General features: G+C 39.7%; 8 protein-coding genes across 19 annotated transcripts in view; 4 read left to right on the top strand and 4 right to left on the bottom strand.

Annotated features, from left to right (window-relative positions):
* LOC146317689 (tetratricopeptide repeat protein 39C-like) overlaps positions 1 to 2,257 on the bottom strand; it is an 11,785-nt gene extending 9,528 nt beyond the window's left edge. Inside the window, exon 1 of the mRNA XM_084732865.1 lies at positions 1,828 to 2,257. Coding sequence (XP_084588991.1) covers positions 1,828 to 1,973 — 146 coding nt within the window. The 5' untranslated portion in view covers positions 1,974 to 2,257. The remainder of the gene's footprint in view (positions 1 to 1,827) is intronic.
* A 3,144-nt stretch (positions 2,258 to 5,401) lies between these two features.
* LOC146317688 (laminin subunit alpha-3-like) lies at positions 5,402 to 82,407 on the bottom strand. Of its 2 annotated transcripts, none has more exons than XM_084731411.1 (77): positions 82,120 to 82,407; positions 81,426 to 81,578; positions 65,652 to 65,769; positions 62,792 to 62,910; positions 62,544 to 62,714; positions 61,166 to 61,266; positions 59,660 to 59,775; positions 58,807 to 58,925; positions 57,722 to 57,812; positions 55,096 to 55,227; positions 52,990 to 53,040; positions 52,785 to 52,832; positions 51,494 to 51,628; positions 50,290 to 50,424; positions 49,766 to 49,900; positions 49,009 to 49,061; positions 48,188 to 48,287; positions 46,862 to 46,914; positions 46,630 to 46,735; positions 45,401 to 45,500; positions 45,116 to 45,272; positions 44,141 to 44,279; positions 43,784 to 43,929; positions 42,859 to 42,962; positions 41,579 to 41,735; positions 41,082 to 41,245; positions 40,721 to 40,829; positions 40,534 to 40,631; positions 39,296 to 39,494; positions 39,027 to 39,153; positions 38,613 to 38,761; positions 37,506 to 37,621; positions 36,948 to 37,159; positions 36,656 to 36,860; positions 35,293 to 35,437; positions 35,047 to 35,187; positions 34,605 to 34,766; positions 33,182 to 33,283; positions 32,997 to 33,080; positions 31,603 to 31,833; positions 26,603 to 26,716; positions 25,797 to 25,915; positions 25,613 to 25,693; positions 25,156 to 25,256; positions 24,779 to 24,832; positions 24,528 to 24,679; positions 23,544 to 23,654; positions 23,323 to 23,434; positions 22,917 to 23,084; positions 21,777 to 21,973; positions 21,413 to 21,529; positions 21,005 to 21,159; positions 20,735 to 20,876; positions 20,499 to 20,598; positions 20,303 to 20,419; positions 20,039 to 20,209; positions 19,787 to 19,938; positions 19,475 to 19,666; positions 19,239 to 19,387; positions 18,422 to 18,584; positions 18,194 to 18,321; positions 17,615 to 17,759; positions 17,405 to 17,500; positions 17,151 to 17,308; positions 16,928 to 17,045; positions 16,693 to 16,833; positions 16,452 to 16,582; positions 16,064 to 16,198; positions 15,453 to 15,573; positions 12,162 to 12,295; positions 11,787 to 11,967; positions 10,414 to 10,572; positions 10,167 to 10,332; positions 8,909 to 9,063; positions 8,506 to 8,599; positions 8,287 to 8,406; positions 5,402 to 7,089 (listed from the first exon to the last, which is right to left on the bottom strand). In XM_084731411.1, exons 1-77 carry the CDS (start codon positions 82,390 to 82,392, stop codon positions 6,941 to 6,943), a joined length of 10,254 nt encoding a protein of 3,417 aa, XP_084587537.1. In that variant the 5' UTR covers positions 82,393 to 82,407; the 3' UTR covers positions 5,402 to 6,940. The 2 variants fall into 2 exon arrangements, with proteins under 2 accessions (XP_084587537.1, XP_084587536.1); XM_084731410.1 differs by having other exon boundaries at positions 43,784 to 43,926.
* Positions 82,408 to 85,555: 3,148 nt separating this feature from the next.
* On the top strand, positions 85,556 to 89,809 carry LOC146317687 (uncharacterized). Its single transcript, XM_084731327.1, has 10 exons — positions 85,556 to 85,643; positions 86,060 to 86,209; positions 86,477 to 86,703; positions 86,807 to 86,943; positions 87,122 to 87,215; positions 87,918 to 88,029; positions 88,354 to 88,580; positions 88,722 to 88,896; positions 89,009 to 89,139; positions 89,492 to 89,809. The coding sequence occupies exons 1-10, from the start codon at positions 85,556 to 85,558 to the stop codon at positions 89,807 to 89,809; spliced, it is 1,659 nt and encodes a 552-aa protein (XP_084587453.1).
* Positions 89,810 to 94,033: 4,224 nt separating this feature from the next.
* On the top strand, positions 94,034 to 104,073 carry vps4b (vacuolar protein sorting 4 homolog B). Of its 2 annotated transcripts, XM_084732139.1 has the most exons (13): positions 94,034 to 94,096; positions 95,366 to 95,477; positions 95,741 to 95,841; positions 99,798 to 99,909; positions 100,246 to 100,390; positions 100,565 to 100,623; positions 100,782 to 100,901; positions 101,058 to 101,214; positions 101,340 to 101,488; positions 102,393 to 102,474; positions 102,559 to 102,778; positions 103,208 to 103,348; positions 103,447 to 104,073. In XM_084732139.1, the coding sequence occupies exons 1-13, from the start codon at positions 94,076 to 94,078 to the stop codon at positions 103,546 to 103,548; spliced, it is 1,521 nt and encodes a 506-aa protein (XP_084588265.1). In that variant the 5' UTR covers positions 94,034 to 94,075; the 3' UTR covers positions 103,549 to 104,073. The 2 variants fall into 2 exon arrangements, with proteins under 2 accessions (XP_084588265.1, XP_084588266.1); XM_084732140.1 differs by lacking the exons at positions 94,034 to 94,096; positions 95,366 to 95,477; positions 95,741 to 95,841 and adding an exon at positions 97,904 to 98,121.
* Positions 104,074 to 106,070: 1,997 nt separating this feature from the next.
* kdsr (3-ketodihydrosphingosine reductase) lies at positions 106,071 to 114,236 on the top strand. The gene is made up of 10 exons (XM_084732616.1): positions 106,071 to 106,633; positions 107,904 to 107,993; positions 108,293 to 108,349; positions 108,477 to 108,542; positions 108,636 to 108,731; positions 109,237 to 109,428; positions 109,517 to 109,600; positions 109,686 to 109,769; positions 110,578 to 110,679; positions 110,765 to 114,236. Exons 1-10 carry the CDS (start codon positions 106,445 to 106,447, stop codon positions 110,882 to 110,884), a joined length of 1,080 nt encoding a protein of 359 aa, XP_084588742.1. The 5' UTR covers positions 106,071 to 106,444; the 3' UTR covers positions 110,885 to 114,236.
* Positions 114,237 to 115,315: 1,079 nt separating this feature from the next.
* On the top strand, positions 115,316 to 149,370 carry LOC146317684 (apoptosis regulator Bcl-2-like). The gene is made up of 2 exons (XM_084731684.1): positions 115,316 to 116,438; positions 147,781 to 149,370. The coding sequence occupies exons 1-2, from the start codon at positions 115,887 to 115,889 to the stop codon at positions 147,916 to 147,918; spliced, it is 690 nt and encodes a 229-aa protein (XP_084587810.1). The 5' UTR covers positions 115,316 to 115,886; the 3' UTR covers positions 147,919 to 149,370.
* Positions 149,371 to 157,726: 8,356 nt separating this feature from the next.
* Positions 157,727 to 192,537, bottom strand: LOC146317683 (5'-AMP-activated protein kinase subunit gamma-1-like). Of its 4 annotated transcripts, none has more exons than XR_014771700.1 (16): positions 192,284 to 192,537; positions 188,223 to 188,288; positions 185,258 to 185,510; positions 173,026 to 173,252; positions 170,308 to 170,359; positions 168,251 to 168,357; positions 167,376 to 167,457; positions 166,199 to 166,257; positions 166,051 to 166,096; positions 165,652 to 165,706; positions 165,420 to 165,546; positions 164,999 to 165,164; positions 164,871 to 164,908; positions 163,317 to 163,463; positions 163,030 to 163,212; positions 157,727 to 159,231 (listed from the first exon to the last, which is right to left on the bottom strand). XR_014771700.1 is itself a non-coding variant. In XM_084733200.1 (16 exons), exons 1-16 carry the CDS (start codon positions 192,365 to 192,367, stop codon positions 159,200 to 159,202), a joined length of 1,635 nt encoding a protein of 544 aa, XP_084589326.1. In that variant the 5' UTR covers positions 192,368 to 192,537; the 3' UTR covers positions 157,727 to 159,199. The 4 variants fall into 4 exon arrangements, 3 of the variants coding, with proteins under 3 accessions (XP_084589326.1, XP_084589327.1, XP_084589328.1); XM_084733200.1 differs by having other exon boundaries at positions 163,119 to 163,212; XM_084733201.1 differs by lacking the exon at positions 188,223 to 188,288 and having other exon boundaries at positions 163,119 to 163,212.
* Positions 192,538 to 194,557: 2,020 nt separating this feature from the next.
* kmt2cb (lysine (K)-specific methyltransferase 2Cb) lies at positions 194,558 to 282,083 on the bottom strand. Of its 7 annotated transcripts, XM_084732335.1 has the most exons (61): positions 281,316 to 282,081; positions 272,293 to 272,481; positions 264,937 to 265,025; positions 262,375 to 262,522; positions 260,391 to 260,600; positions 258,062 to 258,171; positions 257,843 to 257,952; positions 257,068 to 257,230; positions 255,862 to 256,033; positions 254,075 to 254,189; positions 251,435 to 251,610; positions 250,851 to 251,224; positions 245,891 to 245,971; positions 243,612 to 244,339; positions 240,839 to 240,961; positions 239,004 to 239,120; positions 236,708 to 236,812; positions 235,546 to 235,650; positions 235,280 to 235,461; positions 234,052 to 234,216; positions 233,840 to 233,946; positions 233,625 to 233,696; positions 233,277 to 233,489; positions 230,652 to 230,771; positions 230,236 to 230,361; positions 230,003 to 230,133; positions 227,730 to 227,922; positions 225,445 to 225,537; positions 225,112 to 225,159; positions 222,767 to 222,907; positions 222,627 to 222,659; positions 221,682 to 221,831; positions 221,439 to 221,580; positions 221,090 to 221,325; positions 220,838 to 220,911; positions 219,084 to 219,281; positions 216,908 to 218,854; positions 214,746 to 215,059; positions 213,023 to 214,632; positions 212,802 to 212,913; positions 211,704 to 211,770; positions 211,540 to 211,600; positions 211,175 to 211,407; positions 208,127 to 209,794; positions 207,699 to 207,890; positions 206,085 to 206,249; positions 205,859 to 205,988; positions 205,010 to 205,157; positions 204,653 to 204,837; positions 204,395 to 204,531; positions 203,021 to 203,303; positions 202,173 to 202,312; positions 201,455 to 201,568; positions 200,227 to 201,343; positions 199,992 to 200,128; positions 198,971 to 199,113; positions 198,673 to 198,847; positions 198,462 to 198,578; positions 198,287 to 198,360; positions 196,549 to 196,657; positions 194,558 to 196,437 (listed from the first exon to the last, which is right to left on the bottom strand). In XM_084732335.1, exons 2-61 carry the CDS (start codon positions 272,478 to 272,480, stop codon positions 196,345 to 196,347), a joined length of 15,009 nt encoding a protein of 5,002 aa, XP_084588461.1. In that variant the 5' UTR covers position 272,481; positions 281,316 to 282,081; the 3' UTR covers positions 194,558 to 196,344. The 7 variants fall into 7 exon arrangements, with proteins under 7 accessions (XP_084588461.1, XP_084588454.1, XP_084588456.1 ...); XM_084732328.1 differs by lacking the exons at positions 194,558 to 196,437; positions 196,549 to 196,657; positions 198,287 to 198,360; positions 198,462 to 198,578; positions 198,673 to 198,847 and having other exon boundaries at positions 198,918 to 199,113; positions 206,085 to 206,246; positions 281,316 to 282,083; XM_084732330.1 differs by lacking the exons at positions 194,558 to 196,437; positions 196,549 to 196,657; positions 198,287 to 198,360; positions 198,462 to 198,578; positions 198,673 to 198,847 and having other exon boundaries at positions 198,919 to 199,113; positions 219,183 to 219,281; positions 281,316 to 282,083.
* Between the last annotated feature and the right edge of the window lie 6,275 nt (positions 282,084 to 288,358).

The following is a 288,358-nucleotide window of genomic DNA, read 5'->3' as shown; positions in this document are numbered from 1 at the left end:
ATGTGTGCTAAATGGTCAAAGTGTGTGGTTTAAACGGAGCAGGGGTTCCCAAACATTTTAGCTTTTGACCCCTTTAAACAAAGTAATTTCTATTTATGACCCATCGCAGTTTGCTTATAATCAGGTTAATTAAACTTGTTTTATTTCCCCTGTTTTATTTGAATAACCAAGATGACAAATTTAACACTAACCTGTTCAAAGTAGTCGGCCTGACAGGACTTCTAACCTGTTTAACATTAATCCTACTGACTGGGGTACCTGCAGACAGTATTGCCAGAGGGCGATTTTCCGTGGGTTAAAATGAGCTTTGGCGACTGGACAGAATTTTGGGCCCGTTTCCCATGAGTTGGGCTGGTTTTTAAATAAATTAAGAACTACAATATATTAAAAACCTATTCACATTTGTAAATGTGTAAACACATTTAGTCACTCAGTCCAACTTTGATATGACATAAATGTTATTTATTCTGCAGCTGTCAAATCTGTATAGTCATTATAAGAGAAACCTCTTGCAACATTACAATTATTTGTGTGGCTTTTTGAGAGCAATCTTTTGGGATTGCATATACTCCTCTCTTTCCATCTTCATGCATGATGTGTGTATATGAGGGGCATACTGTCAAAGCTTGTTGCAGTTGACCAAGTTAGATAAAAACTATTATTTTGTGTTATCACTGCACTTCACTGTCATTTTTTCTTTACTTCTACAGCTGATGACAAAAACTGAAAAGGTTTTATAGTTGCGTTGTAGCCTCCTATTTGTATTCTAGCTCACTTGTGAATACTTAAATTGTTGTTTTATTATAATGTCATATTATAAAAATGATTATGAACCACAATAATATCGCTATTGTTCATATCGTGCATGTACCTGAGCATATGATGAGCATTTCTTGGGCTGGAAAACACCAAACCAGTCTGGTAACACAGCCTGCAGACTCTAGATGTACACTTTTTTATCTTATCTCATATATACTTTATTTTATCATTCTAATTTTTCACAACTTTGTCTATCAATTTGTTGCTAATGACTTAATATCATTGTTCTCTGTTTCTGTTTTAATTAGTCTAGTGCTTTTTCAACAATACCAATGTATTAGGGTCCTGGGGGACAAAAGCATCCAGTTCTGCCTATGCAGTTTTAATAGATGGAACTATATATTGATTTAGTTCATGTTTGCCATGGGTCCGCATTTAAATGATCACACAGCATGATATGGCACAAAGACTTCCTCATGTGCTCTGTCTATTTTTGTTTTACACAAGCCAAATAACTGCAATTTCCTAACATGAGATGACATTAATCACAGTACATAACTAATAATGATTTGGGAAAAAATAAGTTATGGCTGTTGCTTCTTAGATGTTTAGATGGTAGTCTTTCTATGTTAAATCTGCTGGTAGGATGAAGGTTAAGCATTTAATGATCTTCAACACTTTCAGCAACCTGCCACTACACATAATCAGCTACATTACTACACTAACAAAGTCACTAAACTGTTTGTGCATCACCAGTCACACTCTGGGTGTGGATATTTGTTCAAGGTATTCAAACAAGATTCACCCAGCTTGTGACCAGATCATATGCTGACACTGTACAAGTGTGACAGATGTTGAGGTTTTGTTTTGCAAGCACAGCACTATCAAAGCACAGACAGTACTGAGGGGAAATAATGTGTCTTCACTGACCACAGTAGTTTGGAAACAGCAGCCGGTCATAAAATTCAACAACCCCCTGAAGAGAATATCCAAACCCTCATCACTCAAAACAGACACATAGAAACAGAGAGGATCCCTCGCTGTGTCTGAGACAGACACTCACATTACCTGTATGTCCTGAAGAGCTCGTCACTCTCCTTGAATCCATTGTTGAGGAGCATATTGATCCCCTTCAGTGCCAGCTCTGCGTCGTTGATGCGCTCCGTCTTCTCATCCTCCACGCTGCCCGGGGCTGCTTCTGTCGGGTCCGCCATTGAGACACCCGATACCGGAGGCGAAGAGCCGAAAAAAGGAGGGAGGAGGTGTGTGCGGCGGTAGTTTACTTACAGGCAAAATAGTCTCAGCCAGTGGCGCAGTATTTCTGGAGCAAACGCGGTCATGCTCATATTCTTACATGAGGACACTAATAAGCGAACAGGCTCAAGTGACTAACAGCTAACGACATGAGTGTCGGTGTGTTTGCTTGCTGTTGGTCGGTCCCGGCGGTTGGTTGTCTGTTCTGTTCCGTATTCTGCCGCCTGACCGGTGGCTCGTGCGTTCCTGCGCAGACAGGAAATGTGCTGCCTTTCGGTGCTGTCGGAATTATTGTTTTTCCGATGCCGTTGCACAGAAGCAACATGGTAATAACCGCAGAGCCGTGGTTTTTAAAAGGAGGGAAGTAGGACCGAACAATTTTTAAAAATATCTAACTGCGATTATTTTGACTGATATTGCAATTGTGATATAATTTGCGATATTAGAGGTTCTTCCATATGTCATGTTTCTCATTGATTCAAACTGTTCTCAGCACTCAATTATTGATTTTAGAGCAACAAAGTACAGGCTTGAACAAGCTTGTACTCACAAAAGTACAAGTACGCAAAAAACTACTTAATTACAGCAACTTGTACTTGTAATTAGTTACTTCAACCATTGTTTTTTACTATTTATTTATCATTTTTAATCTTCAACTGTACAATGTCTAACAGTAGAGTCACTTTTGTGCCATAATTCAACTGTGCAATATTAATTTAATAGTGCAATACACTGGTTATATTATATTCTTTTATTTTAGTTTCTCATTTTTAATAATCTGCTATACTGTTGTATAATGCACATATTTGTATCTATCCTTATTTTAACATACTTATTACTTCATTTCTATTTTCTTCTCATGTAGGCTATACTTCTGTTCTTGAATGGGAGCAACTGTAACAACCAGTTTCCACCTGGGCATCAATAAAATATTACTGATTCTGATTTTCATAATAATTTAAACGGACAGTTCACCACAAAATCAAATACAATACATATTTGTACATATCCAAGAGCACATGGGTTTGTATTGTGAAGTATTGTCCAAATGTAGGCTATAAAAATAGTCCTAGTAATAAAATAGTCCTATGTTACAAAGCTAAAATACATAACTGGGTCACAGAATCTGTGCAGTTCACAGAATTCGGTACAGAGCCTGTTGGCACCAGTCACGACTTTGCAACTTTCACTCACGACTTCGCAGAGTCTGTGAAGGCAGCATCAGAGTGGGCGTGGTTGTCTCTGCTGGAGATCCCAGCCAGCCAAAGACCTGTGAAGAGTGACTGCAGTCAAGGAGGCAGAAGGAGGGTCCAGAAGATCCAGCTTTCTCACTAAATTAGAATCATTCTTAAACAGTAAATTGGTTTTTTAAAAAAAAAAGTGAAATAGTTTAATTCTATTTTTTTTTTCAATTATTGTTTTATTTTCTATAAAATTTAAATATAGAAGTTCTAAGAATATTACAGCAACACCTGAAAAAACATGATGTGATTGTAGAATGTAAATATAAGGGTAATGTTAACCAGGTTTGGGAGGTTTATTTTAAAAATGTCATTTAATCAGTTTGTTGTTTGGTCCATGAAATGTCAGAAAATGGTGAAAAATGTTGATCAGTGTTTCCCAGACTAGAAGGTGGCGTCCTAAAATGTCTTGTTTTGTCCACAACTCAAAAATCCTCTGTTTACTATCAGAGAGGATTAGAAAATATTAATTAAAAATAAATATACCAGAAAGTGTTCACATTTACAAAGCTGGAAACAGAGAATTTTGACTTTTTTCCAATTAAAAATTACTCAAAACAATTAATCGATTATCAGAATAGATGTAGATTAATTTAATAGTCAATGAATTATAGATTAATCACTGCAGCAATTGTTTTATGCTCATTATTAGGTTTATTAGTTTGTATAGCTGTGTCTCTCTTTGTTGTGTGCAATTTATTGAGCTTATATTTTTTAGCTATAACAGTAACAGAATACAGTTACATAATCCTGTTACATGTAATCTGTTACTTCCCCAAGCCTGGTGTTAACAAAGAGGAAAATCCTGTTTTGAAGTGTAACTGAACACGACTTTATCTCAGAATATTGTAGCTCAGGCTGAATCACCCTGCTCCCAAAACTGTGGACATATGGTGACAAATCAACATTATGTACTGTGTTCCAACACAGTAAATATGAGTCACAATTTCTTCACACCAATATTAAACATGAGGCCTGTTCCAAAAAAAAAAACATTATATTTGTTTTACAGTATTACAATCAGAAGTATCAGATGAATCAGAAGTATACACATTTCTTTCTTTTGCTGAGTGTAATCAAAAATTAATCCCGGATGTCTGAAAAAAATGCATGTTTTGATACATGTAATGATGTGAGTTGTCTGTCACCATGATGGAAAGACCTACTGACGGCACTGAGAAGTATTTATAAAGAACATTAACTGAACAGATTTAAAAAAAAAAAAAAAACGGTTTACAAATCAGTGGTCACAAGACAGGAATGCCATGTAAAAATATGTCCAATTATCATGCATATATTTTTTTTTTCCTCATATCACACATTTCCACAAATGTACAAAGCAGGTAAGTAAACACTGGCTGGGGAATTTAAATACATTAAATACACTTTGTGTCTTTTATTATATTACTTTCAACTTTATAGAAATGTGGGCTAAATGGTCCCAAACATGACTGACCAGAAGTGAGACTTATGAAGTGAGACAACGCTCCACAATATTCAGAACACTTTGTGATAACTCCATCTATGATGGCGGTGTCTGTAAGGCATTATAAGCACATTCATAAGACCTTAATCAAAATGTGAAGTTGTGTGTTTTGGACAATAAAGACTTCACAAAAGTCTCACATGTATCTTGCAGTGGGCAAATACTCCTCTTAACTGTTTTACAGACTAGTATGATTCAACTGCTATTAATGGGAGTTCCCCAAGGATTTGTTTTACTTTTTCTAATATATATTTATGACATTTGTGTTCAAACAAATCATTGAATGTATAATATGTTTGCCAACGATACAGTCCTGAATTTCTCTGCTCCTTTGGCTGAGACAGCAGCCACCAACTTGCAGTCTGACTTGAACTGTGAAACTGTTTTTGAATGCAAACAAAACTAAGGCTTTGCTATTAACAAAAGAAACATTAAGGCTCCTTCCCTCTCTATTTACACTCTTAATGGCATTTGTTGAAACTTATACATGTCTGGGCTTTAGGCTGGAGAAACATCTTAATTTTAAATTTCACACCACATTTTACATTAAATAAAAATTAACTTTTTAAACAACTTTTTAAAAATGAACAACGCTGTCACTTTACTTAAAGATCACAAAGTCATGCTGTAGCATATTACTGATGTTTGTAAGACTTTATTTGGTTTCAGAAACTGAAATTTTTTAAAGATACACTAGAGCAGTCCTTTATATGTTGTGGTAGTTATAATGTGCTGTGTGACACAGGACTCAGATTCTTCTTTCAAACAAGAAGAATGTCACTTTGGCATGGAGGTATACAGCATGATGGCACTCATTTATTATCTACAAATGTTTTAAAATTATCGTATAAATTATGCTGTGTCACTTTAAAAATCACTGTTTAGTAGCAAGTTATAACACTGTTTTCATACACTGATGGGGACAAGATCCAGTTACTGCTTGTACTAATTAATCTTACTTTACTTACTCAGACTTGTAATTGGCAAAATGGAGCCTTATTGTAAAGTAAAAGAACACATAACCATTCATTAAAGACTTATGTCATATTAACACATGACTATAATGAGAAAGGCTGCTGACAGCATGCATTGCCAAAAACCTTATGAATGTGGTGATTTGATGTTAGTTTGATATGCCACATGAAACATTCTGGTGATGAAGATACGCTGATGGCAGCCATAAACAATGAGATCTGAGACTTAATGGTACAGATAAATGTGGGCTCACTATTTGGCAAGCAACAGGTCACTGTTTGCATTTCTAATGTATTTCTAAAGTATTGTAACAGCTTATTAATGATTTATAAGTCTTAACAACCTAATTAAATAACCTAATTCTAAACCATTTATAAATCATTCATAAAGTTTTTTTTATAGTGGGCGTACTCAACTTGTGATACATGTGCACCACTTATGAAGGTGCTTATAATGCATTATAGGCAGGACCGTCGTAGAAAGTGCACCCATGCTGTTCTCTGGTGTAACTGACGTTTACAGCCACACAGAACGACCTCATGCATGAAAAAGGAATGCAAAAATGGAAAATGGATTCAGAACAACAGTAATACGAAAAGGGAATAACCATGTGATTTCACGTTTCCCGTGTGAGGACTCCACAATGTCTATTAAACCAGTTAAAATCCAGAATTCTACATGCTGGCACGTGGATATGAATATAAAATAGCCAAACAGCCCCTGAAATGTCTCTGAACTGAGCACCGTGGGTGTAAACGTAATTATTCTGGTATAAACAAAACAAACAACCAAAAAAAAAAAAATCAACTAATAATGTTGATCTCCATTAAAGCACCATCACAAAAGGCATCATTTGTCTTCTTAAAGTGCAGCCCTGACCAATCACAAGCATATTCAGTAGCATTTGATTGTCGACAGAAGATGAATGGACCAACACATCAGTAAAACATCTGTTAGAATATGCATTTGTGAATTGGTGCCGTGATACAAAATAAATACAGAAATGTTTAACCGAGCAGCAAATATTATGAACCTGTAAGCTGCTGCTCGTATTTACACGCAGACTCTCACACACACACTCGCGCACACTGAAACACACCCCTCATAATATACACATTCTTACACTCAAACACATTCTCTGTCTTGGTAACAGATTGCACATGGTTGGCGGTGGACGTGGTCCCAAGGATAGTTCAATGATGATGATGCAGCGAGACGTGTTCGCTCAGCCTGGACACTCTTTGAGGTTGACTGGACCGAACACGCTGGACAGCCTGTCCAAAGAGACCGGCTCACTGTTGATCCTCATGTCCTGGATGCATCCCACGAAGGACGATGTGACAGGGAGCATCTGTTGTTGTTGTATTGACATCTCTGCAGGAGACAGGTACATGTGTTTTCAGCCTTATTGTTTATGGACACTGTTGTTATATATTACAGTATACATATTTTTTTTACATATATTTTGTTCATTTCTTATTTTCTATTCTTTCTCTCTTTATAGGTATTGTTATATGTTGTAGTATTATGCATATATTTCGACATACTTCTCAAGTTTACTTTTCTTATAATTCTCTCTGTGCTTATATATATTTCTATTCATGAATGTGACGCAACCCAATATTCCCCAAAGCATCAATAAGTGTTTTCTAATTCTGAACTTGTATGTGATTACATTGTTCCAGTTCATTTTTTAAGAAATGTATTTGATATTGTTAGCTAATTGCATGTTAACTAACATTTAAATCCTCATTCTGTAAAATTTCCCCACAGCTTAAGAACAAGAAATATAAAAGTTATAGAATAAATAATGTAATAAAATAAAATATGTACATTAATTCTTTACATATAGAATAATTTCATTATGCATTTTACAGTATTTTATATTTTAAAAGTAGGGATATAACGATATATTGAATATTGAGATAAAATATGTCTCAATACCGTACCAGACTGGTACAATATTACATATTTTTCTGTATTGTTTTTATTTTATTTTATAAAAGGACTGCTCTGGAATGCTGCATTTTGTTTGGAAATTGTACACACATAAATCAAGAATTTAAGACAATTCATGGCATTTTTTTGCACATAATTAGGTCATGGCTGGCTACTTTTACTTTATTCTATTAAAGATGGAAAGCAGAAGCAGTTTATGTGAAAAGGAAAAACGAATATCATGAACAAAATTGCTGAACACAGACTTATTATTTGACAGTAAAAAAAAAAAATTCTTTGTGTCTTAAAATAGCTATAAATATTGTAGTTTTGTATTATGGTATTATCATACTTTTTGGTATCCTTACATCCTTATTTAAAAGTAATTTACATTTGTATGTAGTTATATTTTAAGAGCATCATAGTTTTGGGCTTAACTACACAACAGCTGTTTCTTGTTTATTTGACTGTACTGGCATATCTGTAATATATGTGATGTCACATTTTCCTCATATTTTTATACTGTATAATACGTTATCCTGCTGTAGTATTTTCATATTTTTTATATGCATGAATACACTCAACTAAAACTAAACTAAGTAGATTAACTCTCAGATTAAGATTAATACTCACCAGGAATGCCACCCACATACAAGGAATCTTTGGTCAAAGTTGTGGTGGAAGACGGTGGTCCAATCTTGTAATTGTCTATTGTGTCCACATGCAGCTGTACAACATTTTTCCTCTTGATTACTAGAAGACAAACAGACAGTGATTTAACGCAAATGAACATTAATATTGGGGATCTAAAATGAGTTAAAAGCAGTTTTAGTTTGACTGCGTGCAATTTACCTGAAATTTTATGAAACATTCCATCACATAAAGAAGCTTTTGGCTTCACTGACACCATGAATTCCCCTTTTCCATTGTTCACTTGTGCCACTACCTGTAAACAGGAGCCAAACACAGTGCTTTTATTGACGCGCACAGGGAACACGCTTTAATTAAAGACAAGAAAACAGCTGTATTCCTTAAATCCTGTGCCAAGTTCTTGTTAACTTCTACAGAGGAGCAACAAAAAGCATCATGACTGCAAACATCACAAACTGACTTCATGGGATGTGCAGTTATTTTTATTTCTATGATTTATTATCTATTCAACAAATCTACTTTGTATAATTTTTATACATAAAAAAAAACCCAAAACAAAACAACTAACGTGAAGTCTTTAAAGTGACGTATATTCAGGCCTCACCTCTCCTCCGAGCATGTAGACAGTGAAGTAGTGGCCCATCGAAGGTCCATACAGGCTCCTGCTGAAATCACCAACATGTAGCAGGAGTCCAGTCGGACTCCGTGGACGAATGTTAAACAGCAACTCAAAGCCGGAGCCCACGACAAAGGAGTCATCTGACACACAGAAAACAGATATCATCATGTTTAGACTTCAGACTGTAAGTATGAAAACAACAAGGCGGCAGATGTGAAATGAACTCATCAAGGACACTCTTTCTTCTTTCTCGTAGTTTCTTAGAAGGAACTGACATGTAACTAATTTCCTGGGAAATGTCCTTGAGAGGACTTTCTATTTTGGTTCTAATTATGGAGAAAATGGAGACGGTGTGCTTTAATTAATTAGTTCCAATTAATATCCAGTGTGTAAATTAGAGTGTTTTACTCAGAGCACTGCAGGAAGTTGACAAAAATATAAAAGGGGTTTTCATATAAGGTGGGAGTTTACTAGCATTCTCAAAATTGAACAAATATAGTATGTTAATATGTACCATGAATATTTTGAAAATACAAATATATTCATATTTGCTAAGTTTATATTTTATCAGTTCTTTCAAGGAAATATCTGTGGATTTTCACAACAGCTTATAACATCACCAGTTCTGCTTTTCTTTGTTTTTCTTAATGTAACTCTATTCACTTTTTTCACTCAAACACACAAATAGAATCAGATTTAATCATACAAAAATATGCAGTATTTAGGATACTTCTGAGGAAATTAACCAATCACTAGATCTGTAAAATATTCTCTGAATTACTGACATTACAACAATATTTCTGTGAGAAACTATTAGTTTTATTGCTAAATCACAATAAAAATTAAAAATTCACATTTCAAAATGTGAATTTAAAAAAAGACAATAAGACTATTTTATCATGTATTCTAGTGTATTTATTATATTGTGTATTCTATAGATATACTATATTACTATTCAATTTTGTGTTGAGTTAATTTAATTTATTTTATTATTTTTTGTGTTTATATTTTCTATTGATGAATATTTCTCTCTTCTTGTTATGTATACTATTGTGTACTTACTGTTACTGTGTGATCTATAAAGTATTTTCCAATCAGGGATCAGTACAAGTCTATCTATTTATCTTGGACACACTTAACTACTCATCCACATCTCATCTAATGAGAAGCTGATAGAGATCATTATAGTCATTAGAAATTCCTCTGCTGTATGATCAGATTGTTATCGGGGAGATGTACTCACTGATAATCACATGTGCTCCGTTCCCTGAGAAATAAGCCCCTCTCTGTGTCGGTCCCTCGAAGCAGGGGCCGGCTCCATGGCTTGTGGTTGGATTTGTCATCGGCGCTCCGTTCATTTTGAAATTGCGGATACAGCCTGACACACTTTGCTTTGGAAGAGCCTTGGACTGAAGTTTTTTAAAAAAAGAAGACATTAAAATTTGTGAATGAATTGTCTATGTGAATGCTTGTGTGATTTTTTTTTTTACCTTCAGCTCCTTGTGAAGAGACTCTGGAGCACTGCCCAGGTACACAGGTGACACAAACTGCTGCATGGACGTCAGCTCAGCACTCGTCAGCTGACCATCCTGAGCTCTGATCCCATCCACAACCAGCCGGAACTTCTTCTTCTCCAGACTGAATATGACCTACAAGCAGCACAGCCACCACACACATGAAGAATAATAACGAACGCTGGAAATGTGAAAAAGAGGCTGGCATTCTCATACAGTGATGTTATTACTCGTCTAAATAAACTGATCAGTCACAGCTGATTAAATCTTCAGCTTTATGTATTCTGGGTCTGTTTCTGGACGATATTATTGTGAATGAATGGAAGAAGTTATGGGTCCATCTGGCTACAACTAGAGGATGTAGACTAATATTAAAACACTGGAAATTGTCCAGCACATGCTGTTTTAAAGAATGGATTAAGCTTAAAACAGAAAAAGCTGCCCTTGAATGAGTCACATACGGAGTAATGGGGAGAACAGATATTTTCAAACCATCTGATGCTCCTTTCTGGCCTTAATGGAAGGAAGTTTTGACTACATTTGTACTGGCAGATGGTAAATTGAACTGGTGGGTTCAGATGTAACTAACTATAGGCACACTGTCTGTTTGTTTTTCTGTAATGGTGTGTTATTTTGTGTTGCCCACAGCTGTGTCTGGTGCTGAAACTGCCTTGAGTGGTGTGTGTGCACCCTGGTTTAATCTAATGGAAGAAATATTTCTGTTTGTGGACTATCTGTTATTACGATGATGTCTGGTTCAATTTTCTTGAAAAAAAAAAAAGTTGTGTGTTCCTGTTGTTTTAAAGCTGACCGTGTTTTGCACAGAAGGTTTTTCTATTATGGTATAAACTACTGAATATACAGATGGTCCTCTTGCTGTTTTGTGGGATTATTGAGAGTTGGTGTATTTACTACCCCCATTTTTACTTAAATATTTAATTACTTTGATTCAGCTGAGCCCTTTAAAGTCCTACATTACAAGTAAAACTAGCATAATATGTCTCTGTGGGTGGGCTTATACTTCTGAAAATGTGTTTTTTTTTCCTTCTGATGTATATGTAGATTGACTGAAACCCCTATTTAGTTGTACTATGAGGTACATACTACAACACAGCTGTCGACTGTCATGCTCTACTTAACTACTATGTCCCTTTATGATTGATGTGTCTTGAGAAAGGTCTTTGTGACTGAAATGTCAGGACTTTTTAAATAAATCAATGCAGAATGCAAAAATATCAAGAAATAATAATAATAATAATAAGAAGAAGAAATTGAGCTTTGTTCTATAATGTGGATTGAATTATTCCGTTATAGCAGTTTCATGTAAAGTATGATATGAGTCCACTGACCGAGTGCCACTTTCCATCATTGTACTTCTCCCTGTTGAAGATTTCCTTCTGTTTGCCTACAGACAGTCTGATCCTGCCTTTGGATATGTATAAAGCGAGATGAGAGCGCCCTCCTCTGGTAGTAGCGAAGAACAGCAGGCCTTCAGGAGCTCGAGTTTTGACATCCAGAGAGAAGTGGGGCCTGGAGAGGATAAAGAAAGACTTCTTCATCTTTGGTGTTTGTGTGTGTTGGCTCTAACATGACTGCAGCATTGTTCTGGAGATGATGGACTCAGCCAAGTAGTCTTTTAATTAAGAAATCTTCCACTGAAGGTGTCGTGTGCGTGCATGCATGTGTTGTGAAATGATCCCGTGAAGTTAAGACAGGTTACTCACCTGGGCTGCAGGACCTGTAGAGGAAGGCTGTAGCTCAGGCTGCTCACAGGACCACCGAGGCGATACGCGTGTTGGACCAGGGCTGGTAGTGCACATGGTGACAGACTTTCATTTATTTTCTGCATCTCGGCCTCCTAAAACGGCACAACATTAACACAAGAGACTCAGACTCAAGGTCAAAGATCACTGATTGTTCTTTGGGAAGTCTCCAACAGGGTTCCACTCTGTCAAAAATACAGATGAAAGGGTTTCAAATGACAACAATGGTTAACATCTATAAAATACCATACATAATGAATCAAACTGGGGCTGCACACACAGACAGCGACAATAAAGACCTTATAAGCTGAGCTAAGAACTGACCGTTACACTGAATAAATTAATGATTATTTTTATTCTCCTTCTTCTTCTAATTATTTTGTAGATTAACTGACTAGGGATGCAACAGTATATTGAATACAGAGATATGATAAAAAAAAAAAATACCATGACAATATCTACCACGGTATTAAATGGTTACTAATTTTATTAATTTTTGTTTTGTTTTATTTTATAAAAAAAAGACTGCTGAATTATTTTTGTTTTGGTATTGTATATACATTATTCAAATACTGATTGCAAAAGACAATTTTTTGCACATGCTTAGGTCGTGGCTGGCTACTTTTTATTTTATTAAAGAAGCACTTTAAGTTAAAAGGAAAAATTAATTTTATATGTACAAAAAAATTGCTGGACACATCAGTCTTTATTTTTCTTTTGTTTTTAATATTGTGATAAATATTGCATCTTGGACTTTTTGTCGTAATATTATTGTGCCTTGAGTTTTTGGTATTGTTACACCCCTATAATCAACTAATCCACTTGGTTAATAAAATAAAATGTCAGAAAATACTGAATAATGGCCACCACAATTTCCCAAAGCCTCAGTAATCTTATTCACATTGATTCTTTGTCCATCCAACACCACAAACAATCAAATACATTCAAGTCACTATCATAGGAAACACAGAATGTGCAAGTTCTGTGTTTCCTATGATAGTTAACTACAAACATGTAATAGCTGAGGAAAAGTACAATCTGGTTAATTATGATTTCATCACTCCTATGTGATCTTAACTGGGAGGTCAGTTTGGATCGTGTGATTGCGACTACAAAATAATGCATAAATTGAGGTTTATACTATAACATCGGGCTTCTAACCCAACAAACTACGCAGATGTGTTTGGTTTCAACTTTAGTTAGGATTTAAAGCTGTGTTTGTTATACTGTTCCATACAGCTTGCAGGGAAGTAGTTGCTCTACTGATCTGAGTGATTTTAGTTCGGTGTAAACTTAAAAATAACAGGGGCTTACTTATATAGACGTGTGGCAGAAGTGCAGAGATTATAAATCAGTGAACAGACTCAAAGACCTTTCTGAAATGGCTCATGTAGTCCTGATACTATAGAAAACACCAATTAAGTATTGAGGGCCGGCTCACACCAAAGAAATCGTATTACACACATAAGATATTACAGAATACAATATGAGAACCTCATGAATCACGACTGAGGGTCACAGCACCATTGCATGTGTAGTGTACTGTAATGTCAGCTGATTATTGTTCTTGTATGAACTCATGCAGCAGCTCAGAATTCATTATTCAGGCGATCTGTTGTGTCTCATGGGGTGTCTGAGAATAGATTGCGGCGGTGATACAGCCTCGTTGAGTCAAATACATCGAGCTTAGTAAGTTATGATGGGCATGCAAGATCAGTGATTTGAAGAAATGGTGTAATCATGCTTTTGAGAACATGGAATTAAATGTCTTTGAACATAGTAAGCTCAACTCTTAGCTGTGAAATCCTAACATTTCATCCCAGGTATTGCTTCCAAACATCTCACAGGCTACAATACTGATAATGTAGCTCAGGGTTTCTCAAACTTAAAGCCATCCAATTTAGAGTTTCAAAAAAAAGGTGGAGAAAACTCACAATTTCAAGGCAACTGCCTTCACTACATTTTCCAGTTTTCAATCAAACTCAGACCTTTAAGTTCTGAAATAAACTAAACAAAGTTTGGCCAATACAAATTGTTTAGGGTTCCTAAAACTCAAGTTTATCTAAAGAAGAAAGGTAAATTATCTCAACAAAACATTATTACTTAGTAAAACTTTTTCAGAACTAAGAGTCTGAGTCTGAGTTGGGCTCAAAAGTCAGAAATCTATTGAGGTACGTTCTCTTGAACTTGAACAAGTTTTCTCGTTTCTCATTTTTACAGTGAAGGGATGGTAAATTTGATGAATCTGAGAAGTCTAGATTTGTTTGTTCAGTCAAGTTTATTCATGTAGCCTAGTATTACATACAAAACCCCAAAGGGCTTTACTGAGCCACAACAGCATGGCTTTCCATTTAAATTAAAAGTATAAGTTTGAAACATATAATTTCTATCCATCTATGTCCTTATAAGGAGAATATAAAACTATACAAAAGGCCAAAACATGTTGAGAAATGCAGCTCCTGTTGTGTTTACTGGATATTAACCATGATGATTAGTTATTTTATTAAAGAGTGAAGTTAACATGTATATCATTATATAATCAGGCATGTGAGTGTTTCCATTAGTTGACAATAGTGAGTTAGAGGACATGTGCTTGTGAAGGACTGTTAGAAAGTGGTTCAGTTACATGAAAGAAGGAAAAGAGACATGAGTTGATTTCAAGCTTGTTATTCACAAGTTTTTGTTTGTAATTACTGGATAAATAGAATAGACAGATACAATACATTTAATCATTCTTATGATTATTGGGAATGTTCATGCAACGTTTTTTTTTATTTAAACACACTGCAGATGAATGAGGTTGTGCATAAGAAACAGAACATTGAGGTGCAAGCTGCCAGTTTTTCATGTCAATATTAGATTCTTGTCAGCATCGGCAGGTCTTAGGGCTCCTTCTTCTTCATCTCTGGAAATAAGGCAGCAAAATATTATGTAAATGATGTCAACATAAGACCAAAAACACTGTGTGAGTTTAATCTACAACAACAGTATTATACAGTAGTTTCCCTGTATACATTTACGAAAGTTACAAAAGAGAAAGATAAAAGTGGGTATGACTTACTGCTGGTAAGTGGACTCAATCGTCAACTCACCATGTTCATTATGTATATATTATACCTTTGACAAATAATGTCACTTAATTCAAAGAAAACAGAAGTTTGAATTAAACAAGTTTTTTCACTTGTTTACTTGTCTTTTGAATGTTAAAATTCATTACTGAAATAAGTGTGGGCATGAAAGACAAACACTCACCTTCTTAGAGATGCGGTCCAGCATCAGCTGAGCAGGACTGTCAGCAGTACACACATCCAGCAAGACATTTCCAGAAGCCTGGAACTTGCTGAAGTCCTCAGCCTTGAACAGACTTGGTTGCCTGCAAACAGACAAACAGATATAAACACCATGCCTCATAGTACCACGATATTTATCAGGGCTGGGTTTTGGGGTAACACTTCATAATAACCGCCATGTTAAAATAAGTTGTAACACAACACAACAAATTTGATGGTGTTGACAGTTCACAGCATGCTGAGATGTCACCGAATCACTCAAAAATATGACCTTTCCACAACTGCACATGCCTATAACATCTATTTAAAATAAATGCATAAAATGCGGATGAATTATTTCAGGAATGCTTCAAGTCACATGAATTAGTACTGAATGAGGTAGAAAAGACAAGGAACCAAATTAAGTACTCTATGGGTATCGGTGTGACTTTAAGGGCACTTGTATTGATACTGGTATCATAAGTTTTTAAACCACACCCAGCCCTAATATTTGGTGCACAAACAATCACTACTTGACTTCAGGTCGTCTTGAGGTATGCCAAACTTATTTAGTGCAAACTGAGGAGATCTTACCGTCTTGTGTAGAGGTTGGAAACGCAGCCTTTGAATGTGTCCTGTCCCAGGAACAAGGAGCCAGCTGTGTCACGTATGGAAGTGCTGCCACTCTGCTCCTGGCCTGCATCTTCATCATCAATAAGCAGCTCGATGCTGTTTGGAGAATCATCATGGTTATTTTTAATACACTTAAATACACTTTAGAGCTTACTTTACAGCTTTACAGAGACGTTTGCTTTTAACTGCTGGGCAACATACGTATGTCACTGTGCATTTTCTATTTATGTATAACTGAGCAACTATTACCTGCTAAAACCAAAAACAGGCTGTCATATGTTAAATGTGAGTATGGATGTGCATATTGTTGCTTATAGATTTGAATGTAAAAGCATGAACTCTTTCATACCTTGCACCTCTTTTGGTCACAGTCAAATAATGCCACTGGTTGTCATTATATTGTCTGTTTGACCTCCAGATCTTGTTGTTGAAATTGAGAATCACGTGGCCATTTTCCAATCTCAGATTCATTCCATTAGTCTGGAAAACAGAAGAAAAAAAGTTTTTCAGCCTGCCGTCTCCCATGAATCTAATCACAAAAGCCACGATTGAAACATCGGATTTCAAAATGAACAAATGTATGGACTGACCTGCTGTTTGTCCTGCAGAATGATACCCTGATTCTCTGTGCTCTTGAATCCGATGGAGACAGTGACGTCATTAGCCAGATCGAAGTCGGCAAGCTTGGCTGACAGGGAGCTTCCCAAGCTGAACTCTGCTTTACGGGTAATCTAGACAAGAACATTGGCAAAATGTTAATTAGTCGGTTTGGGCAGTGATATAAATGTTGGTAACTGGTTTGGGATACAGGGAGTAATGTCCTACCAAGGAATCCTTGGGACAACCTTTGCTGATGCCCACTCGCTCAGCTACAGGTTTAAAGTCTTTATTCAGCTTCAGATTCTTCACGCATCCTTTGAATGGCTGCATGGTGATGTTGAATCTGTGAGGAGGAACAGAAACTCATGTTATTCACCATAAAGTGGGAAAAGTTTGAAACCTAACTCACAACACACAATGATTAGGAGGAAAATTGATCAGAACATACTTCTCTCTCAAGTCCTGTGGCGCACCACCGATGTAGTATTCTTTAAATTCGTCGTTCTTGTATGCAGCTTGAGCTGAGACCACTTCTTTATTGGCCATCCGGACTGTCATTTTTCCTGCGCTTGTACTGATGATGAGGACTTCAACGAAGTCGTTCGTCTGAAGGATAGAGAAGCAAGATGCCGTTCACTAAATGATGCTTTATGCACAAGTGTTATCTGGCTAAGCAGTGCTCAGGAAGCAAAATAAGCTTACTGGGAAGATTTTCTGGTTCTTTGTAGCCGGTGCGTCGAGCAAATTACTACGCAGGAAAACGACGCCCTGCTCCATCGTCACAGTGAAGTATTTGTCCTACATTGAAGAGGAGATAGAGTAATCAAATTCCAAGTAGTATGTACATATCTACTTAAAATGCATCCAATGCAGATTTTTTTAAAGTAACAATGAAAGTGATAAATAGTTTACCTCACTTCCTATGTATAAGAGCAGACCATTTTCTGAACGAGTATGCACGCTCATACCGATGAGGAGGACAGGAGATTTTTTATCTATAATCACTTTGCCATATCCAGTGCCTTCATAGTAATCAGAATCCACTGGAGGTACGTATCTGTGAAGACAGGAGAAAAAGTCAGAAAATAATATTTAAAAAAATCTATAGGCTTTATTCATCTTTGACAATTTCACACTAAACATGTTTGGTCTGTTACAAGAGTGCAGATTAAAATAACTTAAAACAATTAGCAAATTGTTGCCAATTACTTTTCTGTCAATTACTCGATTAATCCACTAATCATTTCAGCTGTACTTATGTTTGTATATTTTTTGTGTGAAAAAATCTTTCAGTGTAAATTAATTAGTAACTGAACCTGTCAAATAATTGTAGTGGAGTAAAAAATACAATTATTCCCTTTGAATTGTAGTTGAGTAGGAAGTCGAAAGTGGAATGAAAAGAACAGGTACCTCAAATTTGTTCTAAATGTACTGAGTTACACTCCACCACTAAGTATAGTCCCTCTCAACACTACTGACTGTAGGACCTACCTCTTGCATGGAGTATTTTTATTGATGTTCACTGCATTTTGGAAGTTATAGAGGCTGATGACTTTGTCATTAAAAGAGGAGAACTCGATGCAGCCTTTGTACTTGGGGAACCTGAGTGAGTCTGGCAGCTGAGTAGAAGCAAAATAGAGAACGGTGTTAATGAAAAGCCACGCTGGTTAAAATAAAACAAAATAAAAGTATTGCTGTCCCTATTTCCTTGCTGCTTACAGTGAAGTTGTCAGGGTAGCCTCCAACATAGAACACAGTATCGCTGGGAGTGAGGTCCAGGAGGTTCTTCTTTTCCAATCCTTGTTTGCTTTTTGTAATTGGCGTACCGGGTGTGCTTGAGGTGATATCTTTGGTGAGGGTCATCTGTGCATCTTGGTAAATTCTAAATCAAAAAAGGGAAAAAAATGTCCACATGTTCATCAGATTCACAACATTCACATTCTTCATAAATCTATTTCAGAGCTACGTAGTAGGGCCTCATGTCCACATAGTGATATCCCAATATCACAAATCACAATATGTCTCAAGGAGTTTTGCAATCTGCACGGTGTGCAAAACCACCTGTTTTGTAGACCTTCAAAGAGTATGGAAAAACTCGCCTCAAAAAAAACCTTTACACAGGGAAAAAAAGAGAAACCTCAGCAAGGGCCACAGAGGAGGCATTCCCCTCCCAGAATGGACAATTGTGCAATAGATGTCGCAAGAAAATTCAACTGCCGTTGTTGCACAGTCAAGCATCGCCCCTTTGGTTTTGATTATCTGTTTGTATCTATTTGTTTGAGATTTTTTCTCCATGTCCAGCGTTGAGCAGCTGTAACATGCTGGTTAACTACATTCATTTCCTATTAATTTTTCACAATAAAAGTCCCCCAATATTTTGCTATCTAAAAGTTTTTATTATGAAGCATTAAAGTCTGGAAATGTTTAGTTTAGAAAAAAAAAACACTATATGGACATGGGCTGGGAATAAAAGAGTGAAAATTATACTGAACACTGAAAATAGGTGAATTATAGAAGAATTAAGCTGTCGGTTTACCTGTGTAGGTCCACTCTGTCAAACTTGGCTGGCTCAGATGCAGACCTGGTGATGGTACCCGTTTCTATCTCATACTCCCGTCCGTTGAGCTTGTACACGCCGTACAGCACGTTGTTCCTCAGAGCCATACCTATGTAGTTCTTAGAGGACTGCAAGAGATAGTTTGTTAATACAATGCCTACAATTACAAGCTAAATCTTTATTTGAAAACATTCACAATCAGTCAGATCACTTACATCTCTGTTGCCGAGGTACAACACAAACATGTCTCCTTCGCTGGCCTGTCTGCGTCTGCGTCTTCCATCTCCCCTGCCTTCAGGTCTCTGCAGCGACAGAGACAGAGTTGTGTAGGCCTTCAGATCCTCCAAATCCTTTGGTGGACGCAGCTCCACGTGACCCTCGCCTGTGAACTTCATTGGGATCACAATCTGAGGAAAGACGAAAGTAAAGTAAAGGGAAATTAGACCAATCGAGGAAAAATAAGGGACAAGTTGGTTTGATTTGGGCTTTGGTTACAGTATGAATGCATTTGAAGCGCGTGACCTCACCCTGTTAGCTGCGTCCCGAGCCTGTTCAATGAGCTCTTTGATCTTCTTGATGTTCTCAGTTATGTTGCTAATGGGAGTGAACTTCGAGGTCAGGGTCTCCACTTCGGAGATCTTATCATTCAGAGATGGGATGGTGTTCAACAAGTCCTTCACTGCAAGTAAAAGGTAAAAAGGAGAGAAAAAAATGGTTATTGTGTACCATAAAGTAAAAAAAAACCATAGCGCCTAGAGACATCTTTTTCAAAATCTCACCTGACTTGTCCACCTCGTTCAACACATTGCCCAGGTTGGAGTCTCCAGGAGTGACACTGATCTTGTCAATTTCATTTCTGATTGTGTTCAGTTTGTCCATAGTGTCGCTGGCCGTGTCATTGGCTGCAGCTGCCTTCCTCTTGGCTTCGTCAATCATACCAGCAATGTCATCTGAAAATGAAGAGGGATAATGAACTCTGGTATTAGACTGACACAGGCAGTTAAACAGTCATGCTAATCCTGTAATGCCCTGACTTGTTCTACCTCTTTTGATGCCATTTAATTGGTTCTGTGCATCCTGCAGGTCTTTTTCAAGAGCTTTCTTCTTCGTGTCAGCGTCCTTCAGGCGCTTCTTCAGGTCACTGACATCGTCTGCAGCGTCTGTTACAAAACAACGGTATTAGTGACTGAGCTTTTGGGTTATTAGAAAAACAGCAGTTTAATAGTAGGGATGAATTACCTTTAAGGTCATTTTCTGCGTCCCTTGCATTCTGCAGTAGATCCTCACCGGTCTCTTTCAGGTCTTTTGCTCTTTCTGTCAGCTTCTGATTTTTTACATTCTAAAGGAAGAAAAAAAACATATTGGTTAAAGTGAAACAAAATTCCAAAAAGTTATTACAATATTCAGTCAGATACTAAATATTTACTTGAACTAATAGCTATTTAAAGTAGTAAGGTATCAAGTCTGTGGCTTACATTCAAGGCGTTGTCTGCTGCTTCTTTGGCCTCATTAGCTGCAGCTTCAGCGGCAATAATTGCATCTGTGATGTTCTTGTAGGCATCAATAGCGTCTTTGGCATTGCGCACCTCAGGACGTCCACTTGCATTCTTCACAACGCTGTAATACACGTTAACAAGAGGAGAAAATAAACCCAAAATGCATGGAGAAAGGATGCACAAAATGACAAAAACAATGTTTAGCTGAAATGAGATCATATGTCTTTATTGCGTGCAAACAAGACCTACTCTTCAAGTTCCTTTGCCAGCTTGTTGAGGTTCTTAGCATGTTCCTCTGCCTGCTCCACAAGGCCCTCCTTGGCGGCTGCCTTGGTAATCTCATTCACCTTCTTGGTCAAGTCAGTCTTGGCACCATCCAGCTGTGCTGCCAGCTGTTCGTATTCCTACAGAGGAGATGGACAGGTGAATGGGTGCAAGTTGTTCATACAGTAAGAGCACTAAATGCCATTTATATCACCTCAGGGCACTAGGAGCTAAAACACTGATCATTATCTGAGTAGACGGCATGTTAGGACCTGACGGCTCTTCATGTGGGATCATCTGTCTTCCCATATCAGGGATCCCGAGAGATAATATGTGACTGTACAGAAAATATTTGAGGCAAAGAACATGCAGGCTACAGTTTGTTGAGCATACCTTTTTGCTGTCAGAGAGCTTTTTCACCAAATTCTCTGTCTTCTGCAGCTCGTCTTTTGCCATGGCTATTTGGTCCTCAACGTTCTTCCGCTCATCTTTTAAGGCTTTGATACGGTTCTGTAGGCAGTACAAGTCAACTTAGAGTACAAGTTTACGTAATACCTTACTATAACATTGATGTATAACAGCACTTTTATGTTATAAACCACTATATAATACATCCTTCATTATAATTTATGTGCCATAATGAATGATCTCATGTGTACAAATCATCTTCATTAATATTTCTCTCCTCAGTAACCGTTAACCAACAAGCCCACATATTTCTGATCACCGATTAACTCTTTGACTTGTGAGCTCTTACCTGCAGAGGTCCAAGTGCCTGAGCATTGAGTCCGTTCTGGGTGTTTGCTTTTTTCACCAAGTCCGTCGCCTCCTTCAGAGCCTTGTCCAGATCCTTCAGCTTGGCCTCGTAACCCTTAAGAAGGTCCCCGAGCTTCTCTGCTGCAGCCTCGTTCTGTTCGCACTGCTTACTTACATTAGCCTTGATGTAGTCTAGCACTAAGAAATGGATTAGAATAAGAGAAAGGAAATGTTATTGACCAGTCTGCAGTGATGTTTAACTTCTTCTAAAATGAACGTCATGGATTATATAACCTCAGCAGTGTTTGGATAAAGCATTTGTGAAGGGGTTTGCTTTCCACAAAGGAGGGACTTATATAAGTTTATACTGAATAAGTATTGACAGTAATACTTTCTGACAACTATCAGTAATAAATGACCTGAGGAATACAAATCAACCAAATAACAACAATCTACAGAACAAAAATCTGTAAACACATTAATTAAAAAATATCATATACATATTCTTAAAAGAAAATCAAATTTTCTAACTAAATATAAGCTATTAAGCTATAACAAAGCTATGACATACACATATTTCTTCTGCTTATGTACATTTTTTGTTTCAATTTCAGCATTTTTTTTTGTTGTTTTTTACACTTGCAATGTAAATGTCAGAAACTGAATTGACATTTTTGCAACAATGCAATGATAATAATGTTTTTTAATAAATTAGTAATGCTATAATTTGCTATTTTATCATTTGTGTAATATGAAGTAATAGTATAGTTTAAAATAATAGTTTATATATCAAATATAATTGTTTATAAATCAAATTTTGTATCAGCTGACAAAAGTTAAGACATAGTCGCTAAAGTGTAGAAAATGTTAAAATGAGTGCAATGATAAAACAGTTTACTAATGTAGTCAGAATGTAACTGCCATTGTCTTTTATAAGTTATGATTCAAAATATAATTTTATTTTATATCAAACAAATGAATGATAAACAGTAAATGTAAGCATTAATAATACTTAGTAAACATTGTTAGAATTTCATTGTTTAACAGTAAAATAACTACTAAATAGTTTAATTACCTATGAATTCATCATTTTTTAATGATAGCTATTATAACATGTTACCGTATAGACTAAGTCTCTTACGTTTCTTGGCCTCGTCCCTTTCTTTCTCGGCGGCCGTCTTCTGAGGGGTGAAGTTCCTTTTCTCCATCTCGTTCACCATCCGCTGAGCATCTTCTAGCATTTTAGCCAAATTTTCATTGGGCAGCATGTCACCACTAGTACCTGACTCCTTTAGTTGGTCCAGCAGAGCTGCAATCACACAAAAACACACACTCAGTAAAAACAAATATTCAGGCTCTGATAATTAAATTTTATTGTAGACTATTATACTGTCTTTAAAGATGTACAATATAAACTGATGAACCAAATATAAATGCAGAAAACAGAGGAAAATAGGAGATTAAAATAAGGTTGAAAACATTATTTAAGATGATAAAAAAAAAGAACAGAGAAAGAGTTGAAGTCCTGAATTTAAATTTCCTTTTACCTTGGATTTTCTTGAGAGCGGTTCTAATCTCTGAGTCCAGATCTTTTGCCCTCTTGTGGGTTTTTTCAACATCTGCCACGGCCTTGTCGGCATCATCGGCCCTTTTATCCGCCTAGATAAAACATACATACAGATAATACTCATTTTCACGCTTTTTTGTTTCACACTTTGTTGCATACTGATATCTGTGTGTGATATCTGATACGTCTCCAACACTCTACCTTGTCTCTGAGGGAGCTGATGTCATCTGAGAGATTGATTGTGTCATCTTCCAGCTGGTTGACTTTAGACTTCTGGGCGTTGATGGCGCTGTCGTACTTCTTGACAAGAGACTGCAAAAAGCACAGCAGCAGAAATGTAAATGAAGCTGCACAAAGTCAAGTTCAGATGCTGCAGTTGAGGCTGTTTTGAAACGCTGCTGTGGGAAGTATTTACTTGTGTCTCATGAAGGATGCACAAATGAAGTAGATGTAACAACTGAGATTACGAGGGAACAAGAAACGACAGGTTGAAGCAACAAACACTGGCATCCAGTGGTGTGATCTCTAACTCAAGTTGACACACTGGCTGTGGGATAAAATTCATTGAGATTGCTTATCAGCAGGAATCTCGAATGTTTGAACAAGCGCACCCATCCTGTGCCACACTGTGTGTGAGTGTGTCTGTAGGAAATGGGCATGTGCAATGTACAAAATGCATAAAACAATGGATCTCTTCATGCTTGTGACCGTGCATTTGGCATAATTTCTTGACTTTTGTGTCCACACTGAATCTAGGACTTAAGTGCTCTTCTTCCCTATCTGAAGCCAGTCTGTGATGGAAGAAGTTGTAATAGACCTGCATTCAAAAACTATAAGTCCAAAAATATGAGCATAAAAATTTAGTTTAAGTACCAAATGGCCCATTTCAGAATAATATACGGTATAATAAGAATAAATGGATTACATTTAGGGATGCACTTACACAGTCATTCACAGGTGGGTCACAGGAGATTTTGTTTGGATTTGGATTTATTTGGATTTGGATTTATTGATAAGGCCTATTGTGAACTGAGTCACAGTGATTAGATAACTGGAGTGGAAACATACAATACTTGCCTCCAAAATGTAGTCAAAATGTGACTTAATTACAGTGCTTGAGTAAACATACTTAGTTTCCTTCCACCACTAGTTACAGTCCAGGGTTACAGTACACCGACATGTTACCTTGGTGTCCTCCACAGCCTTTTCCAGCTTCTTCAGCCTGTCCTGAGAGGAGGCGCTGGCAGTGGCGTTGTCCAGCTGAGTCTTGATCTTCCCCAGCTCATCGTCCAGCTTCTCCAGATCATGCAGTAAAGTCTGGGCGCAATTATCGCACTCTGAAATACAAAAAAGGATTGGATCAGCAAAGGATGAGACTTATTTTATTATAAACTACATGTCAGAACATCAGACATCAGTTATTTTTCTTAACTCACCTTGGCAGTTCTCATCGGTGTTTGTGTCTCCTGGCTCCAGTGTGTTCTTGCAAACTGGAAACAGTAAAAAAAAGGATATGTTTTGGATCAAGGCATACTTGGAAAATTTTCATCAATTTATAAGGGAACAACAGTAGAGATGAAGGTGGCATGCAAACTTAATTAATAATTAATACAGACAATTTGAGTGCTGTATTTCTTTTTAGTAAAATTTAAAAGAAAGAAATCTAAGTGGAATATGGTTTGTTCAACTTTGCCCAGTGTACAAAAAGAAAAGAAAATTAATTTCATGATGATGTATAGGAATTTTAAAAAAGTTTGAGAGAATCGAATGAATTAAATCATGGATTAATGCGATATGGAGTCCAGGCTCTCACCTCCAGTTTTGGGATCACAGTTGTTTCCGTTGCCGTTGCAATTACAGGGCTGACAACTTCCTCCTCGTACCAGTGGATTGCCATAGTAACCAGGAGCACAGCTGTGGGACAGAAAAATAAGGCAAAATAGAAAAAAGTCAACAATATACAAAAAAAACAGTGTCTACACAGTATTTAAACATCATTACTTAGCCTTTTAACGTTGAGATGAAATTACAAAATATATTTAACTCCTTTAGATTGTATTCCTGGTCATCTATTTTTTTGTATTCTTATATCAAAATCCAATAATTTTCTTCTTCCTATAAAACAAAATATGACGTACATGCAGAGGCTTGAACCATCCACACAATCAATGCCCTACCCGCCTATTCTGTCAAATACGTCAGAATAGGAAAGATGGAAAATCTCAAAACGCCGTTTCATCTGGACTTTAAACAGATCCATCCACACTCACCTCTCACACTTCTCTCCAGTGTAGCCTGGTCTGCATATACACTGGAAGTCTCCGAACACCTCTCTGCATCCTATCGCAAAACTGTGCATTCACAGAGAAATCATGATTAGATTCTTAAAATACACATTTACACTTTATTTTGGTATTATAGTGTTTGAAGGTGTTTTTTTTTTTCTTCACCCACCTGTTTGCAGACGTGGTGGATGGGCATGGGCAAACTCTGCACGTCCTCTGAGCTGCGTTTCCATAGTAACCTTCTTTGCAGCGTTCACATCGATCCCCGGCTGTGTTGTCCCGACAGTTCTGAAAATGAAAAAAATGCCGTTATTGCAACACTTGTAAACCATATGTGAAGAAGCTCTATGAAAAACAAAACCAGTACTTTGTGTGCACATGTTGTCCAAACTCGACCTCGCATCTCATCTTTTATTTAACACTGAAGCAGGAATGCAAACATCTGAGGGCAAAGAGAGGATACGTTCTTTGCCAATCAATCAGAGACGGTGTGTTCAGAACCAGCCTGTTTGTGTCCATTTGACTTTGAGATGCTTGGGTGTGGATCCATGCATGCATTGCCCACACAGGCCCAGTACTGAGTTTCTTGCATAACAATAACACGACAGAGACACGGCTCAGACGTTGAAAAAACAGGCTCGCCATCCGATCGAGGAGAATAACGAGCGAGAGGGGCCCCATGACGGGAAATCAGGGAGTCATATCAAATAATGCTTCTGATGTGGTGATATGACAAACAGAAAGTTATTCGCTCGCAGATGTAGCCTGAGGGTGAGAGGTCTAGACTCTGACTAAACTGTGGCTCATACACACGCACACACACACACACACACACACGCACACACACACACACACACACACACGCACTTCAACAGCTGGGCTCTGAGGTAATCACAGTTTTAGGTGTGTGTGGGTGTTTGTGCTGTATACCTGTGCTCATGATGTCTTTAGTAAGGGTTAGAGATTGTTTCTTACCAGGCACTTCCCTGTCGTCTGGTCACACTCGTCAGCCAGACCATTGCACTCGCAGGGCACACAGCGGCCCAGGAAGAGTCCACTGTTATCTCTGTAGAATCCAGGAGCACATTTCTGAAAAAAAAAAAAAAAGATTACCTTAAATTATTGCTGGAAAGAATAAGTCATATATCCAGATACATCACTGATTAAATACATATGAATTCAAAAGCAATGTTATTTTCATTGAAAAACTGTGGTTAATATTGTCAAGTATTTGCTGGTTCCTCCTTATTAAATGTGAGGATTTGCTGCTTTTCTTTGTTATTTCTGATAGTGAATGAAGAGTCTTTGGACAAAATAAGCAATTTGAAGATGTCACTTTGGGCTCTGAGAAATTATGATGAGCATTTTTCACATTTCTTTGACATTTTACAGACATAATAGACATTTATACACATTAAATATCCAGACAAGCATGTCTGTTTTAAGGTTGCTCATCACAATGGTGTAAAAACCCTGTAAAGTGGTAAAAAGCAGTCCTGAGGTAGGTGTGGTTTATAGTGGATGTTACCATAAATTGGGCAAATGTAGTTTCTAATCAAATATTGATTGGTAATTCTGTTTTGTATTGGAAATAGGAGCTATTCACAGTAAAGATATAAAAAAATATCCTTGAGCTGAAGGAAATAATCTTAAATTACAATGATGCAGTGTTCATGCCATTTTGTGTTAATCCTACTGCAGTTCACAGTGCTAGAATATTATAAAAATATATTAATATTATAATACATTATAGTAGTATAGTATAGTAGTATAAACATAAATAAATCTCCCATAAATCTCGTCTTTTCTGTCCTCTTAGACTATATATTATCATATTGCCTTACCTTGAAGGATAGCATGTACAAATGTATTACATAATGCCAGTTACCACTGCACTTTAGTAGACTTTAGGCTAAACTTAATAACTGTGAACAGAGTCAGTTTTATTTTGTCTAAACACAGCAGTGTTTCCAGAGATTTTGCCACCATTCATAGAGGATGATTAAAAGCTTTTCTCTCAGACAGACATCTCTGCTTGTGTGAGAATTCACAGAACACACAGCAGGGCCCTTGACCTGAACTGACCATCCATCATTAACAATTCACGCAGAAGAGCCGAAATACGCCCCTTTGCTTTCGGAGATAACAGTCTTCAAGTCACCGACAATCCACACCTGAGATGCTGAGAAGGTAAAACCTCAACATCCCTTCAACAAGAAGATCTTGACAGATGATTACCTTAATCTGAGCACTGGCTCCGTCATTAACAGAAGGAAAGAGAACTCTCTGTCCTCCGTCATGTACCGAGGGGTAGCGTACCACTTGGGTACCCTCATCATTCACCGATGGATACACTATCCTTTGAGTTCCTTGGTCATTAGGTGAAGGGAACTGGATCCTCTGACTCCATCTGTCATGATGCCGGGCGTAGCGGGATCTACCTCCTCTCTCGAAGGGCCGGGGGCCGGCGCAACTAAGTCCGATCAAAGTCCAACATAGCAGGGTCTGTAACAAAACCCCTCTCCGCTGTAGTCTATCCATGTATGTATGTGACATTCCTAACGTTTAGTCTGTGTGAAGTAATGCTCCACTCTGCCTGCATCGGCCTCTTAAACACACACGCTCGCGCTCACGCAGAGGACACGCCCCGTCATTCACCTGAGTCAGTCCTGCACATCAGCATGAGTGTCTGCAGGCGCACAAGCACACACATGCAAGTCTTTACCTGCTCTGTCACTCACCTTTTCACTCACACACACACACACACATTATTACAGTATTGTATTTTTTTTTTTTTGTTGTTCAGAGTAGTTGCCAGCTATTCATTTATTAATTGATCACTTATAATTTTTAAATAGATCAGTCATTTTCTAAGAAAAAAAGGCCTAATTGTCTGATTTCAGCATTTCAAATAAGAATATTTTCTAGTTTCTTTGTAACAGTAAACTGAATTTCTTGGAGACAAAAGGACACATTTAAGGATGTCATCTTGGGCTTTAGGAAACACTGATCAACATTTTTCACCATTTTTGACATTTTATGAACCAAACAACTAATCGATTAATCAAGAAAATGACTGACAGGTTTATCAGTAAAACATTTTTGTTTTTAATTTTTGTTTTCAACCAAGTGTCGGCTAATTTCCAGAGAGAGTTTATTCATTTCAGTTTAAAATGTTTTGTTTTAGTTTAGTTTTTATTAGTTTTATTAGTTTGCTGGATAAAATTAACTTAAACTCAAAATAAGAAAAAAAAGAGAAAAAATGAAAATGAGGGGAAAAAAAACTGCTTTGTATCTTATTAACTACTAATTATAAAATGTTTAATCAATTGATAGTATTTTTCAAAATGCTAAAATTCTATAAAACTAATATGAACCAATGCCTCATGTTTGTTGTGTTTTACAAATTTGATCAAATTGGCAAAGATTAAAACTAAAGAGTTTTCTTCTATATTTTCTATTTTACTTATGTTTGTAAGCGCACAATATTGTTTTGGGTAAAATGCTTTTTTCACACCTAGATTAGTTTTAGGTAACAATAATAACCGTAGAAAGAATTGATATATAATATAGAAATATGTATTTAATAATGATATATTTCATTGTATATAAAGTCGCAGGACTTTTAATTGTTTTACCATGTTGTTTAATGTTTTAATGTTATTTTGTGTGTTGTGCAATGTATGGCGATGATTATGGGTTTTAAATGTTTTATCTGGACAAATAGTTTATTGCTGTTTATAAGTGATGTTTTTATGTCCAGGACTCTAAGAAGCCCAGTTGGGCTGAAATAAAAAATAAAAATAAAAAATCTAATCAAAATCAAATAAGACTGACACACAGACAACACATAAAATCGCTTGAGACACATTCAGACAGTCAAATGCGTGTGCACACACACAAAATCCACTTTCAAAATTTCTGAATAGGGAAAAGTAAAATCACAATACTGCAAATGCTGCTGTGTTTACTTAAATCTACAAATAGGGAGTGGTGATAAAGCACGAGTCAAGGAAAACATTCATCATTGTATTAATATTCTGTAATTTTCTGTATGTCCTGTATGTGTGCGTGCGTGTATGTGTGGTGTCTAATGGTGTTTATGTAAGCGTATGTGACTGCGAGGAAAGTCAGACATCCTCAGACAACAAACTCACACCTGAATCACGCTCCTCAAACACACAACAGACACAATTAGGTGTGTCGGCTGCACTCACACGCACACACTCAGGTGAACGAACTCAGGTTTATGAGTAACAGTGTGTTGCCAACTGCCACACCTCATGTGTCAATTAGGGTGCGGCGCCTTGTCATACCGCCTCTGGGTACGTATAAACAGACTTCCTCTACAGCACTCCCAGCCTGACGACGGCTCAGGTAGGTACCCATGACTATGGCAACAAAACTCACTCAAGAACAACATTTAAAACCACTCCTGACATTACTGTTTCTCTCCACTAATAACATTAAAACTCCCTTTTAATTAGTGGTTGTTCTACTCTCATATTTAATCAGCTTTTGTGGGTAAAACTGCTGCAATCATGTGTAGACAAATCAGATTTGAGAAGAACAAACATGCTCAGTCCAGTCAGCACCATTCCCAAGATAACAAGAATTCACGTAAAGCTTTTCCTTAGCAACAGCATCACGGCTGCTTGCACTACGTTTCTGCGCGCTGTAGCCATGCCAGTGATTACAGTGGTATAATCACTAATATTATGTCTGCGTGATTGTGCATCATATCCTAGCCTGAGGCTACACTTTGGCGGCGTAGCTCTCTGGACGGTATTTTCCAGTACATTCCATCCAAAGCTCCTCAGATGATGAATTTTTCCTCGATAGGAAAAGGGTGTGGTACTCTGTTCAGGCGTGTCAGGACATCCTACAAGTATGAGGAGGAGTTCCAGCTCCTCAGAGATGACAGGATGCCTTGCCCCACCCTGCTTTTTATCTCCTTTTAAAAAATGATTGTAATCTCCCCACCCTGCCACCATTTTTTCATAGTTTATCTACACACCTATGTCGATATCAGGTGTACAAAGATTAACGTTGCGTAACGTCGTTTGGTCCATAAACTTTTTTTTTTTTGGCATCCTCTGCAGCTCCCCTGATGACAGCACAAACCCACTAAATGAACACATTAAACTGCATTTTTCACCACACTGGTTGATTCTGTCTGTATGTGGCTGAACCAACCAACATGGTTAACATTATGGTCAGAACACAAATGCTTTAGTGTCAAAATTTGATTTTTTCCAAAGCGTTTAAAAAAACCTCACACATTTTCCCACGTGACCTGATGCAGGTTTCTGCACGATGATGATGCTGCTACATATGAACCCTCTAGACTGAGAGACGGGACGGCATTAGCATTCAAACCTACATCACTACTTTTTTTCTTACAGCTGAGTGTGAGTTTCCATTTTTAAAAAATCAGGGTTGCAGGGTGGATAATAATGGCAGAATATGCAGGATTGTTTGTAAATGCAGCATTCAAAGCTGGCTACTCCTCCCCGGCCCGATGAACAAGAGAGAGGGGATGAGACATTGAGATGTGATTAAAGAGAGGGAACACTGTTAGCGAGCGCAAAGCAATAAACAATATTTTCTGACTGTTTCACTGCAGTTACGTTCTACAGCATAAACACCCCTCCACACCACGCCACATATTGTGTGAATTCAGCCAATGTGATCCTCCGTCTGCTCTGCCTGTGTGTGTGTCTGTGTGTTCATCTCGTTTTGCGGCTCTCACAGACAGCGAGCAGAGGAGAGAGACGGGGACAGCAATGTGACAGCGTTGATCCCTACATTTTTAAAGTAAAATTCAGTAAAAAATAAAATATAACCTCAAAATCTGTGCACTGTATTTGCTGGGTGCTACACACCACTGCCAAACACACCGAAACCCAGATGCATCCCAAAGAAAGCAAAGCATCTGTTGTGTTTGTAACCTCTGAAATATTGAATGGCCTCACCTCACAGGAGTCTCCGGTGTACTCAGGGGGGCAGGAACAATCTTCCACAGTGTTTCCAGGACCACCGGTCCCTGCGTCAGTCGCCCCTTCCAGGCCCACCTCCCCTAAGCTGAGTCGCTGGGTCTGAGTGAAGTACAAGGCTCGGATCCTCAGGCCGACCAGACCGGCCAGGACCATCATCAGCTCCTCTCTGGAGACGGGCCTGTTGGTGATGGCATGGTGCCAGTTACCCTGCAGATAACAGATCGGTTATTTTGTGACCAATGCTGAAAAATCTGTCATAGAGACTTGTGGTGCTTTGTCATGTTGTATTATTTCATCACAGCTGCACAACTGCTCTGAAACTGGTGATTTTCAGAATCAACTTCATGTCTCTTTTGCTTTGGGAGTGACATTTGGAAGCCTGTAGTTTGCTAAGTTAACCTGAGTTTCTCTGCAGCCCACCAGCCTAAAGTGCAACAATCCTATTGCAGCTAATCACACCACATAGGTGCTTTAAAAAAGACATAACCATCCCCATATTGGTTCAGATCATACTGTCTATTGTTCAGATGTCTCAAAGTAGCTCAGAGATGTGTAGCTTAATTTTACTTATCACACACAAGCTTCTTGAGGGTCATAGAAAATTTGGCCATATCCAGACCCCTTACTGTTAGTTGAACAGACCTGGCATACAATTTTGGCAGACACTGAAATTGTGGAGTATCTCAAGTTGGGTCTGGTGATGGATGTATTGAACAAATGATCAAAACTTTCCATCCAGACTAGTATGCTTGTGAAGAGGTTTTTTAGCCTTACAAAAGAAGTCTTGTCAGAGGACCTGACTAGCCCACACAAGTTCAGAAAATCCTCTTACTGTTTTATAAAATAGCAAACTAGTCAGAACATTGGTTGGGGGAGTCTACGTGATTTGAAAAGCCTGTGAACTTTTATACTTTGTATAAAGGCTTGTGTTTTGAAAAGCTAACCAGTTTACTGGTTGCATGTTCAAACATAATACTGTAGGTTACACAAGCCTGTGTTTCTGCCCTCTTTGCTTTCAGGTTGTCAGTGCAATATATTTTGTGATATGTGTGCATGTTGGCACAAGGAATCACAAAGGGGTTTTCATATTTATACTTGAACATGTTCGTTTTCTCAGAAATTAACATAATTTACTTTTGTGATGTAACAATGTCATCCAATATTGCACATACCCAAAATAACTAAATCTAGTGGCAGATGGCTGTGAACTTAAAAAAAACACATTTACACTTTCCAGAAGACGAACCCTTTCAGAATGACCTCATGAATAGTAAGGCTGTAAAAATAGAAAAATCTTCAGTGTGTAGTTTACCCCCTTCTTGAAACAGTCTAAAGACAGAGGCAAATAGAGAAGCTGCTGTGTGCTTTACCTCCAGTAGTTGGACTCTGCCCTGATACAGCCTGTCTGGAAGCGGGACTTGTGGAGCCATGTGGACCAGGGTCATGTTGTGACCCTAGGGGGGGAAATATTGAGTTAGAAAAATAAACCGTGCTTTTGCCACTGATAACAAGAGAGGTCGATGTGTGAAGAAACTAGCACAGCAGTACTACACACAGTCAGCACGACATCAGGTCTTCTGTCCATGAGAGTCATCCCCTCACTGGGAATCCCAAAGGATTTGGACTGGTAGGTGATGAAACCACCATAAGATGACACCTAACACAAAGAGAGAAATGTCTGTCAGCTTAAAGGAAAATTCTGTATCGATGCAACCTGGGTCATATTTCACAACTAGGAAGTAACAGTTGAGGGATTTTACCTATTAGTGCAATTATTAAGATTTTGGGGACACTGCAACGTTTCTAAAACTGAGTGGATAAATCTGAAAGACTTGAAGAAGATGACACATAAAAAAGACTGAATTATCTGGTCCAAAATATTTGTGATAAACAAGAAATGTCCATCACAATCCTCTGGGACATTGAAAAACTGGGCAACAAAATGAAGTAGGTCAAAACTGAAAGAAGTAACTAAAATATTAACTTCAATATTTTTAACTTTAATATTAGGCCTGTCCCAATAATTACATTATCAATTTTTTATACAGTATATGGACATAACCTCAGTAATATTTTCTGACATGAATATTGCCCGCTGGGTTTACATGTGTGCTTGATTACATAACAATGTCCCCAGTATTTTAGTCGACATGATGCCAGAATAAACAGCAGCATTTCCCTACCATTATAAGACTTGGGTGCAGCACCTACGCATTTTGGCTGAACAGCACAGCAATATTGTGCAGTAATTATAAAACAGTGCAATAAACTGATGTACACTGTCATCAAGAAGATAAGATTATCCTTAATTTGCCCCACAAATGATTAATCCTGTTATAATGTTTAACGCAACAGCTATATCCAGTACTGCATTAATCTGTTTTAACACACTTATTTATGGTCAACATCTTTCAGAATTATTGTTTATGTACACTCTATTATATACTGTCATATACATTTTTTTTACATATTACTTTTTTGCTATATATTGTAGTATGCACATATTTTTTACATATTCATTGTTTTTATTATCTTGCAGTTTCTCTATGTTTATATACATATTTCTATTCTTGAAGCAGCTGTAATGACAACCAATTTCCCTCCAAGAGTCAATAAAGTAATATAATTTAGATTTTTTTAAAATTTTGTTTTATTTATTAAGGATATTTTAATATTTTTGTCACATTCAAATTCCAGTATTCTTAATATGCTCAAGAATGAAAAGTTCTTTGCTTTTTGGTGTACTTGCATTGCTGTTATATTTCTATTATTATCATTACATCAGTGGCATAAAATGGTCTTAAAATGACAATAATATCGTTTATCACACATTGTCCATCAAAAGTACTTATTGTGACAGGCCTATTTAATATCAGTTTATACTTCCTGTCATCTGTTACCATGTTTAACCATCAGAAAACATTTATTTACAACAATGTTGTCTGGTTGTTATGATGTTCTCTCCCTCCTTGACTCACCCGGTCTCCCAGGTAGGCCGATGGTGCCACCCAGTGTAGAGTCTGAACTGTAGGGGGAAGCTCCTGGATGTCTGCCACCACTGTGTTACTGGCTGTGTTCAGCACAGAGGTCACCTCCTCCTTGTCAGGGCTTTCCAAACGCCAGCCCTGCATCTCAACAAACTAATAACGGGGAAGTATTTGGATGTTAAGGTGACAAAAAAAAAACTAAAAATTTAAAACTGTAGTGTATCTTTAAAACAAACTTTCTGTGCTCGAAAGCAGAGGTGACTGTGCATTAAAGAATGTACCCAGATGCTGTTGTTTTCCTTAACAACATGTTCAGCATTCATTGAACATATGACGTTGTCCACCACATAACTGCTATGAGCCAGAAAGCTTTGCAGGCATAACATTTCCAGAGGCATTTACAGACATGCAGGGGCACGAAAAGCGAACACACCTTCCCCCTGCGCTTGCTGGAGCTCTGACACCGGTCAGTTGCTCCAAAGCAGAAGCAGCTTGTACAGCCGAGAGGGTTGGAGGGATCGAAATAGAAGGAACCTTCCCGACAGGTATCACACCTGACACCAGCAACATTTCTCTACAGGGCGGCAATAACAGAGACAGTCAGCACCAGAAGAGACCAAACAAACAAAAATGAGTCAGAGGGAGTTTTTAAAGGAGCCGTTTGATGAAATTAGCTCACCTTGCACAGACACCTCCCTGTGTCTGGGTGGCACACGCCAGGTGTGACGCCACCTTGGTTACAGTTGCAAGGTAGACAGTCAGGGAAGCGGTAATAACCTGGAGCACAGCGATCGCACTGCCGACCTCCGACCCTCGGTTTGCAACTACAAAAAAACACACAGGCGCATTATCTTAAGTGAAATCCTGGATGTCATATGTCGTTCATACAGTTATAAAGTCAAATCTTAGAAAAAGTAAGGAACAAATTACAGTTACACATACAACTGAACGATCTTTTGCATTGCTGCACGGTGTATTACTTTGCTCGTTGTTTATGCATCCTTTTGTTTCTTTATTCCTTATCTTATTGTTTTGAGGTTTCTGCCTGTTAAAAGGAAGTTTTTCCTCACCACTGACGCCAAGTGCTTGATCACGTCGGGCATTGTTTGGTCTCTGTCAATAATAACATCACCAGTGCAGTCTAGACCTGCTCTACATCTGTTATGATTTGGTAGCATATATTGTAAACGAAAATGACTTGGCATGACTTTATTAACACATACATCAACTGTTGACAGAAAAGACAATCTATGGGTTTTATCAACATGAATGTACTTATCCCCTCATTAATCGCTTTAAGTGGTTTGGCATCGTATTTCGCTTCCACTGTTAAGAAGCTGCACGCTTCACATTCCAGCCTTTTCATCGCTCACAAATCAGTGCATGAAAGAGAAAAGGTACTGGTAAAGAGATGACCATTATTTGTGCAGCTGTTTAAAAAGTATCGTGGATTACAGAAGATTAAGAACAACTGAGAAAATATGTACAATGATATAAACAGGCGACAACCGCGCTGTACAGAGGACAAGAGTCAATCTATAGTTAACATGAAACAGAAACATTGCAGGTTATTATTGAGTTTTACAGTAGTGGTGAAATGTAACTAAGTACATTTACTCAACTACTATACTTAAGCACAAGTTTGCGGTACTTGCACTTTCATTAAGTATTTTCTTTTCATCACTTTTTTTTTCATACTTTTTACTAGAATTGTTACTACAATTATTTGACAGCCTTCTTTACATTATGAATTAAGATTTTGCACACAAAATATGACAAGCATAAGTACGGTGGAAATGAGAAAGACAGAAAATTAATTAAACTATAATGCAACTATTTTGGTTGTTTCAATTTTTTTCATACAAAAACATTTTATGATTCCAGCTTCACAAATACGAAGATTTGCTGCTTTTAACTGAACTTTTAATTCCATTTAATTCTTCTAACAATTTTCATTTCTTTTTAGATAATTTTGAGCTTTAGGCTTTTGCATGGAGAAAACCTACAGTCTTAAGTGCACAGCCTTACAGGTTTCCACTCACCTGCACTGTCCGGTGATGCGGTCACAGTCCGGCCCTGCGTTGGCTTTGCTGCCATTTGGAGAGCATTCGCAGTCCTCACAGCCCAGCAGAGGGTGATAGCTAAAAGTCTGAACCTGACACACATCACAGGCCGGTTTCACTGTCTGAGGAGGGCAGATACAACTTCCTGTCACCTCGTCACACAGCCGGCGGCCACACTCGCATGCTGCAGAAGGGACAGAGAGGGAAAGAGAGGTCAGAGAGAGGGAAACTCTGAAAATATAACCAGGAAAAGAAGTAATCATTTACTCACGTCTGCAGTAGGGAAAGCCGTAGTATCCCGTGGCACACTTTGTGCACTGTCGACCGATGACATGCGGCCTGCAGGGACACTGTCCTCCAACCGGATCACAGGTGGTCCCTGTGGAGCCGGACCTGTCACAGTTGCAGGGCAGAGCTCCATCATTGTAGGCTGCTGCAAGAGAGCGGGCGGAGTCTCTGCAGAACTGGGAAGAAGTTCTGGGGCTGAGGAGGCAGAAAAATACAGATGTGGTTGTGTACTCCACTGTCACAGCTAGAGGGCACCATTTCCAAAAAGTTTCAACAATAACAGATTATAAAAGAGAACAGTTTGTAACAAAGAAACAATCACATATTTAACACATCTTTGAACACAGATATACAGAAACAGTTGAATACAGCTACAAAGTGCTGATGAAAATAAAAATATAACTTCACATCTTTGTTGGTTCTACTTTATGTATTATTTGTATTATGTGTTAAATATGTAAGAACTTTATTTTGTGTATGACTGAGGATAACAGAAAGAAGTTTTTGAGAAGTTTGTTTCACAGATTTGGTTGATACTTACTCAATATAGAAACCTTCTCCTCTACACTGCTGTATGAAATCTGCAGACTTATCCAGTGGCTTCTCTTTCAGGAGATCTGGGGTGTAACTGCTATCAGGAACCAGCAGGATATAATCCTACACAAAATACACAAATCATAACAAATGATAAAAAACACACAATCTTACCGCAGATTTCCAGTTTTATTTGTTTTCTCCTGAAAACATGTTTATCAGTATGATGGCGACAAACAGATAAACAGAGGATTTTAAGCATTTTAGTTACATTTTCCTGCTAGATTTTATCTTAAGAAGAAAAAGTAAAGCAGATGAACAACAGGCAAGCAAAGCCCGACCTGTTCCTGCCTTACAGAGGTTGTGAGTTTAGCTTTTATAAAGCTGCGGGGGGGGCTGCCAGGTAAAGCACAGTCCCTTCATTGTTGTTGTTGGGGATATGGCATAACACTGAAGAGAGAGGACCTCAGCATGCCAAGTACTGAACCTGAACAACTCTGGTACAAAAACACAGACTCCTCAAACCTGAAGACTTTACACAGAAGTACGTCTTCTTTAATATTTTCCCCAAGATTTTTCCTTTTTTTTGTATAAGTGACTAAAGACACCTACAGACTATGTGATTTCAGCAGTCTTAGAAGTTTTGTGCGACATGGATCTAATAAACTTGAATATAACATCAAGTTTGATGTATTTGGACTGTACAATTACCACAGTCGTAAGCTACGATGCAAGTCAATATCCAAGAAAACATCATTATTTAGACCATACCAGAGCTGGTGATTGTTGGAATACTGGAAAGACAAGCCAAGATGGTCTTGGTGAGTTTGAATTAAGCGTGTTTTACACTGATAAAATTAATGTTTTGGTAAATGGTCAGTAGCAAAAACAAGTGGATGTACTGTGATGGTTTGCAATCGTCCATGCAGATTGCCTTGCAGCCCATTTTACAGATGATTGCTGCAGCAGGTTCACTTAATACTTGACCAACTGTTGTCCTCATTAGTCACTTAGCATGAGAAAGCATGGGAAAATAGAGTCCAGGTTGAAAAATGCCACAGCTACCCTTTTAATTCTCATTTCATTTAGAGGGTAAATCCCATAAACCACTGACCAGAATAAGTGTCTTCCTAGGTGGCACGATCACAGAGATGGTGGGCTGCTGCCAAGAATTCTGGTCAAAGTCAAGGGCAATGCGCCCATCAGCGATCACAACGTTCCTGCAGCCTGAGATGGCAGGGCAGAAGGATGCATTTATGGAACCTGCGAGAGAAGTTAAAAGAGTTAAAGTTGTCCAGAGAAAGAGGGTAAACTCTGGCATGCTGCACAATAATCCATCCCTCCTTTAAAGCCATGTAGGGAAGTGTGTCCAAGGCTTTGATCATCTTGTCATGAACCCATGCAGGGACTTAATCTGCTCTTGAGGAGGAATCACCCCCTTACTGTGAAGGCTTTCCCAGTCACTGCCTGAGTAACTACGCTTATATAACAGGAGCCAATAAACAGGAGTAAGCTCCAAAACACTCACCCTTCCACTCACGCCCTGCGTCCACTCGGATCTCCACGGGGAAGGAGGTGTGTTCGGGCTGATGATAATGGATCACAACCACATACCTGCCCGGGAGGGGCACGTCAGGGGTGAAACTGATCTCCGTCTGGGAAAAAACGAAGAGGAAGCATAAGCGTCATGGGGAAATTTAAAATTAATGTCAGGGCAGAGGTTGCTTATTGAGCGGCTTCAACTCTCAGCAGCAGTGTCAAGTTCAGAAAAGCTCAAATTCCTCAACAAGTTTTTACCTGAGGGTATTTAAGCAATACCCCATCAGTCTGAGGTTCACGGACAGGGAACACCCCGGTCTGTCTTCTCCGTCTCCAGTCCTCATTCTCTTCTCGTTGGGGAGAAACAGCTGGTGCTGGAGATAGCTGTCCATCACGGGCAGCATACAGAATCCGGGCTGAGGTCGGCTTGTCAAATTGCCTCAGAACGCAGTGCCGACTGCAAACATTAAACAGCAACAACATGTTGTTACCTAAAACCTGTTGATAGCGTTCGAGGTGTGTGCCAAGGCGATATTGTAGCAGAACAATGTGAGGTGTTAGAAAAGGGGTCAGTGGCCAGTCAGGGACTGCAAACAATGAGAAGGGATTAATCTCCAATAATCCTTTTGTAAACCTTGAAATCCTCTAGTTATCACACTCTCTCTCATCAATGTGCAGAAATCCTGATATCACACACTAAATATACACACAATTCTGAGGAAAGCTTTAGTTTTACAGGCTAACCATCTGCCTTCAAGTTACATGTCCTGAGACAGCATCACTTTGATTATGGCTGCTCTACATGTTTCACTGGCTTGACAACAGAACAAAAGAACAAGATACAGGTTACGCAAAAAATAACATCTTTCAGGGTAATGAATTCAAGAAAATGGGCCTGTTGCCAGTATGACTCAGGAAAGAATCATCACTAAGAGCTGTAAATTCCACTACAGGAGAGACTGAGTTGGAAAATATTGTCATACAGGGTATCTGCAAAAATTCAATATTGTGCATCCCTAATATTAAGTCATCATTGCTGTCAGTTTTTCTCAAGCACAATTATTTGTACTTTGCTTAATTAAAAGATTTACCTTTGCTTTCAAGTCAATTCTGACTATTTCTTTGCTAGCATATTTTCCCTTTAAGGATTTATCTTTACACTGTTCAGGGTGGACTGCATAAAAAATGACCAGACTGCACACTGACAGCTGTAAACATGTGTTACTGCAACATGTAGCCTGGTCATTGGGTGCAGAGTGAAAGTAAATTTAGTGTGACAGAGGTAGAAAGAGAGAGTTAAACCCAAAGTTCAACCTCAGGTAAATGACCCTGCCCAGCTGGAGGAATGCATGCCATCATTAACACCTGGAAAACAGATGTGTGTCCCTGTACTTAAAATAACAACACAACACAGAGGTGTAGTTGTGTAACATCATCTCCTAAATTGCTGCTTACATTAACAGGTGTTGAAAAATTCTCTCCATAAGATTATGTACCTGTCCTCAGTGAAGCGCCCATGAGTGGAGACACATAGCACCTTGGGTTCTACATACTCAAGGGAGAACTCTTCTGCAGGGACTGCATACACTTTATACTGCAGAGAGAAACAAATGCATTTCAAAAAACACGTTGCAGTCTAGTCATTGACCTATTTTAGATCTTTTGTGGAAACATTTCCCTCACCAGCAGGAATGATGTAGTGGAAGTTTGCAGAAGGACCTCTGTCTTGTGAGAAAGCTGCAGCAGTGCAACGCGATTACTGCTGTCTACTGCCACACTCCGGCACAAAAAGCTGCAAGGGTTAAAAGATGCAACAGCTGAGAAACACATATTCTACAACTTTGTAATTGTAATGACATAAATCTGAAAAATACTACTATAGTATTTGTTTTTTTCTTGCTATTACTATGAAGGTAGCTATATGTGTGCAGCGTCTGAGTCTAAGATAAAGTCCCCTAAAGGTACAATGAAGTAAATTGTTTTGTATGGTACTGTATGTATGATATCTTATTTTGAATGCTGAAGCAACAAATACAGGACTCACCTGTAGGCACAGCTGTAGATGTTGGCCCTGGCTGGGATGTTGCCATCTGACTGGCCACTGATGAGTATATTGACATTCTGGACAGTGTCCACCTCGCTGGCATACTCCAGGACAAGGGCGTATGAGCCAGGACGAGGAACGCGCAGACTGAGCTGGAGCTGTGCCTAGGGGACACAGTCATTTTATTTCATTTTAATCAACTGTGATAAAAGCACAAACAAATCAAGTGTAAAAAACAATCAGTCAAAGATTATAAAAGCATATTTAGCTTTAGTTAATTGTGCAGTAGTTCCACAGTTCTGATGCCAAAAATTCAATCACCTGCTGTTTCTGGACTTTGAAACATCTGATAAGAAGCTGCCCAAGAACCTCAGTCTGTTTTATAGCTTTGTGTTCAACCTATTTAGGCATTAAAGGTGATTAACTACACTACAGTAACCAAACCAAACTCTATATTGTATGTAGCCACGTACATAAACCCAGGCCTTCTACTGTACCTGTCTGCCATTGAGAGCAGCCATCTCTGGGTGATCTGGGGTGGGCTGCCGCACACGTGCCTGCCTCCTCCTGCGCCCGCTGCGGTTGGAGAGTTTTCCTTGTGAGCCCAGACTAGAGCTGAAGCCCTCCATCGCCACATGCTTAAACAACAGACAGCTGAGACAGAGACACACAGATAGAGGAAGCACAATGAGATACAATAACACAATCAATAAAAAAAATCATCCTGTTTTAGCTGATGGGGAAGTTAAGTCAGTAATGATGTGTTCACACCAAACACACATTTTTTTGAATGGTGCAGTTACATTCAAAGTAATTGCAAGGAGGCACTGTACAATGCGAATTATGCATCATACATCATCATCATATTGCATCATTCATATATTCACATATGTTGAAAATATTTAACTTGAGCAAAAAAACTGCATGTATTGCAGAGCTTCTGTAGGTATAAACACCTGGAGTCACACCAGTTTCTGCTCTGAGACTTTTGGCATTAAAAAGTGGATTCATCTTCACTCTCGCTTCTGAACCTGTCTGCTGTAGCGAGCAGTGAAGGTGCCAACCTCCGCTGTCAGGTATACTGTAATTAGTCTCTCTTCCTCCATGCTGACTGCTGAGTGGAGCAGCATACTTTACTTCATGAATGTAGAAGGAGGAGAGAGGGAAAAGAAAAGAGACTGGTGGGAAATAACAGTCAGAGCTGGAGTCTCTTGTGACTACTGAGTTCAGTCAAATGCTGAAATGAACACAAACACACAGACACACAAACCCTCAGTGCCTGCCATTGTCCGCTTGCTTACAGCTATTATATTTTGGCCCTTTGGGGGAAATACACAAAAGATCTCACGGTCGAACTCGTGGGAGTAATGCAAAGTGAAAACTTGCTTTGCTTTCTGTCCAAACTCACCATAGAATATTCATAAAACATAGCTTGTAGCATATTTTGAATTTCTGATGGCTATGCCGTGTGCATACTCCTGCTAATGCAATGCATACTACAGCCTTTATTTCTTCTCCTCTACTTATTTTTTGGTATGTATCAAATCATCTGTAAATTATGACACAAAAATAAACCCTTGTATTCATTATGATTGACCTCTGTAAAATCATGTTAGTTCTAGTTGAACCAAGCCAATAACTGCATGGAACTATATATGGAGAACTTGTGCTGAGTGTAGAAAAGGGTGAACGGCAATGAAAACAAAATCTAACTATGTCAGGCATGAGCGGTGAATATGAAGTGCAGACATCAAAAATACTGAACAGAAAGATTTACTTTGTATCCTTGTTTGCGGTTGGTATGTATGTGCAGGGCTGGGTGATCTTCTCCTGCAGCAGAGGTGCCTCATAGTAATCCTGAGGCAGCAGCACTAAATAGTCCTGGAGAGTGAGAGTGACAGTTTGCACTTCAGTATTCAGTCTTCATTTTCTATTTCACATACCAAAACAATCAAACATCACAAACGAATGAAAGCATGTTTTTTGAAACTGAATTAGGGCATTTACAAAACAAAGCGCCAAATGTAAGATTGCCAATGTTACATTAGTCCTGGCTAAATTTAATTGAAACTCTACTCTGGTATGATGTTAGACACAGCAAGACGAGGCCTGCAGTCACAAGAGGCGTCATTTCCAAAAAATTCAGGATTTTGCCAGGACTTTGATACACATCTATTATTCTGTTACTGTACTGGAATTTCTTTTGACTTGTTCTATATTTATTATTCTCAATTTCTACTGTACTTTACTATTTCCTATCTTACTCATACCCTTTATTTTTTATTTGTATAGTATTTTTTATTTTTCTTAAATTTTCACCAAATTCCTTGCAATAATGTCATTGTTCTATTTTTGAGAAAATGATGAATGGTACCATGTAATGTCAGCTTACTTTTTAATTTGATCAAAAACTGAACTGTAAAATAACTATTATAATGCGAAAAAAAAGCTTTTTTGTCTGTTTTCTAGTGACTTTATTTTTTGTCATACAAAATAGAAAAATGAAACAAACAATTTTAAAATTTTGCTCATCCCTTTTTGACCATGAAAAAGAAAAATGCCTTGTATTTCAGTATTATTTTTTGTATATTCTGAAAACAAAAAGTGAATGACAAGAATTGATTCAAATTCCTAATTTTTTTTTTTTTACTTTTATTTTTACCATCATCATTTCTAGATCTTTGCCTTCCTCTTAAACTCACCAGCAAAACTCCCTCTGCCTTTATGTGAATGATCCATTTCCCAGGGGTCAATGCAAAGGGCTCAGCGAAGCCCTCTCCTGGGACAGTGAGGAAGGACGGGGAGGGACTCTCAGGGAATATTACTTCCTTGTGCTTATCCGACCCTGCTGAGCAACAAAGCAGAAACGTCTGTAATGTTACACACTCATAGCTGAGAGCACAGAAAACAAACGAAGAGCGGGTCATCGTCAGTATACAGTAAGACACACCAGCTTTAATCAAATAAAGGAAATGGGTTATTTATTTAATGTATTCAATGATAGGTTAGATTTGATGATATGATATGAAATGTACATGAAATGTCAGAGGCAGCCTTACCTGCAGTGCCTCTGTTATTGGTAGCCTTGATGCTACCTGTCACACTGCTGCCGCTCGGGTTAGTGAACCGCAGAACCACACGGAATAAGTGCTGCCTCCCATCTTTTGGGTCAACATGCACTGTTACTCTGACCTCACTCTGCAGGGACAAGAGTGACACACAGCTGACTGCAACGGCACGGGTTTGAGTAGACGATGAGGGTATAATGTTCGGTTAAAAATCATGCCGGGCGGGCAGAAGACTTGAGCAAACGGAGCGGATTAATCAACAGACAGCATGCAAAGGTGAGGAGAGGAAAACAGAGTCAAAGGAAGAAAGCAGGCCCTTCACTTACAGTCACAGCAAGACTTAACGCCAGCTTCGTCCACCACCAAGATCCTTGCTCTTACTCGTGCTCGCCCCTTTTGTCGGGGGGTGGAGTAGCGCATTACAATATGGAAAGGGCCAGGAAAGCCAAGGCTAAGTGTTAGGATCACCTCCGGCTGAAGAAAGATAGTATTAGTTCTAAGAGAGCTCCACATTAGCTTGTAGTTGTGTGCTTGAAGCAGGATTATCAGTGCAGAGATAAAAGCGAAACAATCATGGTGGCATCAGAATAGACTGAAAAAGGAAGTGGTTGAAGAAGCAGTGGCCCCAAAAATAGACTCTTCCCAGCCATACTGTGATTTATTAGAATAACTGCATAAATGTATCCAATGCACGAAGCTACTGATGTAGACATGAGATAAGAAATACCTTTATTGATCCCAAAAGTAGCAGTGTGGGGAAATGTAGCAAATAATCAAATAAAAGTAAAATAAAACTAGAATTCAAAATAAATGAGATAAACACAGAAATAAAAAATACTACATACAACTATATCTAGGAGTGTGCAATGTCCATTTACATAAGTAATGTGCAAATCCTTAAAGACCGTGTCTATGCATGTGCAATATGTTGGTGAAATGCTGACTGTTAATTTCATAAGTACTAACCTGTGCAGGAGACATTACAGCATAACCTCTCCAGCTGAAATCTGGGAACTCTTGAGCGTTGTAACCAAAGCGCACTGGTCTGGAATTTGGAGTGGTGCCATCCTCAATCTCAAACTTCAGTTGGTGGAGAGTTGGAAAGTAGTAGCTGGGTGCTGGCCTAAAAAGGTTCACGAACATTACAATAAAAACTCTGTAGCTTAGTCGTTGATTTAGAGAACTTAGCGAAAACTATTTCATATAAAATTGTGTCTGAATCCCAATGCATGGCGACAGTCCATATCTTACTCAGTGCATTTACGGCCGATGACATTCTTCCGACACTGACACTGTCCAGACATCTCATCGCACGCCATGCCAACAGCACCACCTACATCACACCCACAACCTATCAGAGAGAGTAAAAGTAAGTTTGATTAAAGACTGAAGCAGGGTTTCACTGTCCTCTCTAGTTTAGTTTAGTTTAGTTTAGCTTAGATTGGATCAGGGGTTTTCAAAGTCTGAGACTTTTGAGGCCTCCCCTCAGACAAAGCTTGGTAAAAAAAAAATGCCCCCGAGTCTACTTGCTTATTTTGCTCATTTCCTGGATATCTATGTGATCATTACTGTTATTTGACTCCATAGACATTCAACAATTCAGTCAGCTGATATTGCTCATAATGCAGAATTTTTTTTATGTTTTAATACTATAGGCAGCATTTTATGTATATTTGATCCTTTTTTTAATTAAAGTTAAGCATATAATTATATATATTTTATCATGTAATTGCTTGCGTCTGTGCATGTGTGTGCGTGACCAGCAGCCCTGAAGCTTGTCTGCAGCTAATCTTGCATAGACCTGAACCCGTCAGTCTAATTTTTTGTGCACATTCCTGACTGTACGCTGAAAGGCCTCTTAAGATTTTCAGTTTTTCAAAAACTTGAAAAGCCGTCATTCATGCCTTCACTCTGATGACAGATGTGGACACAGGCGTTATATTTTTGAGTCATGTCTTTCTTGTGAAAGTGATATCTCAGAAATGCCTGGAGGGAATTTCTTAATATTCTGTACAAATATCCACTTGGACTCAAGGATGAGCTGCTTAGATTTTGGTGATGGAAGGTTATATTTTCAAATAGATATAATTATAATCCATTTTGGTTATTGAGAAAAAAATATGTAATTAAATTACAGTTACTTATCAAAATATTGGTGATTACAAAGGTTTTTTTCTATTTGGTTTGCCCAACGAAGACCTGCTTTATCTATAGTTATTTACAATTATCAGAAATACCAGTAAAATGTTACTGTTCCAGTGCCATGATGCCACTTTAGATAACAATGTTAATTAAACTGTAAAATATCCTGCCTTCATTACAAAAAGTCACAAGAGTTTTGATAAGCACATTTGAGGGATCATTGTTATATCAACTAATATATCAATATTGGAATATTTTTAGTCTCTATTGTTATCAACATTGGCCCCAAAAATCCAGTATCACTCTAGTTAGAAGTTTGGTGAAGAAGTATATCTTACCTTGACAACCAAAATACTGTTTTTTCTGCAGCAGGAAGTATCCCTCCTTACAGGTGTCACATGCATGTCCACATGCATACGGCTTACAGTGACACTGTCCACTTTTCTACACAAACACATGATCAGAATATGAGAACATGAGACAAACAAAACGTATATGACACAACTGTGGCTGAGCCCTGCAGTCAAAACTGTGCAAAAACCGATGTGCATCTGTCACTGAAATACTCACCTGCTCACACTCTCCAACACCGCTCAGGGTCCCTTTCACATCACACTGACACTCTGGAATGAGAGAAACAGAGAGAGAGGAAAAAGGTTGTGTAAATATTAAGGGGGATGTACGGTGAATAGACTCTGATTGCAGGATTTTGTCACTTTCACGGGTGAAACACAGCAGCACAAAACCCCACAATCTTCAGAGATCTCTACATCAAAGGTCCAGGAGAGATTTACTGCCACGGCTGGCTTTTAACCCAGCAAAGAAAAAAAAAAAAAAACTTCCCCTTAATGTCCGGCCCCAGTCAACCAGAGGCATTCTTAGGATATTAAAAGCTCTTTTTCTCCCTTCCTCTTGTGTCTTCAGGCGGTGTGGTCACTACAACATTCTTGCTACAGAGCAGAACTGTAACATTAGACAGGTATCTGGACAAAGCCTGAAGCTGTTCTCTCACTGGCTGAATAATTGGAGCCCACTTATTATTCTCATATTAGGTATTTTCACTGGATTAGGTGGACAGAGTTATTTTTGTGGGGTAGAAGTCCTAAGGTATTGTTTTTAATGTGCCGCTGTGTACTCATTACTGCAGAGTCACAGCATGAAATCTCAAAGGCTCACTTCAGCTCCACGGTGAAGGCAGTTAACAGGAATTTGCCTGTATTTGTGTGTTATTCCTCAGCTCCCCGCTGAGGGACAGGAAGGTAGATCCGGCCTTGTTGACAGGGGTATGTTGACATATCCTCTGGGTAAGAAGGGCCAAGACTCATATCAGTGCCTTGTCAGATTGCTACTGGTGGTTTAATGCAGTGGAGCAAAAAGAGGATCAGTGATCAGAAGTAATACTTCTGGAGAGGAAAAATGAGGCTTTCCAAAAACGCTGCACCTGTGTTATAGAATTTGTTGAGTTGCATAATTACATTATCGCAAATGTTTCCAACAATGGTCAAACCCCGAGAGACCCGTGATTTATTCAAGCTAACGGTGCGTTTCCTGATAGCCCTTGCCCTTAGGATACGTCAGAGTGACTGAGGAAAGAAGTCGGCAAACTTGACTGAATGTAACATGAATAAAAGTTTAATATTACCTCACCATTAACATGACTTCTGCCTGGGTCATGTCATGGTAATTGTTTAGCAGTGAGGAAAACACTTCCCATGATCCTACACTACTTCACAGCAGCATCAAGCTATGTCTTTTGCTGTTGTAATAATGAGCGAGACCCCTTGAGGCAGAATCTACAGATTGACTACAACATTCAGTGGTGAAAATTTGCTTTTTCAACCAAATTTATAGTAAAATAACATCTTCTACTGCAGCTCTAGATTTTTGGTCTCTTACCTATACATCCACGAGGGTTGTTTGTAGCCAGATTCCAGTAAAGCGGTTTACACCTGTCACACAGGGTTCCCTCTACGTTTGGCAGGCAGCGGCAGGAGCCCTGAACAACAGATAAGAAATCTACAGTAAGGGTTGTTGAGACTGGTAGCTACTCCTGAAAGCCAGGTTAAATTTGTTTACAATCAGACAGATGGAAATCAGCCACAAGCTGTTGCATATTGTGACACAGTGCCGGTTTTCTGAATAAGTGGAAATTTGCAGTCTTTCTTTCTTTCAAACACTGGACATGTTCCAAAACAGAAGTGAAAATGACCTTCCAAAAACTCATTGTTGTTTTTCTTCCTCTTCAAAATGGAAGGAAGTCTCTTTTCCTTTATTTTAATTGCATGACATTTCAGGGGAAAAACACTTCCTTTGAAAATCCACTGGAAGATGTTTGAGCAGCACAGCTGTGTTATCAGTTATACGACTTTGAGGTAATGTAAAGCCACACCCAAAGGGCCAAGGCTGGATTTAGACTGCGACCACTTCTGTTATCAAGGCTAATAAAAACATAATGAAGGCCAAAGTTTATGTAACTTAAAGTTTAGTGTATTTAAAGTGCACATCATCCACAGACATTCTGTAAGTCTACAAGTCAGTAAAAAACAACAATGGATTATTATTATTATATTGGTTAGTAATTTTAAAAACAGAGACCACAGAATTATAACAGGGTTGGGGTAACTATTTGTAAAGGAGGAAACACAGTCAGTGATTTGGGTTCTCATAATGAAATTAGGAGAGATCATATGGTGAACAGAAAATTGAGAGCGACATACCGTTTGAGGATCAGCGACCTCAGTTCCTGCCTGGTTACACAAACTGATGGAGGCTAGAAGCACAAAGTGAATACAAAACTAAGTAAAAAAAGGTAGTCAAAGCTTTTATTTTAAGCAGGATTGAAGAGAAAACTATCAACACTTTAAACAAATTATTGAATCCTACTAAAAACAAAACACTGATACATTAAAGGGACAGTTCAGATCATTTTAAAAGGGGTTGTATGAGGTACTTATTGTTAGTCAGTATATTGCCTACAGTAGATGGTGGTCAACATGCCCCCAGTTTAGAAAAGCAGAGAGGAGTGTAGGAAGCCAAGCACTGTACTGCTGTGGACAGGGTCACCAGCAAAACAGATTTTAGCTACTTAAAAAAGGCCTGTCTGAAAAGAATCAGTATCATTTTAAGTGTACGGTATATTAAGAATATTTTCACTGCTGCTACTATCATTGCAACCTGTATGCAGCATGCATGGTACACCATAAAACATCAAGTTTTGGACAATGCCAACAAAATATTAGCCCCCACTTCAACATGGCAATCCAGAAAAGGTGACCAACAGTAGAAGAGCCCTATATTGAACACATCTCCACTCCACTCCATTATGAGAAATTTGGCCATTATTAGAGCTTTATATCATTTCTCATGTGGCCCCCAGTGAAAAATAATCACCCACCCCTGGTCTAAATGCTGCTCCTTTTCAGTCCCAAAATTATTTAGATCATTTATGAGTCTGTTGGTTCCTGATGTGGTTACCTGAGCACTGGGGGAATCTGAGTCCAGAGGCACAGCGGTCACACTGCTGTCCCACCACCCCTGGGAGACACAGACACTGACCCGACAGTGGGTTGCAGATGTTACTATATGAGCCTTCCTGTGAACACTGGCAGGCTGGGGACAGGAAACAGAAACGTCATTTGGATTGAGTGAATCTAATATGAAAAAGGTTTAAATGGCTCCTGTTTTATTTCCAGAATCTGATTTCCTTGACTGATTCCCAGTTGTCTATTCTTGGGAATATGACTCCTTATAAGGGAAAAGGCCGTATATATCTCACGTTCCAGTTCTCTGTGAAATGTTGTAAATAAATCAACGTGGATAACAACAAAAAGTTTTACAGGATACTGTGGGAGAATGAGGATGTTTGCTCCACAGAGTCATGAGAAGAGGCCACAGTGAGCCCAGTGAAACCAGCAGCGGCATTTTTTCCATCACATGCACCCAATTGGTTTATCTATCGTAATCACACTGGTGGACATGGAGGGATCAGATCCACTCACCAGCACAGTCTGGGTATCCATAGTAGCCGGGTGCACATTCGTCACACTCCTGCCCCCCATAGTTGGGAAAGCAAACACACTGGCCAGTTGGACTGCACACACTGTCAGCAACACCAGCACCATCACAGAGACACGCTGGAGGAAGAGAAAGAGGGCCATAAGCTGCTGTTTTGGCAGATTATCATGGTTAAATGCATTTATCATGGTTTTTCAATATCATGGTTTTTCTATAAATTTACATCTAACACCATCATAATTCAGCAGCCACAGCAAGAACATGCTTTTTTAGCACAACACTCATTATTTGTTATTATAGTCAAAATAATCATCCAATTTATCTGAATAGCACTGCAGGTTTCCTTAAAAATATTTGTCACAATTATCAAAATCTACTTGAAATACATAAAAAATGATTTATACAAAGTGTGTAAATGGACCTGTAACATTAAAAACTAATACATAACTTCAAAAGAACAGGAGGACAGACTAAACATTAAATCAAGTTTTTTTTTTATCACATCATTCTAAAAGATTATTTTAGATAATTGTTTACAATTAAGCAGATAAGATTAAATAGATGGTCAGAAAGAGGGAGAGAGTGTATTTGCTCCCAAAAGTAGTGCAAGCAGGCAAAGGGATACTTTTGTGTAACAATACTGTGTAACTGTCTGCAATTAGTCCAAAGTACAGAGGTGGAAGAAGTACTCATATCTTTTACTGTAGAAAAAATAGTTGTAACACAGTGAAAAAATATTCTGTTACAAGTAAAAATGCCAACTTTAAAATCTTACTTAAGTAAAAGTAGATGTAGAAGATTTAGCATTAAAATTCTTTAAGTACCAAAAGTAAAAGTACTCATTATGCAGAATGACCCATTTTAGAATTATATGTATTATATTACTGGATTATAATTAATGATGCAATACTGTGTTCATCATTTTCATGATTTCATGTAAAGGTGGAGCTAATTTCAGCTAACTCATATACTGTTGGGTAGATTAATCTATAATAATACATCGTGTTTTATTAGTTGATTAATATTTTATGTTAATAATCTGAATCTGCAAGTAACTGGTAACTGAAGTTATCAAATCAGTGTGGTGGAATAAAAAGTTCAGTATCATTCAGTCAAGTTAAATTGATAAAGTGTTTTTACAGTCTGTCGGGGTGTTAAATTGTGGTTGACATGGTGACTCTTTCTCACCCTGGCAGTTTGGGAAGGAGTGGTATCCTGGTCGACAGCGGTCGCATCGCTGTCCCTCCACACCCTGACGACACAGGCAGCGCCCTGACGCATCACACACCGTGTGCAGTGTCCCTCTGTAGTCGCATATACACTCTGTGCACAAACACAGTGGAAATGTTTATTCTAACAATAAAACTGAACAAATTAAATCTTGAAGCAATAGAAATTCAAATGAGTAACCCTGTTGAACCCTGAGATCTGCTTTTAAATGAGCTCTGAGCTCTTTCTTTGCTCCAGCTGAACAAGGAATGACAAATACTTCCGTCCCAACTATTCTCATATTGTGGCACACAGTGGCACAGCTACACTGGTGTCCAGGTCTTGCCAAGCCTCGCCTGGTATTGGTATGTGAATAGACTAGTTGGCACTTAGAACAGCCACTAGAGAGGCTGCCACCAGTTTCTTTGCCGCTGAAGGAGCTCCAAAACATGAAAATCAGCTTTTCAAAGGCTGCTGATTAAATTCCTTCACAGTCAGCTTGAGGGATGAAAGACATGTTCTCGAGATAAGTTAAAGGAAAGTTATTGTTTGCCTACATTCTTTAATAAATGATGAAAAATTAAAGGGCTAAAGGTCTTTGTTTTAACAGAAATGCCATAATGCTAATAATGGGTTTCCCAGCTTAGAAGAAACCAGAAAAGGGAATTTTGAACAGGACCCATAATAGCTAATAATAGACTGGTTAGTTCTCACTGAACAGTCCCAACTGACGACTGCTCTCAGGAGAGGACACTTGAGCTTAAATCCCCACTGACGCACATGATAATCAAAGAGCATCCGTGCTCTACAATTGCACAAGATCCTCTATCACTCAGCAGCAGATTTACTTATTGTGATGATTTATTAAGCATTTTAACCATCACATTCTGTTTCCATAAGGCCTACAAACATGATCTGACCTTCAGCTGTGCCTACATACATTAAAGCCTTTTCTTGACTGACCTCTGACTGCCACATGTTCTTAACATTTAACTCTGCACAAAACCAAGTCAGACTCAGTGGTGCCTAACACAGTCCTCTAAAGCCCCTTTTAACAACCCGGGCTGCCTGTAAGTAAATGGGACTCAGGTGACCAAAAAAAAAGTCCAAGACTGCCCTGTAAAAGAGCATTTTAAGAGGATACAGTATCAGCAGTTTTTTTTTAGATACAGCAAATGCAAATGCGAGGCGGCAATAAAAGCAGTTAGCATAGCGCAGTCGTGTAAATGACTCTATTGTAGGAGAACAAATCAGGTCTAATCATACTCACGCTGACAGCTTGGTGAGCCGAAATAACCCGGAGGACACTGGGTGGGCCCTATACAGAGAGAGAAAGAGAGAGAGAAAAAGATGGAGGTAAAACAAAAAAACAGGGAAAAAAGAAAGAGTAATAACATTTTAAATGAGTGTTTAAAAACCTCTGTGGAGCTCAATTGTGGTATGAGGCCCTGCAAAATCTTGTTAACTAAACTTACCCACAATAGGCCCTGCAGGGGATTTGGTGGTCGTCTGGTACACGGGATATTCTGATTGCAAAGGAAAGGCACGAAATTAAGACCTCCACTGATGGGAAAATGTGATCAAGTAAAACCTCAGGTTTCACCATTATTTATTGCAGTGGGGAACTGCTTTTGCTGTAGAATAAATATTCACAAACACTCCAAAAGCAACAGACAGCAACACAGTTTGAGGCAAACATTATTAAACAAACAGTTCTACATTTTTGGAAATACGGTCATTCACTTTGTTGTTGAGAGTTAAGCTGAGTTCACACTTGTTGACAGTTTTTGATGATCACTAACAAAAAAAAAAACAAACCTATATCAGAGGCAAATCAATGCTCGCTCCATTGAGCAGTTATCACTGTGTGTGAACAAAAACACAGTCCAACAGCTTGCTGATGCCTCGCAGATGCCAGAAAGATATAAATCAGGTTTAATATCTGGTCATGTCAGGGACAAGTCAGCGAGCTATGCAGTAGCTACAGCCAATGAGAACAGTAGACACGGACTGAAGACAAATCGAGAAACAAAGATAATGAAGCAGAGACTGAGGAGCACCACAGCAGCAGCCAGAAAGCTTAAATATATAAAAAAAAGAGCAAAAACAGTAATATCAATCTAAAGCTGGGGGAGGCAGTTTATTTTTGGCAGAACTGGGCAGTTCCACAATAAAATTAAGCATAATGTAAGTCACGTGGTCTGAGAGAAAATGTGGACTAGAGACTTTGGCCAATCACAGGTCGGTAGGATGGATGATAGTTGAGTCTCATTCCCAAAATCTCAGTATTTAATGACTTGGGAATGACACATTCTAGACTCGCTTACTGCACCTCTAACTTTTTTTGAAAGTATTTCACAAAATGTTAAACAATTCCTTTAACAGCACAACCCTTACATGTAAATAATTAAACCCTTCTACCAACAATTAACTAATTCAATTTTGATCTGCTGCATCACAAACACAAGATGTGGAAATTTCATTTATGATGACACAAAACAGCAGAGAAGAATCTCTTGAAACCCAGACGGCCTCCTAATGACTGTGACGACATGTTTAGACTAGTTTGTCATTGCTAACAGCTTGGAGATGAGACACCCGTGTCTTAATAATAACTTTGGATAATAAATAAAGCTGATAAAATGTAGAGTCAGATTTTTCAAGTCCCCAATTAATTTTACGTTTATATGACATGAGAAACAAAACACCTGGGGCAGATTACAGATTTGTTGACTTTCTGGGTATAATTACTGTAAAATAAAAGTTTAAGACGACAACACCATCAGATCAGTCAAACTGTTAAATTAAAACATAAATCCCCCCCCTCTGAAAAAACAAATGACTGTCATTTAGACGTTTTTCAGGAACACACAAGCTGAATGTTGCAGCTCATGCAGAAACCTTAAAAAGACGTATGTCACCCAGTCTTAAGAAAGAAAAAACACTGGTAGAAAAAAAAAAATACTAGAAAAGATGAAAGAATATGTGGCTTATCTCTAAACCCTCACAGACTCCTCAGTCTGTAGCCAGATTAGACTGAGATAAGACGGGAAAATTCTCCTTCAGTGTCTGCATCTATGTGGAATGTGGGTTAGTCAATACTGTAGCATGTGGATACATCATTGTGCATGTTGCCCTGCAGCAATAAAGGCATACCTCATTGAGTATATAATCAAAAAAGTTTTATTCTTCCCTGAAGGGGAAAACTGAAACACAAAAGGCTAATAAAAAAAAGACATGAAAACATGAAACCGACTCCTGCCATCAAAAGAGTGGTTCAGATCCAACCATCTGTGTATATCGCTTGGTACACTGAGCTCCTAAGCACAGACACGTTATTTCATCAAATAATAATCTGATAATTAAAGTTATCCATGACTGAAACAGATAATGGAAGGGTTAACTGCAGCTTCCACTGTCTTTACTTGCACTCATCACACTTGTTATTCATGTGACTTATCGGATTTGTAGACCATCATTACATCTTCAGCATATTCACCCCTATGTTTCCCAACTGCCCATGTATTCATGCACCCACGCATTTGGTACATCCAGTATGTGATAAGAAAAAATAAACTTACGAATGCACTGAGGGTAGTAATAGTATCCGTCAGCGCAGCGATCGCAGTTTTCTCCGGCAAACTGTGGCTTACAGATGCACCTTCCGGACCCCATTTCACATCCAGCTGTCGTCCTTTCATCGCACCTGCAGGCTGGTGGGGTCACATGTTTGTTTTATGATGAACATATATAAACAAATGCATCAAATTAGACTAATATGAGCATGCATACTCATAAACACAACATAGAATGATAGATTGTTAGACAGAATAATTTACTGTTCATATCAGAAAGTGCAGATATCTGTCAAGGAATAGATGGTGAAGCACCGACTGCAATGCCACCACAACTGCCAGATGCAACAAGCGGAGATTTGCAAAGTTTTAAATCAAGGTCGTTTTTGTTTTGTATGTTATTAAGTTTTCTTAACTAGATATACATAAAGCTTTTAATAAAGTGTGTCAGTATAGCTTACAGTCTCAGTTTTCTTTTAGACGCATGGAATATTGTAATGGTTTTGTAACCACAAGCGTGATGATAAATTTAAACACTGGTATTTATTTGCACCATTACAAGCAATTAGGCAGCTTTCCAACAATATAATAGATACAGGAATCTACATTTTTTGAGGAATTCACAAAAGCTGAAATTCCAAACAATTTAAACTTGATGTTTGTTGGCTCCTGCATGTCCCAGTGGAAGTTGTAGCTATTCTGATGTTCTGGCACATATTGCCCAACATATACTGGATGCAAAAAACTGCATGGTTGGTGCCCAAAATTACACAGGAAAGTGGGCATGTCTGTAAAGGGGAAACTTATGGGTACCCATGGAGCTAGGGTTGCAAAATTAGTGTTTTCCTTAACCGATGTTACCGTTGAAAATTTTGAAAATTTCTCAGTTTTATGTAAACAGTTCTAAAGGCTCATTAGTTATGCGATACATGAATTTATGAAGCACGAACAATTTAAACAAATAAAACAGTTAGGCTCAAAACAATGTCAAATGGGGCCCAATTACTGTCATTTCTAGACTAACAAGGCAGAACAAACCCGACTGTGAGAAAACATGTGAGCTTCACAGAAATGGTACACAAAACCTATATTATCAGTGAAATCTAATTGATGACATTCTTAACCGCGGCCAACAGATTAATAATATCCCTTCATAGAACATTTGGATATCTTGAGGTCATAGTTGGACCTCTTTGGAAAAGGCAATGCCAGTTTTTTCCTTGCCAAAATTTAGAAATTTGGAGAGTAGCCTCCTTCCCAAAAAGTTGGCATGGCATGGTTGGTACTACCAGATGCCTTAGGTCGTCTAGTTTCATATGATACCAGCATCTTCACTCTAGGTTTAAACTGAGCCTGCTACAGCCTCTTAAAAACAGACAAACATAACATGCGATCAAACACATGATCCCCTTCAGGCTATGTTCTGCCAGAGTTGATAATGATTACTGAACCCTTACTGACTCTGTTTTTGCCAAAAGAACACCTTTGTCTGCTAAGCTGACTTAATTGAGTTGGTGGATTTTATGGTTTACTTTTCAAAGCGCTCAGGGCAACCAATTTAATTCCACTGCTTTCTAATGTCCAAACACAAGTGGCAGCTATTTATATGGCGAGGAACAGCCTTGGACCATTAAAGTAATGTAAACAAGAGTGGAGCCCAGTTTAGCAATAATACAAGCACTGGTGCCAGTGGTGCTTGTGCAGTGGTGCCATTTGTGTCTGACTCAAACAAGACTCTGATGCCTCTGTGAGAATATCAACCCGTTTTGGCTTCACTTGTTCATCATGCATACTGTAAGTCAAATAACTACATCCCATTCTTAACAAGTGAGGTACTGAAAGTACAACACGTGGTAAAGTTCAACCCAAATAAATAAGGTTTTCTTCATGTTTTCATTGTCTTAATTAAAGCAGGTGCAGAAACTAGGTACTTGTAAGATGCATTGTAAGAGGCATTATGTAGTGTGTAGACTCTATGCATGTTGTCTCAATATTTCGTATTTACACAGCCTTTAATTTTAGTGCAGACTACCACAGCGACAAATAGTCAACATCTAAATGTTTGCAGAAATGTCTCACACACGTCTCTACATTTGCAGCCTCAGTGGACATTTCTACACTCGTGTTTTAATGGACTGCAATCTCCACTTCCACATGTTAAGAAATGCAAAACGAAAACAGACTGTAGTAAAAAAAATCACAACAATTTCAATTAATTATCAGCGCTTAAATGATGCCTTCAACCTCTTCAGATGACTTTATTCTAAGTATTTTCTAGTGCATCTTATCCTGAAATACACATTACTATTATTTTTGACATTGCAATGTAACCATAGCTCGTTGTAGTATTCTGCCGTTCTGACTCATTACCATTCAGTGTGTGTCATTTGTCATCCAAATATGAACTTGGGATTCATTGTTTTGTTTTTTTACTGTAGTACTAAACTGGATATAGTGAGTTGTGTAATTTCATTGGTATTGGTATCAACTACTAAATCATTACATCCCTAACCCCCAACACCACATTCTGGTCAAGCAAAGTTCTTTAAATAAAAGAACAAATAAACAAGTGGCAACAACAATAAAAAAAAAAAGTGAAACAACAAAATATGTAGAAGAAAACACAACTCACGTATGCATCCAGTGGGAGACTCAGGAGGTACTCCAAAAGGTCTGTAGAAACCCTCAAGGCATTGCTCACAGTTCACTCCAGCAGTGTTGTGCTACAGAACAACATGAAAATAACATGTGAGCCATAAGTCCTAATCGAACATATTGAACACAATTGAACAGGGAGAACAGAATAGAGGATGTCCTTGGATGAGCGAGAGAGTTGTCTTTGTTTTGTAAAGTAGAATCTTTCCTTTTCAAATGCACATTGAAGCATCTGACTGGACACAATGACAACATTTACATGCACATTTTCCACCATTCTACAGAATATGACAATATTCTGAAATTGATATGCTCATGTAAACAGCATATTCCATTTGGATAGTCAGTTAAAAATATATGAATGGTATTAACCAGGTTTTAGGCGCATTCTTTGGAAATGTAAATGGTGCATTCAGGATATGGATCTGAATGGGGGTTTCTACCGCAGTTTGCAAGGCTACAGTAGAGATGCACAAATATCGCAACACTGACATTTTCAAGAAGATGGCTGAATGAAGGAAAGCAGGAGACTGTGTTTGCACAGTCAAACAAGTCTACCAATGGTGGAAGATTTTGAAAAATTACAGTTTTAACACAAAGAGGAAAAATGGCCAGTATGCACAGCTGCATGTAAACGGGAATATTATGTAAACAATAGCCACAAAAACAGCTTAGTAGGAATACTGTCTTTTTCTTAATAAGGGTAAAAAACTGAATATTTTGTGCATGTGAACATAGTCAATGCTTTCCTATGCTCTCTGCAATAGAATCATATTCCAGGGGAATATTATATTACATACCACTCAAAATAACTTTATTTTGGTGAAAGAAATGTCACAAAATGAAATTCCAGAAAAGTGTGTAAATAGAAAAAGATTTGTTGTGGTCTCACACACCGGTTTGCACAAGTTGCAGAGTAAGTGGTGCGGTTTCAAATGCTCCACAGAGCACTCCAGAAAGATATACACAGACAACATGGAATTTTTCTTCATTTTTTTCCCCCCTCACAACCACACACATTCACACACGGGAATCAGTTTAGACTTGACATGCATTTCATACCTGGCAGTTGATGCACACTCCTCCTCCGTTGTACCTGCCGAAGGTGTCTAAACTTGCTCCCCTTTTTTCCACCTCTGGGTCGTAATAACAGTCAAAGGCATGGGAGAAACACTGGCAGGCTGAGGAGGAAACCCCCGAGACACACACAGAATTATTCTATATGCCTCAGCAAATTACATCTGATGCTACCGTCTGTAGTTAAGCACCTTAAGCTTCTCATTCTCCAAAAAGGAGTTATAGGTCTGGTTGTTAAGTATTAAGAGAAACTATAAAATCCAAACTAAACAAGATGGCACATCCTCTTCCTGAATACTACCCTTGTCTCTCATTAATGTTTATGAATGGCTAGAGCGCATTTCCACTGCACTGTGCACCGCACTGATTGGATTACAAGTCTTCTTCATCCTCCTCTTTCTGCTTTTGTGGCGGCTACAAGGTCATGTTTCATGTAGGGAAAATTTGTCAACAGTCCAAAGCAATTAGATTCCAGCTGACATAGGCTCTGCTGACTGACTGGATGGCTCACCGATAAGCTGGCATGGTGGGGACTATCTCTAGGCTGAAGCGGGCCTGGCTAGCCAGACGACTAGCTGGCTAAGATGACAAAAAGCAGTTATCCTGGAGCTAGTTGTGCACTGTGCTCTTCATCACACATTCCATATGAGGAATGTCCTCTCAACTCTTCACTGAGGCTCTCTGCAATACCATATGAGGGCATCCACAACAGGGCTTAAATATCAGAGGACACTTCAGTCCACTCAGGGGGCCGTAATTCAAGGAGCCAGCAACGTGGGGAGCAGCAGAGTGTGGTTTTGTTTACACGCTGAATGAACCATTGTACATGCACACTTACGATGACACTCATTTGGGCTGTCAACAGTCGCAGCACGCCATGGCTTCTGGTTAAAGCCTGGGCAGCAGCGGTCGCATGACTCGCCGCAGGTGTTGTGTTGGCACTCGCACTGGAGTCTGCAGACAGGAAATGAGACACCTGGATTTAGTGATGCTCACATTCATTTGCAGCACAAAATCCCAACAACTTTCTTTCAACCTGCAATAATCACAGCTGGGTTGGGCAGATTATTTTTAATGGCATTGGGCAAAAGGTCCGTAATAACCTTTTAACATATTGTTATTCAAGTGGTCTGAGAGAAAACTAGACTTTTGCTCCTAGAAAATCCGGTGACAGAACACTTTAGCCACATCACAGGTCAGTAAGACGACTTATTATTGAGTTTCATTCACATAACTTCAGTGTTTGATGACCTATCTGTCTTTCCCTTTCTATCTTTCTATCTTTCCAGAATTGCTTATTGAACTTCAAATTTTGTTCAACTTCTTGGGGATGGCAGAAAAAGCTGTAAACACAGTATTGAAATATTATTACCGTAATAAGTTGACACAGAGCAACATTAGCATTACTTTCAAGTTTCAGACAACCTGATGGATGCAAGTCCAATGTTCATGCTACTTTTTGCCCTGCTGTGGTCTCCACCAAACTCCTGTAGAAAATATCTTGCTAACTAGCTAGTGATAACTTTGTCTGCTATTTGGTGTTGCCAAATACCATATCAGAGCACCCAGAAATGCTGGGGCCTCTAAAACCATAACAACAAGCTAAAAGACACTAAAATGGTGCTGGGCAAGTAACTTATCAGAACTTTTGCCTAAATACAGATTACTGCAGCACAGTAAAGCTGGTGTTGGGCTGTTTATTTCTGGCATCACTGGGCAGAAGTCTCATAATAACCTTTCAACATAATGTAATTCTGAGAGAAAACTTCTCTGGCTCTGTTTTCAAGCTTTAGAAAACATTCATTTAAAATGCCCAAGCCCCTAACAAACAATAAAACACAATGAAGCGCTCATGAATGTTGTCATTCTGTTGTTTAGATGTTTTGTTCTGTTGTTCAGATGTTCCGAATACACAGGGCAACAGTGTTTCAAAGCACCACTTTATCACTCATCTTGCCCTTTTACAAAACTATTTACGGCGTCACAGCCTGTAATCAGAGTAAGTAAAATAATCTGCTGCCCTTTACAATGGTGGTGTCAATGTACTATGAGGTAATGCTTCCTCCTTTCACCAGATTTAGCAGAATCCCCGTGTCTTTGCCTTTTCAGGTACATTAAGTCATCTCAGTACAGTTATACACAAGAGGCCATTGTACAAAAAGACTGCAGACTATGTTAATGAACAAACAAATGAAACAGAGTGGTTGAAGATATACTTCAAAGTTAACTTTTAAAGTGCTTATAAGGAACCGCTACGGGTTGTAATTAATGATTGATGAAAAATGCTCCAACCACATGCAGAAATATTTTGTCAAATATTGTTCAAGTTAAAGACCATACTAACCTGTTTGGGTTGTCTGGGTCACGGCCCCTGCCACACACCTGTGCATGCCCATGACAAACGCAGCGTCCACCGACACTGATGTCTTTGATACTATAGTAATACTGTAAACAAATACAGAGAGCGTTATCACCACCACTGTGTCACAGTAATAGCGGTTTTATCAGCAAGTCCGCAACATCACCCACACCAGAACAAACGTCTGACTCACACGTTGACAAGTTCAGACTTAAACCATGACCCGTGAGCCTGGCCAGGTTTTTGAGGTGAATCAGTGCATTATATGAAAAAAGTAAGATAAGATAATTAACAGCTGATTTTTTCTTGGCACGTAAAATACAGAAGAATTAAGAACTGTTTCATGAGCCCAGAGGATAAATTTCTGGAATTAAGTCTACAAGAGTTTTACTTTGAACAGTTTTAATAGTTTCACTGAAGATAAGTTAAAGGACAGCCGCTACTTAAACATAAAAACACAGACTTAAGCCTCAGTACTCTGATGCTACAGGTTCTTATTAAAGGGACAATGTGTAAAATATGGCCACCTGTCAGTCAGTCAAAACAAAAACAAAAAAGGGGCAGCATATCACCGGAGTAACTCCAAACTGTTCCAGGTCTTTTGCTGTAAATCTCTTTGGCCTCAGCCTCAGGAGCCTCTCAGTGAACAGAGCTGAACAGGGACCGAACACAGCCTCTGAGGATTGGCCATCAAAGAGGTAGCAGGTAACCAGATTTCATTCACATCTAACACGGAGGATTAAGGATGTATTTTCAACCAAACCAGAGTTGGTGGAAAGTTTTTTGAACAAGCTCATCTTAGTTCAGTAAAAGACAGAAAAATATTCCTTTTCTTGATATTTTGTGAATTTATTTTGTTTATTTATTAGATAAAAAAAAGAGAGGTTGTGAAAGTAACAAACTCACTGCTACAGAGGGACTGGACTATTGCCTCTTGAGGCACAAAGTGGCATTACTAGACAGGACGGGCCAGGGCTAGTCGGTTAGCATGCTAACTTTAGCAGATATCTCTACATCACAATACATGAATGTATTACTTACTTGTTACTTTTTTATGTTCTGTTGATTATGTTCTTTTTTTGAACAAAAAAATTCTGGCCTCCTGCTGTAAGTGCCATATTATGCACCTGCAGCCTGTGGGAGCTGTCCAAACCAGCCCGTGTTGACTGGACAGACAGATCTGGCATTAGGCCTCGACAAGGATGAATGTGTGAGCAGGAGGGAGCAGGTCAGTGTGTTTGTGTCAGCAAAAAGGAAGCTGGAGGGTAGGTGATGCAGAGTTGTAAATCTGGCTCGCCCAAATGGGGAACATGAGTGTGCCAGCATGACACCTGTGTGTGAGGTTGTGCAGTTTGTGCCTCACCCTGCGAGTGACGGTGGGATCTCTCTGGGCCTTGGATATCAAGTGGCCCAGCAGGGTGCTGGTGCGGAGGAAGCGCAGGCGGATGTTGGTGGCCTTTGTGAAATCTCGCAGCACCGGCGAGTAGGTGAAGTTTTTGGACCCCGGCCGACCGTTAACCAGAGACACCACAATCTGGACAACACATGTATATTTCACAAAGATTGCTTTTGATGCCTGACAAAATACAGCAACTAGATGTGATATTTTACCTCTCCATTCTCCAAAGGGACAATCCGTGAGTATTCGGTGGTGCAGAGCTGGTCATCATCATTTAATATACGGGCATTTGGCTGTTTTCCAAATTTTTCAATACACTCACGTTTTGAATCTGCCAAAGAAAAAAAAATCTATTAAAATCTTTTAGATCTCTCACCCCAAATCCCATTCATTTTTAATTTTAAAGTAACAACAATTATACTGCCACATGGATGACGAGGATGGAGGCTACTCACTATCACCATAACAATCAATCATTGACAGTTGTTGTGTTCAAGTGCTTGTATGAAGCTCTGACATCTGATATTTTATAGTGTTGCCAAAATACCTTGTATTACAATTCATGCTGTTGCACAATCAAACCCAGAAGGCAAACAGCAAATGAGTATATTAAATAGATTTGTCTGGACTTAAATATGAGACTAAGAAAACTACGTAATATGGGAAATGTATTGCATCAACACGTCTTTTCGTTCTGCTGTTAATTGGACAAGGGATGAAAATCATAGTAATGTCTAATTACTATGGAAAAGTATTAGGGCCAGGGCCTGTTTTTTATTTTGAGAATAAATTCAAAATGTCAAGAGTGAAGTTAAAATCTTAGGAATGAAGTTGACATTTTGAGCATAGTTAAAACTGCATTTTTATTCTTGACATTTTTATTTTCTGTATTTTAACTTTATTTCTGAAATGCAAAATAAGATTATTTTTTTCCACTTGTGTCTGGTCCTAAGACTTATGATTACGGGAATGAATCATGAGAGTTGTCTTAGAAGTGGAGTTTGAATTAAAATCTTGAAAGGTCTCGAATCAACATGAATTTGAATCGAGTAAAAAAAAAGTATGGCAAAGAGAAACTTTGAGATTGTAAATCTGATGAGTCACAGCTGTGTCTCCTGGCAGTTCGTGCGCACAGGTGCCTCCCGGATATTAGACATCATAACTCAGATTTGCCAACACAGCAAATCAAGAGTGTGAACTCAGGTATGTAGCTTGGGTAATTTGGAAATGGTATGATATTACAGGCATAGTAATTACGTTTAACTACTTATTGCATGTCACCACCAAAAAAAACCACAAAACATAACTGCTTTAAACCCAACATTTATCCCCCGTGAAAATCTTCTGTTGTTGGTTTTCATTTTAATTCACTATAAACACACACACTTCCTGTCTTACAGTCGAAAGCAGACTGATTAGTGTGCTAAGATAAAATATGTACTAGTGAACACATTTTAATCCATCTTCAGAGTGGTTCTTTTTCAGAGCAGGCATTTTGACTTGTCAAAGCAGGAAAGACACAGGCGTAGTTAATACCTGCATTAATTTCAGCAGCGCCAGCTCCATGACACTGGATCTCTGGCTGAGTGGGTCATTGTTAACATAATAATATATGTATTTCCATATATAATAAGTCCTGTTTGCATTTTTAAAAAATAAAATCTGCAAATTATGATATTACAACTGCTTATAACAAAAACAGAATAATCCATATCTGTGTTTTTGTGACTTTGGCGGGATTGTGTTAATGTCTGGTTGCTGATTTCATGTTTTTGCACCAGGTGCAGCTTCACAAAAAGGGCAAAAGCTTTTGTCAAGTAGGGATGAACTAAATCACTATTGTCTTACATAGGAAACGTTTATTTATAAGAAAATGTTATACTTAAAAAACACAAATATGTATTTCAGATTTACTTTCAAATCATTAATAGTCGGGGGAGTTTAGATTATATGTGATTTTAAAGCCCATAATCTGAACAACTCCAGACAGGTATCCAATTTAAGCATCTGAGTCACAAGTTATGAGGCAGGGTGCAGGAAGTGTTGTTTTCTTACGAATACAATATATGAGGGCAAGCATTCGTTGCTTTCCTTCCATCAGAACAACCACACCCCCTTTTGAGTGAAAACAATTGCTTTAAAAGTGTCGACACCAAGTTATAAAAACTACTGGCACCATGCATATACACTCAATCCCAGTTAGTGATTGAAAGAGCGAAAGATAGTAAATGAAGGGATCTGCTGCTTCAGGCCATCTGCATACAGCCAGTCTACACATGTACGTCTGTGGCAAATACTTCATGACAAGTTAGTTAATAACATTACTGAGTAAATGACGTGTGTGCTGATTATGCCTTCAGATCGAAGGTAGTCAGAAAGAGTTTTAGTTTAAGTTTTTACTGTGAAAAAATATGGCCTTGCCATAAAACACCAGTTTTAGAATGTAATTTGTTTTACAGTCTTCCTGGGAGCAGACGGTATTTTAACATTAGTAATTCACTTTAACTGAGCTGACCTACCTTATAATAGTGAAATTTTTCTAAGGTTAAACAGCAAAACTGATCTGTCTCTACATCTCTTGGCTCTTAGTAAAAGGTCGCATAATGAGCACAAACATAGAAAAAGTAGAAATAGTGGTTACACTTTGCAAAAGCGGTATAGTTAGTTTACAATGATGTCACATTGGACAAACTACCAAAACAGTGAAATTAAGTATCTTAATGACATATGCATGACAAATTTAAGAAATGCATTCCCAGTAAGGCAACTGTATACGTCAGGTTCATCAGTTTCGACAGCCAAACTGAAAGGATACTCATCGATCTCTATTTCTGTATTTCAATGGGCACTGATTGGCAACAACATAACATAATTGGATAAGATTTGGGCTCCTAATAGCGAAAAAGCAAAACAGTATTCTTAGTTTATGCTACTTCATTGGTAAATTATTTGCATTTACCACCAGTCAAATTAGAGGGGCTGATGTCGTGATGCACAAGACAAAGTACCCAAACATGCTGCTCCATTTATAAAAACTGAAATCTTACAAAATACAATCAAATGCTAACTTACGTGCAAAATACTGCCAGGGGGTGAAGGTTCTCCCGTTGTCTACAGATCGTTCCAGCACCCAGAGGTCAGGACGAGGTGAATTTGCAAACTTGATGAGGATGTATGCCACATGGAAGAGCTGAAAATACAAAGAGCACGCAAAATAAAAAAGCGGTCACTCCTCTGAACGGATTTTGGCATAACATTGTAGTTTCCTGTGCTCTACTTCTTGTTCTATCGAGTAAGCCCCCAGTCTTGGCCAGCAGCTCTGACAATAGTCTTATTTCCTTTCTTATGCAACCCAGGACACAACATCAGCTTGAGTGTTGTATATCTGAAAATGATCTCCACAGAACTCACAACTTTGATGAGGATATAGCCATTGCACTGAATTACAGTTAAGGCCTTCTGCTCTGAGCTTCTATTCATTCAGCTTGACTTGTGTGTGGCCACACAGCAAAGCACAAACAATTTGCCAACATTTGTCAGCATGGAGTCAATAAAAGTGGTGCAGGTGCAGCTAGGTTAGTGAAAAGACATCAGCTAAGCCCACATGATCCATGTCTGTTCTCAGAACTCCCTATCTCCACCTTTCATCAGAATATGCAGTCCATACAAGGGCAGAAAATGATGCCAATGATTGTTTCTGCCAACACTGAGCTTTCAGTCGGGCTCATGACGCTCAGAGCAGCAGTATGTTTCCTTTGCAGTTCATCAACATCCTCATCAAGCCTCGAAAGCGGGTGACTTCAGCTCGATTGAACATTGTACAATGGAAAGGTAATTGGTGAAAATCAAAGCTCTCTTTGTTACGATCTGCCATGGACTTGGCGTGGCTTGGAATATAAACCCTGTGACACCAACCTACACGTGACACCTGCAGTGTCAACAAAAAGCTTCACCTACACCTGACCACCACACCCCTGTCTTGTTTGTGTGAGGCTGAAACACACACTATGCAATATCAGTGCTGGCATGAATCCTAAAGCAACATTTATCATGTTTCAAAAACAGTCCTGTAGGGATATTTGCTAAACATTCGATATCTGCCCTCAGGATTGCAGTGATGAATGAAAACTGTATCTGAAATACTGTGTGCTGTTTAAATAAAAGACGTTTCTATAGACCGTCTCCTCTTTGAAAGTGATGAAGGCAGGCCCGCACTCGTCTAGCATCCCTCAGCACCTTGATGAAAAGCCCCACAGGCAACTGAAACAGTCAAGTTGCTATCTCTTCTTACACGAGGCAGGCTATGCTAACACTCAAATCAGAGCAAAGTAAAACACAGCAGAGGCTCTACTGTGGAGTCATGGAATGTGTCAAGAAAGATCCACAAATATCCAGATGGATTTCTCCCCTCAAACCCTGAAAGGTAATGGCCTCAAGTTCAAGTAGTTCTTAGGTTGATGGATTATGAGAGGTCAGAGGTCAGCTGCAGAAGTGTCTGGTCTTGTTCTCTGAAAACTGTCACAACTCCCTAATAACAAACAACAAAATCATTAGGCTGAAAAAGCTGGTCTTCAATTCTTCTTCAACCAAGGACTTCTTACAAGATAGAGAATATGCTGTGGGAATCCCTTCATTTATAGTGTTAGTTATGTGAAAGACAGGAGAATGTTAGACATAGAATATCCCATGAAACAATGCAACTGACATCAATTCAATTAGCTGTAAGTAACGCTGTACCCAAACAAAAAACAACAGTAAAGATACATACAGTCAGGCTTCATCAACTCACTGGCAAACACTGCAGGCATATAAGATATTTTGGCCATCAGTCCAATCCAATAAAGCCATAGTGGAGGTACCCATCAATAGGACAAGGCAATATATCCTTATTATATTGATTTCAAGACTGCATTACAGTAAAGTGATGTCTGTTCTAGCTGTTCTATTATTTACATTTAGTCATTATATCCACATTACTGAGGATTATTTATCAAAAATCTCTTCGTGTTAAGTGTAAAAGCACCAGTTGTCATCCCTACAATATTGTCTAAATATCAATAGTATTTTATAGTATTTTACACTTGTACTTGTGAGATCTCCACCCTTGTATATCATGACAATTTAAAAGTATAATTAGCAATGTTTTCTTTAAAAAAAAAAAACTGACCTCTGCCTGTATTTCTTTATTTTTCTCATTATTTTGCCGTGCTAGGGACGCTTTACCACCCCCAAAACATTGGTATTCAACGCCCTGGTGCATTTTTGAACAGATCAGACAAATCCTACTGATTCTACATTTAAATGAATGAACCTGAAATCTTTTCACAGACTGCCTGGCGGAGTGCCATGGATCCCACTCTGAGAATTACTGGCCAAGAATAGCCCTTTGACTGTCCTTTAATCACTCTTAGCATTGGGCAAAACAGTCAATCTTCAAGTAAATAAAATAGCTGAGAATGCCTCTTTCTGACCTCGACTTTAAATGGGGTGTGACTGGAAGTTAATCAGAAAGCGCTTCCACCCACATGCAACAGGATGTGCAAAAAAAGATGAACGGTGCACACAAACAAGACGTGGGCTGTCATCCATCTAAAAACAGCACCAAGGCTCTTCCAGAGAAGCTGCCCTCTATCAATGTGTTGGTTCTGCTGAGGACCAGGAGGAAGTGTAGTTCACACGGGCTGTGATGACGTTAAGGGGGGGCCGGGGGAAGGGAGGCCGGGTGGGGGGAGGGTAAAAAAGGGTATGGGTGGCTAGAGACGTGCTGGCTGGCATGCAGACCCATCTCAGATTCCAAACATAGCGCCACATTCCCCTTCCCTCCTAATGCCCCCAAAGCAGAGCATGCCACTGCTTTCAGGAACCTGTCACTGACAGCAAGGCACAGCGGTAAAGATCTTCTCCACCACTTGTCATGGATACAGATAATGATGGTAAATACAAGAGATTCTCCTTCTTCCCAACAACAATGTCCTTTATCATGCATAAAAATCCTTTGTTATAGTTCCGGTACAGCAAAATATGTGTTCTCTGGGGATTTTCAGGGTGTTTGCATTAGATCACCTGTTGATCAGTGTCTTGTCAACTGTGAAAGGTAAGTCTCCTACACTAACTAACTAAAGACTCTGTGTGTCATCAGTTTTCAGTTTCAGTTTTATTTTATTACTCTAGATCGCACATCATGGCATGGAGTAAAAACATAAAACAAAGAAAGAGTGCAATGGTAAATGACCAAAATAGATCCATATCACAAACAAGGCAATTTAAATAAAGGCAGGATATTACTCAAAAAGGTACTTAATTTATCTACAACCCTTGATTTATCTGTCTGCTGTAATAATAAAAATTTAAACACAGACAGATGACTAACAAAGTATTTTGGCAGGTACTTACTTCTATAATCAACAATGATTGTATTTTTATATTCAACCATCATGTTTCAGCACACAGAATGTAATTGTGTTCACATTTTACGACATGGACTAGTGAACAGGGATAGGTATCATTAGAAATACGGGTGCCAATATTACTGGTCTTCAGAGTGACTCATTAAGTTGCACAAGCCCACTGAGCTGAATAAAGACTGAGAGCTTATAACGAGAGTCTAAGCTTATATTGTGAAAGAATTGGTTGTAAAATGGTAGATATATTTCTTTGAGTGTCACAACCCCTACCAATGATCTCCAATACCCGGTCCAATAACTGAATGAATGTCTAGAAAAGCTGCACGATTAAATCATTTTATCCCCATTCAAGTTAGCAAAGGGCTGAACAGGAAGTTGTCCAGCTTGGTGGCAGAAGTCTGTGGCCGGCATGGAAGTTGGCTTCAAGTGCCACTGAGCAGCTCTCATGGAAATGAATGGAGGTCCGCCTCCAACTCATCCATGGTAGAACCACTTATTTCATTTCACTTTTGCGAGTTTCTTTTGTTTATTTGTTGGGCATACATGGCGTATGCAATGTAGCGTAGCATACAAAACTCAGGAGGAGGTGTGTGCAAACATATCAGCAATTGTGGTTGCTGGGCTGACAGTGGCCGGTTGGAAACTTTTAACACATCGCCCAACCCTAGTCAGTACTTAAGACATACTGATGTTTGGTACCTTGGCCTACTAATTCAGAACCAACAATGTTTTTGCTCAGCATTTCACTGTATAAATTCAGTCAAAAATATAGGTCAAAATAAATCAATATAATAAGTCTTTAATATACAATATAGTGATGGGGCAAGGGGGTCTCTCTCCTATTTAAACAATAACAAAAGATGACATCATTACACAATGTGGGATCATGGGAGTTGTTGTTGTCTTCACTTTTAAACAACCGCCATAGCTGAGGAAGATCTATCTGAAATGACTCAGGCAGAAATCATCTTCATGGACGAGGTAATATTGGAGTTTCATTCACATTACATTAGTCACACACGCTGACTTCCTTCCTCACTCTACTAGCAACTAGATACCAGTGGCTAGAAGGACATGCACTGTTATCTTTAAGAAGTTATGAATTTCTCAACATTTGAACATTGTTGCAAAACGTTTGGGATAATGCAAGTACACTACTCAACACAGATATATAACATTTTTTGACATTGTAATGCAGAAATGTTACATATCATAGCTTTAATTAAAAAACAACAATTTCATCTGTAAAGACTGAAGTAGACAAACCAACCACTTCTTGTTTACTCTCACTCCAGTGGAAACTGTACATTTTAATGGAAAGTTCATTCAACTTTACTTAGTTCCCATCAAGCCTGAATGTGTTGATGCCATTCACTCACTGTTGTGTCTGACTTGGTGCCAGTAACTGAATGATGGTGAGAAGAATCGTCCGGAAACAAACCCAGTCAGAAACAGACAACGCAGCGATCTTGGAAGACACAGGGCCTGTCCTGGCACGGCCTTCCTTAATTTCAGGCCTGTCTCTCTCTAACTGTGTCCTGCCAGTCTAAACACACACTCTTGAAATATGTCCAGCACCTACGTATTGTTTGCAGAGAGCATGAAATATCGTGATGGCATGTTAAGCACATCAGCTCAGGATTCCAGCAGCGCACAAAGACATGAAACAGATTGACAAGCTTGTGGCAAAAACACTTGGAATAACACTTGAGCAGAGCCATCCTCTGCCCCTCCCTGCTTCTGCAGCCCTCAGGCTTTAGATGGGAGTGTCATGCCAGGAGGTTTAGTGAAGGAGGAGTGGGTGGGTGGGTGTCAAAAAGGTCAGGGATTGAGCTGTGACAGGTATGGACTGTTTGACACCCACCCTCTCAAATTTCTGACCTTGACCCTCTATAATAGTGTCACATATACAAGGTATAAAGTATCGAGATCTCTAACCTTCTAATTAACACGACAGGGCAACACAGCCAACCAACTCCCTCATGACCAAACACCATTTTAACAACAGCATATTAACATTTTTCCTCTCAGCACACTTGTAGCAGTGCGTAAATGCATTTTGATAAAACAAACACACTGTCACATTCTCACATTTGTTGGCCCCTGACATTTCGTGCCCACTGTTTGCTTGTGTGTGTGTTATTATTTCTGGATTATTGACCCCTGACAGCTTATGCCAAGTTTGCGTGTGTGTGACAGCTCTGGAGTGATGAATGTGCACCCTCAAGTGTGAGCTGCAGCAGCACTAAGCCATGCCCTCTGACTGCATACATGGCTGCGCTTCAGGTTATAGAGCTGTGGAGCAATGTCTCATACTCCGAGAACAATCAAACATCTCAAAAACAGGCACGATTGCGTGACCGTTCGCCAGTTATCCTCATTTCTGTGCCTGCCACGTGGATCTCTTCAATTATAATCTCTTTGTGTTGATCAAATGAAGTGTACTGTAACATAGACTGGTTAGGAATTTCTCACAGCCTTCTCAATAAGAAAGTGTCTGACAATTGCTGTTCCTTAATTTTATAATCCATGTGAGTTCAATCCCAGATATTGTGTTGCGTTTAAGGGACCTCAGAATCAAAAACACATATTTTTGCTCGTACCTGTGGTGTGTGTGGTCTGTCCTAATTATTTCAGTGAGAGCTGCCCAGTTTTGGACATATTTGCTGTAGAGATGTCTTTCTTCTTTTGAACATAATGGAACTAGATGGCACTTGGCTTGTGCTGCTTAAAGCGCCAAAAAATGGGTTTGAGAAACTAAACAGCAATGTCTCCTTCCAAAAATCATGACCCAGTTAAGATAATCCACAGACCCTGTTATGAGCAGGTTCATGGAGGGACTATTTTCTCTCTACTCACCCACCAACTGTATCATTGCATAGAAGAAAGTGTGCATCTACTCATGGATGAGAGGCTTGTGCTTGTGACAATGGAGGATGTAAACATTAATGGCGTCCTGCTCAGCTGAGCTGTAACTTCTCATCTATGAATGGACGCACACTTCCTCCTACGCAGTGATACAGTTAGACGATGTAGTTCTATAGAACGAATGCTGGGCAATGTATGAATATTATATCGATATCCTGATATGAGAATACATAACATGTTAGATTTGGGATGTTGTTATATTGTGATATGGTATAAGTGTTGTTTTTTCCTGGTTTTAAAGGCTGCACTACAGTACAGTGATGCAATTTTCTGAACTGTTCTTTTCTTTTCTTTTCTGAACTAGCTGTTCCATTATTTGTCTTTACCCACTTAGTCATTATATCCATATTGCTGATGATTGTTTATCAAAAATATCATTGTGTTAATATTTATGTCATCCTTACAATACTGTCTCAGTATTTAGGTATTCTTCAGCTAATCTTCGGCAATGCATCATATTCTATAAAATTATCACACGTTTGCAGAATCTGAGAATTTGGAGTATATTATTTCAGGGAGAGAGAGAAAGAGAGATACAGAGAGAGATAGAAGATAAGTGATTTTTCATTTCAAGCGTGTAGGAGAATCTATGGTGGCTGCGAAACCTGCAGGAAAACACAAAAGGCTGCATCTAGACTCAGTGTTTGGTTTGTCCGTTCTGGGCCACTGTAGAAACATGGCAGTGCAACATAGTGGACTCCAGTTTTCTTACCATAACTAGTGTTAAAAGAAATTTTCAAATGGAACACGGTACAGTTTACTGAGAGGAGAGAAGTAGATACAGTACAAGTAAAAAGTAGGTCAATTAAAATTTAACTGACCTACGTTTAACAGGCAGGAGACATGAGGTAGCAATCAAACATAAATAAGTATATTTCCAGCAAGTGCAGTCAAGAAGCAGATATTGAATATCCTGATCCCAAATTCCAACCAAAGGACACCACATAGCCAAGAGGAGTGCAGTGTGTAAATCCACACTAAGATCAGAATCCTGACAGATAGAAGCCATCTGAGCGTGCTCCTGAGAGGTTGATGTGAGATCAGAGGAATGCAATTCAAAGGAGAAGAGGCATTGCCTTCTGTTGGAGTGGATCGGCCCATGCCAGACAGAGCATATACCGGAGCAGTTGCCCTCCAGTTTGTAACAATGCAATGTAGCTACAACTGTTTGTCTGTGTGCAACAGGTGGGCAGGGGCAGGGGCAGGGGCAGGGGAGAGGGGCAGTCTGGTGTATTTTTCTCTGTCTCCATGACAGAATTAGTAATATGGTAACAAAGAAAGGTTGGCCAGAAGTCACAAGAGAACTGTAGGTGTAACAGAAAACATACAGTATATGCAAGTTTCGGCCTGTTAGCAAGATTCACAAAAGTAACATGTAAAGGCCTGAGGTGCAGCTGCTTAAGAACTGTCAGTTTACTTTTCTGCATTCAACACTGCATCTTTACCTTTTTATGAAATTACATTATTAAACCTATCATTATATATTATACAGAAAACTATTATTTTGTCAAAAATCTTGAAATCTGAGCACAAAATATAATGATTCATGATAACCACAATAACGACAAGAATGTATACATGATAAAAAAAAAAAAAAATCCCTAAGTTAGTGTCTGGACTGCCTGAAAATTTTAAGTTGATTGGATTTGAAAAGTTCAGGTACATTTTTGTCATTAATCAAAACAAATAAACTGCTCTGGTTAAATAAACTTTATATTAATTCATTTGTACTTGAGAAAACATCTTAAATAAGCTTAAGATAAGATTAAGTTGAACCAACAGCTCTTCAGTTACCCTGCAGCAGTTTTTTAAAAGTTCAACATACATGTTTTCTTCAATAAAATAAAAAGTAGGATCTCATAAACTTTCAAACAATGAATGCTGGGAGGTCTGCTACCATACTGATTATGTTTCTTTAGAAACTTAATGGGTTGGTTGAACTCTGTACAGTACATTCATTCAACTCATCATTTTAAGTTTAAAGACTTCAATTAGAACAACTAATTTTTAAAAGTTTTGATAATAAATAACTGAAATGTTTGAGTTTAATTATCTTGAATATATTGAATGTGCATATTTACATCTAGTTGTCCACCTCCCTTCCCTTCCTGCATGGTTGTTACAGTGTGGGGGAAACTAGTGTAATATTGCAATATTATACTGATGCAGCATTTCCTTCCACCTCTATACATGACCTTAATTGAAGCATGCATACTGTGTGGGTGTACTACTATCCATAGAACAGCCCTGTCAATTGGGTCTAGGAAACTCCTGCTCTCTATAACTCATCCCATTGCATCAATGCCTGCGTCAGCAAACCTGTGACCACTGATTAGCATTTCCATGTATGAATTGATGACAAAGACCTTGAAAAGGTGAAAAGATCCCCTATTAACCCCCACAAGCTTTTCCACATCAGAGCTCCAGATTTAACTGCAGTCCAGCAGTCACCCGTGATGCACTCACCCAGCCAGACCGCTATACTGCTAACTAGCATGAGGTGGCTGACTGTTAGAGGAGTAGTAAATATCTGCCGGGTTGGCCTGGCGCCTGAGGCAGCCCGGCTAAACACAGGCACTTACATCACCTCCATCGTCACCACAGCAATAGGGACATGTCTAACAGCCAGTCTTGTCACTAGGGTCGGGCTGAGCCAGCTGCACTGCAAATCTTTATCACCGAGCATAAACACTGTAAACTCCAATACACTCGCTCGGCTTAGAAGTTCTGATAAACAGCTTGCACACAAAACATTTAATGTGCACTGTAAATAATTTTGAGCTGGTTCAACTTAACACAACTTCAGAAAAGAATAAGCTTAAGATATAGTTTAACCAACAACTGTTCAGTCACACTGACAAACAATACAAACAAATTTGATTTAAGTTCTTCATTACACACAAGGAACCTCCAGCAGCAGTTACGTGACAATAACAGTATTACTGCAACAGTGCAGTCATGTGATGCCTACTGCAGGGTTTTTGAAGGGTCAAACTCATGTTGAGATCAACTGATTGATCTATCAATATTCCTAAGGATCAGCACAGTCACACACAAGTCAGGAACACAGCCTTTATTTGGTCGACAGACTCAGCCCCAGGCAACTCAGGACTGCCAGAAGGCAGCTAAAAACATGTTAAGAACATTAACAACTGTCAATCAATTGCCTTTACAAAAAATGTCAGTCTAGATGCATTTTCTCTCTCTAGTTCTCTTTCTGAATCAATGCAGAAAAGTCAAAAATCAGAAATTTAAACAAATCTTGACTTTGATCTATTCTATTCTTTGATTTTTTTTAGATTACATATTCAAATGCATGACACCTCAATTAGGATTATAGCTTCTATTTTGTAACCACCTGTTGCATGACTTGGCAGACTGCAGCCATGCACAATTAATCTGTGTACACGAGATCATACTTGTATGCACGTATCATGTGCAGTGTTATGTGAATGTCTACTCAGTAAAAGGGCGGATGTCAAGGGAACGTGGAATGTTTTCAGCCTGAGACTTGTGTGTTTGTGTGCATGTTTTCTGTTTAAGTACTTTCTCACCACCAAATTACACCACCTCTCCATTTCTATGCATTTATCAAGTGAAAAGAGAGGACCAGGTCACTTTCAGAGAGGCTTAGAAAGAACCAAACCTTTGTGAGAGTCTGAGAGCACAGAAAGGATGTCACACAATACAGGGCAGACGGATTCAAACACAAAAGGGGGCGACGGCCGCAAATAAAACATTCAAACCAACTTCGGTGGGAGGTGGACCCCTGAGAGAGGGGATTAGGTTCCAGGGGAATGTCTCTAAAATTGAGTTCTTGGAAGCTTTGTCTCTTGACGATTGCAGAACTGTGAGCAGTGCCAAAGCCACTGCACTAACCTGAACCAGACCATTCCTGTCTTCCAACTTTAGCATTCAAAGTCATTATTCTTGGACCAATTCACATCCCTGACAAAGTGATAGTCTGCTGAGCAAACAACCTATAAATCACAGATAAAAAAAAACAAGTCCATTTAAAACCACATAACCACCACACAAAGCCCCATCATCAACACAGTAAACACCTGTCAGAAAACACCTGTCAGAAATAATCTACAGACTTAACCTTTACCAAAAAGAATACCAGTTAAATCCCTCGAACATCAATTCAGCAACTAATCAGAACTCTGATGATGTATGATGTTGATTCGGTGCCTGGACACCAACCAATAAAATGCAGCTCAGTCTCATCCGATAGGAGACAGACAGCAGTAAGCTCCGGTATGTTTGCCTCACATGGTCTCCTCTGGGCTCACTCAGGCAGATAAGCACATGTGCTCAGGGCTCCTAAAATACATTCCCCAGAAAAAAGGAGTGACTGGCAGTGTGATGCGTGGTGTAAATGTTTACCAGAACAATGGCTTGCCTACTGTGTCCTGTAAATAGTTTAACGAGGGCAAAAGTTCCTGGAAAAGTAGCTAGTATGTTGGTGGGGACAAATGTAGAATAAATTTATAACGGGATGGACAAGAAATGCTTTACTAGTGCTTGACATGAGTGCATTAGGCAGAAGAAAATCATCAAGAGATAAACGTGTACAAGGTAAGAGCTACATTAGTGAAAATGAATTAAGATATGATCTGTAGTCCCATAGGTCAAATTCACTCATTTTTGGACAATTAACCTGGAGGTAAACAAGCCATTTATGCCAGAAGAAGCCAAGTGAAGATCACTGAGGCAATTTCCTGACTCAGGGTAGGATTTGTCATGGGTCAAGGGTCAAAAGCCAAGACGCTGCAAAAACAGGGAGCCGCTAACCTGCTCACATTGTCCTGTCTGAGACACCGGGCTTATGTAGAGGAGATTTCTGAGCTGAATGCAACTCAAAGAGTGATCATGTCATTATAAACACTCAGCATTTGATGATACATGACCACTTGAATGAATACTAAAGGTGTGATCCAGTACTCATACTACCATACAACATTTAGCATGCCAGAAAAAGATTTACTATGTCCCCAATGCGTAGTATGTCAAATGCAGCATGCCAACAAAGAGCAAAACTTTTGCACACCTGTGAGTGGACAGGTGTGCAGGAGAGGAGTTGTCAATACAAAGCAAGAAGACAGCCATACACTGACTTCTGCACTTGCAATCCAAGATTTTATTAATGATGTATCAGTACAATGATCTTTATCAGATTAGTCAGATAAAGGTCATCACACGGAAACATTGTTAATAAAATCTTAGACCGCAAGTGCAGAAAACAGTGTGGGAGTCTTTTTGCTTTGTATATGCCGCAAGCCAAAATACCAGGATGATCTCTGCATCTAGTCACATTTTGCAGGATGAAAGCCAGTATGCTTTTTGACTACTCTGACCCACAATCTTTTGTGAAGCAGAAGATAAGTTACATTGACTGAGCTGCAGAGAGAGCACAGATAGATGATAGCTCATTAATGCTGCATTTCAAATCTTTTTACTTTAAACGTCACACTTTGGACTGCAACAAATGTATGAGGAAGAGGGTCATAGTTCAAGGAACAATGTTATGATGTTATATTCTTAGCAGCTCTGTAAGGCTGCTAAGACATAAATGCTAACATCAGCATGGTAACATGATCACAATGCGACACAAACATGCTGGTGTTTAGCAGGCATGTTGTTTACCACGTTCACAAAACAGCAAGTAGTGGCTCATGAGAATTAGTTCTTTGTCATTAACAAAAGTATTAGAGAATTGAATTTTTGTCAGGAGATCACGAAAGTCATTATATTTCATCCTGAGCGGGTAATAATAATAAAAATAATAGTTATTGCAGTTCTGCCAATATCTGTCAAGCTTTTTTATCTAAAGATAGATCATTGATGTCTATTCAAGATTTCATGGTAATCCACCACACAGTTTTTGAGATATTTCAGCCTGGCGGCAGACCAACGGACAGACTGACTTTACCATCCCTAGAGCCACGCTGCAGGCGTGGCAAAAAATATTGAAAAGCTTTTCTTTCTAACGATGCTCAGGTCACAAGCCATTGAGTTCATTTTCAGTCTGAGTAGTCTAGCTTTAAACTTGGCAGACTACTTCAAACGATCCTCTTCACAGACAAACCGGAAACAGCTCTGTCAAAAAGGCCTCTCTCTTTGAACCTTGCCATTAACATAAACATCAGCTTCTGTGCCATTATCTAATATCTGCACAGAGCTATACAGATATCAGCAGAGCAGCCACCTGCGCTGGTCTTGAAAGAAACCACAATCCCCATTCACCTGGGTCTAGCCCACATATTTCATTGAACACATCGTTTATCCTGTGGATTTAAAAGAATCTACAAAGATATCAAAGCTTCACATGGAACAGTCAACATTCCCTGGTTGCAGCCTCTTAAATGTAAGACGTCACTTGGGACGCTGGGAAATTGTGATGAGCATCTCAGGGCACCTTTCATACAAAGCAGGTCTAGACAGAACTGTTTATGCTGTTATTTACAGAGACCCAATAGTTCACACCAAGAGCAAGCACTAAAGCAACAGTGGCAAGAAAAGACTTCCTTCTAGCCAGAAACCTCAAGTGGAACCAGACTCTAAACCAGTATCATGAAAATAGTCAGCAGATTAATCAATAAGAAAAAATTATCTTAAATTGCAGTCCTATATTTAGATATACCCAGTGATACTGTATTCATATTCTGTGGGGGTTTTCTTGCATTTATAGGGAAGTCCTTGCTAAATGCATTGTCTTTTGTCAGACTTTGTTTTCATGCATGTGACATTAGGAAGCTGCCAACTGATAACGTTCTCATTAGTAAATCAAAATCTCCTTCCCACATGCCAGAGTTTTTCTCACAGTCAGTTTTTCTGCTCCTGACATAGACTCAGTTTTCAACACAGAACAGATCATTAGATTTGAGGGCTAAAGCAACTGTTTGGTGTAAAAAGAAACAGTGGCAGGTGAGCATTGTTTACACTCTTAGCGGTTACATCAGATGCCACAAAAAGAAAAATGTGTGCGACAGGTGTGGTTGTGTGTGTGTTTGGTTGAGGTGGTTGTGCTGGGTGTTGTGCGGTTGGTAGTCGCCGTCAGAAATCCAGCCGTGCTCTTTTTAGCACACCATAATGCAATAATGCTACTTTCCCCGCTCCCAAATAAACTGAGCATTACCACGTATTAAAGTCAGACATCCCTACAGGCCCTGCATGTGTCCATCCTCCTGTAAGTGTGGACTATATTTAGCTGTGCAGGATCTTTTGCTCAGCTCAGTCTGTCTAAAAACAGAGATAGAAAAGCCAACACCCATTGTCTGACTCTGTGCCCACTGGGAGCCAAATATGCAACACGTGTGGAGAGGAGCTCCTCTTTTGTTGCTCTCTTTTTGAAGTCTACTCCAAAACTAGTCAAATCCCTCCTAACACAACACAAGAGGTCCACCTGTGCTCCTCCAATCTGATTCAACATCCTTCTGATCCCTAATCCCAAGACAGAATTCCTCTCTTTCCTCACAGTGGATAATTGAGCGTGAGGCGCAATTTCATGGGCCTCGAGCCAAACTTCTGCCAAAGACACGGGTCATGATGGAAGCATGTTTGCCGGCCAAAGGGGGCGTGAAACTGAATCCTGGCAGGCATCCAACTGCAGCACATTATTCACATGATCACTGCTGGCTGAGGTGATGAAGCTCAAAGTGAAAATATAATCATGTAAGACCTTTAGAATAATTTGTGAATGAAATACCATGAGTCAAACAACTTTCTTTCTTCCTTGTAGAATCAAAACAAATGAGCATCAGCAAAAGTCAGAAGAAGAAGAATATGAAGAAGAATATGGTGCAAAATAGGGGAGAGCAGGGACAAAAGTGCAACTTCTTAGTATTTCCTTCTTTGTACTGAGATGCATTTATTTAGAGTAACCATATCTTATTGTGAACAACATAAACATGTCCTCTACCAATGCCAACCTTTTTTTTTTATTCTGGATAATCAAACTGGAATTTGACATTGTGCATTGTAATGTTTTGCCACAGGATGAAGTTACAGTTGGATAAACTGACCACAAAACAAGTAAATAATTAATATTGCTGGCATCCTAATTAATACTTAAGTTAGTCCTAAAGGCAAATGACCGTGTGACTTAATGAAGGACAAATCAATGCATCATGTTAGATGTTGCAGTTGTACAAATGCACAATCACCTCTTACAAACTGCCCCTCACATAAAACAGCCTGACATGCTCTAGCCTGGTGAAACCACAGTCTTCCTCGCCCTAACCCTGGGCATTTCCTGCAAATAAAATGACTAAAGAAATATATCTTTAAAGTTCCCATAAAGAGAAAATTGACATGCCAGTATGTGGCCCAACAATGACAAAAAAGTAATTTTAGGTATTCTTAGGTATTTTAACGGTATTAAACTGTTTATGATTCATCCAATTAAATGCTGTCTTGCATGGGAGGAGATTACAGCTGATCAGCAGAGTGGACTGGAGTGTTTCTGGGGTCCAGGCCTCACTGTACAAAAGAACAACTTTATAATTTTATTCACTGATTTGAGTGAAACTGGATCATATATTATGGAAAAAATATTTTCCCTCTGATGCCCGCCGGCTGCTCAGCTTCAGCTCTTGGTTATTTAATTACAGACCTTTTCCTGATGGACACATAGTTTTAGCTTACTTGTTGCTAAAGTAGCTAACCGTAACTGTTAGCTACCATTGGTGGGCAACAGAACCAGGTTCAGCAGCCTCCCAGTGAATATGACTGGTCACCAGGACGAACACAGCCTCCGAGACCCACCAGGAATACAGTACCAAGGTCATTTACAGAGTTTCCTCATGGAAAGATAGCTTTACTTATTGCTTAAGTAAGTTAGCTAACCACCATTAGCTTGGTTAGCCATGACTCATCCCCTTATTCCCTGTCACCTAACTGGCCTCCATTAGTCTCTTATGTTGTTCTGGTTGTTTCAGCTAACAGGAACGCTTTCCATCCTAGCATTACATCTATGGACCCCTTTAGCTGCATGGCGATATTGGCTTACTGGCAACTGGATACACCAATCAATGTCTGCAACAAGTCCCTCCCTAGCTGCCTTTAATAATAGCAAGGAACACCATGTTACTTTTGTCCATCCTGTCCCATCACCTTCACCCTGGCTAGCACCAAAGATAGGCTAGCATGATTATAAAACTTTTAAAACTCTTCGATCTAACTGTTAGGTCTTCATAACATGTCATGGACTTCATGACATGTTCCTGATTTGCATGTTGCAACCATCCCTTCTGTACTATTACCCCTGTCCTCCCCTATTTCCAGATTCACAACAGTGAAAGTGCTCAGCAACCTCATACAAATGACATAACTCATCTCAAGCCAGCAGAGTGAGCGTGAGCATGAGTTCAGGCACAAAAAGCTTTCCTTCTCTTCACATATCTGAATGCTGTATTTCACTGAAACCACAGAGCAATCATTACTCAAGCTGCAGGTAGCAGCAGGTACAGCAAGCAGCTGCTCATAGCAGAGGATGATATGGTAATCTCACCTGCCCAAGGTCCAGGGTAACATCCACCTCGTTGTAGCCGAGTCCTCTGGAGAGAGGAGGGCTCTGCCACCACCGCTCCGTCCCATCGATGGCGTTGGACACCGGGTGGGCTTTGTTTGGGTCAGCGGCGTTGCAGTAGTCACAGAACTGACCCTTTAAATAGTGTCAAACAGTTTTTATTCAGACACATTATACACACCCAAATAATTGTAGCAAAATACATGTGGGTTTTACTAATGGAGGCGAGCACTAACAAGTGCTTAACCTAACGAAAATATGATACATATTTCAACCACAAGCGATTACTGAGTTTAGAAAAACGGTTGCTGCATGTCCATGTCAAAGTGCTCTTCTCATAATCGTGTGGAACGTTTCGGAGACACTCCGGAGGGGACAGGACCACTTTTGAAAGGGCATTTCCTTTACAAATCTCAACTACAATGGTGTCAAACTATTTCTGGAACTTGCAGGCAACCAGATTGGTCGGGAAGGGCAGGATTGGCAGGGCTTTTAAAAAGTCACATAAACTTTATAAGAGACAGCTAAATAAAGTTTCTGTCAATAGTTAGATATTGAATATAACTTACTTTCGGCTATATGTATCCGACTACAATGTAATTCCTATTTCTGTGGCTGCATATAGTTGTCATTCAACTTTTACGCACGGACCGAAAGCTCTCCAGCTCTTTCTTACCTGTATATTTTGAGTAAGAACTCCGGGGTTCGGTCCTCCAACAAGTTTACAGTATAAATCATATCTCGGTGTCCCATTCTCATCCTGTCCGCAGGTTGCTGTGGCAGAGATAGTGGACCTCTCAGCGAGGTTGAAATACTGAGGACTCAAACTAAAACCTGTTAAGTCATTAGAGGTTTCTTGTCCATTTGCGTCCATGAAAAGCGTTACTGAAAAAGTCAAAAACAGAGCGAGGAGATGAGCTCCTCTCATCCCTCTCGCCATGTTCCACATTAGCGATCCCGGTAGATGCTGAAAGCAACCCGCAGCGTGCAGGTCTTGTCATCTAGAGATCTCCATAAAATGCGCCTAATGGTGCTTCGGGAGTTACGCGCCTCCGGCTCTTCAGTAGGACTACAAATCCGCTAATGTCAGAGACAAGGCTTGAAGTTGTTCTTCTGCTGTTGACGGTGTGGTCTCCTCTGTCTGCCGCATGTTTCCACACTAACACCAGCAACAGCTTTCTGTCTTCTTCATGACCAAACCGTGCGCCACACTGCAGCTATCAGGTGTCAGGCTGTCGATGGTCTGAGCTCGACACTAATCCACTGAGTGGGGCCAAAGGTCTGTCACAGTTTACTCTGCGTTTCCCAGAAGCACGTCTTCTGAATGTTTGATTTTCTTTGCGTCCCTAAAAGCTGTCTTACCTACACGTTTAACTTATGTATGCATCTAAAGCGTTGTGTTGTGTGAATATCTATAATTTGCACTTTCCTGTATCATATAGTAATTGCGCAAACATTAACCGCCCTGAGAATGTTGTTTGTGACATATATTGTAGTCAACGTGAGAAGTAGGGGAGACCAGGGGTATTTGTAACATTTTTACATTTTCCTTCAACTCACACACTACTTGAAATGCACTACTTAACTTTTGATGTAAGAAACATGTATATGTGCACCGATCAATGATACTATATAATAACTGATAACTGACATGTTTTCACTAATAAGGACAAGACTATAAATACTAAAGTTAATGCAAGAAGTCAGAGTGTTAGAATTGCACCCTTGGTGGAGTCAAATGTAACAGCTGTAGGAGGCAATTTGCTTGTGTGTTTAGTATTTGTTTAGTGCTTTTATGCCTTTAATTTGTAGGATAGCTGATGATATGACAGGAAAAGTGGAGAGCATTGGGGGAATGACATGCAGCAAAGGGCCATACCCATAGCTGCTGCAGAGGACTCACAGCCTCAGTACACGGGTCAGTTGCTCTACCAACAGTGCTACCAGGCAACCTAGGACGTCATACTAACCCACTGTTTCTCAAATAAAATCACATCTCAAATAACCACTTTACTGCTGTAGAGTCTAATATTGTTACTTAAAATAAATATATATATTTTTCATATGGTTCAAGTTCTTTTAGATGTCAGGCATCTTATGCATTCAAACCAAAAGTCTATTTCTATGCTTAGGGAAGACAAGGTAACAATTCTCTTGTTAACTAGATTTGAATTGTTTAAATTCAGTTAAAAGTCATTTAAATTTAGTAAAATTTACTTTAGTTTAAATTGCTAATCAACTTTAGACTGCAGAAGAAAAGTAATGCGCATCCAAACAGCAACTTTCATAACTTTTTTTTTTTAAACTTCTGCCCAGATGAAATTATCCTGCCCAGAGAGAGACGTGTCATCACTCTACCTTGTGTCTGATTGGAGGGACTGAGTGTGTTACTATCCCCCCTGTTAAATCTGCCCCTGGTCTCCCCTATTCTGCAATTTCTAAAGCAATCTGAACTGGCCTCTGCTTATTCATTATTCATACACAGGAAAAATGAGAGAGTAATTTTTTCAGAGTTACCATTATTTTCCTCTAAAAGAGTATTTTTTATTCATTTTGGATTGTAATTATTTCCAGTGGCCACTAGAGTAGGAGGAAAAAAATAGAGAAAATCCTACTGGAGTAATATCAAGAACACGCCCACTAATGTTTCTTAGGTTTCGTTTCTGCCGCCATCTGTTATCCCTGCAGTGGAAGGTCGAGGTGAAGTGGTGGACGGCGGTAAGCCAGGTAAGTCAGCAAAGTAGCTTACTAAACGGTTTTATTTAAGATAAAATGTCAGCAGAATTTTTGTTGGCTTGCTTGAAAGGTAATGCTTGTGAGTAACATTGCAGCTGGCGAGTTTGTGGGTCTCACACACTGCATAACTGCCAATGTCGATGCTAACGTTAGCTTCAGTACAAATTGTTAGCTAGATGTGAATTTAAACCGAGCCTCACTCACGTTAGCTTAATTTACCACGTGTTTTTACTGAGCTTACTGTTTATTGACCATTTTATCGAAGAAGGTTTTAGTTGTGCTCTCGGTTAGTAAGTGTGTTTAAATTTATTTTTTTATGGGCCAGTCTTGTATGTGTGGACTGTTTTCTCTGCTGTTTGGTTAGCAAGCACGTGTGTTTTACTCTGAGTTGAGTCATGACGTTTTACCGGACTTGTTCATAGGTTTTTAAGTGGGGTTTTTTGTGTGGACAGTTAGCAAGCACGTGTATTTTACTCTGAATTGAGGCATTTACACGACAGTTTTAATTGCTTTTCGGTTAGCTAGCTAACCTACACATGGACCGTTAGCAAGCAAGCACGTGTATTTTACTCTGAATTGAAGCATTTACACCGCCCGTTTAAATTGCTCTTTGGTTAGCTAGTTTTTTGGGGGGGTTTTGTGGACCGTTTTCACCTGCTGTTTGGTTAGCAAGCATGTGTATTTTACTCTGAATTGAGTCTTGTAACTTTAACCTAAGGTTACGGTTTTACCTGCTCTTCGGCTAGCAAGTGTTTTTTTTGTGTGTGTGTTGTAAGACACAAATGGAGACATTGGCTGTGAGGAACACTCATCCGTTACACAAATAAGTTGTGTATTTCCCCGTGTAGCAATGAGTGGAATGGAATTATGCGAGGTTTACGTGGTGAACTCAAATGAAAATGGTTCCCCAACCATTCTTCCAATAGCAGCTCAGAGATGTGGTGTTGTGGTGTGTGCTGGCGCAGCAGCAACATTACGTTTGGTAGGTAAATGCATTTTTGTATTTATTGTCTTTCTTTTAGCCTTTGTCTTTAATGATCTGAAATTTTTATGTTTTATTTTATTGTATTTCTAAGTTCTTGTAAAGCACCTTGAATTGCCTTGTGTATGAATGGTGCTATACAAATAAAATTGCCTTGCCTTGCCTATGTGAATTGAAACGCATGTTAACACATTTGAAGCACCCAACGAGAAAAATAATTATTTTACCCAGCTTTCAAACAGCATTTAATTAGGTGCAAATGCAGAGTGGTATGGAGCCTACCTGTAGATGGGGCTTTTGTAGTACTTAAGCTAATTGTAGCATTCAATGCATGAATTGTTGTGCTCGATATCATCTTAGTAACTGTTTTATTTTTTATTTTTTCCCATAAAGGATGCAGGCTGTAAGAGTGAAGTACAGAGACCGCCAGAAATACATTTGTTATGAAGGGCAACTGACCTTCAAATCATTTTTGGAGTGTGGTAAGTGAAAAAAATTGCACAACCTCATGTGTAAATTAGTGGTGCTGTCTTATTATTATTATTATTATTATTATTATTATTATTATTATTACTATTATTATTATTACTGTCAAGGACCCTTAGAAGTATATGTATTTGATTTTGGAATCTCTAAATGTTGTTTCGTGTACCCTGAGAAAAAGAATTATTTGAGTTAGAAAAATCTTCATGATTTAAAAAAAAAATAAAATGCAGATCTACAAGCTCAGCATGGCACTCGTGCTACAGTATGAGCTTGCAGATCTGCTATTTTTGGAGTATAAGATCCTTGTTAAGTGGTTCGGATCTAAAGTGACGCTGATGTGACCTTTTAATAAAAATAAGATTAATTACACAACAGAATATCAGTCTTGTGCAATATTGTTTTGTCTTCACAGTTTCCAAGAAATTTGACATTCCTACCTTGGACCTAAAAGTCTATGATGATTTAAACACTGAAGTTGATGAGGATGCATTTGCGTTTCTTGTAACAAAACCAGACCTGGGTGTGCTTGAGGTGTGTTTGTCCAAGGGCTCAGATTTTGGCGGTGAGTCACTTTTTAACTTGGAGTCTTATAATCCATACAATCCTGGCTAACCTTGTAATGCAACATAGTAAAGAGAGACTTACCCATGTTGCATGACATTTTGAATAATTACCTCTTCTGACACTTAAGAAAGCATCTGAGGAATAACTAGCTTGGTGTGTGGATCCATCCTAATCTAACGTGATCTTTACATTACTCTTATCACAGATTATCCCCTCTTGCTAGTGACATGTTATTATAATCACACCTGTTATGTCAACATGCTAGATTCAGTGAGCCCCTCTACAAGCCACTCCATTGCCAGCAGCAGCAGCTCCTTTCTCAGCTCTGGTGCAGAAAATGAAGGGGACTCAGAGGACACCATCATTTTGCAGTCTAGTCCTGCCCAAAGAAACAGAGATGACCTGACTCGTCTTGCTCAGGTAAGCTTTGCAGATGGAGTGATCAAGATGGTGATTCTGATAAAAAAAGGGGAGGGGGAGTGGCCAAGTAAAGTTGCAGAGAAATACGGGGCATGGCTAACATTTTTATCACTGTAAATGTAATTGGCCACCAAATCCCTGTGTCCCTTCCCTCTTTTTTCCCCCACACACTTAGATCATTGAAAACATTCTGAGGGAGAAACCTGGTGGAGAGAGGATCCTTACAGAGTATGCTCGGAAAAAAAGCCTAACAGATTCCAGAAGACGTGACATGGTGAAGATATTGGTTGCACACATGGCGAGTGAACATGGGTATGTTGTCATGTAATTAACATCCAACCCAAACATTTATGATTTTATTTGGTACAGACCAAATGCAGAAGGCATCGGCATAGCAGTACTTTTGTTTGGATCTCTCTGTGTGTGTGTGTGTGTGTGTGTGTGTGTGTGTGTGTGTGTGTGTGTGTGTGTGCGCGTGCGCGCACTGTAGGACGAGTCCTTCAAGGCGTGTTAAAGAGGACTACGCAAAGGGCATCACTGCCTTGTTTCCATACCTGGCCGATCCCCAGGGCACTTTGGGCTATGTAAGTACATAAAACAAGTCTAACCTTTTAATCAATACTTCTAGTATTGATCCAAAAACCGAGTGAGATTTCAACCAAATATTAAAGGGATAGTTCAGGTCTTTTGACATGAATCTGTATGGCATCCTCATCAGCAGTGTAGCGCATCAATAGTGACTTACCACCGACTGCGTCCTGTGAGCGGAGTTCTGGCCTGGTTTTGGTGTTGACGAAGGTAGTCCGGCTAGTTGTCTGGGGTCACGAAAATAAAGCGTTTTGCCTCTCAAAACAGTATGCGTTCAAAATAGCGCCAGGCGATTTTGAGGTCTGACTTTTTTGAGGACAGCAGTTTTGTGATGCAAATATATCACTCTTTTGAACGCATATTGTTTTGAGAAGCAAAACGCTTTATTTTCGTGACCCCAGGCAACTAGCCGGACTACCTTCGTCAACACCAAAACCAGGCCAGAACTCCGCTCACCGGATGCAGTCGGGGGTAAGTCACTGTTGATGCGCTACACTGCTGATGAGGATGCCATACAGATTCATGTCAAAAGACCTGAACTATCCCTTTAACATTTTTGTATGCTGACCCTTTCTCCTAACCTCAACAAGGTGAACACAGCACATTTCAGACTGGTTGACCTTGATTTTAGCAATTCTCCAGACAAGGACATGTTAGTTTTTTAAGGAGGAAAAATAAAACGCTTTCTTGGTTTTTAGGAGCAGTATTACAATCCAGTAGATGGGAGTGGATTTCTTGCATGGAGAGTGAAAACGCTTCAAAAAGAAGCCTCAGAGGGACAAAAGAAAAGAAACCCTCAGCCACTGACAGGTACATGATTTTGAGTGTAGTTAGATTTTTTTTAATGAGAATTCACATGTTAAATTCATTTTTAAAGGGCATTTTCAGTCACAGTGGATGTTTACCTCAGATATCAGGTCACCTTTGATCATTTAATTTCATACCATCCGTACTCCCAACTGCAGCGTGCAGACATTTTATATTCTGTTTTTGTTGAAGAATTTACAGTTTTTTTTTAATTTTCATTAATGAGCTCTGGACTAATTTTTAAAATTTCCTGGGGTCGCAAGTTCTGTCTTGTTGCGGTATGTGGTTTCACTGTTACAGGTCACTGTTCACTGGTAACTGTTACAGGTGGTCCAGATTCTGGTGACAGAACCCCCGTCAGTAAGGAAAACCAGCTAACCACGGAAACCCAGTGTCATGAGGCCATCGCACTCATGCAGCATACAACTGATGAAGCAATCATCAAGGAGAAGATGAAACAGACCTTCACCTATCGCCAAGCAATGGTTCATGACCCAGTGAAGTCCTCTGAAGTATTCACCACCTTTCCGAGATTTCTTGACATCACGGGAATGGTATGTCGCTCTTAAACTGCCTTGCATTAAAATCGAGCTGAAATGAAAAATGACCTTAAACAGATCACATCCCTGGTCATCCCTGGTGCATGTATTAACAATGTATGCCATGTTGTTTTCTGTTTTCCATCTTGTCTGCAGATAGAGCAGGATTTCAGTCTGATGTTTGGTGATGACATCTCTGCTAAGTTCCTGGAGAAGTGGCCTACTCACTACAGGCAGAAAGTCCTTGAACAAAGCCGTGGCCTCACCCAGACAAGCGACCTTGAAGATCTTCTTCATAACGCTGAATCCACAACAGAAGAACTGGATGATGGTACACTTGAATTAAAGAAATAATAATAATAATAATAAGAGGGAAATGGTTTTGAAACAAAAATATAAACAGTTTAGTAAAAATGTCTTTCTGAATTTTCTTGTATTTTCAGGATGGGACAGTGAGATGTCCTCCATCTTGCTCCTTATCCACCTCATGCCACCATCACCTCATGGCCGCAACAAGAGACCAGGAAAGCTCTCCGCCAGACAAGCCATTGACCACCTTGTGAAATTTATCAAGGTAATGTTACAGTTTAATTGAAGTTTAAGAAGGCTCACTGTTCTGGCCATAATATTAAACCTTAAAACTATACTCTTGTGAAATCATGCGATGACCATACTCATCTGTAATCAGTGAGGGCCCTGTGATATTTATCTGATTTTGCTCCCCACAGATCTATCATCAGCCTGAGATATGCTGATATGAATAAGTTTATTTCTTTTACATTTAGCAGAATAAAAAATATAAGGCTGAAAATGTTATGGTTCATCTTGCGTTTTGTTTCATTAAGTGATTCTGGTGATGATGATGGGGCCCTTAACTGCAACAGATTAATTTTAATAGCAAGACTAATTAAGTTTTCTTGTAACAGACTGGGACCAGTGTTGAGGGGCATCTGGACAGCATCACAGAGAGCCGTCAACCCTATCTACTGGCTGTGGGGACCCGGAGGAGCGCCATACACAAATATTTCATTGTGATTGACAAACATGCTATCCCGTGTCAGTCACCAGATTCTCTTGCCTCTTTTGACGAGCTTTTTAAAGCTCATTTTGTCTTCGCTACCTCATACAACAGGGATCTGGCCAATGTCTACCACTTCTTGCAAACCGCTGTTTACCAGATTGATGCTGCTACCACCAAGGTGAATCCCAGGGTCAAAGAGATGAGAGCTCGGATGCTGCACTGATTTTGATGCTTTGGTTTGGAGGGTTTTGATGCTATACTGCAAAGATCTATTTTGAGGGCTCTGATGCTGCACTGATTGTGATTGAGATGTTTTGTTTTATTTGCAAAGGCCCTCAGGCAAATGCCAATTCACTAATTAAGCACTTAAAGTTGATCCACGGACTTTGTTCAGGAAAGACACTTCGTCTGAAATGTGGTCAACTTGGTTGTTGTCATTTTTTTGGTACTTTTTCTGGGTTTCGAAAGCATCTTAAAGCACATGAACCTTGTGATGATCCTGGTGAAGGCCCCTCTACAACTGAAGATTTAGCCGGAAGTTTTGTTGATGACTTTCCATCAAACAGTGCCCCTTCTGACCCAGTCCTCCTTAATAAGAGTCTTGTAGACAGCTGTGCTGCAACAGTGGCTGAACTTAAAGTGGCAGGTGTAGGTGAAACAATCATTAATTCTTTGGTTACTTCAATGGAAGAGATTGTTGATGATATCCAAAATCAAGCAAAAGAATCTGTGAAGCAGTGTCTGTCTTTACATGAACCTATCAAAACTGAGGTTGAGTGTAAAATTGATCAGTGCTTTGAAAAAATTGAAAATCCCTTTGGTGTCTTAAATTCTGAAACTAAAAGAAGGCAGTATTTCACAGAGAAGTGGGGAAGGGTGGAACCCGTTGAATTTGTTCTTGGTACAAGATTTGATACACGGCGCAATCGGACTACTGGAACTTATGATCCAGCTGTTGTTACTGATAAATTTGTTTATATCCCAATTTTGAAAACATTAGACTTAATTTACAAACACCCGAAGATAAAAGAGATGATGCAGAGTCATTCCAGTTCAAGAGAAGATCTTCTTAATGACTTTTGTGATGGAGATCTTTTCAAGAGTCATCCTTTATTTTCAAAACAGAAGCATGCAATTCAGTTGCAACTTTTCTATGATGATTTTGAATGCGCAAATCCATTGGGCAGTAAAAAGGGAATACATAAATTAGGAGCAATCTATTTCACCTTACGTAATATTTCTCCAAAGCACAACTCAATGCTGCTTAATATTCATTTGGTCGCTTTATTCCATGCACAAGACATTAAAACATATGGCTTTTCTAAAATACTTGCTCCAATTGTGAAAGACATTAAAGAGCTGGAGACTAAAGGAATTCCGGTCCGACTGTATGAGGAAAATGTGTATGGAACTATTGTCCAAGTTACTGGTGATAACCTTGGCCTTCATGGTTTGTTTGGTTTCGTAGAATCATTCAGTGCCAGATATTGTTGCCGCTTTTGTCTTGCTGAGAAAGAGGACTTTCAGACAGAATTCACAGAAGATTCACCCAAGATAGTGATGCGAACTCAAGCACTTCACGCAGAACACTGCCAGATAATGGAGAAAACTGCTAGTCTTCCGTATGTGATGGGTGTTAAACGTTCTTGTGTTCTAAATTCCTTGCAGTACTTCAATACATGTGAAAACTTCTCTGTAGATATTATGCACGATATCTTGGAGGGCGTGGCACAATACGAAATGAAGCTGCTAATACTACACTTGATCAAAAACTACACAACATCAAAGGAAATAGACAGAAGAATTAAGAACTTTAACTATGGCTACATGGAACAAAACAACAAGCCACCTGCATTGAAGTTAGTAGAGGACTCAAATGACTTAGGTTTAAATGCGATCCAATCTTGGTGTTTACTTCGCAATCTACCACTTATATTTGGAGACTTGGTTTGTCGAGATGATCAACACTGGTATTTGCTTCTGTTGTTGCTTCAAATAGCAGATATTGTATTTTCTCCTATGTTATCAACTGGCATTACCATTTATTTGAAACATTTGATTTCAGAGCACCATGGGTTATTCAAGCATTTGTTTCCCAAAAAGAAGCTACTGCCAAAGCATCATTTTATGGTGCATTATCCTACATGTATTCGTAAAATTGGACCACTTTTGCATACCTGGTGCATGCGCTATGAAGCGAAGCACAATTTCTTTAAAAAGCAACTAAAAAGCTTCAAAAATATAACTAAAACATTGGCAAAGAAACACCAAAGTCAAGTAGCATATAGTTGGCAGATATTTGAGCCCGACAGACTGGTGCTTGGTCCAAGTAAAATGGTAGCTTTAAATGTGATGGACAGGGGCTGTGAGATAGCAGAGGCTCTTCAGGTAGCAATTGACACTAAGGTGTTAGATGTTAGATGGGCCAAACACCATGGAAATATGTATCGTCCAGGTTTAGTTGTTTGTCTGAAAGTGCTTAATGAGATGCCAGTTTTTCACAAAATCCACCATGTTGTTCTTAAAGATGAGAGGTTACTGTTGTTTACATTTGCACTACAAACAGTGTGTATGGATGAGCATTTTTATGCATTTAAAGTTGTGTGTACTGCAGATGGACCTCATGTTGTTGATGTCAAAGAGCTTTTGTGTTACAAAGCATTCGATATGCAGATGTCATACAATAATGATGATTCAAGTTCATTTATTGTTCCATACTGTTTCCTGTGATAAAAGAATCGCTAAGCTAACTATTGCACTGGGGATGAACAGTGGATTTCAGAATGTCTTTGCCCATAACTCAAATTCTAATTTATTTTTATTTTCTCCTCTTTTATCTGATACATCTAATCCACCCAATTTCAAAGAGCACATTGTGTCCAAATTGTGATGGCCCACCAATTGGGTGTGAATGTTTTGGCTGGGCTGATGGCTATTGCAGAAATTTACAGCCTTATCTGCAGCTACTGATGGTGTGGTGATAGTGTGCATACCTGTTTGCAATATTCTGTTTGTTTTATTATGAAATTATAGGGATGTGTCACCCTGAAAGACTTTTTTCCCCTCATATTGATTACCCTGCCTGTGGAGCCTTATTCATGGAGATTTTTGTTGCATGTATTATACAATGCTGTCATATTACAAAGGCCAAACATGTATATTATGAGTGCTCAGTGCATATGTTATGCATTTAAGAAAAATACAATTACATTGTTGAATTTTATTTCTTGTCTTTTTTATTTCAAACATTTTAATCCAGAGTTGTTATTATAATCAATATTGAGTAAAATACAACTCTTTATTGAGTGAAATAGAACTCTATTCATAGTAGAATTAGGCCTCTGTTTTGAGGCAGTTACTACTCTGTACAGAGTAAAATACAACTTTATTAATAGTAGAAATAGAACTCTTATGAGGCAGTTACTACTCTGAACAGAGTAAAATACAACTCTGTATTGAGTGAAATGGTGTTGGAGTTGTTCTCACTTTATGCTAAATTGAGTAAATTTTAATCTTGTGGAGTAAAATATGAACTCTCGATAGAGCAGAAATAACTCTGAAAATTTAACTCTTTGACGAGAGTAAATTTTACTCTTTTTGGACTGGGACCAAATACTATCTTTTTGGGAGTAAAATTTTACTCAAATTGAGTCAAATTAACTCTTCAAAATTTTCTGTGTACAAGAAATGCAAAACAGAAAAAAATATATTCAAACAGAAATGTCAGATTTTGATTATGAAATGAAATAAAATTGTCTAGCCATATAGTAAATAGGGAGGCTGGTTAAGAAAGCTTCTATAGATACAATCTATATTTGTATTAATACATAATATCATATTATCATGATATATTATTCTTATTATATGTTATTATTTTATATTTTTGACTTGTGATATGAAAGTATAGTATAACTTCTTATAGCGCGATCAGAGGAGCCCCAAACCTGTGAAGTGCCCCAGCAGCCAGTTTACAGGTTTTTTAATATGATCTTGGGGCGACCTCTGGTGGAGCGCGCAGTCATCACACGAGTCATTAGTGAAGTGGATCTTAGTGGATTTCCAGGTTTTACATGTCACTTGGTCTCCTGTAATAAGATCTTCCAGACTGTGTCACAAGTAAAACGACTCTCTTCTGTCTTATTTATGCATGCAGTTGCTGTCTACTGTTTCTAAAATAATTCTTAATGAAACAATCATCATGTAATTTTATTTGGGTCATTTAAAACAATGACTCTTGTGTTGTGTTTGTAACTTGCACGACAACAATTAAGTGCGGTGACTCACTGGCAGGAGGGTTTCTGTGTCCCAGCATCGCTGCCATTCCTGTGACTGACTGAGCAGGCTGCTTTCTTCAACGCGTGTCACTGCTGAGGGAGTGATAAGCAAACAGGAACTGCTTGTACAGTGACATACGCCTGGATAAACGAAACAAAACCGTCAGGGATCAGGGGTCGACTCTGTTGTGTTTTAAACTCTGACGGGACTCCGCATGGAGCCAACAAATCTACAGGTAGGATGAATAATAATCTGTAAAACTGGAAGCTGGAGTGAAACAAGTAGCCTATAACTCAGATAAGAATAAACAATTGCCTGTATGTAACCTGACGGGTTTCATGTAAACAAATGCTTTCGAAAGGTACTGTGTGCTGAATTAAAATTACATCCCGTGTTTTATTAAAAGTACAAGAGAATAAGCAGTTCTTACTTTGAATGCAGTGTGTCAGTATTTCTGCTTAGAGCTGACTGAACTCCATCAGTGACCAGGAATAGTGATTCACATCAAGTCCACACATTCAGTGGCAGTCTATGAAATTAATCAGTCACAGTTAATTAAATGTTTTATGCAAGACATGTCACCAGTTATAATATATCTGTGATCTGAGTGATTTACATAACGTTTTCATGTCCCAGATAGAAAATCTGATAGCCCGACAGTTCTCTGACTGGTCAAAAGAGTTAGAGTTGCTCTGATTGGTAGCAAGCTCCTATATCAATAATTTTAATAACTATTGTTTCATTCTTTATTTATATTATATTATTAATATATTTCCTGAACTATATTTATTATTATGAACCAATATATCAAGGTAAATTCATTGCAAATGACATCAGTGAACCTGATTCTGACTTTGAATCTGCAGACACTCAGTAGACAGTTTACTGTCACTTTGTTTCAACACATTCACTGTAAAAATGAAAAGATGAATAACTGGACGTGCAGCAACTCAGACACTAAAATCATTTTGTCACATTGCATCAAAGAGAGATTGATCCGAGAATTCAATATTTTGTTACGTAACTGATTCATCATTTATTCTATAAAAAGTCAATCCTGATGTCTATTAGTAAATTGACTTTTAACGGCACAAAAAGCTCAGGTGTAATTAACAGTTTCATTCAATTTTAGAAATAACAGACCTTTTTTCACATGATTTGATATGAAATAGTAGGGTAAACACAGATGTTGCCAATGATACTAACTGAAGTCCCTTTACATTTCATATCATTGCTACTAGTGTCAAAATGGCAGCTGTGAAAAAGGTTGATTTTCAACTACTCAGTCAATTTACTATTTCAGCATCAGCTTCAGAGCATTTTCAGAAATTATTTTGATTATTTTATTTTATTTTATTTTATTTTATTTTTTGGTTTAAGTACATGAGATACTGAGATTATGTGAATTTACTGAGTTTTAGGCTCCTCTACAGACTCTGTCATATATTGTTTAAAAAAAATACGGTAGTATAATATCTGAAATATTATTTTCCCTCTCTTGCAGAAAGCTATTTCTGTAGCACAGAAGGCCTCACAAGAAGACAAAGATGGAAACTATGAGGAGGCCATCCGCTCCTACCAACATGCGGTCAAGTACTTTCTGCACATTTTAAAATGTACGTCACCATGGCTGGAAAGAAAATGATTCTAATGTCAGACTAAAACTCCACACCCACTGAGACATATCAGGCCGTAACGGTCTGCACATGGGTGCCCATTACTGTTATTGAACTAGTAATGTGTTGTGTTTGTGTGTATATGTCAATTTTAAACTGTGCCATCCTTATAACATGTTACAATTAATAGTTTCTGAAATATCAGAACAAAAAATCAGTAATATTACAGAACTGTATGAAATTCATTTTATCCTCCCCAACAGGTGAACCCCAGGGTAAAGATGGAAACCAGAAGATCAGAGATAAATGTAAACAGTACCTGGACAGAGTGGAGGAACTACAGGGATACCTAGAGAATAAAGAGGTTGCTATAGAAATTCAAGAATTAAGTCAAGCGCCTGAGAGATTATAGATAATTCATGTTAAAACATCTCATGTTAGAGCGACAGGGTTAAAAGTTCATGGATAGAAGATAGATAATTCATGTTAAAATGCATCAGAAGGACAAGGTCAACAGTTCGTTCATAGTGTTTTATTTCAGTAAACCTATGCACCGTAAATAAAGAGGTAGGGGAGGACAGAACGGGGGCAGTTGTAATGGGGCAAGCATAAAAGACTCAATTCCTCCAACTGACCCTTTGCTAAGCAACACCTTCCTTATTTACTGTTGCTACGTCTGTCAAGCTTTCCGTTCTCACGCTGCACATATGCTGTTTGCAGTAATAACAGTGGCTGATTTTACATTGAAATAGGGAGTAACTCTTGAACCACAAGGTCTTCGATTTCACAGAGAAATAAACAAAAGCTGGCTTCTCATATTAACTGATGACCGATGACTGACTTTGTCGCCTAAAATGATGACTATCACTAGGAGATTTCATAAACGTAGCTGGCTATTTTAATGTTTAATGTGGTAATGCTAATGTTAAAACTTCTTCAGTCAGCTGAGAACTCTGTCTCCAGGTGACTTTTCAGTGTTTCCATCTGACATGTTTTAAAATGAAAATCCTGTATAAGGGTTTGAAATATGTAAAGTTACTTAACATGTACACAACATTAATGTTAAAAGACTGAGCCTAAAGCTATCTTACATCCCATCAAACCTTCTTCATAACAAATCCCAGTGTAATCCCTGGGAATAAGCCATGGGTTTGGCAAATGCAGTATTATTTAACACAGGTTTGGCAGTAAGCTAGTGGTAGTTATCTGGACATGCTAATGTTTGCAGCTTATGTTTGAGAAAGTTTAATCCATACTTCACACAAATGCTCTAGTGTGTTACATTTTTGAAAAAATATAAAAAGAGACACTGTTCAAATTCATGACACATCAAGTATCGTTTATCTAAAAGTCCTAAGCACACCGTTTCAGTGTATTGAAATACAAAACTTGACAGGCCTGTGGTGCCCTAGTTACAGATGCAAATCTATCATTGGACAGTTGCTGTTTGGAAGAGGGGCTTAGCAAAGGGTCAATCAGCAACAAGCTAGAGTGATGACAATAGTTTGCACATGCTTAGTAGGAATTCTCTCTCTATCTCTGCACAGGAGCAGGATCATTTCATCAGGGCAGAATTTGTCAACAAAAATGTGATGTTGAAACTTACTTTTTTAATTTTATCTCTAGGTTATTGGTTAACAATTGAACAAACATGAATAAACTTTGCTGATATAGGTGTTGCTATCTAGCATACAAGATTTTATCATGGCTGCAAGATTGGGGGCAGTTGAGTGTAAGCACCTTCTTTGTCTTTATTGAGATACTTTTCTGTTTTAAAAAAAAGAGCATATTTTACTAAATCTAAATGTAAAATTACTTTTAGCTCAATTCAAATGACCACTATTATTACCACTACAATAGTTGTAATGCAGAAATATAAATATACTTTTGGTTTGACTGTATACAATATCTGACATCTAAAATAATAATTTAAAAAAACTCAAGTAACATTATCAGCTACTAAAGCAGTAATTACTTTTATGCATTAATTTGAGATACAGTGTTTGATATGACTTTTTTCATTGTTACAATTGTCCTACTGTGACTTCTTAAATTTAATATTATAGACTTGAGCTTATTAGTGAAAATATATCAGTAGTATTAATTATTGCAGCTATATTTCTTACTAGTAGTCTGTGAGCCATGAAGGAAAATGCAAAAAATGTTACAATTGTTCCCAGTCTCCCCTATGGTTTATGAGTTAACACCTAATCAGAAATCACCTAATAAACACCAAGAACAGCAAACTGGAAAAGAAAAAATAATGTAGTAAGACAATGGTACTACATTTAACACAAAAGATATGTCAGTCTGGTCCCAACATTCAGTTTATAATTTTAACACTGAATCAATCTATAAAAATGCACTAAGGCACAGTACTCTGAACGAGGCTACGTCTTGACGTCATAACATTCCGTTCACGCCAGTATCGACTTTTAATGCGGAAGTTCCCTCCTCGATCTTCTTGGGAGCGATCTAACAAACGAAAACAAGTCTCAGAAAACCTCGACTGTCGAGTTAAAAGTCAACTTAACAGGTTGATTTCTGAAGTAGTGTGTTTAAACGTTGTTTACTCACGGTGGTGTTACACTCGTTTCAATTACTGGACAAGTGATCGGCCGTTATGGCTAACAATAATTTACAGGTAAGTTGAGGAGCAATCCCAGAGCTGGCTAAAACGGGTAACTAACTAAATAAGCTGAGAAAGTTTTTCACGTTAAGGATTTGACTTAAAAAGTGCACCAGCTGTTGACAATAGACAGGTCTATCTTAATTTTGTTGAGTTGTGTTCGGTGTAAATACTTCCAACTGTGTAAAACAGCGCAGCGTTTGAGACATTAGCTGCTAATTAGCATAGTTAGCTAATGTAGCTAACCTGGGCATGAATCCGCCAGTTAACTTTTCAACAACAAAAAGGATACCAAAAGATGACGTTGTTGTCTAGATTTTTCATGTTACATAAAGACAGATGTTATCCGTTGGAAAGATACATGCAGATGTGGCCAATGCAGTTACATTACCGTGAGTTTGTATTTACAAAAAAGGCAGCTTATGAGATTAACGTCGCTAGCTAGCTAACGGGTTTTATTTTGGCCTTTAAAAAGTTATTCACTTCAAAGAGAAAGCAAAACTGTTTTCGATATATTCTGTACAAATTGTGTGATAAGTACTTATGTTATAGTTACATTTTGTAGCCACAGTGACAAAAAAGGAAGTGAAAGAATGTGCATTCAAATTCAGACTCAAGCACACCTACCTCGGAATATGTGATGTCAGACAAACAGACAGGTGTGGTGTTAAGTCTGATCTGTGAATATAATAAACTACAGTAAGTATACGGTCTATAGGAAGGTTGGAAGACAGAGGCACTTAAATATCTATATTCAGTCAATTTCATAACTTTCTTTGCTGACATTTGTCATTTTGTTTGGACTTTTGCGTTTAGTGGCTGATGTTTGAAGTGACGTTTTTATAAGTTAAATACTTTGTTATTAATCTCCTAGTTGTAGGACAAAATCAAATATCACAACATTTTTGACCAAATATACAGACATCAATATTTTGACAGTTAGGGATGTAACAATACATTGAATATTGTAATAAAAACATAAAAATGTCTCAATACCATACCAGGCTTTGACCATATCTATCGCAATATATTTTTTTGTTTTTTAAATTTCATTTTATTCTATAAATAGATTGCTATTGACTGCTGCACTGTTTTTTTTATTTTGCAGTTGTACATACATAATTCAAACATTCATCGCCAAAGACAATTCATGTCATTTTTTGCATATGCAAATGACATAGCTTGCAACTTTTATTTCACTGAAGAAGGAGAGGAGCAGCATTGTTAAGCTGAAAGTAAATTATTTAATAAAGGACTTTTTTAGTTATCTTTTTTTGTTTGTTATTGAGATAAATATCTGATTGTGGAATTATTGTACCTTCTGGTGTCATAACATACCTGGTGACAATATTGCTGGGATGACTATTGGCACTTTTACAAAATATTAACACAATAATATTTATGATAAGTAATCATCAGCAATGTGCATATAATGACTATGTGGGTAAGGGCAGCTAGAACTGTGTGTTAAGTCCAGAAAATTATAACACTAACTGCAATGCAGTCTTTAAAACCAGAAAAAGACAACACTGATGCCATATCACAATACAACGATATCCAAAATCTAAGCCAATACATACTGTCATGTGGCAGTACTAATACATATTGATGTATTGCTCAGCCCTAAGTAGTTGTCTGTGTTCTTCACTGTTGTGTAAGTATAACATTGATCTGTGTCCCTGTTATTTTAGAAAGCCATTGATCTTGCCAGCAAGGCAGCTCAGGAGGATAAAGCTCAGAACTACGATGAGGCTCTGCGTCTGTACCAAGCTGCTGTTCAGTACTTCCTCCATGTGGTAAAATGTAAGGCACAAACAAAATTGTCATTTAGTGTAAAGTGTTCACTCAGTCTGATAACACAGCTATTTGTCACAACAGGAACTACAATCTGATAATAATTATTCTTGACATGGCTGTAGCTTGGTGTGGTTTCATGTCTCTCAAAGTAATATTTTGTACACTATCATAGCAGTGGCAGGAATTTTAATAGTTGGTTGTGATTTTTTTTTTTATCATTGTTCATATAGCAATCAGAGTGCACTAATGCTGAGATACTAATAGAAGGGTGGTGTCATTTTGGGAACAAATACTCCAACCTAAAATAATTTTTGTGTACCTTTTTGTGCTCATTTCTTTCAGACGAAGCCACGGGTGAAAAAGCCAAAGAGAGCATCCGGGCAAAATGTACCGAATACTTGGACAGAGCAGAGAAGTTGAAAGACTATCTAAAGAGGAAAGAGAAAGCTCCCCCTGCCAAGCCTGTCAAAGAGTCTGACGACAAAGGGTGTGTTTATGGGTTGGGCAGCTGGGTCTATGTGTGCATTTGATGTCATTCAGATGTAGATGGGAAATGCTATTCATGTTTCTTTTAATATAGAGAAAAATATAATAGAGATTATTTTCAATTGATATATTGACAGAATTCTATTTTTTAATCATTATAAGTGTGTGCTTCCAGGAATGACAGCGATGAAGGTGATGATCCAGAGAAAAAGAAGTTCCAAAATCAGCTGTCAGGTTTGTAATATTCCTTTTAGGGGCTATCAGGTCCTTGGCAGGCTTTGTATTTATTTAATCTTAAGTGTTGTCATGATGTTTGTGGAGGTCATTATGTGCAGCCTGTTATAATTACAATATTATTTAGATTCCTCAGTAATGTAGTGTTGTTTTTCCAGGTGCAATTGTTATGGAGAAACCAAACATCAAATGGAATGATGTTGCTGGTTTAGAGGGAGCCAAGGAGGCGCTGAAAGAAGCTGTTATTCTTCCAATCAAATTCCCCCACCTTTTCACGGGTATTTAATTTTATTTAATAGGGAGGCTACATAATTTCTTTACTCTTAAACGGTAGAAGCAAAGATCTATGTCCTTGAAGCTCTTGTGTCAGATTACAGTTGATGATTTTTGGTGACATAAATATAGACTAAATTACCATTTTGCTTGACTGACAGGAAAGAGAACACCATGGAGAGGGATCTTGCTCTTTGGACCTCCAGGTACAGGAAAGTCCTATCTGGCTAAAGCTGTCGCCACAGAGGCAAACAACTCAACCTTCTTCTCCATCTCCTCATCTGACCTGGTCTCCAAGTGGCTGGGAGAGAGTGAAAAGTAGGTCATATTAACAGATATCCACAAAAGCATAGGTTAAACATAAAAATATACTGCAGCCAACAGCATCTGCAGCCAACAGCATGCAGATATTACATTTCTCAAAAATCCCATTTGCTTCTCAGGTTGGTGAAGAATCTTTTTAGCCTTGCAAGGGAGAACAAGCCTTCTATAATCTTCATTGATGAGATCGACTCCCTGTGTGGCTCCAGAAGTGAGAATGAGAGTGAGGCTGCTCGCCGTATTAAGACAGAGTTCCTGGTTCAGATGCAGGGTAAGTCTGATGAGCTGAAGTAATTGTTTGTAAAAACTAAATTCTGTGAAAATTAAAATGGTCCCCACTTGTACTGTTAAATTAAATTGTTTCAAAGTCTGAGATATCAGTGAAGTTTATTCAGCAATATTTAATATCCTGAATGAGTAACAGCCTGTGGGATTGAAATGACGGCTCAAGTAGAAAATGGATTTTGATGCACTAAGTGAAGCAACCCTTTCAGTTTCAGTCTCTTCCTGTATTGCAATTTTTCACTGCAATCATTACAGTTACATGGCATGGGTATAGACAAATGCATTACCATAGAAACTCAAGTTGTGCACGGGAGAAAAGTATAGCTGCAGTGGTTGGGTGACTAGAAGGTACTTACAGACAACCTTAAAATATTTAGGTTGTTGGCTGCCAAGACCTTCAGCTTGTCTGCTTCAGCACTAAAGAGAATCAAACTCTGCAGCATGACAAATCTGGTCACACCCATAAACACGTGTCGGAGCAGATAATGTTCTTTGACAGATGAAGGAAAAACACCTGCTGTGACATCACTGATTGAGGTGTGGCCAGAAGTGCAACATGCTATTTTTAGATGAAAACACGCAGACAGGAGTGACCTTAAATGTAAAATGAAATTATATCCACTTTCTTCAACTGTTTCAGGTAAAATAAACAGTTAAACTTTACTGCTGTTCAAGTGAGCTATTACTCCATTGTACGGATAATATATTAAGCTACACTTAATACATTATCCAGACCAGGCCCCCCACCCCTAATCTCATCTTGTGTGAGGCAGCAGTAACAAAGCTTGTAACAAAGCTGGAGGAATCATTAGCTGTCAGTGAAAGCTGTCTAGATTGTTTAGATGTTAAGTCTTTAGGTTTGTATTTACCCTGACTTTTTTGTTTTGCAGGAGTGGGAAGTAACAACGAGGGAGTGCTGGTACTTGGGGCAACAAACATCCCTTGGACCCTAGACTCAGCCATCAGGAGAAGGTAATTGTTATTTTTTGGTTAAAGTTGTTAGTAACTATGTTTTCATTCACCTGTACTAACTGTACACTGATATTATTCTGTCAGATTTGAAAAGAGGATCTACATCCCTCTGCCTGAGGAGCATGCCCGCGCCTTCATGTTCAAGCTCCATCTGGGCTCAACCCCCAACAGTCTCACCGAGAGTGATTTTAACACCCTGGGCAAGAAGACAGACGGATACTCAGGAGCAGATATCAGCATCGTTGTCAGAGACGCTCTAATGCAGCCTGTTCGAAAGGTCCAGTCAGCAACTCACTTCAAACGGGTACGGGTCTTTTAAAATATTTCTTTGTTTTACGCTTCAGTAACCTGACATGCCAGCTAATTTGTTACACAGAACCATCTGGGAAGTCGTTGTTAGAAAAGGGTAGGCACTTCCAAAAAACACTTGGTAGGTGATTGGATGAACCATCTGTGTACCACCTCTAAAACAGGCTAATTTCACCCAATCAGATCAAACTTGCTGCAGCCAGTCGGGAGGGGAGCGAAAATGAGCGATGAGTAACTTTCATGGATGCTTCTTGCACCACTTTTGGTGCAGACAGAAACGGATAACTTGAAGCCTGGCGAGATGGATTCTTGTGTGATTTTGCGAATCCAGCTTCCTCACAAGTTAAATGCTTCAGTGTACTTTGTTGTACTTGACTAATTGTTGCTATTTTTATTTCATTTCTGATATTTTTATTTAAATAAGGTACGAGGTCCATCGAGATCTGACCCCAACACTATTGTAGATGACCTCTTGACTCCCTGCTCACCTGGCGATCCCAACGCAATTGAAATGACATGGATGGATGTCCCTGGGGAGAAGCTAATGGAGCCTGTTGTATGCATGGTGAGGATATAAAAAATAGTAGATTGTATTAAGAAACCTATTAGAGCCCTCACTATAATATCATGCCACCCTAACATTGTGTTTTTTTGTCTTCTCAGTCTGACATGGTGAGGTCCCTGGCCAGCACAAAGCCAACAGTCAATGAACAAGATCTGGAAAAACTGAAAAAATTCACAGAGGACTTCGGACAGGAAGGCTAGGTGGGATGATTGAGCCAACCCAAACCAAAGCAAACGGATTTGTGATTGTTTCTCTTTACTGTCCTTGTCCCGTTTATCTCTCTCTGTCTCCTCATAATCATTCATCAGGCCTTGTGGTTTGTCAGATTATGACAGTTTTGCCAATCTGATAACTACACAAATGGTGGAAGACTTTGTTTTACTCTATTCACCAGTGTCCAAAGAAGATTAAAGACATCTGCAGCTGACCTGATAATAGAATCAATATGACAGGGAATTTAGAGGGTTCTTTGACTTATGCACTAAGGAGTAAGGGTATTAATGAACAGTAATACACAATAAATATTGAAGGCTTTTGAAATCAAGATGATTTATTTAAAGACAGCACTAGGCCATGTGTTCTTAATTTCCAGTCAGAACACATCTTACTAGATGACCCCTTCCATCTATTTTTTATTAAGAAAAAACAAGCATTTTATAGTGTATACTGTACTTTGTGGAATGTATAAGTCTTGGGCTGGGGGAGTAAAGCAGTGCATGAGTTCATGTGATTGGTTGTGGTGAAATATGTCAGCTGTCTCAAGATGGTGGATGGTTAGAGATTTGAGACAGAGATACTCAGGAGGAGAACTGCATCAGGCCCTGTGGAAATTTTAGATTGTTTATCCAGTTTGTTAACAAATGACAATTGACCCTTCATAAGGCATGCCCCTTTTTGCTCTGTGCTCCAATAACAGTTGAGCAAACTTGATACCGTGGTCACCTCTGTCCTTTTCCTGTAAACACAACATGGGTCACAACTAAAGTCACTGGACAACCAAGTGAAGATGGGTCAGACTAAGGAAGGATCAATTGTATCTCTTTACTCATTTGTCATTTGAATTAAACACAACTATTAATGTGGAACACCATTGGTGCCGGACCAGCATTATTTTACATTTTTTTAAGGACTCAGTAGTTTTGAATTGCTTTGTCACTCAGCTCATGGTTTGTTTGTTTGTTTCTTGAATTGTACTGTACATATTTTCCATTGCTATCCACAGGCTTTGCTGATTATTCTTAATACAAACTGCAAAAAATACTAAGCCTTATACTAGAATGAAGTCGCATTGCGAATTTTTGATGAAACAAGACTGAGGTGTTGAAGTTGAACACTGATGGCTCAGGTGGAAAGATTATCTTCTGATATTCTTTACTACATAGGAATGCACCTCCAAGCATGACCTGTATCTAGCCACAAGTGGCAGAGTGCACCATGTGCCTTCTAGAAAAACTGCAAGATTCTTTTTTTATTGGTTTATTTCTAAATTGGTCATATTGCATATATCCAGTGCTTTGTCACTACAACTAAGAAAGGTATAATACTTGCACATTTCATGTAAGTTCTTTTAGAGATTGTATACAACTGTACTCTTTTGCTCCTAAGGTGTGAAAAAGTGTCTCTTTTGAGTTTTGATGGGGAACATCTCTTATTTTACTGTAAATGTCTATACATAGAGTCAACTCTTGAGCCTTTTCTGTATGAAGAGGTCACATTTTCTGTTTTTCTTTTTCCATAATGTAAATAAAAGTTATAGCTAAGTCAAGAAAAGCTGTTTAATTTTGTGTAACAAATTCACAAGTCATTGGCAAAGATATCGATTTTAGAGATGAAGGTTCTTAAATAAAGAATACCACTTAAAATAGCTAGTGTTTACCTAGAACTATACTTAGTTGCTACCAGGGTTGGTATTGGCATGAGGCATGGTTTTATTAAGGGAGAATAGTGTTGAGTTGTTCTACATTTGTGTTGCGCAGGTTAAAATTGTTGACAGCAAATTTAAATCTTGTTCTGATTAATTCATTTGAAGGATAAATGTTGTTTACCCTTTTATAAAGCATTTCTTTATAATTAGGAGGAATGGGGAATTTTCAAAGTGTGCTTCAGTTTTCCATAGTCATACAGATGCTGTGTCCTTCCTAAGCCAGGGTACATTGAATTTAAAAAAATACTGCCACAGAAATGTATTATTGTACTTTTTGAGAAAGACATTAACGGTTTATATTAATATTTTGTAATTTAAGTATTGACATGTTATCAAGGTTGTTTTTTTGTTATGAAGACTGTTTGCGTTACCTTACCTACCCTATGTCATATGACAATTTCCATTCTTTAGATGCACAATTGACAATATTTGTTTTTTCAAGTAGTCCTCCACAAATATATTTCCTTTTCATTTAACATGAAAAAAAAAGTTTTTATGCACCACTTTGAGAGAGTTTGACAGGTAGTTTGAATATTTTAACGTCACAGTTTAACAAACTCAATACCTACAAATGTATTGGGATACAGGTGAAGGTAATGAGATCCACGCCTCTTTACCATTTCTTAGGAAAGATGGACGCCATTTTATTTCCATTCATGATTTCAAAATCTGCTGCTTTTATCCCACCATCTTAATAATTTTTGAGAATGTCACCTTTTTGTGTGTCCTGGGGGCTTGGAGTGAAGCACGTCGTCCAAAGGCGTGTAGCTAACTGAAGCCGGATACGACGAACGAGGAAGCGGAGCGTTGCATTGTGGGACTTGTTGTTTATGCACACCCAAGAAGCGTTGGGATTCCAGAGAAACTCTTTCGGCTTGAGAACTACAAGTACCAGTCACAGCCGTTGGGCGTCCGTTGACAGTGCACAGTTCGATTTGTTTTGGTTTATGCAGACTGCGCTTTGTCACGGGCAGCCAAAGTCCATTGCGTTACTTAAACCTGGCCGTGACACACCTTTGATTGACTGACGAAAGTTGGAACAACTCCTCCTCCGTGGTGTGCGTTTCGCCACCCCCCTTTCAGGGCCGCCGCCTGCCTCGTAGCGCCGTTATTGGACCCCAAAATCTGGCCTGCTAGTTAGCAAACAAGCTAACGATTGCCTGATTTTACCCATGTCCTCTGAAGAAGGGTTGAGCTCAACGATCACGGAGTGGCTTTTCATCAATTCCTGGTGGCTCCTTCTGCCATTCATAATGCTCCTTGTAGTTGCCGCCTTCATTGTTGCTTTTGTGTTGCTGTTATACATGATATCGCCTCTTATCAGTCCCAAACCTTTGAAACTGAACGGGGCCCACGTCGTGGTAAGTGCACCAGCGCGCTAACGTTAACCACTTTGCTAGTAAGTCTGGTAACGGTAGCTAATGTTCACTCTCATGGCCGTAGCTTTCTAGCTAGCTTTATGTTCTGTCTGAGATAGCTAGCTCGGTTTGCGTTACAAAGTTACGCATTATAACGATAGGCCTATTAGCGTTAATTTTGCAGGTAGTCTAATTACCAGTCATAACCTTTTGACAGTAATATTTTTTCTGAGTTCTGAATTTATTACGACAGTCAGCCGTCAGTTGTGAGAAGAGACACATCCATATAATGAGTTAACGTTAAGTAGCTAATTAGGTATAGTTAAAACTAGTCAACACTCAAGATTGAGGAGTGTACACAAGTTCCTGATCATTAAAACATTGTCTATCATGGATAAAGGCACACTCTAAATGTTTTAAATGGCCTATGTCCTCCAAAAGGTTTTAAGTAGACCATTGTTTCTTGTAATTTGACAGATGAAACATTAGAACAGGTGCACTGTATTCAAAAGATTTTGGTCAGACATAAAAGCTTACACGAGATATCATTTTGACATTTCTCATATTTTTTACTTGCATAATTCAAACTAATCTATTTCTAACATATCTAATATGATCATTCTTATGCCCAAATATCATATTAATTGTAGCAAATGGACAAATAGCAAGCCTTGCATAGTTTGAATTATAAATGATTTCAACCCATAGTACCAACCCGTGTGGGTGTACAAATCCCTCATATTTTCACATTTACACATTTTGATAACATAATAATTTGTATTATACTGTAATTGCATGACTGTCCTCTACAATTCTTGTATAGTCCTTAACATATATTGAAAAAACAATATCAGAACTTACTATAGAGTCTATAGAGTTATAGAAAGATTCTAATTGAACTAAGCTACTGGTCAACTTTATGGTTATGTCAGAAAGCTAAATATTAGATCCTCCTTCAATATAACACAATACATCTCAACAGTGCTACACACTGACTTTTCAAGGCTTTTCTACTGTCTGCCTGTTATATTAGACTTTGTTAGTTTTAGCTAGGTGTTCCTAATAAACATTCAACTGAGTGTAGTTTGAGTCATTTCATTATGCAGATGTGGTAGCAACATGGGAGAACTGAATTGCACATCTAACTTTGTTAGGTTGCATATCATTTTGGAAACCTAACTACATTTCAAGTTTACCTGTGTCACAGCCTATGAGTTGCAGATCAGCTAAACCCATGTTGGATTAACGATATTCTTACCCTTTGAATTATCAGGTGACAGGAGGCTCAAGTGGGATTGGAAAATGCATTGCAATGGAGTGCTACAGGCAAGGAGCATTCATCACTTTGGTGGCACGGGATGAGGTCAGCACAAAATCGCAATCAAGCAAACATTCTTTTCTTTGTGTCTCGCCTAGTCGCGACCTGTTTGTTGTTATAGTCAACTTGTTTGATGTAAAACACAGTGAAACATTCTAAAGGTGAATTTGTTCCATTCAAGTGGAAATTTTGCTTTATTTTGTTATACAGTTTGCCTGCATGTGAGCACTCGTCTTCTGAAGATTTGACATGTTTTTATACAGTGGAGAAAAAATGAAACCTGATCACATGCATAAGTGTACACAAGATTTTGTAACTGATTAAACATGCACTTTCGCCCTCAGGCTAAATTGCTGCAAGCTAAAAAAGAGGTGGAGAAATTTGCCATCAATGATAAGCAGGTATGGGTTTAGTATGTATGCAATGAAAGATGTTACTTTCAGATACTGTTTTAAAGCACCCGTTATGACTGTATATGTGTTCATGTAGGAAATGACCAGTCTGATCATGTTCATTGTCCTTACACAGGTGGTGCTCTGCATATCAGTGGATGTTTCCAGTGATTATAGCCAGGTGGAAAGTGTGATAAAACAGGTAATGTTACCCTCGTAGCAACAGTGGAACATCTCAGAAATCCTTGAATAATTCAGTGATGAAGTGTTGAAGTGTCTTTTTCCTGTCCTGCAGGCTCAAGAGAAGCTGGGGCCTGTTGATATGTTGGTGAACTGTGCTGGAACTTCCATCTCTGGAAAGTTTGAAGACGTTGAAGTGGACCGCTTTAAAGTAGGTACCTAGGAGTGTAACCAAGACACTGTTGTGGTCTTGTTTATGTTCAGAAGACAATAAGCTGCTCTGAAGTTTAAAAAAACTGTTTTAGATTATTATTTGTAAAGTAAATCACATTCATCTGATTAAAGGCAATGTTTTATGGACATAAATAAAACATTATTCCACGTTTTAACAAGTTCATAGGAGTAAGGCCATATCTTTCCAAGGTATAAGGGGAATAGTACTTAAACTGCAAAGAAGTGTTCTATATGTGTTTTAAGCAATTTTTAACAAAAGAGGTTTGAGTGTTGTCTGGCTCTGCATGAGATATTGTTACTGTCAGAATAAATCAAGACGTGTTTAATTACCATCTAACAGTTTATACTAAATTGCAATTGCAGCTCCAATTAGTGTATTAGAGAAAATGTGCAAAAGTATACTGGGTATGAAATGTGTAGTTGCAATTCTGCAGCACTAAATTGTGGACAATCATATAATAATATGTGTGAACTTCCAACAGAAACTGATGGAAGTGAACTACCTGGGCAGCGTTTACCCAACACGGGCTGTCATAACCACCATGAAAGAGCGAAGAATGGGCCGCATCATGTTTGTCTCCTCCCAAGCAGGCCAGATCGGTCTGTTCGGATACACTGCCTACTCCCCATCCAAGTTTGCTCTGCGTGGCTTAGCAGAGTCACTGCAGATGGAGGTGAGTTTTTGGCCTTGCACGCTTGAATACCCTTCTGCACATATTTCCACTGTACACAAACTGAAGTGTTGCTGTTCTTCTACTCCAGATAAAGCCATACAACATCTATGTGACTGTGGCCTACCCCCCTGACACTGACACCCCAGGACTGGCTGAGGAAAATAAGACAAAGGTAAACACCTCTTTAATACATGAAATAGATACCATTTCATTTGCCATTCACTTTCCTATTTAATGCTTTATCTTTCCTCTACTAGCCTCTAGAGACCAAATTAATCTCTGAAACCTCTGGGGTTTGCCAACCAGACCAGGTGGCCAAAATCATTGTTCGGGATGCAGTGGTAAGACATCCAGTTCATCTGGCACCTCATAGGCATGGTTATCGTTGGGATTTTATTGAAGCCACTACTCTTATTGACACACAGGTTCTTTATTGATGTGCTTTTCAGCTCAGTTAGAATTGGATATTTTAAATAGAAATAAGTGTTGTTTCTTGAGCTGCAACAGTAATGCCTACAACAGTCACTATATAAATTCAATAATATCTTACTGGAAAAACACTCAAAATGTCAATAAAATAATCATACTCCTGACATCAAAATACTGAGTGAAATTTAGAAAGAATGAAGAGCACAGGCATTAGTCAGTATTAGTTACTCATCCTGTCCTCTATCCTCCTCTGATGTGATTTACTGTCTGCAGGTACCACTGGTAGAGGAATTGGGGGCTGGTTTGTCTTACCCAGCAGCTAAATTTACAAGAATTTGCCACATTTTAAGATACATGGAAAACAAAGTTAAACAGACTACATACAGACATCTTTCTTTTTAGTTTCTAGTAATTAGCTTTCAGACAAACTAATATGCTGTGCTTTTTTTTTTTTACCAACAATGGTTTTATTGCACATACAGCACTGAACGTAGTTGTCGTCAAATCAAGTAAAAGAACTGAAAATGATGGCGCTAATTAATACTACAGTCTTTAATATATTTACTCCAGGGTCTATTTAATACCAGATTCTGGTACCCATTCCTCAACAGTGACTCGCCATGCTTCCAGTCCATGTTTAAACATTAAGTAAATGATTCTGGAGGAAGATGGATAATCTGTTTTAAATCTACCTGTCCTTTATTTCCTTTGCTCATGTAGCAAGGGAACTTCAACAGCTCTGTGGGACCTGATGGTTACATGCTGTCAGCTCTCACCTGTGGAATGTCACCTGTCACCTCCATCACAGAGGGTCTCCAGCAGGTAAAACTGTGTACATGATATTGCTACATTGGCCAAAGTAGTGTTGTGCAATTTACAAATTCCAATCAGTCTGTCTTTTGTGCAGATTGTTACCATGGGGTTGTTTCGTACCATCGCTCTCTTCTACCTGGGCAGTTTTGACAGCATTGTGCGCCGCTGCATGATTCAGAGGGAGCAGTCAAAAGCAGCCGACAAGAGGGAGTAACAGCCGCCTTACCCTCTTCACAGCCCAACGCCCCTCCTCCTCCTCCACACCCTCCCCATCCCCTCCCCTCCTCCAGCTGTACTAGTGCACAACCGTAGGTGGGGGAAAAGGCCAAGCTTTGAGTGCATTTCTGATATCGACTTAACAGATGGGATGAAAGAAAGAGGCAGATGTTTACTCTTTGCTTGTCCAGTGATGTAACACCTCCATAGACATCACAGTTGTTTTGATTTTCTCCTCTCAGAGCATTCCAATGACTTTTCAGTTAATGTGTCCACCTGCTTCTTTTTGCAGGAGCAGCCTTACTTTAAGGGAATGAGGGCAGACTAAACATCCCACAGCCTGGTTTTAAAGTAGGTAGGCTTTGTTAAACCACTGACACTACAGATATCAGGCCTCCATTCGCACCGTGCAAAAGCAACAGATAGCCTGTCTGACCGGTTGTGCTATATATGGCTCGAAGTTCCTTCCCACCAGGGGCTGTAGTGAAAACCAGAATGGTAACTCAGCTTTTGTCATATTGTGTCATGTTTCTCAAAACTAGATCCATCTTGTAAGAATTTTAGTTTTCACTAAATAAGCCCCTCCCTCTCCACCTTTTCATACCACAAGTCTTTGCGGGCGAAGCACCTTCCTGTTTGACTGAATAAGCTCTGTGTTTGAAACCAGTTGTGACCCTCAGTGTTTTGTTTATGCTGTGGGATGTTTTTGTGCTCTGCATGTGAACCAAGCCAAGATGTGATACAGCACTACTGAGAGAGAGAGAGCGAGAGCGCATATGTGATGTTTTTGATTGTTTGTTCAATTTTACTAATGCAAAAATATAATTTCCAGATAATAATAATATTCAAAAATGTTAGACACAGTGTTGGGGTAAAGATTTTTTGGGTGAGCTGTGTGCAATGAATGTGTGTGTGTCTGTGTTTGCTGTGACTGAGCCAACCCCTGGGGAGAGAAAAGCCATTAGATGTTATTGTCTCGGGAAAAAAACGCACCAAATTATTTTCTCATCATCCCATCTCATTTCATCCAGAAAGGAAAGTAGGTTTTATGGTTTGAAGCCATTAAAGGGATAGTTTGGATGATTTGAAGTGAGATTCTATGAGGTACTTATCAATAGTCAATGAATTACCTATAGTAGATGGCGGTCAACACACCCCCACTTTGCAGAAGCAGACAGGAGTACCAGTGTGGAAGCTAAATAAAGTACTGCTGTGGACAAGGTCAGCTGCAAAGCGTATCTTAGCCACTTAAAAAAGGCCCACACAAACAAATTAAAACCAGTTTAAATGTACGCTATATGTAAAATATTTTCAACACTTTGGTCTCAGACAGCCTTTTCCGACTGAAAACAGCAGTTCTGCAAAAATAGTCCTCTCCAAAGCCACCGAAGTTCTTCAGGATAAACAGTAATTTTACCTTGCAGAACACAGGAATTGCTGGTCTATCACTGCCTCGATGTGTTTGTTTGTGTATGTTATTGTGTTGTGTGTTATTTTGCTGCTGACCATATTCACAACAGTTAATTGCTTAACTTCTGTGCTGGTTCTCCTCTCTGCTTCTCCAAAGTGGGGGGATGTTGACTGCCTTCCACTCTTGTTTAAGGTAGGCTCAGTAGGATTTGTCCAAGCTGTACGTGAAAGCTCCAGAAAGAGTTTATTGTTGTGTCTCATTCCCAAATATCAATGTTTGAATTGGTAGAAGATTTCAAGAATGGCAAAATAATGATAAATACAAGCAGAGAGCAAGGGTTCTGCAGATATAGCCACCAACACACACTTGTAGTGGTTCATATATGATGATTGAAATGAATTATATTTCTGACATAACATTGTTTTTCCTTCTAGGAAAATGTTGCATATGATGCCTTAAATACAGTGAGTATGTATAAGTACTTCATACAACCACTCTTCAAATAATCCAAACTATATCCCTTTTAAGTTAAAACGTGGTTAAAGAAAAGACAAGCACAGGTAATTTCACTTCTCACCTGTGAATTTGATTGAGTTGAATACATGTTTTTGTCATTGATTGTGTGAAAGGAAGAGAATCATTTTTACATGCAGTTCTATGTGTCAGTGCACATACTAAGCCACCCCAGTCAAGATCCACATGGGATCCATAATCTGTCGGGGTGGTCTAAGTCAGGGCAGGGCAAGACTTGCTGGTTCAAGTCATGTTCCTGTAGGTCTAGTGAGAGCGCTAGAGATTTGTTTTACATAAAGGCCAAAATAGTGTCACGCTGTCATGCACAGTTGGGACTTTGTAGCTCCCTTAATATCGATTCCCTCCTTTTTTTCTGTTAAGCCTTTAAATCTCTTGTATTTACCATATTTTTATTCTATATGTTTTGCATATAGAGGGGGAAAAATTACAGTGTTGACTCTTGCAAGTCTTCCTTTGGTCCATCACAAACGGGGAGAATGTACTTTAATACAAAGCATACAAATCAGAACACGAGAATATTATTTTTTAAATACACCAATATTTGAATGCCAAAATGTGTTAAGACAATTTTCTGTAGATGCAATGCATTTATTTGAGATTTATTTTCAATGTTGCTGCTCTGTTGATCTTAGAGATAGTTTGCTACAGTTGTGGAGCAGTGTGGGGACCCATTCTAAAAGCCTTAAGACGTGACTACTGATGAAGCTAATGCTATAAGAATGGACCTGTCCACAGAACAATGTGGCTTAACCCACATGTTGTTTACCAGTTCATTTATTACTTAATCTTTAATACTTTTCAGTGTAAAAATGCCAGCTGTTTTTTGTGTATTTTGTCAATTTCCAGTCTTTGTATGACAAAAAGAAGCCTTACTGAAATCCAAGATATGAAAGTGAGAATGGATGACTCATGTTGGATGATGTTCTCATTTGATATTGGTTAAAGGCATACTGTCCTGCACTCAAGAGCTTTTCATAATTGTACATTTATTGCCATCAAAAAGTTCTTCTTTTACCTTGAGGTAGCAACACCTAGTTGATAGAACATGTAGCCCATATAAAAGCAGTTTTGTTGCATTTTGTTTCGACCTTTAAGCTATGCAAATGAAGCCTATGCTTACAGTATGTCTGAGCATACAGTCAAGATGTAAGTTCTGTAACAGTCACGCTAGTTTCCCCTATTTAATGGTGTCATCATCAGATACTTAATGAGTTTTTGAACATGAAAGTCATACTGCACTCTTTGGTTTCATTCTTCTTTCTTGCTTTTTTACTTTTATTTTCTGCCAAAAAACTTAACACCTTCACCTTGTGTGCCATTGAAAGAAAATGTGAGAAGTGGAACGTTTCTTTGTCTTATTTTCTTACATGATAAACTAAATAAATACCTGTGAAGAAAAACAAAATCTGATTCCTAGTGTCAGTCCTTCAGTTATGTGTGTTTATAGTAGTTATTCCTGTATAACAGACCATTGCTATGAAGAACAGACCTGTTAATGATGTAGTTCAGATCATAGACTCTAGAGGAGCAATAATGAAATGTTTTTTAAATCTATAAATCATCGCTCTTTAAATTAATATTGCATGCTTTTTTTATAAGTAACCATGTGCACTTCACGTCGAGGTCCTGCAACACCGTTTTGGGGATTATCTCACAATAATGACCTGCCCACTGTACATTATCCCTCACATGTAAAATCCAAACTGACATTAAGGTACTTAAAACAGTAAACTTTCCCTTGTATTTTTTAAACAGAATTAGAACATAAATTAAGAAAAAATGATAAAGATACATTAAATACTATCTATAAAAACAGTCTGTATTATGTTCTATATGTAGCTGCCAATCTTGAGGTGATGGTATTGACCAACCAATATATATGTCTGGCTCTAAATGATGGATGTTTGTGATTTAAAGATGTCATGCATGTTCTGTGACAGCCATTTTCTTCCCAGTATATGATACTTCACACAGCAGCAGGAGGGTTGTGGGAATTAGGAATTCTGTTTGAAGAGATGAGATTTTAATCTTCCATGAGGAAACTTTCCAGAGCAGCATGTCTCTCAAATATGATTTTTTTAGACACTTTGTCTCATCAGGGAGTAAAGAAGACACGGAGAATAGATAAAGGAGCGTAGATAGGAGTCAAAGAATGCGAAGAGATTGTATACAGGTATATCAATTTTGCACTGCAAGGTTGGATCTCCATCCACAAGGGGGTGGCTGTACCACATCAAAGCGATCACTGAACAGAATGGGACGCTCCTGTGCTCCTCATGAATTAACCAGGATTCTTTAAGAGCTCTCATTGCACGTCTCTTGCAAGCATGGTTGAAGTTGTGTGGGTATCACTCATACAACTGATGCTTTAAACATGCAATCACGAGAATACGGGCTATTACGGCTTTTTAGTGCAGTTCTTCGTATGTACTTGGAGTCTCCGAGCGCAGCCAAAGGAATTACTTTCCGTGGCTGACGTCAGGAAAATACCTCACCAGCAGAGTGCGTGCGGCCAACTGGCGGCGAGGAGGGAGCTGCTGAGGAGGATATGAGGAGCAATCGTGGAAGAGAGGACTCAGTCCGACCTTGTCTGGCTCACAGTCCTGCGCCTGGTTGTGCGTAAACGCTGCTAAAATAGTTGGCGGCGTTTGAAGGCGTACAACTTTGGCCTTCATTCATGTTTTTATTCGCCACGCATTCACGTATGGGTGATGTGCACAGGAATAGATCAACACTACTCCAACCTCTTCCGCATATTGGATTTCTATGCAAACAGAAGGTCGCCAACGTCCCTCCAAGGATTCGGGAAACGAAGACTGCTGCTCACACAGAGACACAGTAATTTTGGACTTTTTAAACGTTTTTTGGTGCAGTTTTTTGATCAACTCACGAAGCATTTCCTCCATATGTGGGATTACTCGCTGCATTGCTCATATCTGAATATAATCGAGTTTTGGATGAGCCTGTGCTGTGCATTGTACAGCGCACAAATTCGGTCATAATGCATTTTATTTAGGGCAACATCTGTCTGTACAAAGTGCCAAATCAAGCCGGGATGGCGAACGAGTATAATCGCACCATTGTGGAAAAGTATATCAGCCATAAACTCTCCAAGCAGGGCTACGTGTGGGGGCTTGACGACGTCCGGGATGAAGATGCTGCTAATAATGGGTCGATAGTTTCCCCTCCGCCGACTTTGGTGCGCCGGTGCCGTGAGGCCAGCAGCACCGGGCCCGACAGCGACAGCATCCCGCATCACTGCAAGCGTCTGCCACAGTCCGACCCGCACGCCGCCATCCACAGAGTCCTGCGGGAGGCTGGGGACGAACTTGAGAGACTGTACCAGCCGGACTTCACGGAGATGTCGCGGCAGCTGTATCTCACCTCCACCACGGCGCAGAGGAGGTTCGCCGAGGTGATAGACGAACTGTTCCGGGACGGGGTGAACTGGGGCCGGATTATCGCTTTCTTCGAGTTCGGGGGCACGGTGTGCGTGGAGTGCGTGGCCAAGGAGGAGATGACGCCGCAGGTGGACAACATCGCGGAGTGGATGACGGAGTATTTAAATGGACCTCTGAACAGCTGGATACAAGATAACGGGGGATGGGTAGGTCTGATTCCGTATAGTTGAGCGCTGTGCAGCTGTGTGCCACGGGGGCGCAAAAGTCCTCCTCTGCTCTGCTTGAACATGTTTTAATCACTAGATTCAGTTAGTGCTCGCATGTGTAATTGTTATCAATACTTATGCTCTGATATAACTTAATAAAACCACAGATGTAGTGGGTCATTAATAAAAATCTCTTAAGATCGATCTAGATGCGCCCATTACGCACGACAGCACCAGTGCTCGAGATGGACGGCCTCACTTATGAACTGCTTTGATTGGATGGCCGTGATGGCTGTTAAACTTGCTTGACCAATCAGACAACGTGCTCTGTCACACCTCCCGACGCTCTGAATAAAAGCCGCCCTGTCAACTGCAGAGCCAGTGGTGGTGACGCTGCTGTCAGGGCGAGGAGGGGAGAGTCCAAAGGGAACTAAAGCTTTCTAAAACTGTATTTAAAGGCATAATATGCAACAGTGTCCTGAAAACCAAACTATAGACTCATGTAAACACAATTCCTCTAAGTCATCAGTTATGGCCCACTAAAAGTGGTTGTGTCTGTATCTGCGGAGAGCCTTCTGCCTGTATTTCCTTATTTTCTGACGTTTTGCTGGATATTTCTGGGCTTCAGCCTGTTTGGCATCAGTGTATAGCCCCCAGCCAACATAGCGTGCAAGCTTTGAAATCATAACAATATAAAAAACTAGTGTTGTTCTGATACCAGTATCGTTATTGGCCTCCACAAGCACAAGTCTATCCACCCATCTTACGCCACATAATTTATTAACCCCCAAATGCCACTTCCCAGCAGTGTTATGTTTTTCCCAGGATGGGAAGTCATGGTCTACGGTATTCATTTTTTTTTTAACCTGCTTTAACCTGAGCCAGGCCATATAACAATACTACCAATCATATCACATCATACAGGGTTTAGTAGTAGACCTATACACCTATTTTTTTTTTTTTAAATAAATTAACGCACTGGTATGGGATAGATGTGGGCTAATATGCAACGTTCAGGTATTGCAATCAGTATCAGGACAAAAATGTATCGGCAAACAACTAGACTGCGTTTTCCTTTGCTTTTCTCAGCTCTCTGTGTGTGAGAGCTGCAGAAAGAGTAACATACACATACACACACAGGCAAAGAAGACTGAGGATCGCTTCAGCTGTCCAAAAACTGGCGTTGCACATAGGTGTGGACATACTAATTTGTGTAGAGCGTAACCCTGTTAAACAGCCAGAAAATACTGTTTAATTAGCTTGGCTACCTCACTGTCTACCTCCCTCATTAATTGAGCTGGGGACCAATGTTCAATGATGCGTTTATAAACAATGCTACACATTTCACTTTGAATTCATTGCACTAGAAAGAGCTAAGTGGTAATTTCAACATTTACCTTCATCGAAAGCTTTACTCTGCCCAAGTGCTTCAGTGCTGCTGTGATGTGATGCTGTAGGCTATGGTTTGAACGGGACGGCGGAGGCCAGACACATGTCAGCAAACAGAAAACTATTGGAATAATATGTTCAGGCCTCTGGGGGTGGCTGGACAGCGCTCAGCTATCAGGACCGTTTTCTGCACAACTAAATTACACATAAAGTTCAAGTACTAACAAGGAGAGGCAACTCTATATGTCACTTTTACAAGAAAAGGAGAAAGTTGACCGAGGTACCAAGTTTGCTGAACTGTTATTGGAGCTTAGAGAAAAAAGGGGCGGGACTTAGGAAGGATCAATTAGTTTAACATTTTCTAAACCCATAAGACGACTCTGAAGTAATTACACAACCGATGTTCAGTTAACTCACATTTTTTAGGCAGCAGGGGAATTTAAGTTGAACCATCTTAAATGATTGACAGTGCACATACTCATTCACAGAGAAATTGAAAAAGTTGAACTAGAAAAATGTGTGCAATATCGCATCCGTTTTTGCAACAATTCTCCTTGTCTGCAGACACTGAAGGGCACAGTGACAGCAGCCTCCTCATCTGTGCTCCTCGACAGCTATTAACCCAATCTGCCATGAATTAGCTTCTAATTAACAGAGGTGCTCTTAATGAGAGCATAACATTTGTGTTGCTGTGTTTTCTTAGCCGGAAGGTATCAGAATTGGGGGGTGGCGAAGCGTGGGGGTCATCAATGATTCATATCAAACATTTCATCTCAAAGGGAAGGACCGTTTAACATTCCCCTTGAGTCTGCCTTGCCCCTGGAGGTGGCAGGTTGTGCCACATATCAAAGGCAGGCAACAGAGGGAGGGCCCTCCAGGAACACAGGGTGCTAATCTGCAGCCACAGTGTTTAGCATTCAGTCCTCTGTGCATCTAGGTTGGAACTCTTTTGTCTGCTTTTTTAGACCTGTGCCTTGAAGCTGGCGCAGGCTGGGCTGCTCGAGGTCTCTGGAGCCTGTGCCCACTGTACAATAATGTAGGTCATCATCATAGTCTGTGTTTTCCAGCTGGGCGGAGATGACTGTGTCTGTGCTGCTCTGCGTCCACTTTAGAGGGAGAGAACAGTCTTTTAATCCAAAGGATTATGCAGGATTATTTGAAAGCGTATGTTTCCACTTTGGGTCATTTTGGTGGATTTCTGCCCTCAGCACCGAGGCTCAAACTAGGCTCTAAAACAATTTAATACAGTATATATTAACATGGGCTTATGTGAGTTTATACCATGAATGTTTTGAGCTTCAGACAGTTAGATGTCTAACAGACACTGGTGTTGATTTATATAATGATTTGAATGCCCTTCAGGTGGGGAATTTCCTGAGCTGTGTTTGTGTTTCAGTTATTACCTGACATTTAATAACTGACACTGTAGGCACAGAGCTTTGTCTGTGCTCCACACTGCATTTGTGTATTTCAGCTTCTCCTTTTTTTTACTGACTGGCTGGCAAGTGTTTGAAATATACAGTAGAAAAGTCACTGTATCATTCAGCATGCGGCAAAATGTTGTTTTCCCCGCATTGTTTGTTGCTATTCTTTAGAGCTAAAGAGTTTCTTATACACTGAAGAGTCTGGGATGTTTCTTTGGTGTGTATTGCGAGTAAAGGTTTGTTGATTTTGTACTGATTTCTTCCTGAATTATGCATCCACACCCCAAGTTGCTGAGGTTTCTTATCAGACATTCCTCATGAGTGATCTCAGGGCTGCAGTCAGGATTTTAGAGATACTGAGATCGTGATCTTTAGGAGGAGATAGCAGGTCAACAGTATATGCCACATAGCAGTGGCATACGTCATCTAAAAGCTGTAAAGCTGCAGATTAATTTGAGATGCATTGTGTGTCTCAAGATTTTTTTAATCATAAATCTGTAATAAATTGAGGGGTTTTTTAGGCATCTATCTATATTTTTTAAAGTTTAGACTGTATAAGGGTCTAAAACATTATGTTGGAAGTATATGATGGCTATTCCCATGGTCTAGTTGCTGCAGCAGTTTTTGGGTTGATACAATTTATTACATAGATTTGGTACATATTTAACCATTTTTACCACTTTGAGAATTGATAAAAATGGTCCAAAGTCCATCAAATATACCACATTAAGACACCAAGACTATGAGGAACACCATAGAAAAATTCACATTGTGATTATGTGAAAGACTTTTGACATTTAGAGAGGTCACAACAGGTCGCTATACATTGAGCTGAAGTTTCAATAAATTGTCTCACTACAGTGAAATGGCTACTATGGTTACAAACATCATCACACATGAATACAGTTGGACTCACTTAATCCACAAGAGTCTCAGCTTTCCAGTTGTACACAATTTATAATTATCCAGTACTGTTTATGGACCCTAATATGCAAAAATATTCAAATAGATCAGGCAAAAATAAGACATTTATACTGCATGCAAAAACCTGCATGCCCCTAAAAATGCATGAGACCAGCCTAACGTTGACATGTCTTTCATTCAGATATTTTCAGGTAAGAAGTCAATGGACCCCTTTGAAAATGGCCATGCCAGTTGTTCCCCTCACCAAAATTTAGCCTAACTTTGGTGCGTTATTTAGTCTCCTTCCTGACAAGGTAGCGTGACATGGTTGGTGCCAATGGATTCCTTAGGTCTAATTAGGTCTTTAACACTCCATTTACAACTGGTATTAAAATGTGGCCTGTTTCTAGAGAAGTTATCCAGATGAGGAAAAACATATTAATGCAAGATGTAAACGCTTCATGATCAGATCTGCCTGACGACATCAGGAAGTAGTCTGGCTTGCGTTGTGTTTGGATCTCAGGTAGGTGTAAACACAATCCATACAGCAATCTGGATAACATGTGGATACAGATCCCATTTTAATACCAGGTATAAATGGGCTGCTAGTTTCAAATGACACCTGCATTTTCACTCTTGCCGTAAAAGTGAGCTCACAACTGGTGCCCCAGTACCTCAGCCAGTGGACAATATATGGAGGCTGGATCCCCAGAAGCGCCTATGGGTTCAGTTCCAGCCTGCAACCCTTTGCTATGTGTCCCCTTCTCTCTCTCTCCCCCATTACTTATCTACAAGCTGTCCCATGAATTAAAGGCAAAAAGCTCAAAAAAAAGAAAAAACAAAACCAAACCTCTGAGTAAAGAGTAATGTCAGCTGGGGACGTGGGCATCCTCGCAGGGTTGAAGAGATTAACACCTCCAGTTGCTCAAACAAATTTCCAGAAAAACTGAGGACACGACATCAGCGTCCTCAGTTCTACCTACGCTCCCAACAATAGCTGCTACTGTTTGGATATAAACTGGTAATCAATCTGTTTTAGTCTGAAAGCTTTGAGGGGATTGTTTTGATGCGAATGTGCTGCATTTTTTTTTGTCTAATCTACTTATCCTGCTTAGGAGTCACACTTTTTTTGAAGTTACATACAGGTCATAAATGTTCCAGGTGGCTCTTAAAGGAATCAGGTCCGGTGTTTGAATAAGTGCAGCCTTCTGATGAGGCTTTGGCCCTGTGAGGGTACAGATTATAACAATAAACCTTGTTATATGTTTTTTTAGACAGGTTGTGTTTTTAGTCCCGTACACTATCCATTGTGTGCAAGAGGTGAGTCTTGTGTTTGCCACCACCCTTAAAACAAAAGTGGGGGCTAATCAACCCATTACTGACATTTTGACATGTGAGAGTGGTGTGGAAACAGCTTTCTATCAGCCACCCTCTGTTTCCTGTTGTTTTTGAACCCAAAATAGGAGTGCCCACTAATCGTTGTTGAGTCTAGGCATCACCGGTGAGTCAAATATACTTTAAGTTAAACAAAACTATCTGCCCTTTAGAAATAACAAAGCAGTTACTGTATTTGCAAAACCCAGCTGAGGGTGAAATGACTCCCACTCTGCACTGATTACTACCCACACACTCCGGGATGTAACACACTGTCCTTTCATTGTCCTCACTTTTCTCCACCTGTATGAATTCATCCTTTGTGGTGGCAGAAATTGCACTCATCAGGGGACGATTGTATTCAGGCTGCAGCCTCACCCACACATGCTGCACCTGTGTTTATTTACACTCTCTTGCAGTAAATACCAAGTGATTGAACAAAGTGGCAGACGGCGTCCGACTTCTGAAATTACATGCTTGACCTCAGACATTTGACTGGCTGAGGGGGCGGCACAAAGCAAAATGCCAAAATGTGCTGCAAGAGAAAAATAGCGGTTTCACAAGTTTGGATAAAATGACTGAGAATAGCGTAAGATGTGATGTTGAGAAATTAATTTCTTTGGTCCAAACTGTAATATCTCAAAATTATAGGATGGGCTGGCATGTGTATATGGTCCCTAGACAATTAATCCCACTGATTTTGGCAATCCCCTTACTTTATCTGAAAGGAACAAAAAAGAAGGAAGGAAGTAGTTACCCAAACCACAATCATTTCTTAAACCTAACCAAGTAGTTTTGTTGCCTAAATGTAACCAAACAGCAACTATTACCTGAAATGTGTCTCAGCAAGCTTTATTTTGAAAGTCTAACCAGATGTTACGTATTCATTATTGCCAGCTTGACTGCAGAATGAACTGTCATGAGACTGTTGGTGATCTCTTTTTATGTAGCACCATTATCATATCATTAACAGCCTCAGCTGTACTTTGTGTTTACTGCTAATTAGCAAAATATTAGCATGTTAACATGTTACACCATGATAGTAAACATGCCTGCTCAACATCAACATGTTAGCACTGTCATTGTGAGCATGGTAGCATGCCCATTTGCATTTAGCTCTATGCAACCTTAAGAACTGCTAGCACTGTACACATGTTCTCTTTTCAGGTAGCAAATCAGCCCAGTTTCTTCATTAAGTATACAAATAAGACAGCTTTAGGCTTTGAAATTGCGTGCAGAACTTACACCAAAGTCCAGTTTTGTGTTCTCATTGACTTATGTGGAGCAGATGTGTGCAAATACCACACACAAAAAGTATCAGGTGATGTAGTATAAATTAGGGTTGCAACTAACAATTATTTTGATTATTGACTAATCTGTTGATTATTTTCATGAGTAATCGATTGGTCTATAAAATGTAAACAGTGCTCATCCCAGTGCAATTTGAAGTTGTGTTATTTGTACAAGGATTGATCAGGTCAGGTTGAGTCGACATGAGGAAGGAGTTAATGTCATGAAAACCTTTTTTGAAGCCTCAAACAGCAGGATCAGGTGTCTGAGGAATGCTGCTAGCCGGGTGGCCTATTTCTATGTGTGTTACAGGTGTCTGTATGTGTGTGTGTCTGTGTCTGTATGTGTGTATGTGTGTGTGAGAAGAAAACAATGTAAGTTGGCTTGGGCTGGGTCCATCCTGTGGGGGATTCCCTGAGCACAATCTGCTCGTCGGCGGGTGGGACCTGCATGTTGCTACGGTATTGCGGGCATCTGGCTGCGCCCCTCTCCTCCCTCGTTGAGGCTGAGTGGATCTGGGACAACGAGGAAGTCATTAATCTCCATATAGGTGACATGTCTGCAGAGTAGATGCAGGGAAAAAAAAAACCCAAACAAACTCACTCACAAAGGAGGCACATGCAGCCACTCACAAGAAAGCAAAAAATAGAACATCCTGATGAGATCTCACTTACATCCAATTTGTGTCTCCTTGATGCAAATTCAATCTGTTGACACAAGTCAGTTCTAACTGTGGCAACGTTCAGGAAGTGTTCATAGCTTTCCCGTGACTTTGAACTCCTCTCCCAACAAAAAGAAGTCTGTATTGACAGTGAGAGGAAAGCTATGTTTGAGGACACAAGCTTCTACAGTGTAATGAACACCACAGGTCATGATTGATCCATCCAGAAATCTTCTCTTTTCACTCTGCATGCTGTCACAGTCGGTCGTTTCCTTTTTTTATCTGTTAATTAGTAGTTGTTAATTAGTCTGGCCTTGCAAAATTAGTATGCGGGACGAACTCTGCTGTCTCGTTTGCAGCAATCAGACATGGGAACATACGATTACTCATGCAAATAGCATTTAGGGTGTCCCTCCCACCCATCATTTCAAAACACAGAAACAACGTCATAATTTCACTGCTTTTCACAACAATGTTATCTCTTGCTGTGGACTCTGAGCTCTGTAATGGAGACTGCACACCACAAAAGAGCTCAGTGTGGCGAGAAGCAGCCAAGATTTTCCCCCGTACTGTACCCCTTTTCCTGCGCAGGCCTCGGTCGCTCGCCATCTGCCACTGTGTTTACACCCATCAGCCCGGCAACTGTAATCTCAGAAACATTTCCTACAGACGCAGGCAGCTCTGGGCTCTAACTCTCAGAATCAGGCTGACATGAATACTTTCTTTCAGGAACAAGCCTGCAGAGATCTCGTGTCGCTCTGCTGTCTGGGTCTCCGAGATGCTCAAAGCATAAAGACCTTTGTTCCAAATATTCAGTCCCGCGTGTGGAAATACTTTGGAAGGAAGATTTAGTAATCCTTAACAGTTTAGGTGGTGCAGTTTGAGTGACAATTAAGAGACTGCTCCAGTCTGTTTTTTTTTTTGTTTTTTTTGCTGCAATCACTTTTATCCTGTTAGAGTAATATTAGAGTCCACGTAAATATACCTAATGATCAGAATATTAGCCTAATCAGAATAAAATGCCTAATGTAACCACCTCAATCAGAAGAGGCGAGTCTGATCTGACTATCAGTAGGACTTTTGAGTTGGTTTGAGAGGGGTGGTGTAAACCTTTGATAATCCATTCGATTAGTAAATACTTGCATATAATAATCATGTAAACACTTAATCCAATCAATTCCCTTTGGTTGGACTAAATATAGTCCTTCTGCACATGTCTGCCCCACATGGAGGCAACATGAGGCGATATGAACAGACAGGACAGGCTTCTGGGACAGACAGAAATATGGCCAATGTATAACAAAACAACAGCACTGTAAGAGCGTTTACCAATCACCTACAGTAATACATAAGCTTAATGTATATCCTACAGAAGAAGTATCACAGCAATAAAATATCAACTTTCATAATCCGTTTGCCTGTTGTCAGGACCACTTTTCATCAAATGATGTTACTTGGCATGTATGAAAGTTGGAGTTTTGTCTAAATAAGTATAGCTTTGTCAAGGCTTATATGCCGAATTTATAAGAATTTTGTGCTGAGTTGCATGACATCGTGTTTTTCGAACTGTCTGATGTATACATTTATTAATGTGCGAAGAAACATACAATTACAGCACATTTAAAGGGTATTTGACATAGCAAGCTCCCCACAGAACAGAACAGTACAAATTCCATTAAAAAATCAGTCATTTTATACATGCATAACATGACAACACAAGAGTTAAATATCAGCACGACATTGTGAAAAAATATCAACTTGTGTAATCTGTTTGTATCTTGTTTGTATGTTGTTGCTACGTTCCCCCAATAGACGTTCCTCTGTGAGAGGTTTTAGCTGATAAACCAATAAAAGTTCAAATAATTGTTGCTATGTCTATAAAATATATTCTGAACTCGCTGAACCACTCTGCGCATGTCAATAAGGGTATATTCTGATGATTACTCTGGGGCATGTAAAGACATCTTATTGCATCACATTAGCATCCATGAAAACAGTTAAGTTGGAATCTCTAATCAGAATGTTTTTAATCGGGTTGAAGAAATATTACCCATGTAACTGCAGCTAGTGTTCACAAAAGAAAAATGGTAGATTTAGATTTAGATCTATTTGTGGCCTTTCCTTGCAGCAAGAGCAATCCTGCTTTGCATTATCAGCCTGCAGCCTTTCACTACATACAGCAGAACAACAAATGTAAGGTTTCGTTGCAGCTGCATATGGTGCAATGAATAATTTAGCTATTTATTCAACTGCAATCTTTTATTTCTCTGACAATAAAATCAAGTCAAATGCACAAACTGTAGACATGCTGTCAGTCTTAATTATGGAAAAGGCTGGTATCATGAAGACAGAGGAAAATACTGTCTCTCTAAAGCTAAATTCACCCAAACAAAGGATTCTTATGACTTGAATGTAAGGTCAGACACTCAGTTTGATCTCTTTTCAGTCTGACATGACACTCCTTACTTTCTATGTCATGTTTACACCATCCTATACCATTCCACACATGCCGAGCATTTCATGAACACACCACAAACGCGCACCTTTGTTGTGACTGGAAATCACTTTAACAGCACCACTAGTGCAGAAATACAGTTCTGTTTCGTTTCTAAAACATACTTCTGGTGCTTTGCGAGAGCTGCGTCTATTTCCACCACCTCACCTCTCCCCAGAGACCCTCCACCCTGTCCTGTGTGCTTATTTCTGGGCCTCCTCAGGAGAGTCAGAGGAATGTCTGCTGGGGAACAGCAACTGTAAATAAATAATGGAGACGACCTGGGTGTTTCTTTTCCTGAGTGGCCAGTCGGCGCAGGGTTTGGGTCATTTTGTTGTTGGGACGATCATGTCAGCTGAGCGTGCTCCATTCAGGAACCACTGTAGGCGGTTTGACGCGTGTGTGGTTTTTGTTTGTTTATTTTGTCTGTCACATGTATGCCTCTGGGGGCCATGTGAGCCTACAGATTGGTATTTGTGAATTCAGCCATATGATTGTGTTTCCTTTTTTAATATTTTGCTCAAATCTGTAATCAACTCAGCCTGCTGTTTTCCTGCTTCGTGAGGGACACGTGCCTGAGCTGTTTAAAAGCACTGCTGTCCCAGTCAGAACACACACTGATGAATAATATATGGAGCAGATAAACTCGGACACTAAATGGATGTCCCTCAAGTAGAAGCCCAACGGCTGCCTGCGCTCCAGTTTAGAGATTACCTCCTCTGTGTCTACACTCTTAGAAATAAGAGTTCCAAAAGGGTACTTCCTGAAGGGCTGACCATTCGCTTTATGAAAGGGTTCCTCAGTGACGCAAAGTAATTTATTAGCATTATACAACATAAGACTGTTTAGAGTTGCTGTTCCTTCATAATACACACAAAATACAACATATATACATACAGATAATTAAATTCAGAAGGGTTGATCAAGGGTTCATTGTAAGACTAAGTGTCACATTAAGAACCCTTTTCATCCAAACTGCCGGTTCTGGGTGGATTTGAGATAAAGCACTAGAAATATAAATGGATAAACAGTAAGCTGAGTTCTTGTTAGCATCTGAGGAAGGTGGAAAGATTGGGTGGAGCCATTACACCACCGAAGGGTTCTCTGTAGAACCTCTCATAGGCAGTTCTGGCACTAGGTATAACTCTTTATGTTGGGATCTAGGTAGAACTCTCTGGAAGATTTCCCAGTGGAACCTTTCTAAAGTGTTCTGCCAGGAATTAAAAGTGGTTCGAGGGGACAAGCTGAAGAACCCTTTATGAACCCTTTATGGTTCTTTGTAAGAATATTCTTGGTAGAACCCTCAGGTGGGTTCAAGATGAAACCCTTGAAATGTAGAAAGGGTATCGTTCTTGTTAGCATTCTCGTTCTAGCTAGGACGAAGGTTTTGGATAGAACCCCCTGAGAGGGTTGTGGTAGGAACTATTGCAACATAGAAGGGTTCTCTATAGAACCTCTCAGAGGGGGTTCTGGGGTAAACCTTTTGCAGATGGTTGTATGTATAACCCCTTATGTTGGTTTCTAGGTAGAACTCTCTGTAAAGGTTCCAAGTGGAACTTTTACAAAAGCTTGAGGAACCAAAAAAGGTTCTCCTATGGGGACAAGCCAAAGAACCCTGTATGGTTCTAGCTAGCACTTTTATTTCTATGAGTATAGTCTTTTTCCTCATCTTCTGTCCCTTACCCCACCGCCATAGACATACACTCATCTCTACACATCTTTGTGCCCGATCCCACACTAATGCCCCGAGACGTGGCTTTCAGTGTCAGGTAACGTTCCACATTCCTGAAAAATGCAGGGACATGTGAGAGGCCTCTAAATATAGAAGTGTTGCCATCACTGCTCCCGTGTGGTCCTTTAATTGTCATGTTACACATAAATCCCTACCCTGTTTGCTTCCGCGCCATCATCACGCCTGTATTCACATCACAAGCCTGCCGCCAATCTGCATGAAAAAAAAACACGTCCTAATGAACCATTTGAGACGGCAGATAAAAAGAGTTTTCCACCTTTCCTGTCATGGTGGGAGCTGGATAATGAGGAGCCTACTGAGACACTAGCTGACTTTGCCACTGGGCACACCCTTGCAAGCTGTGCGGCATATCAATATAGGGCAAGGTTAAACGGTTCCTCCCATTGTCTCGCTACTGTAGATATTTTTGGGACAAACCCCCAAACGGGTTTTAAAAGAGTTTTCATATTCTCAATTAATTTCTAGAGCAACAATAGCCACTGCTGTTTGAAATGCAACTGGGAGTGTCTCCTAAATGACTTTCTTGTTCACAAAGAGAGAGGCTGTTATATGCATAGCATAACCTAAATACTTGTTAAAGGGTCTGTTCACCCAAACTACAGAAACAAGATGTTCTTACTTACCTCGCATTAAGTCTGAACAAATAATCAAAATATTGTCAAACCTGCAATATGACTAAGTCCAATATCCAAATCGTAGGAGCTGCAATTTTTTGATAAAAGTACACCCTACAATTTTTTTAATGGATTGTTAACAGTGATAGGAAAAGCAAGCTGAATTTTAGTCAAATAAAGAAAATAAAGAAAACGTTTTTTTGTTTATTTTCCCTAAATAAATCATATTTCAACTTAGTTTTATTCCATATTTTCCTCCTGGTCATCCGTTCTCCATCTCCTGCAGTGGCTCTATGTTCTACCAGGGGGCCACGCCCCACAGTTTGAGAACCACTGCTGTAAATGTAACAGTGACATATTATTGTCACATTTAGCAACATGTTTCTGGCAACTTGACAAATTCAAGCTCAATATTCACTTTGCCTTCGGTCACGTTTTGGTCTCCACCAACGCCTGCGGGAAATATCCGTCTGTTTAGCTGCTAAATGCTATACTGTGTCCCCCAGCTAGACGCTAACTTTGTCTGCTGGGCAGGTAGCATACAGGTGGCTTTTGAGAGTAGTGAGCGGTAGGGCTGAACGATATGCAAGTATTTAGACAAATTTCGAGATGAATCACAATTTTAGTTTAATTTTCACTGAAAAAAAAACTACTAAATGATGATAATGTAATTTTTGCTGGGCATCTCTGTTGCACCACAATGCTTCATTCAGAAATTTTACCTCCTTGGTTAAATTTCCTGTGATTTGGATATTTCACTTGGCCATAATGCCCCATTGAGGTGGAAGAAACTGCAGAGTCTGGTTAAAATTCTGTGTTCAGTTCTTATCAGTGAAACCTTTCACATCATACATAGTCATTTGATTAATTGTTAATATAAAAATACGGATTGTTGCAGCCTTAAAACTTTACAAAAATGAAACTATCTGCATGGCATATTATAAAGTGTACTGTCTAGACCTGCTCTATATGAAAAGTCCCCTCAGATAAAAATCTGTTATGATTTGGTGAAAGAAATAAAACTGACTTGACGTTTATTGACATGGCCATATACCACCAGGGACAAACGAGGAAATATGGTTTTGTGATTTGGCTGAACTGACCCTTTAAGGTTTATAGAGTTAATATGCACACACTGACAGACAAACACAGAAGCGGATGTACTGGTGCAAATCAGTTATTTGCTCTCCACAAAATGGTTGTGTACACACTGACACGCATCTGCATACACACATATAACTGTGGCACATCAGCGTGTACACACAGAAGCGGATGTGGCAGTGTGAATCAATAATGCTGTGTTGTCACAGGGTGACATGTGAGCCATGGCAGGGAGCAGATGGCCCCGGGGTGCCTAGCTTCCTGTTAGCCGTGCCATTCAGCCTCAACACACACACACACACACACACACGCCACTACTATCTCCACTGGGATTTCCTGGTGCAACTAGCCACAGCACTGGCCATTAACAAACAGCATGCCATTATTGGCTCTTCTCGAAATGCTGAGTCCATGGCCTCCCAAAAAAATGACAACAGCCAGATAATGGTAAATAGATTTCTGTGCCTTGTCCGTGGAGGTCTGGGGTAAATTATTCTCTGGACCCCCTCTCCAATGTGGTTTCTGCCAGCAGAGCAAACAGCCCTTAGGAAATCTGATCTGTTTCGGTGGACGCTGAGTGAGGTCAGCCATTGCTCGGATATCACTTTGACTATGTCGTATTGATTGAGCGTTTCCGATGGTTTGTGTTGGTATCTCTGAGCAAAGACTCAATTAACGCAGTGAATGTCAGGTTGTATATGAAGGTGATTTATTGAAATTCATGCTGTAGTGAAGAGTGCCTCTGTGGAAAGACCTTGGCAGCGAGATGTTTTAGCACTTTTATGCTGACAGCTTTCAACTGGTGTGCGCTCTGACTCCCAGTGAGACAGTACCACCCTGTTGGCAGTCACCTTTGATGGCGACTGATTAGGTTTGAAGTGCAGAGAAAACGATACACCCTGATGTTTGCAAGATAAAAGCTCTGCCAAGGGAACGTTGCTGCTGCTGCTGCAGCTGCTGCTATGTATTGTCTCAGGGCAGCGATCAGCGTTCGTGAAACTCCTCGCCAACCTGAACTCTTCATGTCCGCCCAAAACCTACAACCAAATTCTGTCAGCACACTGTAGCGCACACAGACATTTTGTCGCTGTCTCAGATAACCCCCGCTGTTTTCAGAGGACGACTCTTGCATGCTACTTCTGACAGGGATATTTCGCCGGCAGGGGCATACCCAGCACTGCCACGGCGTTATATTACATCAATTTCACTGGGTCGACTCTGAAGCCTTGCTGCCTTTAATTGGTTGTTGGGCTGTCATTACAACTTCAAATAATGACAGATACTTCAAAGAGAACAGGGAGAGCTGAAAACAGGAGAACTGACAGTGATTCCTTTTCTTCTGAGGTATTTTGTTGAGCATTTTTTGGTATTTTTTTACAATAGTTATGTTTTTTTTTTTTTGCCTGGGATGCAATCATCTTGTGACTTATGTCAAAGCAAATTTTTTATGATGCCTGGATTCAGTTATGTCAGGCGCCATTATGCTTTATAGAGGAGTGTTAACTGTGACATGTCTAGACGACTCTCATGTCGGCAGATTTAACCACCAGAAGTTTAATTAACTCTGCAAATTGACCTATAAAGTGCTTCATTTATCTTTCACATTTTGTGGTGAAAAAGCTGTAAAGAAAAAAGAAGAAAGATCCCAATATTTTCTCTCATTTAAGCAACAGAATTTCACTATACATTGTAAAAAAAAAAGAAGATCTTTGATTGTGTCTGTGCCAAATTATCAGCTAGCTTTGGCAAACTCATTTTCTGATACCACCCAATCTATCACGACAGCCACTCAGACCTCTCGACCTTCAATGTTTCCAGATTTGAATTAATGTGAGATCACATTCCTGCACTCCAGCAGGGAGGACAGGGGGTTAAAAATATTCCTGGATGAAATGCCTGGACTTCACAAGGTGTCTTTGATCAGAGTGTGAGGCTAACAGGGTTTAGGAGGAGGAGGAGAAATGGAAGGGCAAGCAAGCAGAGGAGGCTTATAAAAAGCCAGACACAGGTAGTCCAGTCCTTCTTACTGCCACATGTGCTGCATGCAGCCAGGTCAAGACTCCCGGGGTAATTGCTGGAAAACGGTATGGATGGTTGGCAAAGTACGGTCAGGCCACCAGAGTTGAAAAAGCAAAGCAAAATGGAGCTAGCAGAGCAAATGGCTTTGATTTCATTTGGGTTCATGCTGTTAGTAGAGTGCTGCAGGAGTAGGAATACATTAGCTCACTCCATAGAAATTTATAGAGCAAAGATGGATAAAGTTGCCTGTTAAAGTCATCTGACTCAACAATCATCTGATTCTCAGCTGATCCGTCTGCTGACAGAAAGCAGGGGAATGTCCTTGTGAAAACATCCACATGGGCATTACCTAGCACAAAATGGAAATAAAAGACACATGTTCCAACAGTCACAGCTAAATATACAGTATGTAGACATTTTTCCCTGTCTGATTTAAAGGCTTACCATGCAAGATTTTCCTTAAAAAAAACAAAAACAAAGTGTAGACTCATAAAAACATCACTTATGACCCACTAGAAATATGTTTTGATGTTTGCATGTATACAGACCGTGCCTCTTGCCTGTAACATATTGCAACAAATGATTATTTTCATTGTCAAATTAATCTGCTGATTATTTCCTCAATTAATAGATGAGTTGTTTGGACTATAAAATGTTGGAAATTGTGAAAAACTGTTGATCAGCATTAGTTATTGGTTGGTTAGTAGATGTATGTTGTAGCAGCAGTCACATCATGAGATGGTTATCCTGAATTTCTGACACCATCAGAACCTTGTCCCAGACTATCTTTGATCGCAAAACCACGAGAACAGCCGTCTTTGAACCTCTAAGTGGTTTTGAAGCCACAACCAAAGGTATCGACATGTTTCTTTCATGTTGGTCATTTTTCATCTGAGACATCCCAACATGGCCAACCTTAAACAGCCCCTTCTTTTTGCATAAATAAGGTCTCAGTCTGTGACTTTAGAAACTTTATTTTATGAGTTGACTGAACTCTGCACAGTGCATTCATTCAACGCATTTTAGGTCAAAATACTTCAGGTTAGAAGAACTCATGTTTATAAGTTCTGAAGTGTTCAGTGAAACTTGAATAGGGAATATATATATTTCCATTAAGTTAACGAGAAAATATTGTTTGATTCCACAACATTCCTGTATGATATGTTACAGTGTTTTCTAATATTCACTGCAGTGTCAAGGATTCTCGGCTCACAGCAGGCAGTCACTGAATGCCATTTTCTATGGATTATTCCAGAGAGAAAATGCCAAAATACAAAAAAAAAACCCTCCTGTATTATGAAACTGTCATGTCCCTTATTAGCTTTCCACACATTTTCGCACCAACCTTCAGTGTCACAATAGGCAACTTATTATCATTCATCAGGTGTGCTGTGCTTGTTTCCCTGTGGTCCCTGCATACAGACAGAGAAGGTCACACAGCCTCGAGTGAGTCATCCAGCTCCAGATAGTTCAAACGCTCGGCCGTTTTTAAAGCTTTCTGCTCAACATAGCTCTCCAAGGTCTCACTGAACTCAAAGGATAAAGGACCAGCAATAGAAGTGGTGTCCACCCCAGTGTTTAGCTTCTTGATTAGTCTTTAATTACATTCGTCTATATCTGAAAAGGGTTTAAATGTAGTTATTATATTACATAATGTGTGGCTGTGCGGCGTAGCTGTGCTCCTTGCAGTCGACTTGGTTATCTCAAGGTTCATTCCTGCTCATATCAGGCCTCTCGGGCACACACAGTGCAGTTGTTTGTTTCCACACATCAATGCATTCCTCTCATTCCTCTCCCCCTGGATGAAAATCAGCTGGTTGCCTGAGAGAGGTCATTGAACTTTTCCCCAGTCTTCCCGGCCTGAGAAGAGAAAAGGGGGAGGAAAAAAAGTTTTCTCAGCCGGGAGAACGTCAGAGTTAATTCCAAGATTGCTTCTGATACAGCTGACCAGAAAACATAGAACGGACTGTGGATATATGCTTCTAATTTCTCAGCCGGAAGTTAAATTGCGTAACAAAAATTATTGCTTCCCCTTCCCCCCTCAAAATGACCTCATGCTCCATGCAGGATAGAGAAGTTTTGTCACGCATTTCACAATTTCAGCCCTCAGCCTGTGAAAGCTGCTTTCCTTCCTCTATTGAGTTTGGCTTTGTCTTGACATGATTCGTCCCTGACGCAAATATGACTGAGGTGGAAAAAGCATTCAAATCTTTACAGAAGTGACCTTTCTTAAAGGTCCTGAGAACATTTTGTTCAGCTTCCCTCCATAAGTGATCCTACTAGGGCTGCCCCCTAAAGGTTGAAGATTTGAATCATCACTCGGAGACTCCGCGGTCGATTCTTCCAGCCGAGCAGCAATTTTTTTTCCTTTTTGTCAGTCAGTGTTATTTACAATAACAGATAAAAACTCACAAAAATACAGAAGGATAATATTTCAGCGAGGAATTAGAAATCATCATCATCTTTCGAGTACCCTTGAGATCTGAGACACACTTTGCTTTCACTGGTTTCTGCTGCTCATCGCCACACTAAGTTCATTCAGTCACTTCATTCAGTGTCCCTAGTCAGCAGAAATGTGAGCCGTCTGCTTCCGTTTGATGAGCAAGGAAATCTCCAGAGCAGAATGTCCAAGATTATCTGCTCTTTTGCTCCTCAGCAACGTCCAGCAAAGCAGACTCATCTTTGTGTTACAACAGCCGAGATGGGAGATATGCCACCATAAATGTGAGGATCTTGTGGGATGATGTTCTGGACGTGTCTTCCGTGTGCTACGTCAAGATGAACCTGAAGCTCTTTGTTCATTGGCCATGTTTGGGCACATCTGACGTCTGACTGCCATATTGGATGTAGCTTATTACAAAATATAACAAGTTATTACAAGAAAATAAGGGGAATAATAAGGGGCATCATATATTTATTATATTAGCTGCTGCAGTCACAAAAATCACTGTGACAGCATGTGTTGGAGAAGTTGAAACTAGTGCTTGGTAAACAAGTTTCTGCTCTTCAGCTGTGTCATTGTACACAATGCAACTGCATGGCAGGATGGAAATTTTACAAACCAAGTCTCGAAATCCCCATAAACATAAAACTATTTGTGATGGAAACAGAGAAGAGTGATAGAACCGGAGCGCAGGTGATGTGCTCACACCATTTCAACATCAAACAGTCTCTGTCTGTGTGAAAATCTGTTTTCACATCACAGATGACAAAGAAAGGTGTTAGTCTTACTGATAAAACACGCTTGTGTGGGCTGGTACAGGAACGTAGCGTGGTGAATATTCATATTGGATGGGACAGCCCTGCAAGCGACATCCTAGCAAACACTGGTCAGCGAAATACGACACATACAGTAGATCACAGAAATACACTCATTAATGCGAGAAAAGGAAGCACAGATATTAAATGAGCAGACTAGTCTTAATGAAGGTATAAATGACAAATGTAACTAAGTAAAAAGCAGATTACTGGCTCTAAAATATTCTCAAGTAACAAGTACAAGTACAGTTTTAAAAAAGGAACATGAAAACTTCTCATTCCTCTTAAAAAGAAAAAACTTTTTTACTCATGTGTTACTTCTCATTACTACCCAACCCCGTCTACGTGGTTTTTGTTTCAAGCACTGATGTAACACAGTGACACAATCCTGGTGTTCCAAAAGGGGCTTTTCATAGAAGCAGTGAAGTCTTTGTAAAAGAGCTTGACAGTTCAGTTAGTGTTAAGTCACTTCCTGTGCCAGATGCTGTGGGTATGACATCACTGTCTGGTTTGAGACTATAGCTTCTCTGTGGTAGAGCCAAGTATGGTTAAATCACAGACTCCGTGCGGGTAACTAGGGAAAGACTAGAGGCAAGCCAAACATGTAGTCATACGAATACCGTGGAGAAAGGGAGGGGGGGGGGGCAGTTTCAGTTGGTTAGACACTGTAACTAAGAGATCTGTATTTGTTTTGAACCATTAACTGACTCCTAAATCCTAGCTCCAAGTCTAAGAAAAAGCAACTTGTAACAAAAGGGCAAGTTTTATGATCACAAAAAGCCAGAATGTTGTGATTTTTCCTTTGATGAAATTCCAAGTTACCCCTGTAATTTAGGAAGCAGTGCCAAACAAATCGAGTGTAACACCATCTAAAAGAGAATTAAACATGCCAGCGAAGAAGAAAGTATTAGAACATCAAAGCTAGATGCAAGGTGCCTCTCATAGTCTCCTCTTTCACACAGAAAACATCTTGTAAAGTCAGCTGCTAAATGAAAGCTTGTCAGTTTTGGCAACAAGATATTGGAGCGGTTTTACGTGATTGGCGTACATGCAGGCCAGGTTTCAGGTTCAGCAGGGTACCCATGTAAATTAGAGAGGCCACAGTCTGGGACGGGGCAGAGCAGGATCGAGGATCTCAGATGTCCGATAATGTTGGAGAAAACAATAATCTGTTTGAGGTGCAGCTCCCTGAAGAACACCTTTGAAGTAGAGCCGTGAGTCAAAGTGAGGGCAACTACTGCCCGTGGAAAATACATTTACTCGAATACTGTGCTTAATCACAAATTAATAGTACTTGTACTTAATTAATTCTAGTTTATATTACTTTACACCCCTACTTCGCTACATGTGAGCAGGAAACATACTTTTTTATTTATGTTAAAAGCATGTGTGAGCAGTTGACGTTTAAAGGACGTCTGTGAATGGACTGCTGTGTCTGTGTTTTGACAGTGACGGTTGCTACATATAAGCTTTAGCCTCAGTCATTTAGCATTAATGTTACATCCTATATGCAGCCATTAAGTAATTTTAAGACCCTTTTACAGGGTTCTCTTTTTAACATTTGACAGACAGAAACACTGCAAAGTAAGCTTGAGGCTCTCAGACTTGTCAGCTGACTCGAGGAGATTAAGACTAGCTACACTTATACAATCTGCTAGCAGGAGGCATCCTTTTAGCTGAGCTGTTTCAATGTTAAATCTGCCGCCGTTATCACTGCAGCAAATGTGCAGTGCGAGAATGGATAGCTCAACAGATGTAGGAACAGCCACTGAGGAGGGCGGGGCTTAGCAAAGGGTTAATTGTATAAATGCAATAAAATGAAAAGTAAATCGTACTTTGAGACATTTACTAACCGGATACCTTTTTACTTTTTTTACCATTTGTTCTCAAATGGTTATTTTCACTTTTACTTTGTACTTCAATGCAGGCACAAAGAAACACAACAAAAGAAAAAGCTGAATGCATCATTTCGAGAAAATCCAATGACTTCATTTCTTGGGCAAGTTCAAAACACACACACACACGCTGCACATCGCTGCAGATGGTATTCCCACACGTCCCATTCATTACATGGTATACAGTAGTCGTTTCTGGCTCAGATCAGTCAGTCTATTTTCAGCTCCGCTGCATTTGAGATGGTGGTTGTGTGGTCTCAAGGTCTTAAGGGGTCAGTGGATATGACTTTTAAAGGCTTGAAGCAGCGTGCCGCCCCTGTTACAGGAAATGAGCCTCTCCCATGGGTTGTGTTTGTCACAGGAGAAGCAACAGGCCACCTGGGAATCTGCTGGTTCCCACGGTCTCTATCATAGGTCTTTATCTGAACCAATCAGGCAGAGCGGTTCAGCTATGGGGGGGGCTCCCACGCTCCCTTGTTTTGCCAAAGTACGAGGTGCTCTAGTTCCTGCACACTGCAATCCAAAGCTGTTTTAAAGCTGATAGAGCAGTTTGAAATGTGAAAGTTTTACTTTGGTGTTTAATCATTAACCTAAACTGCAGAGTGAATGAGAAACATGGCATTCAGCTGAGTGCTTCTGCGTGTTTTAAATGCCACAGATGGTATAAGTAGCTCTTTATACAAGTGGTCCTTGCATTCCTGAGTGTGAAATTTGAACAAAACAAGTTGAGTTTCACATGATTATCTCTGGAAAAGCACCACAGTTCTTTGGCTTTCACATGCTTACATGGATTTTTGCAGCCACAAACACGTCACTGGAACAGTCAATGTTCTGTGCACGCCTTCCTTGGAGAGAACAGAGCTATTAGACAACCCAAGTGGCAGACATCCTGTCTTCACTGGAAAGCCACTCAAGCCAGGTTTAATGCACTCCAAACACACCAGCCTTCACAAGTGTGGATGATGACTCAGCGGCCCTTTTCCATCCTCCCCTCCTGCTCTCAGGCGTCATCCGTGGCCTTTTAAACGGGAGGAGCGGCGGTGATGAGAGTTGTTTTATTAGATTGGGCAGCCCGTGAACCGGGAGCTCACATGAAGCCACTTGATATTTATAGCAGCACGACAGTCTTTGCTGCTTCTGTCCGATTTGAGTATTGTCACTTCCTCCTCCGCTGAGGGGCCGGATGGGCTCAGTACAGACATCCTCAGATGAGGCAGACATCCCCTTTCAGCTGCATTGTGTCTATTTGAGGAGGCCATTGTGCCCAGTTTTGGACACGGTGAAGGATTTTGGATTAATTGTTGAGGTTGAAATAGATCTGAAGGTCAAAATCAAAGACCTGCCTTCTTTTAAAGAATAAAAGAAACATATTGACTGAGCTGTTTGATTTATTGTGAGAGAAAAGGATTGTCTGTCTGTGGCTCTCCCTTTGCTTTGATGTCTCCTTGCTCTGCATGCAGAAGTAACTGATTGTAAAGGATACACTCTGAGCTGCAGTAAGATGTGCAGAGGTGCCGATAAACCGGGAGGAGAGCAAGTGAAAGGAGACCAAACACAGTCTGTGTCCGTTCACCTGCCCTCACACCTCTCTGAGCCTGCAAGGTCACCCAGTCCTTCATTTCATGTTGGATCAAAGCTGATCAATACAAATCAATGAGCTCAACAAGAATAAACGGCCTGCAAGGAGCATAAATCTGCTCAGTCAAGGTTAAGTAAATACCCTCTTAGAAATAAAGGATCCAAAAAGGTTCATCAAAGGTTTACTAAGGGTTCTTTGTACCATATATGAAATGGTTCTCGGTAGAACCCCCTGGGTGGATTATAGGATTAGATGGATTAAACCATGGGAATGAAAAAAACTGTTCTCAGTACAACCTCTCAGGTGGGTTCTAGATAAAGCCTTTGCGATATCAAAAGGGTTCTCAGGAGAACCCCCTTGGTGGTTTCTTGTTCACACCCAGAAGGTGGGTTCAGAGGGGGTTCTGGATGGAACCATTACATCATAGAGAGGTCCTCTGTAGAACCTCTTATTGGAGGTTTTGTGGGAAACCTTTCACAAATGGTTCTACGTACAGCTCTTTATGTTGGGTTCTCGCAAAAACTCTCTGAAAGGGTTCCAAATGGTTCTACCAGGAACCAAAAAGGGTTCGTCTATGGGGACAAGCCAAAGAACCCTTTATGATTCTAGTTAGAATCTTTATTTTTTACAGCGTGTCTGTCTAATAAAAATCTGTCTGTATTCTCCAAAAACCTGGATGCTGCTGCACAAATTGGTCAGTTTAACTCCAGTGATTCTCCTCCTTGATGGGATAAAAACCGAGTGAAGCGTTAATCATCTCCACAGAAACCGTCGTCTCATGTGTAAAGTTACAGTCCTCATTTATCCGGCGGTTCAGACAATGAAAAACGGAGACAATAAAAAAAAAAAAAAAAAAAAAAAATGCAGAGTGTCATGAGGAGTGTGGATGATTTACTGGTGATCACGTTTCATGTTCCAGTAGAGCAGGCTCACTCCCACGGGAGAGCGTCCTGTTTTGTAAACACACAAATGCTGCTGCTGCTGACGCAAATTTGAATATTTATGAGCCTTTAGGGTAGCATCCAACGTCAAATGTGTTTCTCCCCTTACAGTTGAGTCCAATAAAAGTACATACACTGCCAAATATGAAACCTGAGTCTTCAATGACACCCAAAGCGAAAGCAAATTAAAAAGATTTCCTATCTCTTTTGATTCAAGACTTTCTGTTCCCTTTTAATCAGACAGACGGACATTACTTCATAGTTACCATCGTGGCTGTTAACTCCTTGGGTGAATTTATAGGAATATTTGAAAGGCCTGATATTTTTATAGGAGCTGATGTCAGTATATCAGCTGAGAATGTATCTCAGTTTGAAACTGTATAGCTGTGTTTTACCTTTACAGATGGAATTTATGGTTTAGTTTGAACAATTATTCACCTCTCCTGTGAGGTTTACTGAGGAGGTTTAATATCTTCCAAGCAGTTTTATAGCTCTCTGTGCAAACCTAAATACTTCATGAAATGAATTAGCATACATTGGATAAAGGCTGCATTTAATTACTGTTTTCATTATCAGTTAATCTGCTGATTGTTTCCTTGATTAAATAAAATTGTTTGGTCAATACAATGTAAGCAAATGCTAAAAATGCCCATTACAATCTCCCACAGCCCAAGGTGACACCCTAAAATTACTTGTTTTATCCAGCCAGCAGTCCAATACCCAAAGATATTCAAGTAGAAAAGATACCAAATACAGAAAGAGAAAAATCCTCACATTTTAGAATATTTGCCATTTTTGCTCAAAATTTAACAGTTAACAGTTACTGGAACTGGTTGACATTTCTGGAAATATGCTTATTTGTTTTCTGGAGTTAAACAAGGTCGCCGTGCACACATTTGTTCTTATGAGGGCACCATAAGCGTTTTCATCAGGCTGAAGACAGTTATTTTGTTACTTCATGCACTTACCAAGTGCACCTTTCAACACCATGGACGCCATAAACGCAGCATTTTTATTGCTTAGCACTTTACGAAGGAAGGTGTAGCCTCCTGGAGCTCTTTAGAAAAGACCGTTAGCATACTGACAGGTTCTAAAAGCCACAAGCGCTGTAGCCCATGACACGTGCCTATGACTCATAAATTGATTGACTGACACAAATACAGTTGAAAGTGTTGAATTCAGATGCATAATGTATTGTTGTTTATATGTTTACACTGGGTTAGGTCAGTGTTTTCCAACTCTGGTCCTTAGGGGTGAACTGCTGTACATATTTTACATTATGCCAACACACCTCATTAAAATGATCAGCTCGTCATCAAGCCTCTGCAGAGGCCTGATAGCAACATATTAATTTGAATCAGGTGTGTTTGGGCAGGGAAACATCCAAAACATGCAGCACTGAGGGTCCCAAGGACCAGGGTTGATAAATACTGGGTTAGATAAGTGAGACAGAACATGATATACATCTATGTAAGCGCTGACAACATGTATAATATTCTAATTAGTGTGTCTGGACTCTTGCCTCTCTGTTAGCTAGCTTGTGTTATCATCGAATTCTCTTCTAGAATGGATTACATCCAGCAGCTGGTTAGCTTATCATAGCACAAAGACTGGAAACAGAGTGGAAACTAGCTATGGTGTCTTTGTGCTAGGCTAAGCTAACCAGCTCTGGTATCTTCATATTTAACAGACAGATGAGAGTGGAATCCATCATCTCATCTAACTCTCAGCCAGAATGTGATGTGAATCCCAAAATAGTGAACCATTCCTATTGCAAAATTGTTGCAGAATTTCTGTTGATCGACTAATCAATTAACTATTTGTTTGAGCTTGAAATGTATGTTTTAAATGAAGGAAGCTGCAGATATTTCAACAGGCATTATTTTTTTGTCAGTCTGAGCCACTAAAAGTTTGGCCTTATTTTCCAAATTTGTACAGTTTTCCACTCAGTTTGTCATCACTTGGCTGTGAGGTTGTTGTTTCCAAGTATTGCAGTATTGTCACAGGGTAGTGAAGGGCTCAGTGCCCTCAGCTCCAAGCTGTTTGGTGATGCTGACACAGGGGGATTCACTGGGTAATGAGTATTGCAACAAACTCCTCCGTCATCTTATTCTTGCCAGGCCAGTCGATGGATGACACTCTGGAGATTTGATCGAACCTGACCTTGCTGGCTGCCAGACGAGGACTTGCTGTCCTGTCACCTATTGTGTCTGGAGAGGGGTGTTGTTATGTTTGCATCTGTGTATGCATCCCAAAACAGATCAATTGGAAAGGACATTAATGCCTTTCTTGCATTTTTTTAATCGCCCATTACTCCCTTTCAGCTCCTGAAATGAGAATTTTGTTTGACTTTAATTAGCTGCGGAGAAATCTGCAAGAGGCTCATTAGAAAATCAAAGAGGGACGGCGGCAGCAGCGTATGCAATATTATAAGGATGTTACTATGTGGATGCTAAGGAAATAAACAGAGCGTGGGGAGAAGCTCAGTTCAGAGGTGAATATAGCTGCGAAGCCACAACAGGCACTTTAATTACAAGTTGAACTTTAACCCACATCCCTTTCTCTCAGCCTCAGCCTGGCCGCAATTACCCACAGAAACGTCCCAAAACAGAGATGACTGCCTAATCATTTTTCTGTTTTGGCAAAGTGCTGCTTGGGGTTTTAACAGTGCTAGCCAAGCGCACAAGATGACTCATTATCTTCCACACAAGTGGAGGGATCATTCCCAATAGTAGGGGAATACCCAAAGGAACTGGCAAATGTTTGGTATTTCCTGTTGCCCTTAAGACAGCGTTAAGGCCTTCCGAGGAAGACAACAGTGTAAAATCCCTTTGTGTCCATAAGAAAGACACTGAGCAAAACCCAGAGGTCTAAATCATGTGAAAAACAAATCAAGAAGTCGAGGACAGTCTCTCTCCCGCTGGTGGGAAAAGCAAATCATGTGTGAAGCTTCCAGCCGGGGTAACCATGACACTCAGGGCAGCAAGTTGCCACCCCATGGCTGAGTATGGGATCCTCTCAAGTCCTCGCTGTTCAGTCGGACTCCTTTACTCTGTATGTCTCTCAGAGGGATACATTGTGTGCAGCCACAAAAACGAGGGAAAGGGAGTGTGTAAACCTGGCTAGGCATTTTCCCATTGGATTCTTGGCTTCTGTTGGGCGGCTGTGACCTTTAAAAAGCCATTGATCCAAAAAATGAATACTGTAGAGAAGTGCAGCCTGGACTTTATTTCCCAGATGCACACCTGCTGTCAATGGCAGATGGTTTGCTGCAGGGCAATGGGAGATTTTGAGGATTATGGCATCTTTTGTTGATGTGATGAATGCAGATGTTTTGTCCTTTCCTACCCCTGTCAACCTTCTGTGTCCTCTTTTGCCAGCTGCTTATTATTATTTTCTTCAAAGGCTCAGGTTTTCATAATGACAGTCAACACAGGAGGAGAAAGAGGGCAAAAGAGGAGAGGAAGGGAATAAATAGAAGGTACCAAGGTTTGTTTTTCACACTATACTCACATGGTTGTGGCTGCACTGCTTGCTAACGTGTGGGTGAAAAAGTTCCTGGAGCTGAAGTGGAGCATGCCTCAGTCTCATGATATCCACCTGACACCCTCCCTCCCTTCCTCTATCTCTACTTCCCAGCTCTCCCCTGGGTCAGTCTGGAGTTATTACCGTCCGTGTCCTTGTAGGATTCTTTTAAACATCCATCACCACTCTCATGAACCTCTTACAGTAATTGGCCCGCTTTTGTTTCAGACTTAAATAGATGATAATCTATGCCGACTGTCTGGGACATATTGAGGACGCGCATCATGAGTTTGCCATTTCGTCGAGCCTCGCTAGCGGTCAGTCACATGCACTTGCTTTTGGATCCAGTGGCTGGTTTGTGTTGTTGCTTCGGCAAACTGTTATTTTCCTGGAATAGGTGAGAAAAAAAAAAGATGGAGGCAGTGTTTTTGCCAACTGACACATTCCTCTCAGCTGGAGGTTTGACTCAAGAGCTTGCTCTCTAATTAATACCTGAATCCTGGAGAAAAGAAGGGGGGAATCATCACTGGAAGACTGAGCTTGTTCAAAGTTCTCTAGAATAAAACTGTCTGACATTTTGATTCTCATTTTAGCTATAATAGAGGCACGATACAAGGGATGGCATTGTTGGATGGTCCAGATTGAAATATCTCAAAAACTGATGGATTGCCATGAACTTGTTCAGGCACTCATGATCGCTAGAGGATAAATACTATGGATTACGCTGGTGATCCCATACTTTTCTATTTGCTCCACCAGTGGGGCAATGTTCACTTATCCTGTGAAATATCTCAATCAGGGATGTAACAATACTAGAAATGTCACAATTCCAAATACCCCATTCGATACCACTGTAAAAAAAACAACAACAAAAACAATAAAGCCATGTACATATTTTGATGCTACAGACACACCAGTAACAAGTCAGGATTGTAGCCTACTAGTATGAGTTATGGTTGTCATTAGCCTAAACATGGTAGCCTTTAGCATTTATGCCATTTCAAACATAGCTGGCTCCACAGCAATACCAGCAGTCTCAAACAAAAGTAATGGCAACATTCATGTTTCGAAACACAATGAGCGTCGGAGAGTCCAAGTCCAACTGATTGACACATGAAACTCCCTGAAAGCCTCTACAGCAAATTTATTTATTTTTTTATTTTTTTTGGGGGGGGGGGGGGGGGGGGGGTTGGTCTCTTGAAAAATATTTAAGAGATTATTTGTGACTTGCAGTTGTCAGTAAAATGTCTTTCAAAGGCTTATTATGTCCAGTATTATTCAACCAGTTCATCGTTATATTGGAGCCCCGGACCCCCCGATTGCCACCAGATATTTCGTACACTGGTAAGGTGTGTTTCAGGATAAGGATATCAAGGACAACACATTTTTAATGTAACGTTAATGCTTTGTTACGTTCCTCCTGTCGTATGAAAAGTTTGCTGGCACACTTTGCATTACACCTGTCTAGAATTAGCACACTTGCATTGCCACTGTGAGCATGCTAGCATGCTAAAGTTAGCATTTATGTCCAAGCGCAGCTGTGTGTGATGAGTTCAGTCTGGCAGATCTACTATTGTAGCATGACTGTAGTCCCTTTAGTCTTGTTTTAGCCCTGGATAATTGAAAATGTTCAGCTGCAACAAAGGAAATGCCATGTGGTTAAAGATATTACCAGCTGATTTAAGACTGCTGTGTGTTTTGACACCAGAGGGTCTAAAGTGGGAAGAAACTGCTGATCCTTCCTCCTTTGTGACAGCGACTGGCCCCCCAGCCTCAGGAATGCAACAAGACGGAAAGGGAGGAGAGGGAAACAGGAAATACTTTTGTCTCCCCACAGCACTTCAGAATTGATGTCTCCTTTTTTTTTTTAGTCCTGCGTGGGCTTTTTGTTTGATAAAAAGGAAACTGTATATTAAAAAATGTAACACTTTTTATGACCCAGTTTTGCTTCCAGTGTATCAAGGTCAAATATGAAACATATGTATTCCAGTTAGAATTACACACAACATAATTACTGCAGGTAAATTGAGTTAAATCAAGACAGATTGAAATAGAATGATAATAGATTCTCATGGGAACCGACACAGTAATGTTGTAGTGATTTAAAGTTAACAATTCACCATTGTTCACAGATAGGTCAAGTTACAGCTAAAAACAGAGGCATCAAAGGAGCTTCACAACACTGCTAACAATGTGGTTTGCTTCATGACAAAAGAGCTGATATTCAATAGGAAACTGTTGATATATCCTCTCTAAAACATACTCTATTGTAGTAGGGTTCAAGATAATCCACTTGTGTGACTGTGTGTGTGTGTGTGTGGGAGCGCTAGGAGCTTAGCACCATGACTTCCTGTCCAGCTGTTCCTGCTGTCACTGCCTATGAGCAGATGTCTGTATTTCCTCGTCTGCAGGCACACAGCCGTGGTATTCTCTCCACAGATCTTACAGACGCTCACACATTCTTAGTTCGTAACAGACTGCCTTTAAAACTCGTGTTAGCAGCAGAAAGCGGAGCCCCCTCTGAGCAACATTAATACATTTATGCTCGAGTGCTGCGGCAGCGCTCGTCCGCATGCTAAAAAAAAAAAAACACCACACCAAAATCTGTTGATGTGCAGTTGCGAATGGGGTCTTTTTTTTTTTTTTTGGTGATTCCCATGTTTGTTTCTGGTTGTGTTGTGTCTCGCTGCATGAAGGGCGTCTGAGGTTGTTGTGCGTAGGAGGGTGTGAGAGCTGATAAACATTAATGGATCTGACTGCAGAATGGATGTAATAACACTCTATTTCCACTCATATTTAGTGGTGCTGGCCAAGGGATTTACATCTTCGAGGGTCGATTCACCCAAATTACAAAAAAAACATGGTTTCTCCCCTATCTCTAGAGGTATCCAGCCATGGGTATAATTTTTGTTTTATTTGCACAGATTTGGAGATATCTGCCCTTGAGATTTTGTCTGCCATTCCAATACAGGTGATAGAAGCTTATTTGTGGCATTTAAAGGAAACATCTGTATTATATTTACTGTAATAAATCATAAAATGACCATATGTCATCAGAGGTTAAGGTCAGTGAACACTACAGCAGGTGTATTAGTTCACTTTAATGCTGAATGTTCATGAGTGTCTATTGATGAGTTGTAAGAAAGACAGCTATATGATAAAAAGCTGATCTACAGTGTAGGACTTGTAATTACTTGTTATTGTCAAATTTAAAATTTTTCTAGCCTGCAATGATCTTGCAGCCTGCCTGAGCTTCGTCGAGTCTGGGGACGAGGAGGTGGAAGGAAACAACTCACTTTCACTGTATTTTATTACATTATTAAAAAGGGATTCAACCTTTGTAATATACCATCCTGGGTCCAACTCGCTATTTGGACTGCAGTATTTATTTTTTGGATGTGTAACTGTTATATATTGCTTCTTTAAAAATTCCATTTACTGAATTCAATCCAATTTTTATCACAATGGTAGCCCGGCAGTGTTGTGCGGATTATCTAAGAGTAAACAATGTACTGCTGCTGGGGTGAAATTTTGTTTTTAAATTGTTTATCCATAATTTTTCAATAATTACCACCTCCACTGTCAAATCTCAAAGGATCTCAAAATCTGGTGAAATCAAGGTAAAACCAAAATTATGTGTATGGCTAGATACCACTAACAGAAAGTGGAAACCCATGAAAAGACTAAATCCAAGAATGAATTGATCTTACTAACAACTGCTGGCTGCAGGCCTGGAATTTCATCATTTTAGGGGCAAGGCCACTTGGCCTTTGAGGTTGTCCATTATTTGTGGGCACGAAGGCCAAGTGCCAGGGCAGCAAGACCGCTAAATAAAAAACAATTTTAATTCCACAGAAATAATGAATTTAACTCAAGGGTTAAGGATGATTTTTGGGGGGCTGTGTTTATAAATTGCTTATATTTGTACAAATGCCTGTCAAAAGTTCAGACACACTTAGCCTGGACTAATCAGAGTCAAATTCAAATAACTCTATTTACATGAGCATAACAAAATACAGTATTGTCAATGTCACTGTTTGGCACTGGACTCATTTGAAGATGGGGAATCAGGGGGCCAAATGGTACATTTGTCACCATTAATGTTACAAACGTACCATTTGGCCCCCTGATTATAGACTGAAAGGCTATAATACTTGATAGGCATGTAAGACTGGGTCACTGGGTCAGCTAAGACAACGTAGAAATATAAGAGCAATGTGTAGCATTACCCGTATGTTTAGTTTCTTGCATTATTTGTTCACCAGTTTTATGAAATTGTATTACCTCAGCCCAGTCGGCCTTCTCAGTCACAGCCTTGCAGCACTGGCACATCAGGATGAGTTCTTCCCGCTGGGCTGGTATTGCTGGACTTGCGTCTATCATCAAAAATAGCCTGGCTTTCCAACACTTCATACCAGGCTCTAAATCAAATCCACCACTGATTGTGTGCACAGTGTTTCACTTGATGCTGCCCAAACAGAATTCAGAATCTCAATAAAAGACTCTGGTATCTAAAAATCAAGGCCCCTTTGTGATCTAACTGGCGTATAATTTTAGAATGCAAGACTGATGGGGCATGGTGGCCATGGGCATCATGGCTCCTGTAAAAATCAAAGCCCGATAAAGTTTATTACTCCGTGCCAAAGAGCTTCCTTGCTGTCTAAAAACTATAAAAACACATAAATGGGCAGCACTGTTGTATTGATGACATGCTCCTTCATTCAAATGAACATGAGCATTTAGAGTCAATCCCAAACACATCATCCTGCTGCTGGAAATACTCACTTAGAACAACAAATGTGTATTAATCCACAACTGAAAATAGTCCCAATCATGTGCACCATTTATTCCTGTTGAGTAATGTTTGTTAAGCACTACTGTGCCCTTCTGTTTTAGGACAGTACTGAGCCTTTTTCGTAAACGAATTTCTAAGTTTGTGACATGTTTTTAAAGATTTACATCTTCAGTAGGTTCAAACGAGATGCCAGCCTTATCTTGTGTGGTATTTTCGTTTGTCTCCAACCATCAGATTACCAACTGGCACAAGAACACACACATTGATAAACACATACTCTCTGACATCCCGAATAACTGTTTGTCTCTTCTTGTCTCTCTCTCTCAGGACGCCTTTGTGGAGCTGTATGACAGGCAGAGAGACTCCGTCTTCAGCTGCTCCTGGCCCTCCATTAAGACGGTCTTCGGCATGGCCGCGCTCGGGGCAGCTAGCCTCACCATCGGGGCGTACCTTACCCAGAAGTGAACGAGCTTTCTTTCTTTCTACCAGCGTGACTTTTTCCTTCTCATCCACCTCCTTCTGCCCTCTCCTCGTGCCTCTTCTTATTCTTTTTCCTTTTAAAGACGCCCCAGACCCCTCAGAGACAACCTTCAGATTCTTCCGAATCTGGCTCTCTTCAAAGAAAACTCCCTCTTCCTCGCCCCTCCATGTCAAAACAGACACAAATCAAAACAGAACTGAAGCATCCAGATGAACAGCCCATACGGAGCAAGGACGTCTTGAAAAGAGGCAGCTTAGATGTAATCACACTAATCTGAGTACGGCTGAGGAGAGAGGAGGCTTTTTGTTGTTCTGCCTGCTTCTGTACTAGTTATAGCATGAATGTTGAGTGTTAGTGTAGCCGTTGCATGTGTCAGAGCTCATGCGGGACCTCTGTTTTGGATGATGGGGGCGCAGGGACAATGATGCCGCAGCCCCGCCCCTGCTTGTTAGGGTGAAGAACCCCGTTTGAACTGTGGACTCCAGTTACCCCCCCTGCAGCCGTCCTTCAAAGGACTTCCTCCACAGAACAGCTGCTCAGAATGTATAATGGAAACAGCTTGCTACAACCAGCGAGTTACTGCTTTCACTCCTCAGACAGCTCCAGTGAACTCTGAACACACTGCACCATTATACTCTGCCTGGCCTTTAATAAACAGAGGCTGGGCCAGTGGAGGACCGAGCTCTGCTGAGCTTTCTTTTGCAGAGAAGCTTTTGAAAGCTCCACGATTGAGACTTGTATGTTGGTTTTAATTTTCGCAGCACGCCAAGCCCCAAACAAACTGTGTCGTTTTGCCGCAGAAAAACACTGAAGATGGAATTTTTCAAGGGGTGGAAAACATGCCGGAGAAGCCTGTTGTTGCATAAAAATGTCATACGTTGGTGAGAAAAATGTTGAGCACAGCACAAAAGAGTGAGGTAGAAGTAAAATAAATATTGCAGTCTGCATCTTAAGAAGGGAGTAGGCCCCTGCAACACGGACAAGATTTGAAAATGTGCATTCCTCAAGCCAGGCGATGTGAAGGAGACAGCTCCTCTGCTCAAAATTTAACCCATTTAAAGGTCCAGTGTGTAAGATTTAGGGGGATTTATTGGCAGAAATGGCAGATTATAGTCATAAGTATGTTTTCATTCTTATATAATCACCTGAAAATAAGAATCGTTGTGTTCTTGTTACCTTAGAATGAGTCATTTATGTTCTCAGAGGGCGCTGCTCCTCTTCCACAGAGGCCACCATGTTGCACTGCCATGTTTCTACAGTAACCTGAGACCTGACCCAAAGCTGGTGCCGGTCTGTTTTGTGTCTCCAGGCTGGATCAGTTCTGCATTGGTCCAGGTCTCAGATTTTACATTTTAGATGGGTCTTTTTGGGTTCAGGCCTGAATTTTTAGACCTGTGAAGCTCTCTAGCCACAGCAGAGTTTCGCAGCCACCGTAGGCAATCTGCAAACTCACCACTAGATGCCACTAAATCCTACACACTGGTCCTCTGAAAGCGTCCTCTGATAAGCACCAAGCATCTCTAAAAGCTCTCAGTTCTCTTCTATTTTCTACCTCTGTTGCAGCTTTCTCACTCTTAACTCAGTCTGTTTTGTGGTTAGATTGTTTGGGCTCCCCCAGGTTTCAGAACTGACCCTGACAACCAGCTGCTGAGGCCCTACAGCGACTCAGTAATGCTAGAATCCACTCTGACAAAGACGCTTGTTGACGTGGACTGAGAAAACCTCGCCTGGCCACAGATGACTGAGTGGAATACCACGGCCGGCAGCGGCAGGGTTTCAGTTTAGGACTAAAGCCAGTGTGTCCCGAGTGCTGGAACCTGAGATGTCCCTTCTCTCCAGGCTGCAAATGCATTCAGTCATTGATTTGTTCCTTTCAGCCTGTTTTATTGATGTCTGTCTTGTGTTACAGTCTCAGAAATTTTTGGAAATGCTAACAGGCTCCAGAATATTTTGTTGTACACAATACTTAGCAAGTTGGTTATGGAAAAGTGATTTTTTTTTTCTTACTTTCCACTGTCATTAAAAATCTTCAACTTCTTTGTTGCATGGATGAAAGATACAACAGATATTCACTGTGTGTAACCATATTTATAACAGAGTAGGGTAGAAGATAAGAAATAACAGCAAAGAAGTTGCATTTTCTATTTATTGAGAGGTACCAGATCACAGATTTTTTAACAGTACTTTGATGAGATTTTTTTTTTTTTCACTTTTTTCTATTCTATGGAATCACACTGTAACTACATGTTTTCCTGGCTGCTATTATAACAAGAAAAATGTTTAAAAAGTGAATTTCTGTGTCGTATTAATATTGGCTTAAGGCTGCTATACTGTCGATTTAACTTTTACTTACAGCTTAAACTGCCACAGATTTACAGTATAGTTCTAGTAGAGAGCTGGAAACCAAAGTTAACTTGTATTAATCTTTAATAAAAAAAACAAAAAACAAAGGTAGCTTAATGAGAATACATGTCGCTTCACTTCACTGAGTCTATTCAGTGAGGTTTTCTGATCTCTCTGTGGAGGGTTTGTCTAGTGTTACTGTACTATATCAGCTTAACTTTTGTCAACTTTGTGCTCCCATGATAACTCAGTGCTTATCTGTAAAATGTTGACCTGCCAGACTTAAAGGGACAGTTCACCCCAAAATTAAAAATTCATATTTTAACTCTTACCTATAGTGCTATTTATCCATCTAGATTGTTTTGGTGTGAGCTGCAGAGTCATGAGATATTAGCTGTAGATATGTCTTCCTTCTCTTGAATGTATTGGACTAGACGCCACTCAACTTGTGGCGCTCAAAGTGCCAAAAAACAAAAATTACAGCAATGTCTCTTTCCAGAAATCATGACCCGGTTACTATTTTTCTTCCATCTACATAGACGTTGGAGGTTGGGGTGTGGGGTTCGTGACAGACCAACTTGTTGCTGGGGTGGGGGGGGGCTTACATGGTCCCAAAACTGTCTACAGGCTACCTGTACTCTAAGGCAGGTGCAGAAAGGGGTACCATCACCCCCCCACCACCCTTTAAGTAGATCTGTCCATCCATGTCAGAAGTCAAGCAGGAACTAATCAAGTGATATCAAGACAGAAAGAGAGGAGTTCAAGTTGAATGAAACGGAGAAAGGACAGAAAAATCGAAACGGTGAAGCGGAAGAGGTCAGAAGGAAAAAGAAAAGTTGCTATTACGACAGACAAGTTATGTGTGTTTGAACATATGACTGTTTGATCCACATAAAAACAACTGTAGATGTATGTAAAGTGGGCAAAACACTTGTTTTTACAATATGTATATGTATTATTAAATTAATTGTCAACTATTTTGATAATTAGTTAATCATTTTGAGTCATTTTTTAAATAAAACGCCCTAATTCTCTGATGTCAGCTTCTCAAATGTGAATATTTTCTGATTTTTCTAGTTTTCTATGACATTAAACTGAATATCTTTGTATTTGGGGCAAAACAAGACATTTGAGGACGTCAGCCTGGGCTCTGGGCAACAGTGATCAACGTTTTTCACTTTTTTTTTTTTGACATTTTAAGGACCAAGCCACTAACTGATTAATAGTCGATTAATCGATGATGAAAATAATTGTTGGATGGAGCCCTATATGAAACTGCTCACAGTAGCCTCTGTGGATCATATTGAGTAACCAGGTCATGATTTCTGGAAAAAGACAATGTACTTTTTGGCACTCTGAGCACCACAAGCTGAGTGCCATTTAGTTGCATTATATTCAAGAGAGGGCAGACATCTCTACGACCAATTTCCCCCAAACTCAGCAGCTCACGCCAAAACAATCTAAATTTATAAATAGCACGACAGTTAAGACAAAAACATGATTTTCTGATTTGGGACTGAACTGTTCCTTTAAACCTTGTCTCAGTTATCACTATAAACCATCCCATTCTCCCTACAACAGCTCGCAGTGTGTGATATTCCTAGTGATGTGTATGTAAGAGATAAACAGAGGGTGATTTATGAGCAGGAATCAGAACAGTTTAACAGCAATATACTGTAATTTTTTTATATTCTCTGTGCATTATATGAATGTAGGCACTATGGTTGCTGTACTGTTTTATGTCTATAATAATCACAAACCTGTAGCACTTAAAAAAAGTGAATTGTGTTTCTGTTGTTTACTGCTATATCCACGATAAGCTAGCCGGATCATATTGTTCCTAATAAACCAGATTTCTCAAGCAGCTGCAGTCCGAGTTCATGTTGTGTCTGCTATTTTTTATTTGATCGATTCTCAGCTTCATCTCCGAGCGTGTCAGCAAGACAGAAAGAGAATAAGAGATGTTTAGATGGAGAGTGGTGTATCAACAGTGCTCTTTTGATTATGTGTTATCTATGAACTGTAAATATGAGCCTGCCTGGCTGTGTCAGTGTGACAAGTCTCCTTGTGAAGGACTGTGTGCACATGAGCAGCAGCAGCCGCACCCCATCAGACATCAAAGCTGTCCCCAAACACTGCACTTGTCAGCCTCCCTCCTCTGCTCCATACGCTGCTAAACACGAGTGCAAAAACCCGAATGCCCTGCGGCCAGGTTTTTTTTTTTTTTTTTTTTACACCCCCTGCCTCTGTTCTGATCACACTTGTCTTCAAAGGCTACGGCACTCTTGCTGCTCAGTGGAATTTGTGAAAAGCATGATGCAGTAAAACTAATGTTGAAAGAGTTGAGTGGGTGCGAGAAAATGAGGGGAGTGAAAGAAAGTGGGGTGTGTGTGTGTGTGGATATATATCCCTGAGGAGACCAACAGCGTAGGGAAGTTCATTTGGGTTTGAGCCCCACGCAATCCCTCCTCTTCTCTCCCACTCGCCATGCATATAAAATGCATGACACGCTCTGAAGAGGAATTTTAAATCAAGCCCTAGACTTTCAAAAGAGAGTCCAGTGTGGGTGTGGATGGTGAATGTGTGTGTGTAAAGAAAGATGGGCAGTGAGAAGAGGAGGGGGGAGGATGGTGAAGCCCTCCTGCCTCTTCTGCTTTAGGGCTACAAGGTGTAGAGGAGGCTTTCCCAGCGCTGGGTATCACAGGGGAGATTGGGAGATCAAAGCAGATTGTCTGGAGTAAGTCTGGTCCAGTTTCACCCCTCATTTGGAAGTCCATCAGATCCACTCACTGTACCTTTGCCTCATTTAGAGGCAACCTTTGCGGCGTTGAAAAACTTCCTGCTGAAATCTACCAATTTCCTAAAAAGAGAGGGGAAAAAAGCACTGCTTGGGAATCATTCGTCTCTTATTGGAATGTAAATATTCAGTGAGAAAGAGGTCATTACTTATTACACCAGGATGGGATCAACTGCAGCAACCGATTCTGGTTGAAGAAGCCTTGAGCTGCCTGACGTGTCTCTGTGCTACAGTGTCACCTTGTGGCTGCTCCACAAACACTCCAGAAGGGTTTGAAAACATCAGGCAACCACAGTCTTTAACCCTCATCTGACCAACATATTTAACATATAACCGTGATCACAAAAATGATGTGTAAAACCTAAATAAAAATGTAATTAATGCAATCATGCAATGATTGATCCAATAAAAGCAGAACAGAGAAAATGCATTTAATGTTCAAACTGATAAACTTTATTGTTTTTTGTTAATATGCACTCATCCTTGAAAGGCTCAGTTGTTCACAAGCATTGATGGAGAGAGATTCACACTGTGAAAAACTGCTGGGTCAAATAGTACAGTTTAAGTACAACGTTTCTCAACACAAAACTGAAAGTAATTTTAGGATTTCACAATCTATACTCCATAATATCATTAAATGATTCAGGGAATCTTTGACAATTGATCCTGTCAGATGGCACTGCATTAAAAAAAAAAAAAAAACATTAAAAACCCACATAATTGTATAAATGATATTGTATGGGATCAGGAGCACTTTGGAGAACTGTTGTTAAGAACAGTGTGTGGCGCCATCTACAAATACAAGTTAAGACTCTACCATGCAAAGAGAATATATCATATATCAACATCATCCAGAAACACTACAGACTCTGAGCCTGAGCTCTGAGATGGTTTTCAGGAAATTGTTTTGAGTAAATCACAGACATGTTGACCTCTGGGTTAGAGAAAAAAGGATCATCCAGGTTGTTACCACTGCTAACCTCAAAAGCCAGCATCTGTGATTGTATGGCATCATGGGTAATTCTCACATCTCTGAAGGCTCCATTAATGCAGAAAGGTACACAGGCTTTTGTTTTTTTCAGGGACTTGCCTGGTTATTTCAGCAAGACAATGCCAAGACATATTTTGCACATGTTACATCAGAGTGGCTTTGTAGTAACAGAGTTCAGATACTAGACTGGCCTGCCTGCAGTCCAGACCCGTCTGCCACTGAAAATGTTGGGTACATTACAAAAGCACAAAATGTGACAACAGAGACCCCATGCTGAGCACTTGATGTCGTATATTGAGCAAGAACGGGAAAGAACTTCACTTTCAAAACTTCAGCAATTAGTGTCCTCAGTATCAAAACGCTAACTGAGTGTTGTTATAAGACACGGTGATGTATCTCAGTGGTAAACATGCCTCTGTCCCAACTGTTTGGAAAATGCTGCAGGCATCACATTCAGCATGAGTGTATATTTACAAAAAAAAACAATTAAGTTAAACTGTTTGGAAATCAAATATCTTGTTTTTGTACTGTTTTCAATTGAATTTAGGTTGAATTGTTTTTCGCAAATCAAATTTTACACAACATCCCAACTTTTATGGAACTGAGGTTACAGTAACAAGAAGCAGCTCATAAATGCTTTCCGTTGTGCGAAATATAAAATCACCTCAATCATCGCTTTCTGCATTATACACTGCATAAAATGTACATGTAATTAATGTCATCTGAGGGAAAAAAAGATAATTATTTTAGAAAAATTACAGTTAATTTGTATATTGTGTAGAATGCAAATAGACAGAGCATATGTCTCTCTCCTTCAAAATGACTGAGAAAGTGCCCCAACCCCCCCAACAGTGTGTGATACATTAAATTAGGACCCATGGCAAACAAACTCTATCAATAAATAGTTTCATCTACTAAAACTGCAAGGATGAAGTTTTAAAAAGCACGAATCAAAACAAAAACCAAAAACAATGATATGAAGTCACTGCGATCAAATTGGTTGAAAAAGTTGTGAAAAACTGGAATGACGGAAAAAAAAAGCACCTGCAAATTTCTACCTCGTCTCCCGGAAACAACAGCTGATTTCACCGAGCAGATCATCTTCAAATATAGAGGCTGAACCATCAGCTGCTGAAATAAAAACCAGTCTTTTCTCGATGAGCACGCTCTGGCACATGGTTGCCTATCCCTGCACTAAAATATCCTCAGGGCTGCATGCCATGAAAAGAAAAGGCTCCAGGGCTGAAAGCTCAACAGCTTACAGCTTTGGTGATGACTGTTCAACCGTCTGTGGTTGGTGATCGTCATCTCAGAAATGTCTAATCAAAAAAACGCATGAGACAAGCATCTTAGATCTCACGCAGTATGGTAATCAGCAGGGAAGAGGACGGGGAGTGCGTGTGGTGTAACTACCAACTACACATCATGTCTGTGATCAAGTGCTCAGCAGCAAACCAGTTCAGACTACTTGTTTAAAGCTGTAAAAAGTGAGATAAAACTCTTTAATGTCTAATAAAAAGTGAGAGTAAACCGAAGCTTAGTGCACATACCAAGATGGTGTTTTCAAGTATGTTTTATGGAGTTGCTTTTCAGGATTTCGGCTGATAGTATATATGAAATAAAAAGCAAAAATATGAAACTATTGCAACACAGTTCCCTCTAGTAGTTCATCACAAAAGTAGCCATATGTGTTAAAAAGTCGTCTAAAGATTTACATATGTATAGCCAGGACCAAGGATTATTATGCGAGTGCGTTAAGGCACATGACTTGACTAAAGTCTCAGTCACAAATTTGAGGACTTGTGACTTGCTTGACTAGCACTGATTAAAGACTCAAATTGGCTTTAATTTGGTATTCAAGACTTGAGGCCTGAGACAGATGACTTGAAAGGGCTCGACTTTTTTAAAATAAATATTTGCAGCATAAAGTCCAATACTTGAAATCTAATAGGCCTATATTTTGCAGGGATATCATGTTTTGAATTTGATCGGGTGATTTCTAGTGCGATGCGTGCAAAGCTGGAAACCTTGTGCGCTAGAATGCAGCAGACAGACAGAGGCCAACGAATGAAGCAGCTGTCATTGAGGGGGAACGTCCAAAAATAACAAAAATTTGATTTAAGGAGCATGTTGTCAAGGGGAGTAGTAAGAGAACAGCATTATGCAAGGTCTGCAGCTCCAAAAAAAAAAAAAAATAATATGAACATTCAGCCTCATCCATTATTACAAAACCCACACAGAAAGGTACATGAATGTGTCTTTTAAGTGAAATTATTGTCTGGTTGAATGTTAGCTATAAAGCTATGTTATGTAAGCTATGCTAGACTTGGCTACATCACATTGGGCCCCCTTCCCCACAACAGGCCATGCTAACTATGCACCTCTAGACCCTGTAACACATACCTCCAATAGCTACAATAGTGATATATCTATATGTAGTCCAACACTTACTGTACTATATTTACTGTCAGTAAATATAGTATACAACAATAAAAAAGACATTTCCATGAAACCTCTGCAATTATGTCAACTGACATGTCATTCAACACAACGCTGCTCACCTCTTTCTTCAGTTGGGAGTGGCCAGTTTAGTACCCGAACTCTTTTAATATGAAGACACACTGTTGTAACGCTTGGTGAAATAAGCAGGGATGACCATGAAAAAGACGTCATCTGGATGACATCATATGTTGCCCCAAAACCTGTTTGTAATTTTCAGCATGAATGAACTTCCCAGATGTGACAGTTACCCATGATGCCATGGGCACTAACACACCCCTATGCAATCGTTGATGCTGACTTCGGAAGGTATTGCTGGTCACAATCTGGGTGATCCTTCTCCACTTTGTGTCAGTCCATCTCAAATGAGCTCAGGCCCCACAGAAATCAGTACATGGCTTTTATGATAGAGTCTTAACTTGCATGTGTAGACGCAGCGACAAAGTGTTTACTGACAATAGTTTTCTGAAATGTTCCCAGGCACATTTAGTAATATCCTTTACACAATCGTGGGGTTTTAATGCAGCGCTGCCAAAGGGGTCACAGGTCACATGCAATGGTTTTCAGCCTTGCGCCTTAGGAGATTTCTCTGAATCTTTTAATAACTCTATGGATTGTAGACAGCAAAATCCTTAAATTCCCTGCAGTTGTGCGTTAAGAAATGCTGTTCGTAAACTGTTGGACAACTTGCCCACACGGTTCTTTACAAAGTGGTGACCCTCGCCCCATCGCTGCTTGTGAATGACTGAGCCTTTATGCTCCTTTGATACCCAGTCATCATATCACCATTTGCCAATTAACCTTTTCAGTGTGTTTTTTAAGCATTCCACAACTTTTACGATATTTTGTTGCTGCTGTTCCAACTTTTATTGAACATATACTTACAAAAAACAATAAAGTTTTTGGGGTTTTTTTTAGAATAAAATATCTTGTCTTTGTACAGTACTCAATTGAACATAGGTGAAAAAGGAGTTTCATATAATTCCATTCCGTTTATATTTACATTTTTCCCAAATATTTTGGAATTGGGCTTTGGAAGTGGCATGACAAAGGGGTATCACTGTGGGGGATGGCAGAAAAAAAAAAAAAAAACCTCTGACATATCCTCTGACCAGTTAAAAACATAGTACACACAATTAAATAAAAACTTATGACCAGAGCGTTAAAGTACATTCAGTGTCCATTTATTTTTCTGCAGCCAGAAAAATAGAAAAAGTAAAACAAAGAACATTCATACTGCTGAAGTGTAGTTTTCTCATGCTTGCACATTTACAGTACATGTTGATCTGATACAAAGTCTCTTTGAACCGGACATATTGCCACAATATATTTACAAAAATAACATTAAAACTGCAGTCTCTTTAAACATGTTGACACATTCATAAAAATAAAGCTTTATGTGACACGTTTCCCGAAAACGATCCTATTTACAGTCAAAGATGGAGATGAGTCCTGTCGAGCTACAGCTGAGATAACCGAGTTGATTTGCATGTTTGTGATTATCTGAAGCATCAAAACAACTGAAAATAAATGTTTAAAAAAAAAAAAAGTTTTTAAACATCTAAAAAGCCATTTTTCGGCCCTGTGATACCGTTACAAAAATAATCCTGAAGTCACTACAGATGTACTTATAGTCACTTATAGTTCTCAGCTGACAGAACCCTTGTGTACAGCTGTATTTGCCTCTGACCGGTGCATGGTTTTGTGCAATCAGAATTTAGATTTTGTTTAGGGTTGTCCGTTTAAAATTAAATCTATTTAACAGACATTCTTGATACTTCTGAAACGGTTTAAAAATCACAGAAAATGCAACCAAATCAAAGGTAGTAGGATGTTTTTGAATTAGAAGCAGAAGGCAGAATTTGCCAACTACCTAAATATATTACACATCTGTATTTTTAAAAAAATCCACGATTGCACTCGTTTGACAATAAAAAGTGAAATACTGTCAGTTTTAAATGTAAGGGCAGGGCAAACAAAGGCACAAATAAAGGTTGGGCATCAATCGCTCCATATTGGCACTGGAAAACAGTTTGTTAAATGACATCAGTCATAAAATGGCCACATTGTAAGTGAAGTGTAGTTTTGCTACCAAACAATAAGTTGCATCTATGAATGTTTCACCTTTCAACACCAAATACTGAGGTGATGACACTCAGTACTGACTACAAAATGCGACTATAAATCAACTGATGAAAGCAGCATGATCGTAACTACACTGAAGCCCTACTTAATTCTTCTCGACTTTACCACCTTTTCCTGGCTGGTGACCATAATGCATCTCTGTGTATGTGTGTGTATGACTCTATGTGTGTGTCTGTGTGTATAAATACAATCCACTGTAGGTGTGTGTGTGTGTGTGTGTGTGTGTGTGTGTGTGTGTGTAGGTGTGTGTGTTTATCTGATCAGTGTTCAAACAAATAAACAAACAAAAAATAAAGAAATTCAGAAAAATCAATCCTCAGTGCAGGAACTCCACTTCATTCAGCTGTCTAGCTCTTTGGTTTCTAAGCCTCTATAGTGCATCAGTTGCAGGCGTCTCTGGGACCTTCAGACTGACTCGGCTCAGCCTCGCGCTCCCGACCTCAACCTTCAAACTTATTTACTCCCATCACATCTCCACTTCAGCTTCCTCTCACTCAGGCAGGTTCTCCTCCTTACAGGCGTCTGCAGAGAGCAAAAGAGAGTGAGTGAGTCAGGACACAACAGGGACAAGATACGACTAATGAGTTGCATTATATTCTTCATCAACGAAAACAAGGGAATAACTAAATAAAGACTAAATGATGGTGACAAAAATGATGATGAGAAATAAAAACAAGACAAAAATGTTAGGTAGGCATGAGTTGAGAAGAGATCCAATCAGAGTACATCTCTTTGTGTGGTAGGGAAGTTAGAGGCGCACATTTTGATTCTACTGATCTACCCGTGAAGTCAACTAGCATGCACTTGCTAGATGTCCAAAATGTACACAAATGTCACCATATGGAAGAAAGAGAAGAACAGACATGGATAAATTTGACATTAGATGTCAAGAAAAATAAGACCCTTTGTAAACTGTGTGGAGCAAGACACACCAGTAAAAAAAAAACAAAACACAACAAACTTGAAGCAACATTTGCAGACGAGTCATCCCAAAATTAACGCAAAGGTAAAAAACACAAGCCAATGTTATTGCATCACCTAGCTAACCTGGGGTTGTGTTTTCACTAAGTCTGAAACAAAAATAAAATAATTAAACTGAAATAAAAATATAATGTAACAAAAAGAAGAATGCACATTTGAAGAAATGTATGACACTTAATGTTAGATATACGATGGGAGAAATGAGCAGAAGTGTAGCGTACTTAATGTTAACCACAGGTAAATAGAAGTTTCCCAAAGGAGTAAATGATGAGTTTTGAAATTCCAGAGAAATGTAATGCATTTACTTTTAACTACGCTCATTAGATTATAGTCGACTATATCTACTGTAGATTCAGATTAAAACATAACTAAAACTAAAAGGCATTTTAATCAAAAGGCTGTAACTAAAACTAAACCAAAATTTGCTGTCAAAATTAACCCTGCAGAGAGTATCAGTATGTTTTAACGAATCTTGATAAGATGTTTCATCCATTTTCATCATTAATAATTATGCATAACACGACCTGTTGCAGGATCTCACTAGGATAAAAACAGCATGATAAATCTCCAGTTATACACATTTTCATGTTCTACCAAAACAATTTCACAAATCAATATTTTTAGCAAGTTTTAATGACTTTACTTTGGACGACCACTCCCTTCAGTGAGGATAGGGCAGAAATAAAGTCAATAAAAGTAGGTGTAAGCATAATTCTGCAGACATGTTTGTGTAAAGTCAGCTTCCTGTTTTCAAAAACAAGATTAATCATTCTTTTTGAAGCTCTGAACCACTGCCCAATCAGACTTTATATAAGCTCAGTGAGAAGCTGCAGCAGACTGGTGAGTTTCACAAAACTGAAATTGTGATACGCACAAATATAAATGATGATATAAACATTTAATTTAAGCTTGGGTTGAAAACCCTAAACGCTTGTGGGTCATGTTTATCTTCACAGCAGGATTTTGATCTGCAGCCTGAACACACAGCAAACCTCCAACACTGAAATCACTCAAGTTATGCAGGCATCTGTTATTTGTTTTCCAAGCGTATCAATACAAAACATAATCACATCAAAGTGGAGCTCGCTACTGGCAAAACGCAGCTGCATCTCCTAAAAGCCAAAGATAACTGAGAAAAAATGTATAATACATAAAGCCCCTGCATGGGGCAGGTTATGTTTTAGTTAACATTCAGACTGGCGCTGCACAATATAGCAAAAAAAAAAAAAAAAAAAAAAAAACCCAAACAAACAAACAAACAGACAAACATTGCAATTATTTTTACAGATACAGCGATGTGATTTATGATGATTATTTTTGCATCACAATTTTAATTTCACTGAAAAAATCCTGATGATGTGACACTTGTTGGGGTCTGTACCAAACAAACATGTTTTCTTACATCTGCAGAATAAGATTTGTAGGCCAGGACATCTCTGCAGCACGACATTACTTCACTATTAGTGGAGTGAATCACAAAGTTTCATCATGATACGATATTACATTGATTCTTTAAACAACAATACACTATTTGCCCATACCAAATCAATTAGATTCGATTCAAGAGGCCTGCAATCGATATGAGGTGAGCGTTGTCCCAATGTAGAATTAAGGGCATAAATCACAATTTTCATCACAACACAATACTATATCAATTCTGTGGACAACACTACAATATTTGCTGGTATCATAAAATCTGCAACAATATGATTCTGATTCGATTCAGGGGCCGTGACCAATATGAGGTGTCATCATAGGTCCTATTTAACAGTAACTGTTAGAGGATGAATGTGAACTATAGTATGCATGCAGTAGGTATGTCCCTTGGTTTGGAGAGGCAGAGAGGAGAACCAGCACGGAAGCTGAGCAATGTACTACTGTAGACAGGGTCAGTCGCAAAATTAGAAAAAGTCCACCCAAGTCATTTAGAATTAGAATTTGATGTTGCAGCTAGCTTATTATGCAGCCATAAGTCAAACAATTCTGATTCAAGTTCAAGTTTCACACTTGGTTTGTTTTTGTTCAAATATAACTTTGAACCACTGGCTTTAAATATAGTGAGAATCCACTCATCTTGTGCAATGGACAGAGTTTGGGCAACACATCATCCCACCACACAGACAGCTTTAGAGGGGAGATTCAAAACAAACTAAGCGTAGCCTGATAAGACCGACTCATGCTCTCTGCTGTAGTTAACACACAGGTGTTTGAGTTAGAAATACATGAGAGAATAGTTTGATAGGAGAGTCAGCACAGACCTGAAACTAGTCTTGATTCAATACAATTCCCTGAACTTGTCTGGAAATCTCTGGACAACTTTGGATAGTGTCTGGAGTTCAAAAACAAAACGACAACAAGTTTGTCCTCAGTTCAGTTTGACGTCAGTTCATGTTGTTGAACTTGGCTTTCTAAGCATCACTGCTGCTTTTCACATGTCAGCATTCACCTTACGTGCCCTACACTTCAAAACTGCTTTGAATTTCATACTCACTCCCCAAAAAAAATCACATATTTGGTGCAAACCTCCATATGTCCAACAATAAGTGTATAGATGAGCGCACCACATGTTCACCACTGAACATGTTCCTAACTGATTTAGAGGATGTTAAAAATGCTTACCCATTTGCACTACATGTGAAGGCAACAGAGGTGTTAGCAAACTTGATTTCCCTCAATCTGTCTCTGTTCAACTATGAACTTATTAGCCTGTCATCTCTAGACTAATTCACAAACACATACTGCAGTGATTCCCAAACTTTTTTTTGGCTTCCCTCCCTTTCAGAAGCTGAAAAAACTTTGAGCCCCCATCACAACATTTTTATCAGTTATTAACAATATTTGGGGATGGAACTGAGAAAAAAAAGGATTCAAAAGTTGAATTTTAGTTAAAGAAAAGTTAACAGGATATAATCACCACACTCTTTTTTGTTTATTTCACCTACAAAGATTATATTAATTGAACTGTTTCATTCTCCATGTCTTCCCCGTCTTCCCTCCACCCCCCAGAATCAGATCTCTACTGGTGATGCTTCTCTGTCAGTCGGGTAAAAACTAAGCACCAAGGCTGGTGAAAATCTGTCTGAACGGGAGGTTCGCCAAACATATCTGCCAGACCAAATCAAACACGAGCTTGGAGATTCATCTGGATCCCGGGCTACCAAATATAAACAAATACAGGCACTGGTGAGAGAGGACCTGGGATTTGTTTTCAAAGGATGACAGCCTCTTCATCCTGACAAAAAAGTTCACACAGGCAGGACAAACAGGACGTCAGGCACCATGCCACAGCCAGCTACAGGCGACAACCAGCTGGGAGTAAAATCGGTGTGTGTTTCCTACCCGGGACAGGGTTAGAGGGCGGGGTAGGGAGAGAGCTCAGGGTCCAGGACAGAAGGGGAGTTGAGGCTAGCAATGCTGAGCTTCTATACCTGCAGGGCTGAGCACCAGAGCCTGGAGGATGTCCGAAAGGGAGACGATGCCCTCGATGCTTGAGCGCTCGTCCACCACCACCAACCGATGCACCTGCACGAAAACACAAACACAACAACAGATTAACATCTAATCAGATCCTACGGGTTATTTATGACTAAATTTATGCACATGTCTTTATGTTTTAAAAATCTCACTTCAGCTTTGACTATTCTGTCCACAATGGTCTCCATCGTTTCCATTTTGTGGCACTTCATGACTCCTTCGAAGTACTGAGAGCGATGTTTCAGAGCCTGTGTCACTGTGATGTCCAGGTTGTTGTATGTCTTCTCAGCAGCCAAGTTCTGCACGCAAATATGAAAATACATTGTATAAAGTGAGACAATAAACCACAGAACAGTTCATCCTGTAATATCTGTCATCCTGTAATATCTGTCATTTTGTCTCTACAGAAAGAGAAACTTTCTTGGTCAACTCTACAGCCAAAGGTATCATGTCTAACCTTTACAACCTTATGCCAAAATTACACTGCCCCTCAATGGCAGCTATGCGAAGTGCTTGGGAACAGGACCTTAACTCTACTTCAAAAGACGACATGTGGGACTCAACCCTTAATCGGATACACTCCTCCTCCATGTGAATATTCACTTTTGCAATTTAAAGCAGTCCATCGTATCCACATGCCAAAAAACACATTTGCTCAAATGTACCCTGATGTGGATCCTACATGTGATAAATGTAAAAAAAAAAGCACCCCTTGTCTCATTCCTTCACATGTTCTGGTCATGTCCTTCTTTAGGTATGTCTTGGACAACAGTCGTTCAAACTAATTCAGAAACCCTTCACCACCAAATTGAGACAAATCCTTTGACTGCCATTTTTGGCGTTGCTCCAGACTTGGATTTGCCAAAAGCAATACTGAATACTTTGGCTTGTACTTCTTTACTGGCTGCACACACCATCTTACTTAACTGGAAGGGCTCTGCCCCTCCTTCCCACTCATACTGGATTACAGATATTATGTTCTGTACGAATCTGGAGAAAATCTGTTTATACCATTTGGGGATCAGAGAGTAAATTTGACTAAGTGTGGAGCCCATTTTTGACATTTTTTTGAGAAACCCACTACAGTAATCTCTGAGTAGCTGTCCTTTCCTTTTTCCATTTCTTTTCTTCTTAACCTATTAATTTCCACAGTTGGATTTTATACTTCCCTTTACATCACTTAAAATTCTAACTGAGTGAAGCACAAATCCACTGAAATTTGATTTGTTTTAAAAATGGAAAAAGTAAGTTTAAGACATGACAGACTTTTATTTTGTCATGTGTAGCAACTTGTTCTGACAGTTTCCACAGCAAATTCTGTCTCCACCTCTAAAAGAAAAGATTCTGAGGCTTTTCCTTCATATACTAAATGTAGTCATTAGCCATTAATGGGTTAATTATTTATTTTTCGATTTTTTAAAAATTATTTTTGACTTATTTTTTATATTTTGATTAGGGTACATCACAGATATCTTCTCTGTATTGCTCTCTATGATTCTATTTATCACCCTTGTCACAACACCTCCATAAATTATATCTTTTATGGTCAGCTGTGGTTGTGTGTTTGTTTTTGTTTGGCAATGGATGTGTTGATGAGTGTTCAGCAAAACAAAAATTCCTTTCCCCATACAGTTACTGTTTTGTTTATTACTGACAAACAATAAATAGAGCTTTGAAAGAAAAGAGAAATGGAAATTTCTACTCACAATCACATCAAACTTGGAGTAAATATCCACAACTTTGCCTGTAAGAGAACATAAAGAACTCCAGTCAAAAAACAGATTAATTTAGTGTTATTATTTTACTTTGTCACCTCTGTAGGTTGTGATCTTACCAGACTCATCCACCACAGGCAGGGCAGACACTCGTCTCTCCACAAAGATGTTGAGCGCTTTGATGATGGGCGTGTCGGGGTGGATGAAAGCGATGTCGTGGTACGTACCAATGCCCAGCTCCCCGAGAGTCTGCTTCATGAAAGCTGGCTTTGGCATCTCACACATCTGGAGAACACAAACACACACAATGAGGAGGCAGAAATGTGTTCAGCGTGATCACTCTCCACCCAATTCATTTATGTCACGTTTAATTAATCTCCACATTGACCACTAGGGGGCAGTAGACAAGTGAAAGTGGGACAAGTCCTCAGTTAAATCATCATCATCCATCACATAGATTAAGATGCTCTGCAATCTCATTCACTCACAGACAGACAGACGGACGGACAGACGGACAGAGGGTGACTGTGTTGGACTCACAAAAAGCTGGAGGAACTTGAGGATCCTCTTGTGTGTGAGAATATAAAGTGCATTCCCCGTGACAGGGTCGATGACAGGCAGGCGGTGAATTTTGTTTTTGATGAGGGTGTACACTGCATCAAACAGGCTGCAACATGACAAACACAACGATCAGTTACGACAAGCACAACAAATACATACACACATGAAATGTGTAAAAACATAGGGACACATTATTTATAGTCAGATATACCTTGCATCAGGTGATATGTTGACCAGAGGCTTGAATGTAGCTTGAAGGTAAACCTCTGTGTAGTAAGAAATAAAATATTTAAATATTTCATATTCCGCTTAGAAAAGAGTCATAAAATCTTATATTATTCATGCTACAAAAACATGCCAGTAGAGCCAAACTGATAATAGTGGTTGACCGATATCATCTGCCAGATATCAGCCTATTACAAAATATTCTGCCTCCATTATATATCTTTGTCACAAGTATTAAGGGATTATTGTTTAAAAAAAGTGTTTTATGTATATATTCTTTATTCTGTACATTATATTCTGTATAAAGAACATCAGCTGATATCAGAATTTTTTTACGCCCTACTACCAGTCAGGCCCTACATGACAGTATGATCATGATGCTAACCTCTCCATGTCTCAAGCTTATGTTCCTCTAATTCATAAATCTGCACCTGAAATACAACAAGAAATAGACATTTGTTAAAGAAAAAACAGAGAAATCGTCAATGAAAGAAGTAAACTGCATGCAAACGTTATGTGTCAGGTGGACCTACCATCGGTGACTTATAGTATCTGTGTAGTATGATGATGAAATCTGTGATTGTCAGCATTCCTGCAATAAAAACAGATATTAAAATCACATGAGAATCTATGCACAACATACATACAGTGCTGTGCTTGCAGGCACTGTGCAAAGAGGCAGCGCTTACAAGGGCGTGGTCCAAACACAACATCACTGCCCCCCCCCCACCTTTTATCCTCACGCTGACTTGGCATTCATTATTCATCACAGGCTGACTTGCACTAAACTATATGCAGGGGAAAAAAAATCAGCACAACAAAGTCAATTCACAGCCGGTTCGGCTTTAGACTCTGTCTTACTAACAGCAGGTTTATTTACATATATGGTGTGTGTGTGCGTGTGTGTGTGTGTGTGTGTGTGTGTGTGTTTTTTTTCTTGTTAAAAATTATCTCCAACTCTCTCGGAGCGCCGGTCAATACAGACGAGTCATTGCTGTGCTTAATGGTTTATGACAGCTCTAATGACTTCTGCTCAATATAGCATCACGCTCCACCAGCCATGACCAGCGGCATTAATACACAGAGTTTCCTCTGTGTTCGTTTAGCACGGCAAGGACATTTGCCATCTCTGTTAAGGCAAACTGCGGACTAAAAATATGTGGACTGCACACTGAAGTCTCATGAAGGTACTAAGAGTCAAATCTATGGTGCGTGAGTTCAAGTATTATTCATGTGGAGGTGTAGGGCAGAGTCAACGGTACAATGAAATCTGTAGGACAAGAAAAACAGGTCAGCTCAGCAGTACGAGCACGAGTGGAAAGAACAGCACGGGTCAAACAGGGACAAAATAAAAACTAGAAATTTAAATAAAAATGAAATTATATATATTACAACATTGTATAAATATAATAAAACCTCATACTTTCTGTTATAAAATTTACAGCTCATTACTAAACTATGTCTTCTCTTAGGGGAAGACATCTGACCGGACGCTTGGCAAATAAATCTGCAACATGCAAAATATGTGGAAGCTTTTTCTCTTATTTGGTCCAAGAGAACCTTTGTGCCAAATCTGAAGAAATGCCGTTCAGGTGAGATATCACGTTCAAGAGAATGAGACGGATCTATTGACAACCCGGAAACATAATGCTTCTGGCCATAACTACCGGCATAAAAATGCCTTTTTGTGACGGGTTTTAGGATTCTTACCCACAAAGCTTTGCTTCTCTGTGTCCCATAGCGGAGCAGCTCGCACACCGTTGGCTACCAAGGCAAAGAACGCTTTCTTAACCTGTCGAGCAACAGTTGAAATGAAAAATCCAGTTCAGATTATAAAATAACATTAAACACAATGCTTAACAACAATGTGTACTTGTCTTCTCTGGGGATGAAACACTTCATCTATTATTGTAGTTAATCAACAAAGAATTAATCAGCAGCAATTCTCATAATCAAATAATTGATGTAGTTGTTCAATCAAGCAAAGACGGCAAACATTTTCAGGTCTGAGATTTGCTGATTTTCTGTTTGATATTATTTTAAATTGAACGTTGTGGACAGTTGTTTGGATAAAACAAGATATTTCAAGAAGTCATTTTAGGCTCTCCCAAGTTTATCGAATTCTTTAGCATGTTCTTGACATTTTATAAACAAAGAATGTCTAATTGAAAATATTTTTTGGTTTCACCCCCTCAACCTCGTCTGGTGACTTTTTTGTCACATTCTCATGAGCAGAGGAGTCACTTGTGATTTCTTTGTCAAAGCACATTCTGAACAGTTTGTGTTGGTTTTAGCATTTCCGCGTTTTTCCAGATAAGGATTTCTTCACTCTGAGCTTCAATGATTTTAGTGGTTGAAGATCTACACATCAAAGCCTTCAGACCTCCCGTGGATTACTGTTTAACAGTTTTATGACAATTTCGCCAAACAACAGGCAACCATCTCATGGAAAAAGCTCTGAGGCTTATTTTATTGAACATTAACTTAACCTGAATGTCTCTTCCAATTCTCCAGACGAGTAACCTCATATAATCATATGGATTCGTCTGAGGGAAAAAGAAACATTATTTTGTCGCAGTGCTTACTTGGAGTGCTGTATCGAACACGACCAGCTTGGAGCTTGTGGGGACGATGTCGTAGCACTTGTGGGATTTCATAAAGCGCATGTAAATATCACTCTCAGGTTCAGCAGCTGTGAGAAGAAGAAAAGAGCAGGAAAATACTTTTAGAGGAAGGAGAAATCTCACAGGGAATCTATAATGAGAGCCTGGAAACAAAACACACTCTCAGAGAGCCTAAACAACCATTACAGCTCTGCACCACTTACAGCCACTTTACTGCTCCATCTCACTGATAATTAAGCACCAACAAGCACAGAAACAGTGGAAAAACACAGACAGCAAAGTACTGTAAGAACCAAAGCATTACAGTCATTCTTTCCCACATGTTGTGAGTGTCTTAATCTATTAGTTTTCTGACAATATGCTATATTAAAGTAAAAATAAAGCATTTAATATGATTGTAAATTGAAAAGTCAATCGTTAGTCAGACAAGTGAGCAATTTGAAGACATATGTGGAGTCTGTACATTTCTATTTCTACTTTTCTGATATTTCACTGATTTTACTCAAACAAAACTAAGTTTGAGTTGTCAGGTTGACGCTACAAAGCACCCCTGGAAAGCAAAAAGATCTATAAGGAATCTTTTGTCCCTGGTGTAATAAATTTCACAAACAAGTTGCATTAATCTGCACTTTTGTGTGTTGAACATGTCTTGTACACTGTGTGCATGTGGTATTAATTGTTTTACAACTGCTGTGATGTGATGAGATGAGATTTGCTGTATGAATGTCCTGTGATATTTTTATTGCCTAGGCTTATACCAAATGTGATTTCCAGGCCTAACCTGGACAATAAAGTTGATTCTATTCTTTCCCTAAAATATTTCAAACAATGATTTTTTGTTTTAAGTCGCGGGAGGCCTGTTGAATATCCTTTTCAAATGCAGGCAGCCTCTCCTGTATTTCACAGATATCTGTCATCATCTCATTGACATGCGTAAAATTCTAGCTCTGAATATCTCTTTTAAATGCAAGTAGTCTCACAGGTATCTGTCATCATTTCACTTCAACAAGACCGCTGTGTAAAATTCTCATTAAAGAAATATTTGACTGAGACATTTAGATAAATGTCTCTGTTATGATGACAAACTGGTAATGTCTGCCTCCTGCAAAGGGAATCCCTCACATTTATTTTAATTGTTTATGGTAAAAGAACATTTTATATATAACTGATTTTAGGTCAAACAAATGAGCAATATGAGGACATTTCTTTGGGGACTGGGTACTTAAACAGAAATAATTCAAATAATATATTTTTCTTTAGCTTCAGCCTTACTCACATGCTGCAAAAGCTTTAATTATCAGAATAAAATGTGATAAAATAATAAAGGAGGTCTACTGAATATCGCTTTTAATGCAAGTAGACTCCCCAGAATTTCACAAATATCTGTCATTTCATTTTTATCAAGATTGTGACTGTGAAAATCTCATTAAAAGTCTATAGTAAAAAATAAAACATTTTATGCCATTATAAACTGAAAATCTGATTGCTGGTCAGACAAATTACTAATTTGAAGACATGTCTGGGGTTTGGGTGCTTGTGATGAGCATCTGTCATATATTTTTTTCTGACATTGTACAGATTAAATCAAACAAAAATATTTTAAATATTGATTTTTCAAAAGCTTTACCATGATAAATGTAGACAGAGTGTATTTTAAAATGCAGTCTCTCCAGCATTCCACTGGTGTATGTCATCATTTCATTTCATCAAGACGTGCGTAAATGCGTAAAATTCTCATTTAAATAAACGGAACTGTTATGGTGACAAACTGGTAAAGTCTGCCTCATGTGAAGGGAATCCCTAAAATTTGTGACCATTCATAGCGGATGAATCGCAGAATCTGTGTGGGGAGGACTGAGCAGACGCTGCGTACTGTGAATACATCTTTAAAAACACATTTAACTCTGGTATTTGGAGCATGAGTCGACTATTTTGGCTAAAAACGACTGGAGTACCTCTGATCTTCTGATGTTACGGAGTCACCTTTACATTACCAAGTACTGGAGGTTAACACTTACCATCATCATCTAGTTCAAGTTTCTCCAGCATGCCTTCGAATAGACCGTAGACCTGTGAGAGGAAAGAAGAAGTTTGCAGTGAAGATGCGCAGCAGATCCTTACAGCAGCACACGGATGGCAGCGCACGGCCAAACTTTGCTGTGAACAGTAAGTGAGCAGCAGTGAAGAGACTTCTCCCAGCGGCCCCAGCAGCAGCCTGAGATCACACGGAGCGCGGCGGCGGTGCGCAATACATCAAAACAACCACGGGCAAAAAACACCGTGCGCCACCGGCGTTTACCGATTACACGAAACACGTCCAGGTCCGCTAAATATACACAGGTAACGTGACAAAAACCCGGTGCAACTTCAGTGGCACAGTATTATTAGACTACACACACCCCTTAAAACTCGGAGTGGAACAGTCCTGATCCATTTGCTGCAGTAGGGGGGACCGATGCCTCCACAAACAGCCACTACAGCGGCGTGTGAGAGCTAATCCCAGCACAATAAACCAGCTGAATTCATTGTTACAGTCATAATCTGCCAAACAACACTCACCACAGAGAACGTCTCTCACATGAAGCGTGGAGAAAAAAGCAGGAAGCTCCACTGCGCGCTGTGTGGACACACCCCTCCATGCGGAGCAACCTGGCTGCTTCACCATATTAGGAAATCCCTTATGTTGCTAAGCAGCAAGAAGCTGGGGATGCCTTGTCACATCCTCACAGATCATTTCTTCAGACGAAAGGGGCAACAACTCCTATTTGGACTCTCTGCAGTGACAACAACGTTTGGAAGATGATATGCAGACTGTGCTATTTGCATCTGGCACAATCCCAGCATGAAATATGCTGTGTCATGCTGAGAGATTTGCATACTCAAAGCGTGCTTGTTGACACATGATTTCCCTTGGTTCCCAATTTGCAAAATATACCCACAACAAAGCTCTACAGCAGTATGAGAAAGTCTGCATACCGTACCTGCTCTGTGATGCTAAACAGTCCCCCTGTGTCGCCCCGCAATGGTGACACAGCGCTTCTCTCGCCAAACACTACTCCTGCACTTTCATAAATCTTCCCCTGCTGCATCACAGCGGGCAGGCACACAGCCTGCTTAGGGTATTACAGCAGCAAACTCCAGGGAAGCAGACATACACAAATCCATTAAAATAATTGCTTTTGAAATTGGATTTGGCAAAAAGTTAACTACAGCATCAGAAGATTATTTTGTGAGCTGCCCGTATGTGTGATGGAGGGAGGCACAGAGGGGCTGACTCATCAACCACAGTCATGAGTCCTAGGGTGTTAAAATCAACCGTATACAATGCTGGTGATGAAATATTGATTTATCCTCTCTGGCTACAATCCACAATCACTCACAGAAGACAGGTCAGGACAGACCGTCAGATAATTATTCATTAAATGGGACACAAGAAGTATTTCCTCACTAATCTGTGGGAAATCTGGTTCCACAGCCTGACTCAAGACTGTGGTGAATCCTAAATAAAACTCACAACGAAAACCCTTGTGACAAAACCTTGTGCTGCTTCTAAGCTGTTTTTCGCAGTAATAGTCAACTGCATGCCCGCAAAGCACGTCATCTATCCCTGTTCGAGATATCGCCTCGATGCCGAGACAATATTTACACCGTCTGTTCTGCCGCTGTTGCTCAGAGCGAATGGTACAAACACAGCCCTGTTGACACACACCGCTCTCAAGTATCAGAGCTTGAACTGAAGAGATTTGCATCCTTCATGCTTTCTGTGCACCACTGTCCAAGTAAACCCTTATGACACAGAGTGAAGTAGCACATGACTCATGGACAGAAGGTCACTGTTATATAGTCACAAAGGAAATATATTTATTAGTTTCAACATCTTGTTACCCATGCATTCAGTATTTATCAGTTCTTAAAATATAAATTAGCATTACTGATACTGAAAAATACTAAGGCTGTACCAAATAATTCAAAGCTTCATTCATAATTCTACATCAATAAGTCTAATTTGAATACTGCTTTTTTTTACATGTGTATTCAGTTTAAACCTGGTATTTCTGCACAGTTGCAGATAAAGGTACATTAATATTATATTATTTGTAGAATGCCCTGGTAGTTCAGTTGGAAGAGTAAACAACCCATATATAGAGCCTGGGTTCAATTTCAGCTTGTATCCCTTTGCTTTGGAGTTTAACCTCTCAAAAACAACATTTTCACTACAGTGAAAAAACTGTTCGCTCTTCTGCTTGCTGCACACAAAGTGAGGTGTGCACCTGTAGTATTGTGGCAATCTAGCAGCAATCTAACAGCTCCATAACTTACATTCATGTTGGCATGATTTAATTTAAAAAGTCATTTAATTTGATTAAACACAAAACTAACTTGGTACTGACAGATAGATCATTTTACATGTAATTTTAGTCACATTTTCAGTCTTATTTTTGAGTAAGAGCAATAAATATTTCACATATTTTAAGAATTCACACACACATGTTATTACTGAGAACTGGGAGAGTTCAATTACAGTTCCTTACTTGTGAACCTGACCTTTAAACTAGTTTTGTACCTGTGATGTGCAAACTCTCTGCTCCATAAATAACACAGGGTGCACTAACTTTGTGGAGCCATTAGATACCAAGTCTACAAGCCCGATTCATGTTTATGTCTATTTGACTATCCCAAGGCAAACAAATAACATGAATTTTTGAAGATTTAAACACTTTTGCAGCATGACTCACTTGTTGTGAGGTAGAGTAAGATGGCACGGGGCTCGAGGAAGGGATCGGGGGTTTAGCAGAGGGGAGGCTGAGGCGCTGTCCAGTGTCTGGAGGCGTGGAGAGCGAGCGAGTTCGGGAGCTCGGTTCCACACGTTCGGGGCTGGGCCTGCTTGGCTGGGCCTCCTGGGTGAATACGGGTTGGCTGGATGACTGGGTTGGGGTGGTGGGTGGTGTGGAGAGTCCTGAGGCTGCAAGGAAATAAAACAGATACCACAACTTATCTCCAGTTTCTCTCAATGTCGCTCCGCACTGCGTTCTGAGGGATGCAGTGCGTCGTTGATAGGTTTACTGTAGTTGGCAAGGCTGGGGTGCTACAATCGTTATTGCTGCAGATACCATCAATGCTGTCACACGCTATAGCAGAGAGAGAATGCATATCTGATCCATCAGGGACTGAGAGAGTTCTGGGCACTGAGGAACAACAAAGACACTCAGTGATAAGACCCCAGTCCGGTCACTTACAAGGATACGCTTGGCAAATCAACATCTCAAAGACAGCTACAAAGTCAAAGTCAGGTTTATTCCCAGGTATGTTTTCACACACAAGGGATTTCCCTTGGTATATTGAATCATAACAATAAAACATATTAAAAGAAAATATAATTTAAGTATAAGAGTCAGTGTCAGTGGGACTCCCAGGCCTTATTGTGAGGAAACTATTGTGAGGCGTGAGGTAACCAGGCTCCAAAAACAGTAATTCTACCTTGCAGAACTCTGGAGTTGCTGGTCTACCGCTGCTTTGATCAGATTGTTTGTTTGTGTAACTATGTGACTTCAGTGAATCCAAACAAAAAGAATCATGGAAAAGACATGAGGTTGCATATTTAATGATGATCATGTTTTATTTTTATAGCTACTTTTACTTCATATTTGAATCTGAGGAATGTAATTATCCCCTTTTAAATTGTTTTTAATGTATTAATTAAACAATTAATCTTATTTAACTGCCAAATCTAGGCTTTAATTATTTTTGTGACATGTTCTTTAATACCACTGACAGCCCTTCACATCTGCATCAGTCTGTGTTAATGAAAAATCCCTAGATGATGTTCCAAAGCCCAACTCGTCTAAATGAATGCTCTAAAAGCGATCAATACTGGATCAATATTGTAAAAGAAACACAATGAATCATGCTGGTTGTCATTTTCCTGCTCCTGACACCCCTCCACCATAACTAGGTCATTACAACATAAGCAGCTGTATTAAACTTAACTCCTATGTAACTCCAGTCAGCTGTCTGTGACGCAGCTCCTCCTGCAGTGGTGTCCAGTTGAAGGTGTCAGTCACATGACAGCCCCCCCTCACACGCTCTCTCACATCAGGCACCACAATCCTACACAGGGTGACATGCGACACTCACGCTGCTGCCCCGGCTCCACCCCACTGACATATTTCTGAGGCCAGACAAAGAGCGACGTGGGTGATGTGGACTGAACGTTTCACATCACAAGGACTTCACCATGAGACGTCCAGTTGACTTTTATCATGTCCACATATCAAATAGTGGTGTGATGATCCACGTGTATGTAAATGTCACATGAGGACTCGGCATGAAAATACAAGAATCAGTTTCAGGAAATCATCCCACTTGACTCAGTCACATGAAACAAACTGAGATCACTGATAAGTAAATTGAACATATGACTGAGGAATAAAGTATTTGAGATCCTCATTCAAAGGTTAAGAAGTTGTTCATTCTCCTCAATAAACCAGGACAGATAGGAGTATCCATACTGTGATCACTGATTTTAAACAGATGTCCTCTGATAAGGTTTTCTGTCTCTCAATATAATGTTCAGAAAGAGAATTTAAATATCTCTTTAGTAGACATTTTTTTCATAAACGATTGAACATTTTTCTGTCCAAGTTGTCTGTCCGAGTGCACCCTACACTATCTCATGACATTTAGTTGGCATGCACCAGCCCTCTTTGGCGTAGCTTGCTTCCGCTGTGGCCTTCTTATTTTAGCCACGCTGTTGTGGCACATTCCACAGGAGGAGATAACAGCGGGGCTGGGAGCCCTCTCCATAGCCTGGTTAATAGGGGGCAGTTAGACGCCACCCCAGAAACCGGAAATAGATGTAAGTAGTCCAGTCTAAGTTTACATAAATAAAAAAAAAAGTACTCAATGTAAAATCTTTACTCAATAGAGACAAAAGCCGCACTAATTCCAAGGTAATATTTTTTCTGAAGAGTAAATTGCCATTTCCATGTCACTTCATTATGCAACTATTTGAATTAGAGATGAAGCAATTATTCAAACTAATCAGTTAGTAAACTCAAAGAAAGTTCATCTGTAAAGATTCTGACGATTCATTTTTTAAGTTCTTTACTAAGTAAAATCAGGTTGACTGATATGTTTTTTTTTGTTTTTGTTGTTTTCAGGGCAGATACTGATACCAGCTGGTAATCAACGAGACCAATAACCAATATTTGGAGCTGACATACACTTGCCTGAGAACCAGTGGAGAAATGCAACTATGTACATTTACTCAAGAACTGTACTTGCATACATTTTTGAGGTACTTGCATTTTACTCATGCATTTCCATTTTTGGCTACTCAATACTTCAATACCCCACTACATCTTGGAAGCAAAGTCAAAGTATCACATTTTAAAATTAATTTATTTTATAAGAAATTGGTATAGACAAAAAATTAAATAAATGACTGGCAAGGTTGACAATCGGTTGACCCCTGGTAAAAATGCCATACATCCGCTGACTAACTGATATTGAAAATAATTAATTGCAGTCCAAAGTTACATCTTGAGCTGAAAGAATTTGTCCAGTAATAGATTAGTAGGTCAACATAAAAATAATCAGCAACTATTTCCATAATCAATTTCATCTCATTTTTAAGCAAAAGGAATTAGACAATGCCAAACATCCTCTGGTTTGAGCTTCTCAAATTAAAGGATTTCCTGATTTTCTCTGATATGCAATGAACTTAAGTGAATATATTTGGGTCTGGGACTGTTATTTTGACAGTATAATTTCTAATTGTTTGACTTTTTATATATTGTTCATGTTTGTACTGCGCTGTCTTTAAACCAATAAACAATTAGTTCAAAATGAAATTAACATTTGCTGCAACACTGTTTGAATCCTTGAAAAGAAGTTTGAGAGGTAGGCAGTGGCTTCAGAGGTGCAGAGGCAACTCAGTGTGGCAGATTAGCAGAAACTAATCACACTGAGATATTCTATTGCGATTTACTGCAGGCCGTGTTAATGTTACACCCATAAAAGCAGATCCCTCAGTGTGGGTGCCCCCTGAGGAGTCGACATGGTGTTTTCCATCAAGTGGGTCTGCGGTGACTCTGGGCGCAATGTGAGCCTCACTGTTTGGTGTCAGAGCAGTAGTGAGGCTGCTACAGGCCCAATAGATGTGCTGCTGCAGCCTTCTCTGGCCAGCAATGAATCACGACTGTCAATATTTATGTTTGTATAGGCGCACTGGTTAGGCCTGGTGTGTGGATTGTGAGGCAATATGTGATCTCAGTCAGTCAGTGAGTCCAATTAATAAGAAGGGCTTCAAATCACTTTGCTAAGTACACTCTACAGGCTCACTTCAGAGTTTTTGAAGTGGTGTTGTAGGAGGTATTTCTTCATAGTCAGTGTATTAACCTGCAGTAGATGGTGGTCAGCACACCACAGTGTAGGAAGCTAATGTTCTACTGTGAACAGCGTCAGCAGGAAAAAAAAAAAGATTTTATTCACCTAAAAACAGCAATAGCAGTTTAAGTGTACACTACATTTAGAATGTTTTCAGCGCTTTACTTTGTTGTCAGACAGCCTTTTCTGTCAGGAAACCACTGTTATACAAGCCAAATATTGATCTCCAAAACAACCAGACTGCGTTCCAGAGGTAACATTACCTCTGGTAATTTCATTTTGCAGAAGACGGGAGCTGCTGGCATTCTGCTGCCTCAACTGGATAGTTTGTTTGTGTTATTGCGTGACTTCAGTGATTCCAAACTTGTCTGAGGTCACACAACAACACAAACAAACTAACAGATTGAGGCATTGAGACCAGCAACTGCCGTGTTCTGCGAGGTAAAATGACTGGTTTTGCCACTGGAGTTTGATTGTTTTGGAGAGAGAAATATTTGTCAATATTACCAGCAGTTTCCCACTGGAAAAAGCTGTCTGGTGGCATGGTGAAGTGGTGAAAACATCCTAAATATAGCATACACTTAAGCTTTTTTTTTTTTAAAGATGTGCCCTTTTTTCAGATGGTTAAAATATGTTCTATTGCTGACTGTGTGTATAGCAGTTCATTGCTTGGCTTCCTACACTGGTACTCCTGCTGCTTCTCCAAAATGGGAGCATGCCAATCATCTATTGTAGGTTACACTGGCTATCTATAACTACCTCATACAACCCCACTTCAAAAAATATCAACTGTCCCTTTAAAATGGGCCCTTTGTAACTAAGGACGTGACTGCAGTACTTCAGTAATGGCAGGTTCACAATCTAACATCAGTGTGCAAACTGCATCATGGCCAAACATTCAAATGAGCAGTCACTATTCAAACTGACAGACAGTGTGCACAGACGTCCTCCATTTGGCAACTACTGACATTTCTCATGCAGATGTCAGCTTCTTAAAAGGGTGCAGTGAACAACGCACGAGACATAGTTGCTCTTTCGTAGTGTAGAGAGGCTCAGGATCAAAGGATGTATGGTTTAGGCCGAGGTGTCACCACGTCGTATACTGCCTTTACGATGAGCTCTACATCTCCTACAGCCACATATGGACATATATCATTACGACAGGACTGTACTCCTCTCATCTACTGCACCGAGGTCAGACTGGCTCTAAATCAGGAGCTGTAAAGTCTGTGATAAAGTGCCACTTGTACGCTACACAGTGCACCCCATCGCTTCATGTAGAAGGCATTATGAGCTAATGCGTCATGATAACTAGATTTAAAGGAATAGTTCAGATAATTTGATGTAGGTTTGCATGAGGTACAGTACAGAAAAAAGGGAAACTGCTGTTACATAAGTCAAACTCAATAGGTGAAATCACTAATTTTACATTGCAGAACAGCAAAACTGTTGGTCCACTGCTGCCTCAATCTGTTATTTTGTTTGTTACACACATCAGCGACTCCTTTATTCTGAGGTTAAATGTCTGACTTCACCTATAGAGTTTGGTTTATTTGGAGACAGCATTGTTTGGTTTATATAACAGGAAAACAAAAAAGGCAAGGCAAAGCGGTGAAAGTATTCTGAATTTAAAAAAACAAAGTTTCATCATAATACAATATTATATTGATTGTTTGGACAACAATATATCAATATATTGATTCAGATAGATGTATTGTTACACCCCTAATATTGCTTAGCTCCCATGCTGGTACTCCTCTCTGCTTCTCCTTACTGGCTGTTGATAATTACCTCATACAACCCCACATCGAATAATCACAACTATCCTTTTAACTCTGCTTGGTGGTCTGTGCGTTTTGTTTGGCATCCACCTTTTCTGTTACTGTTCACAGCCTGCTTCTTGTCATGAAAATGTGAAGGAATATTATATAAGCCTAGCGTGTTTTGACTATCCTTACTTTAGCCGAAATGTTTCCTGTCAATTTAAATAAAGTTTTAAAAATGGAGCAGCTATTTTGAAGTGACTCCCTTAGGATATGAGACAGAAATAATGACACTCAACTGACACGGTGTCAGACACAGCCGCTATAAATTACTTTACCATGATGACAGCATTACTACAAAATAAAAAAAACATTTTCACTTATTCTGTTCCATTAGAATCAGCGATTGCATTAATAAGACTAAAGTCACAGATAACACAGCTTTAATAGCATCAGCAGTATGTGCAGTGGTTCAGATGCATCTCTGTGAATTGAAGCACAGCTACCCTCAGGCTAGACCTAACCTCTTGCCTCAGGTCAGCCCCTCACAGATAGCTTTACCTCTTTGGTCTGTGTCCTGCATGCATTTGTGAAACCAAAGACAATCCCTGTAACCTGCACCTACACTATAAGGAGCACCTCAGGCCACAATGAACAACATTCAGCACTTATACATAAAGGCCATGAACAGATTTATATCAAATAAAATATGGATGCTCTCACTTCATGGCTCTTGTTATTAGGTAAAATAACTCTAATGATCAATCTCGATATTTCTGCAGGATTACTGAAATTTAGAATAAATTATTCTGAAACCTTAGCAATATCCCTGAAAAGGTGTACTAGAATCTAAGTGGCTACACTAGATGAAAGTATTACTGGTTTACTGAAGGGAGCTGCAGGAAAATGTTAAGATTAAAGGAGTAATGGGGCAGGTAAAGAGTACAGCACGTTACCGGCCAGACACGACGCCTCGGACTGATGCCTCCCTCCTAGCCCATCTTGCTCCTTCCGCTTCTTGCTCCTCCTCAGGCTGCCAAACCTCTTCATGGAAAGCAGTGGGTTGTGGATGCAAAATGAATTTTGACCATGACCATCCGCATCACGATAAGGGCGCAGAAAACTGTCCCAAGTGAGAGTTACTCCATTTAGAATGAAGAAAGTTGTACAGAGATTACGTTTAAAAGTGTATCCAGTTGATGTCAATCCACAGATCTGGAGGATTGTTAGTCTTGGAAGCTGTACAGTCTGTCTTTTAGTGGTCTTCTGGCTTCTGTTGCAGGAGAAAAACTAAGTTTTGCTATTCCATCAAGTTGAAATCCACTCTTTTTTGGAGCCAGCAGAAGTAGTTATGAACAGAAAAGGCTAAGCTTGCATATCGAGTCAAAACAAAAAAATCCTCTGGGTCCACGGAGCACAGAACCAGCAGGAATCAGTGTACACTGTCTGTGTCAGCCAACACATCTGATGAAGAGGACATGAAGAGTATAAAAGGAGTAAATTCCACACAGCTTCAGCTGAGAAATGTCACGACTGATGCAAAGAACAACTGGGACTGGAGCGTCTTTTTCCCCACTCTACGCCGGTGTCAGTGCTGTAAATTGTCAGGTGCAGCTGTGGGTGGTGTCTCTTTAATATAGCACTCATGTCAGCAGCCTGTAAAAGGAGGCCAGTCTATGAAGAATACACCAGCGATTGGCTCATGCTGCACGTCTTCCCGCCTCCCCCTCCGTCTGCCCTCCCTCTTCCCTCAGAGTAAAGTCAGCACGGCCACATCTGTCTCACTTTGTCTTCACATAATGTATTCAGGATCACACAATCTCAGTGTTTCCTGAGCTAAAAAAAAATCATTTTTTTAAATTCCTCTGAATTTGCAGTTCAACCTTAAAGGAAGATAGAAAGGTTGTGGTTTTGAGCTGGGAGTGCTGCAGCTCTGTCATTTGTACAGTCAGTTGTCTGTAACTTTTGGGGGCCTGACCTTTAAGACTGCTGAGGCCAGCCCCCGTCAGATGACAGCAGGGGGACATCCCATGTTCTGTCAGCTGATCAGAGAGCCACCAGCCTTCCCTACCCCTAACAGATGGCCCACTCAGTATTTGTTGCTCACATTAGCTACAGTATGTCCAGTACAGCTCTCAATTAACATGTTATGCAAGTGTTCCTCTCTCCGCTCAGTGGGTCAATGGCCAAAGTGAATGAGGGGGTTGAAACATCAATGATGAAATCAGTCACCTCAAATATCCTGAGATGCTCACTGTGATAATCATTATCCCAATAAAATGATTTCACTTCAGTTTGTGTTGAAGGTTGCTAAGTTTCAGATCCATGAGGATTTTATACACACATCTATGAATCCGAGGTGTGTTTTGTTAAGCTCTTCCCAAGCTTAGCCTCCCGACTCAGAATAAAATCATTCTGCCCTTGTAAGGCTAGTTTTGTGAATTTGGAGAGTCAAAACTGCCTGGTTCCTTTATTTACTGACAACATACATTACACAGTAGCAACAGAGAGAGTGAGAGAGAGGGGGTTGCATGGTTGTATGAAGAGCTCCTGAGAGTCTGGTCACTTCCAGATAAGGGTATGAGAGCACCACAGTTGCTTTCAGCAGTGAGAGACTGACAATGTCCAGGCGATGGGAAAACACATATTTAGACCAGATGGGAATGAGAAGACATTCTGATCATATTTGTAACATGTATATAAATACACCTAAGAAAATACCTAATAAATATTGTGCAGAGCTTTCCGTCGGCTCAAACTAGTGATTACAGTCCACTCGGCTACTTGATTACATTAATATTTGATTCTAACATGTATTGACAAGAATCTGGCAATACAATATGCATCATGATGCAGAGGTTATGACTGCATATATTGTGATATATTGCAATACTGTAAGCAAGATGATGTATTGTTTTTTGTAAATCTAATTTTAGGAAAACTGTCATAATATGAATTATAAATCACATACCATGATGTGTTAAAAAGTTAAAAACATTGACTTTTTCATGAAACTAGAACAGTGAAGATAGGTTACAACACTGCTATCTAGTGGACGGGGGACTAAAAACAACACAAGATGAACCACTGCCATGTATGACAATATCATTATCCAGTGATTTTGAGATTTGTGACAGTATCACAAAACATAATATTGCAATAGTGTATTGATATTTTCTTACAGTGCTATTTGATTAACAAGTTGCTATTTGCTGTGCGTGTACATTTTATGACCACGAGCCTCTGGATCAAAACAATGCGAACATGATGATAAGATAAACTTTCTTATCTGTCTGTATCAGTCCCACACCCACATGCTCTATATGAATGTGTGTGTGAGTTCTGAGTCCTGCCAAGCAGAGAGCGAAGAACTGTCTTCAATGTTTGACAAGTAACAGCAAAATAACTGATGAAAAAAAAAACATTACAAATTGCACTGATTGCACAGATGTTAGAAAGGGTACTTGGGAAAACACCAGTGGCGGCAACTTGACGATCACACAATAAGCATTAAAAAGTCCACTGAAATTGCTGCATTGGCCCTAAATGCTAATCAGCCACAAAATTAAAACAACCTATACACATATTGTATATTGATGTTAGCAGCTGATACTTTAGGTTGCAAGGTAGGGCCTCCTTGAATCAGACCTCTTGTTCCAGCATACCCACTGGATGCTCAATCAGATTTAGATAAGAGGAATTAGCGGGGCGAGTCAGCACCAGGCCTCTTTCTATCATTGCTCCAAGGTCCAGTTCTGATGTGACATTCCCATTATGGGCACTTTTGCAATTTGGCAGTGGACAGGTGTCTGCATGGGCACTCTGACCGGTTTGCAGCTACTTAGCCCCATACAGAGCAAGCTGTGATGCACTGTGTGTTCTGACACCTTTCTATTATAGCCAGCATATTTTTTCCCCCTGCAATTTGTGTTACAGTAGCAGTACAGTAAGCGGTCAGACCAGATGGGCTGGCCTTCGCTCCCCATGAGCATTAATGAGCCTTGAGCACCAATGACCCTGTCCCTGGTTCACTGGTTGTCCCTCCTTTTGGTAGCTACTAACTACTTCATATAGGAACACTCCACAGGACCTGCTATTTGGAAGACACTCTGACCCCTTAAGTCCTCTGGTCATCACAATTTGTCCGTTAAATGTTTACATTAAAACCACCAGTAGGTAAGCTGTCAAGTTCTGAAGGGGGAAAAAAAGGGAAAAAAAAAGTCCTGGGCACGCAAAATGGGATATTTTTTTCTCCTCTTTTTTAAATGAACAACCTGCACACAGTGCTGGTACAGAAAAGAAATCACTAAACACGGATTTTGCTGCAAGCCAAAGTTTAGGCAGAACAGTAAAGACTGAATTGAACTCAGGTCTTAAATGATCACTTCAATCACTTTCGATACTATAACAGTATTCTTTTAAACGTGCTATTCGAAAAGTATTGATTGTTTTGACAACCTTTGTATGTAAAAAAGTGAAGGTTCATCCTTAAATCATACTCATAGGCAAACTCATTACAATATGCAATAATCAAGATCAGTGTATATGATGGAACAGTGGAATTAGAATGTGCCACAGACCACAAAATTTTGGCTTTTACAGCCAAAAGTTTTCTCCAGGGAGCACATCCCAGACCCCTCCAGCTGGCTGCTTTTTCCCAATAGATGGCTGTTCCATATCGTTGAAGGCCTTGTATTATGCAACAGATACAAAATCTAATGTTCAGGGAGCCATAGAATTCTGAAAAATACTTCTATGTTTACTAAAATGGTAAAAAAATATTGATCATAATAATCTAGGGGTTATGAAATTGACAGCTTTTTGAACACTAGTTTGAGAACCAAATCAAGACATGACCATGCCTTCAGCGCACCCTTGTGGTGAAAGTCGGCTCTCTACAAAAACATCCCTAATAAAAATAGAGAAGACAGTTTACCCACTCAGTCATTGTAGAATGTAAATTTATAAGCATATTTTGTTGATATTATCATTGGCCCCCATTTGTTTAAAGCCACATCATTAGTCAGAAAACGGAATGAGAGGCTGTAACGTCTCAAACCACATCAGACTGTAGAAATGCTGGGCGGCTGGCATGAGAAGACTGCAGCAGTCGGTGTGCTTTGGTGTGTTTTAGTTTGGTTACCATCAATAACAATCTCGAGAGGAAACGGAGCATGCTGACTCTTGAGGTCTGGCCCTAACAGAACTATTCCAGCAGCCACTGCCAAACTGACCCTCTGCGAGGAAACAGAAGAATGGGTACGCATACGAGCCAAAAGCATATGACTCATCTTTGTGGTGTTTGATGCTGCTTCCAGCAGGGCTGTTTCCGTGTAAAACAGGCTGGTTTTTGTTATGTAATAATCAGCCGCCCAAATACATGGAGACATGAGAGCTGAAAATCTGCCCAGGTCTGTTCTTTATAAAACAAGACCTTGTTCTGACTAGCCTCTTTCATTTCCACTGCTTTGTGCATACCAGAATTACCATTATGTCATTAAGAAAGTTTTAATTTTGACTTAGAGAATGTAATATGGCTGGACTTCCACCTGTGAGATGCCAAACCTGTAACTTAATCTAGTAAACTGGCTTTGAAATGCGCGGCTCAATGAGAGGAATTTGAAACAAAAAAAATTAAAGCTGTTTCCTTTTCCTTGAGAAAGCTGCTGACATCACTAAGAGGCTGACTGATTATGAAGGAATATCTATCTGCCATCAAATGATCAGCCATCTGTCTGTCAAGGCTCGTGACCATGTTGGTTTCTAAAATGTCAATGACTTTTTACTGGAACTGTACCCGCCTCAGAATTTAGTTAGTTGAATTGGATGTGGCTGAACATTTTACAATTCGCTCCTTAAATATTCAGCTTAGTACCACACTTAACTCATATCAGCCCGCAGGAGTGTAGTCCACCGGTAAGATGTCATGTTTTAATGCCTTTCTTCGTCATCCGTGATGTGAAAACACCAGATTTCTACAGAATCATCACACACGGTCATTATTGCGCTCCATTTCTGTCACCCTTCTCCACTTTCATCGAAGTTATTTTTGAGATGTGTGGTGATTTTGATCATTGTGGTGATTTGTGGTGATTGATTTTATTACGTTGACAGTCTGTCATGCTGTTGCATTGCTCTGTGTACAATGACACAGCTAAAAAAAAAACACATGCGCTGAAACTTGATTACCAACAGCTCCACCACAGGTTTCACCTTCTCTCATCAGTTAACCACAACGCCTGTGGTCACATGGATGTTTTTTTTAAGGAAATGTGCCAGCTGATATAAAGATACATTCATGATTCTTCTTATTTATAATTCCTCATTGAAATGTTCTCCCTGAGCAACAAAGGGGCAGCCTCACTTTTTTCTGTTTTAATGATTAGGAAATCTAGACTGCTACTTCCTCCTACTCCCACGTCTATAACTCAGAAAGTGCTGCCTGACATGTTTTTATGTCAATTCTACCACAAGCAACCTATCTGAACTCATGAATTCAGTCAGATAGACACAGTTTCCTGCATGTGGCTTCACTTCGTACATACAACAGGAAACCCACAAAATCTTTGAGATAACAGTTTCATCTATTGTGTCTCACTTCCTTTAAAAATCACCTTGCACCAATAGCTGCTCTTGCACAAAGTAGCAGAAGTATTGATCTGTGATACTCAGTTATGAAAAAATCTGAACTACCTGCTTAAAATACAGTTGAAATCAATCCACCAACAGACACTTAAATAGTCAATCTCTCAGTTTGCACCAAGAACAATGGGAGTGTTCATCCTGAATGGGCGGTCAGTGAAATGTTTTGACTCACCTCTCCTGGTCCTGGAGAAGATTTTGATGCTTCCAGGTGAGGAGCTAGATGAAGAGCGGAAGATACCACTGAAGCTCAGGCGACGGGGGGACTTGGGTGGGGAGTCCTGGTGGGAGGGATAGGGGAAGATAGTTTTGGGAGAACCTGAGCTGGTCTTTACTGGAGCTGACTGAGGACATGGGGGCAGGAGGGCGCTGGCTGGGCTCCTCACAGACACTTTGGTGGGGCTGGCTGAACGGATGCGGCGCTCTCCCTGAGAGACAATAAGGAGGCAGTTTAATTTTCCTGCAGTTTTGTCATTGTGTGGTTTATGTTCAATGTGTACCCACAGTGCTGCGTGAGAGGTTGCAGAGGTGATTAAATTTGTTGTTTTCTAGCAGTATAGTCTTTAGAACCAACTGTCTTCTTTGAGTTTCCTTGCCGAGCTACAGCAGATGAATGCATACAAAAAAAAGGACTTTTATTTGACAAAGAACAGGGATGCACAATAAATATCGGGGCTGATGAATTTGGCCTATCCAGCTACATCAGTCTCTATCAGCATTGGTGTACATTAGCCAATAAATATCAATTATACTTATATCTGTTTTGATAGATTGTAAAAGTATTAAGTTTGACCCTTAGGTAAATGGTCTATAAAAGCCAAAGAATATCTATTTATGTAGTATATTATAAGTAAAGTATATTAGTATAGCATTAGTGTTATTGTATATTTTTTTAATGTACGTTACTAGAAAAAATAAATGAACATTTGAACAATCAGAACTGTTCCTTGTTCTTGTTGTAATACTGATGTCAGATAGATTTGGTTCAGTCAGAGCTATGGAATATTAAATCAAATATCTTTGCTCACTACATCTTCACATTTCTCACCATCAGGTGTGCATTAACTAGGTTATATGAACTTGTGCAAACTAGTCGTAATTTTTGTGATAAATGTCCAAGCATAAGCACTGCCAATTCAAACCCAATATCAGAAAATTGTACGTAAATTATGATATTTGGAATTTCGTTTAAAACTCATTTCTAATACTTAAGATGCTTACTAAGATATATGTACAAGTCCCTAAATTACATAGTTAGTAGAGTACTTTGGATTTGGCTTTCCAATGGCTTTAACTTTTAATTTGCATATAATTTATATAAAAAGGACATTTAAAGACTGTAATTTTGGATCCAATTGTTTTGTCTAACTGACACTGCTGAGGCCTCATTATATGTGAAAAACTCTGAAGATCCAAACAAAAGTGTAATGCTGAATGAGCAAATGTAGAGAAGAGATTTATTGTGCAATGACAGCTGCTGGTTGCACTTTTTGTGAGAGTTTGCTATTTTGGTTACTTCTTCTTTTTTCCGCCTGTGAGGCCCTGTTTTGTTTAGTTAGCCTCACTGTAACACTTAATGGCATGTCATAAAAAAGCAGCATGAGAATGTGAGTATCATGTGCAAAGTGCAATAAAGCAAATGATCTAGCTGTTAAACAAGGACAGGTGATAAAAGTTACTGAAAAACCAAACCTGTAATGTAATATGAAAACATCTTTCTGCTCAAACCAATTAAATCCTTAGCAGAAACATTTCATTTGGTACAAGACCTAATTAAAGCTAAATAGGAAGCTGTTCACATCTGCAATTCATGCTGCATTCACAATGTTTAGCATCTAAAATGATTTTGTGAAAGAGTCTTCCTCCATTTCCCTGTAAGACATAATGTCATACTGCACAGTCATGTTTAATGGCCTCCCCCTTGATACAAGTACCATCAGGTTCACCATCAGTACTTGTCTTCATTAAACAATGGTGACAACATTTTTCATTATGACTTTCTGTGTTTATAAGTCTGTCTTTGCAAGGTCAATATCCTGTAAACAGGGTGAGAAACCCCTCTCTATTCGCAGTGCAGATACCAAAACAAAACATGAGAGACGGCAGCCAATCTAGCTGGAGACAGAGAGAGCCTCCTCCCACCACTGACTGCTGCTGCCTGCTCTGGATGTGCCAACAACAAATCTTTTAACCATTTGTGGGCTCTGATGTAGTCAAGGATTATGATATGTATGCAGTCATCTGCAGCTCAGAGGCTGTATTTACAGAAAACAATAAAATGCAACAGGAGTGTTTTGGTAACACTGTAGGCAGATAAAAGCCTGCATAATAACCTGTCTCAACAAATCAGATAAGCTGCATGATGATACGAAGTGCAAGAAGAACCACCGCTTCTCTATGGGAAAGAAAACACACTTATTAGGCTCACAGTCAGTGAATTTGTAACAATCCAAATTAAAAAGGGAAGTGCTGTTTTGTCCGGTCTCCTTTACAAGGCTTCAGGGTGGTATTTGCTCAAGGCTGGCCTGTGTCCATACGCACATTTCTGTTTAAACCAATCCTGTGACAAATCTGAGCGAGCGAGAGCACACACCCATCTCCTCTGTTTGCCAACAGCTCTCACTCTGTCATTGTGCAAGAGCTTGTTAAGGCAAGTGAGCAGCTATCGGGGTTTGTCTGGTTATAAATCAGCTCTTTCAGGACACAAGAGAGTGCAGCAATGCCGAAGTATTACATTATGTAAATATTATATTACGTAAAAAAGTGAAATATCTATTCTGGTGAATTTGAGGTGATGATCAATGATTACTCCATTCAAATCAATTAGAGCAGACAGTAGGAAGAGGCTGCTTTCTTTTACAAAAATCAATTTCCTGTATGCGATCCTGCGATGCCTGAACACAGTGGGCGTAATGTTACTGTAAGCCAGTGTGGGTTGGCAGAATAGGAGAGACGGCCTTGTGTAATATTTTGCTCGCCCAAATCCACGTCTAAATGTGTTAAAAGCCAAACAAACAAGAGCCAAAGAGACAAGATAAATCATGTGCAGGAGAAAAACAAGCACGAGAAAAACAAACAACGGGCAAGTAAATGATAAATCATGACACAAAAAAATCATTAAATGAAAATAATTTATGTACCGTCTGAGCACCACTTTTGGTTGAGCCACTCGTCTCCACTTGTGGGGAAGTGAACGCACCAAAGTCCTACACATAAAAAAAGATCTGAGTGTCAGGGATGAAGCTGACTTCCAGGAAAAACAGCAGAAAAACAAAATGGCAAGTCATAACAGGTAACAAGAATGCCTTCTTAGACACTACATTTTGCTTTTTAACAAAAAATGGACAATGATGTTCTTCATAGCTGAGAGGGAAAGTTAAAATGTTTAACACAATCTTGTAGGGTTTTAGAGTGTCACTCAAAAAGAAGAAAAACATGTTTCGCCACCACCACGGAAACCTTTGCAAGCAAACGCAACACATAACACATTCTTTCTCCATATGAAGGGTTGGGTTTTGCATTCCTCTTTAGACAGATGATGCAGCAAAAAGTCTGTTTAATCAAAGGTCCAGTGTGTAAGATTTAAAGGGACTTACCGGCAGAATATGGCAGAAATTGAACAGAATATTCGTAAGTATATTTTGATTAGTGTATAGCCACCTGAAGATAAGAATCATGTTTTTGTTATGTTAGAATGAGCTGTTGAATGAGCTCTCCATGGACAGAGGCTGGTTGCACCAGTAGCTCAGAAGGAACAAACCAAACACTAGTTCTAAACACAACCTTTTGTGTTCTGCAAGAATTTCATGGACACGATAGTTTTCCCTACACTAGGCTTGGGTGGTATAAGAGTATTACAGAATAGCAGAGTATTAAGATATCCCAACATCGTGAGATTCAGTACTGTTATAAATACAGGCTCTCCTCTTTCTATTACTTCTCTGCTGATATAGAGATGCTGTGTTGAGATGATGTATTATGATGTAACTGTGTAAGTTTAGAGTGAGACAAAGAGTGGCAGGGAGTAATGCTGAATGCACACTGAGGAAGAGGTGAGCAGTGAAGTTGTTGGTCTGGCAGTAAATGTACAGTGTAGGTTTGAGTTTGTCGGTGAATAAAAGCCGCAGCTCCTCAACACAAAAGCAAAATTCCTGAGTGTGTATCATTTCCCAACTGTGGGAAGAGCAGTGCGATCAGCCCACCTTGAGAGAGTACTATCTGCAGTGTAGTACAGTCAAGTTGCCCCGTTTTCCACAAATGCTGTCCATATAGCGCGGCAAAATGTCAGGAAGGTATGAAAAAATAGATACCGCCCAAGCCTATCCCACATGCTTGGAAGGAAAGGGTGAGACAAGGTGTTTGCATTCTGCAAGCTCACCACTAGACACCATCAAATCCTACACACTGGTCTTTTAAACGGACACAGTTCAGTTAACATGCAATCCTCTTCTGACATCTTTTATGCAACTATGTTAGTGTTTTTTTCATCAAGGCTCTAGCTGAGGAAGTTCACATAGTGGTCGTAAGCTCAAACATCCAGCACCAGAGTACTAGCCACAAAAACAGTGCTGTATTCGCAAGTTTACTTCCTATTGGGGAAGTGGTTTTTTTCCCAATCGATACAGCTGCACATTACTGCACAGCTGCATTTTGTCATGTTATTTTCCAACAATAATGCAAAAAAAATAAAAAAAATTACACAAATGATAGATTCTTTTACAAAACCTCAAAAAGGAATACAGATTGCATCCAACTCATTTACACGTAAGATGGGAAAGCATGCAAAAGGTAGTCCTGATGGATGCCTTCCAAAAAATACATGCCTGTGAGCTACAGTAACATGGCAGTTATCCATGCCAAATAACAAAACAAATTACCAAAACACGGCCACAGTATCTAAGACATATTCTGGCCTTAAAAAAAATGGATATTTACTAAAGCTTTCAAGGTAGAAAGATTTGTCAGGTGCTGCTTATAAATGCTACAAGAACAATAGTCGACCGTTGAGTCTCAACACCAGTGCTCTGGTTGGTAAAAGTGTTACGAACACAGCAAAAGTGATAAAATTATAAAATACAGAGAGCAGGATCTCTGCAGATACAGACACCACCACACACTAGTGAGTCATGAGTGATGATTGAGATGGATTATTTTTAGTCCATACATGCTTTTTTATAATGAAAATCCTGCATAGATTTCCTTTAATGTCTACAGTATGTTCGTTCAGTCCTCAAGTCTTTGTGGGCCTGTGAAGCAAAGAAAAACACTATCCCAGACATTAATTGCCCAGAATGATGAATAGAGGCGACGGTGAATCCGGCCAAGCTAGTGAAATGAACTTAAATAAACAAAGGGCCTTGGTAAACAATAGTGACCATAATGAATCATTACTGCTGGTTTGGAGCAGGTTGGTTCAGCTGAAATGTTTGCTGATATGACTTAGTCTTCCTCACTATAGTTCACCCCACAACATTCTTTCTATGTTGCTTTTGGAGATATCACCCACAGAGATATCTGAATTAAACACACCAACCTTTATTGTCATGCAGTAGAAAGCGGTCATCTACTCATGGACGAGAGGCTCGGGCTTGTGATAGCATGGGTTGTAAACATTGATAGCGTCCTCCTCAGCTGAGCTGTGACGTTAGCACCACTGATCTAGCTAGTTCGATGATGTGGTTGGCAGGTAGTCTGGTAGAAAGAAAATAGTCCCTACATGAAACCGCTCACAGCTATCTGTGGATTATCCTAAGTAAGTCGTGATTTCTGGAAAGAGGTGTTGTTGTTGGGTTTTTCCATTTTTTGCCATTTAGTTCCATTATATTCAAGAGAAGGCATCTCTACGGCTGATATCTCCAAAACTTGGCAACTCACACTGAAGCCAATACTGATTTTTGGGGTCCGATAATAATATTAGGGAGTAAAAAATTCCAGTACAGATATACTGGTCAAGACTGCAATGTTCCCTCAAATGTGCTGACACAACTTTATTAACCCTTAAGGAAATTCTTGTGCCAGATTGCTTCAAAATTCCCCTAACACAATAACAACAGGCATCAAATAAGTGAAATATAGATGTAAATGTAATGTATAAGGAGACCATGCAATGGAACAAGGAGCAACTCTGCAGGCTGCTGCCCGGTACAGCACCTGAAGTAATATCAACCTCACCTGCGACTATGAAATTGTTTCATAATTTCACTTTTTTAAAGAAAATAATCTGTAGATTAATCAATTAATGATTTTAATACTGATTAATAAACTTTACTGTCCACTGAAACAGTGAACCATTTTTATGTGGTTCAGATGAAGTCTGGCTCTAACTCACACCAAAACAATCCAAATCGGAGGTGTCAAACTCAACTTCATACCAGGCAGCACTTTGGTTGCACTCAAAGGGCCGGTTGTAAATGTATGACTAGGCTATAAATGTATCTACTTGTTATAATTTTATATAACTGTCTCTGCACGCGATAACAAAATCAAGATGCATTTTGGGACATGTAGTTTATGGACACTGTGCTTTCTTAAAGCGGCATATAATTGTAATGTGCATATTATATTGTATGCAAGCTTTTGCAGATTGGGATTCAGCACATTTATGATCTACAGGGATAAAAAGCAAAATATGAATTTTTGATTTGGGGGTGAACTGTCCCTTTAAATACCTCACCTGCGACTCTAGGAAATTATGATGGGCATTTTTTCAGCATTTTGAGAAAATAATCTGTAGATTAATCGACAAATGGTTGAAATAATGATTGATAATGAAATGATTGTTAGTTACAGTCCTATTTTGTAAGTGTGTTTTGTAAGGGAGTTGGCTCCAATGACATTAAAGGGTTACTGCTGGATGAAAATGATTTTAAAAAAATGTTTAAGGAAGTCCGAAAATATTTTTAAATATTTCCAAGAGGGTACATAGCTCTTTTCCAGCAAACGTTAGCTACATAACATGGACTTAAAAAAAATAAACCGAGTATATTTATTGTCAGCTCTATCAGACTAACTGAAGAGTCGTGATCCAGAGACAACTGTCAATCATGCACGCTCCTCTACGTCGCTGCAACAAAACGGTTTTTAACGGCTGAAAGTTCAACGGATGATTTCACGAAAACTTCAACAACAAACTCAGTGTCGGTTTTTTTTTTTTAAACAGTCACAGTAAGAAGCCAAATTAGTTGATACTTCACCGACTCACTGGCATGTTAATCCGCAGACTTCTCCTCTTCTTTGGCATTTTCTTTGAGCTGTCCTTGCTGGACTCCATCACCGTGCTTCCCATTTTTGATTCTCTTCAAACGTTCAAATCAAAAAATGTGTGCTAGTTAGGGTTTAGTTCAACTGCTGTACCGAGGCTGCAGACCGTCCACCACCGCCTCCACCTTCACTACAGCTGCCCACACCAGTCCACTTACTACGACAACAGTGAGAGAGAGGCGCTGCCCCTGCTCATCCACCAGGAAGTAGGCTTGGCCGTGAAGAGAGGCAGGGCACCATGCGCCTTCAAATTACTTTAAACGTCGACTGTTTACAGGTGTTATGTCACGGTCTGCTACCCGGACAATTCTGTGCCCTCGGCCGTGTGTTCGGCTCGGTCTGACGCCGGACAAAAAATAAACACACCATCACTCTCTACGTATGAGGAGCTCTGGTAAAAAAAAAAAACAACGCTTTACATAACATTTTTTGGATCACCCAATCAAATAACGTGTCTGCCATTTCTTTAACATGGGAGGTCATTATAACCACAAGCTAGGGCTGTCAATATGTCACGTCATTTTGACATTTCTTCAGCGCATCCAGCTTTCATTTCCCTGTGCGGTGGAAAAATAACAGAAAAGGCAAAACGCAAGCGAACAACCAGGAAAACACGTTTTTAAAAGGGAAGCAAAATTCGACACAACACCAAGCAGCGCGTGCAGATGATGCACCAACAGATGTCAGTGCGACTCAAATTTTAACTAGTTTGGAAGCCCGTTTCTGCCATTGTGATGTAAAAAAAAAAAAAAAAAAAAAAAAAAAAAGATCCTGTATTATCCTGTGTCATTATTATAATGAGGAAGTTTCTCAAAATATTGACTTAGTATTATAAAATAACGAGAAAGGTTCTCAAATTAGTATGGCAAAATAATGACTTATACAACAAGATAATGTATTTCAAAATAATCACTTAGTATAGAAAAATAATGAGAAACCTTCTCAAAATAACACAGTATGACAAAATGATGTATCTTAAATAATGATTTAGCATCACATACTAATGAGAAACTTTCTTTAAAAAACTTTGCATCTCAAAATAACCAATAACAATTTTGTTTCTCTTTATTTTGAGATATTAACTTATTGCTAAACAACAGCAACACAGGAAGATCCAAAACATAACATTAAGGAACTCAACATTGAGTTTGCTTTTATATGAACACAAATGAGCTGCAGGTCCTCCTGTATTCTGTATTCTGTACAGAGCATATAGTAGACTATGTGTTGATTTAATTATGCAGTTTCTTCCCCCAAACTTAGCATTACTACAATATTATCTAACACCAGCTTTGCTCTATGTCAAGTTGGTGGTTATTTAACACATATTTATTGATATTTACCTGGTATGGAAAGCTAGTTTTCTTCAAGAGAAAGCCTCTACTCCTTGCTCAACGCACATATAAGATGTTTTATAAATTTCCCATCTTACCGTAGCAGCATCAGAGGTATCTAGAGGCAGCAGCAGTATTTTTAGTCACAGTCAAACCTGCAGTGAGGCTCCCAGGAGTGTTTCTGCAATGTTGGATAAACATTCAGGTCCAACACACAAATTATACCCCAAATTATTGTTTCTTCCTTTTTTTTTTTTTTTTTTTTTAAATATTTGCTTCTTTGTTGTAAAATACCTGGTACTTTCGACCCCCCGGCCTCTAAAATCCTTTAAATGAAACAATACCCACATTAAGGTCACAGTCAGCGATGACGGTGGATCAGAGGTAACTTAATTTAAAAGGGAATAGAGCTGAAATACATGATTAATAATTGATCGATTGCCAGACAATCAAATAGCAACATATTTAAGCTCAATATTTTTTTCAAAACATCAAAAGTCAAAACATCAAAACCAATTCTAGCTCTTCAAAAGTAAATGTTTTCTGATCTTCTGTCTTCTATTATAATAAACTTAATATCTTTTGGTTTTGAAATATCGGTCAGTTAACATAATCTAGAGATGTCACTTTGAGCTCCAGGAAATTACAGTGAGCATTTTCACTCTCTTTACACATTTCAGAGACCAAAAGATTAACTGGTGATGAAAATAGTTGTTAGTTGCAGCCCTAAAAGGTTGCTCTATTAAATGCACAATTTTCTTTATGTTAATAATTGTTATATTATTATACTCTTCTTCAACGCTATTTCACCACCAATGCAAGGGAAATTAAAGATTTTTAACATGTAAGTACTGATATTGAATTCACACAGACAACAAGGCTAACATGTAAAATAGTTTATTTTTGTAAATGTTTCTAAATTCAATTCCACAAACTCCAAACCTCATACTCTGTACACTTCAAAAGGCATTTTCAAAAAAAAAAAAGAGGAAAAAAAAAGGGAAAAAAAGAAAGAAAACAAAAATCTGACTACACGACCAAGAAAATGTAGCACAAACACACTGGCAGGATGATGTAATATCATACAAGAGAAGAAAAATATCCAAGAAACAATTTTGTTACAACCATTCATTGAGAAAATATATACAATTGAGTCTTCGGAAAGTTAAAAAAATACATGCCATATACATTACAAGTTCTAAGACTGTCTCCAAAATTTTACAGTCGACTTGAAATTGTGCACGCAAAAACTCTTCCGTTTCTAAGCATGTGACTTGTGAAGTGTCAGTATAAGAAATATTTCTGATTAAGGAGAATGCCATCTCTGTCCAAAAAAGGTAGAACAACCTACGGTTCCAAATAAGAGTTTCCCCCAGTACGATTCTTTCTGTCACACACTGGTTCGTCTAACTCACAATGTCATTAGACGTTTGCACCTTGTTTTAAAAGCAATGTAAAAACAAAAACAGGTAAATACATGTCGGTGTTCCTATTTGTGTTAAAAAGTTAAAAAGTTGTTTTTGGGTTTCAAAACCTAATTCACAGTTCTTTAAAATCAAACCTGATTAACAGCAAACAGATCACACTGATCTCTTACTATTTGAAGAGTCTTTTTTTTTTTTTTTTTTTTGATTCTGTAACTGATAACTCGTTACGTTAGTCAACAAAAATATTTCTTTTTTGAGTGGTCAAAGTATGTGTAAGTCACAAAAACACTACGCTACAATACCTTACTTTTAATACAACAAAAATACTTTGTGAATTATTGTGGTTATATTACAAATTCTGTACAGAATAATCATAATATATACTCTCAAACTGAAATAACGTCCATCTTAAATAAATTTCAATGACAAACAGAACAAAAACAATTTTAAAAACACCCAAACATCAAGAAGGTTAAGGTAGTATTTGGTCGGTTATTCCTATAGTTTTCTTTATGTACATTTATACAAAAGTAACAGCATGTCTTCCTCAATCTTCAAAAACAATAGCAATCTAGCCTTCTTTAACTCAATCTCATCATTTTGAGAATAAAATTCATTCACTCAGTAATAAATACAAAACCTCTCGAATTCCACACAAATCACATGACAGAGACCTATGATAAAACTGACTCATGGAATCAAGTATTTTAAAAGTTTTTCGTGTGTGTGTTTTTTTGTTTATTTTCTTTTTTTAGTGCAAGTTAATATTCCCTTCGCAGTATTCATTGCTGTACATTCCTCATTCAGTGATGTCTACATTTAGTCATACGGTATACATTAACAGTATGAAACAAAAGGGCCTGCCCTTAGTAAGCAATAAGGCCGCACCCTGCACAGTGCTTTCTCATTCGCTGGTGGATTCCGCACCCCCATGTATACACCAAACACACAGATACATACAGACAGACAGAGGCGTCTCATACAACAGAGCCTCCCACATATGGCACAAGTCACATCCTGCTACTGCGTTCCCTTCCATTCTACCACCCATTTGTTTTCCTCCGTCTCGATGAACCAACACGTAAATTCATTCGTCTCTCATCCAAGGGTTCAGGCCTTCTGCTCATTCAGAAAATGACTTTAGTGTGAAGCCTTTTTTTTTCCCTCTCGGTGCAGAGACGACAGCATCCACACGTCATATAGCAAGGAATGCGTTTAGATTTGTCGTTTGTTTGTTTTCCTCAGTTAATCCACTTCCTGCATTCGGGAGCTCCACAGTGGCAAGCGATCTTGTGCTGACCCTCCACAGTGTCAAACTGGTAGTCGAAACACAGCTGGAAGACAGGGACAGAAATGCCAGTTTATGAGCATCCCACTGGCACTTTGAACACTTACATTCATGCAAGCACACAAGTTATAAGTCTAATCAAAGAGGATATACCCACCTCCTCTCCTTTTTCAATTCTGCGAATGCAGCTGATGATGATTTTGTAACCCCTCTCAAATGTGACCACCTCAGCAACACAGTTTGGGGCACAAGAGTGGTTGATATATCTGAAAACCAAAACAAAAATGAAGAGAAACTTATTTCATATCACCAACATACCACAACTGACCTTGAAGAAAGTACCTGCATGTTCCATTTTGCATTTGAAAATACTGCCACTAGCAAACATACTGTGACAGGACGCAACACGCTCCAGGAAGACGAGTGAGAGAGGACTGTCTGCATCAATGCAGTCACAGTTGATGGACAGTGTCTCCCAGGCGTCCAACTTTTTATGTGAAGATGCCGACCACGTTATCATCATTATATTGTTGATATTGTGCACATTCCCCCAGATAGAAATACAAAAAAAATGCAAGACAGAATTATTTCCTGTGTGTACATGTATATCTGCTAATAATTATTTGTATGGTTTAATTTTATTGTATATTTTATCCTATTCTTTCTGAATTTAATCATCTGTATATATGTGCATGTAACATGAAGGGACTACAACTATTTATCTGTTGTGCAACACAGTGTTGTATAATGATAAATGAATTACCTATACCTTCAAAACATGTTAGATTTCTAACTTAAATTGAGTATTTTGATTTAAATCTGAATTTTGAAAAGTGTAAGATGTATTTCTTTAAACTTAAAAATCCACATTTGTATGTTTGTTCGCATTTATTTTATTTAAGAAGGGACAATGCACATTTACTAGGATAAGGATGCAAGTCTATGATGTAAATGTGTCGGGTTAAGCCATAGAAGCTAATTTTCATCTGCAGCTTCTAGCTGGTTGATGCTGGCAGTTTAAATATCAACAAAAATAGCTTCAAAAGTAGTTATCACATTTATACAAACTAAGTATAGCACAGACCATGTTATTTAAATTGCTTGCAAAACACTTCATGGCTCCAGGAACAGGCTGTGAGGCAATGTTGGCATGGCAGAATCAATGGGTCACCGTCTTGTAAGAACAGTGTCCAGTAGCACTGAGCTACATTCTGAGCTGCAGGATCATGAAAGACTTTATCCCAGACACACTGATTACAAAACTATTATCACAATCTGATGATCTGATGTGTGCAGGTGAAAGAAGAGACACTAAAGCAGGAGCTCCACAGTGGATAGCAATGTGTGATGAGCGCCCGGGGAAGTAAGTGAAAGCACAGAAATGTTGTGTTTATAAGTTGAGTCAGCAGTTTTCATTGAAATAAAGGGTTTGCCATGTTTCCGAAACTAATCCTTTATTTATTCCCTTCATGTTTTGCCAGTATATACTGCTGTCTTCTTATATTAATAAAAATACTGATGCATTATTTATTATTAGCTATCACTGACATAACTACAGACACACCACCGACACACATACATACGTCTGTGGTGCTGTACTGGGAGACTAACCATGGCAGGCCAGCCAGCAGACGCACATTGACTGGCTAAAAGACAGTTTGACTGTATCTGAAGTTGAATGGCACACATGTTGACTTTGACTTTGCCCAAAAATGCAGATGCATAGACAAATTCAGATTCACTGCTGCCCATTAAAAACACACACTTCATTATTAGATTTAGAACATCATAACAAATCATATCTAATTAGAATCAACAAATTAAGATAAAGAAAACAAATTGTTCTTATTTGATGTTCTCATTACATGTCCAATAATCAGTGGAAGTCACAGTACCTTGCCAGCCCTCCAGTCCGAGTTGCATCAACAACATGTTCGCTGTCAATGCGGAACATGAACACTGTTCGGTTCTGTCAGGGAGAGAGGAGAATTTACTTGCTGTCTGTTTTGGAAGAAGTAACTTCAAACAAAAGGAGTTTCAGCTCAAGAAGTATTTTAATCAGATGTTTACCTGAGATCTATAGGTCTTCTCCTTCCTGATGGCAACCTCATTTCGCAGGATGGTTCCATTATACTCAATCACCATAGTTTGTTTTTCAATGTCTCTGGCAGCAAACAGCCCCAAGCCCTGCGAACACACAAGTAGGTATTCATTAATCTAAGTGCATCAACCTTACACTGCCAAACTGAGAAATAAATCAAGTGACTGTGTTCACACTGACCTGGATGCGGGAGCGGCCCAGATAGACATTGGCTCTCCACTCACTCTTCATCCAGCGGTACTGAGAAGACCTGGGGTGCACTACTGGAGGCTTGCTATGGGGGGCACCACCTTCTCCTTGAGCTACATTCTGGTTAGACCTGGCACTGCTGCTGGATACAACCTGTGGTTGTGGCCTTTATGTCACAGGGGGAAAGTTACGAGGAAAAAATATAAAAATTAAAAACAATCAGAATTAAAAAATGTGTTTTGCTTTGAGATAACCCACATCATCACAGATGGTGAATGTCATAAGTTACCTTATCACCAGAGAGGTGTAGGGAGAGCTGGTTCTCGGCTGGGCGCGGGCGCTGCCAGCTGGATTGAACATGAGAGGCAACTCCACAAGAGGGTTGCGTCCGTAACGGAATGAGTACCTGTCACAAGCCTCCACTCCTGGGAGCTGGAATTAATTAGTAAAAAATGTGTTACATAATGGAGACTCTACAGACTATGATCTACACCTTTAAATATAATTTTGTTTGCAAGGTATTATAATATACAGGATTTTCCTAAAAAACAATGTATACACTCAGAAAAAAATCCCTCTCAATCATCACTTATGACCCACTAGAGACCAGAGAGCCCGCCCTCTGCCTGTATTTTGGTTACATTGCTGTTGCCATCTATCGGCTCTGCTCTGTCTGCATGTGTTACAGATGTTTAGATGCTGGTCTGTGTGTCTGACTGAGGCCAGGGCTGAAATACATACACACTAGCAGCCCACCACTTCACTGCTGTGGTAAAGGACATTTATAAACATACATGTGCCAAAGATGATTATGCCCTTTTTCATTTCTTTATCACTTTAAATCAGATGTTATTGTGCTTTTCACACCCAAAATTATGTTTCCTGGTAGAATTCTACACAGGGTGACAAATTAAAGGAGATCACAACAAAGTTTTATACAAGCAATTAGGCTCTCTGACTTACTTAATTTCTTTATCTACAAAGCTAACTATTCGATCAGATAACAGTTTATTATGAAAGTAATGCAATGCAATTTCAAGCACTTTATCCAAAGTCCAAGTCAAATGTTAAACCACTACACTGAAATTCAAAGGTTTTCAAGGATTTCCAGCACCTGTAAGAACCCTGAAAATAATGTTTTATTTCTCTGATTCACTGTTTTGTTCTTGGTAAAGCCATTCCCTCTCTTCATTCACTCTCTTGATTGTTCACTGAGCCAGGGAGAAGGGGCCAATTTTGGTGCATTTGCAAACAGCAACCTGCATAGTACACCTTTAACCTGAGTAAAATTACTAAGAGCAGCTACAAACCGATTCAGTGATCTTGGCAACTGCAGGGACTGTGAGTCCAAACAAGTCCTCTCCTTTCAGGTAAACAGGGAAGAGCTTCAGAGTGCTGGATTCAGCTCTTTTTTCAGCAACCGGACCCAGAACCTTATCCCACACTCCTGATTACAGAGAGAGAAGCACACATGATGGTTAAAAACAGCACTCAAGCTGAAACACGTGACAAAAATATTTTTGTCAAGAATATATGAGGACAAACCTTTAGCAGAATTGTCAGTCAGGACCAGGTCTTGATAGCCCTGTTCAATGACTCTGATGTTAAACTCTGGCAGTCCATCTCGGTCCTCAACAGAACAGATGTAGCGGCAACGGCGGTTGCTATGGCGCATGCTCCAGTAAATGCGGCAAGCCTCATAGCCAACTGGATAGATGGCTGTTGGGGAATGGAAGGCTGCCATTTGTAGAGGGGTTAGTTGGCCCATTGCATGCGACACCAGGCTGCCCACTCGAAAGGTGTAGCCTAACTCGGGCTGCCGCACAGCCGTGGCAATCTGACGCACTTCGTCTCTTTGGACGTAGACACGTCGGAAGACGGCAAAGCAGCGCAGCTCGTGCTCCAGTGCTTGTCCAGCTGTTCCCCTGGGCCTATGGGCGTGACAGAGCATGGTCTTGTCCTTGAAGAAGGTGCACTGAGCTTGCAGAGCGCAGGTGAAATGGTAGACATTGGTGCAGCGGAGGCGGTGGCAGCCGCTGGTGGCTCCAGTCTGCTGGCAGTAGGCGCAGCGTACTGTTTGGCCACGACGCAGTGCGAGCTCCACGTTGATGAGGGCGCCAGCCTGCGTCTCATACACCTCAGTCGACCACAGAGCGCAGTTTAGGTGAACCCACACATCAAGATCTAGGTTTAGAAGCCTTGCAGGGCCATCAGTAATCCCATCTCCAAACTGGTGGCAGAAACAGCACCGCCTCTGGTCCCGCAGCAAGGCAGGAGGGCGCAGAGAGGCCCCGAGTTTCTTCAAGAGCTCGTCAATCTTATCCTCATCTGGGAGTTGCGAATTCCCTCTTGGCACCACCACTTGGACAGTCCACTTCCTCCAGCGGAGTCCTTTCTGTCTCTTTCCCTGGTGCCAGCCATCGTGGGACCTCGGCCGGGCCTTTAGCTTCACCGTCACTTTGATGGCGTCAGACTTGGTCTCAGTCTTGGATGTCTCGCCTGCTGTGGGGAAGGGGATGGGAGGAGTAGAGGGAGGCGACTGCTTTGGCTGCAGCTGGGCCAGGCAATGAACATCCATTGACGACATATTGTTGCTGTACTGGTGCACAGTTTTAGAGAGGCTCTCTGTTTGCTCAGATGCAGAGAGAAGGGACACCGATTCCTGAAATGACAAGATAAGAGCCATGATGTCCAGCAAAGAAACAAACTGTCATATTAACTGGATGTTATTTAGACTCACAGTGCTGTTTCTGCATGTTACAGTGGTACAGACCTTAGTTTCTGTTGTCGATCTGGATTGAAGCGGTGATGAGGAGCAGTAGAGAAGGAAGCAGCTGTGACTGCAGAAGACCAAGTCTTCTTCAGATTTCAAACGGCCTTCAGATTCCTAATAAGAGAAATCAGTGGTTTAAACAGGCTGCATAAGGAATGAGGTGTTAAATCAAAGCCTGACCAGTGTGAACTGCTTAAGCTCAAATGACGTTCAAAGGACTTATGAAATAAACATCAAAAACATACAATATTTAAATTACCAAAATACTCTCAAGACTGGAGTCATAGGGTATCCTGTTTAACCCACTAATTGATCCGAAATGGATTTAACTCCAGCAGGCAGGATTTACATAATCAGAGGATGTATGCAGTATTACTGTGTAGCTGTGTGTGTGTGTGTGTGTGTGTGTGTGTGTGTGTGTGTGTGTGTGTGTGTGTGTGTGTGTGTGTGTATAGATGTGTATGGCCCTTCAGGCTAATATATCCTCTAAGTAAGTCTGGGCATGACTCATATAGCCCTCCCACTGGGAAATCAACGATAAAATGATCCATATTTGTTTGGCAGGGACGACCATTTATGAACTGGTATCTGTATATTTAAAACATGTTGTAATTTATTAACCTCTGAATCATACTTTTAGGATCAAAGTGCTCCAGCTGCCTACTTAATATATCACCCTGCTGCCATTCAGAGAATGTAAGCCTAATTAATTTGGTACCTTCATGTGGGCGGGGAGGTCTTTGATGGATTTCTGCACTCCATTTCCCAGAACCACCACCTTACAGTGGCAGCACCAATGAGGTTTACATCCAGGGCTGGCAGGGGTCTTCTGGTCAGGTCCTCGAGCTAGAGCTGCACCTGCAATAAGAGAAAATGCATTTCAAAAAATGATTTCCATTGCAAATGGCAGTCTGATAGTAAACCTATTATAAATCTACTATAGTATAATGCTGGACTTGAGGTTAATAAATACATATGAATTAATAATTGCTTGGTTTTCAACCTGGTACATCTCTCTGCTTCTATCTCATACAACACCATTTCAAATAATCCACACTGTCCCTTTAATTTCAAGAAAAAATATTAGCTTGGGATGTATATCACAGTAAACAATAAAACCAGATACCTGAAGCAACGGCCCTCAAATCTGGGTTAACTGTCCACTTTCTTGTCCAGATATTTCTCACATACTCACCTAAGCCCATTACTCATGTTTTGACAGAAATAAGCATTGTATCGTATCATGCCATCATGCTCCAAAAAAATTATTTAGTCCACTTCATTAGCTGAGAGAATCCCTGAAATCAGTAAGCATGCCTGTACGCTGCCCTCGGCCCCAGACTAATAATGATATGTAAAACAAAATGGCAGTTTGTAAATAATGTTAACAAAGATAATTGCTCCTCCTAAGCAATTACATATTGAGATTGTGTTGCTGCTGTGTGCTTATTCACAGGAAGTCATTATGTTTTGTTTAAATCAGACACGACATTTCAATTACAGGCTGTATTACAGTTCTCAGGGGAATCAGAGATGCGCTTGTTTAATTTAGTTTCATTCTCTCACCTGGGCTATTGGGATGGAAACGGAAATGATGTGCCTGCTGCTGTTGCATCAGCCCCTGTGCTCCACCGGGCCTTATCATCTGTCCCGGCCGCCCGTGCAGCCCTCCACTGTCTCCTTGTCCGTGGAAGAGCATGGGAGGCCGAGGCTCCATGCCATGGGGACCAGCCCTTGGACCGCTGAGTATAGAGAGGGAGCCCCGGTCTGGGGTGCTGCTGACCTCATAGCTACTGGGGATCTTCACACACAGTAGGTCAGAAATGGCTGCCACTACACCTGTGATGTTCTACAAAAAAAAAAAAAAAAAGACACGAATAAGATTAGTTGATTATTTCTTTCATCAACAATCTCATGGATAGTTCCAGCAAGACTTTTTGGCATGTTGTCTGCATTTACATCCTTTGCCATTTTTTTTTTACAATGCTATTATCATTCTTATATTTGGTGTTTTTCTCATGCCGATTTTTCAAATAAATATTTTGAATCAAATGCCAGCCATATCTTGAATATTTCCAAATTATGTAGTAAGTTGTGAGTTAAATGAATTAGCTGGTGAAGACCTTTGCTTTGGTTTGAATGCTGGCCTGACTGATGTTGATGACATAAAATGTGCCAAATGTTAGGATTTAGAGGCTTGTATTACTGTTCTGGTTAGGGAAACTAATAATTAATAATTAATTGATTATTCGCCTTGAAGAATTGTATTCAATCAACAATTTATTAACTGATAAAGTTTTGTGTACTATCATTCTCTCTGGAGCAAACGGGTTTTCTCATGGATTGTTTGGTCTACTTAAAGTGAATACACAAGTTTAAATGTGCTACACGTATGTAAGAATTAGTATACTGGTGCAGTGTCCTTTCAGAATGTGTCTGATTGGAACAGGCCAATTGCTTGGCAGCTGGCATTGCTGCTTGCAGCTTTCTCAAGAGCCGCTCATCCAAGCTACTTTATGCTCAACAATACAATTTCTTGGATCCTCAGTAATACACCCGCTAAGTGTGAAGTCAACTGGAAGAATGGTTGTTGAAAAAAGAAAAAGGACAGACGTGCATACATAACAGATAGACACAGTCCTTCCTTTATGGTTAACTGAACAGCTTAAAATAATCAGTGCAAAAAACATGTCCAAAATATTTTTTGAACAATACATTTGGGTAATTCCATAAAGTTAGATTCTGATGAATAAAAAACAAACAAGTGGCACAAGTGTTTCCAACTATGAAAAGTTTGGAAGAACACAAGTTTAAAGCAGTTATTCAAATCCCTCACTGACACTGGCCATTCAGTGTTCTGGACTGAAAAAAGGGGAAAAAGTAATACTTAAATTTACAATGTTTCCACAGATATCCATCATAACACTTAAGTATTCCTACCTCAGCTGCAGCTGGTCTCAGTGTGATGGCTACAGACACCAGCCCTTGTTTGGAATCATTCAACATGGGGCCAAAGGGAGGGCCGAAGAACATGGCAGAAGGCTCCGTTTTGATATCCTGCAGTTTGATTTCTGACCCTGGAGAATGAAAGAGGAGCACATTAATGAACATTTGCCACATTGTTAAGGCATGCAGGAGTTATGTGTTTAAAGTGCACAAATAAAAAACATGATTATGTTGGGAATCGTGTGTGTTTACCTTTCCCATCAGGTGCAGGGAGCATAGGGAGGACAGGAGACAGGCAGGGGGACGGTGGCTCTTCCTTCACCAGAGACAGGTCTGGGTAGCGGCTGATCTCCATGCCAACCACGCTCTCAGGTGATGAGGATGGAACAAAGCTGTCAGGTGTGTCTCTGTCCTTGCAAGGCTCCTGTCCTCTGTTACTGTTAACATTTTAATGGGAAAAAAGAGACCTTGTGTTAAGACCTTGCAACCCAAATCAATTCTCATAAACACAGTCACATGAGTAACCCAAAAAAAAATCTTATGACAGCCATTAATGGGGCAGAACCCTCCCAAAACAACTGGAAAGAATTACTGTTATTTATCGGTTACCTGAGTTCCTCCTGGTTGTTGTGAGGAGGGGTGGGGAGGGAGGCTGGGACATCCACAGTTTTGGGTCCCTGCGCAATGGCACGGGCAAGGAGGTCTTCCTCAGTCCTAAATGGGACATGTAGTGGCTTTGGGACCAGGCCTTTGGACACTGTATGAAACAGGACCACAGTGTCAACACAAAAGCACACACTATACTTCTCTGTAATTTAGGGCCGAACAGTTAGTCAAATTTTATCAAAATCGCAATACTGCCCAATGCAATCTTCAAAGCACAGTATTTGTTTTGGTGAAATGTGTGTCAAAGTAGTTTTAAATTAAATATTGTCATGCTACAAAAATGTCCTGAACAACACATTATATTCTAAAGACTTATGAAAACATCTTAATTTGGTGTAAAATCATATCATATCATATCATATCATATCATATTATATCATATCATATCATATCCCAATAGCAATGTCATTCAACATAACCACAATTAGATATTTTTGTCAAAATCATTCAGTTTTTTTGTAATTATGAGAAAAACTCCATATCTGATTTTTGTACTTTTATTAGGAATGTAATTATACATCAAATATAGCACTAAAAATGTCTCAATACTGTACCAGACTGTGACAATATCTATTTGGATGTTAATTATTTCCCCTTAATGTATATTATTTTTATTTAAGTCATAATTTTTCTGTTTTTTTAATATTGCAATAGATGTTGAATGGTGGATTTATTGTGGTATTACTGTATCAGAAGTTTTTTGGTTTTGTTAGATTCCAAACTGGACCAGTTTCAACATGTGATAGAGAAGAGGAAAATGTATCATTAAGCTACATCCTCCTGAATGCTTACCCATGGCGGCAGCTTTGCTTGCCAACTCTTCCGTCGTGGCAAATCCATTGATCATTTTCTGTCGGTTCACAGGTGGTGGTGTGGGTGGAAGAGACGCCGGTGGTGTTGGTGGATTGCTCAGGTTACTTTGCTGCAGGAATCAGAACCAATACAATGTCAGCACATGATGCTGCAGGCACACTCTGTTTGCCCAGTTCTAGTTCTTAGTAAGATAAGCAGATCCCACCTTGTAGGCCAGTTGGGAGTAATAGTCAGAGACTCCGTCGAGTGAGGCGCTGCCAAAGGTACCAGACAGAAGATTCTCTCCATTGAGCTGGCCGCTGCCATAGGGAGCAAAATGGGCAAAGTTGACTCCAATCAGTGGCTCCATGAGGGGCAGCAGGGAGAGCTGCTGTGTCAGGAGAGAAAAACAGGAAAGGAATAAAATTTAGAACATGTACATAAGGACTGTGGATGTTTAAAGCATAAACCTTCTGCAGAGAAACACCACGCAGAACGATACAACGTGTTTATATATATGTTTGTATATGAAAAACACTAAAAAGCAAAAAACGACATAATAAAGCATACTTAAAATTATCATTTGTAACAGTTTCTTTATATTACACTGCAGAATGTGCCATTATTGCCTTGTCTGAATGATTAATGGGGTTATTTTTTGTTAGGCCTGCAACTAATGATTATTTATCATTATCATTATATCACTTACTTTCTGGATTAATTGATTCATCGTTTGGACTAAAAAATGTCGGCACATAGAAAGAAAATGTCAATCTCAGTGTCAAAGTCCAAGGTGGCTTTGAATGTCTTGTTTTGTTAGTCTAAAACTAAATATATTCAATTTAATAAGATATAAAATAGAAAAAAACAGGATACTTCTCTGGCATTTTCTGCCATTTCTGCATGAAAATTACTTTATCAATCAACTGAATATCAAAATAGTTGGTAATTATTTTTCTGTCAGTTGACTAATGCATTAGTCGACTAATCGTTGCAACTCATTACAACCTTCTCTGTTAACGCTGTTTATCATTTAATAAAAATCTTCAATAAAAAAGAAAGACCTTTTTTTAACAAATACCTAAACTGAGTAGGTGGATGGCATTCATAGATGAATCCCCAACCTTGAATAAGCAGTTCCTCTCATTTATGACATTTTTTTTTTTAAATCAAACAGATTTTTATTCAAAAAAAAAAAAAAAAAACACCTTTCACCACAACCAAGGCAATTCGAGCATTAATATTGGTTGTGCGTTTAGTATGTAGGGTTACATCATCATCACACAGCTCTTTTACCTTGTGGCCTCAAGTTTGAATCGAATATTGTTAGAATAAAGTTTAATCTCTGGTCCAGTTATCTACCTTGCTTCAGATCACAGAAAAAGAGTAAATGGTAAATGGTGGCAGAAAGCTACATACACTTGTGCGAAACTAGCACACTAGAGTGCATTCTCATTTGAGATGGTATTGTAACTTATAATGACTGAGTCAGCTTCATAAAGTTTAAATCAATAAGCCTCAATCAGTGAGGGACTTGCAATATAATCATGAATCCCCTTCCACTCTCCTGAATAATAATGGCTTCTAATACCTGTGTGTGCAACTGCCATCTAACAAGTACCTAATTACAGTAATAAGCTTATGATATGAGAAATAAGTGTCTGTGCACTCGCTGAAGACGATTTTCTATGCTGGCAGTAATTAATACTGTAAAATTCTGAATAAAGCAGTCAGATTCCAAGCTATAATCTTTCCATCCTTTGTTGCCAAAGATGTGAAGTGGTGCAGCTCTAACCAATTTTATAAGGAGCAGGTTATAAGGTGGTAAAATCAATCTTACCTGTTTGATTTGGGTCATTACAGTGTCAGGGCCAGAGTGCATCAGCTGCCTCTCATCTCCTTCCTTCTTCCTCTTCTTGTAGCGAGAGGCAGGTTTCTCCCCTCCCTTCGGAGCCCTCTTGTTCCTCCCTTTCTTCTTCTCCTGTTCGGGGAGCAGAGGTCCAGGGAAGTCTGGGGCGCTATCAGAGTACGCCTGGAGACGAGAAAGAGATGCACGAAAAGACATGAATAAACTTCAAATTACTTGAGCAGCATTATGGATTCAAGTTGTTTTCAAACACATAACTATGACTCACTCAAAAACTGACAGCTATGACTCACACCAATTTAACTATGACGTGCCTCCCATCTGAATCACTTAGCTTGTCTATGACTCATTATGTTGATCACCCCCTCAGCGTTCTAACTGTATGACTAACAAAGACTGACCCCGTTGCTGTCCATGGAGCTTTGCCTCAGCAGAGATTTGCAGTCTGTGGGATCCTCCTCCTCTGAGCGCAGGCTCTCCTCTGACCTCTGCTGGGAAAATCCAGGTGGAGGTGTGCTCTTGTTCTTCAGGAGGTGTTTCAGCAGCTCATTGCTGGCCTCCCCCTTGTTTGGACTTTGCCCTGTGGGGAAAGGAGACGCGCTGCCTTTATTACCCTCCTCTTTCACAGAGCTCATTTCCGAGCCGATGTGCCCTTCTCGTGGCCCGTGGCACTCGCTGGCATCCGTCTGCTCCAGCTTTATGTTGTTGAGGATCCTGTCATGCTCCTGAGCCTGGGCTCTTGCTGCGTCTGAGGAGAGGCCAGGCTGTCCGGAATGGCCTCCAGAAAGCTGCCTCTCCAGCTCTGAGTGACTGGGGGTGGAAGATCCCAGTAAGGGGGACCGTGACAAGTCCTGGTCGCCAAACAGGTGGGTGTTTCTGGTCGGAGTTGAGGAGGTGTCTGAGACGCATGGTGTGAGAGGGGCTGTAAGGTCTGAGTGTGGTGTCGAAGGTGTTTTGACTGAATCTGCATCGTCGTCTTTCTTCTTTTTGCGGTTCCTCTTCTTCTTCCCTTTCTCGTCTGGGATGATGTTGGAGTAGAGTTGGATGAGAGACTGACCCGAGCCCGGGAAGTTAGACGGTAGAGGTGTAGCTGAGTCGCCTCCGAAAGGTGGACCCTCGCCTGGCATCTGAAGCATCATTCCTGGTCCACTGAACTGACGAGGTCTGGGTTGACCCTGGGGAAAGTTTGGTGCTTGAAGGGCGAGATTATCAGGCCCAAAACCAGGCCCCATGTCCCGTGGCATCATCCCATTCCCCATCATGCCCCTCCTTTCACCTTGCATGAATGTCCCGGGTGGTGAACCCATACCCGGCTGCATGCCCTGCTGTTGTGGGAACATTGGTCCAAGTTGTTGCTGTTGTTGCAGTGGAGGCCTCTGAGGCTGCATGAAGTCCTGAGGCAGCTCTGCATTAAAAAACGGCATCTGGGCGAGGGGAGCCATGTTGCCGTCTGGACCCATCATACCTTGCTGCTCCATTTCCATTCGGTGCTTGAGGGCTCTCTGTCGTTCAACTTCCTGCATGAGCTGCACCCGCTGCCTCTCCTGCTGCTCCCGAAGCCTCTCCCTTCTCTCCCGCTCCTGGAAGCCTTCGCTGAACGGGTTGTTGTCGTCAAACTTCACACCACCTGCCTGCATGGGTTTTACACCAGCTGGTGGAGCTGGTGGGGCCTGGGGATCCACAGGCATTTGTGGGTGTTGAGGGATGTTGCCCATCGGCATCTGATGAGGTTGGCCTGGGTTTCCTACGGGTACCTGTGGGGGCATTATGGGTGGCATTCCAGGTCCGCTAATGGGCATGGGAGCACCAGGGTGCCAGCCAGGCGGCTGGTTGGGCAAACACGGAGGAGCATTTGGCTGGCTGGGGTGAAGCGGCATCTGCATCATGGGGTTCATAGGAGGCTGGACCATTGGAGGTCCTCCAGGGACCATTGGTGGTCCACCAGGCACCATGCCAGCGGGGCCTGGCATTGGGTGCATCCCAGGCATTATGGGTGTCATATTGTTTTGTTGATGTTTCACTCGGTACTCCTCTATAAGTTCAGCGTGCTCCTTCTGCTGCTTGCGGATCTGAAACAAAACATGAGATAGATTCACATAAAAATGTGACTGAAGGTCTCAATGAAAATTACAAAGAAATTATGTATCGCTTGAAAGATGTTTTATCACATTAACAAGACAAATTTATGAGCACACGGTTTTACCCAAGGGAAGAAATTAATTATTTTACTTTCAAAGAGCAACTGAAAGAGTTGAAGAACTAAAGAATTTAACTTTAAAGCAGGAGCTGGAAAGTACAATAAGCCAAGAGCATTTTTTTTTCAGCACTACTTTTTTTAAGAAGTCAAAGAAGGTTGACAGGTGCAGTGCAGACACAAAGCTGTGTGTTTTGCATTCTTCCATTTGTTCAGACAGTTTTTCATTTCTGCTTGGAAAGAAAATAACTGGGTACCTTTTAATCCAAACCCTATACCAGGCCTATTCCATTACTCTTCTCGACAGGATGGATTTGAAAAAGGGACCAAATGTTTACATTTTGTGTGTCTGACCTGTAAAATTAGGAATTTAAATGTTTTAAACAAAGCACTCTTATTTTTCTTCACTTAACTAGTTTTCACAGTTAGAGAAGAAACAGACTAGAAGCAGCTTGTTATTTTAATAAAGTTATATTTAACATTTTATCCCTTTAATTAGTAGGTTATTATCTGTTAGATCAATTAGACTAATTAATTATTAGTCAATACTAATTAGGTCTGCTGTAAAGATAAGACTGTGTCAGACACTGCATCTCTGCTGCCAATAACAACAAATTATGTCTCTCTCAAAAAAAAAAAAAAAAATTTTTTTACATCAGAACCTAAACTTTAAAGACTACTAAGACCCATACAGACACAGATATCAGACAAAATGAGAATTCATGTCCAAAGCACCAAAACTGTTTTAAAATGGGAGAGGAAACACCACATTTCACCTTTATACCAATGCCACTGTGTCTTTGCAAATAAATATGTTGTTAAAAAATAATGTCTCTTTTGTTAAACAATACTGATTATATATATATATATGTGTGTGTGTGTGTGTGTGTGTGTATGTATATATGTATATGTATGTATGTATATATATATATATATATATATATATATATATATATATATATATATATATATATATATATATATATATATATATACACACACACATATATATATATACATACATTTATACATACATATATATATTTTATTTTCTTTCTTTTATCTCACCACTGTACGCTGTCCATAACATGTTCCCAAGTATTCTAGTACTACAAGGCAACTACTTTGTTATTTACCAGTCCCCACTTAAACTCTGCTCACTGGACCAGTGAAAGGACAATGCTTCGGGCAGCCACTGTGCAGACGAAGGCTGAGATAGAATTAAGAGTTGGTGCTTGACAGGCCGAACATTTACCTGCTCCAGTTGCTTCTGCACTACACCCTGCTGCTCTGTGACATGTTTGAGCTGCTCAGCGTCCTCCTCTGGGAACTCTCTCCCTGCCTTCTTAGCTGTTCTCTGTTTGGCAGACAGGGCTTTCTTAGACTTCCTGTGAGCTCCAATCTTCTCTTCCAGAAACTTCTGCTGCATTTGAAGTAGTTGCTGAGTCTCCTGGAGCCACTCCTCGTACTGAGCCCTCTGAGCATTGTCTGAAAGAAGAAAAAGGCTCTTTTGTTAGCAATCTTGACAGCATAAAAAAACAAACATCTTAACATTTCAAGGCCTGACAGACCTTCAAACCAAAAAGTTTGAAGCTGCATATACATTTTTTGAGAACTTACTGACAAATCCTGGTCCAAAGTTTGGAGGAGTCGGTCTTGCTACTTGTGTCAATTTGCCATCCTGAAAGCAAGGTTAAACAAACAAGTAATTATATATTTTGAACTAGCATATTTCTCATTATATAGTTTTAAATAACATCTAATCAGATTGATGATTCAATTACCTGTCCGACAACTTGTGGAGGAAGCGGTGTGCTTTCAGGACAAGGGGGTACAGGACCAGGAGGAAATCTGCAGTACAGCAACAGCACAGCCATGCATCATTATAACATCGGTCACAGTAGCAATTACAGATGTAACAACATATTGAATACCGCCATAAAAATGTCTCAATACCAAACCAGACAGTGATGATAGCTACCAGGATATTATGTGATTAATTATTTTATTTTATAATATGACTGCTACTGACTGCTACATTTTTATGTTTTGCAGTTGTACATGCATAATTCAAACGTTCATTGTCATTTCAATTAAGAAAGAAAGCAGAATTACTTAAAGTTAAAAGGGAATAGACATTTTTATTTCCAAGTCGCCATTTTTATTTCTTTTTTTTAATACTAAAATTAATATTGTATCAAAGATTGTTTTTAATCGTGCCACTCTCGTACCTTGAGCTTTTGGTATCATTACCTACCTATTAGAAGTTCATCAATTCTACAAAATCAAGGGTTTTCCAATGCTGACACTGCACCTCCACTCAGGTAAAGGTTGGAAAAAGGTGCCCACCCAACTTCATTTGCTTAGTTTTGCTCAATTCCTGGATGCCTATCTAATCATGACTATGTTATTTGATCCCATAGACTAGACAATTGAACCAAGATAGCCTAATATTGCTGTTTGATATAACTTTGGTTACACCAAATGCATAACAAAGGTCTCTCTAAAGGCATTTATTAGTTTCTGACTCAGTGAAAGGAGACAAAACGGTAAAATTCTCCAAAACTACTGCATCTTTAACAAAATCCAACATTTTTAGGCTATTTTATGTGATCTCCTTTTGATAACCGTAATGTAATATTTCTTCACTTACATTTACTGAGCCTCCTCTATACGTGTTTGGAGACCCCCTAAGGAGGCCAGCCTCCTACTTTGACAACGTCTGCTTTAAGTAGCTGCACAATACCCTAGTGGCTGGGTTATTTGGTTGGTATTACAACTGCTTTCAAATCAAAACTAACGCATACACTCCAACTACAAGTATTACATTTTCTATTCAAGAAGGAAAATTAATTCAGATAATATCAAAGTGAACTTTCTACCTGTTCATGACCATTGGGGCCATTCCCATGTTGTTCTGAACCATGACTTTGTTGATGCCTTTCAGGGCAACCATTTTAGCTTTCATGATGGGGTCAGTGATGGCATCAAAATCTGCAAATGACAAATAACACATTCTCAGAAATAATCACTTTGCATAAAACACTGGTGATCTCAAATATTCAACTATACTGACAGTGAAGGTGTGGCGGAAATAATTTACCAATGTTGGGGAAGAAGGAGTCGCTCGAGCGCTGTCGTATCATGGCTTGCATCTGCCTCTGCTGCTGCTGCTCCTGCCTCTCTTGGTCTAGGAGGTCCTGCAATAGGAGGGGCTGCTCCTCTAGTAGGAGCGGACGTTGCTGGCTGTGCTGACCCATCGCCTGGTTCAACGCCGTCTGCTGGGCCTGGCTCATGCCATCCACTCCGGAGGCTAGCCCCACCTGGTGGTCTGCCCCAAAGCCGGTCATAGAAGCCTCTCCTGCAGCGGTGGCGTCAGGTAGTGTTTGAGTTATTGGAAGTCCGGCGGTATGCTGAGTACCGTCAGTGACTTGGTTCTGCTGAGGCAGCAGGTTACCTCCTTGACTGACAGATTCAACAATTGGATTTAATGACTGTTCTTCAGGCTGCTGCTTAATGAGTAAACTGGACAGGACCGGGGTGGAGTCAGAGATCACTCCCTGCTGGTTTGGGGCTAAGGTGTTTCCAGCTGCTTGCTGGTCGACCACCTCAGGGGGTTTCTGACAGTCCTTAACCTCCGTTTTAATTTCCTGCCCAGGTGCCAAAGAAGCAGAGTCTTGACTCCCAGGGGCCTCCAGCTTGATTTCAGCTGAAGACTGCACACCTGAGGCCTCTGACTTTTCCAGTACAGGTTCTGAACTAGATGAAGCCTCCTCAGCTCCTCCGCTTGAGTCTTTGTTGATGTCTGCAGTGTCAGCAGTGTCTGCAGTGTCAGCATGATCATCCATAGGATCACTAAGATCCAGTTCCTCATTAAACATGTCTTTCTTGATGTCATCCAGATCAGGGTCTGTATAGGCAATGATGTCAAATTTCCCAGATGTTAGGAAGTCATCAAGGTGCAGATCATTTGTCTCTAGATCCAGGTCTTTTCCATCGTCAGGATCCAAATTTAGGTTTTCCAAGTCGGCGTCCACCAAATCCTTCACCTCCACGTCCTCAAGATCTTTGACTGCTGATTCTTCTGCATCCAGTTTCTCCTCCACAGCTTCAGTGGTGGGCACTGGGACAGTCTCAGTCTGACCAGCAGGGGGTGCAGTCAGGATCATAGACTCTGCCATGTTCTGGCTCACACTAGATGCAGCAGGCTGACTCATGGATCTCATCAAAGGAGATTGTTTGAGTGTGTTGTTTCCTGACATTTGGGCTTGCTGATGAAGATTGTCCATGCTGGCAGACAGCTGTACATGGCCAGGCTGACTCGTCATGGGGTCTGCCATCCTGAGCCCCTGATTTAAAGGGAACCTGGGATCGGGTGCTCCTGGAAAGCCTGGCGGCCTCTGACCCTGCAGACTGGGATCCATGTTGTTTCCTTGCATGGCACCAGGAGGAAATGGCATACGTGGCCTGTTTTCTGCTGCTCTGTGCCGCAGCTCAATGAACGGCTGGCCCATGATGTTGTGCTGCTGCACTGGCATACCACGTGGTGGGAAGTGCTGGGGCAGCCCCATGGGGTTGCCTCCCATAGTCTTTGCCATTTCGGCAGACATGGACCGTCTCATTTGAGGAGGGACATCCTGCATTGGGTGTTGCCCCCGGGGAAAGAACTCTTGGGCCCCATGAGGTCCTAGAACCCCAGGTGGAAATGCAAACCTAGGATAGGATATAACATGTATAAACAGTGAGGAAGGGAATTCTTATATTCATATATACAGATCATGTGAAACTCAAAGGTGTAATAAATATAATCATATCATAACACAAACCTTGGTCCCTGATGTCTCAAATTAGGATCTCCAGGATGTGGGCCTCGGGGGATTTGTCCCTCGTTAGGGAAAGGGGCACGCTGATCACCTGGAAAAGGTCCAGGAAACCTCATTGGCCCTCTCATGGGTCCTTGTCCTGGATAAGGTGGAGGCGGCCGGTTGAACATTTCTCCCTGTTGCCCAGGGCCCTCCTGGGGCCAGGGTCGTGGTGTTCCTGGGGCTATGTTACCAGCAGCTTCCTGAGGGCCCCTCTCCTGTCGAATAGCACTCCTCTGTTGCTGCTGCTTCAGGATTAGTTCTCTGATTCGCTGTCGCTAAAAAACACAACAACAAGTGTACAGAAATTTAAGCCTTTTTAGAAAAAGGGTCAATGGTTCATGTATAGATTAAAATGATACTGTATTTTTAGCTGTTCAGAGAGACTGTTGGTTTATTTTGGCCTACTTTAAACTCCACAGCTTATGTGAACCAATGCAAATCAAAGGGCCCCTTTTCCATTGCATACTTTCAATTCTGCAAAGGTACATAAAATTTTCGCTTCCTGTACTTCTCATATTTTGATGTAGTAATTAACAAAACATATGACGACATTTAGTAAAGATAAGTATATTTTGCTAATCTGTTTTCTTAACAGGTATTAAAATGGCCTATCTATTTATATATCCTGTACATGTTCTTACAGCAAGGTTAAACTATTACTTAATTTTTTTTAAAGCCCAAATAAAATCACATTTTTTGCATCCTGAAATACTATGAACGTTTTTTTTTTTTTTTTTTTTTTTTTTAAACATATTGGTAATAGTTATATACTATTAAAAGGGGGGAAAAGTAAAAAATTCTCCTTTTTAATAAAGGAATATCTTAACTTTTTGTTCCAGCAAGCTGGAGGGGTCTATTCATGTCCATTTTTGATTGACAGCAGTGGACAAGCAGGACTCGAGACAGGCAGAGAAAACATAAGTGACCTGTGCTATAGCTAACAAACCATGAGCAAACAGTGTGTTAGTAAAGACTTCACCAGCATCTCAATGTACTGACATTTGTAGATGCGTTTCCATGCCGTTTAGTGTGCTGACCAGATAATTACCAATCTAGCACTAGTGGCACAAGTAGTGTTAAGTGGCTTCTTCAACAGGCTGAGATAGATGAGAAAACATGTGTTCATATTTGTAAGTAAGACATGGAGAGAGTTTTTTGTAGGAAAGTTTGGTTGTCAGGCAGCAGCAGCAGGCTGCGGTTTGGCTGTTAGTCACTGACTGTTTGTCCATGAAAGAAAGGTGACGTTACAGCTTTATGCAAAGATTTGATAGACAATATGGAAACAAGTTCTTCATCTACATAGACAACTAACTTGTTCCATGTGATATCAAAACATTTTGCTTACTAACACTGCTGAGGTAATGTGGCACCATAAAAGAATGGAGTAAAAAGGGCAAGTTTGTGTGTCTTATATACCATTTATAGTTTTAATTTGTTTTATTTTGTGTTCTTACCTGTCCATGTTTCATGCTGGATTGAATCAGGCTTTTTCTTTTGGGCTGTCTGTTTTTTTGGGGTGAATATTTGGCTATATATATTTGACCTACCATTGACAGCTGTGCAATAACAATTCTTCTCTGGAATGAACAATTACAACAGAAGTTTCAGGTATGTACACTTGAGGTTATCTGCTTTTGGCTCTCAACATGTAGAACAAGAAATGTCTTTAAAGATCTCAATAACTGATGCGGTGAGTTAACTGTTACAATAACTGGTAGCAATGATGGCAAGACTAATATGACCCAGGATGTTAAAAACAAAACATTGTTTAAAGAAAATTTGTTAAAATGAATGAAACACTGGTGCAACAGCTCTTTTTCACATCTTATGTCTTTACTTTTTTCTCTGTGTACTTTTTTTAAATATGTAGATTTCTTGTTAATCAGAGGAGTAAGCTATGTTATTTGGCCAGTAGGACAATGTGGCTTTTTGCATTTACTCCTTATACACTGTTGTTTATATTTCACTTTACATTTAATACTCTCTTGCTTTTATTCTTAAGTTACTGTATTTTTTGAGCACTCTCTGGCACAAGAATTCCCTTAAATATTAATAAAGTTCAATATCATCTTTAAGTATGAGATGAGATTCAGAATAGATTGGAAATAACAGTATACACGTACTTGTCTGAGTCTTTCCTCACTCTCAGCGAGAGGAACACCTTGAGCCTCAGACGAAGCACCGGGCATCTGTGGGTTGTTAGACAGTTGTCCTGGGTCTTGAGGGACAGTTACACTGTTGGCCACACCTGACTGATCTTTCATTTCCATTTTTTCTGTTGACTGTGGACGAGGTGTCATGGGGGCTTGTTCAAATGGGTCATGTCCAGGTGTCTGACTGGGTCTTCTGGAAGGTGACTGAGTAAATCCGTCTTCTGAAATACTTGGGTGTTTTGGTGTTTGTGAGCCTGGATGAGGGAAGGGCTCTTGAAGCCTGCTTTGAGGTGGGGAGAAAGGATCCTGGCTTCCCATTGGTCCAAGCCTTGGCCCTTGTCTGCTGAGCCCATCGGGACCAGGTCGTGGGGTCCCTGGAGGCTGGGCATAGGGGTCATTAAGCATTGGTCTGGGGGCCCCAGGCTGGGGAAACATGTCACTACTCCCTGGCCTTGATGTTCCAGGTGTACTAGAAAATGGCTCTATTGGTCCCCTCTGGCTGCCCGGTGACTTGGAAAACCTCTCTCCAGCAGAGGGCCGTGGCGTACCTGGTGGCTGAGCGTAAGGGTCCACTGAGTGGGAAGGTGACATCCTCTGTCCATGAGCAAACTGATTCATCCCACTGGGGCGGGGAGTAGAAGGAGCCTGTGAGTAAGGGTCTGAGGATGGGCTGGGGTTTGAAGGCTGACCGTAGTTGTCATGTGGACGGGGGGTACCAGGAGGTCGGGCATAGGGCTCGAAAAATGGCCGAGGTTGAGCACCAGGTTCATTGATGGATCGTTGGTTACCTGTAGGTTGGGATGGTTGGGCGAAGGGGTCGTATGTGAAGTGGTCAGGCCTTGGAGTGGAAGGTGCATGAGCATAAGGATTTCTAGACATTTGATTGATTGGTCCCGGCTGAGCAAATGAGTGCGCCTGAGGATGGTGCTGGCCCATTCTAGGAGGACTGGTGAAGTTGTCATTCCCAGATGGTCTTGGGGTGTGTGGAGGCTGAGCGTAGGGATCATTCTGGTGATTCTGGGAGAACCTGTCACCAGGATGTGGACCTGGTCGGTTGAAAGGATCCTGAGCCTGAGGAGGGGGCATGGGTGTTTTGAACAGAGGGACAGAGCCAGACTCATTACTTCCAGGGATTGGTGCTAGTAAAGGCCGTGAGTATGGGTCAGACAATATCATCCTGTTCTGGGCCATGCGTTGATAGGCCTCATTTCTTATCATGGGCCTTGAGTATGGGTCTCTGCCTGGAGAACCCATTGGGGGCCTTCCCTGAGCAGCCTGACTGGCCCTGGGGGGACCCATGGGCTTCAGGAAAGGGTCCATTTCCCCACTTGGCCTCGGGGTGTCAGGAGGTTTGGCATAAGGGTCGCTGCTTATGGATGTTGGAGAGCCAAAAGATTCATGAGCGGGAGAGGGCCTCCCTCTGTCCTGCTGCTCCATCAAGGAGGTGGGCGATTTACCAGATTCTACAGGAAGTCTGCGACACGCATTTGGCGCAAGACTTGGTGGTCTCGGGGTCCCAACCATCTTGGCATATGGGTCCCACGGAGAAGAGGGTCTAGAGCCAGAGGAACCTGGTGAGAATACCTGTGGGGACTGTGGCTGGGAGGAAGGGCCAGATGGAGGTGGAGGAGGGGGTCGCAAGAAGACATCCTCAGGAGGACATGAGGTGGGCGTCCCTGGTAGCTGCGGCCTGGCAAAGCCTTCTTTAGAGTTCAGCTGTTGCATGGGCGACATGCTGCCATTGCTGGGCTGGGACGCTGGGCTCTGGTTGCCGCTGTTATTGCCATCTCCCTCAGGTTGGCTGTTGCCCTGCTGTTGCTGCTGCTGTTGTTGCTGCTGGAGTTGTTCATTCTTAACTTGCTCCAATTTCTGAGTGGCTTCGATTTTGGCTTGCTGTTTGCTTTTCTGCCTCATTTGCTGTTGGAAGGGCACAAATGAAAAGTGGGATTAGACATCAAAAGGGATGCAGCAAATATCAGTCTCATGCCAAAAATGAACTGGACCTACTAACCACCAATGTCATCAGGGTTAATGTGGAGGATAGTGCAGTTGTTTAGGGAGCTTTACTAAACCAGCACTTCCTAGCTGTCTTAATATAAAGTGGACCTGCCGCTGCATTCGCTGACTTCATTGCATACACTCTTACCTGTCTAAACTTCCACTCTTGTTCATGCTCTGACTCTTTTGGTTTCAAAGGGTCTTTAAACAGCAGTTCTGTGTCTAGTGGTATGTTGGGATCAAACACCTCAGGGGGCTGTTGCTGTGGGTGGTGCCTCTTCACCGTCTCATTCGACATCTGGACTTTGTTGATGCGCAGGGCTGCTCGGTTATCTCTTGCCTTTTGCTAAACAGCAAATCAATCACAATTGAAAAAAAAACACCCATTAGGAATAAATACCTAAAAATATTGCAAGAAAAAAAAGAAGTTATCTATGCATGTGATTCTCTGTATGTGAGTATGTCTTGAGAAATTTTACTTGTAAGCAAGAACAACTGGTGTGTTTGTGTAATATTAAATTCTCTTTCATGGCCTATGTTTCAATATCTCACTATGATATTTAGAGACTTCAGTATTCACAGGCAAGTTCATATCAAAAGATGACTTTCAGCTTCCCTAACAAGCCCAGTACCAGACAGTAGACCTCATGTTTGCAACAGCATGATGGATAAGAGCTATGACTAGGGACATACCGGATTAGGCGACTAAACAATAAGCAGAAATACTAGTCAGTTAAACAAGTTTTAATATTTATTATTACTAGTTTTTTATTAATGCATAACATGGATTGTTGCCTCTAAAATGTTACAAAGTTTCCCAACCTTAAAACTAGCTGACTAGTCTCAATTAAAATTTCTGTTTAATTTACATAAAAATTAGTCACCAGGAACATCCCTGGCTATGACATTCAAATTTTACAACCTCCCACTTGTGTGGGTCATGGACTGACCAGCATCAGCACAAACATTCAAAATAGATACAACCCGGATCAGGGTACAGAAAATCAACAAAGTGCCTCCTATTTGTAAATGATACTACACTGGTAAACAAGTAGGGGTTGAAAGCTACAACATCCACAATGAGAAGAAACTCAATGTCGCTCTGACTATATCCAAACTGTTTGCAACAGGAGTTACTTGGGATGGAGGTTCCCTCCTCATTGACAAACAGTTGGCACAGTGAGGAAGGGGTCTCCATCCCTGAGGCTAAGGTGGTTTGCTACCCTACAATAACGGCATGGCTAATTAGGAACTCCATGAGTTTTTATTTGATATTAGTTGGCTAAGGCCCTATTTAACTAAAAATGTTCAAGGGATAGGGATTGCTATTTCATAACTTGACTTACTAAAATGTTTTTTTTTCCCTTTTGCATGCTGGGTACTTTGGTTACATAGAAAGAACCCTCTTTGTACTGTATATACAGCACAGGATGGAGGTCATCTTCTTACTATAGATCAGGTATCTTAATAGTCCTCATCATAAATGGGATGTTTAAGTGGGATATTAAAAGAGAAAGCCATGAAAGAGAAATGCCACCATGTAACCAGTGGCACAAAATCTTAAAATCACTAACGCAGAGTACATTTCTAATCAAGACTAGGTCTTTGAAACTAGTCTGTGCCAGATAAAATTACTTCTAGTGAACTTAATTACTGGGACCATAGTGAGTTCTAACACTGAGCAGGGCTTCCTATGTTAATTAGTTCATCTGTGAATGGCCGGATTTCAAATTGCATTGGCACGAGGCAAGAGGCCAGATGCGATAAAGGAGTCTGTCTTCTGCATACTAATATGTCAGTGCAACTAGCAGTGACAGTTTGATGTGCGGCATGGTTCAAAGTGTTTAGGCTTTGATACAGCAGGAGAAAAATTGGCAAATTGAACTGTATGAGTGATCTTACCACATATGGGGCCCTGTCTTGTGAACTAGCTTTCCTCCAAAGTTTTGCAATTTGCTTTACTCTTGTAGGCCAGTCTGTTGAAAGAAAGGAGAGGAGTTGTCATGCCAACAGTCTCACAGAGCATACAAGGTATTTTTGTACTGTGTGACTTACACAGTGCAGTGGGTGCACCCAAACAAATAGGCAGAAATAATTAGAATGATGACAATATATGATACAGTATATCTTCAGGCTTTAAAGCCTTATACAAACCTGGGTAATCTTCTTTGAGGTTGGGGAAATTGACATTGGTATATAAGACGGGCGCTACAGTGGCTAGCTCTCCAAGTGTCTCCTCCTTCTCCCACTTAAGTGTGCTCCTTTGGGCATTTGACATGGCTTCAGTCTCCCCCTCAGGCAGAGATCCAGAGGGTGTAGGGCCAAGGCCATGGGCAGGGGAGGGCCATGGACCAATTGCCTCTCTAGGCATCTGATTGAACTTTCTATCCCTGTAATATCAAAGAAAACAGCAAATCTTTGATCATAAAATTCTAGTTTTGCAGAGAACACAGAAAAATCAATCTAGGAATATTTAATAGTTTAACAACAGACAGTACATTACCTTGGATTGTCAGTGAAAGGCATACGGTTAAGGGGAGGGAAATTTTCTGGGATGCAGGGCCCTGCTCCTGGATTTGTCGGGAAGCGTTGGTTTGGTCCCATCATGCCATTGATCATTGGCATCCTTGGAAACATGGGATTCCCTACACATGTGATTTAGGAGTTAAATTAGATGCACAGATTAAAAAAAAACAAAAAGACTAAAATGCTATCTCTGACCATGACAATTTTCGTAATGATGTACCTGCACTGGGGTGAGGCATGCTAGTGCCAGGTGTGGCAGGGAGGGGCCCTGGACCCTGGGGGTGAGGCACCTGTGGTGGTGGAGGTGGTTGGCTCGTGCTGGGGCTGAGGACTGCTGTGAAGAGATCCTCCACATCTTTGCCCTCCAGCTCTGTAACATAATGTAACAGTACAATGCTGTGTGTATGTAATACCCATTAAGGTAAGAGTCGAGGTGGTTAAAAATAATAAACTACTTGGTAAGTTGCCTCTTAAAGGGATAATTTTGGGTTATTTGAGATGGTGGTGTATGAGGTACTTATTGACAGTCAGTGTACAATGGATTGAGCTCGGCACACTCCCACTTTGAAGAAGCAGAGAGGAGTACTTGCATGGAAGCTAAGCAATGTACTACTGTGGACAGGCTTGGCAGCAAAATGTAATTTAGCAACCTAAAAAAGGTCAACTCAGAATAGTCTAAATCAGTTTCAGTGTACACTATATTTAGATAATTGTCATTAATTGTTATACAAGCCAAAAATTGCTCTCTCTCTAGCTCAACCAGACTCCTTGAGGAGAAACAGTAATTTAACCTTGACGATCATTGGAGTTGCTCAACGATAAGATTATTTGTGGAATTATGTGACTTTGGAATTTTAAATGGTAGGCTCAGATTCACCAATAAAACACACAAACTAAATGAGGCAGGGATAAACCTGTAACTACCCTGTTCTGCCAGATAAAAGTCTTCCTTAAGGAGTCTGGTTGCTTTGGAGAGCGCAATATTTGGCTTACAAAACGTCAGCTTCCCATAAGAAAAGGCTGTCTATCGACATGGTTAAGTGGTGAAAATATTCTAAAAATAGTGTACACTTAAACTGTTACTGATATTTTTGGATGGACCTTCAAGATATCCCTTTAAGATTGATCCATTACAAAATATTGGCAATAAAATGAAATTACAAACCTGGAATTTTGTAAAGTTTGCTGAGAATTGATTCTGAAATGAAATAAGAGAAAAGAGATCAATATTCATCCTGTATGAAGTATTAAAATAACTTTGTAAAATAATTCTAAGTGTCTAGACTACTGGTGTCCCTCACTGACCATCAGTGACCATCTTGTCGAGCTCTGGGCTGAGAATACCGTCCAGGGGTTCCTCTGGGAGGGTTCGAGGTGTCCTCCGGCCAGCCTGAGACTGGGGCGCCACTGGAGAGCTGTCTGTCAGGGGCCCAATGTCCAGACCAGCTGTGGAAACACACACAGACATACAAAAACAAATCATAACACGAACGCATGCACACACACACACACACACACAAAGAAACAACAACCAACAAAAAAAAAAACCCAACAAAATACCCGACCAAGAATGTGATCATAAATATAGACTTGAAGTCAGAACATGAACATGTTTATTGTCTTAACAGCCTGTGGAATGCAATCAAAGCTCAACAGTATATGATTACAGCTCCTTGGGGTTCCTGTGTTGTTTAAAAGGAGTGTTTTGGGAACTGTGAAGAGACAGACAGGTCATACTAATTCTCAGTAAAGGTACACAAACACTTGAAAGTTTGTATAGGAAACCGGTCTTTTGTTCTAAACAACTATTCATTTCTTTGAAAAGGAAGCCATGCAACCTTCAACAGCTTTTAAATCAATGAGCCAATTCATTAGAAAACCCATATAAATCATCTGGGTTACTACACTGCAAGCAGATTAAGTCAAAATGATGCTGGAATTTCTCAAGCTTGTTACATTACAGAGCATAGCTATTAAAGCTGTACCGAATAGTTTGAAGCTTCATTTATGAAGTCGACATTAGAATTCTAAATTAATATTCAAATGGTGCTCACATTTTTTTTACATGTTCACTGTGGTCAAAGCTGTGTGCTCTCCCTACACGCCTGTAGATTAATGAGGTGGTCTAGTAGCAATCTAACAGCAGCATAAGCTAAACCCTGATTCCAAAAGAGTTGGGACACTGAGTAATGACGACACTAACCGTTCACATTTTGAAAGCGTAATTCTTTCGCATTCTTGCTTGATATGAATTCAGTTGTCCAGTCGAGCATCTCTTTTGTGGTATTTTTCACTTCATAATGCACTGCACATTTTCAATGGCAGACAGCTCACAGCTGCAGTCTGGCCGTTCTAGTACCTGAACTCTTTTACTACAAAGCCACACTGTTGTAACACGTGTGGAATGTCTTGCCGAAATAAGCACGGACGTCCCTGATAATTCGTCTGGCCACAGTGCACTTTTCCACTTTCCATTGGTCCATCTCAGATGAGCTCAGGCCCAGGGTTCGACTATTTCCTGTGAACGTCTTTTGAGGATGCCCCTTTTATACCCAAACATTATACTATCACCTTTTATAAATAAACCTGTTTACCTGTGAAATATTCAAAACAGGTATTTTTGGAGAATTGCACAACATTTCTGGTCTTTTTTTTTTTTTTTTTTTTTTTTTTTTTTTTTACTATTTTTTAACATGTTATGGACATCAAGTTCAAAATAAATAAATACCTTGTTGTATTATATCAAACTGAATACAGGTCAAAGGATTTGCAAATCACTGCATCCTGTTTTGGTTTGTGTTCTAGGCATCCCAACTTTTTTTAAAATCAGAATTGTAATTTATGTTGCTGTTAGATTGCTCTTTATTCAAATTGAGGATATTGTTTTAAATGAGATTAAATATGCTTTTTAGGGTGATGAAGTCAGAAAAGATGATGACTTAATTCAAAAACGGTTGAATCTTCAAATATTAAAAAAAAAAGACATTCTGTACAGCCCTAACAACTATCACTAAAAACAACTGTCTCCCTACTTTATACTTTTTCCATATTTTCTTCAACACAAAACTTTCTACCAAGATAAAGATGGTTGCAACCATTAGTTGTAAATCTGTATTAGAACAAAATTATATGCAGCCTACAGGGCATTTAAGCTGAAAAAACTATTTTTTTTTTTTTTTTAACAAGAATGAAGGACTTCTACTGCAGTGATTTTTGTAATCCAGCCTTCACCATCTTCAGGAAAGTGGAAGGACAGTTGCCAAGGCCTCTTTTCCTCTAAACTGCTTGGTTCTAAACTGCTCATTTATTGAATGCCAGAATGTCCTTGTCAGTTTGTTTCTTTACAATCCTGGAGACATCTTCGATTAGGCAGCTATGACTTTGTTCTTATTTATTTAAAAAATGTCACCACTGTGAAAGGGTTTAGGAGGCTCACAAACAAAGACTGACACACCATATGCGTTTGAGTGAATACTGTGCACTGGGTTAGGTAAGCACTAAGCAGTTTATGGGTGTTAAAACAATCTGAAATGGTTGAGAAAAGCTCAGTATGAAGCAGCTTATATACATGCACACTCAAATAGAGACACACACTGTAAGAGAGGAAGAATGCACTAAAGCAAGGGATTAGTAGGCCATAGCACCCTTACCAAAAGGAGGAGGTGAGCTGTCAACCTGGAAGGGGCAAAAATCAAGACCTACAAGAACCCAAAACCAGATAAAATGAGTGAAAAAATAGTGAAGACAGAACAAGCACAACACGCTTCAGACAATGCAAACAAACAAAAGATAAAAAACCAAAGATGAACAAAAAGTATTGTTAAAGAATGTGACATTAAAAAAATTATTAAGTGGTGAAAGCAAAATAAACTTGCTGTCTGGGGAGATTTCTGAACCGCGAGGAAAAGAATTTGTAAACCCACAGCTAGGTGACTGTTAATTAATTCTTGCCACTGTGACTGCCTGTGAGATATATGACGCACCAGAGTCACTGCTTGGCTTTCCGAGCATTCCCAAGATGTCTGCATCAGTGTTCAGAACATCAGATAGATCAACTAATGGTTCCTCAGACGTCTCTGTAGATGGAGAAAAAAAGGAAGAAACAAAAAAAAGAAAGAAAACCAAACCGTCACAAATCATAATTGATGGTGATGTTGAACGGACATGAGAACATGATTTGGAACCATTTGTTTGGATGCCACATCTGGTTAATCTGGTAAACAAAGGAAGACACTGTATGCGAATTAAAAATGCTGAAGATTGATAACGATCTATCTTAAACATTATGGATTCATTCAAAAAATTTGTACAAGCCATTGACTTATTATTATTATACTATTGTCAAAAGACAGGACTGACTGCAGATTCATTTTGCAGATTCAGACTGAATGTTCTTTATAAAACAAAAAAGATTTAATCTGTTGAAATTTTACACCTCTGCCTGAAGGTCACAGTTGTCAGTGTTACAAAGTTGAATTTTTTCCAGCTGTTAAAATTGATGAGATTTAGTTGGAGTCTGATACCTAGTAGTATCACTACATTGGTTTTGTTTTGTTTTTTTAACCACACTACTGGATATGAGCGAGTATGTCACAAATTCATTATCAAATCTGCTCAGTAGGGATGCACAATATTGGACTTCCCCAATACATTTTGGATGAATGGTGATACCAGCATCTGCACATTTTTTTCCACCTAAACATAGAGAACATGAAGTCTGTAGTGGAATTAACATTATTGTGCCTTCTTGTTGTGATGACCACTGGCAGATGCAGACATAAAATATATCCGTTTTCAATTATATGTTTAATATGTACGCAATCAGCGGTCTATTTGCCTGGCAGAGAATACTGATAGTTGATCTTAAAGCTTTTATCGTTTGCTTCCAATGACATGCCGATATTATTGTGCATCCCCACAACAATGTTAAGTAACAAAACAAACTGTTCTACTACTTTATATTCAAGAAGAAAAGTTTCAAGTTTGTCCATCAAAAAAACTTAAGCTCAAGTGTTGCAAGGATGATTTCAAATGAGCTTCTAAATTAAACAACTAAATAAATGTTTTGTTCATTGGTCTTTGAAAATAAGTTTTAAGCTCTGCTGTCCTCTGACCAACCTTTCAACCAAATTTAGCATTCTTTGCCAATACAAAAACTGTGGAGGTAAAAGATTTGAGAGGAGATTTATTGTTCTCAGTTATCAAGTTCAGGTATTTTAGCAACTTGGAATTAGCTACTGCTGGATAAACAGGGAAAGCAATTATCAGTCTCGCTATAATGGTTTTCTGCTGGTAATGCACAGTACGCACTGCTTTCAGTAATAGATTTTGACTGTGCATAGATGTTAGTGAGCGGTGTGTTGACAAACACTTTGATGGCAGTGGCTGTGCTCCATTTGGCTGTGATGGTGTGCTGCACAGTACACAGCACCACATATGGTACTATAGTATCTGCTTGACAGAGTGCAGGCGGTAGGCATGATGTTGAATCTCTCTCAGCTGAACAGTGATAAGGAGCGTGGCTGAAGCTTTGCATTAAGTATACCAATACCAGGTAATGATCATGCTGCAACATAATAAACATGTTAAAACCACTATCAAAAGTGCAACAAATTTTCATTTATGGCACACTTCTACATCTAACTTTGGATAAGTTCAAAGTGCTGGCAGACAGAACCAGCCTCAACTGTGACCACTTTTACTTTTCTGTTTTCAGCCACTTAGCATTTTTTGTTTTATTTAGGTCAGCACAAGGGCCATGTATGGTTTCATATAAGATTCGGAGACAGGTCAAGAGAGCAAAAGTCAGAGTGAGTGGGCAGGCAAGACAGTGTGAGCTTGCAGAGAGAACAGAAATTCAAACTACACTTTATTTGGTACTTATGGGTTGAAGTCTGTCTAACTCTTTAGTACCCTAATGGCCAGAGTTAACCTTTGATATTTGTATGAATGGGTGAAATGCAGTTTGAAAATGTGTTTAGTGGAACTCTGTCATACTTATTCACTCTTGTATGAAAAGGGTTAATACTCTCATTGGGTGATGCCACGTGCGAAAACGATGGAGAGAAATGCATGGAATAAAAGAGATTGTAATGCCCCAAAATAAAAAGAAAAGATACCCCTGTTGTGTCAGGCCTTTCCAATACCTGCATTGATTACTTGAATTTAAGGTGTTCTAAGTTATTTGGACATATGTAATATTCACTCCTCCCTTTGAATCAATGAATCATTACTTTTCTTGTCCTGGGGAGCTGTAGAGTATACGTACGTCCTGCTGCTGGTCTGGTGGGCAGGGAGGTTGTTGAGGCGCTGAGCAGAGGGTCAGATGAAGGATCCAGAAAGCTGGTGGTGGGGTGCTTCCTCTCCACTTGGCTGTGACCTTCTTCCAGGAGGCCTGACTCGACCCCCTGCTGCCTACTCTGCTTGCTTTTGTCCAGTAGGTCTTTCCCAAAGAACGCCTCCTGAACATGACAACATAAAGCACCGGGTCAATTCTCTGCATTCACACTTTCCTTCAGGAACTGTCAGCTTACCTTTCTTGACATCATTCTAGGGGAAACACATCACTGTCACACAGATACTATTCACCACACGTTGACGGCCCATGAGAACTGACTGAAATGAAACAGAGAAGCTCTGAAACTAACAGTCATGTTGCTGCTGGCCTCACTTTCGTCAGCACCTACCTCCCCCAACCACTTATACCCACAAGTCATCTACTATCCTCAACGACATGCAGCCGCAGCTCCCTGCTGCACCGAGACATTAAAAGCCCAACGTGTTGCTATTTCAATAATTAATGAAATGTGCTCCGCTGTGCTGGACCTTTAGGTTAGACTGAACATCCCCCTACTGCGGTGGGATAAAGAGCAGCACTGACAGCTGCTGGTGGCTTAATGCACATCACATATCTATGTTTTGGCCAATCAAAGGTGACACTGATATACTGGCTGGAGACAGGGGGCCTTGAAGTCATCTCCAGTTAAGCTTTTGTATGTCAATTCACAACTCAGACAGGAGCCATTTAAAGAGCATGATCAGAGACTAGTATCCTCTGCAGTGAGTTCCTCCAGGCTGTTCCTCTTTCAAAAAAGCTCACATAAGGGGCACCATGCACCAAAGTTCTGTAAGTGGTTGCCAGGCAATGTACTTTGGATTCCCAACCTTCCCAAGGGTGGGATAAAACACATTTTATGAAGATATGGCATGACAGAATCAGACAATCTGTGCATATGAATGGGAGACTTGCATAACAATAAAACAAAAGTACATCTGCAATGGAATGATGAAATGAGCTGTTTAAACTAATGCAATATTTCCTTCTCTTAGCGAATGTGCATTTTAAAATATGCAATGATTAAAATATGGTATCTAAGTTGATTACTATTGAAGCTAGTTATTTGTACATACGTGTACAAAACTGAGAAAGTATTTCAGTTTTTGAACACATATACTGACAACAGAATGCATATGATGCAGTTTAGACTATAAGGTTATAGACATTTTGATGATAATTCTCAAATTCTAGTAAGTATTCATTAGCATCCTTTTATTTCGTGTCAAAATTGTAATGACAACATAAACGAAAAAATAATTGCCCTGACAAATAATTGACAGTCTGCCCTGAAGAGTGAAGATGAAGCAAAAGAGTTGGCTCTGTTTGGACAGACAACTTAACTTAGATAACTGTGATTAGGCATCTCAAAGCACTAATAAATCTAGCCAGCTTAAAAATACTATAGAAACCATTAGTGGCTGCTGCCAGCTGGCCTCTCAAATGATGAGTGCCTCATCTTGACCATCAGCCTGTCAGGTGGAAAGAAAGAGGGGACACAACCTGTGGACACATTTTTCTTTTACTTAAACTGACAGAAAGATGATGATGCTCTCAATGAGAATGGAGTGCATTGTGTCTTACTGCATAAAGAAGTAAACTTACTTTAAAACTCTGATTTTATGCACGTAGTGCTTTGTTCCTTATACAACAATAGTTGTACTAAAATTGGATTAAAAAAATACAGCAATATATCACCTTGGTTCCAGTATCACAATATATTACACTGTAACCCCTGTGTGAAACATGACACTGACTTTAGCAGAAGACCCCAGTAATATATAAAAAGTCTGTTTTATCAAGTAATAACCACGATCAGTGTCTGTACCAGTAATGACGGCCCATTAAAGAATTCAAGCATTAATTTTCAGATGATGTCATTAAACAATGCGTCCATAACACATTCCAAGCTTAGATGTCTAAACAAAGTTCAAGGTTTGATTACTTCACATTGGCATATTTACATCCAGGAGAAATCACAAAACCGTATGAGAAAAGTGGGCTAAATTCAACCAAAAATGGAAGACTAAAATGTGACTTTAAACCAACAACAATTTTCAGTAAGTGACTAAGACTACATTGAAAATTCTTGTCAAAGTTATCACTGGTTATACAGTGATTATACACTTTCATATTATGCTCATTCTATTTATACACAAGATCAGTTCATGTCACACAACAGGAGCATGCTATCAAAGGTGACAGACCTGCAGGTAGGTGGGAAAAGCTTCCTCCAGTTTTGTTTTCTTCTTTCTGTAGCGTTTCTTTATTTTTTCTGGCACCTCTGGTCCAGGAGGCGTCTCGTCCACAGGGGTATCAGGCAGAGCCTCTGTCCATCCTACAGCAGAGATGAAAAAGTGCATCACATAAAAGCATTAACAGAGCTGAGGACAATCTATTGTCATACAGATGTGTGACTGTATATTACAGGTGTACAAACCCTCATCTTTTCCAACGGGAATCTCTGACACAGATCCAGAGGAATCCTTTCTGCAGAGGGATCGTTTGGCCTTGCCTGGACCTTGACCAGGACGGTTCCTCTGGCGGACCATGAACCCACCAATGCCTTGAAAGGAGTAGTTTTTCATTTATTAGCTATAAATCAATACATATACTTACAAAAATAAATTTTCATTAGAATCATGGAGGTGATATGATTTGTGATGTATTGAGTTTGACTGTATGGTTCTATTAGTTGTCCAGTGCGTTCAAAATGAAAGCTCAGAAACACTAGATAGAGCCCTTTGTATATTAGAGGCCCTGAGATGGCAGTGCTTTGCTACAGCCACAGCGTCGGGCATGTACTGCACCATTTTACGCTTCAGAGGAGCTGTCTCCTTCAATCAGGTGCCCTACCCGGCCGGTACGGTTTCCTCTTCCTCTTCTTGCCGCCGTCGGCCCCCTTGGAGTCGTCTTCTGCTGGCTCTCGCTCCAGGCTCGAGTCAGACTTCGCCTCACAATCTAGGAGCTCCGCCTCTGCAAGAGGGAGAGAGCACTGATGATGAGTGACAGCCCTGCGGCAGAGAAAACCTCGGCCAGCCCCCTCAACACAGTGCCAGGGTCAATTCTATCTGAACTCCACTCAGCGGCAGGACATTAGCCTGATTGAAATTAAGTTCACCAGTTCCATTACCAAGGACCTTCATTTCCAGAGAGATTTTCTCTTTTTCACACACTTACAAGAAAGAATTTAGAAGCTATATGAGTAAATGAGGGGGCAACTATTTTATTATTACTAATATGGGGAATTCCTATCAGATCATCTGGACCAGGGCTGATTGTGACTCTTTTCTGGTTGATCGGTACTGATTATATGAAGCAAGGCCCATGTCTTAAAACAAAAAACAAAAACAAAATCAAAACATTGGCTTGTGCTCCAGGTCAGAGACTATTTTAGTAAATAAATCAAACAAATGGTGGATACTGAACCAAACTTGTTTAGTAATCTCCATTCATCAGTGAATATATTACTTATCTTATATCACTAATATATAATAGATTACAAAACTCCAAAAAATATTCTACTATCCAGGTCAAACAGAAGTGGGAGAGCGTGTCTGGCCTAGAGATATCTGACAATGGCTGGAATGATATCTGGGAAAATCAGGTTAAGACTACCAACTCAAGATCCTGGTGAGAATTCTGCTGGAGGAACATAATACAATATTTTGTTAGTCCAAAACTGAAATTTATACAGCAGGTTTCTCAGGGTCAGGATGAATGTTGGAAGCAGCGCGGTAAATCAATGGCAGACCATTTTCATTTGGAGCTGCTCTATGATCCAGTGATTTTGACTAGAGTTTGCCAAAGAATTACATAACATTTTTACAATAGAAGTTGATTTTGTCATATTATACTTATGCTTGCAAGCAAGAAAGTCATCACACAGACATTGCTGTGGGCCAACCCACCATCAAAGGATGAATAGACTGAATTTGTCAACAAAATAAACTGTATGAACAAAGTGACATTTTAACAGCTTAATTCCACCAGGCACAATGATGTGGCACATTACAGCTGCCACACGGCCACCTGAGCTCATCATAGCTTTTCTAGACAATGCTTGTGATTCTGCCAGACGCACTGCAGCGCATCCCCAAAGTGGCTCTTGACTCTGCTCTTGAGAATATACTCAGTTTATGTTGAACGGAAACTACATCAAGCTAGACAGAGTTGATTGAGTAGGCAGGAAGTTGGACAAAGAAATGGCATAGACTCATGGTCATATAAACAGATTAAAAAGAAACAAATGATGTAGCCTCCTCAACCATGGTAGAAGCACAAAAATCAAGGAAAAATTATCAAATCAACAAAATCTGAGTGAGGCAAAATTATCAGGGAGACAAAACAGTCCACTTCTGAAATGCTACTGATGGGTCATGAAGCTGTGTAGAGGACAGATGGCACAGACGCAAAGTGCCCAGTGCAATCAAGGTTTAAAAATAAAATCTGAACAATACATAAAATACTCAAAAGAACTGATTCCATACTCTATGGGATGTCCGCTACTGTCTATGTAATTGAAAAGTCCCATTTTGTACTAATGTGTGGTTCATACAACCCTTGTTTTTCTCATTTTTCCCCCTTTTGTTTTAACCTGAAAACACCAATAAAATGAAAGTTCAAAAAAGTGGATTGTACTGATAAGTTCAAAATGTCTTAATTTAAGAAAATTAAGTTGCACTCAGCAGTTACAACTAATGATATCCACACTAATAAAATGTCAGCAAGTGTACTGTAATGAGCAAATTCACATTTTACTTTTCAGAATTTTGTCCATGTTGTAGATAAGGGAGGTTGTCCACATCCAAACCTTCCTTTAATAACACTTTCAGACTTACACTTAAATCTCAACAGATATGAAACAAAAAACAGGACAATGCACATTCAGTCTACCTATATTCTGTTAATGCAGAGCTAACTAACCACCCTACCATAACAACATATTGAGGCATGTCCTGAACAATGAATACAGATTGTTACCATCAAAACAGAGTTTCCATGATTTAACAAGGTTAGACTGAACAACTATATCGTATACCGATCAATCCTAAAACTATCAAATGCACACTGAATTGCCTTGAATAATGTATATGATTTTGATATTAAATGCATGTATTTTGGTTTCTTGTCATAGTTTTTGTGATGGTTATATTATATAAAATTTATGTTGTTTTGTTATTCTTAATTTTCAACTATTCTACACTGTTGTAATTGGAGCTGCTGTGACAAGAAAATTTTCAGACTTGCTCTAAAATTTAAGCCTCTTCATTAAACACATCAGAATTGATTTGACTTAGGTAATTTAAAACGTGAACTGTGCAGCTGAATAATGTCGAAAACAGGTCAAACAAGGGGAAGGAAAATACACACTAACAGACACAGAAAGGCCAACATTGATAGTCCAAGTCATTACAGTGCTAAAGGCCTCAAATAAACAGTCTGAGATGAAAGAAGAAGCTTGTGCAAGAAGACAAGTACCTCTGTTGTCCTCCAAGTCTTCGTCACGAGAGTGCTCTGAGAGGGGGTCTACAGGAGCCTGAAGCACTGCCACGCTGTTCTGGTTAATGATCTTCAGCTTGAGCTTGGGTTTGGGTTTCCTGCGCCGTTGTGCTGTAGCAGACAAGCTCTGGAGCTGGCAAAGCCCAGACTCCGTCAGGCAAACTCCATCCTGGGTGTATGTTCTTGACAGATCTATCAAGGCCAAAAAACAATCATGAGCATTATATACTGTATAAGCTAAAGTCAAATCATCTTGTAGAAGGAACATTTTTCCTCTTTTCATTTTTCATTTTTTACAATCTATCAATTCTGAAGCTGTGAGCTTACCCATTTCTTTAGCCTTTGTGACAATCTGCGTCATAACTACAGGCTCAATGGCGTCTCTGGCCTTGGTCACAACTGCAGCAGCACAGGACGCACAAAAGCCATTAGACACAACCGCAGAAACAGGAGGATCAAATGTCACAGTTAAGTCTATACAGTCTTTACAGAAGCACACAAAAAGGAAAGAAACACATTTAGAGGAATCACTGAGCTCAAACCTTTAGTGGTCTTGAAAGCTCGGCACATTGTGCAGTCAAAGCTGCTGTCTGCAGCTTTTTCTACATCTTCCTCTGAATGGAGACCCTGACAAGATGCATGGAACCACCTATGGAGAGAAGACAAGGTTTAGGTAAGGGCCAATTATGTATAAAAAAGAAATAGTGGAGACCAGTTTCCCTGAGCTGGCAGATTTAGTGGGAACACTGCACACCTGTCACACTGGCGGCACTGCAGAATTGTGGTGCCTTCACTGTAGTCAACCAGGCAGATGGGGCATGTCGCAAGGCTAGCACAGGGGGCACACTGGGTGTAATTATTCTGCCAGTCACACCTTAGGCCTGGGGTGGTGGCACCACACTGGGTACAGGACACACACCTGCAGGACACATGGAAGACGGAGGTCATTCTACCCAGGTTACTTCAAAGAGGATAACACAGATTAACTGAGCTGGAAAGATCCTGTCTGCTAGCTTCACTACCCACATCCTGAAAATATGAAATTGTTTCCTGTTTATTTCTTCAACTTAAATTTGTTTTTTCACCTCTTCATCAAAAAACGTTCAAGACATTCACTTTGTACGCCTTTGCATGTTTGAAAAAAGGCAGATTTTGGGGCCTGATGTTCAATTTCATTTTGGTGACTTGCTCGACTTGCTTATAATAACAGCAAACCACAGAGGATTCTGTATATAAATCTGTTTCATGGTTTATATACTCTAAAAGGCCTATACCAGCAGATACTATACACTACCTATACCGGCAGACCTAAAGTAAAGTGAAAGTTGGTCTTGAACCATTAAGGTGTACATGCATGATTTTGGTCTCTCTTCAACAACAGTCAGTCAGCACTACTGGTATTGAGTGATGGAAGTTTGAATACACCGAAACTGAAGGTTTTTTTTTAATTTTCACCTGAATATTTTTTGCAAACAAATGCCTGCAGATGAGCTAGAACTGTGACACATTAGCTAAAAATACCATGGAATATTAATATTTATTTTTAGTATTTATTTAGACCATTAAAATGCGACCTAACACCAATTTCATGCCCATACTGGCAAAAAAGTACATGCTGCATGCATTAGTGGTTACTGATTCAGTGTGGTTTTGTTTTATAGTTGCTACAACATGATCAATATCCTACAAGTGTTTCCTAAAAACACATTTAAAAGCAAGACTGACATTAAATCTAACTTGTTAACAATAATATTAACACCATAAAGTAATTTTAATGTCATATTTAAAACATTTAAAGGCCTAAAAATCAGATTATTGGATTTTAGACTTTATGGACTTGCAGAAATTAACATATTTTCTGTCCTAGCTTCATATTACAAATAAAAACTGCATATCATCATTTTCGAGATGTCACTGGCTATGTGAAGCTCAAGTCATCAGCATCAGGGCCGTCAGAGTGAGATGATCATTAAGTTACACACCATTTGCACTTCCAGCTGTCCTTGGGTACGTTCTGCAGTGGAGGGTCCAGACAGTAGGTGTGATAGCTGATGTCACAATCATCACACAGCAACAAGCGTCCAGGATCTGTGGCCTGGCCACAAGCCTCGCACACTGTACACTCCAGACAACGCCAGCCTTTGCTCAGCACAACCTTTGTGATCTGTTTAAGTAACAATAAGACATTAATATGTAGGTCTGTGTATGACAGGATGGTATTTCTGTACAAACACAATAGTAAACGTACCTTTATGCCAACACAGAATGGATGGTAGCACTGGCCACACTGAGCACAGGCCAACAGACGGCCCTCTGCACCAAGGCCAAAACTCCCACACACCACACACATGTCCTAAAAAGTAAGACATCATGAGTTACTCCCTTTCACTAAAGCAGTTCAGGTCAGACAATGAAATTCCAAAGCCAAATTCCAAGTTAGAACAACCTCCAGTCCTATTTTCTCAGTTAAAGCAACTTCATTTTTAATGTTGAAAGACAAAACAAAGAAACCAGTCAGCTGTTGTCAGTTTCAGTGAGTCAGGAAGGAAAAAAATCTCACAATTGCTGAACTTTTAACCGTCACCACCCAGTCACATGGGTATCAATATGTTCTGTAAATTCATTCAATGCCACTGGCGCTGTAAGTAGCAGCCATTATACATGTTGTTACATGCTATCCTGGATATTGAAGAAAATGCTTTCTTTACCCTAAACCTGCTCGGTCAATAAGAACAGTGTTGTTGTCCTCTACCCTCAAATATAACTGCACATGAAAGCACACTGAATTGCAAACTAGAAGGAATACATTGGAAACATTGGCCTTTTAGGACCTTTTTTAACCAGGATGATTGAGTGGGCCCTTTTTACCCCCTGCCTCACACTTGCATTCACAGCTGAGAGATCTACAGAACAGCCTTTTGAGCACTGACCAGTTTCATTTGGGCCATTCAGGGGTTGGTGCCTTGATAAGCAGCACCTCAGCTGTATTGTTTAATTGCTTAGTTACTTTAAATGAATAGTTATTCTTTAACAATACAGGATTTCAAACTCTAAATTACTATCCCACAATGCTAACTTCATAGTTACTGCTGTCTCTGCAGACCTGATATGATGAGATATTTGACAGCCATCAGTACTGCATTTGTTTACAGTACTAAATTCAATGCAGGAACATGATTTTGAAGGCAGAAAGCAAGAAACATAAAATTTAAATATGATCCTGTGTTACATAACCGACTGCATTTCCTGCAGGTGGTTAGCTGTATCTCCACAAGAATTAATGATCTCCAGTGGGAGACGTCTTTAAGCACAGATTTAATTTCAGGCAATTTAAGTGAATTGAGATTTTCACGGATGAGGAGTCAGAATAAAATACATCAGCAACACTCAAGTATTAAATAAACAAACACCTGTTTTAGCGTGAAACTGTCATTGCTGGAAAATATGACCACTGTGTTGTGCATGGCATTCTCCTCCTCCTCCTTGACTTGGTACGGTGTTTCTATTGTGGTGATCTGGAGATTAGAGGGAAAAAATACACAAAATAAACAAAAATAACATATAGTATCAGTCTCAACATTCTTTTCTACAAAGATCCACCCTCTGTACATAAGAGTTAAAGCCACTGGAAACCCAAATACACAGTTACTTTTCTTAATATGTAATTTTTTTCATAAATTAAAAAATACTGTTTTTGTCAAAGATGTCTGGTGGATTTACAGAGAGCATAGATGGTGGCTTCTGTTCTCTGTCCGAAAAAGCTGTCTGACGGCAAAGTGAAATGGTGAAAATATTCTAAATATAGTGAACACTGATTTTTTTTAGGTGGTTAAAATACATTTTGCTACTGCCTGCGTCCAAAGCAGTACATCCGAACATCTGAATCTGGACTCCCGAGGGAGATGTCAATCAAAATGAGATCTGACACAGCTCCAGGTGTCCAAGGTTTTTTGGAACTACATACATTTATTCTCACTCGTTTTTTTGTGGATGCTTGCAGTTGATACAATGAGACATTCAACTTTGGTATTATACACATTTTTACTATTTCAACCAAAATTTCCAGAGGCTTTAATATGATTAGTTAGGATACACATATTACAGAGCAATGGTTATTATCAGCTGTTACTTTCTATTATTTAATATAGCCAGGGGTGTGCGATACGGCAAAAAGATCATATCACTTTTTTTTTTTTTTTTGGCAGGATCATAATTCCATTAAGATTCTTTTTCGTGTTGGTTTTAAGGGCATTTTGCAAGTTACTGAACAGTAACCAGCCTAACTAATTTAAAAAATAAAGCTCTCAAAGGAATAGAATAACAGACCATTTAGACCAAAGAACCTCTGTGAACAGTTTAATCTGTGTGTGCAATCTGTGCGAATTGAATATTTTCATAATTAACTATAACTAGAGCAACAACTGTAAATTGCTGTTTACAACAGGAAAGTCACTATATAAACTCAATAACTTACTGGAATCAAAACTAATTTATTAATTTATAAAAGGCACACCACTTTCCTGCATTTAAAAGAAATCATATTCATGATATCAAAACACTGAATTAAGTTAATAAAGAATGAAGAACACAGACATCAGTCATTATCATTCATCTGTCCTCTGTCCTCCTCCCTCTGATGCTCATGCAATCCGTTGCCTGCAGGTCTCTGCCTGGCAGAGAGGTGGGGCTCTTCGTCTCATCCAGCAATAAGTTTTCAACAATTAAACAAAGCCTAGCTTAACAGTTTGACAAAATACACACACCTTATATATTTGCTTGTTTCAATTTGCTATTTAGCTGAGCCAGAGCAATGTGCTTGTGTAAAACAATAGTAGTGGATGACAGACAGTGGACAGAGCAGATTAACATATTGCTCTCTAAATGTTTACATGTTAGTGCTTGTTGAACAGGAATACTGAGAACGCAGTGGCTTTTTACTTGCAAGGGTTTTATTGCACTTGCTTAAAATACCGAGCGTAATTGAGTTAACTTCAAGTAACTTCACCCGTTAAATTTCACTGCCTCTCTACCTGCGGCTTCTCCGCTCTGCCGTGCACTGACCTCGCTCCATGTGTATGAGAGCAGAAGAGCTGCCCTGACACAGACAGAGAAGTGGACAGGCTGCGTTGCTGCCATGTGATAAAAATTGCACCAAACATTAAAAAGTACCAATAATGTTGTATAAAGACTACAGTTTTTAATAATTCAGCCCTGGGGCCCATTTTTGGGACTCTCTCTTTTCAGTGTTTTCATTTTCATCCATGGCTTCCTGCTTGTGAAATAAAGGGAGAGTGGAAGAAATCCAAGGCCCAGTGGTTCCCTATGATTGGTTTATTTGCGTGCCTCTACGGAAGGCATGAAACAGATTAACTAATAGCGTGATCTGGCTGAGAAAAATGCTTTGGACGCGACCCGTGTATGAGGATAGAACTGCAAGGGATTCTCTGTAATGGCAGATCATGGACACATTCTAATCCTTTAAGATCTCATATTGTCATATCGCACACCCAAACACACAGCTGAGTCACTGAGGTATTGAAAATTGACCGTTACAAAATACACATTCTTCACTAGCAGACTGTTTATTCTGTCATTAACATCAAAACATCAGCCATGTCTTCAGCTGGAGGGAAAACAAACACTGTTTTGCATATAGCGTAATATTTGTCAAGGATGTCAAGATGTCATCCAGCTGACAGCACATACCCCGGGGTTGATGATGGGACTTGCTCCATTCTTGCCTCTGGCCCTGCCGCGTCCAGCTCTACCTGACAGACCAGCTCCTCTGGGCCTCCTCCTCCCAGGGAAGCCTGAGCCTCGACCCTGTGGAGACAAGACAACAATCAGAAAATGTGCAGTCCAGAACCTAACTGTGGATATAAACAAATGCCAGGGGAAAACAGAGCCACGCCCCATCTGACAAACTCAAGTTGGCAGACTTGTTTGCAAAAGTTTGTTTCTCTCTTGCACACTCTGAATTATCAAAGTCATAGTTTGCTCAGAGTGGACAAAGATCTAAAGATTGCCGTGGGAAACCTTTCAACCCTCCCACTCTTCATCTTTTAGGTCTGTATACATTCTTGACTTTACAGACTGCACAACAGAAACAGCGTTGGTCCAGTTCTAGAAAGGAAATATCATTGTGCAGGGTTGTTTGTATGGTTGCAGGCTACTTGCATTAAATGATTTACTTAATACATTCAAGTATTTATGTTTACATTGTTACGTACTGAAGACTATGAGGGTTGGGCGAAAGGAAAAGGGAGTAAAGCCTAAATGTCGAGAAAGAATTAAACTTTCAGTATTAATGCCAGGCATAAGAGAAACATATCTTTATTTTGCTTTTCTGGAATAAAGTCAAGTTGTTGAGAATACAGTTGAAACACCTTTTTCACTTTATTCACCATATTTCAACTTTATTTTCAAAATACAAAATAAAAATAAATTTAAAAAAAATTTCCTTCTGTGATTTATACCTGGCACAATACTGAAAGTTTAATTTTATTCTTAACATTTCATTTCCTCTTCTCTTTTTTCCCACATTATAGTGGCCCTTTGTCATAGCTATTCTTTGAAAAGATGTCTTAATTAAAAAAAAAAGGCAAAAATCAGACATCTGACTTCTGTAACATTTGAACACCATGCAAATACTCAACGAGAAGAGAAAAAAAGATTAACGTGATTCTCGACATTCCAATAATTCTTAGACATGACATATTATTTGAGAAATAATACTACAATTTCTGCCAGACAGTCAGCGAGTGAGACGGATAAGAAAAGGCCTCTGAGCTGTTGTTCAAGCAATGCGAGTTTAACTGTGCTCTTGGCACATTTCCAGCAGGAGGCCTCTGTCTAATCATGACTGTCAAACTTAAGTGTAAATGAAGCTTCCAGCACCTGCCCCAAAATCCCTTTCCATTTACCCCACAGCTGACACTGATCCCAAACCAAAGCCCCTCCCCATCCACTGTGCCTCCTGACAGACACACTGTACGATGGTGTTTAACCTGGACAGGACCCCTGCCACAGCGCACAAATTAACCTTCACCCAGCTTCGCTAAGAGTAATGGGTGTTGCCATGGCAACCAACTGCCACAGACTTTTCGCTAAGTCAAAATCAAAGAAGAAAAAAAATATTTGAATGGGCTCGAATAAGACAGAAAATAAGAGAGCACAGCAGAGCACAGCTGACAAAGAGGAAATGTGACGCATTGATTCATTATCCAAAAATATTACTGAAATATCTGCGTAGATGGTGAAATGTTTTATTACACCATACCCTTGATCTCTCAATTCTACCACAAAGCCAGCAAAACCCACTGACAGTATAGCTATATCTTTCAGTTCCACATCATAAAGTCATTAGCTCAGCCACTGGTCAATGAATCTCCTCTTAAGGTGCTGGTAACTGTTAGTGTAGGCTATGATATACATCACAGTGACATTCAGGAACACTCGGGGAGTGCACGTCACTCGGGTAAACAGAGGGCTGACAGAGGGCAGCTGCTGCCCTGCTGTCTCTGGTGAGCCACAGTATTTACCACTCTGATGCTCCAGCCGGGGCTGCCAGAGGACTGCCTGGTCTTTGGGACGTCCCACCCCTCTGGCTGGTCTGGCGACCAGGACAAGGGGGAGCTCACACTGCTATGGGGGCTCCATGCACCCTAAGGTAAGGGAAGGCGGGTGAGAGAGTGAGAGAGAGGGAGGGAGGAGGGCGACAAAATGCAGCAACTTAAAAACAAAGCCAGCGAAGAAACAAAACATACAAAGAAAGATGTTAGAGAGATGTAGTGAGCTTCTAATGTAGCTATTTGGGAACTACTCAGTAGACATCCATCTAAGCATGGCTACAGTATTGGAAAGAATCTGACGTGCCAAAGTATGAACAGGGTAAGTTATTAGGTTATATTATATTATATCAAAGCCAGTCCTCAATGTTTTTCATGCATATGAGTTTAAGAGGCATGTTTCTAATAGACTGGAGAGCACAGTTGTGTTAGTTGCATTTCACACAGCATAATTTGCCAGGGCATCATGGCACCATACAGCAGGCAAGAGGCCCTGCAACCTCTCGCCATGACAACCGTGTATGTTTGGCATGTTGACAAAACAAGGAGAATTGCGTCAGCACGGCAGCACATGAGCACATGAGCACATCAGACAAAAGCATGCTGGACTAAAGCGGAGCAACATTTTAAATTTCTGGAACAGATTTCCCCAGGCCGTGTGTAACAAATTAGTTTGAGCCATATAATGTTTATTTAAGAGATGGGATATATCTAGGGAAAAAAAACACACATTTTGCAAACTAAATGAGTCTACCCTCACCAGCATCATTCATAATATATTATAGCCATGGGTGAAATTCAATTCCCATTATTATTTGTCTGAAAGAGTCTACATTCAGTATCTCTATTATAATTCATCTGTTAACGACACTGGGACGCTAATATTAGGATATTAAAAGTTTTTTCAGTCACTAGTGACCAAATACAGTCAATGGTGTAAAGTGGAGATAAACAGGACATGATAATGGTAATGGTCACTGTAATTTGTAATTTGATGAATGCTCATCGTCAATGGGACAATAAGGCGGCGCAAGCTTGTAATGTGGACATGAGATGAAGAGAGTGAGTGATGAAAATGACACTGAGGGTGAATATTTTGAGGACTCCCAGTGAAAGGCGTTTTAGCCATAAAAGAAATTATCTCAACTGGAAATAAATGATACATCAACTGAGTTCTGCATGAACACTGTGATGAACTGGTCATGTGCTTCACAAACATGTATAGAGGGCAGTTGAGAGAAAGCATAATTCCCCATGCTGTCCTCCTGTTGTGCTTGTACTGAAAGGTATAACTCAATTTGGGATGGAAACTGAGAACTGCTTCCAGTTGAGAACCAGTTCCACATTGTCTGATCAACTGGAATTTTATGTCGCAGAGCATATCAGTTTCTTTTATTGGTGCCAGTATGTTTTTTGACAGTTGCACATTGAAAAACAATGACATCAAACCCATGCATCTACACTGCTGGAAACTTGCAACAAGAAGAATTTAAGGTGGAGAGCTAGTTTTAGCTGCAGCCAGCAGCTCTATAGGTCACACCCTTTGGTGGTCACCGTTTTCGCCCCAGGAGTCTGAAATCTGACATGGAGGTAAAGTGTGTGTGTGCGTGTTTATGTTCATGCCAATTTGGCCAATTTGCCAAATTGGTTTAGACTTGCTCAAGATTTTGCAAAAAAGTTGGTCATGAGCCAATCGACAGCTGATTAACCATTCATGCCGACTGGCAAAAAGGGCCATGGCAGTGGCATATAACCTCCCTTGTACACTTAAGTCAGGTCTGATGTCATAACTAGGAGTCTGGGAGTCATCACTGCACAGCAGAGTTCCTATATGATTAGTGACTTATGCCCCACCCCCATACATTAGCCACACCACTTTCATTATTCATGAATTGTTTCAAAGACCCTTGTAGGAGGCATCATTGGTCTCAGTGGAGTTACTATTTAAATTGTACAAGTTAGCCCTGCTGCATATATTTTAGCTACACCCCTTTCATAACATCTGAACTGTGGGAGGGACCACTGGACTCAGCAGAGTTCCTTAGCCTATACTTTAGCCACGGTCCCTTCAGAACTCATTTATTGTTCATTTTAGGCACGTGTGGACAGATGCCTCTCCCCCTACACTTAAGTCACACGTCCTTTCATAACTCATGGACCATCATAACGCCTTGCTGCAGGCGTCATAAGACTTGCAGACAGTGCCTCTTTCTATTAGTGTGTCTTTATAATCCCATTCCATATAGTTAAGATCAAGTGGTTGCGTGTGTATGAATGCATGCACACATGAATGCATGTATGTTGCAATAATTATAGTTGCGCTTTTTCTATTTCATTTCTACACTGTGTTCAGGTGTAGAGATAACAGTTGCGTTACAAAAAATTGATTAGGAATCAATAAGTGAATTGATTAAGTATCGGATGGAACCAGAATTAATAATGCCATTGGTATCAATACAAGCTTACCAACTCCCATTCCTAAATCGACTGAGACCAAAAAATTTAAAACATAACAAAACATATCCTGATGTTCATAAGCTGCTTCAACCAAAAAACCTAATTCACCTTCATAGAGAAGGGCCCACAGGACACATCATTTAGGAGTATGCAAGGTATGAGCACCAATTATTAGCCTACACCACAGGAGTTTATTACTTGGGCTAGGAGAATGAACAAGGCACAACGAGCCAGACAATGACAGGAAGCTAACTAGGGATCTTTTGCATCATGATATCTAGGATCTTACCTGCTTCACCCGTGGCCTCCCAGGAGAAAACTTCCTCTTGGTGATGGCTGGCTTTCCCATTCCAATCTTAGGGGTAAGTGGTATAAGTGTGGTGGTGGGTATTACACTGCTGTGGTCACCTAGTGAAGGTAGGATGTGAGTCTGGGGTGGTTCTCGGGGAGACGTTCCTCGGCCCAGAGGGGAGGAGTGGGAAGGAGAGGAAACCATTTCTGCCAACCTTTCCACAGTTGTCTTCAGTGGTTTGTCTTCTGAAGACAGGCTGGAAAGTGACAGACTAGGCTTGCTCTCCAGTGTAGTATACATCTCCACTGATGTACTGGAGGCTGGGGGCTTAACAGTCTCTGCCAGGTTCCTGTGAAAAATACCCTCACTCCTCTCTTTGTTGAGTTCTTTTGGAGCGGTTTCCAGGAAAGAAGCCCCAACTACATCCATACTCGAAGGCTGGGGTAGTGAGACCTCCATTGGTTGGTCTGTGAAAGGTACTGATGCAGTACTTGGTTCTTTGGTGGTTGAGATGATGGCCTTAAAATCCTTTGTGCTGGGGTTGGCCGTGCCCTCATCAGGGCCGACCTCTGTCTTTGCTGGTTTGATTTGTAACGTGGTATCCTGTGTCTGTAGTGACTCCAGAGAGAGCTGGGCTGGAAAAGAGTCAGACTCCTGGCTCGGGGTCGCTGAAGATGCAGGACTCTCCAAAGATGAAAGCTGGGCTCTTGCTGCTGGTTTTGTTTCTGTAGGAGGAAATAAATAGTGGTCAGAGGAACATATTTGGATATCTTTACCTCATGCACATCACTGACATGAAAGTAGATAGAACTGGAAACCAATACAATGTTGTGTTAAAGGGTTTCAAGTGATCAACAATGTTAAAGGGGACTGGTTATGCTCCTTTCCAGCTCTACATCTATATTTTGGGACTCCACTAGAGCAGCCTTGCATGACTTACAGTTTCAAATATTCCATACTTATTTTTAAGTGCCCCTTTATTCAGTCCCTAAGTTCATCCTCCGTCTGAAGAAAGCCATTTAGCTCCAGTCTCTTTAAGGCTCCCTTCCTAGAAGACCACTTCCTTCTTATTGGCCACCTACCACAAGCCTACCAAAAGGCAGCACCCAGTGCTTGTGAGCACTACTTCATCCTCTTGTTTGTGTGCTGAATGGCATATGACAGCTAAGCTACAACTATATGGGGCACTGAATTTGATGAGGCCAGGCCTCGCTGATCATTGGACAAAAACGCAGCTTTATAACTAGGGATGTGCGTGCTGCCCGCCACAAGTCAGGGGTATGGCCCTATAAAATAGCTGCCCTTCTCATCATACGCCATAAGTGAGACTGTGGTGAAACTCAATCATATTTTGTGGAAAAAATAAGTCGGTGATATATGGAGTTTCCTGATGGACAGATAGCTTTATTTGTCGCTAAATTAACCACTGTTTTAACCAGGTTGAATTGGTGTTTTCCCTTCTAGCACAAAGTTTTGGACTGCTTGGAGGAGGTGGTTTTTAAGCCCGAGACAGGGGAACCCATTGAGGAGAGTCCGCTAACAGGACTGCTAACTGCAAAGCTAACTGAGCTAATTTGCTAATGACAGCTAAGTTACAGTCGGCAGCAGTTAAAGGTTATTGTTGCAACAAGTAAAGCTATGTGTCTGTCAGTAAACTTCATAAATCACAGAGAGTTTAGGCAGAGAAGCCGGAGATCACAGAGATATCAGGCAGGGCAGCCAGAGCACAGCAGAGGGAAAGCCAGACAATATTTTCTCCATAAAATATGATCCAGATTGGAGCTGCTCTAAATCACCTTGGTACATATAGACAGACTGAGTGGGTGGATGGGCATGTCCCTGTATGACGTGGGCGTGCTGTGCCTTGACCAGAGGACCAGTCAGTAAATTTGCGATGAGTTGATTTAGTAGGAAAAAAAAACCTGGAATTCAGAGCAGTCTTCAGCCTGAGCTTTTTGCTCACAGGGATTACTTTTACATATACCTCATTATTTTAAATGTTGGGCATGTTTAACATGAACATCCAACATAGTAATATATTTATATATTACTATATATTTGACTGAAAATAAGCAAAAGCAAAAGTCCCCTTTAATGCCATAAAGGTAAATGGTGTGGATTTGGTGGGGAGACCCCATGTCAGGGGCCTTTTACTACCAGTAAACACAGTTGTGTTTACACAGATTTTAACAGTGTGAATGAAATGTGAGCCAAACTACTGACTGTCATATTAAAGCAATCAGATTCAATACTATATATAGGCTGTGTATACAAACCTGGTTTGAATTCTGTTAGGGTTTTGTTGACAGACAGTTCAGTGACCTGTCTCTCGACAACATCTGCTCCCACTGAGACGTCTAAAAAGGAGAAGATTCATTACCAAAATATATTATACATTATAAAAGCCATTTATTCTAAGAGGTGTAAAAGGCATTCACGCTTCAATATTCTTCCAATACCATGAGTTTAAAATGATATAATATCCAATATTTACAGTATTAAAATGACCAAAGCTAAAAAGTAATAATAATTTAAGTGCTCATTCAAGACCTCAGTTCAGTTCAGTCTTGCCTGACATTTGGCTTGCAGCAAAATTAGACAGTGCTCAGCTATTCTGCTAATAATAAAAAAATAAAAGAACAAAGTATCTATTTTGAGTTCCTGGGAATTTCTTTTGTTATCTTGGCAAAAAGAAAAACATTCAGTATCGTTTTTATATACTAGTTTAAAATTCTGGTATTGTTACAACCCTAATTTGTTCATTAATAGAGAGAACTAAGAGTCTGGAGACATTGTGAACATATCAAGATTCAATAAAAGTGGGCCATAGGGAAATGTTGGGCTTGGATGCCCAGTGAAACTAACTGAGAGAAAAAGACATATTTCTGCTACTTGCATCAATTTTACCCAACCCTTATTTCAAATCCAATGGTAAAGCAAACCACACTATACTACTATCTGAATTCTTAAGTTGTAGAAACTCTTCTCCCTTTAGTAAAACCACTGGGTGTTTCTCTATGAAAACAAGGTGAACAGAGATAATCTTTCATAACATCTAATTTAACACATAAAACCCTATGATGCAGATCACAAATTTTCTTTTGTGCCAATAAATGGAAAAGGAAATTTTATACGGTTCAACCTTAGCATAATTAAAAAAAAGCTCATGCAGTACATTATATATGCATGTAACATTATTTTCTGCTTGGACTTAATGAACTGCTGCATTAGCTTTGAAAAGGATGTGACAGGAGTGTTACTGAAAAGCAGTGGCTTTCCAGTAACAAGCAGTCACAATGCATAAAAGGACAATGTGGCAAGCCTTTATTAGAAGCTACATTTTAGCATTTATATAATGTATCTCTCTTTTCATTTGGTTTTGTAGTATCTCCCCTTATCCTCTATCTCCATTTGGGTTTGTATTAAAGACATCATTGCATTTGGCTAGTCTGGCATGAATAGAACTAGTCATTCCTGGCTATCAGGCATCCACACATCGAGCCAATATTCTGCCAGACAGCCTCTGACCGTACAGATAGCCTAGTCTTAACGAGGCGCCCACCATTTCAATCCACAAGTTCCCATGTCACACTGATCCTGACACACACATGCACCTGCTAAGCATCTCTGCCAGGGAAGGGAGTAACCATGACAACCAACATCCCAGGGTCTGTGTGCTCTGGGCTCATGACTGTGCAGCTTGCAGGTGCTCATCCGGTGCCGATGCCAGAAAGTCAATTAGGAGATGGGCCTCCAACCATCTCAAGCCTTCAACTATTGACCAAGCTGAACACACATTCTCATTCATATTAACACCCTGCTTCCTATATCTCCTACTGTGAATAAGGTGATGGCTGGGATAAATACACGGCTTTGATTAATGCAGCAGAGGCCTGAAGCCAGGTCTAACTTGCAGTCACAGAATGGATCTAACAGCATCTGTCAGTTGAGTCACGGTAAGCCTGCTGTTAAACCCAAAGTGGTGGAGAATCCTGGCAGGTGATAAACAGCTCCGGTTAATGACTTTAATTACATTACATGTGTGGGCGGTTGGCACCATAGTGATGATCTCACATAATTATATAAAAAAAAAAACTGCCAATATCTAAGTAAATTTAAGCACATTATTAAACTAAATTTTAATATCAGTAGTTTTAATATAGTCGGCAGATGATAAAGGCATCAGCAGATAAAGGTTTTAAAATGAAATATTTGTATTGGCTATAAATGCCAACATTTCTGCCAATGAGACGACGCTTTAATTATGCACATGTGACACGAGTATGTCTGCGGTGTGGAGGGTTTTAGAAATGACTAAAGGGATATCAAAGTTATTGTTTGCAATGAATGTTCAGAGTCGGCCTAACCTGACAGATGGTTTGTTACACAGACCCATCTGGGAAGTCGTCCTTAGAAACTGTTTGGAAAAGAACACTTTCAAAAAACACTTGGCAGGTGATTGGATGAACCATCTGTCTGTCACTTATAACATGGGCTAACTTCAATCAAATCAAACTCTTGACAACGTCAGTCAGGACAACATTGTTTCCATTGAGAATAGCCTTCAGTGCACTTCTTTGCTCTTCTTTCAATGATGAAATACTATCCAGTTCTGATATAATTGATGCTATCGCAGCATCTATGCTAACCTCTTCAGGAGCCGCTATTGTTTGTTCAAGACAAGTCGCTTCATGGACCCTTCTCGCTGTTGAACACCTAAAACCATGCCCATAGCTGCCACTAGTCCCTCCTAGGACGCACACTGTCTGCACCACTTTTGGTGGCCTCACAAAATGGATTCTCGCTTGATCTTGTGAATCCAGCTGTCTTGCAAGTTAAGCATCGGTCATGTGAGGAGGAGCCAAATCACATTCCTTAATGCTATAAATTTCTTTTAACATCAAATTTACCATTAATAGCCATCAACCCAATCATTACAACAAATTAGTGAAGAACAAAAAGAACCTGTCAGCTGTAGTTGTCTTATTTTGTTCTATGAATGTGTCCATTTTTGAAAAGCACTGTATTTTATTTTTAAAATCAATGCATTTTATTTTGTAAATCATTGCATTTTATGTCTGCATCTGCTGAGCGGCCATTGTGATATTATCATGCAGAAGAAAATGTTCATTCCAGAAGAGATTAGATAAAGAAGATATGTGCATCAGTATCAGCCAGAATGAGTTGGAAAATATTGTCATATTGGACATTGTGAAACACCCAAATTCCTGCATCCCTACCAAATTTTCCTCTCTTATTTGGTGCAGGATTATACACTGCAAAAAATTAAATAAAAAATAACTGTCTAATTCAAGAGGCTTTAACCTAAAATCCCAAACGATATCTTCAGCATTATGACACGTGTCTAAAAAAACCCCCCCCAAAAAACAGGTAAAGCTCATTTTGAGGTGTTTAACATAAACCTTCCAAAGCTCCTCTTAAATCAATACACAGATCGCATGCACACTTGTCTTCAAAACCACAGTGGGAGAAGCATAGTCTTGCCAGCTAAATCCAATGATGAAGCAGTTCATGACCACAGGAAAAAGCTAGTAAAATGAGAGCACATGTGTACAGTGAGCTGAGCGAGCAAGCTGTGTGAGCGGCCACGAATGAGCCAGCGTAGCTCCAAGGCAGGTTTTCAGACAAGGGATCTAATATCATCACCATCATGATGCTCCTATCCATTCTCTCCTGCCAGTAGAGTCTGCTGTCTAGACGGAGTGGGCAGTGTAGCTACCACTGGCATCCCCAGCTCAACGTTAATTTCCCTGATACTGCACTCCACTCCACTGTTGGCAGAACTCACATGGACCAGAGTGGAGATTCAGCCGAGAGCTTCATACAAGCAGATACCAGCATCGCGTAACTCATAGTGTTGGTAGAGCACCACACCACAGTGCACCATAGTGAATCACAGAAGGATCATGACCAGTAGAAACAATAGACAGCTGTTGTGAAGGAAGGGCCTTATTAGGGAGTTGGTACTTCTGCTGCTAAATGGCATCTAGCTAAAAAAGCTCACATGCCAGAACAAATGATATTCAGGTCAAATCTCTGAGTTCAGCTGTGTGCAAGTTCCGAAGTGCTGTTTAAGTCCAGCTCATGAATAAATTGTCTGCAATGTAAAGCCAAAGCTCCCCATTTATGTGTTCATACTGTACAGTCTGATCATCAGCCCTTGCAGACCATTGGTTAAAAAAAGAAGAGGCCCCAGATTATATGGACTTGCAGATGTCTATGAAGACATTGACAGTGTGGCCTATTCAATCACATTTCTTAGAATAGCCAGATATTCCACTTAGTTATTCTCTTCGGGTATGAAAAGAACCACTATTAAAACAACATAGTTCTTCTACTCTGCCCCGAATCCAACGGCTGTAACTTATAGGCTAAATCAAAAGACAACAAGCAGTGTCTGTCAAGCAGGGGCTTCAGAGGGATTCAGTGTTACACACCTGTTGCTGACAAACATGCACACAATGACATGTCACACATCTAACATGGTTACAGTGCCTCAGCAACCTCTCCCTCTGTTTAGTACTATGAACAAATTTGGCAGCAAGTCAAATGTAAAGTTGATTTACAACACATATGAGCAGCCAACGTGTGTGCCCATTTCTTAGCCATGCACTTAAGTGAAATTTTATAAAAAGAAGTTCTCTCAAGAATCAATCCAGATACTGCCTCCCCAGGAGACAGGAAGAGGAGAAACAAAGTACTTCTAATTTTTCAAAACACAGTGTTACAAAGACAATAGAGTCGCTTTAATCTGTCGCTAGTACGACACCATCTGGTTATTGGAGAGTCCTCAGAAAATCCTCTCAATAAAAGAGGGAGTGCTTCTCTCTGGTCTTAGTCCAAACAACTCCCAGCCCTTTTATCTGCAACAACTGTGACTTTCAAAACTTCATCAGCACTGACACTACAGACCCTTTTTATGCTGCACGGCCAAAACTTTCAACTCCTTCTGCATGGCTAGAGGCTGAATGAATGAACCCTGAACTACAAAGATTCTCTTTCATTTTCCACCGTATAAACTGGTGCTTGTGTATGATTCTGTATTATCAAAAGAGTTACATTCCTTGGTCCTACCTTGCAATAACAAGATGATTAATATGCTGGTAAAACAGATCAGATTCTCAGGAGGGACACTTAGGCATAGAGGACAATAAAGACATCAAGATAACACAAAGAAAGAGATCAGAGCAGTCATCTTCCTGTGTATAATCTAACCTTTCTGGAACAAAGACCCACCAGGCTTCTGGGCTGACGTGGCCAGCTTCTCCTCCTGGACGGTAGCCTGGACAGGCTCTGGATCTGAGTGCAATGGAACAGCGAGTAATTCCGGTTTGGGGTCATTGTGCATTTCAGGAGGCAGCTGAGTGCCAGGTTCTAGGTCCGTGTGCTTTTTAGCCAGCTGTAGGCCAGTCTCAGAGTCTGTGTGCATGGAGGCTGGCTGAGGGCTGAGATCTGGGCCGGTGTCCATATCCTCTGCCTGTAGCGCCTGCTCTGCAGCAGGAGACCTGCAGTTGGAACAAACATAGTCCTCTCTGGGGTGGATTTCTGCTTGGCCTGAGTTCTGACGCTCGCACTCCAGGTGTAGCCATCTGAAAGGAGTGCACAGGAATTTTAAGGGATTTTTCACCAGGGATTTCTGTGAAATTCTTAAATGTGACATATTTATTACTGTGGTTTTCCTTGTGTTTTTCCTTAGGGTTTCCAGGGAAGATAAATTTGCCACAGGAGCGAAAAAAGAAAAAAAAAAAAAAAAGAGCATTGCATTTGAAGTTTTTACATTACAAACAAAGGTTCCTTACCTCTTACAAGTGTGGCAAAAGAGTAAGTCTTTGTGATGCTCAGGGTCCAGGATGCAGGTACACATAGGACAGCAGAGAGCAGGGTCCTGGTTTTGGACACAGTTCTCACACAGCAGGCTGGTGTGGTGCCACTGCCTGCTGGATCGTGTTCCACATTGGATGCACACTCTGCAGTTCTGAGAAGCAAAGGAAGCCTTCTTAACATGATGACATTGGGAACCAGTCAGACCCAGCGCAGTATGAATACAGTGTTTCTGCGATACAATTTGGCATTCTAGTCATGGAACTGGAAACATGCATAAAACCTGGCCAGGTCCATAGCGAATGTGCCTATTTTTAATATTTTTAAGACCATGACTCTTTTCCAGCAGAATTTATGCAGCAGAACTGGGGAGTATGACTAAAAAATAACATCAGTATTTTCCAGCTTTAATGAAATGGATTTACAAGGTAATTTTCAAATCAAAAGGATCATTTAGACTAACCAGTTTTTAATAAATGCTATTAAGGTTACACATAACAGCACAAACAGTTTACTATTGAATACTGTTAAGACTTAGCACAATTTTGACATTGAAAAGAATAAAAGTTGAAAAGAATAAAACACTGGCATCAAATTAATCAGGCTCTGGCTACATAGCTACATGGCTGCCTGCAACATACTGCCATTAAAAAAAACACTTGAAATCAAAACAGGCTCCTAATATTTCAAGATTGAGCACATGTATGAACTCTTTTTCACTTTTTCAGCTTTGTCTTCAACATTTTGGGGATTATTTTGAGAAGGATGAGCTTTGTGGGCGTCCCTATAGCTCAGTTGGCAGGGTGTGCACACCATGTGTTGAGGCTGTTAGTCCTCTGCAGCGGCTGCCGGTTCGATTCCCACCTGCGGCCCATTTGCTGTGTGTCATCCCCTCTCTCTCTACCCCCTTTCCTGTCATATCTTCAGCTGTCACTATCATAATAAAGGCAAAAGCCCAAAAAATAATCAAAAAAAGGATCAGCTTTGTACCCCCTTTAAATTACCTAAAAAGAAAAAAAGTCACTGGAATAGCTTTGTTGAGCACATCGTTGTAAGCAACAGAGGCACAAAGCAAATAAATGACAGCTAACGTTTTTGATTAAATATCCACACTGACACCGTGCAACAGCAAGCAGAGCTGCTTTGGGTTGAAAGTGGTCATTTGGCTTTTATTTCAGCAGTATGCCTCTTAAGTACAGCTGTTAATTTATAAAGGTACTTGGACTTAATTTTGTTGATGGTAGGAATGCAACATCTGCACAGATACTTCTTTTTACAAACACAACATCATAAAAGACTTAATTTCTTTTTTCCATTCTCCTTTTTTAAATTCTTGAATATTTGTGAGCTATATTTTCCTGACCCATATTTTCCTACTTTTTTCAGCTTTCAAATATAATTAGATATACATTTATGATATAGGGCTAGTTTAGACTAAATATACTGCACACAGTTGTGTTATGGATCCATAAATTGCAGCATGGTCGTTTCCAATTGTGTTATTTTATTAAGCTTGTTCATGAAAACTGTACTGGCCAATATGTTTAAATCGGCCACCACACAATAACCAGGGATTACCAATATATTCTAGCAGGTTAGTTTATTTTTCCACTATTCAAATATTCAACAATTCTGGTTTGGTCAAAATAAATCCTTAATTCACCATGTTGAGACCGGCAATGGACAATCCTTGACAGCCGATATGTACCCGTCCAATCGCCCAACCCTAGTACCAACACTTACCATCTCTCAGCAATATACTGACTTTGCTTAGTTTAGTAGACTAGTCGGGCACTTAGCTTGAGTGAGCTCATTTCTCAGGCACTGCTTGCCATCCTGGTGCTCATACATGATAGACAACATCAAGAGGAACATGACAGAGCACTGAAACTGGAACCATGACTTATTCTTCATTGATTTCTACTGCAGCGAGATGACTGCTCTCAGCACAAAACTACCATGTAAGTGCAACAGGGGTTGGTGGCGGGCGCCTAGGAGAAGTGAGTGGCAAGGATGTGTGTGGGTTGTGTTCCTCCTGTGCTGAGTCAGATAGAGAAGCCAAGTATAAGACCTTTCATCACCTGCCGTGGCCTCCTCTGACCGCTGCAGAAAATTACGTGGTGTGTTAACCAGCTGCCTGAGTGACAAGCACACCATTACACTGCTGGAGGATGTAGGGCGGGGCCACACAGAGGGATGCGTGAGATTAACATGCACATACACACACAGGCGGTGCGTTGTCTTAGGGCACCAAGGCTGAACTGAAACCTTTAAAAGATCAGCTGGTGTGAGTCATTACTTAACCACAGGAAGCTCAAATACAAATCACCAAAAACTCATACTGTCATAGGCGGTAGACATTTTTCTCTGTTCCCGTGTAAAAATTCATATACTGAACAGTTCTCCACAGAGTATGACTGTCCACACACAGTGAGTATTTTGTGTTGCAATTTGCTGCAAAGTTACACCTGGTGGAAGCAATCTGGGCATTACCATTACCATAGGCTGGTACTTCAACTGTAAACAGCTTTAGAATATTTTTTATATACCAGCCAGAAATACACTTATTTTATATTGTCTTGAATAAGCCATCCAGCATCACATGAGGTCTCACCTACCTTACATCTCCATCCATTGGTGGGAAGAGAGTCCATAGCAGGTTGCAGACAGAAGGTATGGTAGCCTTTGTCACACATGTCACACACCAGCATTTTAGTGTCCTCTCCTGGGTTCCTACAAAGAGACAGAGAGGGTTGTATGAAACTGGACAGAAGATTCGGACCTCCTGCACACAAACTGCAAAAAGCTACCCAAGACTTATATAACTATATATAGTTGGACGGATGATAATAGTCATCCTGTTTTACTTTACTGGACAAATTATTTTTTTCTACATACTTTAGTTCTTAGTTAAGCGCTTGCTTCCCTTTAATTTTCCTTGCCAGGAGTATTTTTTCAGATCTTTTATTTGACCTGATCTGTTGTTTCTATTATAGTGGATCTTAATTTTACACAAATATCAGTTCTATTTCATGTAATTGAAAGACTGTATGCATGAATCAAAAGAGAGTACAAGCATTTTCCTGCCATAACAAATATGTGCTCTGTCCTTATTTTTCATAAAATGAAGACAGAATTATTTGTTTTTGCTTGAATGTATGTCTTGCCAAAACTTCAATATTGTACTTCTAAACAACCCAAAAAATAAAATAAGTCATTCATAATAAAACAACCTCACTTTTGCCAGCTAGAAGACTGGCTGAGCACACTGACTGTCCCTAAATGACTGACTGACTAATTGTTGATAAACGCATACACAAGAGGAGGCCTGCAGCAATGTGTAGGCGAGAACATGCAACAAGTTGTCCTGATATGTTGAATCTAATGCCAGAGCAATTACTTCTGGAGAGCATTTAGTGGCCTGGTTATGCATTTAACTAGTAAGGATTTATTTATTTCGGTCAGTCCTTTGTTTATGTGTATACAACGACCTAGTCCATCCTTCTAATGTTATATTGGCAGCAGTGTAATGCTTTTATAGTCACCAAAGGTGGCAAACATAGTTTGTTTGAAGAATTAATTCAAGCATGTTTGATTGTTGGGCATCAGAATGGCAAACACAATGATGTACTGCCATGGTTTGAACACAAAGTTATGCCTGCTCCTGGAGAAATGTTAGTATGCTAAAATATTAGCCCAAATGATAATATACAGTAGTTTGGGGCGTATAGCTGTGCGTCACGATGTGTGGGGGTGCTACATCTCTAATTGTAGGGTTGTCAATGAGTAAGGCTGAAGAATTGTTTGGAAAAAGAAATGAAAGCGTGACTGTAAAACACACAAGTGGCCTTTTCCTGGCCAAGACAGGATGTATTTTAACTAATCTTTACTTCTTAAAAACATTTAAGTTTTGGTTTAACATCAACAATAAAAGCACAGGCAAGGGTAAGAGGATTTGTGTTTCCAAACCTAAACAATACAAAGGAAATCAGAAAATTTTAAGCCAGTCTCATCTCCCATACCATCCATTATAGTTTGTGATAATACATCATGATCCCCTACTCATCTTGAAAAATATCATGCTATGCACACAACATGCTACTAGGGTTTCTATGTAAATATAGAGCTGAAAGCTCAATGGACAGTGTTCACCTAAGGCAAACAGGCCTGGTTGCTAACAGAGCTCCTGTACTGTTTAAATAAGGTCAGAAGTTACAAGACTGAGCTTCAGGGTACAGCATTCAGTTAGCTCCTCACAACCCACAGAGGTAAACAAACTAGCGCTAAGCACCATGCCTGCTAGCTATAGAGAAAAATAGTAAGAAGAAAACTGAAAGAAAAGCTAGATTGGACAAACACATTGAGTCTGAGACCCACTATTTAAGCAGGTGGGAAGGTGACTCACTTGCATGTCTGGCAGATTTTGCACTCGGGGCACTGCCAACCTGCCCTCCTCAGAGGGGTCACGGCCATGTCCAGGCATATCCCATGGTAATGCTGACCACAACTGGTGCAGAAGAGCTGGTCCAGTAGGTCCCCTGGGCTATCACATAGCGCGCAATTTACTTCATCTACAACTGTGGGCAGGAGAATTCAAGTAACAATCAGTTAAGTCAAGAAAATGAGAGAGACAATCTAATATCAGACAATATGGCCCGAACAATACTGGATTTTTTGGGGCCAATGCTGATACTGATATAAGGAAATTAAAAAAATTCTCCTATCTAATATATCAGCTGATATTCTTTATACAGAATACAATATACAGAAGTCATGATTCGATTTCAACATTTCTTTAGCACCAATGGCTATGCCATTGTTTGACTACTGAGTCTTGATTTGTAAAGATCAACCATCCATTAGTTTTATTCCCTTACAACTGTCATTAACATTCTTCTTTAAAAAGATGGTCTATATGGTATCAAGTGTGATATAATGACCAGTAAGCTACACGTCATCTTTGAAGTGTTGTTTTTTTTTCTCTTCAGACACACACAAGTAGGTGGGAGTGGAGAGAAAAAACATGTATACTCTGCCTTCGCTTACTGAAAATTGACAGCTCATTTCAAATTTAATATTGAAATTGTAACACCCCTAATGAACACACATTTCTTGCAATGAGCCCTCATAAGTGGTTAACACTTGTGACAAAGATGCGTTAAGGGAGGCAGGAAATTTTACAATTAACAATAAACATCGTCCAGAATGATATCAGGACACTAAAACATGAAAAATTCCCCAGTATTTTTAGTAATCATTAAATGACTCTAAATTAAAACAGACAAACAGAGAAAAATATATGTATATATTAAACTTGAATTAAGAAAGTTGATCACATATACATAAAATGCAGCCTATTATACTAACAACTAAAAAGTGTCTGTGTCAGTCTGTGTAAATTTAAGTGCATATGGGACAATATATACACGGACACCAATATTGACCGATATAGTTGTGACAATATTGCACCGATAAAATTAGTCAATCAATATAATTGGTTGGGTTCTACAACATAGCTGATAAAATGTCAAATTTAAACTGAATGTAAATCATATTAATATAGCTTTTACATACAGTGTGTCCAATTCTACTCTCCTTCTACTCTACTCACATTTGTGAATGGCCAATTCAGCGTGTTCTGGGCAGAGAAGCGAGAGACTCCTGATATCCTGAAAGGTCCCAGCTGCCCCCGCACAGGGGTAATGGTAGAGTTGAGCACATCCTTCAGCACAGCACTTAATGGATGCTCCAAGGCGCTTACAGTATGCACAGTGCTGCAGAAAGAAAGCAAAAAAAAATCATTAAATGTCTAAAATGTCTTTATTTGCAAGTAAAATTAATACATTCCATGAACATCCAAGGAAATAATTCACTAAACTCATTCCTTTACATTTTTTATGACTGACTTAGCTTATGTAAAAACAGTGCTTTATCCTTTAATGTCTCTTTGGGAAAATGTTCATCAGGTTTCTCAGATTAGGATCAAGACCCCTGTTTAACCCCCTGTTTTAGCCCCCTGATGATGACAGTCATGACAGAAACTCTCTCACTTCTATGAGTGTGTACTAATAGCCACTCTGGAGATCAAGTGGAAGACATGCTGATGGGCTGCACGACCAATGGGCTGCAAACGCGATCGTAGAGCTGTGAGCTGTGCCACTGCTGCTAACACTGGGAGCTAAGCTGCCATGAGAGCTCAGCCCCGTTGAGTGGCGTGACCTTTTCCATTTCACAGCTGAGAGATCCACGCTGTCGGGCCGACCTTTACCAGCCAGTCTGATCCATCAGCTTTGCCGTGCCTCACTGAAGCAGTCCCTCCCTGCTGCCCCAACACATTAAGATGGTGTTAACACCTATTAGTCCGCGGATGTTCTCCCCTGACTCACCTTTGTGCTCCCTGAGTCAATGGCTCTGTCCACATTAAGCAGAGATTGTCCCTCGCCCTCGCAAACACCTTCGGACCACAAGGCACAACTCTGATGTGCCCAGCATTGCCCTGAAATTCAAAGACACAAAATGTTTAAATTAACATGTATAGATTCATGAACACATGCTGACTCTCCATTAGAAATGACTCGTAAAAATGTTTAGTCTATCAGTCTTACCTGACTCAAAGAGAGACTGGACGTTAAGATCTTGTGGAAGGCCGACATGAGAAAGCTCATCCCAAAATCGACTGGCTGGGTCTGGTTCTTCCTCACAGTTCTCAGACCCGCTGCAACAAAGGAAGAGGTTTGCAGAGAAAGCGGGTCAGCACAGGTTTTTTTTTTTCTCTTTTTCCAAAGAGGACAGCTAAAAGATGTGTAACGCAGGAGGAGGAGGACAGCCTGAATCAATTTAGGAATGAATCGAGAGTAGAGACATAAAGGTAGAGGACGATGTGCAGTTTTTACAAAAGCAGAGAGATGAAGACAGAGAGAATGAGCTGGGGGAAAAATGTTAGAGAGCAAATAAAAAGCTGTGGGGGAGGAGGGAGAGGAGGAGGAGGAGGAGGAAGAGGGCCATCTTGTTTGGTGTGTGCACAAGAGGCTGGCTGTTCTGTCTCATAAAATCTGTTGAAAAGGATGCGTTTCCCCGAGTCCCTGGCTTGAACTAGTGAGCTGCATAGCATGCGGAAAATGTGGAGAGGGAGCATTAGCATTTAAAAAGGACCTAAGTTCCAGTAAACAAACCGATGGCCAAAATCAAGAGACTGGTTTCTGGAAGCATGATGGCACACTCATGACAAACAGCCTTGACGGCTTATTGTTTACAGCCAAAGTTTCATCGCCAATTATGTAATGATCTTCTCCCGCCTCCTCACGTTTCCACAGTCCTCCCCTCTGTCCACCAGCTGACAAATCAATATATAATTTCTCCTCTTACTCCTCTTGCACCCTCCTGTGCCTCTGTGAGGCACAACGGAGGACTGGCCCCAATGACCAATCACACGGCAACAACACAACAGCCACTGGTTGGTTTGGCGTGCTGCCAGACCCATACTGCTTCGCACTGCCCATTACGTCACCAGGAGCCCGGAGAGACACCCAACTGGTTCCAAAGGACCAAAACAAATTAGGCAGCTGTCCAGAAGTGTCAGAGGAGGGTCCTTTGTTGGCACAGTGTGCAAATATGTGAGTTCACACTCACACGAACGAGAGGCTTATGTGCACCCTTCACCTGATGTGGCATCCCAGGGCCTGAAGACACTAACTGCTATGGCAAAGTGATAATTTAGCCTTCAAATGCAGAGTGACAACACAACCTGCTAACTGAGAGAGGCACTTTAGCTTGTGAGGCCTGTGTGTTTGTTTTGTGAGCATGCTCCTTTGTGTGTATGAGTTAGTGCATGGGTAAACATGTGCATGGAAGCGTGTGGCCATTTATTAACCACCAGGATAATCCACGAAGTAAGAATACTGCTTTCCAGGGAAAGGGTAAAAGGTCATTTTACCCGAAATAAAAGAATCAATTTTAAAAAAAGATTTCCTAAAAAGACCAAAGTTTTGTGGACACTTACGACTACTTCCCCACCTGCAACCAATTCATGCAAAGACTCAGGACAACCAAATTTTGGTTTCTTGCAGCTCATTAAAGAGGTACTGCACACTTAAACATGTTTTTGAGCTGTAAACTAAATTATATTACTTTACCATGGTGAAACACATCAATACTGGTGTTAATTTTGATATGTCTTGATGGGTTTATATTAAAAAAAATAAATAAATACACGTAATAAAAAAAATTAAAAAAAAATAAAATCGGCATTTCATGGGTTGATAAAGGCTATAACTCCACCCACTCTTTTAGAATCATCCTGAGCCTTGTGATGCCAACACTGATATAGAATCAGGGAGGGACTCTGTTATTAGATTTATAGACAAAAGGCAGGTTAATGCCTCCTAATCAGAGTTGGGTGGCCCACCTCCCACAGCCCTCACTCTTGAGTGGGCATTTTTGCTATTTTTTGATGAGCCTCAACTTAATATTTTTTCCATTTTGCTGCTTTTGACGGCTGTAGAAACACTACCAGACTGCAACAGAAGGGCTACAGATATGTACCGCCACTCCCCCGAAGACATCCACAGCAGAGAGTCCCTCTTCTTATAGCGTTAGCTCAGCTAGCAACAATACAGAAACTTTTACACAAACAAATGTGCTTCTAGTGCCTGTCAAAGCTCAAGTGGACTTAAACGTTTGTCAGAGAAGTCTTTTCCACCGAATAAGCTCTGGTTCTTCAATGGGTTCTATCTTGGTGGAAAAGGCCTACGTCTTACCAATGTTTCTTCCCGGACAAGTATAACAGCAGCAGCTCAGGTGCAGTAGGAGTTAGGCTCAGACCTGGGATGGAGTTACACAACTTGCTAACAGGACTCGTCACAGATTACTTTACTGTCCTGACAAACACTGACAGCCAAACCATTTATGACAACAGCATCAGCCAGGCCTACTTACTCTGTCTTTTCCCTCTGTCCTGAGGTGGTCTCGCCGGCCATTTTTGGCTGAGTGGTTTTATCACCATCACTGCTATCACTGCTCGTCGAGTTTCCTCCACCCTTGTGGCTGAAGAGTGCTTCAAGCTGAGGCGTGGTGCTGAATACTCGCAGATCCCCCTGACCCAGCAGGCTACGGCCACCGCAGTAACAGAAGGCACAAAGACGCTCGCTGAAACAAAGAAAATGGGCGGAAGGGGGTGTTTAATTATATATACCTACTGTGACTTAATACAGTGCAGTGCATGTCAACATGAATTAAGGCCTCCTTCTCCTGGCAATGGGACTGTCTGGGCAACAACATACATACAAACACATAATGGCGACATTTGTGAGGCAGGCGCACACACTGTTTACACAGACACACTCTTAGGAGGTGAACCGCCTGTGAATCCACATGGTATACCAGTAGCAGGCCACACCCTGACTCGCATGTTAACCTAGGGTAAGATATCGTTTGAGTTTTGCCTGATGCTGGTGCTAAAACAATACCAATGGCTGAACTGATACTTATAAAAAAAAAAAGAAGCAGAAAATGACGTTCAATGACATTAACAACTGATTGCTAATTGCAAATTTGGACTTGAACTTGACCAACATATTTACTGTTGACAATTTAAAGTTTATTTAAATATATATTAAAAAAATACAACACATTACATTACATAACAAATTGGAATCCTTTAGAGTTAAATACAACCCAACTTTATACCACTTAGCTTGGCATTTCACCATGTTTATAGTAGCTACTATTTAACAGTAGGCTACCTGCACCCAAACCCATATAGAGTAAGTGTTACCATAATGTTAACTAAGCATGTATGGTGATGCATCTGTAACTTCCGCACCGGGGGGTAACTTTTTCAATAGACAGGTCAGACATGTGGCACCAAAATGAGTCATCGCATGGCGATTCTGTCCAGAACGTACTGGTCATATAAGAACCTGTTCCATATTGGCTTTGTGTTTCATGCCCAACCCTACATTTACATGTAACCTTGAGTAAAAATGTTTAAAGCTATGTTCTGGATTTTTGACTTGGAGATCCTAATTTTAAATTTGGTGCAGTGCTTTTGGATTTTAATATTACAATACAGCTTTAACCACTTTAAAGCTGGCATAAGTAGACCACTTCACCTCCCTTTGGTTCTGTTTTTTTCAGGCTTTTGAAAATTTAGTCTATGACGAAAGACTTTGGCCATTCACAGGTCAGTAAGATAGCCGATTATTGATTATTCCCAGGTCATCAAATACTGAGATTTTGTGTTGAAAGCCACCAACCTGAGGGTCTCAGACTCAACAATCAACTATGTTTGAGCCACCAACCCCAGGAGTTGGTATTTGATGACCTAGGAATGAGACTCAACAATAAACTGTCTTCTCCAGAATATCTTCCTGCACCTTTCAGCAGTTAATTCTGCATGATTTTTTTATGCAGAATGTTGAAAACAAAAACCACCACCTTACAAAAATAACTGGACATGGAAGTGCTGCAGATTCCTTGTGAGAAAGGCATTTAGCAGACAGAGTAGTTCAAAGACAAAAAGAGAGAATAGTGGCCAAAAGTTGGAAAGTTGAGAAATAACAAGGGCAGTAAATATTTATCACATTTTTAAGGGATGAGATGGCCTTGTTAATAAGATCCCAGGAGATGCGCCCGGTCTGCCCTCCATCACTAACATCGATAGCAGGGACAGGCCAGGAGATTGATTACAACCTTTAACAGAGTGGCACCTGGGAAGAGCACTGCCTCTACCAGCTGATGACTCTATTTCAATTCATCCATGCATGTGTACACAGCAAGGCAAACAGCATGTCACATTGTTAGACACAAATGCACACTAATGCTTGTACATATACACATTCATGCTGTATACACACTTAAAAACACGAGGATCTTAATTTCTCAAACAGTTATGGTTCAGGGGAAGTTTAGTGTTTCTAACCTGCTTTTGACTTCTCTACTCGCTGGGACAGATGGTCCTGCTGAATTCTCAGCTGGAGGGCTCTGGGCCAGAGGGGACGAGGGCTTGTCCTCCTCTGGCACCTCAGTGGTCACCACTTCCACAGTTTCCACTGGATGGATTGGCGTTTCTGATGATAACAAATAAAGAAAAAAAAGAACAAATGATTGGTTAGTCCGTAAGAACTTACTTAGAATCAAATCCCTCCAGCGCATTTGATGAGCACTGCAGCCTATTCAATACTGGCCCCTATGATACTAGCTGCTCTTCAATTCATTGCTAATTATGACTGTAAAATCAGCATGCAGCTTCTGACAGATACAAGCTGTCATAGGGCAGGTTGATTGCATTCGAGTCAGTTTCCTCCAGGTCAAAAACACAGCCTTTATTAGTGAGATGGATGGTAAAATATGGGAACCATATGCTCAAGCACTGATTACAGTAAACCCACTGGGAATAGCAAGCTCTTGTACAGAATAGCAATAACAAAGGAAGTAGGGAAAATACAATAATCATGGCATGCCAAAATGTCTCAAGAAGTGAGGTTTAATATTAATGGGGAATATTTAGCCTGAAATATAACTACACCCAATTTTGTTACCATCATGAGTGCTTTTGATCTAAATTACAAAAAAAGGCTCAATTCACTGTGCTAATCATACAAAACAACTCCCAAATGTATCTCTCGTTGAGACTTTGAGCCATGCAAAATTTTTATTAACATTTCATTGAGATGTAATTAGGCTAATACTGCAATGATTCAGTGTCATCCAATGGAATTACACAAGGACAGATTCAAGCTCATTACCTCCTAATAACTGAACGCACCTGTGGAAGACTTCTTACAGTCTTGGGATACAACTGACGTGAGGGAAAATGTGTATCACCTTTGTTTTTTATAACTAAATATTTGGCTGTACCCTTGTTATTATGTGAAGAATTAAATACATCACTATCAGGGTTGGATCAGATTACTTTGAAATGCAGTCAGTTCCTGGATAAAAATTACATGGCGATGTTTGCAATTAGTAATGCAATCCACTGGATCACAAAAACATGTAATCAAATCTGAATACTTTAATTTTGAAGTAATGCAAAAGTAATTCTAAACATTGAAAATACTGCATCTTATTCTAAAAAAACTGGGCACAGCCACAAAACTTTGAGTTCCACAAATATTCTTTTTTTCCCCCTTTCTAAACATCGACAAAACATTTTCAATGCCAATAAAATGCATTTTACTCATAGAGATCTTTTTTGTGGAGCAGTTGTCAGTCTAAAAAAACCCATATGTCAGATGTGTTTTACTTGTTATAATTTTCTTGAATACCTGATTGGTCTATAAAATGTCAGAAAATGGTGACAAATGTTGATCAGTGTTTCCCAAAAGATTTCGTTATCAAATGCCATGTTCTGTCTACACCCAGAAGATTTTCAGCTCGGAGGAGCAAAAACACCAGAAAATACTCAAGATTTCGGACTTTTTTTCTTTAAATAAATTATTCAAACCAATAAATCACTTGTCAAAATAGTTGCTTAAATACACATTTTTAAAATGTAACTTGGGCTGATTATATATATATATATATTTTTAAAATCTGATTACGTAATCCCCACAACATGTAATCCATTTCTACCCACTACTAAAACGGTTTCAGAAGTGGTTTGCATAAAACATTTACGTTTACATTGTACAAATAATACAAATCAGGGGTTATACCTATGATTAACATAGAATTCTAAAGCCATGTTGACCTTTTCAAAGTACAGAAATAGTCAGCTTGACCTCAGCCGTACACACATCACTTTATGAACAAGACTGTATAGAGACTGTACATTTCATTTTGACAAATGCCTGGAGGCAGAGAGAAACAGTGAGGGATCCTCTGTGATTCTAGTGGACACAGGAGTCGACTGAAAGGCAAAACTCAAGTGCATCCTCTGCTCTTTCAAAAAAAAAAAAAAAAAAAAAATCTATAATCTGCAATTGCCTATTGTTAATGTAATGTAAACCCCAACTAATAAAAGTAAAAACTAGCCACTAGCAGAATTTCACTCACCAATATCTCCTGCACAGCAACAGGGTAGCACTGAGATGTAGGAGAATGGGAGGCATGGTCATGTGACATGATGTACACACATAAAAAAGCACATAAATGGGTCTGGAGAGACTGATGGGATTTTAAAAAGCTTTTAGAGGGCATTAGCCTTGGGCTCTTTCCCACTGCACCTCAATGCCAATCTCGGAGCAGGAGGAAAGATGGAAGCAGTAAGGGGAGAAAAAAAAAATACACACCCACTGCAGCTTCACAGCTCAAGCTAAACCCTTTCAATTATAGCCCTGAAGTAGAAGCGCGGGGTGCCAAGAAAAAGCTCTCATCCATCCTTCTCCAGGAGAGGGAGACTCCTCTACCTTTACTGAAATACCCCTTTGAAGCACTGTCTGCATGAGGCTGCCTGGATGAGCAAGTTCAAGTCTCATATCAGTCCCAACATAGCCAGCGTGTACATAATGGATCAAAAAAGAGGATTGAGAAGTCTCACCTGTGTCCTGAGGGCCTACGGACTCTGTTATCTCAGTCCCATCCATGCTGTCCTCCTCATCCACAACAACCCTCCCTCTGGTGCGACCCCTAGGGTGAGGAAGAGACACAAACAAATAAATAAAGGCAGAGAAAAAGAACAAGACAAGAAAAAGTGCCTGGGCTTTCCTCAGGAGGGGGGATGGCGGTGTGGTCATGAATTAGTTAAATATAGTCACAGCTGTCACTGATTTTTAATGGAGGCACTCAAGCCGCTGGGCAAGGTGGAAGGGTGGTGGTGGGGGTATACAATACAGTCCAATAGCATGTGGAGTTTAAAGATGGAGGTAGGGTTGAACAAATTTGAAAAAATATCTAATTGCCATTATCTTGACTTATGCAGCAACTATGATATGATTTACAATGTTAGAGGGGATAATAATTTTTACATAACTATTCTCATTTTCACTGAAAAGCATACTAAAATTATTATGATGTGATTTTTTCAGGGATCCATAGCAAACAAAAATCATTTCCGTAGAATATGATGTGCAGGCCAAGAACATCTCTGCAGCACAACAATATTTAATTTAAAATGATATTCTGACAGAGACATTACCTTTAACAATAATTCCGTTTCCTGTGATTCGGAAATTGCATATTAAAAATATATTGTGTTTTTGACAAAATTTTGATTAATTGTTCTGCCCTAGATAGACACAGACCAATCTGGATAACTACGATTCAGGCTGGGAATTAAATAAAGAGGTACTGACATTAATATAACATAATCCACAAATAAATGATGATGCCTACGTAGAGTGATGGTGTTCTAACTAATCACTGTTTAATGGTGCTCACACACGAGAACTGAAATCTGTGTGCTCATCTTCAGAGCAACGTCGAACAAATATCTTCATCGTTTACAGTTTCCTTAGGGATAACGACTCATTAGAACATGCGCTAGTTGAATTTCAAATCAGGATACAGACATCACTTATTATATGTTAATAGCTGTGTAATTTCAGACACCACAAACAAATATCTAATCATGAATGTGTATGAGTATGTGTTTGGCATCTTGAAGAGACATATCCTTAGGGTTGTTTGAGCTATCACTGTCATGTATGTCACATACCAATAAAATGTCCATTGAAGCTTCAGACAAAACCAATGATGCAGATAATACAAAACAAAAAGAAAAAGCACAAGTACAAAACAAATAATAATTCAGAACCACAAGCAAATTCCACCAAAAAAGGCACAATATATAGTGCTTTAAGGGAAATTGATGGATAGCTACAATAACAACCCAGCTGTTTTAATGATTACTCCATATCAGGGTATTATATTGATACTTAATCAATATCATTATGAGAGTAGATACTGTATTAGATTTTAGATGTAATTATGTATGATACAGCCTAAGTGTTGTCTTGTCCTGGTTTAAAAGATAAATAGCAATGTGCTAAACTGCCCTGTGTAATCAGAATTTGACTTGATAATTTCTTTTTTCAAAATTGATTGTAACTGGTTATATGAAGCCAGATAGTTGTCCAAACTGATGGTACGCCTGGTGAACAAAATAATAACTATGTTATTAGTTTAATAAATCTAACAGGTGTCGACAGATGTGGATATGCCAAACATAATTGAAAAAAGATCTTCAAACCTTATCAGCACTAACCAAAACATGTTACACAGAATGACAACAACTGTCAAGTACAAAAAGCAAACCCTGAATGTCTGTTCAGGTTTGTCTTCTTCCTAATTCTTTCAAGGGTCCAGTTGTTAAGATTTACACAGACATATCAGAAGAATATGGCAGAAATAACCACCTGAAAATAATAATAATTGTGTGTGACAATAGAATGAGCCGCTTATATATACAGAAGACACAGGTCCTTTTCCACGGAGGCTGCTATACTGCACTGCCATGTTTCAACACTTGCTCTAGATATTGCTGGAGCAATACTTGACTTTGTGCATCGTGCTTTATGAAGCTTTGTCATGCACTGTATAAAACGCTACACTGTATTCCTAACACACAGTGTAGCATACATGTGAACCAAGGCACAGCGTGAGGAAACAAACTGCAGCAGTTAGTTGAAAACTGCATTCAAACTTCAGTATATGTTCTTGCAGGGGAGCAACAGAGGTGGCCCGAATCCTGTCCAAAACTTTCCACCATTACAGCTGCATACTGACACTCCTCTCTGTAGGACACAATGCAAAACCGTTTAAGACCATCGGGAGAAGCTTTAAACCTAGTAACATATCTCAATGCAGAGCTATACAGGTGTCAAATATATTGTTCAGTAGAAACTTGGATTGCAGCATGGCTTGCAGGAAGACACGGAAGTATTGGATTAGAACTGTGAATTGGCAAATATTCATTATTAAAGGACTTGGATTGAGATCCAAGGCAAAAAAAAAACTTGATCGGGATATCCCCTCTCATGTGTCTACCTCCTGATGGGTGACCCAAATATATCTCATTACTGCTCCTTTTCAAGATTTTCTCTCTGGAGTGCCATGTTAAATGTAAGCTTAGCCTTTTCTCTTTTAAGACGTCATCACATTTTAAAACAAGAAAAAAATGCCATTATCACAAAGAGCAGTCCTTCCCATATCTTACTGAATGTGCCCTGTCAGCATATCAGACTACCATATGCCTTTGTGCCAACTCATACAGATGTGTGCACGACACACACACACAAGCACACACAAGCACACACAAGCACACACAAGCACACACAAGCACATGGCCCTCGTTGACGTACAGTGTGGAGAGATCTGTCAGTGTCAGCATCCTCCAATGGGATCTCTGTTAAACTAATCTTGGAAGCGCCATGTGGAGGGTATAATTGTCTTGGATACAAATTAAATAGCAACATCAATTGTTAGCATGCTAAGTGGGGAGAGCAAACACAGGGCAAATGAGAGCAGCATGTCTCAGGGGTACTCAGGAGGATACAGGGGGTTGGAAGTGAGGGAGGAGATGCAGGGATGGAGGGGGGGTGGGGTAATTTTCGGTGCCACTGGAGAGAAAAATCACAAATGGCTGGATGCCAAATCAACCCCTCCCTCTAAATGACTTCCATGTCAAGATAAGGAACAACCCGAAAACCCAAGAATGGCAGAAGAGGCCTCTAGCAAACCTTGGCTAAAACATAATTACCTATAAGCTTGAGTCAAACACAAATATCTTAATAAGGTGGAAAGAGAGCTCTTTTCATGTTATTGTGAAGGTGCAAACAGTAATTACTGAGCCAAAGATGGTCTGCCCTGCTGTTCTGGATCACACTGAGATTTGTGCAGAATCTGACCTAATATAGCTGTCATCAGGCACAATAGTTTTTCAATAATCAAAAAAATCAGAAAACAATTAAACCTTCAAATTGTTCTTACTACATTAATTTTTTTTTCCAAAAATGTTACAGGTAACCTTAACTACCATACAGTATGACTAACATTACATTGTTATCACTGTTCACCAGCTCTCTTTGTACAATGCACATACTGTCCACATGCCTATGCTGAATATGGGTACACAATGCTCTAGTCAAGTGGTTAAGTTGACCGTGGTAGTGCATTTTTTTTTTTTTTTAACGAGATGTCATCTGTCCCACTTTGTTGATTACAACATCAGGGCGATCCAGGAATCAGTGAGGAGAAAGGAAGGCTGCCGTCTGACAGAGCTGCAGTCCAAGCTGATGGCGGGCAGCTGCATAACATCTCAGTGGCCAAAAAGAACGTTTTAGATGTAACCCCTTTGCAATGACCAACATTTTGATTAGTACCGTAACTGTTATTTAATTGCATATTTTTTCGGTAAGTGTGATAAACTACAGTGACATTTATTTTGTAATTCAATAACATGTAACTAGTTACATGCTAAAACTGCTAGTAGGTAAGCCTTGTTTTAGCCTTGTAGCCCCTACCAGCCAGCAGTGAGGAGTGAGGACTCAGCTGGTATAGGTTATATGTAGATTATAAAAAGGTTTTTCAAAAATTGTGAATCACTGCAACCATGAGAAGTCCTTCAGTAAACAGAAATAAATGTGCACAAAAACATTTAGGCTGATAGGTCCAGTATTAATGGATATTAGCTGCATACAAGTTCCCAGCCTTGTTAGTCATTCACAAACAAAAGTTAAACCAAGAAAAACAACTGCAACAACTACGTGTGTAATATCAGCACTGACAAACCAAAAAAATAAAAAAATGACAACTAATCAATATGTAGTTTCACTACAAAATATATGATGCAATTTTACTGAGCATAGGTCTAAATTTTCCAAATCAACTCTACTGAATTTTCTTATTTTTCAAGGTCTTTGTTCAGTGTACTACTGCTTCCAAGACAAGGAGCTTGTACAGACTGAGGTAAAAAGGAAACTCTGATAGGACTGTATTACATGCATTTTCAGAACAATTCTTCACCTGATCAACACAATACGAAGTCAGAGACATGTAAAGCTACAGACAGCTATGAGCCAGGACCGAGTTAAATGTGTTTACAGGAGCAGCAAAGCAGCAAACCATTTACATCTTTCGGTCATATATCACGCTGAATTTAACAGTACCACGCTGTCTGTCTCACAGGCTTTCCCTTACATGTTTATGGCAAGCACTTTTACAGTCCATAGCTAATGACATTTAAGAGGGTTTTGATTCCAGAAGGCAAATCCAAATGCAGAAATTAGCTGCTTGTGACATTTTCATCTATGACTACAATCAAAGTAGTTGGTGGTGGTGACGTCTTTACATAAGACTGCTACATAACAGTCAGCTGTAATTATACATAACTACTCTAAAGGCATCAAATTTCAGCATTGAGACAGCCAGTTATTTCACTGACAAATGCTCAAGACTAACATTCAACCCCATACCCTGCACAACTTATCCCCCCCACAGTCCCACCACAGGGAGAGAGAGAGAAAAAAAAGAAAAGGTGAAAATAATGCTGTGGTAAGTAGTCCCAGCTAGCTGGGAGCTGCCTGGAAAACCCGAAATGGATTTTTCTGTTCTGGAATTGATTCACTAGCAGATGGAGCGTGGGCAAATCTAGTAAATTCCAACGAGCAGGTCTACAAGAGCGATTTCTGACACATCCTCCTTTGTCACAAGCAAACTGGTTGTTAACACTTAACATTGGTCATTTTAATATTTATACACACTGCCCATTTCCATTGGAAGAGGAAGCCAGTTGGTCTGAACGCAAGATTGTTCTCTGAGGATAATTCACAGTTCAGTGGAGTAGTTGCACTTTGAAGACGTGATTGAGCTGATTGAGCTGATTGAGCATTGTGTGCCACTTATCATCCTACAACAGCCACCAATTACCCTTATTATTGTTTTTCAGACTGATCATGAGATCAGAAAATAGTTTATTGAATTGGCTGAAACACTCTGAGGTCCATCCACAAAGCTGATAATTGGTGAGAGTTGGAGAGGGACAGTCAATGGAATATGAACTCACTGTTTCTGGGAGCGCAATGGATCGAATTCAATGAAATCTAAGATGGCATAAAAAATTGTGGTATCAATATTTAACTGAATAACTGATAATTTTAGCAATTATCTGCAGCCTGTTTTTACACATGCAAGTAGTCATCATTCTGACCCTGATAACACTGTCCATTATAACACTATATAACCATGAAGAACAGAAGAAGTAAAACATTTTTGCCAATGGTTCGTTCATCAACATGAAGCAATTCAAGTCTGTCCCAGGTCATCCTTGCACTGTGGCATTAACGCATTGTCTGGATGCTTGCAGATTAAATGATCCATTGGGAGCAGGGTATTAAGATTGATTGAGAGGACAGTGTAAGGAGAGAGTTAAGAACCTTGCAGGCATTATATTACAGAGTAGCTCTAAGCTGCATTATATGTTGCTATGGAAGTCACAAAGAAGCCAGGCACCTTGTACAATGCCTCATAAGACATTTCTGTGCTGGTGTTACCTGAAATCAAGCTGCTTTGGAACTGTTAAAAAACCCTATATGACAAGGACTTCTTATCAGCCAACCAGGGCATTTTATCAAAAATCTGATGCCAGCTAAATGGCCAATGCAAGAAAAGATTTGAACAACCAACCACAATGCCCAAAGCAAGAACAAATATTCTGTATTTATATAATAATTAAGGTTAACATCAGTCCTCAGAATTTAAGACGGCCAGATGTAAAGATCGATTTTAAAGTTATTTTGAAAAAAAACTCAAAATAAGCAAAACACACACACTGATGGGGAGGAGGCGAGAAATATCATAAAGCAAAGCAAGATTACGACTTCTTTAAAGCGTGCTCGTGAACATCGTAAAAACTACCCGATCTGGAAGAAGCAAGAGCATCAAATAAGTACTGTGGTTAAAAGACTGAGTAGAAATAGGCTATATTTGAAATTTCATGATATGATTTTCTCTTTTTTGGGTTATGCACCATGATCAATCTCATTTTATGAGGAATTTTAAGACAAAATAACTTTTAAAGTTCCACTCCATACATATTTAGTATATAAAAACGCTCTGTTATGATTAATGGTTTGTTTAACATGGTTTTTCCACATAATACATTTAAAAAGTGTTCAACCATACGTTTGAGCTTCGGTCAGACCCAGACTCAGATGAGGAGTCTGTTGTGCAACAAAATCAGCAACTACCAGACATATCAAAATAGTAAGTGTAGTATTTTTAATTTTGTTAATGATGTTTGTTAGCTTGTTAACTTTTAACTAGCAGTGGCTGTCACAGCTAATGCCAATTCTCGCTCTCTGTACTGACCAGTCCACGCTGCCCTGGAGATTTTCGGTTTCTTTGCCTGCATTACAGCAATTGGCTTTCAAATTTGTTGCAGACCAAATCTAGCTTGCCCAGGGTATGTCTGAATCTCAGATTTTCAAAAAGTGCGTAGTCATCTCCCTCTCCTTTAGAGGAATGTAAAAACACTTCTCTAGTGACAAGTTTATGTCACAGAAAATGTCTGACCTTGACCATACCGACTTCTATCTGTACAAAGATGGAGAAAAACACATTATGGGGTGGAAGGGCTCTTTAAAGTGTGAATCTACAGGAGTCTTTTTATGATTCCATACATGAAGAGGTCATCTCAAAGGGTGAGATACACCGCTGCCTACTCCTGTGCCAAATGGACAACCCTAAATGTGAGGACACAGTGTTATGGACCTGGCACCTGGCCACAGGATCGTTACTGAAAAAAACAAGTCTTATATAAATTATTATGTAATAATTATGTTTTTATTCTATATTGTAGCAGCACCACCAAGCTATATCTAATTCAAGATCTGAGAAAATTCACTGTGGCATATATATAGGAAAAAAAATACTTTGAATACAAGAGGTAAAAACATACTTCTTCCTGTTCTTCGACGTAGATGAGGGTGGCGCCTGGGGTAGGATGGGAGCAGCATCCTTGCGCGGCCTGCCACGTGGTCGCTTGTCTGCGTGGGCAGGGCTTCCTGTGGACGTGGCCCCTACACTGCTGGAGGGCGGTGAGGGTCCCTGGTCAGAGGGTTCCACAGTCTTATCCTCTGATGACATTCTGAAAAAAAAAGGTAAGGCAGATGAGATAATGACAGGTGTTGCACAGTAATCTTGGAAAATTCACTCAACTTTTCAAATTATGAGAAGAAAACCAGGTGCTGTTTTTCACCTCTCATATTGTTTACAGGCTTTCAAAGAGTCGATGGGGGGAAAAAAAAAAAAAAAGAGGTTGACATGTTGTGGGAATTCAAACCATCAATAGTCAAATAAAATCATTTTTCAGCTAAGTGTAATGAGATCTCCCTGTTTTAAAGCATCTTTGATTTAGCTCTTTCTGAGATTTGCATCATCACCGCTACTACTTAATTGGCAATCAATTCTGATAAATATTTACAAAAGCGCATCCTTGTCTTGGTTTTTTTTGATCATGTGTCACCAAACTAAACCTCCTGGGCATCCTCCTTAATAGTTCTGATCATATTCAATGGGACTGAGGCATCTTGGATTCTGTTTTTATGCCCTAGCTGCATTATATTCTTTCACCTGATGATCTGTACATTTGTTGCAGCAATACGTTTGGCACCTAAAGTTCAAAGTGTCCAGCTCTGAGAAATGTTCTTCAACTCAGCTTCTGCCCAATTTCCAGTTCATACTCATAGCATTCTCACTCCACATCCAGCCACTCCAGGTTTTCTATTTGCTGCATCCCACCCACTGAAAGAAAACCCACTACAAACCGCTCAATGGTAAATATGGTGAATGCTGCCCTTTAGTTGTATTTTACAATGTGAAGGGACATGAGGTGGCATGAGTATACAGCAGAAGCAAAGGCAAACAGCTAAGATTCGCTTTAGGTTGCACAAACCAGGGTTGGATGAAATGAAAATGTATACCATGAGAAGGTTTGTTAATTGTCAAAGATTGTTCTATACCATTTTACCAAGGTCTCTATCCCTTTAATATTTCTGTGTGAGTTAAGCAATTGTCAGAAATGTTGCAAAATCATCACTGTTTTTGGCAATATTGGATTTTCAGGATTTTGCATCAATGTGATGCAATTTAATATCACAAGTTTTCAAAAAATTAGATTCATGGGATGAGTCAAAAATTAACATTCCCATTCACCCATTTTATCTTGAAACAGTTTGAATGACTGTATGTCTCCAAAACTCTCCAGCGTTGATATTCACTTGCATTGTATGTGGTCAGTCAAATCAGATATGGCTGTTAAATGCTATGTTATACTATTACATATGGAGCTGCAACAATTACTTGCTATTTTGGTAATCGATTAAATGTTCTGTTCTGAGTAATTGAAAGTCAAATTCTCTGATTTCGAGAGCTTGTTTACCCACTTCAGGCGTGTGCACGCGGATCCAGTCTGAGAGGCTACAGATGACATTTAGGCTAAAAATATGGTGTAAATGGCATCTTTTTGTTTTAATGTCGCGGCTTACAGGCACTTGGATTACACCACACGAGCAGTATGGAGACATTTTGTGGGGTTTTTCTGTGTGTGTTTTCTCTTCTTTTTTTATATTTTAAAACTGGTCACCATTCACTTCAGTTGTACTGGATTTGGCTGCACTGCTGTTTTCCGCTGAAGCTCTGAGAGTGTTTTGTGAACTGGAGATCTTCACCCATCTTCACATCAGCACAGGGGTGAGTAGATATTGAGTGGAATTTCAGTTTTTGGGTGAACTATCGCTTTAAGGACATCATCTTGGGGTTAGGGAGCAGTTAATCAATCAAAATTTAACTGAAATCGCAATATGGTCTGCTGCAATTTCCAAATTGCAGGATGCACAATATTTGTTAAAGACAAATTTTGTGTCAAAACACCATTTTATATTAAATATTGTGGTGTTGCAGAGGTGTCCTGGCCAACAAGTCATTCTCTAGACTTAAGAAAACATCTTTGTTTTGTACATATCCCTGAAAAAAACAAAATAAACAACAACAAAAAAACGCTAATGTTTTTAATAACTGTGTAAAAATTATCCTTTCCACTAATATTGTAAATTATATCACAGTTGCGACATCATTCAAAATTATTGCAAATAGATGTTTCTTCAAAATTCAGCCCTATTTGGAAGACACTGATTGACATATTTCACTATTTTCTGACATTTCAAAACAAACAACGATTGGTTGATTAATCAAAAAAAAAAAAAAAAAGACAGTGTAATCAACTATGAAAATGATTATTGGTCCCCGCTCTAATTATATACTATTAGGGGTGTTCCTGGCAACTTATTTTTCTCTCGATTAAACGCAAAATTTAATTCAGACTACTTGACTAGTCTAACAGTCAGAAAACACTCAGAAGGCAGTTACAATTGATTAAGTGACAATGCTAAGCACTGTCCAAAAAATACTGTGTGTATTAAGATCCATTTGAAGCCATTTGAAGCCATTAATCACAGTCTACAATTGCCAAATCGTAATTTAAATGCCACTGACCGGGCAAGGCCTCTCTTACTCTGGCTGCTGCTTCCCTCTCAGAACCACTACGTGGTGTCTGCAGCTGCCTGTATATGTATCTGTTTGGGAGTATAAGCAAAGCTTCATTCAGACTCACCATGGATCCAGCCAGGTCCACAGCTACCAGTATGCCTTGCAGACATCTTTACTGAGTGGGACAACTTGACATAATTGAATGATTTTATGCTGGAGAGCAGTGACAAAAGTAAGGAGCTCTCACTCTGCAGCTACTTCCAGGGACTGAAATGCTCCCAAAAGTAATCTGCACAGAAAACAGTCCAGCTTTCGAAAACACCTCTTTATGCTCTGCAACTCACAGGCTCTGGTCCAATCAGATCCTTTCTTCCATTAGGTCTTTTGGGACAAAGTAAAATTGAGGAAAGAAAGGTTTGTCTTTTGTGCCCACATTGTATTTTCAGTGTGATTCCAATATATTGCAGTCCGCTATGCCTTTAACAAGTCATTCTGTGATGAAGCGTTGTTGTGTATGAAAGAAACAAATAACGTATAGCACTACATATCATTTTCTGATTATGTAGTTGTTGGAGAAAAACACAGCTTTCCTTCCCACAATGGATTTTAGCTGATATAACTTTGAAACATGTCTTCACAAGGTCACCTTGCTTTTTGACTCAGTACAAATGCCGTATTTATGCAATGTCAACATAATAGAGAGAACTGAAACAACACCGTTTAGAAGCATTCATGCATTATTCCGAGGTGATTAGCCCTAGTGCTAACCTTGGTGCCTTACCATAAAAATAGCCTAAATTAGCTACATTTGCAGCATCGTTACCAAGCCCTACCAGGTACAAACAAAAACTTTAGCCCCCAATAAAATGTGCTAAATTGACAGTATTTGTGTTAGCCTAGAGGTCAACAGATACAGGCGTTTCAATGACAGATGCTGATATTTAGAGAGTGACCAGTGGATGATATATAATGTCCTTTTCAAAACAAAGAAAATCCATGTATAATGTCATTATTTCATGCACATTACAATCTAAGATACACGGTAAGCCAGTAACATGTTTAGATGCAATTTTTAATTTAATCAATGAAAAATACATTGGACTATGCTCTAGATTTCAGAATGTGACTGGTATTTAAGGGATAGTGGGGCACTGTCAGAAACAATGTCATTCACTGCATTGTTTAATATGAGTTGCACATTTTCCCTCCTCCGAAATCCTAGACAAATTTGAATCACTAAAAAAATCCTCAACTACATAAAATTAGGTGTCAAAATCATGAAAAACTTGTCACTTTTCACTGCTCTGAAACGCTGGGATCCTGTCTGCTCTACTGCATCAGTGTCAAAGATCAGTGCGACCTAAAAACAACCTGAAACATGGACGCTCCATCTAGCAGCTTTATTGGACTTGTCCAGACATGTTTTTGACCAACCAGAGCCCAAGGATAGTGAGGAGACAGGATGGTATTTTTTTGTCTTCCATGTCAGTTTGTTGGAACTGAAGTGAGCTGACGCGAGGCTTGTATAGCATTAGGGGACCATGGATCCGGCACGTCACAGAGCCATATTTCCGGTCCACTCAAAAAATCCTAAACATAAAAATCGTGAACAACAGTTTACCGGTCTAACTCCACAATATAGTTCTTCATATTTCTCAGTCTTTTCACGTTTTCAGCAACTATATAAATTATCAATATTTTAAACATACAATGCCAGTTAATTGCTCCTTCTAAGCTGTCACACAGCTGCCTGCCTCTAGCCAAGGCTGCACTGCATCAGATAGCAGCCTCTCTCACCAGGTGCAAATGCTCCAATGGCCTGAATGTTGTTATCAGCAAAGTGGGACAGATGACCACTCGTAAACAATGTTGGTCATCAGTATATTGTTGTAAAAGATCAAAATATGGTTGAATATAGGCTGTGTCAGAATAAACTGGCATATAACGAGTCATTTAGAGGAATGCATAACCTCATTCATGACAGGTATGGACGTAAACCTGCAAGCCAAGCAAGCTGCTGCTGTTAGCACTGCTAACGTTAGCCACCCTGTGTATCAGGCTGGCCGCTAAAATCAGCTCTTGGTGTTCTTTACCTGCAGACACTGTGATCCTGCTTGGTCTAAAATGTTCTCATGTGCTGAAAGATGATGTGCAATGCACAGCGCAAAGTAACAAACATTTCAGCAGCACTTATAAAACACGTTGAAATTGTGATTAACAGCTCAAAATGACTCTTCAAACAAGCAGCATTTTTCAGACAAGGTTTAACATTATCAATTAACAAGTTGTGCTCAATTTGAACTGCTTTCTGTGTTTTGTTTTGTTTTTTTACTGTTAGACTAGTTGACTAGTCTGAGTTAAAATTTGTGTTTAATCTACAGGGAACATAGCCACCAGTAACATCCCTATTCTGTAGACATTGTGAGGGCTGGCATTGGCTGATGCTGAATATCTCAAAATGTGAGATAATCAGCCAGATTAATCAGTCTTTCACTAATAAGTTATAGGGTTGGCCGATAAGACACAACTGTAGAAATGTGTCCACTGAGATCTGGCTACCAATTTTCCAACGTGGGTTCAATCCCTTCGTGTCTCTGCTATGTATTTGGCTCAGGCTATGTAGCAAATCAGAGCTGGATTCTCTCCTGTTCTCTGAATGATTTGAGGAACACTGCTTAAGGCGTTTTCATGTGACATAAGAGCAACAGTTGGTGGAGGGAATGCACCTCTAAGATGGTTTGCCAATCACCACAGATGAAGAGCGTTACAAGAAAAAATGTAGGAGAGTGAAACTGTAAATACACAGAGCAGGAGGAATCGCAACCAGGGTAGGAAATTAGAACCAGCCAAATGGTGGTAAAATGTGAAAGTGGCTGGTAGATTTCAGATACAAAATAATGACTTGCTATTGGCTGATGAATCTGTGTCTGGCAGTAGCTGGTGGATGTTCACATTTTGAAAAGGTAATTTCCTACCCTGATCCAAGAAAACAAACAAATGTTATGAAGTACAGTGTACATGGTATGGTTATTTTAAACTATTTCCTAATGGAATTTTCAGAATAATTGCTGTATTGTGATATATATATTGTTATAATGATATATATTTACATATGACTTGATAGAAGGTTTTGGCCAGTGGTGCTGCATTTGCAGCCGTTTAGTCAGCAGTTTGACATGTCTATAGTTCACCATGTGGAAGATATCTTCGGAGTCAGGAATTCCTGATAAGTTGGACTAGAAATTACAAGTCAGACACTAATGTAAACGTTTTTTCCCCAACAAGCAGATCATAATATAATATAATAATATCATACAATATAATGTGAATGTCACTGTGTGCAAGACCACACCTAATATTGACAATGAGCCACTTCCCATGGTCTTCTTACAGTTTTTATGCAACCCCATTGTGAAAACCTCAGCACTGCACATAAAACCAAAAATGGGTGCCAAATTATAAAAACAAAGGAACATGACACCAGGCGCTGCCACAACAGCACAATGCTCCTTGGCTTAAATTCTATAAGTCTGTGAACTCTACTGGAGGGAGGAACACCATTGTTACAAAAGATATTCCTTCTTTTGACATTTTGATGATGATAATGTTCAACTGGGTTGAGATGCAGTAACTGTAGAGAGCTTATGGTGTGATTCATACCATTTTCATGCTCAAACTATTCAGCGACCACTTGTGCGCTGTATGAAAGCATCTGTTATGTTTCTTCACTCATCTATTCAGGACTTGTCTGTATGTTGCCTGTTCATGTGTTGGATGAGCTGCTTTGAAAAGTGTGTTTGCCTGCACATGTGTGCCTTGTGCACATCAAGCCTCTCTCAACAAGTCAGCGCAGTAAGACTGTGCTGCAGGTAAATGATGCAGCACAGCAAGTGTTGTGCTCATAACCGAGAGCTGTTCTGTTGCACAATGAAAAGTAAGATTCATGGATTTTTTTGGATGGGGTGGGGGGTGGGGGATGAGAGCACTGTCAAAACATTAATTTCACAGCAGTACTATGGCTGAATGCATGGAGTTTCAACAGTGATGCAGCTCCTGCTGTTGTTCTTTTTTTGCTACGCGGCCATTGTATACAAGGACAAAGTTAACAAGTGGTTGGTGAAGACATTTATGCATCAAACAAGATAATGACCAAATATTTTTCTTAGCAGTTAGGAGAAATAAACAAGGTAACTGTTTGCTAACACACTAGTTAACTGTTTGAAAAGACAACAGAACTGTAGCCTATATCACAGCTGTGTTTCAATGAGTTTATTTTCTCTCTTAAATGTTGCTTAAACCCCTTAACCTTTTCAGATTTAACATGAAAAGAAAAACAAGTATACCTGTAAGTTAAATATACCTGTTTTGTATCCACATTATTCTTTTCAAAAGCAAACTAGTTCCAAACAGCAGGCATACGTTTGCATATACTTTGAACAACAAGTAATAATTACTGATGGTTCCTCTTCAGAAAGACGGATGCAAATATCTGCACAAGGCTCTAGTTAGCTTTTTTTTTTCTTTAGAACCATGCAATTGCATCAGAGTACATCATGACTAATCTTTAGGATGAGTCATTAGAAAGTCAACTTTGCTTGTTTTAATTTTCAGTAAAGCAGTTTATTAACCATAGTAAGCCTGATTTGCTGTATAACATTGTACCTCTTGCTTTTTACCTTATTGCATATCTGTACAGTGCAGTGTCAATGTTGAGCTATGTCGTTTGGTCCCACGCTGCATAAAATTGCTTTTAGAATACACTGTTGTAAAACAGTAAACAAAGTCACTGCTACTGTTGGCCAGCCATGTGTCACTGCTTCTAAAGACACAGTACAGCCTGAAATTACTTAAATATATTGTATCAATGAACGAGGAGGTCTAAATTTGCGTTGTTAGATATTGTGGAACTCACATCATCTTTCACTACCGATCTGTGGTAATTCTCTCTTTCTCTTATGTCTAAATTAGCCTCCACCAGCCTCCAGGTTCTGTGGCCAGATGGTGGTCCAATAACACCAAACCTCGCAAAAAAATATTAGCCATTACAATGATTAAACTGTCAGTCTAATTATTCAGAAATGATAAACCTGAACTTAAAGATTGAGAAAAATTATAAACAGGGTCTTTCCCTGTTCCCTAAAAAACTGTAAGTGGTAATGGAACAAAAATGGCCTGGATAGGAACCATTTTAAAAACAGATTTACAATCTGGTAAACCTCAACTAAAAGCAGTGAGAATAAGGTTGATAATTAGGGCATCTGAGGTTAGGATCCGGTGACTACTAGGCAGTCACGACCACCACCACAGGCACAATTGGAGACATGCTAACGTTAGCTTTTGTTAACTCAAGCTTGGGCACAAAGCAGTTGCATACAGCTAGCCTGATAGCTAGCCTGTTGTGTTGAACTCTGTCGCCTTTTCTTTAGCGACCACAAACAAAAGTAACACTGACATCGTCTAAATTTGACCAAAAAATATATAAACAAATTAATCCATCGTCCTAACTGGCAACAGCCGATTCGATTCGGCTTTGAGGAGACATTAGCCAGTAACTTTGAAAGGGGTTCACATAGCAAACAGGTTACCTGTGGTTCCAGTTAGTTGCCCAACTCATCATACTAGCTTATAACTAACGCCTACGCCAAAACACGAACCATTACAGCCTTTTGTTGTCCTACCGATAATATTCATTATAACAATCAGGGGATGTTGGCAAACCTAGCGGTTAAACGGTATCCGTTAGCCAACTTACACCGGGGTACAAGGCAATGATGAGCATTTGTGCCCAACACACACAAAGGCTCGGTCTATTCAATGAAACGGAACTGTTCTGGGGAACTACAATGCTCCACAAAAAGTGAAAATGATAGCTTACACAATGACGTAAGCCTCTATTTCTTCTTTTCATTACACACAACCCTTAGTTGTGTTTGAATATGGATCGCATATAGTGTGTTAAAGAGTGCCCATATAATAATTACCCCTCAATTTCTGATTATATAGCACCCATGAACGGTTCGGTTATGTTCTGCCTTGAAGAGACCTCCAGCCTCGCGAAACATCTCGCGAGAGTGGTCATTTTAACCCAAACCATCATCTTTACCTAACTCTAAGCAAATGTTTTCGAGCTCTCAAACCTAAGCACTTCCAAACCACAGAGTTGTCGCATCTTAAAACACGATTAATTTGTATACCAGGCGCAATGAAGAAACGATGTGTATAAATCTCGCGAGTGTTTCGCAAATCTAGAGTTCCTTTCTAAAATCGGCCTATTCTCCGTTCCGTTGAATAGTCTGAGTCATGAAAGCCAAGGCGGCGACAAACCCCCAACATCAGACTGGAGGTGGATAATGTTGGCTCAGCTTACTTCACAAGGTGAATGCTTAACAAATCTAGCTTGCATGAGAAACAATCAAACATCTCAGTGTGGCTTACCTTCCAGCCCTATGAATAGCGAATTATCCTCTTCATGTCCAAAATACTGGGGGATGAAACGTCGCACTTTTATCACCCAGCTAGCTAGCAAGCTAATTGAGCTAGCTAGCCTCTCTCCAATGAAGCAACACCGCAATTCTCAAAAATGCATAACGCATATCATTATATTCCAACGTTGCAATGTTATTCCCAACTTTGCCCATTTGATGGAAAGGCAGAAGATGTAAATCCAACAGAAAACCGCTTCACTGGCTCACGCATTTGGGGGGGATCACTTTCCTTTCTCCAATGACAGCTGTCGTCGCACGAGTTCGGCTTATATAGCTAGTTGGTGTTAGCCACCCAAGTCTACGGCCAACAATTTTACCATTCACGTATAAACATATCAAAGCCAAAGTCCAAGCGGCTGCAAAAGTCAAGACTCCGTGAACGAAACTTTAAATGCGAATCCTCAGCGAATGTACAGCGACGCGTAGAGCAAACGTTGGGTGCCGACCGCTTGGTTGGCAACTGGTTCTATTTTCTTCAGCAGCATCGACAAGCTGCGGGACCAAGCGGCCAGTTAGGAGACTCTCTCCGCCAGCCTGCCACGCAGTAACAACCGCCTCCCGAGACAGGTAAAAACAAACATTAGCTTGCCAAAAATTACATTCCGCCTGCCACAGTGGCTGAGCTGCGAAAATACAATGAAATATTACTAAATTAAGTTGAAGATGACGCTTCGGTGTACTCTATAACGGTGGCCATATCTAATGATAAGTGGCACCTAAGCACAGCCCCTCTAGGCTCCTCAAAAACTAGATCCACCTCCCCCTACCACAACTACGGCACACAAATGTTTACAAATCGGTGTGGCCCGTCGAGAAAAGGATGTTTCGCGGGTGTGGCAAACGTTTAACAACATAAACGAGAAGACACGATCAAAAATGCCACACAAATCATTTTGACAATTTCTTCAAAATACTCTCTGACCCTGCGGAGGGATATGGGCATTTGGTAAATAAAATAATGGCTAGGGAGGGCTCGAAAAGATGGAGAACTGGATCAGAGCTGGGGCTGGACGGGGATTGCCATCCGTTGGTGCTCCAGCTCATGCAAATCTTCTCCAGTAGCAGCAGCAGCAGCAGCTGTAGTGACTCCAACAGTCACCAGCCTTCTTCGGAGCAGGGAGGAGGGGACACAAAGATGGATTAACTTTAATACGCGAGTGTGGTAGTGGTTCAGGGCTCGTCCGAATAGCATCCGTTCAGATAGATCACCACGACCAAACGGGATCTCCACAGGCTAGCCCATGACAACATCCCATTTCCTGCTTTCTTTCTCTCTCATACACAAACACACGTACGTGAACGGATGCAGCAGACATTGCACTGGGTGTTTGGTAGAGGTAGCCTGCAAATTGGCAGACATACTGTACATGCAGGGGTTAAATTTCGGAAAAGCCCCCAGGGGTCGGCTTCCAGCAGCTATACATAATATGAAATAGAGCCGGTGGGTGTTACCCATTTACGTGAATTTTAGATTTATTCTAGGCGCTTCTAGTCACAACTTACTGAGTTTCTTCGAGTGAAGCCCCAAGAAAAATAACTGGAAATAAACACAGCCCTATCCCTTTCAATGGTAAACCCTGGCACCGCTTTCCTAGAGCATGAGCTCCCCCTGCTGGCTAATGTGACAGAAGACACCATGTTTGCCATTTATTAGTATTTTTTTAATTAATGCTGATCATTTGGAGACAATTCAAGCAAATCAAATAGCAGGAAACAGATGGGCAAATTAAAGGGATACTTCAACCTAAAATCAAAAATACATATTTTCTCTCTGGTCTGTACTGCATGTATCCATCTACAATAAGTTAAACAGGTTGCTAAGATTTGGAGATATCAACCAGGATGTCTGCCTTCTCTCTGATATAATGGAACTAAATTGCACTCAGCTTGTGGTGCTCAAAAAGCCAAACAAATAACAAATAAAAAAGGCAAAACTCAATGGCGATGTCTCTTTCCAGAAATCACGACCCAGTCACTCGAGATAATCCACAGACATTGTTGTGAGCAGTTTCATCGAGGAACTATTTTCTTTACACAATAGAAAAAGTAACCAAGTCAAGTTTCAAATGTGTTTTTTCTTTTTGCACATTGATCACCACAAGCCAAGTGAGATTTAGTTTCATTATACTGGAGAGAAGGCAGACATCTCTGTGGCCAATATCTCCAAAACTCTGCAACTCACACCAAAAGAAACAAGATGGATAAATAACACTGCTGGTCAGAGGAAAAATATGTATTTTTTATTTTGTGGTGAAGGGAAGGCTTGAATCAATTTGTGAACCAATTTGAAATACAGTGGAGAAGAGTGTAAATGTAAAAAAAATTCAATAAATCTAAAACATGAAATTCTGGAATATCTTTTGAAAGAGTTCATCCCTCCAGTAGAGTTGCAGAGACTTGTAAAATCCACACACCACTGAAGTTCTTCTGGCAACTCATGACCAATAACACCTTAATAAAACAGATTATGTTCGCTTTTCCTTTAATTCATCACTCACCTGCAGCTTTACTCACAATGGTGAGTAAAGATAGCAAAAGTTTACAAAAGTATGCACATCCAAAAGCCATAAATACAAGATGCTGGACAGAAGTACAGGTCAAAAAAGGGTTAAAAAAAATCTGCACACCAGATAATGCTTCCACGAACATTTATTAATATACCATGTTACATTTCAGGCACAAGCCTTCTGTTTAAAGATAGGCCATCACTTTACAAAGGCACCATATATATGTCATGTAAAGCATGTATTACACATGTTCCCATGTTATGACACATATATGAGACAATTTCATGAAAGAACCTACAAATCTAGGATGTGATAATAAGCATATATCACTGAGAATAAAGTGGCGTGGAAAGTAAACTGGACCCAACCAAAGCTAGACTAGATAAGCTATACAGTCTTTATTAAGTGTCCACAAGTCAATTCTATGGGCGCATTTAATACATATTAAATATCATTTCCAACCAAATGAAATTAGCACTAATAAAGAGAATAACTACAGAGAAGTTAAAGGGACAGTTCACCTCGAAACAGATATATTTCCTCTTACCTGTTGTGCTATCCATCTAGATTCTTTTGATAGGCGGTGCCAAGTTTTAGAGATATCGGCTGTAAAGATGTCTGCCTTCTATCATGTATAATGGAACTAGGTGGCACTCGGCTTGTTGTGATCAAAGCCACAAAAATACTTTTGATAAAGTAAAAGCAGTGTCTCCTTTCAGAAGTCATGACCCAGACATTCAAGATAATCCACAGAGCTTGTTGTGAGCATGAGCAGGTGCATGTAGGGACTATTTGCCCTCTACCTACCTGCCGACTGCATCACCATGCAGAAGGAAGTGTACATCTTCTCATGGATGACAGCTGGGTGCTTGTGACAGCATAGGGTGTAAGATGAAGCCGTAACCTTTCATCCACAAACAAATCGATCCAGGTTGATAAACAGGAAAGAGAAAAAAAGACTCATTTTTGATTTGGGGGTGAACTGTCCCTTTAATATCAGCAGAGGTGTTGCCCTTTGAGAAAGACAATCCTCACATGCATTTCTGGCGTTTAACAGGAATAATGTCGGTTAATTCATTAAATACACCATAAACAAAGTATATAAAAAGCTATTTGTTAATAAGCAGGATGGACCTTTAGATGCAGATGTTAATTTATTTGTTGGTAGTTTCTGTGGCAGTTTCAACTATTTTGTTTCAAAGTAATGCGCAAAAAAATGTAAATTAATTGAGAGATTCTTCATCACAGAATTCATCATCAGTACTGTTTCATGATATGGAAGGTAACTACTTAGAGTTATCATCATAGTCAAATGAATACGAGTAATTGTGCTTTATCCTGCGTTGTGGCATCAGAAGCATAATTTTAGGACAGCGGTGTTGCCTCATGTCAGTGAAGTGTGAGACATGGTACTTACAGGTGTCACTTTCTAAATTATGACCTTTGAGGTGGTGTACATTTACACCACTAACCACCATTGCCCTAATTACCCTGAACCGCACGAAGCTGCTGTTTAGCGTTGTGTCCGTGACACTGATACTGACCTGCTGACCTAGACTCAAGACTGTAGTTAGTGTCAGGTGACTCTACACGTAATATTGGGTTGAGGAGACTGAATGCTTATGTAATGAATTATTCATTTTATACTGGAGCTTAATTCAGATCTAACCATATATATTTGAGTCAAAAATATATATTTATTTCACTTTCTGTTAAAAATCATCACAGGCCATTTTTATAGATGATATCTTTACTCGTCGTGTGAAAAACACAGGTGTTACCAGTAACATTAACGATGGCTCTGTTCAATTCGAGAGTCACAATAACTCCTGACAGTGTGACACTGAGCCAGCGTGCACAATCAACCTTTTTCACAGCAGCCATTTTGACATGAAACAGTAGAACACAGGTGCTGCCAATGATACTAATTAAGGTTTAGTTTCATTCAGGTCAGACAAAGTCAGGCTGCTGCTGTTGTGCGCGTTAGCTCACGGGACAGGCTCTGCTACACTGAAGGTAACAGGACCTTAACAGGGGTGAAAGTAATTAATTACAAATACTAAGACTATTGTACTTAAGTTGTTTTTTTTAGGTACTTGTGCTTTTAGAAGTAGATTTTCCAGTCTGTACTTTTACTCATAGTTAAGTATGCATTACACTACGTAATCTACTTAGCTACTTTTAAAATCACAAATAAGCACTGAGCACAATTTGAATTCATATACAAACTTTCATCTCTTTTTCATAGCCAATAAGGTTATCTGATCACAAACGAGTCAATGAAAACAAACTAACAAACAAAAAACATACAAAAAAAAAAACACCAAAAAACTAACAAACATAAACACTGCAGCAGGCACAGGTTTAAAGTAGGGATGCTAATGATTGATCATTACTTGATTAATCAACATTAAGAATTTGACCAATTAAAAATGTATTAATTGATATTTAATCAATATTGCAGTAATTGCACTTCATTTGACATAATTTTGTTTGGCAGAGCCGTTTGTTAAATATGGAGACTTAAACTTAAAATGACAAAAAAAAAAAGAAAGGAAAAACAGAAAAGAATTGAAGATGAGAAAGAATATTAAAAACCAGGCATTTTGTATCGTACCAATGATTAATGATAATTGATTAGCCGATTCTTAAATTGTTAGCTTGTCAAATACGTGAAAGTGAATGAAAATGCTCAAAATGTTCAAACCTAGTCTGTAGAGGCGACTGTCACCACCGACCAGAACAATCAGGAGTCATTTAGACAGATGATTCGGAGAAACAGAAACCCCTTTTGATTGAATGCCCACTATTGATAATTAATTAAAAAGTAACCAATACTCTGAGTTGTTTCTGTAAAGAATACTTGGTACTTAAATATTTTTCTAACAAAAGTAATTTTACTTGTAATTGATTGATAGTTCAGTAATGTAACAGTACTTGTTCTTGAGTACAATTTTCATTACTCTCTCCACCACTGGACCTTAATTAATATTAACCAGTGGAGCTGCCCAGTAGCAGGCAGATCAGACTGTGGTTGTACTGGGCAGCTTCCAGGTGAGAATGTGTGAACAGGGTGTTCCTGCAAGAGATGTTTCCTCTGAGTGAGCTCAAACTGAATTCCCTTATAGCCAACCAACCTTTGACCTTCTTCAAGTTTTAATATTTTACAACAATAAAACATGAATCTAAGGGTGGACGGTATAAATGGCGGAAAAAGAACACCAGTATGAATGAATAAAAAAATATATATTCCCCAAATTATATTGAACAACGGTGGTTACAAGGGGTGATAATATACTTGAGAAAAGGTTTTGTATTTTTTTTCCCCTATTTATTATTTCAGCTTTGCACAAATGTTCTTAAAATTCTCTACTGCATGAAATATGATATTAAATTGATATATTAAGAAAAAACAAATACACCATCCAGCCCTACATGGATATTACAATAAAGTTCCTGTTTTGAATTTGCTGGTTGCTGTAGATTTAGAAAGCAGTCCAACATGTTATTTATAAGGTGCAACATGTAAAAAAGGAACATCATTTAATGTATTTTTAAAAATTTCTTTTTATTCAAGTAAAAGGTCAGCAGGTAAAAATATCCTACATTTGTACGTTATAGATCTTTTTTTTTAAAGCAAACAGAGTAAGCAAACAAATAAACATACAAAAAATCAAACAAACAACAAAAGACCCGTGTGTATCAGAAAATCAGGGCTGCTTCATACAGAAAGCAAAGAACACATGAAACATAACACAGAAACACATGAGAACATAGCAAGAACAAAACAAACCACATAAAAAAATAAATAAAACCCAGTTATTTATGTATACACACACTATCACCATGTATACCCATTATTTATTTGCGCTGTTTGTATTATTTACAGAGACACTTGACTTTTATATAGACATTATATGTTGTTGGGCTTTGTTGCTTTATATATATATTTATTCACCTATTTTTTCCCACCTACTTGTATGAATATAATAGTTCTTTGTCTGTGTTTAGCCTTTAGTCTTTGTTTACCTTTGTTGTCCTTGTTTCTAGTCTGTCTTCCATCATCTAAACTGTTCTGTGTGTATTCAGCAGGTACACTGAGAGCAACTTAAAACTGGGATCAAATTCCTTATACGAGCACACATACTTGAGCCATAAGGCTGATTGTGATTGTAGTGAAGACCAGTTTTAGTCTACTACAGACAGAGGGCAGCATGGCTCTATTTTATACAACACTGAGAATAGTAATCAGATCAAATTGCCCATTCCAGTTCAACATGAAACATGCAGTCTGGCTGTTTCTCTGCCTGTCCAACATCCCTATTTTCTATCTCTATTCTCATTGTTCATAGTTGTTAACAGTTTGTGATGTGTTTTCAGATTGAGATACATCCTCCCCTCGAGTAAAATATTCTCTATTGTTGGAGATTTCACTGTGAGGAGTGAGATAAACTGGATATCAAGAAATCTGAGGGTTGAGAAAGGT

The sequence above is a fragment of the Lutjanus erythropterus genome, chromosome 12 (genome assembly GCF_056507025.1).
Source record: "Lutjanus erythropterus isolate fLutEry1 chromosome 12, fLutEry1.hap2, whole genome shotgun sequence".
NCBI classification, from domain to species: Eukaryota; Metazoa; Chordata; class Actinopteri; order Lutjaniformes; family Lutjanidae; genus Lutjanus; species Lutjanus erythropterus.
The sequence above is the reverse complement of the archived record's forward strand: the minus strand, read 5'-3'. Positions and strand labels throughout refer to the sequence as shown.

Excerpts from the sequence above, each read along its gene's own strand:
- LOC146317688 (XM_084731411.1), bottom strand. The coding sequence starts at position 82,392 with ATGTGGAACATGGCGAGAGGGATGAGAGGAGCTCATCTCCTCGCTCTG. Across the intron at positions 23,085-23,322 it reads CGCTCTCAAGAAAATCCAAG|CTCTGCTGGACCAACTAAAG; the intron begins GTAAAAGGAAAT and ends GTGTGATTGCAG. Across the intron at positions 20,210-20,302 it reads ATTAAATGGCATCAAAAGAG|ATGACATTGCTGGTATGATT; the intron begins GTAGAACAAGTC and ends CTTCATTTTCAG.
- LOC146317687 (XM_084731327.1), top strand. The coding sequence starts at position 85,556 with ATGCAGGCTGTAAGAGTGAAGTACAGAGACCGCCAGAAATACATTTGT. Across the intron at positions 86,704-86,806 it reads AGGGGGAGTGGCCAAGTAAA|ATCATTGAAAACATTCTGAG; the intron begins GTTGCAGAGAAA and ends CCACACACTTAG. Across the intron at positions 88,030-88,353 it reads AAACCCTCAGCCACTGACAG|GTGGTCCAGATTCTGGTGAC; the intron begins GTACATGATTTT and ends TAACTGTTACAG.
- vps4b (XM_084732139.1), top strand. The coding sequence starts at position 94,076 with ATGGAGCCAACAAATCTACAG. Across the intron at positions 101,215-101,339 it reads TGGCTGGGAGAGAGTGAAAA|GTTGGTGAAGAATCTTTTTA; the intron begins GTAGGTCATATT and ends TTTGCTTCTCAG. Across the intron at positions 102,779-103,207 it reads CAGCAACTCACTTCAAACGG|GTACGAGGTCCATCGAGATC; the intron begins GTACGGGTCTTT and ends TATTTAAATAAG.
- kdsr (XM_084732616.1), top strand. The coding sequence starts at position 106,445 with ATGTCCTCTGAAGAAGGGTTGAGCTCAACGATCACGGAGTGGCTTTTC. Across the intron at positions 106,634-107,903 it reads TGAACGGGGCCCACGTCGTG|GTGACAGGAGGCTCAAGTGG; the intron begins GTAAGTGCACCA and ends TTGAATTATCAG. Across the intron at positions 108,543-108,635 it reads TGGAAAGTGTGATAAAACAG|GCTCAAGAGAAGCTGGGGCC; the intron begins GTAATGTTACCC and ends CCTGTCCTGCAG.
- LOC146317684 (XM_084731684.1), top strand. The coding sequence starts at position 115,887 with ATGGCGAACGAGTATAATCGCACCATTGTGGAAAAGTATATCAGCCAT. Across the intron at positions 116,439-147,780 it reads TACAAGATAACGGGGGATGG|GACGCCTTTGTGGAGCTGTA; the intron begins GTAGGTCTGATT and ends TCTCTCTCTCAG.
- LOC146317683 (XM_084733200.1), bottom strand. The coding sequence starts at position 192,367 with ATGGGAAGCACGGTGATGGAGTCCAGCAAGGACAGCTCAAAGAAAATG. Across the intron at positions 173,253-185,257 it reads CTTCTCCAGGACCAGGAGAG|CCTCAGGACTCTCCACACCA; the intron begins GTGAGTCAAAAC and ends ATTTCCTTGCAG. Across the intron at positions 165,707-166,050 it reads TAAGCTTGAGACATGGAGAG|AGGTTTACCTTCAAGCTACA; the intron begins GTTAGCATCATG and ends CTTACTACACAG.
- kmt2cb (XM_084732335.1), bottom strand. The coding sequence starts at position 272,480 with ATGTCATCAGAGGATAAGACTGTGGAACCCTCTGACCAGGGACCCTCA. Across the intron at positions 262,523-264,936 it reads CGTAGGCCCTCAGGACACAG|AAACGCCAATCCATCCAGTG; the intron begins GTGAGACTTCTC and ends TGTTATCATCAG. Across the intron at positions 222,908-225,111 it reads CAGCTCACCTCCTCCTTTTG|CTGGTCTGGACATTGGGCCC; the intron begins GTAAGGGTGCTA and ends GTGTTTCCACAG.